Source organism: Vidua chalybeata, chromosome 4 (genome assembly GCF_026979565.1).
Source record: "Vidua chalybeata isolate OUT-0048 chromosome 4, bVidCha1 merged haplotype, whole genome shotgun sequence".
NCBI lineage: Eukaryota > Metazoa > Chordata > Aves > Passeriformes > Viduidae > Vidua > Vidua chalybeata.
In genome coordinates this window covers 50,557,550-50,845,907 of record NC_071533.1, presented here as the reverse complement: position 1 = coordinate 50,845,907, position 288,358 = coordinate 50,557,550, and the positions used below count along the sequence as shown (strand labels likewise).

Here is a 288,358-nt window from a genome sequence, read left to right as displayed (position 1 = left end):
GGCAATGAAGAATTTCTTATCCAGAAGAACTAATGGCTGCCTCTGTCACCTTTTCCCTTCAATTATTTAGACTTCCTCCACACTTATGCTGGCTTCCTGCTGGCAGCAGCGTGGACTGTGTCTATTAATCATTAACTGTCATTGTGCTCTAAAAGAAGGAAAGTGAAAAGATTGCTTAAGAACAAAAATAGACCTTTCTTTACATGACAGCTGTGTGCTACCTGGATTTACAGTGTCTTCAAATATGTTTTCTTTTCTTCTTTTTTTTTCCCCAAGAAATAATTAACACTCTGGACAAACAAGAAAAATGGCTGATCCAAGTAAATACATACTCCAGGACTTCCTTTTTCCTGTCATATAAAGGTCCAGTGGCCTCTGATAAAGCTTAAAAGTCATCCTCTGCCACCAGCTCCAGACAAATATCAGGAGAACAGGACTATTTTCTCTATGTAGGACTGAAGGCTTAGACCATTAATCAGTGGAAAGCTGTGTCTTCTCAAGGACCCCCTTCACTGTTTCCCAAGAACCCTCCCACCAGTGTGTGCTCTTTGGCCTCCTGTAACAGACTTAAAAATCATAATTCTTAAACACCGTTAAGATCACCAGAGGACTTTGTCCACTGTAGCAAAGTGTGCAAAGAAGCAGCTGCTCGTCTGCACCACCAAATCCCACCCTCCCTGGGGTGTATGTATCCATTATGCCTCCTGGATTTTGGGAAATGGGACTTTGACTTAAGCCACCTGACAGGAACTTGAGATAAAACAAAGGTGGTTCTGTAGTCCAATTATCTCAGGTCTAAAAAGACATAAACAAGGCTGGGGAAAGCTATAGCCCACAGACTCATTTGCTGAGTCTGGGTTTCCACACTCTTCCCCATGAACCAAGAGGGAGCAGGAGAGTTTTTGGGATGATGGCAAAATCTCTGGTCTGCATAAAACAGAGGAAGTGAGCATCCACCATCAGAGGTTACAAGCTCAGTTTTGGGCCAGATAAGAAACAGATCCTGCAGATGGTGCTTTTTATTGTGCCAGTTGTCTTCTCTTATATAAACTAGCTTGGTTGTAAAACTCCCCACCACCCCAAGGGAAGATCACATTCACACGGGACATTCACATGAGAGGCATCTGTCATGTCTCAGAAGGGTACACAAACCATCAGAGACCCCTTAAGTGCCCCTCAGACACATTTCTGAGGCCTTCCACCAGAGGACTGCACACAATCCACAAATGTTGCAACAGATCCAGTATTGCAAAAGACAATGTCAAGGGAAGGTGCTTGGGCATTCCCACCTGTACCTGAACATATCCTAACTCACTGAGCTCTGAGTTTTGTGGGACCCTCACCACTAAGAAGACGAGAAGAAGAGGACCTGTGGGACACTACTGGATCTACAGAAGTGGTGACTATCTTTCTACTTAATTGGTCTTTCTGTCACTCTCTTTCTCTCCCCCACTCTCTCTTTTCCCTATTTCTTTCTCTCTCTCTCTACCTCATATTTACTGTTAAATAAAATCCTTACTATTGGCTTTGGCATATGATCTTGTTTGTACCTTAATTCGGGCAGAGGCATCTCTAATAAGCACAGTAATTGGATCATAACACCTCCAGTGCTATCCTTCCCTCGTAGGCCATAGACAGGATCCTCCCCTGCATGTCCTCCCAAGTGGCCTTCTCACTGAGGAGTCCACAAGAATGTTCCAGGTCCAGATGATCTTTCCCTTGGATTCCCCACAGTTTTTTTCCTACCAGTTCTTCCTCTTCCTCATTTGTGTGCTAGTCTCAAGCTGCAGGCAGAACTGAACACTGGTCTGTACCAGGCCAGAGAGAACAAGAGCATTCCCCAAGCCTTGAGCTTTAAGAACACATAAAGCTCATACCATGGCTGCAAACAGGAACAGTCCAACATCCACTTCAATACATACTCTCAATTTTGCTTCTTAGAGACTGAAAAGCCACTACAAGCAGAAAATCACATCAAACTGCTGCTATTCACTGCACACTGTTTTTCACTATTTTGAAATACACTACTGCCACATACCTGACCCAGTCACTCCAATAAATAATTCATTGTATCTCTCACTCCACTGCTTTCCTACAGCGTCCAAGAAAACAGAATTTCAGAGAAAATAACATGTCCATCAATGAAATGGCCATTTGAGTGTACATAATGAAAATCCCCCTTGAGTTGTAGCACATCCTGACAGAGATAGAAGTCAGACCCAGTTGGAGAGGCAGATGTGAGGACTGAAGAGAGCTGAATCTATATGGCAAAAAAAAAAAAAATATTGTCATTGATCATCTTAGTGTGTCCTGAAAACACAGCAAGACTCTGAAATGTAACAGCTATAAGGTGCCATCTGCTTCTATACTGTTTCAAAATGTCCCAAAAGCCCTTAAGGCTACAAAAGTAAACAGCTTTATACATTTCACTGTGATACATAATTAAGTTTGTTAGTAATAAATTTATTAAATTTTGTGAGACTTTACTATTGTCAGGCATTTTCAGTGCTGTTTTCTCTGAACAATCATGATATTGCTGCACTCTGAAGGCACAGAGTTATTTGCTTAACAAATTATTCAGAACTGCACTTTTCTCTTCTGAACAGCTCAGCTGCCCATCTCCTTTGGAGAGCAGCAAGCAACTTCTATGACACCTTCTCTATGAAGAATGAAACTTTTATTAATTCCTAAATACAAGTCACACCTATGTCAAGAAACCTCAGTGCTGCTGATGTCCCAAAATACTGCCAAACTGTAGCCACATTACTTGCCAAGCAGTGCTGCAGAGGTGGACAGAATCAGCCATGGAAATAGCCCCAGCACCTGCTCTGAGCTGCTAATGTTTCACACCTCAAGTCTGTGCCTTCAAAGAGAAACATTCAGTCTTAAAAACTCAGTTTTGGTGTTATACCTTAAAACTAAAAATGAAAAAGGGACACAATGCAAACACACCATTCCAGGATGCAGTGTTTGTGAAAAATTCAAAAGATACTGCTGCTCAAAGGAACCATGAAGTGGAAATCACCAAGGAGGTGCCATGGTAACTTGTAACACCTATCTGCTCTCAGTGATTCAATGCCACAAGTTGAATTTAGCAGAGAATGTGGATCAAAATGCTATTTCCCAGGTGAAGAGTTAAATGACATTTTATGCAGTTGTGTTATGACAGTACCAAAAGTAGTCCTCTCAAGTCCATTGTCCTGGCCAAATTCTGATTTGGTAAATTAGATTATTTCAAATTTTAAAAATTAAATTCTTTCATTTTAAGTATCACAACTACTGAAATTTGTAACGGACATCCAGTGCAACCTGGAGGGTCTTATGCTTATGTTTTTCTCATGATTTCTAATGCTTCCATCATTCCTGTGAGGGAAGGAGATACTACAGCTTGTATCTCAGCTCCCTCACAGCTTACTAATGAGGAAATGATGCATATAAACTTACTGCTAAACCTATTCAGTCATCAGCTGCAGCTTTGACTCTCTAGCTTCTGCATATCCCTGGAAAGAATTATTTTCTAAGGAAGGAGGCTCTCAGAAACCATAAGGCTGAATGATCTAAATTAGCAATTATGGATCTAGGGATTCAGCAGCAGCCAAAGATGCATCATGATGACCTGGAATTATATCCTTAAATTTCTCAGATGAGCTAGTCCTAATTAATTTGTTTAGTCATTGCAAATGTTGACAGGCCTTGGAGTTAAATCCTGACACCTTGACCATACCTCATTCAGTAGAAAATTCCATCAGCAAGTTGAAGAGAATATATAACACATATTTGAGGCAAAAAAAAAAAACAAAAAACCAAAAAAAAACAAAAAACCTAAAGGAAAACCATTTTACTTAGCAGCATATTATAATACACCATAACATATTTTTCACCACCCAGTAACAAACTGAAGCCTGCATACTTTGTCTTGCATACAGCACTAAAAAGACACAAAATTACTATAGGCATGAGAATTTGTGGGGTAAAAATATTCAATGCCCTGCCTTGCCTGGAGGGAATCATCTTCCTGACTTAGATTTAATAATTTAACTGTATGTGCTTCATCCCAGTTCTAGCTGTGCTCTGTCTCCTACTGAAATCACCAGGTGTGAGCACTTGCATCCTCAAAGGAAGACACTTCTCCTCATGTTTCACATTTTTATGTGCTTTAATGAACAAATTATTTTTTTTTGGGGGGGGGGGGGGGGGTGTGATAAAATGCTTTCAATTACTTTGATTTCTTTTTTTCTTTTTCTTTTTTTTTTTTTTTTAACAGAAAAAGAGTAAAAACAGCCACCTCAACTGAGACTCGAGGAGAATTTGGGGTTGGGTTCCCCAAGCATGCCTGAACTGTCCCTTTGCATCTTCAGGCCTCACTTCTGTCAATAGAAGGCGGCTACAAAAAAGCCAATAAAGCAATTTCACACATTCCTACTGGGAGAACAAGCTCTAATTCTGAAGAAGAGGGAATTTATTATTTTTAGATTTTTTGTGGGTAGTTGGACACCTTAAAGCAAAGCTTTTACATACTTGTTTTTATAAAAGATTTAAAGCCATCCAACTGGTTTCAGTTGGCATCCAGACAAACAAGAGAAAACCATGTCTCTTGGAAGAGCATCTGCCAACTCTCTTACATGGGAAAACTAAAAAAGGAGTGATTTCACCCTTCAGGGAGCTCAACTGATAGGAAATATCAAATAGCATGTAAAGCACACTTACCTACTCACAAAGAACTTGGCAAAGATTGAGTCAGAGGTTGGTGCCTGGAGTTAAGCAGCCAGAGTGTCCAGGCACTTGTCTCTGCCTGGTGCCTACTGCTGTTCCCATTTAGTCCAAGGGCAGACTTTCTTCCAAAAAAAATGAATGCAGAAAAGGGACTGGTACATCATCTCATCCTAACAGCAACCTCAACGACTGTAGAGCTGGGAGCCCTGAAACATTTTTGCTGTTCCTCGTAAGACAAAACATGTCCTATGAGGAACAGCTGAGGGAGCTGGGTTTGTTTAGCCTGGAGGAGGCTCAGGGTGGACCTCTTTGCTCTCGACAAGCACCTGAAAGGAAGCTGTAGGGAGGTGGGGGCTAGTCTCTTCCAACATACCTACAGTGAGAGGAGTAGAGGAAATTACCTTAAGCTGAGACAGGAGATTCAAATTAGATATTAAAAGAAAGATTTTACTCCTAGGGTAGTCAGGCATTGGAATAGGTTGCCCATGGATGTGGTGGAGTCACATCCCTGGAGGTGTTCAAGATACAACTGGATCTGCCACTGGGTGATGTGGTTTAGGGGTTACAGGGGCAGTGCTGGGTGGATGATTTGACTTAATGACCTTAAAGGTCTCTTCCAACCCTGACGATTCTATAATTCTATTTTTGCATCTGCTGGTTTATACACACCTACATTGATGAAAGGACAGACTGATGTAATTCCCTACAATAAGCAATGCATAACTCATGGAAGAGAGTTACTGAATTATTTAAATAGCTCAGCAAATACGATTAACTGCCAAGAATAGACTAAACTATTCTTGCTTCTGTAAAAAAAAAACTTAAAATCATTTTACTGAAGTAATAAACCAAATGACCAATTCTTTTTGTGGATAAAGATTACTTTGAATTAAAATTCACCCTTGGATGATGATAGCTGTCTTCATGATTCTTCAGCAAATGCTTTTACATTGAGGCTGCCTAAGGGCCTTCACAACACTTCAGAGCACAGCACTGTACAACTGTGACATGGCAATGATTGCAAAACATGTCTGTAAAGACATTTGGTAATAAGGTACTCTGTGCTCCATCAACTTACAAAAATCACTATTAGCAACAGTAGACTAGACACAGAAATCCACTGCCACCACTTCTGTGCCAGAATAATCAGATTCATGCGAAGATGCTCCCTTTTGTTCTCACTGCTTGCCTCCAAGAGTAGGTACATTGTTCTGGACCTGGAAAGGTGGAAGTTTCCTTTTCCTCCAGCACAACTGCAGCATCAATTCAGGATCCAGATGAAAAATGATGGCATATACTAAATAAGACTTTAAAAAGTGACAGCTGCTTTTCCAGAACCCTGCAAGTTAAACAAAGCTTAGCCAATTTTTTTCTTTTTTTTTTCTTTATTTTGTTCTTAGTACTAAGAAGACAAATTAATGTTGTTATCATAATCCTACTCCCCCAGGTCTTCCTATGTCTAAAATAAACTTGCAATGTCAATAAATCCCATAAAATCACATTAACAATGGAGTGTAAATGGCATCATTTTCTATTAGCACAAACACATCAGAGAGCAGTGACTTTATTCTCCATGTAATGTGCACAAATAAATAAGTACATACACAGAGACACATGCAAAATCAGATTGTTAAATTTTATTAACCAGGAAACTTGCAACATGAATATTTTGACTTATGCATCTAAAATTGACTTGCCACTTGTGCAGTAGGTAAAGCTCACTTAGAAGAAGAAAACATTCATGAAACCTGCATAGCAGATGGGCCTCTCTTAACTCAGCTGCAGACATGCACATTCTCCCTAGGCTCAGCCTCTCCCTAATTTCTGTTTTGGATATGATTCCAAGACTCCTTGCCACAACAATCTATGCAAAAGCAGTGACACAGAAACTTGGACAGGCTCTCAGAGAAACATCTCAGCTTTCTGTCCCTCCTCTTCCTTTACTTTCTGGTTTGCACTTGGATTGCCTTTCCTCAGAGAGGGTGCAATGAGTATCTTCTTTATTGCCATAAGCAACTTCTAGACCCAGAAGCCTTTACATCCATCTCAAATGTTCTTATCATATGGGACTTTACCACGCTCGTCACCACTATCAGTATATATTCCAGAAGACTAAAGCTCCTTTTCAGTGTCCTAGGAGAAGTGTCTGTCAGGCAGGAGCAGGGGCCACCTCACTGCCCTTAGTGAAAGGGAAGAATCAAGTAAAATGAGGAACTGGGGAGAAGAGAAGCTCAAAACAGCTAAGGGAAGTCATGAACTCCAGAAAGCATAGGGAGAGATGAACTAAAAGTGAGTGGTTGGCCAAAAAAATGAGGATAAGGCGGGGAAGGGAGGGGGAGGAACAACGGATGGACACTTACATTGCACAAAAAGAGGAGCTGTAGCTAGAAGAGGGGAAAAACAGGTGTTGGGCAACGGAAAGACACAAAAATATTGGACAGGAACTGGGAGATGTATGAAAGAACTGGTTAAGACAAGCAGAATGGGATAAAGGAATGGTGAGTAGAGTAGGATAAAGTCCCTAGGGAAGCAGACCAAGTATGTGAGAAGACTCAGAGGGTGGGCTAAGGAGGGAAAGTGTGGCTTAATGAGCAAGTTAAAAGCACTTGGGAGCATATTTTGCCTATTTCATTGTAACTACCTTTAAGGATGATGCGGGACCATAAAATAAAGCAGATTGCAAATTTATTTTTAGCTGAGGTTAGGAATGGGACAAGGAATTAAACAAAAGAACCACTTTCACAGCTAAGAAAGTGAACATTGCAGAGGGGGAGGGAATGACATTTTGTCCTGGCTTCTACCTCAGATTTCCTATGATGCTAATTAAGTAATTTAAATTGTCAGGAGTGGTCACTAACTCTAGGTTCTTCATTTTCTGAGGACCTGACTTGGAAGTCCTAAGGTTGATACACAAAAACACAGAACACTCTCAGCTACAACCAAAGCTGATAAAAAATCATGCCTTTTACTCAGTATCTAATGCCAGTTACTCTGAAAAAATGCAGTCCTTGCTGTCTCAGAGAGGGCATCCAAAATTAATTGATACTTTAGGTGTTAGTTTTCCTGTGCTTCAGTGGAACATGTTTGCTTCAATAAAGAAACACGAGACTTCCTCTGGCTTGGGTGTTACTCAGCTTTTGGAAATGCTTATATACTTACTAACTTAGGAAATTATATGGGACACTTCACAAGTTAAAAACCTGCTTCTAATAGGGTCTTCATAGTGACCTGCATGCATGCATCCAAACACACCCTGTCAAAGAGCTGAAAACTGCTCATTAAATGAACACCCCTCTTTTCTGCACTGAGTTATGAAAAGGGATTGTAAAAGAGAGTGCTGGGTCAGCTAATTATAGGTTGCTATAACGCTTATGTGCAACAGGGTAAAATTTAAAGGCAAATGAGCAAATTTGAATTTATTACTGCACACTCCATGTGAATTTAGTTATCCATACATTCTTTTGTGTCTTTTGAGTGTGTACATGTGTGTATGCACCTATGCTTGGGAAGCGTACATCTACATATGTGTGCAAGAGAACTCTAATTCTGCATTAATTAAAACGGCTTCTTTTAGTCTTCCAGCAGAAACTAACACACACCAAAAAAAAAAAAGAATCGTTATTTTAGGTCTGAAGAACCTTTTAATCAAGTGTGAGACGAGATAAAATTATAGATGTGCTGTAGCCACTTACAACATTAGAGAAAAGGCTATGTTTGCCTTGCTCAGTTTCAAAGAAAACAGAAAATTTCTAAAGGAGATTAAAAAAAAATCCTAAAAAAAAAAAAAAAGAACAAAAAAAACCAAAAAAAACCAGGGCATAGTCCTCTTCAACTTGCAGTCTGTTGTCAAGCCAGGGGTCAAGGCAGATTCCCAGGTGGCAGGATTTAGAATAATATAACTGAAACTTGGACGTGGAAATGAAGTACAGCTGTGCTTACAAAGGTACAAACCCAATCAGGTATTAAGATTTCTCCTTTCCTTGAAATACAAAATAATCTGTGCATTGTACAAGTGCATAATCACATTGCTTGACAGCTCCTGAAAGCTAGGGTTGCTCTTATCCCTCTATATTTGTAAATCATATTCTAGGCTGGAGTCCTCTCCTGTAAAAGTGAAGTGATTTGAAAACCTAACACATATCCCATTACTGCATATTCAAAAGCAAAATAACAAAAGGGAAAATTTAAAAAAAACTTTATGAAATTGTGCAAAGAACACAGAGAAGTTAGCAGAATTTTTTTACAGGCTCACCCACAAGAAAAATGTATTCCTGGATTAAAAATAAAGAAACTCAAACTTGTCCTTTTTTTATGAAACCCAAGTTTAGCATCCTCTTTTGGATTAAGTAATATAGGTGTTATAAAGTGTAAGAACATTCCAATGGGCTGTGGTGGGATAATCTGCCTCCCATAAATCTCCTTTTGGTGACACAGCGATTGACTAAAGTTGCAAAGTCTAAATGTAGTATGTTTTCCAAATTCTTATTACTTCTGATGAGACTAGATTGTTTCTTTTTTGTGTATTCCATACACATTTCCTTTCTTTCTATTACAGACCTTGATGTGTGGTGAAGGCTGACCTAGCAATGCTTTCAGTGCACTGTGAACCTAAAGCAAACCAATACAGTGTTACCTCAGTCCCCGCAGTCAGCTCACAAATCTCTGCTGCTCCAAGCAGGTTTTTAGCTCCTCTAAAAAGCAGCCAGGCAAAATGACTGCCATTCCTAACAGGTTCTCTGTTACAGCTTGTTAACCATATGGTCAGTGATACTGAAGTCTCCATCGAGTCTATTAGCAAAGCCTGATACAGCAACCTATTCACAGCATGGAAGAGATCCATCCCAAAAGTCTAGAGGTGTAAGAGCACAATCAGTGGAGCAAAGGAAGGAAACCTTTTCAGCACCCAAAACTGGGTGGAAAATGGAAGCCTACATCAAGTAGTGTTAACTGAACCCTGAGATGGCAGTAAAAGGTCCATATAGCAGTCCAGTACCCATGCAAGATTTACTAAGATATGTCTTATTTCTTGCAATCAGTTTCTTGACATAAATATAAACTCAGTAAGTCTCAGCAGCTTGTCATTCCTAATTTGCAAGGCTAATAATAACAAGGGGATTTTTAGTGAAGCATGAATTTTGTGAGCTCTCTAGTCTCAGCACATCTGTCCCTGCTCTCCTGCCAATCCAACCATTTTGGCAAAAGTAATACAGCACTGTCAAGGAAAAGGAACAGAGGAGGAGCATATAAAGTTTCTCCACTTAGTTTCAGCAGCAGCAAGTTGAAGCAGAGACAAGCACAAATAGATGGGATGTTCAGACAACCATGGCCATGGCTCCTGTAGTAAGGAGCTTGCTCAGCCTCAGCACATCAGCACCTTGAGGCGAATGGTGCCTGGGGAATGCACTGAGTCCTCATTAAGCCGCCAAAAACAGGCACAGAGTCACAGGGTCTCGTTCTTGCTTAGAATGTGATTTTATTGCCTCCTTCTGTCTGTCGCTCTAGGCAACTGCCTTCATCGCCTTCTCGTAAAACTGGGCCAGCTTGCTAGGGAGCAGCAAAGTAACACTCAGCTTTGAGTTACTATTTCACCAGATGATGTAACTCTACACAGGAATCTTTTAATTTCTGCACGAAAGATGAGATGCTGGTCAATTTGCAGACCCTTAAACCTTGATTTTTGACCTGATCTTAAAACTTTGCCTTCCTAGCTCCTGCAAATAGTTACTGGTTGGGATGAAGACAATAGCAAGTTGGCACACGCAGCCCCTAGCAGAACCAGGCTGTAAATATCTGAGGAGAACTGATGGGTATTTTAGGTGTATGTACCACAGTGCCTGTATTTTAGTGCACGGCAAAACACTTTACTTGAAAGATATAAATAAAACCCCTCAACTATTGTGACCCTGTCACATCACATACTTGGTATAGGTTTTCCAAAAGTGCCAGCTACAGGTATGCCCTCAAACAGAAATACTGAGCCTGTCTCCACTGACAGCAGTGAGACTGAAATTGAACTAGTACCAAGTGCTTTTGCACACCCCATAAAATATATTGAAGTATTAGAACATATATGAGCAAGAACTTAAATGTATCTTGCCGACAGAATAAGTGTTGCTCATAGTTAAGTCTGCATTACAACACTACCTGTAGCATGTCATTCAGGTTACTTCCCAAGCTCTTCAACATAGTAGAACTGATCTGTAATGGTCATTTTTAGACAACTTGACTCAGAAAGCTGGTTCTAATTTGTAAACCCTTATCATGCTGGGTTTAAGCCAAACTACTTGGTGCATTTTTTACTAACCACAATGGATGTGAATCAGAACTACTGAACTGCTCTTCCCACCTTCAGTATCTTACCATTTCCTATGGAATTACTCAAGAAATAAAGCACTACTCTATTTGAGTTACAGCAGGATCAGACCATCAGGAATAACTAGACTTCACTCATGTGTTTTACCAAGGAATTAATTCTGTAGCTCCATTTAACTCAACTTGGAGCAAATAAGCACAGAAGAATAACCAAGAAATGTTATGTAGAAAGGGAAAAAAACATACACCAAGTGCATATGTACAAAGATTCCTGCTACTATGCAGATTTATTGTTTTTCAGGATCAAGCCATGTTTATATGAAGTGATTGCAGAATTACAGATCTGTTTTTACTCCTGTTTGACACAAGGAGACTTCCTGCACTAATTTTAATGACAGACACTGTAGATCTGCTGCAAGTACAATAAAGTCAGGGTGAAAGTTTGGGGACCATGCCTTCAGGCAATGCTCTACCATCTTCCACAGGACAAGAACCTCTGCCCAGGCAGGTTCCACATAACTACTGTGGGGACTCAAATACAGACACTGATTTTAACATATCACTTCTAAATGAACAATTTAAAAAACATGTTATTAATTTTATTCAGTATGAAGCAGGGTCATTTTGATGTATGCTTATAACAAACACAGAAGAACCCTAGACATGATTTTTATTTTGGTTTACATAACGGTTTTTGATATTGTTTTAATTTTTTGAATTAACAAAATAAGTATTTTTAATTTGAGAAAAGCTACTAACTAATCTCCTGAGTTCACCCAGAGTGCTTTCATACTGATAAAGTCTCAGGTAAAGCAATAAATTAGTTTCTCTGTAATAATTACTTTATCCTCTCCATTTCAGCCTCACTGTACTTCATTCCTAGCATTTTATATTCACAGGTGCTAAAGCTTAGGACATTGAGCCCCAAACACAAACAGATTGAAGCCGGGCAGCAAAAGAGATTACCACTCTGAGGCATCTGTCCATTTCAGCTTGCACAGAGGTGGCAGCTACCGTGACAGGAAGCTGAGTCATGCATAAAGGCAATCCAGTGTACAGATCAAAATAGTAATATAGATCAGCACAGGTTCTGAGCTGCACAGTGGCAGCCTGCAAGCTGCAGGGACTACCTGCTTCATATGCAACACAGCTATGCCTGCCACCAGCACAGCATCAGCCAGGCAACAAACAGACAGGGTGAACAGCTGGAAGTGATACGCCTGGTCCCATTTCATTCAGCCTGGGTTCATGAAACAACATATTCAGTCAAAAGCTGATATTGTTGTCAATGCTGTCAAAGACAAAATTTCAAAAGAATTCAAATTATGCAAACTCAAGTTTTCAACTTAGTAAAGATGACTGCCAAGAAGAGTCTTAATAAACACTGTATTATGGCTGGCACAGTAAAGAGGTAGATCAATGAGCCTCATCTTCCAAACAAGCTGTCTGAGAAAATGATGATAACACTAAGGTAGCAGCAATATGAAGTGCATCCTTACCAGGAGCTGTTTCCACAAGCAAATTCCTACCTAAGAACTGCTTACTAGTTTATGTGGGAGAAGCAAAGGAGATGGCCCAGCTGAGAGTTAATCTCAGCAAAGTATGTAAGATGTAACTCAGCCCACACTGTAAATCCTTTCCTTAGGCACTCATTAACTGTCTGCAGCCTCAAGGAGCTGCTTTTCATCTCAGTATTAGAGAAATTACCTGTTCATGACACCAGCCAGAAAAAGGCACGCCTAAGCATATTGGCTACACAAAGGCTAAGGGAAGTGCAGATAAGACCAAAAGTCTTGTAGGCAGTGACATATATGAAGCCTCATTTCCTAGGGAATTGCACTTCATGACTGTCAGATTTTTAAACCGAATTATACCAAAGCTTCAGTCTTGTCTTAAACAGAGCATCAGAGAATCCAGAGAGAAGATAAATATGCATGTTTACCATGACAGGCTTCAAGTGAGATTAGCTCCTTATTGGACACTGCTGAATCCTACAGGAATACATTTGGATTAAAAGTGGGATTTTTCCAATTCCTGGACATTCAGCTCCCAACAGTCCCACAAACCTTCTGCCCAATGCTGACATTTCAATATTCATGGTTGACATATACACTGCATATTTTTCCTTTTTGCACATAAGCACATTCTCTCCTGCCCAGCTATATTCACAGAATTTAGAGGAATGTTCTTTCTTTGAGAACTAATATCTGAAAATATACACTTCTGTTCATTTGTTTGCACTCAGCCCAAAATTTATGGGGTGCAGAACTAACAAAGCAACAGCAAGTAAACAGAACCAAATTTACTCCCTTATACTCACATGCAAATACATGTGGGATGCAATTCTACACAAGCCATTTTTCTTTAAGAAATCAGGATTTTTTTAGCAAATCTGCTCATCAGTACTTAAGAAACCCATCTGGCTGTCACTTTCGTTTCTGAAACAGTGTTGAGTAGTTTGCTTTCGCCTACTTTAGTAGCATTGCCTCCGCGAAAGCCAGCTCAGGCTCCCCTACTGCTGCCATAGCGGGCAACTCGTCCGGCCGGGACCACGGCAGCGCAAGGGGTAACGCAACCGAGTACACGTCTTAAATACTGCGTTTAAAAACATAAGACTGTTTCGTGTACATTGTGCATACTGTATTATATATCTGGAAATAGACAAATCAGCTTTGTATCAGTTACAGCACATAAAATGTATAAATACCACCCGCGTTAAAGACTTTTGTCTCCAGCCTTTCAAACACGGACAAACACCTGCAGAGTGTTTGAAAAATCCCTCTGTCGAAGTCTCCATCCTCCCCACTAGAAGGGATTCCCACAGCCAACAGACCCATCGGGCTGTCTGCAGCCCCGTATCCACCCCCTCCCTTGCCCCCCCAGCCCCTCCTCTCCGCCGTGCTGCCATGTCCCTGCCTGCCCGCCCCTCCCGGGGAGGTTTCTAAACTCCGCGGCTCGCCCAGAGCCCACCGCCCGCTGGGGCTGGGGCCGCCGCTCCGCTCCGCACCGCCCCGCGCCGCCGCCCTCCTGCGGGGACCGGCCCGCCGCCCACGCCCGCCCCCGCGCTCGGCGGAGCCGCGGCCCGACCCCGCCGCCCTCCTGAATATTTTATCGGCGCTGCCCAACGGGATGCCCCGCCACTGACTGCTGCAAAGGGACCGCATCCCACCGGCGGCGCGTCTCGTTGCTTCCCGTCTCTTTCATTCTTCAAACCGCAGCTTTTCATTTATTCCGATAAATAAATAACTGATTATAAACAAAGGAAAGAAAAAAGCAGCAAGAGCATCTTTCTTTTGTATCTGAGCAGGCGGAACTCCTGTGCAGATTACGGAACACAACACAAGAAGGGCTCTGAACTCTTCCGACTCCAAAGGATGAGCCGGCAGCAGTTTTCCTATAAAAATCCGATCCCGGGGCTGTGACACGCTCGGAGGAGCGAAGGCGCCGTCAGCCTCACCGCAGGCGTCTCCGCTTTGGACACCGCAAACCCTCGCTGGCGGAGGGGGAACCAGAGCGACTCGCCGGCCAGACCGCGCTCCCGGCGCGCACCTCCCGCCTCTCTCCGCGGTGGCCGTGGCCGGCCGGGCGGCGCTGGGGGTCCGGCTGCCGCCGCGGGGCCGCCGTCGCGCCGCAGCCCCCGCCGCGCCCGGCACCGCTCCGCCGCAAACTTTTCTGCCCGCGCCCTCCTCGCCGCCGGCCGCCGCAAGGGAGCGGCGCGGGGGCGGCCGGCGCATCGTCTCCTCGCTCCCCTCGCGCTCCGGCGCCGGGCGGCGGCCACAGCCCCAGCCGCACCGCCGCCGCGGAGGCGGGCGGCGGCCCCGGGCAGCCCGAGCGTCCGTATGGCCGCTGCCCTTCAGCCGGCGGCGAGAGCTGCTGGCGCCGCCGCGGCGCTCCGGGGGCTGCTCTGAGCCGGCGGCTCGCCCTGCGGGATGTGGCCGGCAGGGGCGGGCGGCAGGGTGCCCTGCCCGCGGGACGCGGCGCTGCGGCGGGCGGCGTTCTCCGGCAACCTCTCTGCGCTGCCGTCCCACCTGGTGCCGAGCGGCAGGAGCGTCCGCGTCTTCATCAGCGCCAACCCCGAAGGTAACCGCGGCTGCCGCGCCCGCCCCGCAGCTCCCCCTGCCGCCCGCAGCGCCCGCGCCGCTCCCCGGCCCCGCTCCGCCGCCGCTGCTCCCGGGCACCCCCGCTCAAGGGGCCGGGAGCGGCTCCTGCCCCTCTCCGCAGCGGACGGCCGGGGCCCCTCCGTCCGTCCGGGCGCGGTGGGGGGCCGGGCCGGGCCGGGGGGCGTGGGGCGAGGCGGCAGCGGAGTTGTGGGGTGGGCTTTGCCGGGTGTGCGTGTACGAGCTCGGAGGGGGGTTCGGAGGCACCGGGGTACGTCGCTCCTTAAGTTTTATGTTTGTAAATTACACCCCTGAAAGGCACCGGGGCGGGGGGCATCCTCTCATTTTTGCGCTGTCGGAGCTGCAGGGCACGCGGGGATCTGGAGACACGGAAACGGGCTGCCTTCTAGCGATGGGGAGGCTTTTCGGGGGGGATGTTTTGAAGGGCTCTCCTGGGGGGTCTGGTTAATAAGAGTTTCCGGTAGATTAATAGCACAATGAAAGCAGGTCTTAGCCGGCTGTGGGTACAGCTAAGGTGATCCTTTGATCCCGGCTGTACTCTGCTTCCAAGGAAGCATGCCTTGAAACCTGCAGTTTTAGCTTAATAAAGTCGTGGTCGTATACCCAGTATCTGAATTAATTAGGCATCCTGCTGTTTAAAGCCTATTTTTAAAATTACCCTTTGATGCGAGGAATTTGCATACATTCAGGAGGTGTCATTCCCACTTGTAAGATAGGAGTTGCTGAAGCGTATTCCCACTTGAAGCACGGAAATAATAAATTAAGCGTTCACACTTATGACGTTACTTGTCTGTAAAAAAATGAGCCCACTGTATTCACAATTATCTTTCACACCACCACCCACCACCTTCCCCCCAACACTTCTAATTCAACAATACTGTCACCTTTTGTGCAAACATCAGAGATCTGAAAATCATGCCTGAAACGACAAAATAGTTTGAACTTTGAAGTGAAAATTATCTTGGCACAAATACTTACGGGAGTATGAGAAATAGTGCTCACAAGCAAAAAAAAAAAAAAAAAAAACTGGGAGTAGTGCTTGCTGCTTTGAAGAACTCCCACAGCTCTAGCACTTCTTACTTGCTTTCAACACAAGGAAACTCTCTGGTCTCATATTCAATATTCCTGTTTGTTTAAAAAGATGACCTTCTTTAAGGAGGGCGTGAAAATGTTTGCAGTTTTTTGCTGCAATCCAAGCAAAGAGATATGAAAATAGTGATAATTGGAAAAAAAAATCTCTTCGGCTCTGAAAGAAAATTACAGTAGATTTTTAGAAAAACTGAAATTCTGAAAGAAAATGACTATGGATCATTAGAAATGGATTTCTGCCAGCATTGCCTTAACTGGGAAGCTGCTGATGCCTCTGCATTGATGTGGATGGCATTTAGGGTAGTTTGTTATGTTAGCTAGTTATTTGCTAAAATAGAAAACCTACTAAACTCATTCTGAAAGTTGAGCTTTAAAGCCATATATATCCACTTCCAGGATTTTACCCTGGAATTGTAATTTGAAAATATCAGCTTTAAAAAAAATCCCAACACTGAAAGAAAGCAATTCAAACATTTTAGGATTGTTTACATTGTCTTTCTTGTAGTCTCACATGGTCACAGTGATTAACACTCCTCATGCCAAATATTTTATCTCTGACATTGCTCCTGCTTTTAAAAATTATTTTAAAATTTAAAAATTTCAGAGTGGCTACAGGTTTTGTTTACAAACATTTAAGGACTCTCAATGACAAGAAACAACCATTACTATTTATTGGTGATAGCACTATTGTTGAAGTATGACTTTTGAAAAAGGGAACATAGATAAACAAGAAATTAGCCTATAATGGGGTTTAGACATCATCTAGTAAAGCACTTTGAAATAGAACTGTTGTTGGTAAAACACTTGAAAAAGTTCACTGTGCAAAAATTCTGGATGAAAAGGTTGAAGTATTCCTATTCAGTAAACCTTTTAACACATTCAACTGCAATTTATATTTGCATGACTAAGGCCTCCCTTGTTAATTTTCAGCATATCACTATAGTTTATACCCATTCTTCTTGATGCAGAGCATTACTGAGAAGGGCAGTGACCCCCTCAGACTCACAGAGGTAGACTTGAGCTGTGGTGTCAGAGAAGCATATGGATTAATCCTGCTAGCAGTCACAAGAAAAAATTATCTACCACTGAAAGTGTATAAACCTAAAAGAAGTTTTCTTGAATTACATTTAGTAAGTGTGTAGGGGAAAACTCTGGTAATCAGTGTTCAATCTGTTCTTTATAAACATACTTCAGTATGACTGAAATTAATTATGTTTTTATTATGCAAGTATGAAAGTGATTATTTGAAAAATTTCTTAACTAGAAGTCCCTAAAAAGAACAACTGGAGACAGTGAGCATGGGTAGTAGGAGTAAGATTGCTTCATTTTGCAGTTTTGTTTTCTAGAGGAAATCTTGTAGGTAAATGAAACTGTATTTTTCCCTAGTAGTTAGCAGGATTGTCTTGCTCAAGTTGTTGATATCAACTAATCCATCTTCATATCACTGAAAATGACCAGATCTTTAGAAACATGGAAGTTGTTGTATTATTTGAATACAAATAAATCTGTTTTCACATTTCAGTAGATATAAGCAATCAGAAATATTTTGAATATGCATTTAAATAGGCATTTTGGCTATTTAAACCTAAGACAGGTTGAAGATCTTTATTGGGTTTGGTTTTCTCAAGGTATTTTCATTACTTCAAAGTGATAAGAAAAGTAAGTCATTTTTGCCTGATTGTAATGAGTGCTTTACTGTTCCATGTAGCAATCTGTGCACTGTTAACAGCATGTCAGTTAATGACAGTTTCTCTGCTATTCAGTGGTGCTTGTGTAGATGCCTGCCATTATCATACAGTTCATGTGAAAAACAAGAGGTATAAACTCCCATATGATTCCATTACATGAAACTGTGGCATCAGCCCTATATAGGTTCAGAACAGTCCAATGATTCTTGTCACTGCTTCAAACAGAAAATAATTTGTGTTGCAAAGTTGTCTGTTTCAAGAAGTTACGTGGTGGTGTAAGGAAGTATTATGAGCTCTCGTTGAAACTGGTTCCTAAAATGGAGTTAGGAATTTGTCTTGAGAATGAAATCCGCTGAATTGAAACAAGCAGTCAAAACTCTGAACATTTTAAATCCTATTGATTCTTCTGAAAGTGGGGAAATCAGCCCTTTGCTAGTTTGACTTAAAGTCTTGTTATTGTTTCAATTGGTTAAGACATGGATAATTTTTTTACTCTGAGCTCTTGGAGTTTGAGTTGTGAAGATGCCTTAGTAATCAGTAGAAACAAATTAATGCACTGACAAGGGATATGTATAAAACCAAATCCTACACACAGGTGGTTCTACTGCAGACAGGATGTTAATACCTTTATATAGAACCTGAGTGTGTCCTAGCACAGGTGGTGTTAGCCAGCCTGATCTCAAAGTGTAAACAGGGTTGCACCTAGCACTTCACATGGTAAGGATGATCCCTTTCCCAGCCACTCTTTCATCTACATACTGCACTCTCCTTTGAGCCTTAGAGTAGCACCCTTGCATACTTCCTAAGTTCCAGCACTGGATTGCTGGACAGTTAATAGTTTTTAGCCATTTTTAGCCTATTAATATCCTCTGTTGTACAAACAAACAACTTAGATGAGATCATGAACAAGCTTTGTTTTAACAGTCCTGTTTAATTCCTCATGGTTTCTGTCTCCAGTACCCATTCTTTAAAACTATTAAACCAACTACTAGTTTTGACACGATTAACAATTTTAAGTATGAAGTCCTATGCATACATGCAGAAATATAAAATTAAGATCTTACTCTATTAGAAGATACCACCGATATTATCACCACTTTAATGATTCCATTGTACAAGCACAGTATAAAACCAACCTGTACAGCTGGAGCTTCACCAGCTTCCCCATGAATTGCCAGAGTGAGGTTTCCTTGTCTTAGGCTATTGAATGACTTTGAGTTTTCTTGATGTACTATTCAGTTTTTCACCTTAGTTCATTTCCATTGACATGCATCATCCAGAACATTGTATTAATTTGGACAACACTCAGTTGTAGTATGGTTGGTTCAATGTCAAATTTACTTATATTCTCATGATATGTAAAGCAAAATTGCCACCAGCAGTTAGTTTTGTTAACTAGAGAAGAATTAAACGATGACTGTAGAAACAGGTCTTACCAGTGTTTTCATTTGGACCTGTTGTTGTAGGCTACTTTGCAGGAATTACATGTGTTTTTATCTATGTTTATGTACATGTGAAAGAAAAAAAAGTCATGTGAATTTGTAGTTTAGAACATGATGGTAGATAAAACAGATGAAGAATTATGATTGCTTTATTTACAAAGTTATTGCTATATGTGATAAGAGAAAAGCATAATCTGGCATTCTTAGCATATTCAAGGTCTGTTATATTATTTTTACTGGAAATACTGTTTTCCTTAAGGAACATCTAATTGAAGAAATGTTAAAGTGGAAAGATAGTCAAAAGCCAGAATAATGCTTTGTTAATGATGGTCCATTCTGACCAGTCCCAAAATGCCATATGGTGTCCCTACTTGGATACGTTACATGAAGATCTTTTTATAAAGACAATTTTATATAATCTGAGTGGAATTTATTCCTTAGCTAAAGAAAACCACAGATGTTCAAGTGTATGAAATTGCAAAGGAGGTGTTGCGGAGATGTGGAGACAAATAACTCCAGGACTTTTTTTGTGCTAAGTGTTAGTTCTGGTTACCTAATTTTGTACCTATTTATGGTTTTGTGTGACGCACATCACTGTAGTGTTTAAGAGTCAAAAACCAAGCTACCACTTGAGGGGAGTTCAGTAGTTTTAAAGTATCTCAGAGTCTGGGGGAGAAAAATCATTAAAGTACCCAGGTTTGGTGTAAACCTTGACTTGAAATATGTCTTATTTCAGGAGGTCCCGAGGTTAGAGATACCAACAGTTTATAAAGTTGGAAAGCAACCTGTCATTTTGAGTACTTGTGCTTCTATAATTTTGTCTTTTCTCTTGTGCTATGAAACAACTTCATTGTTGGGGTGGTTGAACAAAAAGCAAGATCTGACTTTCCTTGAGACTGTATGACCAAGTCTTATGTAGGCTTTAACTTTTTTTGCAAGGCAGAACCAGCCAGTACAAGATGTTTTTTTGCTAAGTAGATCCTCAAGCCTTTGTTGCTGTTATTCCGTCACACAGATAAACTTGAAAAACTGTAATAATCTGACTATCTGTATGAAAAGAACTGCTCTTCATGTCCTCCTGTTCTTCATGTGGGTTGTCTGCTTATGTAGCCTGTGGACTGGGCTAAGGATTTCCTCGAAATGTACCAAATATGCAAATGGAAACACTGAGAACTTCTGTTTAATTTTCCACAAAATTTTCATTCATGTACTCAAAAGGTAGGATGTGCATTTGGCAACAATACTATAATCAAGAGGTGTTGGGTGGGGGTATTTTAGTAAAAGGGCAAGCTGTATAATTTGTTGAGTTTGTGGCTTCTTCTTGCTATTCAGAAATAAGCAAAGTTACCTGAAACTCAGTCATCTTCCTGGTGGCAACACCTGGAGTTATCAGCTTCAAATGGATTAGGTATTTACACTATCTACTTAAAGTTTTTGACCATATGTCCATTATTTTTGATATTAAAAATATTAAAATTGTAATTTTATGTATCTATAGTTGTCTATACACACATATGCACACATATACATAAATTATGTAAATTACTCTAAACTGCATAGGATGGTGTAAATGGATGTGTGACACTCAAGTCACACTGTCATACACTATATTCAAACTTGCTGGTAGTGCTCAGTTATCTTGTGAGAACTGAGTATGTTCAAAGGGTATCACTCAAGGTTGTATTTCTAGCAATACTGAAGAGCTGCCTAGATTCTGCTGAATGCTGTTGTAAAAGTGAAGGCTTTACAGTGGAGTATCACTGTTTTCCATAGCATTGAAGAAATAATATTAAAACAAAGCAGAACTTACCTACAATTTCTTTTTTTTTTTCTTTCTAACTTGGCAAATATTGCTTTATTTCTTCAGATGTATTTGCATGCAAGACTGTGCCTCGTTCTTAGGGACAGTGGCTTTCTTTCAGTGATGAAGGGGAGCTTCTGGACTCTTGACACAGTTTCTAAGTACAGTGAGGGACAATGACACAAGTGTGTAAATTTCATGTGATATTAATTTCTCAAATAATGTATTAGATGAGGAACAGCAGTGGTGTTGAATTGGGTCTTTGTTGTGAATTGCTCCCTCAGCAAGGAGACCTTTAAATGAGAGACAGCATCAAGCAGGTAGAATCCCAGAGCCTTCCCCAATCAAGAGAGAGGAGCTTCTTTTCTGCCTGCTCAAGGGCAGTGGGATGACCTCTCAGCTGAGCAGCAGTCTGCTAGGCAGCAAGCTGAAGAGGATTTCCAAGGCTGTGTTTCAAGGAGGCCACGTGTATTCTGTAGTGGGATTTGTGTAATCACGTAAGAGCAGTGTAGTACAAAAGGTACATAACTGCATAACTTGGCATCCTATCTCTAAGCTTATGGAGCAAAATAATTCCTCTTAAGAAACTTGTATACAATGACCGCGTGGCCATGTGTCCACAGATTTGTGAACACGCAAGAGAAAATCCTACATTAGGCTTTAAGTTTTGTTTGGACAATTTTAAAATATATGTCACATAAAGAAAGTTTCAAGGAGTTAGTAAACTTCTAATTCAAGATATGAGGGCAGTGCCCAAGTGGTAATCTTTTCATCTAAAACAAATGAAATTTCTTTGAATTTAGCAGCTGAAAGAGTATTTTGTGATGTGATATCCTTTCAGGCTGCAGTAATAATACATTAGTAGTATCTACCTACAGTAATTTAAGGTTTTAATATATCGAAGGTGGTAGGTATAAATAGAATATCATAAATAGTCATGTGCATGTATTACAAAGAAATCTGGCAGATTTAAATATAGGCAGCACTGTTCAAGAAAACTGCTTTAGCCCTTTTCTGGAATTTTAATTAAATAAGGATAATAATAGATAGAATTAGAGAACACAATTTAATAATGGTTGTGCCAGTGCTCCTCTAAAATAAGGCCTAACACTGCTCTTATTAATATAGAGTTTGTATCAGAGAGAAGTTTTTACTTACAAAATCTGTAGTGAAAAGGGGAGTAGGGCTAAATCACAATAGCTGAAAACAAGCAGTGTAGCAGAGTCAGTAGTAAGAAGGCCCAAAGTGCAGCATGCCGTGCTGTGCTGGCTAAGGAGGACATGTGCCAAATGCAACTTTTGTAAGCCACCTCACCACCACGATAATTAAATGGCTCCATCTATCTTTGACCTGGTCTTTAGCTCCTTCTATCACCACCTGTTATTGCCCTCTGTTGGAGATGGGACACTGGGCTGGGCAGACCTTAGGCCTGAGCAACTACAGTTATTCTTGTGCAGAATATGCATCTAGAGAAAAATGTCACTTTTAGAGACTAGATTTATCCGTGTGTTCAAAATACACTTCCTGCCAGAAACTGGAAAGACTAGAAAATGTCAGGACTTCCACACTGAACTTAATCCAGAGTCATGCTGTTGTATGTATCAATGATTGGGACCGATAGCATAGCTAAATAGGTCAGATTTCAAACTGTCAGAGCCTATCAAATACTCTTGTTCAGCCTGCTCCTAGCATTTCCTGGGGTGGACAAGTTGCAGTCTTCAGTATAGTAACACTCCTCTGTGGTATGATTAAACCCTTGAAAATATTTATTAATAGAGCCCATTTCACCCTACTAGCAATTGAGCACCTTCACGGCCTCATCTAGGCTTTATGAATCTCCAAACTGAAACAGGTGCTGAGATAGTTATTATAGTATATGCATGATACATAGCAATGTTATTAGTGAAATTCTTATTTTATCTCTAACTAGGAATGTTTTACAAAACATTGAGATGAAAGGAGAATTCATGACTAAGAGCCCTATCTGGACAGCTTTAGTTTCAGAGTTTAAGTTAAGTTTAAAATATTAGATTAAGATTACTTTTAAATGATTCAGAACCAATGAGTAACCACGTGGATTAAATACTTTTAGATGAGAGGAGTTATCCATACTTGCAGAGTTAAGCAAATCAGCTGTTACATACAAGATAAACAAGAAATAAATGCAGTAAGATCAGGCTTAGTGAGTTAGACCAGAGGAACCCAATACTCCTCTCTGACCCTGGCAATTTCAGATGTATGATGAAAGAATAATAAATCATGACAGGGGCAAAATGATGAAGGTGGTTTCTTTGTGCTTAATAACCTGTGAGGCCCTTTGCTTCCATGAATTTGTCTAGTTGCTTTACTAATTATTCAATAGTCTTGGTAGTTGTAACAACCTTTCCAAATCTTGAGATGGATTATTACCCAGTAGAATGCCTAGTCCTGCTAACTTTATTGGGAATTTTTTTATGAACAAGATGTGCACATTCACCCAAAGAAGAGATCTCAAAAAACAAAGGTGAGATTATCTGTGGAGAAAGGGTACCTAGAAGCAGATCTCCCTAAGAGAGTAACTTTATCCAAAATCATCATTGTAATGATCCATTTTTGTCTATCTGTACATAGAAAGAGAGGTTAGCTGTGAAGACCTAGGTATCCAAATGTCTTTATTCCTACAGAGTTATTAAAATGGAGTCATAATAAGAAATAAATAAGGAAATGACAGCATTCAACAATCTAAGGAGCATAAGGTATGAAGTCTGATCCAAAGGACTGTTATGCAGGACTCTAAGGGTTACTATCAAGAATTTTCCACACATAACTATGCCATCATGACACATCTAGAGGATCTTGCTTTACTCTCATAATTAAACATAAATCTTGTATGATCACTTTATAAGTGTTTTTTTTTAATTCAGGAGTTAATATTTTTATTTTTCCATACCTATTGCTGTGTAATAAATTCTACAAATTCTATAAAAGGAGATCAAAAGAAAAATATTTTCTTCCTTGATAATTCTCCTGGTGGCTAGATTCACAGCCTGTACTGTTCTGGCAAGACAAAGTTCTGAAGAAAATTTCTATTTTTCACTCTATAATATTTCTGATAGCTCAGCTATCAGTGAGCAGTAAATGTTGATCTTTTTAGGAGTGCTTGCTAGAAAATACTTGGAAAATTATAGAATTATATTATTATTTGATAATGGTCTTGTTTTATCTATATATGTATTGTATTACATTTTAAAGTGATGAAGAATTATGCAGTGCTCTTGAAACAAGTTATTGAAGCATTTCTGTTTGTGTGATCCCTAATTTGGTACATCAAAACACTAGCAAAATTTGGATTGTAATTTACTTTGAAATGCCAGTCATTCCTGACATGGGATTATAAAGAACTAGCCATCTGTGGTGAGCAACGTTAGTGCCACTAAATTCCGTGACATGCCACCTAAAGCAGGTATGTGTGGCTGTAACAGAGGTCCAAGGGACCTGAGACAGCTATTTCATTAGTCATTTTTTGTTGTGCAGATCACTGACTACAGGGGCTGCAAGGGACCTCTTGAGGCTTTCAGATCTGTCCTCCTGTCTGAAGCAGGTGCAAACATACCTGTGCCATTCCTGGCAGATTATCTCACTCTTCATGAGCTGTCTCCAAACCAGTTAAGAAAACACACAGGAAAGCAGACTTTACAGCATGCTGCAGTGGTATGTCTTCAATTGCACTATGGCCATGCTTACAAGCAACATACAGACACAAATATGGTCATCAATCAATAAAATTACCAAAAGTTTAAAAATTATTAAAAACTTCCTTGTTTAGAATGAGTTTCAGTCACTTTCGGTAACTGGTGTATGTAATTATTAACAAATTTCGCAAATCCAGTTTCTTCCTCCTCATCCTTTTACCATGTCAGGAACTCAATCTGAGCATCTGTACAAAGGATGGATAATATCAATCAATAAACTCCTGTAAGGATAACTTTATAATGGATGTGTGTCCTGCAGTGGTCTGATTGTTTCAGCTAAAGCTTTTTTGGAAATTAGGTATTTATGAAGTGTCTATAATGTTATGGCTCATGTTACAGCTTTTGCTTTGGTGGTTTATTTATGAATGGAAGACTCATTTACAGGATTTCTCTTATTTACATGGTGATTTGTTGGTCTGATTTGTTTAATGTCAGTTAATGTGTTAAGAATACTTCTCAAAAGAGAACAGAAGACGTAGAAAATACAGTTCATCATTTATTCCTCCCTTTTTTTTAGAAAACGGAGATTAAAATGCAAATAATCCCTTTACACTCTACCTGTTTTAATTAAAAATGTTCTATTTTACAGTTTCTATAATCAGCCATGTATAATATTATATAATTCTATTAAGCAATTCCACTGCTGGTATATTGTTCCAATGTTAATGCCACAGTCAGCTCCTCACAGTCATTATGTAAATTCAAAATAGTTTCAAACAAAATCTCCAGTTATAGATTCAGTTGCCTTTAACTGTGTGTAGGTGTGCCAGATAAAAGATTAATTTTTCTCTATTCTGTGGCCAAGGGACAAATACCTTTGCAGGCACTGAGAAAGACTGATACTGTCTGGCAGTGCAAGAAATGGAAATAAAGTCAAGTCCACCCTTTCAGCCAGATTCTACACTGCCATTGAGACCATAGCAGCACAGAAGGTCTTTATCCTCCTTTAAAGGTAATTATAATTCATTGGGTATTATAATCAGGAAAATAAGAGGAAAGAGTTGGGGAGGATGGTTAAAGTAATTTGAAGGTGCTAATCTGGGAAACATTCTGTAGTTCAGTCACCGATTAATTAAACTGGTATGCCATTTGGAAGTCTTCTTTAAATACTCTTTTCTGTATCATACTTGTATAAGGTATTTGTGAGAAATTAAACTTACTTGTTTCAACTACTTCTGCTTCTCAAAGTGACTAGAACATGTATAGTCCTTTTTCAATTACTAACTCCTCAAGATGGTTAAACTGCAAATTTACTGTTACCTTTACATATAATCATCAAAATGTGGTTAGCAAGCAGAAGAAATTAATAAAACCTAGAGCAAGAAAGCAATAGCTAGGAAAATCAAGGCATCAGAAGAATGATTGACTGATAAAAACAGGTACATTTTAGAATTTATTAAAAATGGCCTTTTCAATTGGATTATATAATCTTCACTAAAAATAATGCTTAGATGAATCATTAGAATTGGAAGGGTAAGGACAACAAGGTCTGATAAATCACTCTTCCTTTACATGTCAGTCACTGTTTGCCTCTCAGACATTATATAATCCATCAAAACAAGCCAGATTTGTAAATTATTTGGCCACGTTCAATGAGTTTCAGTGCAGGCCCTACTTGGAATTCTCAGTTTAAAAGCTGTTGTACCACAGGGCCTGTAAGTGGGTGTTAATACCTAGGTTGAAATTGTCTGCCACGAAGTGAAGTAGTCTTTAAAATCTGCTGAGATCCTCTTCTTCAGGCAAGCCTTACTTGAGTATCTGGCATCCTTCCCTCATGTAGTCCCACTGTCCTGGGCTTAATGCCCTCTTGCAGCTGCTCTCCTTTGCTGGGGTTGTCATTTCATTTATTCATCTTTGATAACAGTTTCTACAATAGCCATTAGCTATTCTGACTGCTCAGTGATGTTATTTAATCCTCCCCATTTAGCATCAAGAAAAAGACTCTGTTGCAAAGAAAACTCCTACTGTATTGATGCAGACTTACTTTACTGATAGCAAGCAGCAACTCTTATTCTTATGTGGGTGCTTCTGCACACCCAAAAGTGTCAGGTTTGAGACTTTTTCATCTTCTGGCATAAAAGCCTTCACATCTTTCACTTGAAGCCCACACAGTAGGCTACATTTCTCAGTCGTGCTTTTCCAGTTGGCCCAACCAACCAGGCCTCACCAGTTTTGTAGTCACCCAAATTGTGGCTGTATTGCACCAAACTCAAGGAAGAATGCAAGCTGGATTGGAACTCCATGACTTGTGCACTTAAAGCAGAAAATTTAGATAAAGGAAGGGCAGCTTTACTCAGGAGCCAGCAGTGCTTGCAGAGCTCTTCCATTGCTTCCAGTACTGCCAGATGCAAAGTCACATAGGAGTGTTTATTGGAATTTCTTTAGAGTGAGGTACATGTAATGGTCCTGTACCAGGCTGTACTGTGAAATAAATGTGTGCTTTTATGAGACTGGCTCTCTTGTGGTTTTTTAGGGCTCTGCTGTGCTTGATGCTTTCTCAAAGCCTACAACATACTACTTCATTCTCTTCCAGCACTTGAACCTGCAGTTAGGATGAAGAATGTCTGTGACATCCTTTTGCTTTATTGATCGCCCCAGCCTCATTACCTTAAGTGCCATAGTAACACACCCTGATGGTTTTCTTTTTGGTCTAGTGGGGTGAGAAAAAAGTAGCAAAGCTATTGCAGTGCACATAACTTAATTGTTAACAGCATTTTCCAGTGTTGTAAGCCTTTTGTCTGCTTTCTGGGAAATTCTATAATTTTTTGAAGTGTGAGTTGACACCTCTCAATGAATCAATGGGATTTTTGCCCATAATTTTTGTACTGCGGTGGTCCTTATTTCTGTCGTCTGTTATTCATTTTTCCACAACTCATTCAGAACTCCTCCTTTAGATTTCACAAGAATATTTTCTTTCACATTAATTTTGATCACAGTAGCAAATTCTTGTCCTAGCAGGCCTTTTGTTTTCCAGTGCTTATTTTTCATAACCTTTGGTGTTCTGCAGAGATAATTTTCAGTCTTAATTTTGGTGTTTCTAAATGTGCTGTGTCTTCAGTTTCTCCTGTCACATCATTTAATTGTACCACAATAATGGTTTGCAAATTGTCATGTTTTCAGGAGCTTTTCCTGACTTGCTTTATTAAATGAAAGAATTAGAGTTTTTTGCATTCTTCCACTCATGCAGTTTGCAGAGTGCCAAAAGCTCTCCCGCTGTAGAGATTCTGCCCGCAGCCTGCAGTGGCACAGAAGCTCCTGCTGTTTGTGGCGTTTGTGTACAGAGTGTTGTTTGCCACACATCACAGTCAGGGGACACCAGGACACCTATGCACCCAATCAACAGTCTAGGGAGGATGTGCAAGCTTGGGAATTCCAGGATTCCAGGACAACCTAAATCTTCTTGTTTTATTTAAGAACATCTATGCATAAGGGTGCTGTGTGCCCAAGGGGTAATGTGAGGTTACTTGATTAGGACCCATTGTGAGATAAAATTCTGCTTCAGAGTTTTCATCCACATCATCACCCCTAGAGTGACACAAGAATACGTACTGTTTATTTACTGGTTGATTTATTTATGGATTGAGAGATTTCATGCAGACTCTGTGGAAGTCAGTAAGGTATCAAAAGATTCAGGCTTTCAGTACATGCCAAATGCAGAACTTCATTTAAAATATGCTGAGATTAGCAGATCTTTCCACTAACTTCACCGACTTTTGCATCCAATTCCAAATTTGTTTCATGTAAGCATGCTGCACGCAAAATAGAACTGTCAGAAACCAACATTTGTTTCAAATTGGGAAGACAATTATGTGAATAATGAAATTTTGGATCTTGATATTTGGCTATAGGAAGCAGTTTCCCCCTTCTGTTATATCAGTTTAATACTGATATTTCCCCTAAATTCTGTATGTTAACATGGGTTGGACCTCTCTGATTTTACTAGCCAACCTTTTTTTTTTTGTTTGTTTGGTTGTTATTGTTAAACCAATAGGTGGCACTGGTTAAGCATATTAGCAGTCAAGATGCAGGGTATTTTATAAAATGACACTGTGAAATCTGGCCATTATAATTTTTAAAACATAATTTTAAAAAATACATGTGGCATGTGTTCAGTTAATGTATATGTGTTTTTTATATTTGTCATCTTACTGAACTGACAACATGGAACATTTCAGAGAAAACTACGCCTCAGTGCAAATCAGGTATTGTTTGATTTGGGGCTAAAAAAGAAGAGGTAATTGCTGCAACTAGAAGTTTTAGGCTTATAATTACACCCTACATTTTGAATCCTGCCTAGTTAGGTCTTTTGTTTTGAAAGTGTGTTTGTTTGAGTGTTCTGGTGTAGATCACAAATTTGTAATCACATCCTGTCATTTCTTCCTGCTTGAGAGACACATGTCAGAATTACTTACCATCTTAATTTTATTTTTCATTATTTCTTCTGACTTTCATGACAAGCAGACATTCCTTTGGGCTGAAATGCTTAGTCCAGTCTTGCATTTTTGTTTTTTTAAGAACTGAGAAGGTTGAGTCATGCAGACTTTGTGCACATCTCCTGAAAGAGCTCTGACCATCAGGAGAAGTGAGGACATGCAGCTGTGTTACATCATAGTAATGTTGCCCTGTTTTGCTAATCAGGATTTATTTGGATGGTTAGTTAGTTGTGGGGTTTAGTTGAATTAATGAATGGTCTTCAGTCTGTCCAGTTTCTTATTTGACTTCCAGAGAGCCAGTAGAGACTTAAAGGTTGGCATTGTTGTTTGGGGGAGGGACACTGGGAGAATTGATTCAGACCAACCTGTTCCCATTCCTGATCTGCCTAATCTTGGGAAGCTTTGGATGCCTATTCTAATGCTCTCTCCTCACAGAAACTCCAAGAGAAAAAAATGACAACAGTGTCTATGGAGTTCATTTTCTAGGAAGGCAAGAGTAGTAGGGAGCTCAAATATTTTTCCCCTCTCTTACCTGCTACATGATTCAATCTCACTGCTTGCAAAATGCTCTTCAGGTGAAAAGCACTATAGAAATGCAAATTACTTATTATTATGGTTTTATTTTCAGAGACAAGTTTTCCATACTATTTAGGGGCATGTTACCTCCTAGTATTCGAAGTTTGTAGTAGCACTGGTAATACACAATGCTGTTGTGCATTATCAGTGAAAAGGGCAGTTTAAAAGGAATAATTCACTTGAATAGTCATATGAGTCAAGTACATACTAGCATTAAGAGGCTTGGCAGCCACTTCTTACTGGCACTGCTGTTAAGTAATTTTTAACCTTAGATAATTAAAGTGCAGAAATTCTCACTGCAGTTATCAGACAACAGTTATAAAATACCCACTTCCTTTTAATATTGCAATGCATTAAAAAATCCTACAGTAGGAATCTGTTCTACCCTTCTATCTAATCTAAGCATTTAGAAAACTTAGAGAAAGCAAATAGCTGGGTATCTTAGTGGACATGCATTCAGGACTAGATCAGAAGTTCAGTGTTCATCCAGGGCTTCCATAGTTGCACAAGAGACTCCAGCATTATGTGGTAATAAATGTAATGGTGTGAATTGGGCAGGAGACTATGGCAGCAGAGCAGTGGGCTGAAAGACATGAGGTGAAAACCTCCAGCCAGTGTCTCTCCTGACCCATGGCAAAGCACAATATCACCAAGAATGGAGGAGGTGACACAGAAATTGTTTCTTTCACATGAACTGGAAGGAGCTGCTCTTTCTTGGGTGACTGCCTGGAGATGACACCTGTAGACAGCTCTGTGACCCCATATGACATTCATTTCTGTGGTGCCTTGAACAGCTACAAGAGAAGCTTTTTTTTTTTTTTTTTCTTCTGCCTGAGTTCTTCCAGGTTCAGCTGCCTGCCTCAACTTGTTATGTCAGTCAGCAGTTTTCCTGCTGGCTCTCTCAAGCTGGGTATTGCAATGTTCCTCTGTCAGTCAGAGTTGCAGGGCAAACACCCTCCCTGCTTAGGATTTTCCTTTGCTTGAGGACCTTAGCTTGCACCATACCATGCATGGGTACTCACAGGTTATTTTGCCATTAACAGATGGTCAACTTGAATGTGCTGCTCCTTTGAGTGTGGTCAGTGGTGCTCACTGTCCCCACATTGGCACCTCCTTTGCAACAGTAGGAGGATGTAGTAGGAGAATGGGGCTGAGCAATCTCCTTGTTCTGCTGCATCAGGCCTTGACTGAGTAGAGTCAATGTGTGACTGCAACTCACGTACATGAAAACAACCATTCTCATCACTGCTGAACTCAGATCAGTACAGCACCAGCAAGAAGATAAACTATTTGATCTTAGGACAGAATAACTGGTGCTTGGAAATGGGCAATTTCCATCAGGCCCGTGTTAACTCTTTCTCTTCACTTGCATATATATTTTTAAATTTTCTTCAACAGGGCTGTGTTCCATACTTATTTTATCCCAGAGATTAATGTTTGGCAACTGTAAATGTACATCATCTGTTTACTAACACAAGAGTGAAAAATGTACTTGCTCTATTAAAATAAAATAAGTGACTTTAATAGCAGAACAGCTTGTGTTTGAAGGTCAGACTTTGGCATGGGAATAGTTCACGCTGAGAAGCAGCACCTTGGCGTACTCTAACGAAAACTGGCAGTGATTTGACTGAGCTACAAGCCTTCAGAAATCACACTGCAGACAAACAGTTGTGTTTATTGGACAGGAGAAAGGATGTAGATGGATATGTGACTAATTCAGTTCAGTCCAGGATTACCCTGGGGAGCATGAAGAGAAGGAGGGTGCACTGGCATTCTCTGTCAGTTCAAAGTGTAGGGATAGGCAGGACAGTGTGGTCACGGAATGGCTTAGAGGGCAGCTACCTGCAAGAGATGGCTCTTGTATGGAAGATGTGCACTCAGCAAGTCACTGTCTTGTGGGTTTGGGTTTGTTTAAATACTGGAGACAAGTTTAGGGTTGGAGGAGGGGGCTTAAGTTTTCTCTTACATTTTTTAAGATGTAGTTTCGTTCCCACAGTTTATTCTGAACTATTATTTGTATTTCCGAGTATCAGAATTAACATTAAGAGGTGTAGAAAGCTCATCTCATAGCTACCGTCTCATTTTCACTGCTAGAAGAATGCAATTTAGTTAATCTGTTCATCTGCAGAAGCAGCCTGGAAGCTGGAATTTGCCTGTGTGACGTTGTTAGGAACTGTCAGCTTCACAGATTTGCTGTCACTTTAAATCAAGTTTAGATTGTATTTAATTAAACCAGCTTATCTGCCATCCATACTAATTAGCAGAGTTTATCTTAACTATATACACTTCTGTTTCCTTAAAGTTTCAAAGCTGATTTCAAATACAGGAATTCTTAAAATTAATTAATACAAGCACCAGGCTCAAATTCCAATTAGATAAGCACACTCCATTAGATATGGAGGTAGGAATAAAAATACAGAATGGGTATGCCAAGTGTCATATCCAGACCACAGTTCTAGTTGAAGGAATGTTTTATCTATTTCATTTTTAAGATACTACAAAGTAGCACTACTCCTGCAGTGTGTTGTTTCATTTTCTGAACAAGACTCTGCACGTTAAGCTGCAGGGAACAGCACCATGTTCTAAAACTAGAACCAGCAGGGTTCTGCACTATAAATCCTATGGGCATAAACAAAAAGTAGGAGAACGTGGTTTTATCTGTTGTAAACCTCAGGCAAAATATTTCCCATTTATCATTTAATTATGTTTATTCTTAAATTCTGCTTTTTTCCAGTACTTCTTTTTGTTGTTATTGTTCCTACAACTTTGCCTATTTTATATCCCTAGTAAGACCATTCTGTTTGCTGTCACATTTAAGTAATGGCAAACAATAACTGTGGATTGTTGCTTCCTTAATAACCAAGCTGTAGTCATGATTGATTTTCATTTAAAAATGCAGGAATCATTTTGGTTTATCTCAGTAACTGAGTAATAAGTTGGTTTTCAACAGAGTTCATTCTACTTGGTCATGAAGATATGATGCTCTGTGTTTTCATAAACTTGCATGCGAAAATTAACCTGTGTTAAGGCAAAAAAAAAATAGAATACATATTCTTCTACGACTGACTGATCTGAGGGTCTCAGTTACTGTGAAGGTAAAAAAATGAAGTATTTCAAATAAAGCAAACTACACTTTTAGCTTTTTATCACAAGGTACAGCTACACAATTGCTTTGGAGCCAAAATAATATTGCTATGTTGGCATCATGCAACCCTCTGACTAATTAGGCTTGTTAGCTGTGTACTACATTCTGCAAGAAAAGGATGACTTAGACACTAAAGTATGAAAGAAAATTAATGACTGTGGATCCTAAGGAGGGAGCAACTCATCCATCCCTTTTATGTACTAACACAGGCAGTTCTAAGCTGAGAGTGCTGTTTTTTTCACTCAATTTCTAAATATTTGTGTCTGCATTCAGCCAGATCTGCAAGTGAAGTGAATCTCTTGATCATCACTATCTAATACACTTTGACTCACATCATAGGGGGGTCTTGGTGTGCATGGATTCCTTTTTGATAAAAAACAGGAAGATAATTCCAGGTTTCTCACCAAATGCATTCCAAATGTTTGTGAGGGCTGAGCTCAATATAAAGTAAAATGCCTTGAAAAATATGTGGCCTAGACATTGGGTCATTGGCACCACCTACTTTACTCTACAGCTTTGCTTCCACTAGCCCAGACAGGAGCCAAAGTCTTCTCAGGCAGTGTACAAGCAGCCTGGATAACAAAGGCAAACCTGCAAGTTCTCCAGAGGATCGCTGCAGGTTGCAAGGGGTACTCAGGTCAGGTCACTTGGGCTAACCTCTCTCATGGCATGGTTGTACTCTCTGGCATGAAGAGCTTGGCTCCATCATCTTTGTAAATGCCTTAGAAGTAATTGTAGGCTGCATTGGCTCCCTCTTACACTCTTCACTGGACTAAACATGACCAGATCCCTCTTTCTGTCCGTGTAGGCCGCATGCTTTTGGCCTCTGCCTCAGAAGCCTCTCCAGTTTCCTCCCCACACTTCTGATTTGGGGTGCCCGGAGCTGGGCACAGCTCTCCTGATGCAGCCAGGGAGTGTCAGGGAGAGGAGTGCAATGACTGCCCCAGAGAAACTGAGGCTACAGTCATCCAGATGTAGCCCAGAGCAGGGTCTCTTATTACCAGTGCTCAGATTGGATATATAAGAACTCTACACTTTAGATTTAGGATCTCACCTTGCGTGCCATGTGGACAGTCAAATGGAAAACTTGTGATGTAGCAAGCACTTTAATGCTTCTTGGACCATTGTCAGCACACATAAGCATAGTATATTTTAAAACATTAAAGCATAAATGCATTGTATTACATTATTTCACTTAGAGGGCATGTTTTCTGAAAGCATCTCTGATTTTTTTTCCACATCAAAAGTTTGTGAAGGAAGAACTGTGGTAATTCAGATAAATTGAATTAAACCTGACTGTACTTTTGAGCCTTTTGGTATAGATTTTTTTACCCAGATGAAGAATTCAGGAGAAATAATTCTCTGGATGTTTCTGGATAGCTTTCTGTTCATGAAAATAAGTGGTAATTATACCACACATTTGTGTAATATTTCAAAGATACACTTAAATAGTGAGAAGGATATTATTCGTTTGGTGTAATAAATTAAATTACAAGTTTCACACTTTCCTAGATGTTTTAAATAAAAACATTATAAGTCTGTGACCAGGATTCTATGAACAGACATCTGGCTCAAGCATATCAGCTGTGGCTCTGATTGTGGCTCTAAAGCATTATTAGATTTCCATATATGTCTCTTGCTTGCAACAATATTGGAAACATCAAATCAGTTGTAATCTATTGTTTTGTTTCAGGGCAGTTACACAAATAATGCGTTACCTGCAGTAGATGTTCTCCATCATTTATAAGTTAACACTTCATTTTTCATCACATGGCACTCAGAGCTAGGGTTTTACAACAGTTTTTTTTTCTATTTTTGGAAATAACTTAGCATCTCTGTGTGGTCTCAACTCAGTTACAATGTAGCAAAATCCATCACATAGCATAGTCTTATGAAAGACAATAAAATTTATTATCTACACAAAATTTCACTGCTAACCAAATTTACTTCATATTTGACTGTAAGTGGTATGTTTTACATAAATGTGTTGAGATTAACTTGGACATACTGAACATAATAATAATTTTGGTGTCATTGCCATTGACAATTATCAAACCATGTCATTTTGCATGGTAAAAATTACATGATATCAGAACTGGGTATTTGGTATTATAGGAGGAATCACCTGGGCAAAAGATAAATAATGCTATTAGTGATAAATAATGGTTTTAAGATACTGTTAGATTAAAGATGGTGAAGAAAGTGATGCATTTGAGACAATGTTGTTAGTTCATGTTATTGATTTGTTTCTGAGTATTGAGATCTCTTTCATCTTTGGTATATGTCTTTTTTCCATGGTGTTTGTTATTTGTAAAATTCAGCTTTTTGGAAACTAAATAGAAGTCAAAACAATAAAGAAATTCTGACTGCTGAATTACAAAAATTAATTCAGCTCCGCTGAATTGTAATATGCTGCAACATTAAAATGTGTATGAAGCATAATTTTGACACATACAAACACATTTATGTGATTTTGCATATATTTACACATGTTAATACTTCCATGTGTTTGTACAACATACAGTTTGGGGATTAGATCCCAGCACCTGATTTTCATTAGCGCTCTGTGTGTGTTAAGGGTTCATTTTTAAGTGAAAAATCTGTATCCCTTAGTAAAAGAAGAGTTTATATAAATATTGTTAATAGCATGTTTTTCCACAACACAGATACAATAGCAGAAAGGAGAGCCCTAAGAGAACATGTGTATCCTAAGCTGAGAGAATTCTGCAGAGAAAACTATGGCCTGGAATTTCAGGTAGGTTTTGTTGTCTTTAATCCTGTATTACTTTATCTTGAAATTAACTCTGTTTAGAACAGATAACATTTTTAAATATCATTGTTGAAATAGAAAATTACAAAAACTTTGTTTCACAGAATCACACACAAAATTGTTGAGGTTGGAAGGGACCACTGAAGGTCATCTAGTCCATTCCCCCTGCTAAAGCAGGTTCACAAAGAGCAAGTTGTATAGGATTACATCCAAATAGGTTTTGAGTATCTCCAGAGAAGAGGACTCCATACCCTCTCTGGCCAGTCTGTTCCAGTGCACTGTCACCCTCACAGTAAAGAAGTTCTTCCTCATATTTAGGTGGAACTTGCTGTGCACCAGTTTCTGCCCATTGCCTCTTGTCCTATTGCTTGGCACTACCAAGAAGAGCCTGGTTACTTCCTCTTGACACCCACCTTTAGGTTATTTGTGTGCTTGGATAAAATCCCCTCTCATTTGTATCTTCTCCAGCCTAAACAGGCTGAGCTCTGTCAGCCTTTGATGTACTTAAATTATTTTACAAGCAGATTTGAGGTAAATTCTGGTTAGATGAAAAAGCACCACCTCTGTTTTAGCTATTCAGCGTATATAAGAAGAAATAATGTTACATCTGAATTACTGTGTTGTGTTTCTAGAAACCATATTTAAGTTCCACTGTAATGTGGAAAATAATTTAACCAGGTGAATGCCAAAACTGATTACCAAAATGAATTGAACATAGTGCATTTTTATTGTGATTATATACTATGGAATTTGCTGTCTTTAATGTCAACTGTAACATTCCCACTGCTTCAGTAAGTATATGTTTTCCTCTCTTTCTATGAGAGACACAGACTCATACACATCTTTGGCAAGAGCCAGTTGGTAATAAAAAGAGTTGTATTTGATTTAAAACAGGTGTGTTTGGCATCACTGTTAAAGTCACTGGTACTTTAAATCAGGTATGTCCTAATTCACAGTCCTTTGTATGTCAGCAGGCCTGAAACCATTTCTCTGCTAAGAGAAACAAATACAGCATGTGATGTTGTAAAAACGTTGTTCAATTTTCCAAAAATTCTGGCTCTGCATCCACAAGTTTTCCTTGCATACTTAGTGACCCCAAAAATTCATCTCTCCAGAGTGTAGCTTGGAAACAGCTAATGCCTTTTATGCAACATCCTGTTCCTCCCAGTGTATTATTCTTGATGCACATGCAGCTGGTTTTTAATCAAAATAGAAAGTTCTTAAATTAGGATATTTGGTTTTAATTCCCTTAGTCACAGTGGAGTTGCTGAATCTGCATGGTGGTAAATTCCAGTGATTTTTGATTATGGCTATAAAAGAATTTCATCTGAAGGTCCTAGCTCATCAGCTGATTGGGAAGTCCCAGCTGCAGCAGTACATGAAAAGAATAGCAAAAGATATTTGAATAATATTTTTCTTGTATTAATACCATGTGATAATCATCGAAAATATCAATCCCTTATTTCTGTTATCTTTGAGGAGACTTCTTGGTGAAGGAAATGTCTCTTCCAAGTAGATCACAATCCATTGAATTATTTGTGAGAGGACACGTGCCTTTCTTCAAACAGATTGTAATGTAGTCTCTAGGGGAGGAACAATTTACTCTAGTTGATATTCATGGAGGCAAATTATTTTATTATATAGTTTCAACACCAGCATCTTTATGTGATACGAGGTCTGAAAGACAGCGCTACTGGCACAGTTCAGAAAACTGCTAGAAAGTTATCACGTTTCTGGGGAAGCAAAGTAGGAAGATGTACAAAAATAACCAAGGAAAAGTAGCAAAGCCTTTTGAAAGAGACTCTGATGTAGACTTTAGTAAGACTTTTTTTTCTCTTATTCCAATCCTGATACACTAAATTTCTTAGGTTAGCATGCAAAAATCAAGACTACAGTTTTTAGTGCAGTGTTAAAGTATTATGTAATTTTCAGATATGGGGGTAAATTTATATTTCTCTGTACAGAGAAGAGCACATAACTTTTCATCCTGGCATGTAATCTTCTACTCACCAAACAATGAGCATGTAGCTACCACAAAAGCACTATTCAGAACACCTTCTACCTAATAAATCATGACCCAAATGAAAAGCATTTGAGTGCTTTTCATTACATGCATTACTGCAAGTTTCACTGAGTCACATGGCCACACTCAAAACTGTTTCAGTTGTTGCAAAGCATGAGATCTGTGAGGTGTCATCGATCTGGTGGGAGCTGTTACTGAACATAATCACCATGTGAGTGGAAGCAGAACTGACTATCTTCAATCACACTATGAATTTGTTAGCTTGATGGCCTTTTTTTTCATTGTATCAGAAACTGCTTCAGAAAAAGAAGCACGTATTGGCTAAGAAGGCAAGTAAGCTGAGTAAAAGACTTCCAGAGCCCATGGTGGTTTTGACTTGAAATACAGTACTTTTACAGGAGAGGTGGAGAGGTTAAAGAAAGTAATTGTAATTGAACATTTGGGGAGGCTAACCAAACATAGCTAATTAGCAACATACACTTCTTCAAAACAAATAACTGTTTCAAATCATTTTCAAGAGGATATATATGCTAGAAGGAAAGTAGAATTTTACATGAATGGAATTTTTAGTTCCTTTTTTAAACTCTTGAAGGTGATAAAAAAATTGTCTCCAAAGCAAAATCTGTGAAACTGTAGGATTGGTAGGACAAAAACTAAAGTAAGCAAAAGGAAACACTGAATAATGAATGAAAAGTCTCTTGTTAGGTGACTAGTGAGGAATTGAACTAGAGCAGTGTCAGTCCACCGTGGGTAAGGAACTCTTGCAGAGGGCACTAGTTGTCATATGACCTTGGCAGCCTTGCTGAAAGTTTGAGTGAGTGTTTGTCACACAATTTTTCCAAGTAGAAGTAACCACATGCTTCAAAATCAGATATAATTGTCTCTTTGTTCAATTTCTTTAATTTTGGGAATCCTATTTATTTTAGTTAGCATAATTATCAACTGATGAGACCTTACTTTTAAATTTTTGGTGTCTTCAGGGGTTCGTTCAGTAAAATATTTACTCTTGCAGGACCAAATTCTATCATGTTAAGATACCATGCACCAAAACACCAAAACTATTTTATGTAACCCCATAAAATAACAAACAGCCACAGAGCCCCTGCGATTATCTGGTACTCCAGGGAGTTCCTTCTTCACATTTTCAGAATTAATGTGATTTCTGAACAGTTAATTAAAATAGAAATTGCTTTCACAATTTTCAGAAGAACCTCTTTCAGAAGAACCTCAGCAGCACAATAAATTCATTCAACAAGTAATTAAAACATTTTTACTGTATGCTAAGATTGGTATCTGAAGGATTTTATGAGAATATTTAAGTTTTATCATACATCATGCAAGTAATCAGATGAATACAATGTGAAGTTCAATAATAAAGTTGTATTAATAAATAACAGAAAGTAGAGAGGAAGAAAGGAACACCTTTTTTTCCTAATGAGACTAAAAAGAAAAGAAATCTGTGCAAGTGAGGGAAATAGGAAAGTTATTTGAAATGCAGTTTTGTAGAGCAGAAAATGCATGTTCCTGTAAAATTTTTCAACATAGTTTCTGTAAAAAGTAAAGATATAGAGTGTGTTTTCTTGGCAGTGTAAGCTACACTTACACTGCCAAGAAAATACACTCAATATCTTTATTTACACTCAATGCATTCTATACTTGTGTTTTTTCACTCATCATGAGTCACACAGGACACTGCCTGTCATGTTTAGTAACAATGTGCCTGCTGCAGCAAACTCTGATATGCATCACAAACTTTTAAGGCAGAAATAATTGATGAAACTATTGGTAGTGCAATTACACATTGGCATAAATAGCTCTAGGACTTGGTCTTGAACCTTGGTACTGGTAAGAGAAATTTCCCAAGAAGATTAACCAGGTGTAAACTGCTGAAATTTAGTTTTACATCAACTCATTATTCGTTCTTACATTAAATCTTCAGGCTAATTTTATAATCTGTTTGGACACAGCTAATTTTATGATTCTGTTTCTTGCAGAGTGCTTCCACAGAACAAACAATATGAAAATAAACTGTAATTTTGTAATATATTCATGTATTAATACAATTTTGATTGGTTTTTTTTTAACTATCCATTTAGACTTTTTTTTTGTTAAAGTTACATACAAGATGTTAAGAACCAGTAGTAAATGAGAGAGTACCATGCCTGTACCATGAGTTTTGTTCCAAAAGTAATTCATACATATGATCACTATCTTTTTAAATTTGATTTCCCACTGTAAGAATTCAGCCTTTTAGTTAAAATGAAATCACAGATCATCACTTAATTTGTTCAAATAAGTACAACATGAATAGTTTCTTCCAGGAGCTTTTTTGCAACTAATTAAGGTCATAAAACTGAGTCTGTAGCTAAATGTGAAAGCCTGGACAGCAAGCTCTCTGCCACTGCATATCTCTACAATCTCTGCTTCCAAAGTACAAAGATCAGCTAACAAAGGAAGTATGGTAATATAAAACCATTGCTATTCTTTCTTTTGAGCCATGTGCACAGGATGAGTTTATATCCTGTGGATACAAGTGACACTGGATGTTAAGTCATGGTCTTGACTGTGATCTACAGTGAGATTCCCATTAATTTTCATGGAGCCAGGACTTTTTTCAATTCTTTTGTCATTATTCTTACCTACCCATTATATGCAATCCAGTAGCAAATAAAAGACTGCATCAAATCAAGATCTTGTCATGCTAATCTCCATATGACTATGAAATGAGAGACTGTCCCAGGAGGGACTATCTGGAAGGGAAAGTAAGAGGCTGGAATTCTCATTTGTATGAGGGAAACCTGTCAGTCTGTGTAAGGACTGGAGGTAGAATTCATTGGTTTTGTTGCACTGAAGAGCAAAGCTTAGTGCACAGGACGTTGGCAAAGCTGATTTTCAATTTGATGGGTAGAAAGAGCATAGGATAAGTAACTATGTTGCATACTGTTTTCCAGGTCATAGACTTATACTGGGGTGTTGAAGCAGATGAATGGGACAGTCCTGAGCTGCAGAAGACTCGCATGAAGCTGCTTGAAGATTGCTTGAAAAGTTCTGCAGGTCCATGTTTTGTTGTGGGTATAAAAATAATGTTTTACTTTACAAGAAAAATATAATGTTATCTATCCTAACATGCATGTTTCAGTAACAAATGTGTGATTTTCTTATTTCTAAAATACTTTATGCTCACTGCTGTGCATTTGCTATGCAGATATTTCCCTAGGCAGCTCTGTAGATTAATAAGGATTACTCAGTATTAGTGGAGAGAACAGAAGGATCTTTAATGATCAGTCCTCATAGCAAGATGGGTATGACTGTACTACTATCACAACAGAATTATTGACAACTTGTTTAAGGAGGCCACAGTTAATTAATTCTTGGTACTTCTCACACATGCATTATCGGCTGACCTAGAAGGACTTAAAAAAAAAAACCAGCAGCAGCAAAGAGCTATCTGCTCTGATCAGTATTTGCTGTTTCATGTCATAAACCCAGGACAATTTAGTATGCCAGGTATTAGAGAGTGAAAAGACTGGAGGTCAGTGACAACCTGAGGAGGCTCTGAGTCTGTGATATCACAGAATCACTAGGTTGGAAGAGACCTTTAAGATCATCGACTCCAACCCATGCCCTAATACTTCAACTAAACCATGGCACTGAGTGCCACATCCAGTCTTTGTTTAAACACATTCAGGGATGGTGACTCCACCACCTCCCAGGCAGACCATTCCAGTACTTTATCACCCTTTCTGTAAAAGACTTTTTCCTGATATCCAACCTATATTTCCCTTGGTACATCTTAAGACTGTGTCATCTAGTTCTGTCAGTTGCTGCCTGGAGAAAGAGACCAACCCCCAACTGACTACTACCACCTGTCAGGGAGTTGTAGAGAGTGATATGGTCACCTCTGATATACTGATGTGCAACTGATTGTTCTCTCCATGGTCACTTGCTAGACTTCAATGCAAAACAGTCCAGACCTTCACTATCCCAAATTTTCTTCTCTGTAATATATTTGCCAAGAAAATACTTTACAAAAGGTACAAAGTTTTCCTCTGTAACTAAACTCTGTAGCTAAGTCAACTTTAATTCTTGGTCTTGTCATAATAAGAAAGAGAAAAAACTGCAAGTCTTTGAATATTTTTTTAAGTGAAGAATGTTAAAGATTTTGTGAACTGAAACTACAGAATCCGGTGGGATGGAAGGGATACAGAGCACTGCCTGCTGTGAAGGCTGGAGATCATTTCTCTCCATGCCAAAGATGAGACAAGGAACAACCTGTAATATGTGTCATTCCGTACTTCTATCACACCCTTACAACCACCTCTCTGGCTCTTATTCATTCACCTGTTTGCCTCACTTCCTTATTTAGCTTCAGAGCCCTGGAGAACAAAGGCTTTACCATAAGAACCCAGCGTCTGGAGTACAGAGTCTGGCTGGGTTTGATGCTGTCATGACACTGTTTTTCACAAGTACACACTGGCCCAGATCTCTAGAGAGTTTGGGTAGCTTTCATCTTCTGTGACTATATTTAGTTTTCTGGGTTTATTTTTCTACTTTCTTCCCTTTGATGAAAAATTTGGAGTTGGAACAGAAAGGCATGGAGGTTTTCATGTAGCAACACCCAGTGTCCTTAGACAAGGATTTGTAAATTCTCTGATAGTGAAGGAAACCTTGTCACGTACGATTGCTGCATATTTTAGCAACTCAGAGTCTTGAAGCTTTTAAGAACTGCCTGCCTGATATTGTTACTAAAGAAAGCAAGCTGAATCAGAATTTTTAAAAGAATAAAACAGTTAGCAAAGAGGTTGAAGTGAGCCAATGACTTCAATATTTATTTCAGGTTTTCCAAGTATGGGCCAAAGTAGTAGCTCTCCCAGTGACTAGACTGGCAAAACCACAGAAATCTCTTTATGCAGATGAATTTTTTTTTCAGGCTGCTGTACCAAAGTGAGATGGGGTTTATTTCAGTTACAACAAAAATTGAAGATGATTCTACTCCAACAAGCATAATTATTTTTAATTTATAGTAACATAATGAAAAATTGACTTTGGCACTGCAGGCTTTGGGCAACTTGCCATTTCTTGAGAAAGTTCTATAAAATGTGCCACTTCTTTTCAGCTGGTGAGTTTTTTTGTGGCTTTTGGAACTTTTTTGGTTGGTTTGGGTTTTGTTTTTTTGTAGTTATCAATTACCACTTTCTGAATTGAGACACAAATCTGGGATTAAATGGAACAATTTAGAATTAGCTACTTGATATATACTGATTTTAGAAAGTGTTTCTTTATGGCAATTTTTGCCTGCATTGTAATACTGAATGGCGAGAAAATGAAATTCAGTCCTTAAATTAGTGCAGTGAATAAGTTGGAAGTCCCAAGGTTTTCTTCAAATATGAAACAACACAATCAAAATTAACACATACTCATAAGCACAATGAGGAGACAGTTCTGAAAAAAATGCAAAACTAATTTCCTGTGAACACTGACTTTGGGAATGTATAGTTCTTCTCTTAACTACTGCCTGACCTCTATTAATACTTGATTCAGGTAAGGGAGAGGGAAGTTGTTTGGACATTGGTTAGGCTGGGGTTATTTGTTAGGTTGTGGTTCTTGTTTGGGTTTTTTATGCTGTGTAAAATCAGTGCCTATTATAATATCATTTAAATCATTTAAATACTCATAGCTTTTACTGTAGGTAAATACATACCATGCTATTTTTGATCTACAGCATCATTTATGAAGACTCCTTTATGAGGGGAAAATACTTTTCATACAAGTTTTATGCACATATCTTGTCTTTGGAATCCACATGGGAAGATTGAAATGCATTATATTTATTAAATTGTGAACTGCTCAAACTCTACATTGCACAACAATACCAAGGAAAAAATGGATTTAGTGCATCACTGGAACCTTTACATTTACACACATCCTGCAAATTATATCACATAGGTGTTTTTTCATCTGCCTGAACTGCTGTCCTTGCATGACTATGTCCTGAAAGTTTGTAAAGTGAAAAAGAGAAATGGAAATTAAATGTCAGTCTGTTACCTGTAAGGGTTTGCTCGATTAATGCTTGGGATTGTACAAACCTTATCTCCACCTATCATTAAAAACATCTGGGCCAAAGAATATTAAAAATATTCTCAACCTATTCTGAACAGCAACTGGAATTTACATTAGCCCTCTCAAATTACCAGCAGCTTGTTCTTAATGTGAACCTGTTAATGGTACCCATAGCCAGTTCTCTTCCTTGTTTGCTGATGGAGAACAGATGACCACTTAGAGATACGAGAATCACCAAACACTTTGAATTGGGTCTCGCCTTGTCCTCAAGAGTTGTCACATCTAAACAAATGTAATCTGAGCTCTTGCATCATGCCTTGTGTATTCACTGGTCTGCTGAGGTACCCACAGAGTATTTCTGAAGCTCCTCTTTTCACAGACCTACTGGGGATGTCTAAAAGCTCTTGTCTGCACTTTCAGTCCAGGGCAAGGGCAGGAGGAAGCGACTGACAGGCCTGAATTCAGGAGCAACACATGAATCCCTTCCTGAACAGTTCCTAGGGAAGCATAACATTCTTTCAGCTTCCATAGACCTAAAGAACCTAGCATTATAAATTTGGAATTCAAGTAGGATTTTAAAAGAATATTAGCAATTTACAATATTTGGTGTCCTTTAATCACACTGAAATTGAAGAGGAAGTATGGTAAATTATGGAGTGGAATGTTTCTACTGTTTGTGTCTTTGTGTTCTTCAGTATAATGCATGCTTTAATTGTTCCATGAAGTATATTGCTGCAGTCTCTCTGCTTAGTACAAATGGTTGATAATTAATTTTGAGTGCATTCCAGCTCAGAGAAAATTCCAAATTATATTACTCCTGCTCTGCTGGATCTCTTCAACTCCAGTTTCAGTTCTGGTGTTACTTTAAGGTTTATTCCTAATGTGAAAACTAAATACACACAGGGTCTGGAATGCCTGAGTTATATTTTGCTTTTGCTTTCCTGGGAAAATCACCACACACTTTAAATTCGGGAGGCAAAAGTCAGTCAAATGTATCTATACTAAAACATCCAGTTCAGGGGGAATGCTAACTACCCAGTGCTTTTGGGGAATTCAGCAGAAGTTATCAGTGCTTGGGCATTTCATATTTAATTTTCCCCAAGGACACAGCTCTATTTATTCTTATATATTTGTTTTTAAGAGGATGAAGAGAAATATGTGGAGCCAGATACGGCAAAACAGTCCACCTCTTCCAGTAAAGTAGATTCCAAGAAAGAAATACCAAATTATTACTTTTCTTCTCATTCTGCATCTGATTTAAAAGCTATCTAAAAAAGAACTCCATCTAATATAAGTGGATTTGGGGTCATATCAGGAATGGCTCCACAGGACTTCTTGGCATTGCTCTGGAGTAAAGTATATGTCTGCAGATATAAATCCTGTTTTAGATGGACTTGCCCAACAGGAAAGATTCTTCTGTAAATATCAAAGCAGAGCTTTGTATATTTTGAAACCCTTCAAAACAGACAAAGCGATCAATTTTAAAGACAAAATATGCAACATTCCCCCCAGCAAACTTTGGTCTTCTTTCACAGCCTCCAGACTAAAAGGCAAAGGATGCCTATCCCTTTCCCTATAGTTTGGCTCTGAACAACACATATACACAGAAAGTGCAATCAAGCATGAGGGGATATTACATGATTAAGCTATTGTAGGTGAATTCTTTCATCTGCTTTAGGGATGGGAATGTATTTTCCTGTGAATCATCTCTGATTCTCTAAATCTTAAATACTTACCTGTTTCTTATACTTAGCCCATTGGAACGGGTACAAGATTGATCAGACAGCTTTTCCATGTAACACTGAAACTGCATGGGTTTTTATGTAGTCTAAAAATAACTTGCATTTTCAGTCAGAAGAGTGCACTTATTTTCTGCTAAGCCACTGTACTTCTTTTTCTTGACATAAATACAATTTCTAGTGCTGCGTTCCAGAAATGTTAAGTATTATATTTAATATGAATGACCATATTAGCAAGAATAACATGAAGTCATATCTCCATCATTCTATGTAGTGTGCAGAGGAAGAAATAGGCTGCATGAGATTTATGCAATTTATTTTCTCATGACCCTCAAGAACTTTAACAAACCATCTTCTGCAGTAGTACTGTAATCAGTTAAATGTAATGATCTGCCTTACAAATGAATCTGTAGATCAAAACTCCAGCATCAGCTATTCTGCAGAAATGAGAGAGATGGAGGGGATTCTAAACCTTGCAATGCTGTTTCTGTGTAAAGAAACTGCATAATTTACAATATTTAGCAGGCAGCTGGTAAGTTCAAAGAGAGATATTAATAGTGCTGCTAGCACCTAGTATGTATACCTTCCCTTTTCTCAAATACAGACATCCAGTTCAGTGATTCTTTGGTTCTCCAATAATAGACCCAGAAAGAAACCCCAAAAAATAACTAGTTCACTTTTCAGTCTGATTATTGTTAAATCCAGCTAGCAGTAGCAGGGTCTTTTTTTTTTTCTTTCTTTCTTTTTTTTTTTTTTTTTAATAATCAGCATGTATAATTTCACAGGATCCCTCTTTCTTCAAGGAAAGATGCTAATTTACGAAGTAAAATAAGAAGAAGTATCAGTGTTCTTCATAATGATACTGTTATGCATCCTTAAGTTGTTGCCTCTACTCTCTTAAAATATTTGCTTTCAGTGCCAGGTGCTTTTTCGGATCTTGTGTCCTACTAAAATGCAATGTAATAAGCTTCTTTCTTTTGTAACTGGAGAACCTCACGGAGTAACTTTTTATTTCATTCCACCTTGAAAAGACAAAGCATAGAACATTTGCGTAGAAAACTAGGGAGACTGCAATTATTCTGAGTAAATTACATATTCTTTTCTTGTTAGCTCTTTTGCATAGTATAGAAATTTCTTTAGTGCTTGAAACAGTTTTAAAACGCTTTAGCATACCAGTGCTACTCATGGCTGGAAACACAGTTCATCACCTAGCCACATGCTTTGGCAGACTGTATCCTCTGCCTCTCAGTCATACAGTTGCATGGCACAGGCAAGACAGTGTTTTCATTCAGGTAAGTGGCATATATATATATTTGCTATGTTTTTTTTCATTTCCATGGACATCTGCTGCAGAATTTTTAAACTTTTGGCTAATGATCTGACCTGTTACCTGCAGGCAGTACTTAACATTCAGTGTTTGTATGCTTACCATTAATTGGAAGTCAAATAACCTACTATGCAAAAATTAGTGTTAGAATCTAAGTCATGAAGATATCCCAATAGAAATGCACTACTTCATTTTTATCTTGATCTAAGCTCTTTGCCTCACTGTTTAACACAGAAATACCATCCCAAAATGGGAATGCAGAAACTAAGCTGCCTTTCTGATAAATAAAAGAAAGGGCATATTTCATAGAAAATAAAGATATAGTCTCTTCTTGCATACAAAGTATACCAAAGAGGGCCGTAAGAATGCAGAGGAGTGCCAGCTTTTGACTCCAGGATTTGGTGTCCAGAAACCAGTGTCCTGTCCTCCCAGCTGACCACACTGATGGGCTCAGAGTATCTTCCTCCTTCCTGACTCCATGATATCTGTGAGCCTGGGTACTCAGGAAGGCACATTAAACAGCAGTGGTAGGAGAAGCTTTTCTCAGTTAGCCACTCTTCACCTGTGAGATGAAAGACAGGGTTTCAAATCACAATTCTTTCTGGCTTGGATGAGTGTTGTGATTATTTTATTGAGTAGGGAAGGTTACACCACCATGCCTTTCTCTGAAAGACAATATTGATCTCCTCACTGTTTCCAACAAAGTTGCGTTCCCCATTCTCTGTAAGAAGGGCAGTGATTTCCACAGAGAAGGTTATTGACTTCAGTCTGGGCTATGTGCTACTGTCTTTAAGTAAACCTAACCCGTTTGATTTGTTTTTCTACCCAGTTCCACTCTTGTCAAGTGTTACAGAACCTGTCAGAGAGTTGACAGAAATCTGGACTGCAGTAGGAATTACCTGCAAGGTCCTGAGCTTTATCTGAAAGGAAAAATATACACGCCTGTCAAGAAATCTCCCATGCAATTTGAAAAGTAGAGCAAAGTGAGAATTACACATTTGTTTGGAGGAGAATCAGAGTGAGTGAGCACCTCAGATCTTTAGCCAGAGCTAGGCAAAATCTCCAGTTCTTCCTCTATGCTATCTTTATTTGCTGACCTCTTCCCTAATTGTAACCTTTCTGACTGATTTTTTCACCTGCATCTTGCTCAGGCTGATCAAAGACCCAGCAGCAATAAGCAATGAAGGAAAAGGCAACACAAGAACTAATTTGGTGTTGCATGATCCTGTAGAAGACAGGGAGATTGTGGAGGAAGACCACTGGTAGTTTCTTAGCCAGGAGAGAGTTCTGATGAAGCAAACTATATCAAGGAAGTAGGTCATGCATTTCTTCTGAGGCAGCATGTTCACTCTGAATGATAGACTGGTAGCTCCTACACACTATGTCCTGAGAAATTACTCATCCTTATTTCATCTCTACCACTAGGGAAAAGCCTTGAGATTTAAAAATACCACACTGTGGGTGAAGTTCAGAGTTGAGGGAATTGGCTCATTTACAGCCAGGTTTTGCCACTCTCTTTAATTCTCTGAAAGACAGGTCAAGCATCAAGAAACTTCACCATCATTTTCTTCTTTTCTACACCTTTTATGTCAGGAACTGTACTTACAGCAAAACACTTCAGCACTTGCACCTCATCCTTCCAGTCCCAATTGCAGTCAGTTTTCTCACAAGTAGTTCAAGAGTCCTTTTTGTTTTTCATGAAACTGAAACCAAGACCTGTCTTGAGTTTCTGAAACTCCTATAGTCCCCCCAGGGTGCTCCTGAAGTGCCTCCAGGGAAAAAGTGAAGACAGAAATTAGGGCATGGTTCTGTGAAACAACACACTGCAATATTTCTCAATCCAGGGAACATAAATATATATTGGGGCAGGTGGAAAAACAATTCTCAGTATAGAAATGTCTTTATCATGCCTTCAGTTTCCTATTTGCTTCTGCAACTACAATTAAAAATTGTATTTCTTGTGTTTTCTACAGTCAGCTGAAGTTCTAAAATTAATTCTATTTATTCACAGTTTCAACCTATGGAGAAAAAGCAAATGAAAATGTTTGATACTGCCTATGGTAAAATTTTTCCCTTAAAAATTAAAAAGGACAAACAGTGTAAAATAACAGTTCCATCAATGCTGATACATAAATACACATCCTACACATATCAAAATAGAAATACTCAAAATAAAAAGCTTATTTTGCAATCATTAGCCTCATCTTATGGATAGGCAGTCTGAGTCAGTGGCAAAAGTATCAGGAACTTATACGTTTCCATACTGAGATGTAGTAAAAGTAGAAAGAGGATTTAAGAGATCTGCAGTGGCTCTAATGTTCTGTCTGATAAGCTACACTGCCTTGCAACTCTTGGCAAAGAAGAAAAATGCTTCTCTAAAAGACACTTTGACCTGTACATCCCAGAAAGCAAAGATTATGATATTTTGGTGTTTTTTTTCATATTTGTAATTTCTAGTGGTAGTATGTTTGGGAGACTTAATACCAGTGCAACATAACTTTTCTCCTTTGATAGGTAAGAAAAGCCATCAAATGTATTTATTTGAAGGACATTCTCCCTGTGTTTCTATCATGAGGTCCTTACACTGTACTTCATTGCAGCTGGAAGTACAATAAAAAGGAGTAAGGCAGTTATTTTCAGGACATCTCCTGGGCATCAATTACTCCAGCTTCCTAAAACTTGGTAAGCATAGTATTACCAAGTAGTAATAGTTTAAGCATAGTATTACAGTTTTCTTCACCTTGGTTTCAGTTTCTGGTACAACAGTTTGCAGTTTGCTCTAACAAGCAATTAACATGTATATTCCATTGAGATAAATTGAAGTAAACATACTTTTCCGGCTTTAGATCTGATGATTCACTGTTGTTTAGCCATTAGCATTTCTGCTTTGAATTTGAAATAAGTTTGGTATTATTCCCTTAAGTTATAAAAAATAATAAAATACTACATTCTTTTTTTGTTTGTTTTTTGGTAGAAAATTCTTGGTTTCAAAGCCTGGCAGGCAGGGACCCAGCTAATCCTGTTAATTTTCTTTTTTTTGCCCCAAAAATATGTCTGGCTGGACCTGCACATTTTATATCACATAAGTGATTTCTACAGGATACTGTTAGAACAGAGTTATCATATACTTGCAAGAAACCTGAAAGAGCTGTAGTTGTACTAAATTTCTTAGGATGGGATGTTAAATGGCCCTTAAAACTGGAATCTGACCATTGTTTCAGATTTTCAAGATGTGGTTTACTGTATATTTGGTTATATCAGTTAAGCCCATATTTCTGCAGACAAGGACATTGTCTGTGACATGCTGACATGTTACAATTCTGTGTGCCTTCCTTAACTTGAATGGCTTCCTAGGGAGGTTTGCTCGTGCAAATGCACTGTCTTACCACCTCCAGATTCAATATGAAAGACAAGACATAGCATGTAGCCAGCATGCATGTAAAAAGTAAGATTTGAAAACAATGGAGCATTTCTTGTAGTGATGCTGAAGTGATTCTGTCTCCATACATACAAATATAGCAACTGAATAAAATTGAAGGGCATTGGAATCTGATTACAGTAAGTATGCTTATTAGAAAAAATATTTGGATTAATTCTGAGGTCTTTTAAGCCTGGTGCTAAATATAAATGTCAATATTTCACTTTTTTCTTTGTGTGTCTCTTTTGTCTAAAGAAGTCTGATCCACTACATAGTAACATACATTTTATCAATTAATGCGTGTGTGAACATCCCAGTAAGCAGTAGAGGGAAAAAAAAACTTACTTGTCGGAGAAAAAATGGCTATTTGACTGAAAGGTATGGCTTTAAAGAGGAAAAAAAGGTTTTATTTCATAAGAAAGATTTTACTACAAAAGGGAGGAAGCCTAGAAGCAAAGGCTGAGGGTGCAGGGAGTTAGGTCTCTAACCCTAGGATAAACAGAAGGCAATGAATAGTAAGTGACCATAGGGAGAGAGGGATCTGGAGGACTTTGTAGTCCTTGTTAGCCATGCAAACCATGGAAAGATAACATTCATGTTTCTCTTGCAGTTAATATTTAGTTGCTTATACAATGCTATGAGATTGCTTGCACAGAAAGGAGCTGCAGTAGCAGGGCCTTTGATGTGTGACTGTGACTCCATCATTCACGCTCTGAGGCCTGATGAGTGGGGCTTATACCTGTGACCACAGACTCGTCTTCTTCCAGTTCAGGGGAGTTTTTGAAACAGGGCCATGAGTGTGCTTTTCTCCAGGTGGTTGCCCACAGGCTACACCAGATTTCTGTGCAAGGCCTCCTGCTGAGGCATGGCATGATCCAGACTGCAATCCACAGCTTTCCTGGGAATGGTAGAAGAACACCTCTGGGATATCAGTAAGACCAGCCTTTCCCAACCACTGACAACAGATAAATTTAATACCCCACGGTGTTTTAAAAGCACTTAAATCCCTCCAGTTTTCAGCCCACAGCGTGAAGCATTGAGCATCTCTTCAATAATGTGAGATACTCATTCTCCTAATGGAGCTGTTCTACTTTGAATAAGTGATCTTAGTCTGAGCTTATATTAATTTAGCAAGCTGAAATGTGAGTCACTCAGGATGTCATCACAAGGGGTCAAGGCTTTCTTTCTTCACTAGTGAGCAGTTTCTGTAAGAAGTACAGAGCTGAGAATTAGGAAAAAACAGCTTCCACTGCGTGCTTACGACTCACCATTGCATGCCCGTCCCAGCCCAGGCTTAATTCCCTGTGTCGCTTGGGGACAGTAATACTTCTAATTTCTCATAGATCTTGCAAAACCAAATTGTTTAAGGAGTGCTTAGTCCTGTACACAAGGAAGTGTATTAAGTTAAAAAATTAGCTGTGGTTAGATTTGATTCCTTCAAAGATGATGTCTTGAATGCTTATGCTTCAAGAAGCTGGCAATCCAGGACTGCTCTGAGAAGAGACAGAGAGGCCATATGTATGCACTTCAGTGTTGCATGTCTTCACAAAGATCAAGATATAGGACTGATTCCAAGTAATTCAGCAAAAGATCATTGGATCAGATCTCTGTAGACAAAATGGCAAAAAAAAAAAAATGCTGCTCTTGGGTTGGCAAGTACCTGAAACTACTCCATAAAACATTATAAATCTGACTTCTCAAATGGCTTAATTTGCTGTTATTTGACAGCTGTTTTTTATTAAAATTACCACCAAATATCTTAGCTGGAATTAAATATATATAAAATTTCAGCTTGTTCTGCTTTAAGATAATGTATGGCATCAGAATTCACGAATATTTTAGTGATGATGTCTGAAATCATACGACATGCCATGTGAATCCCTCATATCTCAAGATCAAATCTAAATCTTCTTTGTGTCCTCCTTTTGGTCATTATTGTGCCTGCGCCTGTAATTTTAATATCTTTCCACACCAAGAATATTAGAATGAAAAATACTTCCCATCGTACAGACAGTAGTTTCTTAACCTTCATTTAATAGAGATTTCAGCCTCAGGCTCAACAAAGCATTCCTGACGGGAACGACAGTGGATGCGGCTCTGAGCAGCCTTGTCTGTTGGAAGGTGTCCCTGCCCAAGGCTGGGGACTTGGAAGTAGATCATCTTTGAGGTCCCTCCCAACCTAACCCATTCTGTGATTCTGTGAAAGCTAACAAGGCTACTGCCGAGGTTGCTCTGTGTTAATTCTGTAAACTTTTGTTAGACACAAATGGTTGCTGAGGGTTTTATATGTTTGTCAGCCTAGTCATCTTATACAGTTCAATCACCTTCAATCTAATGAGTTTTTAATTTGTTGTTTTACTATTAGAGGAGAATGACTCAGAAGGTGGGAGGTTTTGGTTCACAAGCCTGCATATAAAACTGTCTATTGATAGTGAACACAGCATAAACATTACTGTTCCCTTTAAAAATAATTCCCTATAATAATAATCAAAATGCTGCAATGTTGTTATCACAAATTGAAGTTTTGGGTTCTTCCTGTTGAGTACTATAATATATTTCAAAAGGATCTGAAGTAGTGGTAATTCTTGTTTACAGACTAAGTATGAAACAACATGAAGATTGTGAGAAATTATGTTTACTTTCAATCCTGTTGCTTCATTTTTCTTTATTTTTCTAAGAAGAAATATGCATTTACTTGAATGTATAGGGAAATGGAGATGGGGCAGATATTTCCAGAGGCTGCTGCAAGCATCTGACACAGATGCAGTTCAGACACTGAAGCTCCTGAAGGAGAAGTGCAGTTCAGAGCTTCTCATTGAGGCCTCTAAGGTTTGAGTGGTTTTGTGGTACCCTGATAGATTACATTTATACAGATAGATAGGAATATAACCAGAATGACACAAAAAGAGTGAAGGGTACTTCCAAGCCTCACCTCTAACATGGAAAGATGTAGTTTTCACATGCCCCAAATGCACCCATCCTAAGGCTGTCATGCAGCCTTAGAAACAAATAGTGGATTAAAATTCCAGCAAATACATATGGTCTGTTTATACCCCTTAGTCTTTTTTTTAATCTACTAGTGCCACTGCTAATAGAAAATATGCAGTGTATCTAGAGGAAGATGCATTTGGGTGAAGAACTGTTCCCCAGGAGCCTGGTGTGTTTATGTGGCGTAACCCAGCATTTGAGCATTCGTTTCTCAGTAGAAAACAGCTTCACTTACTCAGCATGCTTCTGGCTCCCAGCCTGGGCTGTGATACCACAGTCCCTCAGAAAACTAATGGTAGTCACTTTTGTACTCTCCAGTAAAACAAAGAGTTTTGTTTCAATGCCTCCATTAAAGGGCCAGTAAAACTGGGCTGTAGGTTGAGGCTAGTCTGAAGTTACCAGAAAGCACAGGAGTGACTCCATTAAGAGTTTTCTAGCTTATAAAATTTTCTACCAAAATATTATTGAAATTATTAAATTGAGTCAGGTATTAGCACCAGAACCTCAGGTAACTTCTATAAGGGCTCTAACAGGAACACAGCTGCAGTGCACTACCTGGGATGACCCTGCTCTAAAAGATACACCTGCTCAGCACTGTATTTAGGATTTGCTGGATCATGTCAAAGTTCTTTTGTATTGTGTTTTGCTCAAGTAGTCAGGAGGATAATCCCTAATACAAAATTATTTACATAATGTCTTTTGCAATGACAGATGAGAGGTATAAAAAAAGTCTTGTCTTTTCATTTTAAAGTAAAACCAGTCATTATTCAACTATAGTGCAGTGAAGGGAGAACAGCATAACCTGTACCAGAGAAGCAGAAAAATACACAGAATAATTCCAAAACAAATTTAGTTGATTAAATGCAATACATTAAAATTGGACATAATAATGTTGACATTTTAGTATTGTTAATGAAGGGCCCAATTATTGATCTTTGCTGAGGGAACTGTCTATTGAATCCACTGGACTTACATTCAGAAAAAGTGAAGCCTAATGAATTCTAACAATTTACAAGGTAAAAGCTCCTCTGAGAGAAATTTATGAGATTTCTACATCAACCTGAATGTGAAGAAGCTTTCCAATTCAGCATGATATAAGTTATTAACCTCATTTGAATGAAGAAGGAAAATAATACTATATTTTCTTTAACCTCTGCAGCTTCAGAATTCCAAAATTACAGGGCTCTATGAATAGATTAGAACAGTAAAAGCTTCAAAATTTTCCCCAGCTATCTCATTATGTGAAGCAACATAGCCCTCTCTGAAGGAAGCTACTAGCTGGAATGATCACAAATCAAAAATAAATTTAGCTTATAAAGATACTGGATCATTTTATTTAATTAATTATTATATAATTCTAGTTGCTGAACACTTTCATTCCATTCTCGTGACTGCTTGATGTGTGCCCTGAATGGAGCTATGGTGGCATCTGAATGGGCAGCCAGGCAAACTCAACTTTCCCCTAAAGCCTCTCTACTGGAGAAGCTTCTTAAAGGACTTGGATGCTGTGACTTGTCAGAAACTGGATCCTGTATCACAATTCCTACATTCCTTCGCTTCTCCTGAGCAGTGGGCAGACACTGACTTGTTCCTGTCCACCAGCTCTTTGTCAGTGCTCCTCTCTGGAGGGTTCCAACTGCTTGCCATCAGAGCCAGTCATGGTAGTTCATGAGTTCTCCCTAGTCTGCTCCAGGCAAAAATCAGCCAGGTTAGTTTACACAGTGTCAGGTGTGCTCTGAGCTAACTGGCTTTCCCTGGAAGGATTAGGAAGTGTTGGTGCACTGCTCTGTTGTCTGCTCTGGGGCTGCAGCATCTGGCATGGTGAGCCACTGGGGTGCTGTGTGCCAGCATAGCTGGGTTCAGCAAAGTGTTCTGCTGCTTCCTGCTTTTAGAATCAGTGAAGCAGGCTTTCATCATCATCAGTTATTGATTTTCAGGGTGTTCTTCTGCTGGAAGAGTTTAAAATAGCTTCTCATTATGATGAGTGGTCTAAAATTAATGAATATTTAGATATTATTTACAAACATGTTCGTTTACATTTTTAGGGCACTACTATATTTGCATTAGCATTACTTTACTAAGACATCTTTCTGATTCAAATCAAGATTCTGATACTATTGGTTCTTCCCCACATTAAGTACTCCTCATTAACAGAAGATCTTTGCTGAGTATATTTAAAATGAGGAAAGAATTTTTTAAAATCACATTTTAAATTAAGTAAGAATTCTCACTGATTTCTGTGGACCAAGTATTTAATGCAGAATTGATCTGATGATCACAAATTTGAAAAAAAATGTCAAAAGATTGCAGTAATTTCCTATAACACTATTGTTTATGAAGTTGTAGGACATTACAATCATATTTTTACAAAATGTTTACGGACAGTAAACTACAGAAATAAATTCCTTTTAAAAGAGTACATTTAGAGCACCACAACTAGTATTTTAATCCTCTTTTTTTTAAGGGAAATGTCTCCTGTGCCCCAGTTTATGCAGAGGTACTAAAATTTGGTTTGATCAATTTCTACTCAATAGTTTCTTCTTCCTTCCCCCACTGTTCATTCAGTGGACAGCTACTGGGGCAAAGACAACAAGAATAGAAGACAGCAAAGTAGCTTGTGGTTCTGCAACACTGATCCTTGCTGGTATAAGTCACAATGTCAATTTGCTTTTGCATGTGAGGATAATCTCAACCTGTGACTAATGGAACTCGATAATACATGAGTCAACACTGTGCTAAGTATATAGGGTATTTTTTAATTATTTCTTTTGAATGCCTTTGTATTTTTACTATTAGTTACTACTATGAGAGACAGTACATCTACTTGAAATTTTCTAAGTCATCATAGTAAACTACAGCTCAGCATGGTACCCTTAACAGTAATTCCTGTCACACAGTATCTGTTTCCCTTCCCAGTAATTTCAATGTCATTACACTACTACCAGACTTCCTTTTAGGAAATTCAGATCCCAAGGATGCTTTTTGCATAATAAAAAAGAAAAATTTAATCCCTACTTTTCTGTAACTACATAGGGCCTATTGGGAGAGAAGTATGGGAACATCCGAATACCGGGGGAAGTTGAGTCAGCAGAATTTGAAATGATCCTGGATGCTGCTGTAGAGGCCAAGCTAGAGACAAGGATTTTAGAAGAGTGGTACTGCAGGGATGAGAACGCAGTGCCACCAGCATATTACCTCAGACCAAAATCAGAAATGCTGAAGAACTGCCAGAATACGGTAAGTCACAGTCACCTGCTCACAAAATTTTTCTCTATCCATTACAGTGGCAGGCAGTCCCCAAGGCCAGGCACTTGCTGTTGTCTTTGAATTAGGTTCTACAGCCCTGTCCACACCTGAACAGCTGCTGCTGTGGTGCTCCTTTCCTGTGCATGGAGAAGGAGCAGCTGCAAAACACCAAGGAACACGACTCCTGCATTGATGTGCTCTCTGATAGCTAGAGCAAGTGAACTTGAGGTATCTGTGAACTGTTATGGCTAGTGGGACAGTTGTACAGATTTCTTTTCTCTGATGTTGTAACATGGAGAACTCAGGCTCTTCTGCTTTTTACTGTGCATTTACTAGATTTCAATGAACAGGACTTGCAAAGGAAATACACGTTTTCCCTTCTATCCCCATAGAAGAAAATTCTAACAGTCAAACAAGTGCTTAGCACTGTCCTGAGTCAGATATGATACTTTTAACTTATTAACTGTATTATAACATTTTTCAACATTGTCAATTATCATTTTTAAAGCAGGCATTTGTCTTTAATTGATAATGATAAAAACTGTATCTGTTTCTCAGGGTTCAGTTCTACCTTTCTACACATCCAGTATATACCTAAGGACATATTTTAGCACAGAGTTATGTCTCATCAACTTATAGAAAGTAATAAAAGATACTCAGCTCTGTCAAGAAAGAGTTGCTAGGGAATTTATCATGGAGATTCCACACTCCAAGAAAACTGGAGACCCCTGAAATATTTCACCAGCAGTAAATAAAACCTAGCTGCTTTAGAAGAAGCACCAGCATGGCATTTGAAAGATACCATCTGAAAGGATTAGTGAATTTATATTAGAGTTCCTCTCTGACGACAGTTAAGATTAGAGTTACTGTAGCAATGAATGAATGAACGTAATGTCACATATAATCCTGTATTTTTAAAATATGGTAGCTAATAGAAGGCACTTAATTACAGGTGCCAGGAAGCTCATTTTCAGTTTTGAGATCCAAGTTTAAATTATTATCATTATTACGTCTCATTAAAGGAGCCATAATTTTAACAGTATTGCTGCTGCTTTATTATCATTATTCAGGATTGGTTCTCAAACCCCTCTTTCTATAAAGGTATTATTGGCCTTATTCTTGAAAAATATTGCATTAACTGCCTACACTAGGGATTTAGAAAATACTCCAAGGATCTAACTCTTAAAATTCTGAAGTGGAATACAATATGATCATCTGCAATATTAAATGTTTAACTTTTATTTATTTTTGTTAGTGTATGTGTTTCTCTGTTACCATGTTATTTTTGGCCTTGAATATTAGACTTCTGCTTTCTGAAGTTGTATATGTATGTATTACACCTACTTTTTAACTATGGATATTTTAAAAAGATGGAATCTTCTTCAAATTCGATGAATGAGAACAAATGGCAAGATATATCAGAAGAGATTAAGAAGATTTTTAAGACTGCTGTGAAATTGCTGTATGAGAAAGGAAAAATGAAACACAGCCAAGCAAAGAGATATCTTTCCTCTGGTAAAGTTCACACTAACAATTTCTATGTATTGTCTTTCCTGTCAACCTTTCCACAATTATGAAAGTATATTTCTGTTGGCATTTCTTATATAATTAAAGGGGACAAAAAGGTTTGTTGTGCTTGCTTGAGACTAAAACGCATACAAAAGCATCCAACAAATTCTCTGTTTGGTTTTCTTTGGGTTTTTAGAGAGAACAAATGCAATCGAGTCTGCCTGTTGGGGGTAGGGCATGTTCTTGAACTGTTTATAAAGAAAAGTTGACAGAGACTCTGTGTTCTCTTTTCATCCCCAGCTATTGAAGATGAACTTGATTTTGCCTTGGGTAAACAAACACCAGCTTTCCTAAAGAAGTGTGTTTGCTACATCCGGAAAATTGCCAACATTGAGCGTTTCGTTAAAATTCCAGAGATGGGAAAATACATGGACGTGGTACATAGAGCTGGGAAGTTTCTACGAGATCCTGAAGCCCATGAGAAACTGATCAAGCTCAGGGATGAATTCATTCCTACCATTGTCGCATCATCCAATCTGAGAGTGTACACATCCGTCACCCACTGTGACATGAAACTGGGTTACTCCCAAGAAGTGGAGAGCCATTACATTGAAGGACTTGGTAAACAGTTCTATGAAGACATGATTGATATAATCCAAGCTACAGTGCAGCAGAACTTTGACACAGAGACAGACATGCTGTATGATGAAGTTCTTCAACACTCGTCGCTATGTAAAACGTACTCCACTTTTTATGAATATAGATGTGAGGCATTAAACATCGTTCACAAATATGTTTTACCTAGAAAAATAGGACACATTAACCCTCTTATCATATATGGAGGACCATGCACAGGGAAGACTCTTCTGTTAGCTGAAGCAGCAAAGAAGGTGAGTACCTACCTTACATCATAAGGTCATGTTGCGAGCATTACTGTGTGTAAAGGCCAACTTAGTTTAATTCTTTCTTTTCTCAACACATCTATCAGCCCTCGATATATAAAATAAAAATAACGTGTATATTCAGCATATTATTGTACACATGTGTAGAAAAATATTACCTTTCAATAATAGCATATCTGTATCATGTGCTTAGCCAAAACAAATATAGTTTATGAAAGCTCTTAGAAATCTAATAGTAATCAATATATTTTGAATTAACAATGTATATTTTAGAATTATCTCTTTCCTTCTTGTTCCTCTGAGGCCCTATGAATCCACAACCATCTAAACATCTTATTTTGGTTTTAAAGATAAATGCAAGTATGTCTTTCCAAGTCATGCCATCTCATGTTCTCATAAGAAACTATTTCAGAATTATTCTAATACACTGGCTACAAATATATATGTAATAAGCTGCAAAAATACCCATACTTATTTGTCTGGTGTATGCTGTTTAAGTCATTGAGCTGAGTACTACAGGGAAATGAATGAAACACTTTGTGCAAGGCAGGACAAGATGCAGAAAAAGACCAAGCTGGCATCACCAGACCTAATTCTGCAGATGACAGTTACAACTTTGAGATCCAAGCAGGATGGTCAGAGAATTTAGCATAGTGAGGTGGGAAACAGCCATATCAGCCAGAAGGAAATGAAGAAGGGAACAATACTGTTCAAAATCCCTGTATCTACTTCCTGTGGAGTCACATTAGCTGCATGTATGAAATTGGGAGTTGCAACTCAAGATCTCATTTCATATCTGAGTACGTAAGACAGCCTAGAGACTCTGGTTCTGCTTTTCTTTTAAAATACTGTAAATTAACATAAAGTGAGGTGAAGAGATGTAGAACCGAGTGTGTTAGCCTGCACAGACTGGGAAGATTAAAAGAAGCTACATTCCTCACTGGCTTGGAGTGCTCTAACCAAGAAAATTTCAAGAGGTAGATACTTTTTCCTTTTTGTGGCAGTGTTTTAGAGTAAAAGTCACAGGTACACCAGGGCAAAGTGTAGTTCTATGGGCCAGAGGACTCTGATCCGTGTCCTCTAGAGACATGTCTTTATACTCAGTCAGAATCAATGCTAAACAGGTTTAGGTGGTAGGCTGGTGTGGCTGACCAAGGATGACATTGTGTAGTGTCTACGGAAGTCTATTTATTTATAAGAGAGTCTATCTACACACTTTCAGAGGTGAGACTCAGATTTTGTGAGGAGTACCCTGGGATTTATGGAGTACATTCTAGTCATGTCCTCTTTGATGTAAGCATTTTTGTGCTAAACAAAGATGATACACAATTTGCATTTCATTCAGTGCACCCGCTTTGAACTCTGCCAGTGAAAGTATTTCTATTCAACCAGTGATATTTTTAAATGTTTATTCATAGATAGACTATCACTATTAATTATCTCTGTTACTGTGCTTCATTGAGATATAAACTAAATTATGCTCTATATTCTAGGCCTATTCCTGGTTGCAAGAAGAGATGGGACCAGATTCTGACCCCGTGGTAGTTATAAGATTTTTGGGATCTACTGAAACAAGTACAGATCTGAAGAATATACTTCAAAGCATTTGTGAACAACTAGCAGTCAACTATCGCTGCCTCGTACAAAGTTACCCAAAAAAGATTCATGACCTTCGGGACTTGTTCATAAATCTCTTGAATGAGTCTTCATTTCACAGGCCACTGGTGATTATATTTGATGCTTTAGAACAGCTAACAGATAGTGACGATGGTAGAAAGCTCTGGTGGCTTCCCATTCACCTTCCACGTTCAGTACGGATAATTTTGTCAACACTGCCAAACAAACATGGGATCCTGCAAAAACTGAGGTGCCTTATTCATGAAGAAAGCAACTATATTGAGTTGACTGCAAGGGACAGAAAGATGTGTAGTCAAGTACTGAAACATCAGCTGCTGCGAGTTAAAAGGAAAGTAACATCAGGGCAACAAATCTATGTCAATGAGGCATTCTCCAAGTGCACACTGCCTATGTTTGTGAACTTAACCTTCAGAGAGGTCAGGTACTGGAGATCTCACAAGGATGTGGATGAGTCCTCCCTCTGTGTTACTGTCCATGAAAGCATCGAGCAGTTGTTTTGGTCACTGGAAAACAAGTGTGGGTCAAGACTATTGTCAAGAGCACTTGGCTACATCACTATGTCCAAATCTGGCCTGAGTGAAATGGAACTGGAGGATATTTTAGCCCTTGACAACAGTGTTATGTATGAACTGAATGAGAGCGTCAGAGAAAGTAACCCATTGAGAATTCCATATATATACATTGCAAGACTTAAGGAGGGCTTACAGGGGTATTTAATAGAGCGACAGGTGAAAAATGTAACGCTGCTTCTTTGGGCAAACAGGCACTTGCAACTAATTGCCCAGAAATTGTACCTGCACAATGAAGAAGACTTGCGTGAAATGCATACAGTCATGGCAGAGTATTTCCTTGGTGTTTGGTCAGGTGGACGAAGAAAACCTTTTTACAGCAATGACCAATATCTGAGTGGTTGTCCTGACCGTGACAGTAGAGGCCTGAACGAGGATGAAAAGCACTGCGTGGATCAGGCGGCTTTTGACAGGCAGGCTCCAGATCAGCCATGGGTCTTTCAGTGTAACCCCTTGGAACCTGATATCTTTTTTATTAATCACAGAAAAATGACAGAGCTTATTCATCACTTAACAAGATGTGGAAGAACTGATGATCTTCTGTACGGAGTCATCATGAACTTCAGCTGGCTGTACACCATGATTAGAATAGGGCAGTTTGATAAAGCACTTTCTGACATAGAACTAGCTTACACTTACTCTCAAGAAAAGGAGCTGAAATTTCTGGCCAGTACCCTCCGCAGTATAAAGTTCAAAGTAGTAAAATACCCAGGCTCACTCTCCGCTGAATTGCAGCAGAGACTTCTCCCAGTAGTAAGTTCATTGCCCAAACTCAGACATCTCCTTCTAGAATGTGACAAGGATGGACCCAAGTACTGCTCTATTGTCCCTTTGCATTCCTCCATGGATGTGACTTACAGCCCCGAGCGCCTGCCGCTGTCATCCAGCTGCATGCATGTCACTGAGATTTTGCCTACATTTAATCCCAGCACAATTATTGCTGCTTTGGAAAACGGCTCCATTAGCACTTGGGATGTAGAAACCCGCCAGTTACTAAGGCAAATTACAATAGCTCCGTCTGTTATCTTAGGGATGAAGCTTACTAGTGATGAAAAGTATCTTGTAGTAGCTACAACAAACAACACTCTTTTGATATATGATAACATAAATTCCTGTCTTCTTTCTGAGGTGGAAATTAAGGGGTCAAAGCACTGTGGAATTGCAGGGGACTCCAGTTTTATAAATGGATTTACATTATCGGTCAACCATGCGCTTGCTTGGCTGGAGGCCAGTAAAGATGTTACTGTAATAGATCTGCTTTACGGTTGGCCTCTCTATCACTTCCACTGCTGGTATGAAGTGACCTGTGTGCAGTGTTCTCCAGATGGAGTTTATGCATTCTGCGGGCAGTATTTGAACACCACAACCATTTTCCACTTGGGCAGTGGAGAGAAGCTGACCACTGTGACCTCTGAATTTTCAAGTGGATTTGTGAAATTCCTTCTCATTTTGGACACAGCCCAAGAAATGGTGATGGTGGACAGTGAGGGTAGCCTCTCTGTTTGGAATACAGAGGAAATTGCAAAACCCCAGCTTACAGATGACTTTGATTGCAGAAGAGAAGACAGCGAAGTTGTCAGCATAGAGCTTTCTGAAGACCAAAGTGCAATTTTAATTTGTAAGGCTCTCAGCATTGAACTTCTTGACACTCGTGTGTGGAAGGTGGCTGAAAAGTTTAGAGCTAAACACAATGAGCGCTTTATATCTGCCGTGTTGTCCAAAAATGGCAACTGTATAATTGCTTCAATGGAAAATACCTCAGCCATTTTTGTTTGGAGAAGAGATACTGGACAGTGTATGGCAAGCTTACAGGAAATCTCAGGAACTATAGTCAGGCTAATTAAATCAAATCATCATAACATGCTGCTATCCTTATCCACCAGTGGTGTCCTTTCTATCTGGGATATAGACATCATAACTGCTATGTCCAATATTGACAAATCTGGCAAACCCATCCAAAGACTGGTGTTGCCAGCCAGAGGTGAATTAATATACACGTTGGATGGATCAGATTCCGTCCATAAGTGGAACTTCAGCACTGGATTTATTGAAGCTGTGTTCAAGCATGAAGGTATTGTTGAAAACTGTGTGCTGACCTCTTCTGGAGAGATAATGGTTACATCAGATGATAAATGCAGCCAGTATGTATGGCACACAGTTAGCGGTGAAAATATCTTTCGCATTAATGGACAAAAAATCTCAGAGCTAATGATTACTCATAATGATCAGTTTGTAGTCTCTCTCTGTGAGCAAAACGCATCCAGAGTTTGGCGACTGGCTACAGGACATAGGGTTTGCAATATTCTAGTTGCCTTACAGAATGCATTTATAACAACTGCAAATACATTTGTAGTTGGAATGGCAAAGAACAAAGTGTTGGCAGTGAGTCTCTGGACAGGCAGTATAACAAAGAAGTTTTGCTGTGATGATGGTGCAAGCATTGTGGATATTAAGTTGATACCAGACTGCCCAGATATTATAGTATTTATAACATCTACTGAAAGTGTGAACATCTGGAGCCTAACAGAGGAAGTCATTTGCAGACGTGTACAATTGCCTACCAATTTCTTAAAAAAATTGGAAGACTTTGAAATATCTCCAAATGGGAAGCTAGGAATTATAACCCGTGGTGATGAGAATATCAATGTGCTTGATTTACACAGCGGAAAACTTCGTGTGGTTCACGCTCCAGGTGTCATCTGGCGGCAGAGGCTGTCTCGTGATGGCCGCTACCTGGTGTACATTTGTTGCCGTGGGGAAGAAGATGATGACAATGGTGCAGTCTCTAGTTTAATTGTAATGAGGCTAGCAGATGGCAAAAACATCGGTGCCTGTTCTCTTTATAAAACTCCCACTTTTCTTGCACTCTCACAGAGACATTTAAACATTATTATTGGATTTGATGATGGAAGTATAGGTACTTACACTGTAGTGGATCGAGTTGATGCTGCGCTGAAAATCAAAATTGCTACTTCAAACAGCCGTCAGATTTTCAACAACGCAACACAAGTGATTAGGCCAAAGTGTCACAATTATAGTTTCAAAGTGACTGCAGACTGCATTTGGAGGGAATCAACAGAAGTATTTGCAAGGGATAGCCCCATTACAGTTACAGAGGCTGAGGTGAGTGAAGCAACACCAACCAAAAGACACAGCTACTGCTATGAGAAAGTGTGCTCAGCCATAGATTGCAGACATAGTTTTGCATCTGACAACTGAGTAACCATCTGGGCGAGCTTATCTGAATAGTACACTTGCTTAGGTATTTCTTCTGAATTCATGTAAAAATCAGTGCGTTTCTTGGAAGACAGATATAAACAGCAGAGGGCAGATCAGCTGTTTCTTCCTGTCTTACATTTCTGTAAACATACAAGCAAACATAAAGCAAATGGGCTGCAGGGTTTTTTTTAATTTCGGAATACAAGGTTTAGTCCAGAATTTCACCAGGGCCTTGATTAAAAATTTCTAGCAATACTATCAAAATTGTTATGCTATTACAGAAGTTAGGTGATCGTATTTGTGGTTGACAGACTGTTTTAACTAGAGCTAAAGCTCTAAGTGATTGGTGAGAAGTCAGACCACAGTTTCATATTCCAAGTCACCTAGATGGGTCAATAGCTAACAGTCAACTTTATACCCACTTGCAAAAATGTGGTTTTCTGCTTGATGGTGCAATGACAAGATGTCACCTGCCAACCTGGAACACTTGATACATTCCATCATCATTTAAAAAATATCTACTTTTATTTTTCTTTTTAATTGGGTTTGATCTTTGGGCTGAAAAGAGTAGGTGCCAGTCAGCTGCTAACATGTCAGCATGTGAGGCAACAAGTATTTGTTCACCTCAATGAACAGAATGAAAGCTTTTTTTTTTTTAATTTGCATGCAGGGATATCAGGTTTCTGTATTGTGATAAAAATTATAAAAGTCCTGAGTTCTAAAGGAAGTATAGGGATTGGGGTTTTATTTTTGGTTTGGGGAAATGTTTCGTCTTCATAGTGTGTATTAGTACAGGTCGTAATGAAAATTTTTCAAAGAGAAGGGGCGTTACTGATGAACACTTAAAGACATTAATTTCTTTATGTTAAAAGGTTGCTGTCCATTTTGTTGTAAGAAAGTCTAAAGTATCTCCTATGTCTCCAAAGTAATCCTGGTAGTTTTCAGACATGCCATGTATTAGTCCTTATAATATTTGCCTTAGTATTGTTTCTCTTCTTTCCCATGATAAATACAGATCAAATAACCAAACACTCTGAGACTGTGTACCTGCTGAAATATTCCACTAAATGTAAAGGTTGTCAACAGGTCCCTTCTTAGTCCAATTTGTAATGGGTTTTTCTTACTCTCACATGCATACAACCTTCACTTTCTGCTTTAGAAACTGTTCTGAGCCTTTTGTACAGTTTTACCAGTTTCAAGGCAGAAATTGTGAAATAATGACAAATGCTGTAAAAAAAATCTACATTTTCCTAAGTAAAAAATATACTGGACAACATCTGAAAGCATAAGAAAATTTTCCCCTACTTACATATCTTATAGATGGCACACCCATGGAAGTATTTTCAAATTATTTAAACAGAATAATCTTATTTTTAAAATCAGAATTCCATATCACAAATTTCCAAGAAATGAATGCTAAGCTAGAACTTAATGTAGTGTGTGAATGTTCAATGTACAAGCCAATATAGTATATTAAGTGACTTGAATGATTTTTCCTAACTGGTTTGCAACTAATAGATCATATTGAATGTTTTTATGTAAACTTTGTATTGTTGGGAGAACCTACCCAATCAGAGATTTATATTTTCATAAATGTCAAATTTAGTTAAATTTTGTTACAGAGTTGTTAAACTAGAAATCTATTGCAGTCTTCAAACAAATATACAGTCTTGTGTATGCATTGTTTGTACTAATAAACTGTGGAAGCAGACTTGTGTGTGTCTCTTAATTTCATGGAAATTCCACTCTGGCAGAGGGACATGTGGCCTTCACACCTTTCTTTGGCCTGTACATAAATAATTTTTAAGGACAATATTGATAAGGAAAAATTCCAATATTTCTCCCATTGCAGCTAACTAAATCAAGCATTCAAAATACAATGAGATTTGCCATTAGATTTTACCATTCTTAGATGAGTTTATGACTAGATTGCATACTGATAGTATGCAAATCAACAGATATCAAGTCTTTTGTCACCAACGCAGTAAAAAGCACCAAAAAAGGTACCTGAAACCCCACTCTGATTCAGACCTGTGAAGCTATGGGAAGAGGCACCACAGTTCCCAGGATCCTGTCCCAAAGGAGGCAGCTTCCACCTTCTTTCAAACATGGTGCATGACTTGTGCATTTTGGCCCTGAACTCCCTGTCTATAACCGGTGTAATATTGGAAAGTTAGTTCTTTCATTATCTTGGAAGGGTAAAATACATCCTCTGTCTGCCAGGAGACTGGCTGATTTGTAATTACATTATATTCTGTGATGTAATCACAGAACCACAGAATATTCTGAGTTGGAAGGGACCCCCAGTGATCATCAACTCCATCTCCTAGCCTTGGACAGGACACCCCACAGAATCACACCTTGTGCCTAACCTATCTCATTCAGCTTGCCAGCTTTCTGAATCAATTTCTCAGGGGTCAAACCCCTCACATTGAGCCTATACAGCAGACACAGGGTTCTGAATGGCTGCAGGCTGCTGATACTTTCTACTGTAAGAGTGACTGCTCCACAGCCCTTCACAAATCTGTCCCCCAGTATGTGTATCCAGTGGTATTGAGACAAAGTATTTTCTCCAGTAACGAGCCAAATACCAAGTGCTGTTCTACCCCTACACAGGAATAGTGCAATTTACTTTTTGTTAATAAGCACTATTTGCATCTCTAGAATAGAGATTCCATTCATCTTTTAGATAAAGTGCATCTATAAACAAGCTCAGGTGGAGTCTGTATTTTCTGACACAAAAGATTCTAGGAATAGGCTGTAGCTGCAAGAAAGCTTTAACAGGGAATTAGCCGGAAATTCTTCGGCAGACAAAGGTAAGCCAGAGGTCAGCTAGAAAAAATATTTTTATCAGTCATTTCCTTTGCACCACAGCTGGGGAATGCATGGCCCGTGACTTCATTTCAAACAGCCTGTGGCCATTTGACTTTTTTTCACATTATTATCAGATAACATCAAAATGTGGGTTAACATGTAGCCTGGAAAAGTTTGCATTCAGAAGGCATTCAGGTTCCAGTGGCTCCCCAGCCCTGATTTTTCCATGATGCACACTCAAGCCCTTTACCTGCAGAAACAAAATTATTGGCCATTTTGCAATGAGAATTTAAAGCAAATATTGATTGCTGGAATGGTGTTTGTATGCAGAGGGGACTGTTTCAGCTTAAAACCCTGAGAGTTTGCTCTTTGTCTGTATAATACATCATAAAATGAGTCCTCTGGGGCACTTCCATAAAGCTGTTAACAACAATCTGCATTATTTCATTTTGTTGATTAAAGATTTAAAAATACCTCTTTTAATATAAATATTAAGACTGCAAAAGGACAGACTTCTTAAATCTATTTTTATTTCTTCTATTTTTTTTATTTCTGATCTATTTTTTATTTCTTCATCATACTTTTTTATGCATTTTTCAATATAATCATAAAATCGATCTTGTAGTCATCCAGATGTGGACTAAGGCCTCTGGATAGGTTTCATGAACAAGAGTTTGTTACTAATAAACATTATAAAGTATTTATGCTACAAATATAACCTACTTCAGGTTCTTGTAGCCTGTTATGGACATTACTCTTCCTAGAGCACCACATGGCTGCAGGGAGACCAGTGAGCTACATTTTTTTCCTGTGGTTTACCGTCCCAGCCTGGTTACAGAACATCATTCCTTATGTTTTGGAGGTAGTCTCCTGACTTTTATGATGTGAGCTGATGCTCTCAGTGTGGGTCCAATTCATAATCTCAATTTCAACAGGCAGGTCAAAGGCTGCAGGAATAGTCATCACGATCCTTCCCAAGGCAGGATGAGGCCTTTTATCATGTGTTTCTCCAGAAGGAGCAGTTTGAACCATCACCCTTCTGTGAAAAGGGGTCTTTCACTACCAAGGACAAGCTATACAGTGCTCAATTCAATTGAAAACAGAGGCCAATAAGCAGAAGAGTGTGATGGAATGTTTCCAGTCCAGTATAACATGCTCTTAAAATCACACATTTCCCCAAGTGATTGTTAAAATCTGCCCCTACCAAGCTCTTCTCCCTGCCTCTGCTGTCATGCCAGACCCATGCTGCCCCTGCTTGCCAGGGTGGGTGAAACTCCCATCCTGACTCAGCAAAGCCCCTCGTGTTCCCAGCCATGGTACACTCTCCATTTGCAGCGCCTGCTCTTTTTGTGAAAGCTCACTGGGTTCCTCTCCAGCCTCAGCAGGGAATATACAAAAATGGATTTAAGGCGTGTTCACATGTTCCCACTGTCAGAGCTTTCACCACATAGTACTGTATAAATAAAATCATCTGCCTGCTCTCCTACTACATCTCTGATTATACATGCATTTCAGTGCATGTGAGAAAGCTTCTAGACTAAAATAGATCTAGTTAGCATATTTAAAGTGATATACACAGAATTGCAAGGTGAGAGATGAATCAAAAATCCAGACATGCTGTAGCACAGATGAAAACAGAACATCCCCAAAGCATGGGGATGGTTTGCTGCCATTTGTCTACATTATCCCATTGCTTGCTAGTAAATTGCCTGGCACTTCCCACTGTAATATCACATTGACAATAGCATATGAAGTCATAAAGTTAGCCTTTTAGGCTGCAATTTTTCGAGGCAGCCTTCTATCTCGGCAGCAACGTTCTCCAGAAAACCACAGCCAAAGCAGTAGACTAAGGTACGAGAATGAGATTAGAGGGAAAAGAGGATTTCTGAAGGCTGAATGTCTAAACTACTTCTCCTTTGAAAAAGTATCACACCCATGTTATTGAACAAGCACTATGGATTGGTGAGACAAGTGATCATTTCCTGCAGGACACATCTGTGAAAACCTGTCAGGCAATGAACCCAAAAAAGATCCCAGCAGTTCGCACATACTCACAGAAAACGATAGGTTTCAGAAGCACAGCACGGTTGGGATTGCAGGGGTTGGGGCAGAACTTCTCTACTACGACAGGAATACCGGGTGCTGGTTCGAGAAATCTCAAGAATGAACAGTCTGTGGAACAACAAAAAAATACAGTAGCCGTGGAAGGAGTCTGAAAAGGAAGCCAAGCATCAGGAGAAGGGGGAAGGCAGCCTCACTGTGTTTGCTCTGAGTGGCCTCCTGGCTTAAAACGCAGCTTTTCGACTGGACATTTCTCGGCGTGTTAGCCCACCTCATTAGCCCAGCAGCCACAAGAACAATGAAAAAATACCACAGGCAAAATACCACAGAGCTGGCCATGGGGTGACCTCCGGCTGGGCAGGACCATAAGGCCGGTCCAAGCACACGCTGTGCACAGGGCTGCTCATAGCTGCAGATCCGTGCTGCAGGGTAGCCCTAAACTGTCTGCATCTCCCGCCTCCATCACCTTCCCTCACAACTTCGGGATATGTTAGCCTGGCAATCCTTTATTTACTGACCAGAAAGCCTTTGGAGAGTTCAGTGAAGGCTTTGTACTAAGAAACTTCCTGGCTCTTCAAGTCCATTTTCAGCTAAAACTAATGGTTTGCAGAAGAAAAATATTTTAAATGTGCCAAAGACCTGTTGCAGATCTTTAAAGCACGCTAGCTCATAGCCTGCAAATGATGCTTGGTCTTCACGTTATGACTTAGTTGTCTGCTCAAAATAAGAATATCCAAAGCAGCTTTTATTCATTTTTTTGCTGGCACATGACATTTCGGCCCCTACCTGTGCTGGCTCCTGCAGCGGCAGGCTGGGGCCAGGTGGCGCATCCGAGTCCCTGCTCCGGGCACGGGACCTGCCTGCCCCAGCCCGCTGCTGACAGGAGTTTGACAGCCTCGGCTTCAGCTCACTGCAGAGGACAAGAGGCAGGGCAAACCAAGCCCTTGGTGATTTTAATCCAGCACCCTCCTTCCACGGGGAAGGCGAGGATGCAATCCCTGCAAGGCAGGGAGGCAACTGTAAATCCGGCGTTATTTCATTATTTAGGGAACAGCACGCCTACTCAATGCAGCAGCCAAACTTCATTTAAGTGCTTCCATGAGGCTTAAAGCAAAAAAAAAAAAAAAAAAAAAAAAAAAAAAAAAAAAAAAAAAAAGCACAAAAAAAAAAAAAAAAAAAAAAAAAAAAAAAACCGCAAACACCAACAACCACACCCTAAGGGTATCGAGATGGCTTTGTTAGCACCCCCCTGCTGCGACACAGGCAATCTTAGTGCCAGTTCTTTCCCGGAGGTTGTTTTACAGTTTCCAGATACATCGACATACCTTAAAGATCGCACATGACCCAGGTACTTGCCTAACTTAAACCTCTCCTCCTGTACAGGGAAATCTCTCTCAACTGGCTGTGGCAACAGAACATCTTTCATATCACTTCTGGAAACACCACACTCAAATCAAAATGACTCCAGGAAAGTCGGCAGCTTTCAAAGGTAAATGTGAGGCGATGCCTGCAAATACACCTCAGAGCTGAATTTCTCTTTAGAGAATCCCACAAACAGTAGGGAATGAATGTCATTGCCAGGCAACATGCAACAGAGGAATTTTCTGCCAAATCCCTCCAGCACCGTTTGTGATATGGGGAGATTTAACTTAAAGAATATGCAAATGGCAGCATGAATACACTGACAGGCTCGGGCTTTGTTGTGGTCGTTGTGACTGTCCCGGAGGAAAGGAATTATGTGGCACGTGTTCTTCAGTTTCTCCTTCTGCTAACCCTGGCCAGAAACGGTGAGTTCTATCAGGTTTTTATCCAGCTTGCAGGTAAAGGGTTACAGATTCTAGGAAGTATTAATGCAAACTTTAAAGGATTTTATTTTCATCTACAGTCACATGATGCCTTAATACCCAATGACACTAACTACAGTGTCTCATTAAGAGGTCATGCAAACTCTCAAGCTAAACAAGGCATTCTTACATAGTTAACATTCAAATGCAGAAGCCAAGCTAAGCCATGGAAGATTGTAATCAGGAAAGCTACACTTCCTGATCCACACAAAAACTACAGGTAGGAAAAGTTCTTTTAAACTTTTAACATTGTGCTTTCTAGAGAACTGTTTACAGGGCGTATTTTGTACTCTCTTTTCTACCTTTCCAAACAGTCTGAGAATACTACACTGAAAATATCTGATCTCACTTGTTCCACCTGTTGTAGAGTCAGGATTGTTTTTACACTCAGAAAGAGAGTTGGCTCAGTGAAAATCCAAAGAAAACAGTTTTTAAGCCAAACCTATTTAAAAAAGCAATGTTTTTAAAGATCTCTTAGTTACTGAAATGGTTGGAGTGTGTGGGGTAAAGGAGGAGTTAATATGTCTTTGATATCTGAAATGAAGGGATTTAGAACTCTTCTACTTCCTTATATCATGAATTACACATTGTTTCAGTCAAACTAACCCCACTGTATTTTAACAGATTTGACTTCCTCAATGAACTTATACGATTTCTAAATTCCCCTTCTAGAATTTGGTACATTTAAAAATAAAATCTTACAAAAGCAAATGAAAGACAGATGGGGAGTACTACAGTGCTCCATAAAAGGAGAATAAAATTGCAAAATACAGAGTAAGAGGACAGTCAGTTAAAACCAGTTTATTTTAAATTGAGAATTGCATTAAAGCATATCAGTTTTCACGTGGCACGATAAAGTTTCTCTGACGATTACTGGCAATATTGCAGGAGTTAATATTTTTTACTTGCACTGAAGGAGTTTTCCAGTCTACAGCATTAGCATTTTTATCATAAAGATCTTTTTCTCATCCCAATTTTTGTTAAACTGTAATTGTTTTCAGACAGTGTTCTAAATACTCCATTTTTAATACCTCTATAGGAATTTAAAAACTGCATTCTAGAGGGTTACAGAATCCAAATTTACTAAAGATCTCTAGTGCATCACAGGATTGCCACATCCTAACGATTCCCACTGCTCAAAAGCAGCAAGTGTTGTTTATTGTTTTCCTCCTACAATGGTTGGGTGTTGATTGCTGGTAATGTAATTTTTCCGCAGTTCATTCTATGAAACACATCTCTTTTTCTTGTTTCCACATAATGCTAAAAGATACCAAAAGATGTGGAGAATAATAATACCTGAAGCAACTTGCTTCAGATAAGCTCACAACTTTCTTTGGGAAAAGAAAGGGGGTTGTCTTTACCAGTATTTAAAATAAATTTGAGTCCAAACAAGTTTACCAGTGGCACTTCAAAAAATTGTCATTCACTTTCAGGGTGCCCATCTTGAAACATAGTAGGTCTTATGTTGAGGAGGAGTAAGACCTGAGCACAGCCTAGATCAGCCTGAGCCATGAAGTGTCTCTTTATCAAACTCATTGTACCAATGTCCTGACAAAAGTAGCTCCCAACTGTGCCAGTGGGAGTGCATCAATAAACCACAACACTTTAAAAGAACTGCTCTGAGTTGACTATAACTGACTTCTGAGCCTGTATTATTTACAAAAACCTATTTAGAAACTGTTGTAGATAAGGGGCTTATTTACTAAGCTACATTGATATCTCAGGAGAGGAACACTGCAGCTCCCAAATCAACAGGCAACCACGGGCTTTCACTGAGAAGAGCATTGCATCCAAAACATGAAAGCAGCCTGCCATGGCCAGTCTATTCTAAGAAATATTTGTACAACTTGCATGTATCATGGTAAACCAGCTGAGTAGTTCAGTAGTTAAATTTGGTGAACATTAATTACACTAAGTGTCTTTGTAGGGTGGAAGGTACAATGCACACTGAAATTACTCTGTGACTGAATAAAGAGTGGCCACTGAATGAGCAAGGGCCTCCCTTAACTCCTTTCCTAAAGAAAGGAATACAAACGAGGCACTTGCTATCAAGCACTCTAGTAGTTCAGATTTTTATGTCCACAATTTTACTCTTAGTGCAAAAACTTGTACTGCTCTAATTATTACCTTTTATTATTTTCTGATGAAACAAATGAACCTATTTTCTTGCTTTGTCACATCAATATAGAACCAAATGCAGTGTTGTTTCACAGGAAAGATGCAAATCAAATACTTCCTGCTCACAACCAAAAGAAGAGAGAGGTTCTTGGAAAATGAGATAATTGGAAACTGAAGGGAGAATTTTTCTCTAGAATTTTGGGGAAAGCCAAGCAAATATAAAAATCAAAACACTGTCAGAAGTTTAGAATAGTTTTCTCTTTACCCCAAAGCTAAGACAAGCATTGATCAAAAGGCAATCCAGATCTTCCAGTTTGCAGATCTCAGGGAACTTGCACCATATTTAAGGCTAATACTGAAAATCAACCTGATGATTTTTGCACAGCTCTAGGTAGGTGGGAAGACAGAGCAAATCTTCAAGTGAAGGGAATCATGCTTCCTTGGAAAGTCTGGTTAAAAGTGGTTCACTGTGCAAGGCAAACATTTTTGAGTGTTGAGGCCCTTCTCTAACCACACTGTTGTTTGTACCTGACCTCAAGGAAACAAACTTGCTAGAAGTATTTGCTCTCAGACTTTACTGAATGAAAGCTAAGGAAAGCTTTTCTTCACGTCTTTCAGAAAGGGATGGTCTTTTGCTGTGTTTGCACTGTATCCAGTTAAACATGGCCTCAGCATTGTCTACATCTTTCACTGATAGTGTTTCACAAAGGACAGGGGTGGGGGAAACACTCAACCCACTGAAACGTGATGAAATGCAGTCAGGAAATAAATATTTGTTTGGAGCTTAAAATTTCTTCTTCAGACCCTGTCTTTCTGAGGATTATATATGATCACCTGTCAGCAGAGTATGTCTCCATGCCTTCCACACAACAGTTTTGGTGGGGAGGGCATCACTAACTAGAGCAAGTGGCCAAATCCCACCACTCCTTAACCAGGAGCACCTCATTTTGCACCTGATCATGCTGGAGTCCAAATCCTGCATGATGTCAAAACTTCACATCCAAGCAATGATGCATGAAAATTGTTGATTTTTGCTGACCTACAGAACAGGGCTGGCAAGCAGGACGTATTGCTAAGGAGAACAGGTACAAAACACAATGTAATTTTATTTATTGAAAGTTTGATATCAAAATGGACAAAATAATTGAGTTACTGTAGAAAGGTCAAAAGGGATTGCTGGAAAGGGGAGAAAAAAGGCAGCAATTTTCCTGTAAGTTCTCCTCTGGGTCACTTTCACTTAGACATATGGAGGATCTTTAAAATTTTATTAAGAACAGAATACATTGCATGGAGACCAAACATTTAATCACTTACAGCAGGAGGAAGGGAGGAAAAAGGTCCAAGTTAGGTTTTTTTTCTGTGTGACTTTTTATCCTGTCTGCCATTTTTATACAAGTTTATTTAACTCCCTTTTTTTCACTTTTATCACAGATGTTTGCTGCAAAGGCACAGATGCTTTCTGGTTAGAAAAATATTTCTGGTTGAATATTCTATTATTAATTCACAAAAGTTACTTTTCCATTTAGGATAGCAAGGAAGAGTAAGCCTTCTCCTTGGAGCTAACTCTTTTTAATGTTACCAGCTTGACCCAGCTCAACTTTGCATCACTTCCAGCTTTTTAATATAGTTATGTTTTTCTATTAAAGAACAGTTGTATGAATTTGTGTAAACAAGGTCCAAAGCCTTGCTATTGCAGGTAATCTGCTTTTCTGAAGGAGCTGAATAACAAGAAAAAGTGTACCTCATATCAAGAATAACACACACCCAATGACTAAAAACCCTCTCAGTATGAAATCCAGCCCAGGAACTCTTCTCACTGGTTCCAGTAGGAACAGTATCAAATCCTCATGCTGCCAACAGAGGACAAGAGAAAAAAAAAATAACCTGATGCAAATGGGGCCAGTGCTACCCAGCACAGTGCTGCCAGCCAAAACAGCATGGCATCAGCACAGGTTTGTCTGTGCTGGACAGAAGCTCTCCAGACCATAACAAAACATATTATTTCACATCTGCCCAATCTGCCACGCTCAGAGCAGGTGCATCTGGATGTTAAGGCCCTTTTCCAGGCAGGTTAGCATTGATGTCCTCTTACAATACACTCTGATGCAGAGCATCTGACAGCAACTTTCAGGCAGGAGAGGCAGGGAGTGACCCAGATGAGCCATGTGGAGCCACACACCCACAGTCCTGAGGGCCCACCAGACTGCAGGTCTGTTCCTCCCCTGACTACCTACCCTCCCCGCTGAATTTATTGCAATGACTATATGTGTAGACTGGACTGTATTTCTTACATTCACTTCCCCCTTCAACCCACAGCCACTTTGAAACCTTGTTTTATCAGCAGTAGATTTGGGAGTGCCCAGTTTTATCGACCTTATTAAGCACCTGAGCTTTGTGCAACAGCCTAGGATGCAGAAGCACCACCTATGCCCTGGCACAGGCACCCAGCAATTTCCTCCTCTCCATTCTGGGCTGTGTGCTCCTTCCTACAGCCGAGTTGGTGCAGAAATCCCCCACCAGGACCCAGGCCCACTGTGCTTGGGCAGCTCCCAGTCCAGGGACTACAGCCTGCAGCCAATCCAGGCTCCCTTGCCAGCTGCTCCTCTTGCCCAGGCAGTGAATCCACACTGTCACACTACTGTACAGGCAGTTTATTATCTCCAAAAAAATTGTTATCCACTCTTCCTCTCTTATGGCAAGCAAGCTTGATAGCAATTGTATTAACATGACTTTACACATTTCCATGGAGCTATTCTTCTCATCTACTTCTGATCTACTCACAGTAAAAGGAGCCTAAGTCTCAGGCTAATTCATGCTTTTGAAGTTGGCATTCTCATTCACAGCTCAGTGGAAAACAAGCAGTTGCTGTCAGCTGTCAGGAACCTGAATCAAGCTTTGTTAAGGCCTCCTCTGTCTCTATTTCTGGTTTGGGTGTGGCATGGAAAAAACAATATTTACCATCTCAGTAGCTGTGCCCTTTGTGTATTTGTTTTTATATTCCCTTTCCCCATGTGAATTTAGCAGATGTTGCATGGCTTGGTATCAACTCTGAATTTTGTTGTCAGAGTAAGTGCATGTCTCCACTGAACATCAGTAGTGAATAGGCAATGTCTGCACAGAAAATACAGATTCAGCTGCCAGGCACCATTTCAGGGGCAAACGTAGATAACGTGATAAGCACCAAGAATACAATAAGATTTCATTTTCAATGTAAATGAAACAAAAACTACAGCCATCAGCCCTGAATGGAAGGCTACCAGGGCCCAGAAGAGCTACCACCATATACCGTGTCTAATTTTTGTCTTTTAGCATCTCTTTTTAAATTAAAATCACTTGGGAGTGTTTCCCATTGCTTTTCATGAATGCACACAGATTGCTAAAAGGCTAGTTCATATTTACCAATATACTTTAAAAACTAATGCTCAGTGCAATTATCCCATGAATTACCTTCTATAAAACATTTCCATTCTCTTTTTGTTTATATAGAGTAAAAACATAGGGATTTGCTAGGGTTCAGATGATTAAAAAACCTCAAAGATTGTTTAAGAAAACAGAGGAAAGCCAAGGGCAAAAAGCTAGATGCCAGGGAAAGGTCAGCTTGCTGTTTTCACAGCCAATTACCAACACCCAGTATCCATCAAACTACAGCCTCAGCTTTCTTTCATCTCCCTGCCATCCTTCCACAATAAAGCTTTACAGTGGCACCACAGAAATCAGTGTGGCTGGACTTTCCTCCTGGAGAGTGAAAGTATTTGTCCCAGAGCACATAGCGACCGATTTTCCATGTTGGGGAAAACCAGGTTTGAGAAGCAAGGAGGTAAATCAGCCCCCATTTTGGGGCAGGAGACAGAATGTGAACCCAAGTCTCCCAAATGCCTGAACAGCCAGAGCTGCCTCTAGAGACTAACACTCTCTAAAAATCCAACCCAGTGACTTTTTAGTCATAGGGCAATATGTCAGATTGACCAATAAATAAAGTTCCAGCAGATATTTGCTTTATGACAGTGTGACCTGAGACACACCTTGCTCCCTGGAGCAAGGAGTTCTGTTGGAAATGTCAGCCTGGTGTTAGCATACAGCATCCTGAACAACTCCACAGGCAAAAAATACTCCAGCAAATTAGACCTGATAGTGCAATCTTCATTGATAATTTTGGTGAATATAGCACATTCTTTTGCACAGGATTAAGGGAAGAAAAAAAAATTACTAAGTTGTCTTGATGCCAGACAAACTAAGTCTTTTAAGGCAATGAATCCTTTCCTATAATTTTCAAGTATTGTTTTACTGAGAGACTAAAAAAGGTTGCAAATGCAATCAAGATCAGCAATTCAATAATACTACAGAAATGCAGCTGTATTTCACTGCTATCTCACCATTATCATATTTTAGTAACATTTGGGCCTTTTTGATGCAGCAGTCAATACTTTGGATATGCTTTGTTCTAAGAAATAGTTACTGTAATTATAATGTAAGAGCTCTTTGCTCTTGTTCATGAAATTGTTGTGTGTAATCATTCCCTTAGCCATCCATCATCACTCAATGTCTGTGAAGGTAATTGGTTTAAAATAACCAAATGGAAAAGTTCACCTGCACTCTAAAGAGTTCTAGATCAAATTATCTCTATGCTTTACACTTTAATCTAAGTGCTGTATTCAAAAGCAAAAAGCCCATTGAATCAAAAAGAATTCATGTAAGAGAAAAAGTCATAAAAGGGCCTTTATTTAAGTATTGAATCAGAGTCATTGCTTGAAAATTTTTGAGTGCGACTTTTAATTGTTTTGAATATTTTTCCGTTTCAAAAGGTTTGTTATCCATTTCCAAAGTCTTCTGTAACTATGCTTTTCTACTCTGCTGACCAATCTTTATGTCAAATATTCGGGAACAATGAGGTTCAAAAAAAGCATCCTAGTATTTTTCCCACACTTGTTATGTAAAAGTTGCCTTGTGTAGGAGAAGCATCTTGAGCAGTGAATCTGGGGGAAAAGACACACCCTATTCCACCACCACCATCCCCCCTCCAAAAAAAAGTGAAGGAAAAATAAACGCATCAGGTGTTTTAATATTTTTCAGTCTGTGTCTGATCTGAAAGAAGACACTGATAAAATCTGATAAGGAAGCTGAATTACACAGCTTATACTGTTTTAGAAGGATTCCTAAATTTAGTGCATATACTTGATCTTTCTCAAACATCCCCACAGGTGTCTAGGTCTAAGCAGTTCTAGATCACAGGCTGCAAGATTGTCTCAGAAATAATTGCCTGAGCCAGGCACACCCCAGCCTCACCATTCACTGAAATACCTGATTAGAAACAATGGGTGCCCTTAACAAGCCAGGCACTTATGTGAATTCTGGACCACCAATACCTGCCATAATTTATAATATTATTATTTTGCTCACAGAATAAACTAAATTTGCTCCCATAACATATAGAATTCTTTTGATGAGGAAAGCATCTTCTCCAGGTGTCACAATGCAAGCCATATTACTTATCTGGATTTCATGTTATGATCCAATTAAAAAGCAACAAGAACAAGGAATAATGAAGAAAGTGATAAAATTATTTTTATCACTGTTTCCATACAGGACAACTTGGTGAGGTTTGTTTTTTAAAATGAGTAAAATCAATTTTTTCTTTCAAACCTGACTCTTGTGCACCAAGTATATTGTTCTCCAGGTTTTACTTTCACTTCTCGAAATCCCTTATTCTGTGTATGCCTTAGACCAAACACTGTGCCCTGTGCATAGCTGCCTGATTCTCAGACCTGCTAGGAACTATGAATTTGGGCAGGTGGCCAAGCTGTTAATTCATCGTCTTCTGTTTCAGTCTTGTCAGGAATATATAGGTTTTGTCTGAGCAATGAATTTATACCATGTGCTTTGTGGGTCATACTTATTCCTTTGTGTAGGACTCATTTTGGGCTGGCAGTGACAAACTAAGGCTGTAACTCTGCAAACTCAAGCTATTTATAAACAGGTTTCAGTACCTTTTCCTTCTGTTTCCATGCCAATTTGGAAATCCAGTTATAACTTGAACTCTTACAGCCACAGAAAATGCAATTTTTTCCTCTAGCCTCTATAAATTTTCTTTGAAATAGAAAAACCAACATCATCTCTTTTCTCTATGGGTTCTATTTGCCCTCCAAGAAGTTAAATGTTCATATTTCCCCCCAAATATGTTGATTTTTAGCCTGTTAAGCTGCTACATATGTTAAAATTGCCTCTGTCAAACAATTATGATGTTTGTAAAACAATGATTCTTCTTATTTTCTGAAATTCTTTTCCATTCTCTACATTATTCTAGCTTGATGTAAAAAAGCCAAATGTGCAAAAAAAAAAAAATGTTTTACAAGGCCAGTACTTGAGATGAGCCCCAGGAGCATGGCTTACTGCAAACCTGTGCTTTGCACTGCTGTAACAGCTGCATTAAATGAGTATTTGTTAGCATAAATAAAACCAGACTGAATTTCTCTGAAGTGAATTTAGGACAAATAACCCAGCAGTGGTGTATGCTCTGTGCTACAAGGCTTGTATCATTCAGTATCATGCCATGAAAGAGCCTGGATTTGTATGTTCTGCTCTTGACATGAAATAAAGTTTATCACAGACTGAGATTTCTTTTTTCAATACAACAGACTTGTTTCTGGCCTGTACAATTCTAGTTTATCTCACATTCCTGCAGCCTGCAATATTGCTCTGTCCACAGAGCTCTCTGTGCAGTGCAGTGCTGACATGGTTGAACAGCTTACCTAGATACTGGCACAAATTCTCTAACCCAAGGACTGAGTCTGTTAAGGGCCTTCTGTTTTCTAGATTTGACCTCCTGTTTCCCAGCCTGTACAAATCTATTGCTACCCTGCAGGATTTGTTCTTTATTCAGGTTGTTTTGGTTTTCCTCATCTCCATGGCATTCCCAGTAAGAAGCATAATATTCAAAGGTATATTTTAAAAAGCCTTTTGTGCTTTGTACAGTTTGCTGAGTAAGGCTCTGGGAAAGAAAGTTTCTTGCAAAAGAAACTACATGAGTAAATACACTACTGCCCAGGAAAAGTCATGCACCTTCTCCCAAACAAAATGGAAAGGTTAACTCCATCACGGCCTGCAGATACTGGAATCCTTCATTCCCAAAACATCCTCTTCACACAGCTTTTCCAGCTCCTTTGACAGAAGGAAAATTAAATTTAAATTGGCAAAGACCCTATTCATTTATGCCAAGAAAATCCCACACAATTTGAAATTAATCAATAGCACAGAAACCCTCTCCCACCTACCACATGGAGCCCAGTCTCCAAAAATCTGCAGCCTCTCTCTAGGGTGGTATTTGAAATAAGCATGTTTGCAGAACTAGCTTCACCCTCCTCCCATGCCACCTTCCCACACAGAGAGATCTTTTGATACTTTCCTCCCAAGGGAAAAAACACCACACCTATGTGGAAAACAAAGGCTAGAAATGCCTGATTTGAGAAAATCTCCTTACTGAGCCAATTCACTTTTCTCTCACTGAGAAGCAATATATTTTTAGTCCAGCAAAACACAACACAAATATGATTTAGCCTTCATGTCAATAAACCTTTTTTAAAGACCTGGTAAGAAAGGTTTGCCTGAAACAGAGCCTGAGCTCTACCCTTACTTTGCTTTCCAGGAGACCTGAAGATCTCCTTAAGGAAGCAAGATAGCAATTGGTTACCACAAAGCTTTCCATGAATGGCCTTTTGAAGCATCTGGGTGAGACACCTGCAAGACTCCAAGGTGTTTGTTACTCACAGTGTACAATTACCCAGCCCCCACTATATTTTGGGGTTTTGCCCCTCCCTTCCTGCAGGGTTTCCCCATGCAAGAAGGCTCCAGGTGCCTTGTTTCTGAGCTGCCATCAGGAGTTTGCAGCATTTCCTTGTTTGTGTTACAGCAGCATCTACAAGCACCACAAGGGATAAAGGCCTCACTGCTTTGGCTGTCCCAGACACACCTAATGACACACACTATATTTAACCATTTATAGATTACCCAGACTGTTCCAGACTGGATCCAGCCTTCTAGCACATCTTTACTTTAGGGAGAATAAGGAGGCACAACCCAATCCCATCTTGCTTACTGTTAAAGAATACATTATCCCTGAGAAGTAAGTGCTCTGGGTTTTAATCCCTTTGGGTTTAGGAGGCACATAATTGCAGGTACCTGAAATCCTATATGAGCGTCATCAGGAGCTTATTGCTCAACCTGTGGGGACCACTGCCTCGTGTGGCTTCGGTAGCAGTGGGTTCCAGTGTCTGCACTGGGCATGAGATGGCTCAGAGCTCACCCAGAGCAGCAGGGACTCTCCAAAGTCAAGGAAACATCAGGTTTGTGAGCTTTAGGTTGCTTTGAATAACGTAGCTGTCAAGCTGCCTTGCTCAGATGGAAGGGATCTACCAGTAGCATGCTGCTGTCAAGCCCAGTAAGAGGACTTAAAACAGATTTTGCTAGGCCATGTCTCATGCATTAAAAAACTAATATCCCATACAGCTAGGCAGGGAATTGGGAATTGTTCTGCCATGGAATGGCACTTGACTGCTGTGGTTCTGCTGTCCCTCCTGGCTCCGCAGCAGTCGCCATGCCCGGCGGGGCACCGTGGCTCCTCCGGTCCCGCTGCTGTTCCCGGGCGCCGCGCGCTCCGGGAAGGTGGGTCGGCTGTTTGTACCGCTGCGTGCGAGGGACCTCAATAAAGGGGGTGAAGGAAGGACCAAATTCCCCACGGCAGGAGCTGAGAGCATTTTATTGGTGCGTTCCCAGCTTCTGCGTTGGGGAATATGGCCGCATGGCCCCGGCTGTGTGGGGCTTTTATCGGGGGTGGAGCAGGGGGCGTCACGTGGTCTGGGGGAGCCAATAGGGACGCAGCAGGGGACGGCACCGGGGCCCGGGGGAGGGGTAGCGGCGGGGAAGGCCCCACAGGCAGGGACAGGGGGATGGGAGCCTGCACGGTAAGGAAACCTGGGAACGGGCTACCGCAGGGGGAAACCCGGGGGAACACAGAATCTGCTGACACACATCAGAACCCCGATCTGAACCCAAAGTCTGAGATGCAGCAGACTGCAGCTGGAGCTGGACCAGAGCTGTGTCCCATGGGCCCGTCCTGCAGTGCACCCACACGTAGAACAACAGAGAGCACAGGCAGGCAGTGCCAGCAGGAAGCACAACCAGACTGCTGGGAGTTAGTCAGGCCTGTTAATCACAAAGCTGTCCTCTCCAATCGTTGCTCCACCCAAAACACACTGCTAATTGCCCTCATATTAATGTTTGCCACCTGTTGCCTTCTTCTTAGCCTTTGCCTATGCAATCATAATTTCTCAAGTTTCCATACTTCTTCCACAAAGAAGTGAAAAGATTTTTCTTTTTTGAAAAATTTTCTACTATCTGAAAAGGTAATAAATGAAAAAAGAAAAAAAAAAAAAAACACCAAAAAAACCCACAAAACTCCCCAAACAACAGATCATCCAATATAACTTCAACTAGCCAAGCTTTGTTCCTTCTGCACAGCATCAAATGCAGAGTGTTCCTTTCTAGAGGTAACAGTATCGAAGAGCTTTCTCTCTCCTCTCCCAGTTCAGGCTCTAGCATTACTGGTGTTTTAACACCATGTCACAAGTACAGATATTGCAGATTAAGCCGCGGGCTTTTTTTTTCAAACTCTCATGTTGGTTTTTGGTTATTAAACACCACCTGAATAAGGAACTGACTAACAAACACAACCTTTGTTACAGGAAGAAAGGAGGAAATCAGCAGAGAGCTGTCTCTCTGTCTCAGCTCTGGGGAAAACCACTCCCTGTTGCCAGGGGCCACTTTAGTGCTGCACTCAGAGCCAGGGGTCACCTTAGAGACACCCTCAGCTCCAGCTGTCTCAGGGCAATGCAATGGTTTCTGCAGGCCTCTGACCACAGGCTCTCACCTTACGATCTCAGGTTAAACTCTAGCCACAGCAGACTGGTGGTTTTTTCAGCACTTTTGTTAATTGTGAAGCTTCAAATTCACTTTCTCCTGTTGAATACATACAGCTCAAGGAATAGGTGAGAAGAGGACCAACTCTTAATAGCAGTTCAGCATCACAGAAATTTAATTGTGACAGGAAAAGTCACAGCAAGTCACTCATAAGTCACATCTGCAAGAACATTTTGCTACAGAGAAAGAAAAAAACATACCACTTGATACAATTAAAGGATTTCAGGAGGCAATATGCCAGGTAGCACAGTGTGAAAAGGTTTTCTTTCCTGTAAAGGACAAAAATACCTTATTCCTTCAGACCCCTTCCTCACCTCATCATAATGAGATGTGTAGTATGAAAGTTGATCAGGTAGCAGAAGGGTTAGGAGAGCACTAACTACATTTTAATTTAGATTTGTCTGTCCATCCTAGCTGAAATGAATTCAGATGTCTTTTTGACTTGAACAAGGCAGGATTTGATAGAATCTAGCAGCTATCTGGGTCTCCATTAGTAACCCAACCACTTTCCTGTCTCTTCACCATCTCATCATTCCAGCACTGTGATCCAAACTGGGACAGTGTCAGGATCCATCCCTGTACGGGCCACCAATTGTTGCCGTTGGTGTTTGGTACCACTCGACGGTGGATAGGAAGTGACTGTCACCATCAGTTTATTATCCTACTGTAAAACTCTTATACCTTCTCTCTGTGAGTTCTCACAGGCAGTGCCTCGCAGCACTGACTCTTTTTCTCTTCCTTCCACAAGGCTGGCTGACTTCTTCCTGTCCCTAGCATGACCACCTGACCCTTGCTCCTCACAGCAGCACAGCCAACTGACTCCAACTCTCCTCCCAACCAGCTAACCCACTCTTTTATAACACCTATCCTTACTGGACACAGCTGTGACCTATTAAGGGCAGGCCTATTCCTACTTTTTGGTAATTAGCAAAGCTGCAACTCCTCAGGGGTGAGATTGCCTTCAGCACTATTGCTATTCTCTCACAATCCATCCTCCCACAGGACAGCAGCCCAGTTCTTTGGATATCAGACTGGGAAGGAGCACAAAAACTAAGCCCTGATATTTTTTCCAGGGGCCCTAGAACCTCAAGGCTCTCTCAGATAGGTAAAGACCATCACAAGGATCATACTATAAAGTTCTCAAAGTATTTGTTCTCAACCAGAACAAAGCTACATCTTTGTAGCTTCCGTAAATCAGATTTACCTTTCCCTACTCATCCTTATTAACATGTGCCATTTGGAAAAAAATATATAATAAATGGGAATGCCTCTAGATATCAAAATCTGGGAAGTGTATGCAGTGAATCACCACAAGACATAGAACGCTGCAAGGGACAGCACAGACCCCTACAGGCTCCAGTCCCTGGTCCACACAAGCATCCCTGTCAGCAGAACTTAAGAACGAGTTTAAACAGCTGAGAGGAAAAAAAGTTCGTACTGGAGGTATTATTTATTCTTAGTTCCCATAAACCACTTAGGCCCTCAGTTAAATGTGATTTTTAAAAGACATGCACTGCATCAGTATTTGCTTTGGGATGCATAATTGGACTCTAGGATTTTACCTGATTTTAACATTAAAAGATAAGTTTTGTCAAAGCTGAGGAAACATCCATTGACAGAATGAAATCACATGACTGTAGGACTGATATCAGTCATCTGTGACTGCATTGCAGAGAAAGGAAATCTTTGCTAGACTTATCTATCCTCAGCAACTTCAAAATTTTGATAAAGCTCATTCAAGATGTGATACATAACATTTTTGAATGTAAAATACAAAGAAATATTGAGTATTAATAACTTTTCACTATGTTTTCTGCTTAAAATCCCTGGACTACATACAAATCACACCAGTTAGTAAGTTAAAATGACAACAGAGAAATGAATACCTGAATTTCAGACCTTCTTTATGAAGTGAACAAAGACTGCAAACAGGGAGGATGTCTCTCACCATTTAAAACTACCCCTTTGGTTTCAATCCTGCATATGCATATTGCAAGTAAGTACCAACACCTGCCAAGCAAGGCAGTCTCACAGCAGCACATGGCAGGGGTCTCCTGGCACTGGAAATGTGCCAACCCAGCCTGTATTAAATACCACAGTCGCATTGCTTCAGCTGCAAAACCACTGCCAAAGCACCTTGTGGAAAGACCAATGTGTACTACTCACAGCTCTAAAAAAAAAGGGTGGTGTTGCACTAGTATAGTTAAACTAAAGCAATTCTGTATAAAAGAATGACGAGCTGATTTCAATCGGGGTTACTTATTAGTTTATTTTTGCTTCACAGCAGCGCCATTTCTATGGGCAAATTAGGCTTCAGGTTTAAAGAGTTGCTTGGATTGCCAGTCTCATAAGATTAGTGATTTTAAATTAAGGAATGGGTTGCAAGAAAAAGTAATTTCATGCTTTGAGAAGAACTTTTATTTATTTCAAAGGCTTGAAACGTAGAACCATGACTCCATAATCTTATTCAAATGTTGATGTCATCAATGCATTTAAAATCAGCATTTAATTAGGTTAAAGATAGAAAACAGAAGCTGCTGAAGTCCACTAAGAATTTCTATTTCTAGATAAAGCTGCTTTAAATGCATTACCAATTTTGCTAACTGTGGGATGTGATGCACACAACTGAGCTTATAGGTGTTTAGTGAGAGTTTGTGCCACTTTGTGTATCACTGTGAGCAGTCAGCACAAAGAGAATGATATAAATATAGAAGAGTGGGCCTATAAGCTCTACTCCTAATTTAAAAACTACATTTGTCCTGGATTGCAACAATGCTTACTTTCCTTCTAAAAACTTTCATCTGCCCAAATAAAAAAAGTCCTTAAGTTTTTTTAGCTCAAATGAGCATACAGACTAAGCAAGCTTTAGGGAACATTTCCTGTATTTAAACTCTGTCAATTAACAGTGCTGTACCCAAATCCCTTCCAAGCCATAACATGATTTTAAGAAAACTAAATTGTATCAGTGTGGAAAGCAGAAAGAGAAGAAATAGAAATTAGGTCAGTTTAATTGAATTGCAGGAGCTTGTCTGAAAAACACCTTTGCTACCCAGTTTGAAAAGGCATTAGAAACCACATTAGGGAACTGTTTTAATTTTGAAAATCTTCTTCATTACTGCCTGCTTTGCTGAAATGACTTTCAAAATCTTCATCTTTGCTACTCCTGCTTTGCTCAGAGGACTCACTGCTGATGCCTCCTTCTGAGCTTTAATTTGTCTGGAGGATGAAAATACTGACAACATTAAAGCTATAAATTTCAAATGGACAAGGAGAATCTAGCTTCAGCAGGATTTTATGTGTCTTTTAGGCCCTTATGTGAACTTTAAATTTTAACAAAAAACTCCTATTTTTCTCACCCAGAGGAGGTGCCCACCACAGTGTGGTCTCTGCACACACAGAAAGCAGAAGGAGAAAAGGGTAGAGCTATTGACTATTTTGGCAATGGGGTTTTCTGGCCTTTGGGTACAGCTTTACACCTCCCATACACGAGTTGGGGAACTTCAGGAAAAGCAGTAAGCATTGAGTAAGCCTCATATTAACACTTCATCTCACTGACACCTGCTCCAGTCCTGGCTCTCCAGCACTAAGTGCTCCTGCTGCTTTGATGAAGACACCAGAAAGTTGTCAGCCAAACACAAACTCCCCTGTATTGCAAACCCCACCCCAAAGATGTGACAGGAGTGTTCACACTGTGGGTGCAAGTATTTCATAACAAATAGTAAACCAAATATATGTGTCATTTTAGCAAGGGTTGATTACACCAATTACTGAAGTAAGATGAGCTGCCTAAATGTATGTCAACTATAGATTAAGGGCACATCCATTTGTTCCACTCTCCATCAGTGGAACAGTGTTAGTATCATAATTCTGAAGCAAGACAAAACCTGGTTCCACCCTCTCAAGGAAAACTCATTCTCAAAAGGAGGATGCACTCTACCAACAGCAGGAGGAAGAAGCAGCAGCCACTGCAGTTCACTTATCTTTCTAGAGGAATGTACATTATTAAAATCTAAATTTGGTAGTGCGTGACTTTCCAAACTCTAACTACAGGGAGTATATATACATATACATACATATATGTATATATATGCATATAAAAAAAAAAAAAAAGATGAAAAGAACCTGCTCCTAAGTCTGTGTTTCCTAGCACTGAGGATTCAAAATGTCATCTGAAGCACCTCTGTTTCACATTGGCTCATTCCTTAATTGTGTCAGTATAATATTCACACACAATTACAAATTATAATGAACAAGTCCCACTCTGAAATCTGAGCCCTAAAGGCTATATATGTTATCCAAATATACAACCAAATGTTAGCATTTTGTGCACATTGGGATTCTTCCAACCACAAATTTAAGTAATTATGATTATTCCTAATGTTGCAACAGAAGCATCATGTTCAACTATTTATAGCTCAGAACACTTTTCTACTACATCTTCTGGAAAAGAAATACCATTTTTCAAAGTCACCCAATTTTCATAGCCTTAAGCAAAATACTTCAGCTAAATTTCTCACCTCTATTAGCACAATCTTTACTATTAAGCCATTTGTGTAAGTTAGTTTTTGACTGACTCTCTAATCTTCTGACTGACAGAATTATACACAATGTGTTTCCTCAAGTGATTTTTCTACTTACAGAATAAGTCTGCAAACTTCTCACTGTCTGAATTATAGCCCATTATTTAATGTCATCCATTTCCACATCCTCAAAAACATGAGGGAGACCCTGTTTCTAGAGGTGGCTCCCCATGGCTCTTTGCCAACAAAAGTGCTTTTGACAGTGAATGACACTCTTCAGAAACCTTACTAATTTTTGTAGCTAAATTAGATGTTGCTTTGTCACCACTGCCTGAAAACAGTCAGAGATGGGGAGATGCCTGGGTGTTCCTGTTTACAGAAACAGGCCCTAAGTAAGATAACTGTAACCCAGATAAAAGCTGGCAAGACTAGCTAATCATATGGATATAGTTATATCAGGTATAACATGCCACATCAGACAGTTTTAATGAAAAAGGCAGTGAGAAGAGACACCTACAGCACACACATCTCCCCTTCCCCTCCACCAGTAAATGCATGATTTGTTGTAAGAATATAGACAACACAAGCTCCTCAGTAAGGGTAAGCAAAGAGAAGATTCACAGCAGGTCTACAGACAGGGCCTGCAGGGAGCAGAGCTTCAGGGAAACATGGGTCAGGCTTACATCACACCCTTGGCTCTGCCTAGCTCTAGGTCACCTCTTACTGCTTGGTGACACCACAGCATTACAGGCAGGCACTGATCCTCAGTGTTTGCCCCTACAGCACAAAGGCTGAAAACAAGCCTTTCCCCCAGGGCATCCCCACGAAGCTCTTGGCATACTGTAGAGACAGGTGAGATTGGCTCAGCTGGATAGAGCATGGTGCTAATACTGCCAGGGCTCTGGGCTCAATCCCTCTGTGGGCCATTCACTTCAAAGATAGACTCAATGAACCTTGTGATCCCTTTCAACTCAGAATATTCCATGATTCTGTGAACAGCTAAACTCAGGATATGATTGTGGATAAGACCTTGCCTTTAATTTGTCAGAGGCTTCAGCAATCAGGTAATAAAACAATAAAGAGCCAAGTTTAACACTCAAGTACAAGTGATTCACAGTCCAATTTCACCAAGTTTAAGGACCAAAAAAGTTTCTTCCCCTTGAAGGAAGGCCCACTGCCACGGGGAATACATGATAGAACACATAGCAATGATGGCTAAAGAGCAATAAATTACAGTTCATATTAATACATGCTGCAAACCTAGGTAAAAAGGAGTAGAAGAAATGCAGCCTCTTCTATATTCTCTATACTGAAAACAGCCTTATCCAGTAATGCAGATGGAATGATGATTTACTTTTCCAATCACTCCTACATAAGACCTCAGGGTGTGCAAAATGGCCTTTTCACAAAGTTGTGTTTGATGAAATCAGGACGATGAATCCTTTGTACGCTATAAAATGCTGTTAGATATAGCTGTAGTAATAACTTCAAAAAATATCAGTCTTCAATTGACCATGTTATACATAGAAGAGAAAGGTAAAATGTTTATTCTACAGGTAGATGAAAAAATGTTCTCTTATAACAAACACAAAGACTAGTTGCTCAGTGCCTGGCATTCTTTGTGAATATTTCCTGGAATTACTGGTGTCCGCATCAGGCCAGTGCAGCTATAGGTGTGTTTCAACATTTAAATGTAGAAAAGGAGAAGCATTTTTTAATTTAAATTTATCTTGGATATTTTTGGCATAATTAAAAAAAAAAAATAAGGATCATAGATCTTGTCAGGATATGAGCATCATAGGGAAAGGAAGAGACATTTGAGGATTTTTCCAGATTGAAATGTTCAGTGTCTTGCACTCCTAACACTTTTCTCCAAATCTTAACTTTCATGTAAATATGCATAAATGCATTCACCACAGGTCTGGCAATGTTGTTATGAATTTTAGAGGCCCCAGATACATCCTTTCCTAGAAGACTCTCTAAGCAACAATAAAAACAAGACAATAGCAAGAACTGATACTTTTAGTACATCACACCATTCTAGCAATCATAGGAGGGTGAATGCCATTCTGCACCTATAGTTTTCAGAATGCTTTCTCACTTGTAGGCAACATGGGGCATAGGGCATATAAAGCAACATTCAACCATTTTTTCAGTATTTTCAAGCTTATTTTTCAGTATTTGAATAAAGAACCACTATGAACTGAACTGTGGTCTGATCCAGCCTGACAGTTTCTGTGTCTCTTTGCACTTCATAAGGTAGAACTAAAAATACAATAAAATCAAACAATGCAGAGACATTCCTGGTGATCCATTGCAGAGAGAGTTTTTTAAAGAAGGAGATTTTCCCTTTTTTTTTTCATTTAACCAGGGTGGCAGAATAAATCTACTTGGTACTTTTTTCATACTATAATTAAATTCCCAGTCATGGAAAACAGACAAACTCACTCTTTCTATTTTCCCCTGGAGTTTTCTGCAGCAGTCATTACTAATGCCTTTGTTAATCAGAAGTCGGCTGGAACCGAGAAAACAGGAGCTAATCTGCTGCTTCTCCGATCTGGGTGTCCAAAGAACAAGGATTTGTTGCAGTCATTGCTTTGCCACCTGCCTGAGGCATTCAACTGTATCTAGCACAATGATGCTGGTAAGCATTCAGGAGTAAATACACAATAACATTTGTATGTTTACAGCATCTGTGGAAGGTGTGGGTAGGGTGATTTCTCTACTGTGTGTTTCCAGAGCAAGTGAAACCCATTAATTAAATTCATGCTCTTGTCCTGCTTCAAAAGTAAAAACAGACATGACTTATGGGCACTGACAGCTGCAGGAACTGGTTTTGCTCACTCCCTCTCATTAATTAATTTTGAAGCATCTGGATAGGTTGATTTCTCAGATTCTAAACATACAAAAGGCTGCACATCCTCAGTTTCTGCAAAGAAAGAAAAATGCCAGTGCCATGTAGAGAACTGTCTGTCATGGTTTCTCAGTGCTGGCATATCGTAGCAGGGGTCCCTGCCAGGTAATAATTAACACTGACTCCAGGATTCCAGAAGGCTGATCAATCACTGTACTGTACTATACTATACTATTAAGAAAACACATCACCCTTACAGACAGTCCGATACAGTCAGACCAGATTGGTCAATCAATCCAAACACCATCACCAGTGACAAATCAAGAAATCACCCTTTGGTAAACAATAACGCATTCCACATGTGCACAACAACAGGTGCAGCAAGTGAAGATAAGAATTGTTTCACATTCTTTTCTCTGAGATTTCTCACAGCTTCTCGGGAAAATCCTGGGAGAGCTGTGTTTCTCTCTGTTCAGAGGATATGGGATTAACACACTGGCTGAACAATATCTACTGAAATTGTGCACCTCAATATCCCTGTGCCTGCCCAGGCTACTTGTAGGATAAAGCTGTAAGAGGTTCCAATTATAAAACATTTCTTATCCAGTATTATTTTACTTGTCCTAACAAGAAAAACTCTAAAATGAGAAAGTAGCACCTGTAGAACAGTGTAATCTACAAAACAAAACAAAAAATTTTCTCTAATAACAGACCCAGGGAAATTGCCACAAACACTCCCTTCTAGAGGGAATATCAATGTCTCTATATTGCATATAATGATATATGCAAATATAAATATACAGCAATACACCAGTGTGTTTATTTCTTCTAGGTTCTTTAAACAGGAGGCAGATTGCTAGCATTTGGGGCTGAAAGCTGGAGGTAAGCAATCAGAAGACACCCAACATACAAGCTAGGAACAGGAAATTGTTACAGAAGTGGAAAATTTTGGGTGCTAACTTTCACCCTTGTCTCCTGTGAGATTTTTACTAATAAAAAAAATATATAAACATAGACAGATTATATTGACATTGCATTACCTGCCCAGCAGAGCCATATGCTGCTTCTGCAGACATGGCCAAAAAGTTCAAAGCTTCCCATGCATTAATGAGCTGAACCTGGGTGTTATATGTTTCATATCATGCTGTAGACCTATATTGACAGAGTGAAGGGCTGGGCCAGAGCACTGGATCTTCCAATCAATTATTTTATGATTCTGTACAATACTTGGTAAAACATAAGGCAAATTTATTTTGTTGTGATTCATAGTCCAGACAGCAGAAAGTCTGCCAGGAACAAGGATACTACCATCTAAAGCAGCTCATGATCACTAGTTACCAGGAAGAAATAAAAAGTATCCAGCAGGGTCCATAAAAGTGGTGGAGAAAACAGAACATAAAACTCTTTCTGCCAGCGACCCAAAGGGTCTCACTAACAGATTACTGGAACTAAGAACCTCTAGCTAGGCATGAATGAGCGCATGATACTGGGTTGCAGAATCAACTAAACGGACAACACTATCCCAGGGTGCCTTAGTAATTAGAAAGATAGTCATTCTCCAGAAAACTCTTGTACAACTGGCAAGACCACAAAGCTCTTTCAAATAGCGTATTTTCAGCTGTGAATCAAGATCTCTCCTTTTGTCAGCTCATTTTTACCACTCAGGAAACAACGTGAGGTGTTTCACGAATCAAGATTTGTCAGATTGCAAAGAATTGTTAAAGTGTTCATTAAATATTAGCTGGTGCATACCATCTTATCTGCTTACATTCTTCATGTTGGTGACAAGTTTGATATTTACAAGGAGCAATGTGATGACAGAATTCAAGAGCTGACATACTGATATATTAAAAAAAATAAATTCAAGAAAGTTTGACAGAATAAATAACCTCAACATGATTATAATTCATATGTACTTTTTGTAAAGAAAATGGACTATTCACTTCTCTTCCTCCTCAATTCCTTCAGTGAACCAAGGCCCAAGACATCTTTAGTTACCTACATTTCCTTTTTCTTATCCCTATAGAGTCTAAGAGAGAAGTGTGCAGTTTGACAGTTGGAAGGTTATTTCTTCACTCCAAGCATTCATAGAAGCAATTCAGGATTTTCAAATTCAGCTTTGATTTCACAAAACTGCTCCTTTTCCTAAACTTAGAACAGAATCTTAAAGGCTTTGAATCCACTCCTAGCAAGATTACCATGAAAATGCAGTGAGAGGACATTAATACAACCATATGTAAACAATCGAAACAAACGGGCACAATCACAAAGAATGTATGGAGAGGTTTGTTCCACTGAAAATTAAATTGCAATGAAGAATTGAAGTCATCAAAAAGAACTCCCAAAAAAGCTATTGGACAACAGACTTTGCAGCAGAGAAAATATTTGAATGGTACCACAAAAGCTCAAGGGCCAAGATTGTTAGAGAAGGGAAGGAAACTATAAGGGAAATGCAAACCTCAGGGCATTTGAATTAAATGGGCAATTAAAACCACTATTGATAGCTAAGCATTTGGTGAAACTAGGGGACAGCATAGAATTCTAAGACTTTTTATCGACAAAGGAAAACACCTAGTGTCTACAACCAAGTGATCTTCAGCTCAGCTTGGAAGACCAAGGTGTGATTTCCAGAAAGAGAGAGTTAAGCCCGGTATTGTTTGAGTAAACTGTTAGTTCTCTTTGATCCTTAGGGTGAGGGAGACCTTCCTTAGGCAAAGCGCTCACCACTTCACCCATTGTGCAAAGAGAGGCTGTGTGCGGTGCTTGAAAGCTTCACGGTGGGAGCTCCTAATGGAGCAAAGCCGGAGGTGAACCAGAGTGACAACTGTCCAGCCTGCTCAGAGAATGCAGCACCCCATGCACCTTTCCAATGGAGGACAAACACAATTTTTAAAACCAAAAGCCTAGAAAGAGATCCTAGAGCAGCACAAGAAGGTGCTCAAATAACTGTGTCAAAAATATTTACTTTGCTCAGCATGAAATACATCCAGGATCTGAAGCATACCTATGGTCTATGTGAAAGCAGGTTTAGATAATTTCATTTTGATTTTGGTTTTATGACTTTGAGATAGCCTGTTTTCAGCAACTAAATGAAATGGAAAATGCTAATGTGAGCTTCTGAGAGCCTAAAGATTTTGTTTAAATTCTAGGTTATTTTGGAATGTGAAAGCTACTTGCTGCTTGGATCCATGACAACCATGTAGACACTCTTCACTTTAACAATCTACACCAGCATGGTAAGCCATATTCCAAAGACTGAGTCTCACTGGTAATTGTGTTGTGCAATAAGCTGGAGTGACTAGGTGTATAAGCTTCATGCTTCTGGCTTAAAGAGAGTAATATAAAAACTATTAAACAACATAAGCAAGAAGGATATGGCAACATACCTTGATTTATGAACACTGCTTTATACACCAGCCAAGTATTAAGTTTCCCAGAATATCTCAGAAAGGATGTTGCTAAGCAAAGATGATGGTAAAAGAATACTTAATTAAGATGTCTGAATGCAATATATAGGACTAACAGCCATGCTTGAAACTATCACCAGCAAGCAGAAAAGTGAAAAGGTCCAAATACAGCGAAAAAAAACCATACTTTAAACTCAAGTTTAAGAACAAATATAGAATGGTTTGCCTACTTTTGGGTCAAAAGCCAATTATACATACATCAGACAGAAGTTGGCAATCAAACCATTTATCATTGGACATGATATAAGGAGTGTGCTGACAACTTACCAATAGCTGTGACTCCCAGCAGCTCTCCTTTTTGGCATTTTCATTTTACATTTCTACAGAATTATAGGAATTTCCTAGAAGATTCAAAATAAACAAAACAAACAAAACCCAATAATAAATTAAAGGAAAACCCTATAGCTAACCTACTACTTCAGACTACTTCAGATACAGACAAAAGGAATTTACAGCAGTTAAGAATGCACTTGAAAGTTCAGTAAAACAAGCTGCCTCTTTTGAATTTGTTAAATGAAATCTGCATCCTTTCATAACTGGACCATGGATTTTATTTTTCATTTACTTTCACTGTATGCATAAATGTTTAGGCCATGGCTTCCACAAAACTAATGAGGACATTAAGACAGAATTATACTGCAAGTAAGATTGTTAGAGATCTGAACAAAAATTAAAAGGAGAGTCTTATAACTAATTAACTTATCATACCTATATTAAAAAAAAAAAAAAAAAACAGAATGCAAAAAGGACATAAAATGACCGCAGTAAAAGGTTGCATAAAAACAGGAACACACCGCGACTCATTCTTCATAAGCTTTATTATTCACTTCACATAAAGTACTAATCACACCTTTAACAGATGCACAAAAACATTCAACCCTTTGCAACAGTATAGTAAGATTGAATAGGGCTATAAATCTTCAAAGTGCAGCACAAACATTAAGCTCTGAGAAGGATATGAAATGGTGACATACAGGACAGCTTAAGTGATTTGCTCTAAGGGCAAAAGAGCAACAGAGTGAATTGAGGCTGAATGAATCCCAGGTTCTCCTTAGCAACGAGTCACATCAGATACCCAGGCCACTTAAATTTGCATTTAGATTTCAATCATATTTCAGGCTTTTAATAGAAAGTCTTCTAAATGTCACCCATGGGTCAGACACTATGCAATGTTGTCCTCTTGAATTTGTAGGCAAAGAGCAACCATGAAACTCCATATACAGCAGGGGTACTTTCAAACCTGGAAGCTAGATAGTGAAATTTTATAAGAACTTCTCAGAGTTTATCCATAAATTATGAAAACTATAACTGCAAGGAATATGTATGCAATGAGAGTATAGCAAAAACAGCAGCAGCAGTGATGACCATGTTGCTTGTACTGTCTTTGTTGCCTTGTACTTTCCCATCCCAGCCCCATTGGCTATGGATGCTGAATTCAGGAATGAACTACCCTGGCTTAGATCCTAGGAGTATTCTCCTGAAAGGGATCTCAAGGACAACAAAAACTTCACTCTCTTATAAGAAAAGCCTTGCAGGTTTCAAGAATGGTGCAAACATAACACTGTATGGACTTGTGGTTTGTAATGTAAGCTACACTGAGAATTTTCAAGTTATCACTCACGCAGAGAGATGCTGAGAATGAAAGAAAGCACACGGCCCAATTTCTAAAACTCACAGCAAAATACTTTGCCCATTTCACAGAAGTGAGCTCAACTTGGTGATTCATGGTCATTATAGGTTTGCATGCACACACAAATCCACACAGGCTCACATTTCACTACAAGAAATACTGAAAATATTTGTATTTTTAAAGGAGGAAAAGCATCTGCATTTCAGTATTGTTATACTCTAATTCTACAATTATCTCATTAATTTATTTGTCTCTTTAAAAATTCTTAATACAAAACATTTTGCTGAGCTTTCCATTTAGCTGGAGCACATGTCTGAAAGAACAACAGCTTTACCAATATCTAGACTATTATTGCAATGCCAGAGGCATTTCTTAAGTTTCAAAGTTAATGAAAATCTGAAGGGTGAAGTTCTGACAAGCACACAAGAAGTTTTAACTGATACTATAAATATCCTGGCTCTCAAAAAGAAAAAGAAAAAAAAAAAAAAAAAAAAAAAAAAAAAAAAAAAAAAAAAAAAAGAAAACACATAGGAAAAAAGGTCTCATAATACTGCATAATTGAAAGTTTTCTAATTTTACTGTTGTTTAAACACTTCACATGAGTCCTAATCCACTGTAGCAAAGCTTATGCTCACTTTAAGCAGGTTAGCATTCCAGTTCAGCTCAAGGGGATGAGCATACTACTCAAGTGATTTATTTGATCACTGTCTAAATTTAAAATTCACAATGGTACCAAGAGGAGGTTGTTCTATTTCCACATTGTTTGCAGTAGACAGTAAATGCCTCTGAGGTTCCTTCTTACTTATGTGTGCATGTGAAGAAACCACTTGCAAAGTGTTTTACTCTTGCAGGACCAAGACATTTAAAACAAATCTTTCAAGCAGTCGATGGAGTACAATTGGAAAGGTAGGATTATTTTTTTTCTCCTTGTGTAGGTTTAAAAATGACTGACCATTCACTATTGTAACTTCAGCATTCCACCACATAAACCATCTCTCCCTACAATACTCCACAGTGTTTTCTAATGACAACACTCAGCTGCTACAAGCACTAGTGACAGAACAGAACTGTGTTTCTTTCCAACCCATAAGTTTCCTGATGTAGCAAATAAATGCTTGCCAATTTCCACTCTGAAGTTTAGAAAAAGACACTGTACAGAAGAAATATAGAAGAATCAATCTAAGACAGTTAACACAGGTGAAAAGTGGCAAGAGAAAATGTGAAAATGCAGGCAAATGCTATGGAAAGAACAAGAAGAATGGAAGGCAAGCAGAGGAAGGAGAGGGATTTGGGAAAAGAGAACTAATTGGAAAACATAAGGATTAATTTGGTTTGAGAGGGGGAGCACAGTGATCTCCAACAGTTTCCCTATAAAAAGCTGTAGGTTATGCCATCAAATGGTCAAACACAAAAGCACAACTTCCTGACAATGTTACGAAATCTACTTGGTCAATGTGTTGAATTTTAGGGGGGATTTTGTTTTGTTTGGTTTGTTTTTTTTTTGTTTTTTTTTTTTTTTTTTTGGTGGTGGTTTCTTTTTTATGGGGGCAAGGATGTAGTTTTTGCTGGGTTGGGGTTTTTTACTTTTGTTTTTACAAAAGAGAATCATTGACTCATTCAAACTGCTTATGGCTTTATCCAATTTTCTTGGTATTAAGAGAGGCTGATGTTCTGAGCACAACAACAATGCCACCACAATACCTGCCACTAGCAATATTTCATATGATATAAACAAATCAGAAGCATCTGAAATATTCAGGACAAGATGAATTTTGGGCACACTAAGCTACAGCTGAATACCAGAGCTGAGATCACATATCCTGCCTGGCCTAAATCCTGCCCAAACACATGTACACAGAACACTCCAATCCTGTATTTGAAGCAATCTCCATGGACATCCAAGTCTATTTTCAGAATATTGCTCCCTGAAGTAAAAATTTATGGCATACTGCTAAACTCCAGCAGTGTCTCTTCATACCCTCTTCCAAAGACTCAACAGGGAAAAAACAAACAATCAAAGAAGCACTGAGCCTTTCCATAGAACTGATGTGCAACCAAGAGTTTTCAATGAGATAGAATGACAGGATAACAGGATTTAATCTGCTTAGACTTCATTGCTGATTTCCTAAGTTTTATTTTAACTTACAAGAATTTCACAATATTTAAAACATATGAGATCTCCACCTCTCTCTCCTTTTTCGTCTTACTCTGTTCACCAAGGTCACCTAAAGATTCAAAGTCTTTCAACAGCATATCTTATAGGTTCTGTTATCTTTGGCCCAAAATTTCTGCAGAGAGCCAATAAATCATTTTTGCACAGAACTCACAGAAAAATACAAGAGGCAACAGCTTCCAGCAGATGGGCCAGCGAGGAGCTTGATTTCATAGTGTACAGAGCGCTGCTATGCTGCAAGTGAGAGGCACTGTCTGGCAATGTACATGGCACAACCACAGAATCACAGAATAAGCTGAGTAGGAAGGGCCCCACAAGGATCATTGAGTCCAGCTCCTGGCCTTGCACAGCACCATCCCCAAGTCACACCATGTGCCCAAGAGCATTGTCCAAATGCTTCTTGAACACTCAGATTTGGTGTTGTGACCTCTACCCCAGGGAGCCTGTTCCAGTGCCCAGCCACCCTCTGGGTGAAGAACCTTTTCCTGACATCCAGCCTAAACCTCCCTGACACAACTTCAGGCCATTCCCTCAGGTCCTGTCACTGATAACCACGGAGGAAAGATCAGTGTCTGCTCCTCTTCTTCCCCTCACAAGGAAGCTGTAGACTGCAATAAGGTCTCCCCCTCAGTCTCCTCCAGGCTGAACAGAACAAATGATCTCAGAATATATTTAGGAAGCATTCTGACTTGTCATTTTTTTCTCACAGACTAATTCCTACAGCAGTAATGCTGTAGCTTTCATGCTCACTGTCTGACAATTTTGATTTTTCTAATGTCCCAAGTAGGATTTCTCATTGATAACAGCATCCATAAAACTGTACAGAATTATTCCAGGAGGCAAAAAAATAAGCCTATATATATATATATATATATATATATATATATATGCAGTTGAGAAACAATATGCATCTAGAAAGTACTTCTATATTTAAGCAGGCTTAAATCGGCTGATTGTGTAAATGGAAATCTAAGAAAAAGTGACTTCCAGGCCAGAAGACAGAACCCACATCAAGTCCCAGTCAAAACCACAGAGAAGGCAGTGATTGCTTTACACAGTATTCAAAGAGTTAGAGAATTCCATCATAAATTAGGATCCTCATCTCAGTTTGACCCTCAGTCTCTAAAACACATTCACAGCTATCAAAATCATATCCTTGATGGCATGCTCTCAAGCAGTTTGCTCAAGCCTGCCATTGGGAAAAGAGCAAAGTATAAGAAAGGGAACTTTGTGAATTGTAGACCCATGGCAGCACCATCTCAAGACCAGATTCTAGAGCTGTTTCTATTTAAAAAGACATTGGCTACAATCAAGGATTTTCAGGCGAAGGGCTGGAACCCAAGAATCCATCCTCCAAAGTGCACAGTTGAACAGAATCACATAGAGACACTTTAACCTCTCAAGAAAAATGACATTTCAGACACAGTCCCTCTGTTACATAAAAATTGGCTATAACTAATTTGAGGCTCCACTTGTGTTGCCAAACACAGATCCCCACTCAGGCTTAGCCTAACACAATTACTGACTCAAATATAGCTCCTCTGCTGATTGTTTCTCTCACATGTACATGACCATCTGCTTCCCATTTTTGCCTTGTCATACATTTAGACCATGAATCCCTTGGGAAGAAGCACATTTCTATGTTTGCCTCTATACAATATGGGACTAAACAGGACTCAGGGTTTTAGGCCTCACTATTAAACAAGCTATTATATTTTAGGGGATTGATAATTTTAAAAGATGTGAAATATAAACTTCAGTAATTTAAACACTAGACTATGTAAGTTGGGTAAAACCAAATGTAGAAAACAAGCTTAGCTGAAGAGGAAATGAATGGGTTTATGCTACCAGCTATATTTGGTTTTCCTTTATGCAAACTGGCTAATGATTGTGAGAGTTGTACCCTTTTCCCCACTCTTCCTTTTACTCTTTAAAAATAAAACAATCATTTCGTATGGTAACTAATGGGGGTAGGGAAATGTTCTGTGAGCTAGTGCTGTGAATGATGAGGAACTAGTCAGAGAGAATGTATTTCCTTTTAAGTATCTTACAAATATTTAAAATCAATTGCAAAGAGCATAACAGGAAAAAAATTATATGTTCAGATCACCTCCAAGCTGTAGCCCTTGTACCCTCTAGGGCACTCTGCTGCAGCAGTAAAACCTCAGAAAAAGAAGGTCCACCTTCCACGTGAGCTGGCCTTACTCTCTCAACTGTTTATAAAACAGTCAACAGCTACCAGAAATAGTAGTCTGTGAATGAAATAGTACAAGAATGTCTTCTTAAAAACAAAACAAAACAAAGAAAAAAATGAACTACCTAAAAACAGAACAAAACCAACAACAACGACACAAACCCCAAAACTGTCAAGGTAGAAATAAGAATCTATGATGAGAATAAAACATGGCACTTCATATGCTGACTAATACTGTCAGGAAGCCACCAGGAGTAAGTGGAAGATCTGGCTGACCTTAGTGGTTTGAGAAGAAGGACATTTTGAGGAGGAGCCTAGCAGGATTTAACATAGCTATGCATATTATTATCAGCTTACACAAGGACCAACAGTTACAAATCAAAATAGAACACCTTTTGTAAAACTGATAGCATCTACTTTTCATGACCTTCCCCTTCAGCAAACACACCCACAAACAACAAGTGCAGGTGTGCTCAAGCAGTACTGGTAACACCCAAACGTCCCTGCCTTTGAGACCTGCCCACTGCTGCCTCTTAGTTTGGTGCAAAACAGCTGCATGGAAAAGCAAGAACCTGAAGGGGCAATGTGGGAGCAGAAAACCTGTCAGCATCTGATAAAAACACAGCTAGATGCCTGGAGGTATGGGAAGAGAGCATCTGTAAAGAAGTGGAGCAGTTTCTAATGTTGCATTTGCATCAATCCAGGTGCTCCCCATTCCAGCTGAAGTATTCACACAGGCACATAACAGTTAATAGGTACTGCCATTGCCAACTATACTGGTATCATTTCTTGGCAGTACAACTACACATATGTAAGATAATCAGCATGTATTTTTCTATTATAAGCAGAGCAGACTAAATCTGACCTTTTGTCTGTGTTTTGAGAAAACAAATGTAGCCAGACACTTCCATTACTCTGACCATCCCGAATGCCAAAGTAGTTTCTCATCAGATCCTAGCCAGACATCAGGCTGGCAGGATGCTCTTCCCCTGTGCTGAGAAATGTCACAGCATGCACCCACAATTAGGGGGCATGACTGACACCTCCACAGGAGACACACCTCTCAGCTAGGAGACTGTACTCCAGCTTGGATGGTCTTACGAACAATCCAAAGATATAATACAGAATTTATTCTATTATAGTACTATTTCATGTACATAGCAATTAGAATTGACTGCTACTGTTGTGATCCTGGAACTGCATATTTTTGTCAACTACTACTATTGCAAATTTTCTGGATAAACACTTAATACTTGCATACCTTTTCAGATGACACAACACAAATAAGGGTTAAAATCACAATAGCATACTGGTTATTTGGTGAGTAGGCCATACTTTGGTGATTAGCTATGCCATATTGATGGTTCGTCTGGCAAGTATAGTATTTGTTATTTAGGTTTTTGATATTCATGGAATCATAGAAAGGCTTGGTTTGGAAGGGACTTTAAGGAGTAGTTCCAATCCCCCTGCCATGGGCAGGGATGCCACCCACAAGACCAGGTTGCTCAGGACTCCATCCAACCTGCCCTTGAACATTTTGAGGAATGGGGCATCCACAGCTTCTCTGGACAAACACTTCAAGTGCCTCACTACCCTCTGGGTAAAGAATTTCTTCCCAACATCTCATCTAAATTTCTGCTTTTTCAGTGTAAAACCATTCTACTCTGTCCCATCACTATCTACCCGTACAAAAAGTTGCTCTCCTTCATTTTTATAAGCCCCCTTTAAGTACTGGAAGGCCACAACAAGGTCTCCCCAGAGCCTTCTCTTTTCCAGGTTGAACAAGCTCTTGTAGCGTGTCTTCAGAGAAGAGGTCCTCCAACCCTCTGAACATTTACATCACTTTCTTTTTAATCTCCTGAAAAGTGTGGGATTCTGCTAACTATAAACAATTCTGTTTAAATGTCACTTAGTTTGCTTTGCCCCTTGCTATGACTGCTCACATACCTTTGTCATTTAAGGATTCAGTTATTCAGCTATGTATTACCTTGATGAAGCATAACCCTTTTGTGATATCAGATCCACTTCCTCAGTAATGAAAAAACTACTCTATGTTGGAATACAAAGCATCCAAATTTATGAGGCTGTAACTGTGAGACTGCTTTAATTTTCTAGATAACAAGCAACACATGCTTCTGATCGGTGAGACCCTCTAGATTTTGATAACTGGACTGATTAAAGCCAATTTTCTCCCTTGAAAAAGCTACAAGTGTAAATCAGTTTCATGGCTTTACTATGAAGAAGCCTAAATTTTATCACTAAATCCTACACATAAAACCAACATCAACTTTCATGTCTTGAATAGCACACAAAACATCAAATTCTTCCCTCACTGAAATAAATAGCCATTGTCTGTACACAGCATCTGTGTGTAGTATCACCCAGAAGTTTGACACTTTAGTCAGGAAAATGCCAAATATCAGTCCACCTTGTACAATGTAAAATCCATGGGCTTAATTCAGCCTGGCCACAGAGAAAGAGAAAAAAAATCCCTTTAAAAAACACATTATCACTGTTAGCAACTGATGACAGTGTATGGATTATTTGCATTCAAGTAATGATCATATTTATCTGTAAAAAACAAGGGGTTCAGTTTGAAAAAGAGCAAGCAGAGGGGCAATGAGAGCCAAACATCCAAAATGGACAGCCATAAGTCACCCCTGCAGTTAGGCTGTGGCTCAAGAAGTTTTATACAAGTTTTTGAGGCGTCTAGATGTGTCAACTTCTCCTGTCTTCATTGTTAGCTGCACTAGAAAAACATGCAAGCTGTTCAGCAGGCAAATAATATTCTCAGTGGAGAATAAAAGTGGCTGACAGACCTGTGCAGCTCCTCAGCACTGTAAAATAAAGAAAAATAGGACAATCAACAATAACCTTGGCAATAACCTTGTACTGGCTGGATAGCATAAGGCTCTTTCTGTCAGACACTGACACTCCTTATTCCCAAATATAGAGCCTGCCTCCCTCAAAAGAGAAGAGTAAGCAGCACCAGAAAAAGCACTTGCAGTTTTCTTTTCTTGCAGAGCAGCAGAGATAGGAAAGACTGCAGGGTGACTCAAAGTCAATCCACAGGTCATACTCTGTCAGCAGGATGGCACAGCCAGGTATCTCACTAGGGCTGGACTGCAAGATGGCTGAAGCACAGGAACAACACCTCAGTGCTACATTTTAAGAAAGTGTGAACAAAAAGACTGAAGTCAATTCAGCTAGCAAAAAATGGACAGACTAAAATAACCCATGAGGTGGGACCTGCTGCCTATAAGGGACCGTGTTACAGTTCCTCAGTTTAGGTCATTTATTTTAAATTATATATGTCAATTGAGTTATTCCCTGAAGTACATTTAAAATAAATTTCCAGATTAAGATTCAGTCTGAAAAAATGAAATTAGATTTTGGTCCAGCTCTTAAGTATTGGTCTCAGTGAAGATTTGAGCACAGACTGTGCTCTCCACAGACCATGGTATAATAATAGAATAGTTTGGGTTGGAAGAGGTCACCTAGCCCATCCCCTCTGCAGGGACATATTCAAGTAGATCAGGTTGTTCAGATTATTCTGGGCCCAGGATGGTTTGGGTTCTCCTGCTCCCCAAGCCTGTACCTGTTTTGCAGGTCTCAAAACCCTCTGGTCTCAAAACAGTTACTAAGGTCAGGAAAAAGCCCACAGGATTTGAAGGGTTCTCTGTATTTTAAGTAAGATAGTTCTTCCAGATTATATTCATCCAATAGTAGTGATTAGCCTGCACAGTGTGTGGCTAAGTTATGTTCCTCATCTTTTTTTCCTTTACATGGTTTTTCCTGTTATTCTCTCTCCCCCTCTAGCACGGGCTGGTAATTTTTTCTACTGTGTGTTTACTAGTTTTCCAAATTTCTAAATATAGTTCCTCTCAACTCCACCACTCCTCCTACAGTTTTTCTGTGCCTCTTTTATATTATCTGTCATCCAGATCAATTATTCCTCTGCCTCCATGCCTCAGTAGCACAGAGATTCATAGAATGGTTTGGGTTTAAAGGTCATTTCGTCCACCCACCCTGCAATGAGCCTGGACACTGCACTTCCTCCCTCCAGCCTAGGCACATCTGAGCCTTTGTCAGACCTAGCACATGCTGAGAACACTCTCTGAAATCTTCTGAGAGGTGTGAATGCCTACTTAGCACAGAAGGCAAACTGCTCCTCCTGTTAGAAGCTTGTCAAGTGCTAGAGCTCTCTAAGGTTATTCCCACCCCACATTCTCTACATTTCCTCTGCACATATTTCTATGCAAACATTTTCTCTTCCCACACTTGCTTCTGTGCATATGTCTCCTAGCTGGTTAGAATTTGGCATCTATGTTAGCAAAGAAATACCAACAAAGTCAATTGTGTTTGTGTTACTAGTGAGGCAGACAGACATAATTCTGATGAACAAGGATTTGTGTCCATGACAAAGAGACTGGTACCTCAGGGCAGTATCCTCAGAATGGACAGGTTTTACTGAGGAGTGCAAAACACAGCAAACTGATGGGGAAGACACTGGCAGGATCAAGTCTGAAAGATGCCTCTACTAGAAAATGTCATCAGAAGGAGGTGCCTCAGGCCTCTAGGAGATACATCATCCAGGCTCAGCCCAGATAATACCCATGTAGGAAAAATCTCCTTACTTGTTAAGGTAATCTAGAGGGAAAGGATGGAGGAGAGTAAAAAGCCAAACAACAGCAGCATCAGGGTCTGTGGGATGAAAACTCCAAACAAACTATAACAAACAAACAAACGAAGAGACTGTATTAAAAATAATGATCCAGAATCAGAGTTTATCAGTTGAGAACTACTAGAGAAGCTATTTTAATATTGTCTCCCTCAGCTTTCTGCCTCTGCTCCTGGAGGTATCTAAAAGGAATTTAAAAATAAAAATCAAGACAGAAGAAAAAATACACCATGAACAAAAGTAAGACTGAACTTTTTCTGTTTCCATGTAAACTTCCAAAAAATATTGAGAAAGGTGCCAAACCATTTTTATGACCCAAAAATATTTCTTCTTCCCTTTTCATGACATTATCTCCTGTTTGCCTTTTATTTACTCATAACACAGCCACAGTTTAAGTAAACATTATGTTATTCCATAATTTAGAGTCAGATACCTTGTATTTCTCAAATCTGATAAAGAAAAGCAGACTTCTCTTAAAAGCACACTGTGGCTTGAAACACAAGGCTGTGGGTTTGGAGTCAGACATTATTCTTGTTATCTTCACCAAGGTCTCACACTTGAAAGAGAAGTTCCACCTTATTCTCTTAGCCGGCGCCACCATAATTGTTTTTAACCACCTTCCCTTTTTCAGCATTTGTTTTACTGATAGGATTTGTGTCCTGCTCTCCTCAAACTAAGACTAATTACTACCTCCTTCCATTGTTAGAATTTTTTCCAACTTTTTTAAAGAAGTTGCTCTTCTGTATCATACTGTTTTAAAGGAAGAAGGTCAGTCTTCCATAACATCAGGTCTTCCTTGTCTCTCTGTGAACATATGTAATACATTGCAAGCACATTATATTTAGACTATCTTTTGACACGATCAGCTAAAGGTCTGCTGGGGTAGCTGGGGTAAACACACAAAGCTGGGCCTCTTCCATCTCTTTCACTGAAGAAAAGAATTATAACTTTAAATGAACCAAGCACTGATACGGAATATGCAAACCACAAGGCTATTCTACACTGTCACACTGCAAGAATCTGATTCTTTTGTAGAAGCTCATCCACAGAGGCACACTTTAGGAAATTCAGCAGCTACTCAAAACTGAAAAATTCAAGTTCAAAATTTGGAAGAATAAAAAAGATTAATTATAGGCCTCCTTCATTCCTTTTACCTCAACAGCTCTGTCTCATTCCTGCAAATGCTCCAAGTGGTCCAGTCCACATCTAAAAAAACTTCTAAAAAATCTCTACTCAACATTTTTGCAGAGCTTTAATGCCAGGTAATCTATTAGTGTTCAGGATTAAGTAACTGCTTAACAACTAGTGACAGACATTTACAGGCCTTCAGAAACATCATGGTCAAGAAAGAATAATATCCAAGATTAATGGCAGTTTGATCTGAATTCTGAGAATCTGAATGTTAAAGCCAAGGATTTTACTGCCATTTTGGACAGGCAGCCTTTTTCCAGGGGGAAAATAGCCCCCAAAGTGTTCTACAGGACAGCATCCCACATCATGTCATGTTTTTCAGAAATTATCTCATCAATTTAGGAGCATGGCATATCTGACAACACAAACATTTAATAAGGATGCAATGTCTCTAAATTCAGCACCAGTTAACATCCATCAGTTAACACCATCCATGGCTGATGTCTCTAACACTCTTTTGTTTCAAGCCTGTAGCACTTGCTTGACTCAAACTGCTCCAGACAGCAGCTTATTAGTATTATTTATCCATTAACACAACCAGGAACATCACATAGTACACAAGCCTTTAGAGCTCGGTATCAAAAACAAGATAAGTAGGATTAAAGCACGCTTTTTCATGCTATAAAAGCAATTTGTTCCCCAGAATTATTTTCCAGCTTGACTTGAAAGATTATCATAAATGGAAGGAAAGGGCAAGGGGAAAAAAAAAAGCTGGTGTTCAGACAGTGACATTGTAAAACTATAGTCCTATTTCAGGGATGTGAAATAATTCATAAGATAATACAACATACACTGTTTTCCATATGTAATATTTTATTCATGCCAGAGGACAGATCCAGTTGTAACTAATCAGTTGAAAAGCATAATGCAGTAGCTGCAGAGATAATTCCAACAGCAGCTGTAATTAAAAAAACAAACAAAACAAACACACACCAAAAAACAGGAAAGTGCTTTCTGTGAAAATTTCAACAGTAATTTCAATTTATAATTGCCTTCTATGACAATCACAAACATCTTTACAACAAAATAAAGGCCAGCAATTAGAACTTGCCAATGCTTAAAACCTATAAGCAATATTTTTTGCTTTAAAAAAAAAAAGGCACAAAATTTGTGAGTAAAATCCCTGAGTAGGAAATCTGTCAGATAAAACTCTAAGCAGAACTACCCTGACTTGAAGTGCCCACTCTCAGCTAGAAGCAACATCTGTTGTTGGAGCTGGTTTACATACAAATCAGAATTGGGTTCACCAAAACTATAAACTCTAAAGCCAATCCAAAGGCTGTGAGGGAATTTCAGTGGGAAATCCTCTTCAGACAAACAACCCTGTATCAGAATTCCTTCTGTGATGTTGCTGAGGTATGTGGGGTGAGAATACACAGTACACAGTCTGCAGAGATGTGGAAGGGAGTCTGCAATTCAGGGAGAGAAGCAGCTGGCTTAAAAGCCACTCCAACAAACACTCAGCTACATCAAGGTGGCAACTCCTGATAGAAATTTCTGCTTCAGAACAGTTCATGTGTACACAAAGACAGAAAGCATAGGTATGAGCAGCTATAGCCTAGGCTAAAACCAGCTGCTGACTGTAGGCTGTTAGAGGCTCCAAGAATGAGACATCTGACATCAGGTATTTAGTTCAGTGCTAACACCAGAAGTACTCAGATTTTAGGGGGCAACTGTTTGGATTTACATTTCTGCTAGCATAATTGCCAGTGTGCAGTTCAAGCCATGCCTGAGAAGAATAAATCAATACTACTTTCCTTGGATGTTTTGTAAATAAATTACTCCAGAAAATACCCCGACCTTGCTTCATCAATTTCTGTTTTATGGGAAGTGAGCCACTGTCCTTAGGCACTGTATGTGAGTTTGTAGAGTATCTCAAGAGAAAAAGAAAGAGCATGAATAACAATGGACAAAACACATTAAACAACCTGCCCTGACTTACTAACTTGAAACAAGATAGCCACCACCCATAAAGAATACTGGGGGGTTTAGGGGTTTTGGATGTTCAGATCTGGGACTTCAGTTTAGGTTCAGAACAGAAATGTTCTCAAGGGTCTAAATTAGCAAACCACTTCTCGTAATAGAAGACTTTGGCAGAAGAACCATATAATAGGTAATTCTTAGCATCTCACTGGGTCAGGCAATGGTGTAGCAAAACAGAGACAGTCTGCTAGTTCTAGTGAAACTCTGGAATCTTACTGTAGCAAAATGGAAGTGTAACATACTGCTTATAACAAAATGCCCATTCCAGGAATTTGTCTGTGCCTCGCTATGAGAAAATTCCTCAAAAATGTCACCTCAGTGCTCAGTGGATGTCACAGGGTCAAGTGAATGGAAACAAGAAGATATTGGGAAAGAAGAAATCTGCTTCTTTCAGGTTTCAAACACCTTGAGAACTCTGCATTTGTAGTTCCCACATTTAATTTTAATAGGATGTTAAAATGTAAAAAGACTCAGAGAACACCACAAGGACAGTTCATATGTTCAAAACAATGTCAGTATGAGTAATATTTAAATAGATGAGCACTGAGGGGACAGTACAGGTCCTCTCCTATGGTGACAATTAGACATGAAGGTCACTACTAATATAAGAACAACGAGGCACCAAATACTACAAAACACAGCTTCAGGTCAAACAAAAGCAGGTGATTCCTCACACAGGCAAGGCTGGTCTGTGAAAGTACTGAGCAAAAGATGTGGTAGATGCTAGCAGTTTACTGTTTCAAAAAACAGCTGGGCAAATTCATGGTAGAGAACTTTACCAACAGGTGTCAAGTGGAAAAAAATGGAAAAAAAAGCCCAACCAAACAACAAACCAATAACCCACACCCAATACACTGACTTACAATTCTCCAAATCATAAAATTGCTTAGGAAACTATTCTGAGAGAACAGCACTATCTAAGAATTGTTAAATTCTTCCCCAGATTTTTCCCCAATTAAAGACCATTGCCAGTGCACAGCAACCTACAAAAATGTTGAACAGTACTCCATCCATTCTTGTGTAAACATCTTTCTTTTTAGCTAACAAACCCTTCTAAACATGAGCATCATTTTCAATGCAATTGCTCATATTTTAATTTCATAATGCTTCACTCACTCTGTCTCTCCCTTGCCTTCCCTTTATCTCTTTTCAGGTTAAGGAAAATCCAGATGGGGTGCAGGTGCTGCAAAATGATACAAAGGTACAATAGAACAAGAGTTTCTTAGTCTGAATAAAAGAAAAGCATTAAACCATGTGTCTGTGCTCCCCCACACCTTTTGCTTTAATTAGCCACTAAAAAGGTTGGCATTTTCTCCAAGTTTACAGCACCTTTAGGTACAGGCATACAGATTTCCTATGGAAGTCCTTTTAATTTACTGTAATTAAGGTCCACTTCTATAATTCCTATCCCACAAAATGAATTGTTTTGCATTGAAAACTCTTCTTTAGTAAAGTTTTTTCTAATTTACATAGCATGGGCTTCCCCCAGTTCAGCAGAACAAGGAGCACACATCATGTCAGATCCTCCCTCTCTCTCAAGCAATGAAAATGAACAACAGTTCTTTGCTTCCATCATAGCTGTAAAATGCAGTTAGCTGGGGGAAGAATCCCCATATTAAAAGTCTCCCTAGAGAGGAGGACTAGCCAGTTTTATGAAGACCACATTTCAGCTCCACTTGATGGTTACTACTTCCTCTTGGCCACTTCTGTAGAACAGGTAAGGAACGGTGGAGAAAATGGTGCTATGAGAGAAAAAAGAAAGATAAAGAAAAGAGAGAAGCCCTGGGAGAGATAAGTCAAGGAAACTATAGAGCAAGAGGAAGAAAATTAATCAGGAGGTAAAAAAAAAAAAAAAAGGGACAAAAGACTTGAAAGAAGAACACCAGGAAAAAAAATGGAAGATATTTTAGCAACTGTATGAGGATATATTAATTTATAATCCATGTTATGACTACTCATTGGCTAATCAGCTTCCCAGAGAAAATAATAAATAAGGCTGGAAACAAGCAATGACTAGCACAAAGTTCTCCAACATCCTCCTTATGTTCCTGGTAAATCTCAGTACAGGAGTTAGTTATGATCAGTCCCAGGAGACAGCAGCCAACAGCATATTCAGCATTTCCATTTGGTTTAACTCATTCTCAGGACCCAAGATAAAGTTCAGTGACACTCCTTTCTCAAGATCTTCAGATTAGAAAGGAAGCTTAATCTTTTTTACTAATTATATTGATTAACATCATAAGTAACATTTCCTTTCCAAATTTTTCTTACTCCAGCTACATCTTTGATCCAGAAGAAGTACAATCATCTGGATGCATTCATGAAGTAAACAGCTATAAACACAATGAACAAGGCAGCAATAAATCCAAATTCAAAGAGAACAGTGAAAATGAAGAACCTAAAAATGAACTCCAGAAGGATGAGGTAAACAAAACAGAAAATAAAAATCCAATAAACAGTACAACAGAAACTCTCTGGAATCACAGAGGCAATGATTCTCAAGAGGATGGCCTTGTGAAGTGTGCTGCAAAGCCTGATGTTGCAGTCAATGGTGGCAACTCCTGTGCTCAGCACTCCATGCTCAACCCCAACACAAGCCCAGTGAAAGAAACCAGTGAAAAGGGAACCTTCAGCCAGTCAGAGGCTCCTTCAGCCAGCAATAGAGACTTGTACACCAAATCAAACAGGTCTGGACAAGACCTTGACCTAGAGACAGGCAGTCAGAGTAAGGCAGCCAGCAATGTGCCTAACAGTACTCCAGACTCCCAGTCTGCAGAAGACAGCATCTTTCTCAAAGGAAATTCAATACTGGAAACAGAAAACAATACCATAAGACTGCCAGATATTGATTATCCCCAAAATGGCAATCAAACTGGGAACTGTGTTGAAAAAGACAGCTTTTCATTCAACTGCACACATTCAGACCAAAACACTGGTGCTTCAGTAATACAGGACCAGGATGCTCATGTAATCCCACCTTGGCCTGTGAAAGAAAGCAGTATTGAACCTTTTAAAACTGACTCTGCAACTTTGAGTGAGAGCCTTACTGCTGGTATCACTGTAGTGGCTGTTACCAAAGTCACACAGGCACCCACACACACCAACCATAAAGATATCAGTGGAGGAATTGAGGAGGAAGATGCAGAAGTTGCAGCAGCTCTGGCTGCACTGGAAGCTGCAACAGCAGGAGAAGATGTGGAAGATGATGATGAGTACTAGATGATTTCTTTCTAATACACTGGGTAAGATCCAGATGTTATTTCTGGATCAATATGAACAGATATACAGCACACATGGAGAGCTGTTATGAACAGCATATATGAGACTAAAGCTTGGTCCCTTCAGCTGTTTTATACAGCCTTTTAATTTCTACTGCCTGAGGTACAGAAGAGCTCCCTTGACTAATGGTAATACTCTTCTCCATGAGCCCAAACAGCAGGGCAAAGCACCATTTCTTCCACACAAAATATTCAGTTGTACACCCACCTCATCTGCACTCAAGCAAGTCTTTCCTTTTTTTCCTCATGAGGGTCTGTGCACACTACATGTTCCAGGTTCACAAAACTCCCATTTTTTAAAATAGGACTATTGAAGCCATGGAGTTAAAAACCACAGATTTTCATGATTAGCAGAAAAAAACTACATAACTGAGCCAAAGTTTGATGATCTACTGAAATATGAAATAGGGAAGGCAGCTTGGACTGAACTTTACAGTGGTTATGGTTCCATTATGGATTAAGCCTAAATCTGTGCACGTGCACCTGGCATTAGAATGATAACATCATTTCTCCCCATACACCTCTCCCTTGACTGTTTGATACCACAAGTGTTGCTGCTTCAGTTCCTTAAAACAGCAGAAGCCCAGCCAAATCCAAGAGAGTTGGTAACTTTCTGTTGACTTAATGTGCTAAAGTAGCTCATGTAAGAATTGCACAAACACTATCAGAGAAGCCAGAGAGACATCAAAACTCAGTCCCTACCAGTTTGGATAGATTAAAACTGTTGTAAAACAACAGCCTGAAACCTCTGAACTCCTCTAAATTTTCCAGGTGCATGTCGCCTGTCTTAACAATAGAGTTTTCAAACAGGTTGTGTCTCAAACATCCCCAGCAAGAGCCAATATGGACTCCTCCTCAGTTCTGCTGTAGTTTCTAAATTCGCATCAGGAAAGGGACTGATTTTCAGATCTTAGGATTAAGCCTAAGATCTGAAAATAGTTACATTCTTGGAGGGCTGCATTTCTAATGGGAGAAAAAAAAAAGGAGGTAGAGACCAATGTGGTGCTGTCAATTCAGCAAAAGTATGGTTGAAATAGAAAGTGCTTGAATTTTATACTGAAATTTTGTGGTTTCCAAGTTTTTGTTATAAACTCCTAATAAATTTTTAACCATAAAAAAAAAAAAAACCTGGTGGCTTTTGTACTTTATGCACTTTCTGAATATAAAAGTTACATTTAAGAAGTCCAATAAGACATAGCACTCATTAGATACATGAAAAGCACGAACAATGTATTTGCCTACAGTATATGGTGATTTCGATTTCTCAAAACATTCATGACACTCCTAGGAGCAAATAAAACAACCTAAAGTCTCAGCTACTAGAGAACGAGATCCTGCTACAGGCAAGAGTCACAACATTGTATCTGTAAAATAAAAAAGCTTTATATGGTTTTAAAGTATTGTAGTACTGTTGATTTCTCTACCTCTTTGCTATTTTAATAGGTCCTTCTAAGCCTTCTCCTAAGTGCATGCAAGTTTTACATATCCATTTGTCTTACAATACTGAAAGTTGGTGAAAGTGCCAGCACTTTGCCAATAATGAGTTATGCTGAGAGTGTTGCCAGTCCTGACTGTCCCTGCCCACCACCCCAGGGGTCCCCTGCCCTGCCTGGGGCCCAGGACCCCACTCACCCCTCGGGGGGGCAGACCTGCCAGCCCAGCCATGGGCCCCACCAGAGATGCCTGTGCTGGGGCTGTCCTGGTGCTGTTGGCTGCCCCGTGGCTGCCCCCGGCTGGGGCAGCAGGACAGACTCTGGCTGTGGGATCCAGCCTTGTTATCCCCAGGGAGCCCCTACTGCTCCCCACATCTCAGCCCCAGGAGCCAGCAGCCCCTTGCTGCACCATGATATGAACCGTGAAAAACAATTCAAGTAAAAAAAGATGTTAAAGAAAGAAATGCAACAAACACCCCAGAAAACTTACCTGATTTTTTCAATATCCACTCAATTCGATTTTTCTAATCTAAGCTGCAGCTCAAACTTCAAGAGCAAATCACAGCAAGTTTCTCACCTTGCTCTCCAAGCATTAAAACATATTAGAGGAGAGCCCCTGGTCAGATGCAGCCCAGACAACTCAAACCAAGCAACTCTTCCACGGGAACTGCCCGCAACCATGGGCCACCCTCTGCATGAGAGAAGTTGAGCCACAGACAGTGCATGTCTTGCAGCCCAAGTTCTCATTGTCATAAATAAAAGAGGCAAAACCCAGCATAAAGCAAGTCTACTCACTGCATTGGAAATAACTGGTCAGGGTTCTCTCACAGAAAAAAGAAAGAAAAAAAAAAGTTTGGCCTTTGCATATCTCAAACCTACATCATATGGAAAGCTTCCATAAAACAAATCTATGAGGTAACACCAACATTCAGACTTCTTTTATCTGCTAAGTTTAAAATCCCAGTGCAGTTTTTAAGTTAAAAAACACAAAAAAGAATTTGTATGCATTTTATATTTACATATGTGTTTATATACCTTCAACCCTACCATGATATCACAGAGTGTCAGGAATTCTTAGCTTTTTGCAGCTTACAGTGCAATTTTCACAATAAATGTGAAAGAATCACTTATTTAAGAAATAATTTTTAAATGCCACACACAATTTCCTCCACAAAAATTAGATTTTAAATAATTATGTGAGAACCAAATCCTATTCAGTCCATCAATTGTTGATTCAAATAAACACAAACACTGCCAGCTTGAAGAATCCATTTTGCTCAGGCAGTTGTGAAAGAAAAATTCAGTAACTTGAGAAAACAGAAAATCACAGAGAAAGAAATGCTACTAAAAGCAAGAGTAAACTGTATTTTAAGACTTCTGTCAAAAACTACGTATTTTTTTTTTAAGACATCCAGACACTGTAACTTCAGCTACCAATCAACTATGTTTCCTATCTTCAGAGGGGTCACTTACGAAGTATCATTTAAATCCGTCCATTTTCCTTCGATACAAAAAAATTAATATGGGGCTGGTTGGCAAATATCTATCACTATTAATGTTTCTGTACTTGATGTAATCCTTTATAGGTAAGGGTGAAGACATATGTAGCAATAAAGAACAGGCAATAGGATGGGAAACTATGATAGGAGTTGGTATTTCTGTGAAAGCTTTTGCATCTTGGAAGCTCATGTTTTATTTGTTATTCTTCAAAGCCAGTAACAATTTAAAGGGAATTTGCAATCTTTCATATATAAGCAAAGAGACATTGAGGAAGACTAAATTTAGCACCTTTGCATTTGGCAGTAGGTCAGCCCTGGGTTATAAAAAAAATTCAGATCACTGCAGAGATTTCACATATCACTATGAGAGTGGAAAACAGCCCAGTCCACCCTCAAGGAAGTCATTTCCTAGAGAAAATGCAGCAAGAGTAGAACCCAAAACTTGACACTGCAGAATTTTTCAGCTCAGCAAACAAAGTTCTAACAAGTAAGCAGGAACCTGGAAATAGATAAATTCCACAAAGATGGAGGTTTATGCTCCCCTTTTAAAGAATAAATGCAATTGTTTGGGCAAGTTTTGCTATGGAGACTTCCCATTAAGAATTGAAATTCAGAAACAAAAAAATCTTATTTTCTAAAAGATATTCCAGATTTGATTGTTTAAGTAAAATATCACTTTAATCATCATTTGAAGGGTGAAACAAGAAACACTGACTTGGAAATAAAATTTAAAAAATTAATCTTGACCTTATGTTGTATTTGTAGTTTCAATTTCCTAAATGTGATTTAGTTTTCCAAAATATTAATTCTTACCAATGTATCTCATTTTGGTAAATGAGAATACAATATCTCTACATTTACTAAGGTCTGTGTATATGGTACTCCACATATTTATTCAAATGCCTATATTATACATTTTAATTACATGGAAACAGTGAATTTGAATTATTTCTCTGGAATTTTGGTATCTCTCCCTGCATGTAGATGGAAATTGGAATCCACTAAATTGCACAAGAGCACTTCAAAATTAAATGTATTAAAACTTCTTTAACATGCTGAATACACAAAGAAGTTAAATTATGAAAGTAATTCTTCATTAAAAACTAATTTATTTTTAAACAATTCTGTTAATAAAACTTTCTTTACAGATATTGTGTCCTACAGTCATGAACACAGATATGACAAAATGCTTAACAGTAATTGTTAGAAGCAGATTAAAACTTTTTCATTGGTCTTTTCAACATGAAATGCCCTTGGCAGAGACTTTTTTTCCTTACCATCATGAAATCAAAACAGAAACTCCCCAGCTTATTCCCTTGGCCAAGCTTTTCAAATTTCATGCATTCACATGCACTGCTAGAGACATTAGTCTTAGGACTCCCTTCTCCATTACCAATTTTACTTGGCTCTCAGGGAGGTTTGTTTTTAAGTTTTCCTTCATCTTGAACTTTCACAATCCCAAACTCCAGTTCAGACAATCCTTGAACTGAACTCGTTGAGTAAACAGAAGGCAGGAAATACTGCCTGCCCTGAAATGGTACTAGTGCTGACCACTTCTGCAAATTCCACCCCACCTCCTTTGGGACTTTTTCCATTTCTAACTATGAACCATTAAAAGTTTTGAAGAATCTAAACGTGCATCTTGGATTCTGTAATAAAAATTGAAATAGATTATAGCAAATTAATGCCTTAACATAAGCAGCAATAACTTTTTAAGTGTTTTATTGTTAAATGCCATTTTAACTTCTTTTAAATTGTTTAGTCCAATTCCACAACAGATTTACATGTAGCTACTCCCCCACTCCCTATTTCTCCTTTAGTCAGAGAAAATAAATACTTCCTTGTACAACTTAGTTTGGAAAACAGGATTGTCTCAAAGAAGCAGGAAAAACATTACCTCTCTTGATTTTGTTTCTAATCCCATTGCTGAAGTACACATCCTAATCAGTTACCTCACAATGACTGTGATCAAAGCTCTCAAGGTTACATCATTCTCTGCTCTGAATCTTGACTGACATTATTATAAACAGGATTTAACCGGTTTTTGCTTTAATTCATGGCTCAATTACTATACACTAATAACTGATAAACCTTTCATTCATTAACAAAACAATAAACCTCAGAAGACTTTCAGGAAATACAGCATCCCAATATTATGTCAGGTTGAAGACAACTTAAGTACTCAACCAATGCCACAATAAAACCATGAAGACAGCAGTTTAAGCCATTTATTTGCTCATTAAGCTCCCTTCTGTTTACTCTAAGCTAGAGATTAGCTTGATTATTGTGAGGGTGCAGCAGAGAGGAGAAAAGCAGCACCATCAGCTACTCAACCTCGAGCATGGCCAGATTTTCAGTTTCTGTGATCACATATTCTATCCCCTCCCTGCTCTTAATATCTGGAGCCAGTAGCAAGTAATTGACCTAGACTTATGCAAAATGAAAGGACAGTAAGCAACAAAGGCAAAATAACTACAGAACAAAATGAATGTATGAATGAGATTAAAATTCTGTTTAGGTATTTGAGGACAAACCATAGCAATCTGGTCAAGAATTAATAACTTAGGTTGTTTCCATCTCCCATCTCTGTCGTTCTTAATTGAGATTCTCTTCCAGAAATAATGTATGAAATAATTGAGGTGCATTCCTCAGATTAGCTTTTTCATAAATCCTCAGGGAAAAAAAAAAAAGTTCCATGCAAATGCCCTTTATTTCAATTGTCCTGGTTTTAGCTGGGGTAGAGTTAATTTCTTCTCAGTAGCTGTTATAGTGCTGTGTTTTGGATTCAGAATAAGAATGGCATTGACAACACATTGATGTTTTGGTTTTTTTGAGAAGTAGTGTTTATCCTAAGTCAAGGACTTTTTTTCTTGTCTCATGCTCTGCCAGTTAGGAGGTGCACAAAAGAAACTGGGAGGGAGCAGAGCTGGGAGAGGTGGCCTGAACTGACCGAAGGGAGATTCCACACCATAGGCTATCATGCCCACTGGGGAGACGTTTGGGGTGATGGTGTTTGTCTTCCCAAGTCACTGTTACACATGATGGGGCCCTGCCCTCCTGGGAATGGCTGAACACCTGCCTGCCCATGGGAAGGAAGCAGGGAATAACTCAGTATTTTGCTTTGCTTATGTGCATGGCTTCTGCTTTCCCTATAAAACTGTCTTCATCTGTCTTCATCTCAACTCACCAGTTTTCCAGTGTTTACCCTTGCAATTCTTTCCCCAGTCCGACTGGTGCAGGAGTGAGCAAGTGGCTGCCTGGGGCTTGGCTGCTGCCTGGGGCTGAACCATGACATCAATACAAGATGCACTACAGAAAGAGATTTTGCTGAGGCCAGAAGGGGTACAAGTTTCTCTGGAATGAGTCTCCAGAACAGATGAAATATTACAGATTTTTAATGCCACAGTTTCAGTTTGGGAGGTAAAAGTGACACAGGGATTTATCTAACAAATAGACATCATACTTTGCCAGAATAACGCTGGTCTGATTTTGGTTACCTTTTACTCATTAATCTGCTTTTTATGTAGGCTTACATTAAAAACTCATCCAATTAGCATCTGCAAAAAAAAACATACTAGAGATCCAGCATTAATCAAAATCAAGACAAATTATCAAAAGCCTTACAAAAGAATACATATACTCCACCCTGACTGGGAATTACTTTTCCAGATTCATGCATGAGTGTTAATTACCAGGCGATGCACGCTGCTATTGTTTTGACATACGACACACAGATCCTGTTCTTCCTCATTGCTTTGATTAAAAATTTGGCTCGGAGAGAAGTTTACATTGTTCCTTTCAGTAACTGCAGCAGCTACTTCCACACCACTGCAAGGCAGGAGAGGGGCTGAGCTGCTGGGGCCTGACTAGCCACAGCTCTGCCCCAGCCCCATGAAGCACCTCAGATCTCCCATTAAACTGGGACTTTTTCAAATTTTTTGGTTTAATTCTTTTTTTACGCTGACCCACTCCGACCTTTTGAATTATCAATAAAAGCTTCATAGCTCCCTCTGCTGCCAGCAAGGAGGAAATTCAGTTACTCTACAGAAAATCTGCTTGCACCTGACAGAAAACATTGCATTCCTGTCTCTCTAAGCATATATGTGTGTAGAGTCCTTTGAAAACAATGTTTGAGAAATATTATGGGTATTTTATTTTAAGACTCTCCTAAGATTGCTGCTGTTATTGGATAATCATCCTTACTGTAAATCAGTATTGAAGACCAACAGTTAAATACTACTTTAACATGGTAATTTCAAAAGACTACCTTATTCAATATGAAAATCAAACCATATTATCACCTGAGCACTTATCTGGATATCTAATGACACCCACGAAACAAAAATCAATCATTCAGAACAGTTCACAGACAAGAGTTCATCTCAAACTGCTTCTGCCTATCACTACTATTGTTCAGTCCACCTTCCCAAGTCTTTCACATTGCCACTGCTCCCTCTTCTCCGAACCTGCCTTCCCCAGCAGTGCCTCTCCAAACCCATCAGGTACCAGCTAGGTTTGTTAGCTGTCTTGCTGTTGCTGTTCTGCTCCATGCTGACAGCCATGAAAAGTGTCCTGAATCCAATGCTCTCTATTCCCCAGGACCATTTCCAGACACCACCACAATGGTGACGTACCAGCACAAGTGCCTCCTGTCTGCCTCTGCTGCACTTCTAACCACTCTGCAGCCCAGAAGAGACAGGACTGGGATGTCTGACTGAAAATAGACAAGGGAAGGGAGCATCAGAGGGTTTACACATCTAAACCTGAGGGGTTACACTGGCAGAAAAATGCATTTGCTAATACATCGTCTTTTGTGTTGTAGCTGCAGCTACACTCCACGCCTTGCACCTCTACAGTGCTAGAGGCTGCCTAGATATAATTTAAGAGGAGTTTCAGTTTCAACAGGTGTACTGAGCTGAAGACTGACACAGACCCACACAATGCCTGACATACAGAAACAGATGGCCAAGCACTACCCACGTAACTGGATCTGCACTCACTCCATGCCACAGGGCACTTGGCTTATCTAAACTTACTAGCAAAATACACCACCAACCCACTCTTTTCCTCCAGATAATTTGGGAGCCACAGGTAATCTGTGCTTTCTGTAACAGCACAGAGCTTTCAGATCTTGCCATTAATGTCTATTTGAAGGCTTCTGCAACCTTCTTGCTTCCAGCACTATATGCCTGGCATCTCTCCTACCTTTTTTTGAAAGTAGAGGAAGAGACTCCTACCTTCCCAAACTGTTCAGCTTCCTTTTCCTTATCCTGCTCCAGCCCTACATACCCTTTTATTAGTTTTGCCTCAGCAGATGACCTTAACCTGCCAGGAAGGAAGCTCCAAGGCTGATAGCATGCTTCCCAGCTCTGTGCAGTGGTAGCTCCAGAATCAGCCAGGCCCCTCAGAGAGGCAAAAGAGAGCATCCAGAACAAGAGATAACATCAGATCATGGCTCAAGTAAAAAAAAAAAACAGCAGCACCTTAGTACAGGCCCCTTACCACTGGAAAAATATTTAAAATTAAGAAAAGAAACCTAAAAGTGGAAATTTCAGATTCCAGCACTTTGAGCCTAACCTCCCTCAAACAAAATCCCAAAACAAAGGATTTCACAAAACACTGAGAAAAAAATTAAATCTAAATCCATCTTTATTTGCCCAAGTCTTAAATGCTGTTCATTAATATTAGATAGCCAAGACTTAACCACTCTTTCCTTGTTGACTCATTAGCAGTAGCATTAGTCACTTAGCAGAGGAAAAAAAAAAAAAGAACAAGCCTAAAGTGCCCAGAAACCCTAAATTAATAGATACAAATTGATTCACACATCATACTACAGGTCACAGGTGGGAGTCCTCAATGACCACTAAACAGCCAGGAAACTTAATTCCTTAAGAGAGACAGTCTCACACTCCAACCCAGTAGGCACTTTCAGCATTACCAAACCAGTACACACCATATGTTCTCTCTTCCAGACAGGGTAAATCTCATAAAAAAGATCTTTTTAACCCACATGACTTTGTATTAGTAGGCAGTTAAGTACAAGCTCAATTCATTTGTAGGGAAAAAAAAAAAAAAAACAAAACAAAAAGGAAAACAACCAGACAACAAATCTATCTGGCACCCTTTTCTCCTGAAATTTCTTATCATGCTTTTAGTACCTATTTCCCTCTTCTGTGCCTTTCAGTTCAGCTCTGATCACTGAAAGTGGCAGCCCCGTAACTCCAGCAGCCTCAAAAGAGCTCCCCAATTCAAGCTGCAGATGCACCCTCTGCAGGAATACTGGAGTCTGGAGTCATTTCTAAAGACAGAGCACAGCTGCAACATCTGCAGTCTTAAGTACACAGGAAAACACTTGTGCTTCAGCATTCCCCCAGAACGAGACCAGCTGGCTGAAGTAACACTTCCACCAAGTGACACACAACACATGTGGGAGTACAGGGGCCATATAAGGTACCAATTTTGTCAAAGTTTCTGTACATGAGAAAAACAGGGATATAGAAAGAAAATGGCAGTGAGAAACCAGGTACACTATGGCATGCTTTCAACTGAGACTTTTATAGAGAGATTCAGAAGCAAAAGAAATGCTTTAATCGTTACCATGTTTCAAAAATACATTGCACATGGGCTCTCTGTTCTTTACTAGCAAAATCAGATTTTATTAAACATAGAAGTAGCTCCCTGGACTATTTTGCCACATCAGCATAAGGTGAAATCCTGAATTTTGGAATAATTCTTTACTAAAAAATGAAGTGCCTGCATTGGGGAAAAGTAACACAAGAATTAATCCATGTGAAGAAAACAAAATCCATTTGAAAAAAAATTCTTTGTGTTTCTTTTGAGGACTTGTCTATGTCAGTCCAGTTATAATAGAATTTCTCAAACTTTAATACAGCAATCCTCTTGTATTTCAATGTATGTACATATTGTCTAGTAAAAACTGTGTACTACACATACTACACAGAATTTGTATGTAGAAGAAAAAAAGAACCAAAAAAAATTCCTGCAAATAAGACTCACATAGTGTGTTGAATTTCCGGAAGCTTCAGCAGCAATAGTGTCTCAACTCTGCCTGAAGATTAAGGCCTGGAAGGACTTTTAAATTTTTTTTTTTTGTTTTTTTTTTAATATTCTCAATATAAACCACAGCTGTATATCAACCCCTGATATTCAAATACAGAGCTCAAAACAGACCCTATGTGATGCTGCTAGGAGCACTGAAATAATAAAAAAACCCCAAATTTGCAAACAGGATTGTACACTGATAATCCCATCTCAGCTAGCTACAACTTGCTTCAAGGCTCCTTCACACTATTCATGCAGCAAAATTCATTCTTAGTGCCCTTTACAGATCACAGTCATCTGTAAGAACATAATGTAACAAATTAAGCATTGTAGTATCACAGACGGACACAGGCTGAGAGCAAACAACTGCAAAGAGCTTCCTGTCATTTGAGATTTTTTCATTCCCTACCTTATGAAAAAATTAAGAATAATATTGAGTATTTTTTAAAAGCTCTGTATCAAATATAATAAAAAGTTAAAAGTCTTGATATTTTAAATTTAAGATACCAGCTTGGGTTAAAGCACAGATTTCTGTCTCTGTCATTTAAATAGGAAACTAAAGTAGTATTTGCAATTGTCCTTTCTGAAGAAAATCAAACTGCTCTGAAGTACATCATACTATAACCAAACCTTCTCACTATCTCCATAAACAAAAACTTAAAGAGGCAAAAAGATTGCATTTTACATTTAGATGGTGCAAAAATTAAATTTCACTCAGTGGTTGAAGGCTTAAGGAAGTCAGAAGCAAGCTTAAGAATCAATATTTTTTATTTACTGCTTGGTAGTATAAAAGTTGTATATAAACTATTTTGTTAAAAATACATTTGATAAGCAAATTTAAGAAAAGCAGAGTAATATGGCAATATGCTTACCCCTACAAAATAGCAGTGTAGTGTTAAAGGCAATGAAACAGGCACAGTTTCTAAATCCTCTCTTACTTAGGTAGCAATGCATAAATTCAATTCTTGCACATATCAGATCTTATAATACCTTACATGATTACTTTGTACAGGTAAACAATATTTTACATATCCAACATCTTTCCTTCCCTTCTATTCTATGCATTTTCAATGGAATCAAAATAGAAACTACTTTTAAAATAAGTAAAAAAAAAATACATATTACTGTTTAAACTTTCTTCAATCCTTTTGTCATTTATTCACCATACTAACACATCACGTATCAAAATACAATACCAAGACAAACTGCCCTTTTTTTTAGAAAAAGCTTTGTGGACAGTCTGTAACGCTGTATCTTCTTTCTGGAAATTATTTGAAAACTGCTGTTTTCTCCAATGCTCCCTTTTTTTTCCAGTAACACTTTATAGTCATAGCTATCAATCTCTTGGAAACTGAAAGCTTATTACTACAACCAATACTAATTAAATCTTCTAGAAATATTCCTCACACAAATAATCATGTGAAGCTTAATGTGTGCCTGTAAGATGAGGTTGGTGTTTATGTTGTACTTAAATATTGAAGAGATTTCACAAGCTGATTTTAAATTTATGGGAGCAGGGAACAGTGCTAAACACTGAAGTTAGAGTCCCAGCCAAACAGTTATTTTGGGTTCTCAAGGTCAGACAATTAACTCTAAAAATATCCATATTGAAAAGACCAATAAAACATTTATTATTTTCAAAGTTTGGGTGGGCAGTGGTGGGTTTTTTGGCAAATATAGCATCGCGGAAAAATACATATTGATAAGACCAGTCAGGATCTTGTGGATACACACAGGAGAAGACCATCAGCAGCACATACTTGCAGCAAGAGTGAAAAAACTTGATGTTTCCTGACAAGACATGGGAGTAACTAATACACAAGCAGGAAGAGTAATTTTGTACACACTGATTGTTAACACTGCATACATAAATCTATGAAAAACCACAATTCTCAGATATGAAGGAGGAACACAATTTAGAGCTGTTGTATTAAAAAGATTGAAGGTATCAATTTAAAATAAATCCATTTCAAAAACATACACTGATTTTCCTTGAGTTCATAAAGCAGATTAAGTTATAGTTCTCAAAATATAGTGCAATCTCTACTAAAAAGCATTATATTAGAGCTTACATTCTTAGGCACTCAGAACAAATGATATAATTTTCTATTACATAGAAAAGTTTGCTGAAGTATTACAGAGATTTCTCTCCCCAGAACAAGTAACAGGACAAAGCTGAGATCATAAGTAGATACAGAAAATTAATATCACAATATCATGGTACTTTTAGCATTAAGTCACACTTAAAATATAAAAGGACTAACATTGGCTTAAGATTTTATTGCCAATGAATACAACTACCCTCAGTCCAATAAAGCCACGCTGAAGCACTTTAGTATACATTCCATAAATTTTTTAATGCCCAATATTCCATATCCTTATCTAAGGCTTGAATTATGTTGCCTTAACTTAATAAGGAACCTGTGGGTAAGAACAACAAAAAAAGAAAAGCAAAACTATTAGGCATTCTTCAAATATGAGTGAGCAGTTACAAGAAAACAGGAGAACACATGGCCTTGAGGAAAGTAACCTCACCAAGAGCTCATCCAACTGCATACAAAAAGATGCTCTTCAGTCTATGTCAAGTAGTAAGGGAGAGGTATGGGTCTGGGGAACAACAATTTAATTTAACATCTGCATATAACTGAACCAGTCTCTACTTTGAGGTACCCTGCACAGAGTTTGAGGGCTTATGTAGTAAAGGCACACATGCAGATTTGGCTGACATAATTATGTATGTTTTACTTGGCTACAAGCAGTTAGATTAAAAGAATATTTCATATTTCAAAGGCTGGCATTTACCTTCAGCAAACACTTGTCAATTTTGGAGCGGGCAAAACAGGAGAAGAAAAGTCCAGATGGACCACTGGGGTAAATGCAGTTTATCCATGAGGTAATTGTATTACTCTTAATATTGAGCTGGTAAATGCTTGTCTAAGTAAAAAAAAAAAAAATTAAGACTTGATAAAGCTTTTACCTTTCCTGTCCAAAACTTGTACGTATGTTTTCTTTCCAAGATGAAGCCATTCATTATGATGTCCACACAGCTCAACAGTATTTAAGTGTCTAAATCTCACTATTTTACTGGTCAAAAACCGTTAAGTGTTTAACCTTGCAGGAATGACATCACAGAACTTGTAAAATGCTACATTGCCATAAATACATTTCCTTAAATAGTATGCATCTCTTGGGAGTTTTCAGTTTTCTCCAAAGTGCTTGCAGACAATCTTCTTCTAAAAGTTCCACCTGTAAGAGAAGAAAACAATTCTAAAAATAAACCTAAATAGCAAAATTAGTTTTAGGATGGACACACCAATTAAAAAGTTAGCAGGTGCACTGAAATGGAAAAAAAAACCCCACAATTGCATGAAGTAATTGCCGTGCATTCCAAGTTTAGCATGTGAAATCATAAAGAGGAACTAAAAATTGAGCTAGTACTCTTGAAATGCATGGACAAAGTGACAAATCACACCAGTGTTAAGCACTACAAATGGAAAATGTTACATAGCTTCAGTGTACCAGTACCAGTTTCTGGTACTTTATTTACTCAGTAGATGAGCTCAACTCAATGTCCAAGAGCTCAGCTCAAAGTTTTGACTTCAATTATCAGCTGTGTAGCTACTACTCATTTTATGTGCCATTAAGCATATTTGAAATAAAATTAACTGATGAAATGGAGTCTGCTGAGAGCATGGACCTTGAAGACACAGAGAAGACATGCTACAACTTTCAGTGATGCAGCCAGCAAGACACTAGATAAGCTGAAACACTGTAGAGGTCACTTCAGAACATGTCAGTTTAGGGGGAAAAAAACCCTGGACTTGAGAGTAGCAGTGAATGCAGGCAATCAGCAATGCTACTTCATTCTGGTACTGTCCAACTCAGGAATTCCATCTCATATGGGAACTCTCACTAACAGGGGCTAAAGTCAGCCACAAATCTACTGCCTCTGAATGACTGAAAAACCTCTTCTGGAACCAGTTAAACACACATTTAAGTCTGCCTTCTTCCTGAAGATCTGAGTCAAATTCCCCCAAACTATAATCTTTAATCAGAAATGTATTGACTAGAGGCACAAAATGCTGTTTATTTATTCAGTTTCAGTAAATTGGGCTACAATAATTTATTAGAAGTCCAAAATAAGTAGCTGAATTAAAGGTGTAACTACTACCTGTTTACACATGCACAGCTTTTTGTGACAGTAGACAAAAACTGATCTAGAACCATGCTAGGGAACAGCATCATACCCTTTTACAAGCAAGATCTGTTTATTTTTTGTAGTGCAAATCAACCAGACCTCGCTAGTTTCCCAGATGATTTACAAAATAGCTCTGTTGGACTAGAGAGACCATCAAAATATTCTACTGAACCATTTCTTTGCTATTAGAACATTTGTTTTCAGAAGAGGCAAAACTTTAATCCTAAGGGGCGGTTTTACAATAAAAAGCTGCCATAGATGGACAATTTTTTTATAGTTTTACTATCGTATCTCTCTAGAGAACAGTTTATTTTTAAATTAAAGTAGTAATGGTTTAAATTTATAGAACTTTTAGGTAATTACAGGGAACAGCTTTTCTATTTAGGAGAGGAAAGAACAAATTAGACAGAAAACCGGATTACAAAACATTTTGAGTGATTTCAAAATGATGGGGTTTTTTTATTCAAAGTGCACTGAAATTTATTTTCATATATGCCCTATTCTTTCTATTTCTCATGCTTAAAGAGAAGATAACTAGCTTGCCTTTAAGTAGAAAACTCATATTATGAACAATCTGATGAGATTTCTGTATCTCCCACTAGAGATACAGAAAAGAAATAAAAATAGTCACAGAACTAACAAAACAATTAGATGGGCATGGAAATGGAAATGCCCATCTAGTGAAGGAAGATGTTATCTCCTATTCCATTTAGCTAATATTGATTTTTAAAAAGGGAAGAAATAGAAACCACATCAACATAAAAAAACCTTAAACACAAGGACATAATTCTGAATCAGAAAATAAGAGTACTGTTTGCCTTTCACTGATATCTGTAGATCCTGCACAGATTTCAGTGCAACAGTGAAACAGCAGCCACTAGGCACCTCTGATTTGCCAAAATGTGCTACAGATCAAAAAGCGAAACACTGGCATAGACAAGTCTGGTCTTACAAATGTCCAGCAATAAAGATGTTTATTCCAATTTCTTAATTTTTGAAACCTGAGCTCCGCTTCCTTGCAATTTAGCCTATCACTGTCTTCTTATTTACTGTGAAAAAAAAATTACCTCATTACCCTCCGTAACATTTTTATTATTTGGAAGCATACTACATCTCCAGGTCTCTCTTCCTCTACAACAATGTTTCAAAAAACCTGGGTATAACTTAGTGATGAGGCATAGAGGCCAGACAACTACATTCTGCTTAGTTCAACAATCAAACTTGTGCTGCCAGTAAGGGCTGGAAGGAAGTATCCCACTGCATACCAGCTCTCTACTTTAACCTCAAGATACTCAAGGGCATTTGAGTCTTGTTGCTTTTCTACTAAACAGACTCAATTTTCTCTTGTGCATTTCCCTCTTCCATTTGAGGTTACCAATAGTTTGACACAACATTATTTTATCCCCTCTCTCTGCATAGAGAGAGTTTGGCACTGTGCACTGTCTTCACTTTCTTCAAGTCCAGTACCTTTACTATGTCACCCCAGAACCCTTCTTCCTCAAGGGTCAAGTCTGAATTTTGAATCACATTTGTTTAAAATCACCTTTCCCCTTCATATTATCCATAAGCATATCATCAAATAGAGGCAAATCATATTAACTTCCAGGATATTTTTCCCCCCAACATTCTAAACTGTGAAAAAAAAAAAAAAACCACAATGCGGATTGCATTTCAAAACCATGCTAGGCATGTTTTTCACATGCTCAATAGAGTAACTCAAGCAATTTACTGAAGTTTAATGACTCACAAGAAAACCCCAAACGCCAGGCTTAGTTAGATCCCTGTGAGATCAGCAGTTTCATGTGATTCCATTGCTATTAGTCAAAGCTCCACAGATCTATCAGAGAAGTATCTAGTAAGCAATCATCTTATACAAGCATGCAGTACAAAGCAGCAAGCATAAGAAAGCAGCTGCAGTTATTGAATAACTGTAGTTATTCTAGTGATACAAGCGTCACCATAACTTGTTTGTTTTGGACAATAAGCACATTGCCACTAAATCTGAGCCACTGCCAAAATTTGTTTATTGCCAAAAAATTAATATGCAGACATTTTATCTGTTGGACTAGTGATGCCACATCCACAAAACTTATTTCAACATCTACTCTAATTACAAAGTCTGAATAAACAATTAGATAAGAATTCGGCAGATAAAAATAGCCTTTCCTAATTTACCATTAACTGAGTGACCACATGTAATTTTTGCAGACTTGTGTAGAGAATTTTGAAATTGAAAGATGAGTTTTCACACAGAACTGACACATTTTCAACTGTACTGATTACCTTCACATATTTCACAACTTAACACTTTCAGTATGAGTTCCAAACATTCAAATGTGTGATACCTGCCTTCACTCTGAGTTTCTCCTCTCTTGCATTTCCTGTTCTGCAGGCGTGGCAGGCACTTCGCTCACATCCTGTTTCGCAGGCGTGGCAGGCATCTCACCATTGACACTCTCCACGCCACTAACAGACATCAAGCTTTTCCTCTCTTTGGAGTTTGATTTGTGATCCACTTTTGTGACTCGAAATCTGAGGTGAGCAAAAGAAAGTTGTATTTCCCCACAGATGAGTTAGATCATTCTCAGGAGCAACAGCATAGGCAGAAACAAATTTCCAGGTCCCAAGAACAAGATGTCAGAGCAGACACCTACATGGATGCTGCTTCACTTCAGAGCATCTTCCTGCTGAATCACACTTTCTTGTGTTTTGAAGCAGAATCCACAGATTGCATACCACTTCTTAGAACAGTAATTTTCAAAGACAACTACAATCTAAGGTAGGCTTTAAAAATAACAAAGAGAATGAAGTGGTTTCTATAGCCTCACACTTACTTGAGAAATAACAAATTTAGAAACAGAGATGTTTATTAGTGTGCAATTCTTCTTTCTTTTTAGCCTGTACCAAATGAGCAAGAGCCTTAAATTTATACCCACAGTATATCTCCATCTTTTTACATAGTTCTTAAAAAAAATAAAATCACATTTACTTCTTCCAGAAATAACTTCAGTCTAACAGTAACAGGGTTGTTAAAAAAAAAAATCACTGACCTTATAAACAGAGCAGAATCAGTGGATATCTGATCCAACCCTGGCCACTGTAGCATTCTAAGAGAAGTATACAACAAAATGACCTAAGCCTTACCTTCCCACAGAAAGGACTGTAACTTCCCCAATACGACTTCTTCTGTTCTCTTTAGATTTTTGAGCTGGCTTTATAAGGTGCCATCGTTTATGACTACAGCGAGTACAAACATCCTTTTCCACCACTCCTCCAACAGTATGAAAGTGATGGGCTTTGCAGCTGTGTCTGAATGGAACAACACCTGGTGACAATGGAGTCCCTGGACTCATTGGACTCTCAGGAGAGGTAGGAGATAATGGGCTGTAGGAAGAAGAAATAAAGAAAATTTTATGTTTACTATAAAATACTATTTCTTAAAAAGGAAAAAGTATTAAATCCAACCTTCAGTTATGTCTAGTGAATAACTAGTTTTTACAGGAAACATTTATTTGTGAGGATGTCTGGCTTACGGTTTCCTCCAATAGTGTATTCTTGCAATTAGAATCACTTTCACAAACTAATTCAGCTGCAGTCATGTGGTTAAGGTAACTAACACAAAAGACAATTAACAGGGGGGAAAAAATCAGCCCAAATAGAAGAGAACAGGTTACATGAACTTATACTGATGAAGACATTTAATAAGCTGATCACACTCACAAAAAAACTACCTTGGAAAACTATAGAAAGTATTTCAGAATTGTTGCAGGATCTCAAGGAACTCTGAGACGAAGAGCACAGTCCCACAATATTGAAAGGAGGCAAAACTAAAATGTGTACCACAATGACAAGAGGAAACAACATCATTCAGTTTCAAGGGAAAAAAATAAAATGTTAAGTACCTAGAAAGAAAAAGCAGTACAACTTCCAAAAGGCATTTGAGATTAACTAATCAAATCAATCTGATTTTCCTTGAAAATAGAAAAAACAAACAGCACAGATAGAAATCAATTGGACTTTTTTTGGACTTTAGCATTAATTTTAACACAGTCTTGTAACACAGCAGGTCAGAGATCATGAAAGGTGAAATAACTGTAGAGTAAGGCAGCACACCTTGTAAAAAAGATTAAAAACACATACAGAAAGTAGTATCTGGAAGTTGCTGTGAAACTGCAAAGACATTCTAAATGTGGTTTTTTTGGTCCTTTAGTGCTTTAAATTCAGTGCTTTAAATAATTCACTGGGTAACAGAATAGAAGAATAGCTGAAGTACCCATAGACTTTGGGTCACCCATAGAAACTGTAGTGATCAAAGTAAGAAATTAGAATGATGAGAAGAGAACATGCATACAAAAGACACACATACACAAATCTTACTAAAAATACTGGATGTATTGCAGTAAGGACAACACAAATTCTTAGTGTTTTAGCAGAAAGTCTTTACCTAAACCTAGACTAAAAAGCAACAACACAGATGACCATTCTTCAGAAAAAGAGGATCATGAGCTGAACATGAATCATTAACAATGTTCTTGCTTAAAAAGGACAAAACACTGGAAATAACAGAAGTATAACTTGTGAACCTAATTTACATTACTCAGCATTAATCATGCCAGATCTGATCCTACCATGCAGGTTTAGAAATGTTGCTTCAAGAAATACAAACAAACTGCAGAGACTCCAAAGGGGAACAGAAAGAACAAATTAAAGAAGTAAAACATGCCAGAGAAGACTGGGAGTTACTTGGATGCTTATTTTCAAAATAAAAATATTGACAAGAAATATTTATTTGGTCTCCAAATATGTAATAAAATGCTATTAAAGAAAATAAAAGTAGCTCAATATCTGAAGCAAAGACAGAACTAATGGCTTCAAGTGAAAGATGTGTAGATTTTACTCAGCCATAACTATTTCTATAATTAGGAAGTTTCATAGTGCACTGAACTTGCAAAGAAATACAGAGGATTTCTACTTGATTAGAAAAGCTTCAGGAATATCTGTCAGAATCTGTAAGAGCAGTCATTTCCCCTCCTATTTACACTTCGTATTTTAATTCACCACTGAAACTATAGTCTAAAATGCCCAAGATAACATTACACATGCCTATGCAAAAAATTCAAATAAATATCTCTACAGAACCATAGACATTTAAGAATATCTATACTTGAGAAGAAATCCCTTTAGAAATTCAAGTTTGTTTCAATAACCAAGCCTCTCACCATTAGAATAGGTGTTTAATGGTTGTATACTTGACTCTTTATTTTGCTGAAACTATATACTCCTACTTCTTTTATAGGTGACACAATAGTACTTGAACTTCCATCTCCTCTGCCTTGAATATGAACACAAGGTTATATACGAAGAGTATTGAGAATCTAGATATAGCTAAAAGTACTCATGTACAGATACAAGCACTTTTACACATATGATGCATCTACAAGGTTTTTTACACATACAATGCACCTAAGGCAGAGATGCTTTCTCTACATAATTATCTGAACAGGTGTGCAGTGAAAAATCTTAAGAGGTAGGTCAATCAGTGTCTATTATCAAAATTATAAAGAAAAAAGTAAACCAAAAGCAGAGACAGAAAAAGATGTCTTGTAAGTTAGCACCTATACAAATGAAATGAGTGCTGTTCTGCTCTTTGAAGCCACAGTAGCTTTGGACTAAGCCACCTGGTACTTAACTTCACCCCAAAGTAAAAGAGTATTTGCAGCATCTATAAATCTTTAGCCCAAAATGCAGTAAAACTGTATCATGCACCTAGAACACATAACCAGAAAAGCCAGTCACTAACCCAGGGTGCATGTTAAAATTTAAGGACTCAAACACAACAGAAAATCAAAGTATTATCCTCTTAGCTGGTAACTCAAGCAAGCAATGTAGTCTTAGAACTGTTCAGGAAACAAAGTCCTTTGAAAGCATATGCTTTTAGTTGCCTCAGGAAACATGCATTAAAATGAGGAGTAATTACCTTTCAGGTTCAAAGACACTGCTATCTGCTACCATGGCCTTTAACACATCAGCATTTGCTGCAATGAGAATAAACAGAACTCTTCAAAAGTGAACGGTTCTAACTTTAGAAAAAAAAAACAAAACCAAAATTAAAGTTCCTCAAAGAAATTTCATTTAAAAGAAAGATGATTGCATTACATATCTCCAAAAAAATCACAAAAGAAAACTGCAGAGAAAAAATCTAATATAATTCTATGGGTAATCTTAACATAAACTACTAAAATTGCAGTTCATATTGCACTCAAAGCTCTATCCCAATGCAAGCCATGAAACGCAGTCATCTACACAAAATTCTTGAACAAGATCTCTGAATCACCTCACACATTTAACCCAACTTCCGATTAAAAACATCAATTTAAGAGAGCCCTACAAAATGCAAATTCATTATCAGCCAAGAACTATTAATTGCTCACTTCCTATCAAAAAACATGACTTACCTAATACCAATCTCAAGGAAAAATACACAAGCTCAAAGCACTAATAGTCTAAAAAAAACCCAAACAACAAAACCCAAAAATCCCCACATGTAAACCCAAAACCATTGCTTTTCCACAGGACTAGTTTTCATTCAGAGGTAACTCAAAGCCAGTTCAATGGTCAGAACTCTGATTTATACAAATTTAAAATCAGAAGACTGAAGGCTCTTGTCCTATAAAAACATCCAGTCTCCTAAACATTCCTTCCTACATTCTGAACTAACCAAGCATACCATGGGGTGCTTAACCATGATTTTGTTTTCTCAGCCACATCTTCCTCTTTATCTTTTACTTTGCACACATGTGCAGATAACATTTACAGAATTCAACATTAGTGATATACCCAATTGTCTCAGTTATGCACAAGCCTCTCATCAGACAAGAGCTGCAAGAATCACTTCAGGACAAGAAGTTTGATCTTGTCAAAACATAAAATTTCCACAGGCTTTAAACACTGCCACTAAGAAAGCAACATTGAGCTTTTGCTTCACAAACAAAGCAAAAGCCTGAACGAAAAAGACCCAAATACCTAAACAGTTAAAATATTTGTAAATGCATGACCTGAATTTACCATACAAAACAATTTTCAAGTAAGCAAGAAAATTCCCTATTGTCTTTGAAGTTACTGCCTTGTAAAGACAATTTCAAAGAGCTAAGAATGAACAAACTGGTTATTAAATGAAAGCACATGAACATACCATACATAAGACTATGTGAAAAACATATTTGTTATAGAACACCATCACAAGGGCTGCTAACTTCAATGGCACAATACTATACCTTCATTTTTCATGATGTAGTTAACAATTTGTCCCACAGTGTCACTATTCTCATGTATAGTTTCATTCATTTCTGTGCAAAGAAATAAATATTTGTCAGTATCTTGGCCTTATGAATCAAGAACTGAACTATTTTAAAAATAAATAATGATTAAAAAGTCACAACCAAAACAGAACACACACCAAAAGAAACTTCACTTTTAAAAAGAGGCAAGATGTGTTGCCACTATGGAGGGAAAGCTTAGGTAAGATTTTATCATATGAAAAAAGTAAAAACTATGAACACAGGTTTATCATCTGTACATTAGCCCAAATAAATTCAGCTACGAATTAATTAAGCTCAGTGTTTTCACAAACATACTTCAAAATTCCTTCTCTAGCTAGTAAGGAGGAGACAAATAAGAGAGCAGCATTTCTAATCCTAACAACAGGGAGGGAAAAAAAAAAAAAAAAAAAAAAAACCAAAATGTTAAACTGTCTCAAATCACTATCCTAAAACAGGTACTATGAGCTTTTAGTATGAGGGGGATTCAATTTAAGATTTTCACCACATTTACAAGGACATGACAAATGATTAATTAAAAAAAAAAAACTGAAAACTTTTGAAAGAGAATGCATCCATTAACAATATTAAAAGCTCCCCTAGAATAATCTGCAAAGACTGAAGAAGATCAATTGGGGAACTAAGACAATGAAGAGGCAAAGCTGTGCCCTTCCCTAATAATTGTTATAATGCTTTATTTTAAAAAATGGGGTTGAGGCAAGTTTGATAGACTAAATTCCTCTTTTATGCAGTAAATTAGGGACTTCCTGACCTCTGTGCCCACGCTTCATCTTAATACCTGCAACTTTGCAATGTAACTTAGAGGCAGCTCCTTCCTGCCACTGAGACAAAGGGAATGTCCCCGTTTTGCTACCACTCCCCCGTTCCAGTCAGGGAAACAAACAGAACAGATAGCTCCACTCACTGCACAGCTGCCCCAGGTAGTTAATGCTTAAGAACACACTGACACATCATTACTGCACCACATGGGTCTACCCTTACCACAGAGCCACTGTAATCTGCACTCATTATGAACCTACTGAAAAAAATTAACTGGGAGAAAGGAAGAAGAGTATTTACAAGTGACTTTTGTTCTTACTTACATTTTACAAATGCTATGCCATGTTACTATAGGCCTTCCCACCTGGTAACACCCTTTTTTTTCCCCAAGTAAGAACAGATGGGAATAAGGAACAATAAAAACAAGGACACAAATGAACAAATGTTAGGATAAAAACAAAGGCATCTTTAAGGAAAAAATTATAAGCAGCATTACATAAAACAGAATAAAGATATTCAGTCCAAAGGCTTGGTTTTATAAAGAGCAGGAAGAAGAGAATGACAGCACAACAGAAACAAATTAAGATTGCAAAACATAAAACTAAGACTTTAGGCTTTAAATGGAAGCTTTTTGCCACTTCTCAGCTAGCACTATGTACACCAATACTTTGTTGTTAACAGCATGTAGAATGGAGAAAAATGATCTGGTGACTCCATCTGTGGAGCTGCAAACAAATGTAGGAATACTCTGATCCCTCTGTAAGCTTTTACTTAATGTTAGTAGACTTGCATGGGAAAAGCGGAAGACGCCTGGATTTGACTGGCAGAGATCAAATCCCAAGTGACGTGTCTTAACAAAAATATTGTTCTTAATACTGCTTTGATGTCAAATATAGACACAGAAATGACAGAAGTCTCACAGTAAATTATTTCATACTAGTAGCAATGTACAGAAATAGGAATTTGTTTATTAGACTTGATTACCTATTTTTTCATCAATTTTTTCTTCTTCTAGTTCTTCAGCTTCTGTTGTACAACGGTATCCTTTTTTCTTAAGGATATGGCAGATAAGGATCCCCAAGAGACCCATGATGAAGAAAACAGGAACCAAAGCAAAGGCAATATACTCTAGGTGTTCAGCCTTGCCATCATTGCCATCCATTTTAGTTGTCAAAGTAGTTGTCTGTAAGCCATGGCTTGACAAAACCCACGGAACATCTCCATCTATGTAAATCAATAAACAAATGTATCACTATACACTGTAAATCACTCGAAAGAATTCAGAAAATTACAAGCATGACCACATTCCCACAGTACCTTCTGCAATGATGAGGAAAACACATACTCTACTGGCTGAGAACTTACACCAGAAACAGCAGATATTCCCTCTTCATCAAACAATTACAAACATCTAACATCCAAAAAGCCTGTGTGATGTTTCTTCAATATAACAGTGAAGAACCAACCATATTGTAGCCTGACAGGCTTGTTATCTCAAATAGAGGGCCCACATATTTCACAGAAGAATAACACTACCATTGCTCCTTGTTCACATCAGCGAGGAAAATGCTATACCATTCCTCCAGTCCAAAGTTCATGCAAAATTACCAAGAAAACGTGGATCCTTCCCTAATATGAGAGTAAATACAGGATTTAATATTGACCCTAGAAAAATTATCAGGTTTGAAAGAAATAGCCTTGATTTTTATTTTTGACAGTGGGAATTCTCAAAAGAAAGAGCATCCACCCCCTACTCATCAGAATAAGGTGGGCTCATTTTTTGTTTGTCTGAGATCTGGAAATCATTTTGTATTTAAACCTGAAACAGGACATGAAAGAATTCTTTTTGCTTGCAAAGAATTTAAGCTGAAGCATTGTCACACACTATATCCACAATTAAGCACTTTTGTTTGATTTAAATTCTGAATTTCACAGATGTAAACTATGTTATAAAGTGGGATTCTGATCTATCAAAAGTACAGAATATTTACTTTAGAAGGGACACTTGAAGTTCATCAGTCTAAATGCTGCCAAAAGCAGCACTGATTAGATCAGGTTTTGCAGGTGAGCTCCATTCAGATGATGAACGTTCCACATTTCTGGACAATCTCTTCAATATTAACACACTTTTAGGTCCAATATACACAAAGAAACTAAAACCACAGTACCTTCTCCCATATCAAAGTATAAAAAGTTCAACAGCTCAGATAAATCCAAAATTACATGTTGCATACTTCAAAACCTTTGCAAACCCTTCCTTAGAGCTTATACACATTACCCACCCCATATAATAAAGGTTTAAACATTATTATCCCCAACCTGCATTTCTACCTTCTATTCTTCTCCTCCACTCTACCTGAAAACAATTTTTTTTTGAGTAGGAAATAATGACTACCAGGAAGTGTTTTGTTTTTATCCATCTATTTCAAGATATTTCCTATCTACTTGTATTGAAATGGACAAGGAAATTCACAATTGTTCCATTCATCAAACTGGCTGAAGAATAGGAGAGTCAGTAGAAAACCATTTACATGACAGGGACACTTTCACAACACAAATGTCTAGAATAATAATCCTTTCCTTTCCAAAAAAAAAAAAAAAAAAAAAAGGAAGCCTCCAAAAATTTGCAGAAGGAGCGTTATTCCATAAACATCTCCTGCACTGGCTGCATAACTACGTTGCATTTGAGAAACACCAGTAAGGTGATAGACAGAAAGAGAAGTTTGGTATTTATCCTAGTTTTCTTTATTCCTCTAGCAACAGTAAACCTTTAAATTTAAAATATTTCTGAATTTTTCACAACAGTCTTGAATTGTCAGTTGGGTAGTATGCAATACATAAGACTTGGTCAAAGTGAAAACAATGACATTATTTGAAATAACAACTGATATACCCCAATAGCAACAAGAAAAAAAAAATGTATTAAGCATTTTGCTAAAATAATTTCCTAGGAAATAGTAGAAATGCAGAAAAATTGAAAGAAGTGCAAACAAATTACTGAACAGATCTCAAAACGAAATGTTAAAGCAGAATCTCAGGATATTTGCTTTGGACAAAACCAGATGGTCTAGTTTGTTCTCAAAACCAAAAGAGAAAGCTATTCACTTTTAAGAGGCCAGCAATCCTACAGATGAATGTACGCAGAATTTACCAACACGTAACCTTCAGAAGCTTTAACATATGCCTGAGTAGGACAATTGAAACGTATCCACAATTGAACACTTTAAGGTTGCAGCTGTTTTATACTGCAAGGAAACAAAAGACAGGAAAGGGTAAAGGATGTAATCACGTAACTGAGAAAACTGATCTTACATGCAATTTACTTGCAGTCTAAGAATTTATAATTCATGCTTTAATATACCAAAATATAATTTCTTTTTTTTTTTTTTTTTCTAACTCTTCAGGTAGCAACAGCCACAAAGTACCCCAGTTGATCAACAAAAGTAGTTTCATTTACTAGGCAGGAGAAAAGCCATCACACCAGAGAAGTATTATCTGTATGACTACAACATCTCAGAATCTAGCAAATCCAACTGAAACAGTATACATCACAAGCTCTTAAGGGTATTAATAAATAAGCACCTTTCATGTTCAAATATAAGACAACAACAGGCAGATACTTTGGATTTTGTTGCACTGTACTGATCTTAAGAAAGAATGAGAAACACCTTCCTACTATCAACATCCACTTGCTTGTCAAACTATTTTGTGGAAGGCTCATAAAATTTATTCAACTCAACTTTCTGGGTTTTCTGCCTCTCTTTGTGGCAAGAGTGCATTGGACTGCTCAAAGTAGTATCTATTTTCTCCATAACCATGGTAGGCAATTCCCACCAAACCTAGAGAGCAAGGGGGCCTCTTAACATGGCTAGAGGTCCATGCCTCAGGCTTTCCAAGTCACAGTTCACTGCAATTCCTCCAGATCCAAAGTGGCTTCAGGAGGTCCCTTCCCATTTCTCTGGTACCCCACTCACTGTGCTCCTGACAGACTGTAATCCTGAAAACAGTTTTAAACTGGATTATTGAGATAACCAGGTTTCAAGAAACAAGGCCACAAAAAGTCTTTAGTTTTTAAGCAGTCATTTTACTGAATCAGTATAGCCTGAGGTTTGGCAAACTCCTCTGTTAAGACAATCCACTGACTGAGTATGCTGAAGTGGGGAAAAAACAATGAGCAAGGATAGACAAGTACATCTAGAACAAACATCCCAGAGTAATTGTAGTAACATGGAGCCAGAGGTTCAGAAGTATGTTCAAACGAAAAGGGCAGTAGCATTAATTACGTGCAGAAAAATTTTAAATGTGAGGGCAGTGTTCAAGGCCAGGTTGAATAAGGCCTTGAGCAGTCTGGTCTAGTGGGAGGTGGTTCAAGGAGGGCTGGGACCGAATGATCTTTAAGGTCCCCTCCAATCCTCAGTATTATTCTATTAAAAAAAGTATAATGTCCAACATAATTATTTTTAAATCATCAACTTGAAATCCTGTCAGCTTGACACAGCCACTGAAAACATAGATCCAATTTAACACCGTCAACACCCTCCAAAAGAGCAAATTGTGCCTATACTTCCTCCAAAAGGAGAATTGTGCCTATACTGGCACTTTTTTTACTGACAGAAGAATGTTGAAAAAAATTTAATTTATCAACTGAATACTCTGTAACACAGATTAGTCTATTAATAGGGTTAAGGTTTACAGAGGTTTTGAACTATGAAGGAAAACATACTTAGAAGTATTTTTTTCATTTAAAAATTCATTAAATTAATATGGATACTTCAACATACCAGATTATTTACATAGGCCTATGTGACTTTCTTTGGTTGTAATTAGATACCTAAAAATTCAACAAGAAACAAACATTACTAATAAAACATGTTAATAACATTTCTATAAAAACATGTTATTTACACAAAGTCCAGAAACTGCTTGATGCCATTCATCTTTTGTTCAGACACAAAAATTCATGAAAAGCAAAGCAAAAATATCCTAGAAGAAATTAACTTAGCTGAATCAAGTACTTGGTGCTGTGCAACCTTACAAGCAGAGCAAAACACACAGCTTTCATTATCAAACACCCTACACAGTCTGCCCTCAAAACCCTGCAATTATGCCATAATGCAAAGCCAAGCCTTGAGGACCTAAACGAGCAGTACATTTTACATCTCAAGTCACAGCTACATCATTCATTGTACATTCCCTACTCCCTTTCCCCAGAGGCACATTATGCTTCTATCAGACTGCTGACAGTTCACCTCAGTCTCGTGATGCATGATGGTGCTTCTCAATGGTTTTAATCAGGCCATAGCAATCTTCCTTGACTTGAGACAATTCATAAAAGAACTGATTTGTTTCAGTGCTTTGCTGTCCTGGCATTTTTATACAGCAGTCATTGTTTACCAGTCTACATATGAAACTTACTTGAAGATGTGATCTAAATGAAATTATTTAGAAGCGATATTCAGCACCCTTAGTGATGCTTAAGCTGTAAAAAAATAAATTGCACTCATGCTACTAATTCAGATCCCATGTACTCATTTGCTTAAAAATAAATATATACCAAGTACTGAAGTTGAACATTGTCTGCCCTTACTTCATCCTTACCTAAGATGCAAAATATAAAGATAGTCAACCTCAGACAAGTCTTTTGGTTCTAATCACTGTTACTCAGATACAAAGGTAGTGTTCTTCCACCTCAGCAATTGCTCAAGACAAATTACAGCACCTTCAGGAAACAGAATATAAGAGGAAAAATGTTAGCAGATAAGTGGAAAAATATTTCATGTTTCATTAAATTGCTATTTTTACATGATATAGACAAATTTTTCATAAAGCACATAAGAAATTTCTAGAAATATTTAATCTTAATCCTATCTTGCCTAAAGTACAACTCAGATTCTTGAAAAACAAATCCTTTTAATAACCAAGATCAAAACAGTTTAGTTCTTATATTAGCAATATACAACTCAGCATTAAAATAATGTACTGTTTTTCTAAATCTCCTATACTAAATCTAAGTAGGATCTACACCCATCTGATTACTTTAAGCACATTCCACTTGGTTTTGTATTGTTTAATTTAGAGAAGTGGCTCATAAACAACAATGTAATCTTCTCTCTGCTCTACTGGTAAAAAATCCTACTTAGTTACTCTGGATTTTGCCCATTATGCCCATACCATTTACCTTTTATGGCATGCCTTTTAAAAAGGTTTGTTTACATGTTATGAATTTGGTTATTTGAGTTATCTACCTGCTAAAAATAAGTACATATATATTCACTATCTTCTTGTCCATGAAGTTTAAGGAGTTACAGGATCATATTCCCTGCTTTTAGGCATGAAAACGAAACATAGATATTAATCTCACAATATACAAACTATTGTTGGCCTTAATGCTAATTAATATTTAAACAAATTAAATATGATCACATACAACATATTTAAGTACAACACAAATGAAATATTATGGTATAGCACATTATCTGTTCAAATGTCTAAGCTAAACACAGCTGGAAAACATGCCTCAGTAGCAATATCAGCTTAGGCATTTCTCCCCCTCCTCCCCATTAACAGGCCAGTCTACCCATCTGCAGAAAAAAGGGCCATCACTTAGGGTTCAAAATAATCAAGAGAGAATATCGTTTGCATGGGTGGGTTTTGGTTCTTTTTGGGGCTTTTCTGGTGCTTTGTCTTTTCCTTTCTTTTGTACCTGGATCACTCGTGGATCAATTCACCACACAGACCTACACACACTGCTGCTAAAAGCTTTGCTTAAGCCTTCTGTGGCAATGCCACAAGGAGAAATGGTCAGCCTGTGAACCCAGCTCCCCCTGCAAGAGACACCTGATGACAATACTCAGTGCTACATCCTCTCCTGGCTCTAGAGGAAGTGTATTTTGAACTACATTAAACACTAACAACACTTCCTACCTCCAGGACAGATATCAAAGGTGGATGGATCGTAGAATGATTTGGATTGGAAATGACTATGTAATCCCAACCCTGTCACCATTGGCTAGGACACCTTCACTAGATCAGACTGCTCCATCTGGATGTTCTCTTTCATTTACAGAATTCATTTTAAGCATCATTTAATGTAAAACTTCTTTCATGTTATATTACATGCTTTTAAATTCAGGCATAAAAATAAAAACTCCTTGTTTATTAGCTCAATTTCCTAAATACACACTAAATACCTCAGTCTCAAGAATTTAAGAAACTACTTTACTTTGAAAAACTTGAGTTTTAGTGAAGTCAATTCAATGCCAGCTTGTATCTCCTAGCATATCCCCTCCTGGATATTTCCTTAAAAGAAAAGAAGTTCTAAATCAGTTGTATTCTTTCATTCAGTACCTTCAACTTACTCAGAGATACAGCATTCTATTAGATATGCAGTAGAGGTTTCTATTATCAAATCAAATTTAATTTTTTTTAGATTCTTAATTCAGGTGCTCAGCAGGGAAATAATTTAGGTAAATCACTTAATCTGATGGTAATCATGTATTCATTTAATACATGCCTTTAATTATTTTACCAATAGTAAATTTAACAAGAATTTGATGCAACTTCAAAATAAATATACTTTTTATGAGTTATCTGATTCAAATAGTATTTATCTATTCTGGACACTACAGTCAAATTGCTTTTGCAGAACTAAACAGATGAAATTACTAGCAATTTCAATCACAAGACAAAATATAGCACTGCCCAAAACACACACACACACACACACACAAAGATAATTAGGAAACATTAGGGCTTCTCTGCCTTACTAGTCAGGTGGTAGCTACAGAAGAGAGCAGACAAACATAGAAGTCAGTAAATAAGAGGTTAAAAAATTTATTTTCTAGAGAAAAAAAACTCTTAAGTGAAGAAAACCTATTCCCTACCACTTGCTTTGTCTATTGTTCAAGGAAATTGTACTTCGGGGAATATGCTTAAAGTGAATAACAAAGGAAAGCCAGCTATCATCGAAGAAGAACATTCAACACATTTGTGAATTCCACTTAACTTCTAGCTTCCTTGTAGTAATCAGAACCTACAACCAGAAGTGAAATAAGCAGGAAGTGAGATGACAAAAAGGAAGCCACATGATGAAGGAACATACTGACAACTAATAACACAATGCCAACTGCCTTAGAGGTTAAGCAGGGCTGATTAAGAATTTCTGTTAAGAACAGACTTCAAAGCTTTCATCAGATTTGTCAAAAGCTGTATCTTAAGGAAGTGAGCAGAAGGATCAGCCAAGTTTCCTTAAAGCTCATTCTAAATGCACCTACCTAGTGAACACCAACAGTAAGATCCAGGCAGCAAGTCTCAGGCACGATCTGAGACACCGAACAGCATCCATGGTACCCAACATTGTGTTAACAACCATAAAACACCAAGCTTTTCAGAGTAACTCAGGCCAGAGCCTGCTAGGAGTTCTTACATTAGAGACAAAATCTCTGGCTCACCAAAGTCACTACAAAAATTCTGACTGCAGGCAAACTTTGCAGGAGGTCTGGAAAGAGAGCTTTCTACTCTGAGAGGCAAGTCTCCACCCTGACAACATCTTTACTAATGCCGATTTTTTCTGAATTACACATTCTATCAACACATTCAGTAAATTGTCTGCAGAAAGTTTTAGACTGGCTTCTTTGAAAGCCTGAGGGTAGGGTGGGGATTCAGAAAGGAGGTGCCTGCAATGTAAGGTAGGTCCTACTCACAGCAAAAAAAATTATAGCTAAAAGTATTACTGTATAATGCATGTAAGACTCAACGATTTTGAGTGCTGAAATAATTGCAATAAGCATTGCAATTCCCTCACAGCCACAGAGAGCTTGTTAAGAACCAACAGGGAAGACCAAAAAAAAACAACAGTATATAGAGCAGTTTTGTCTTGCTGAGAAAGGGAAAAATTTAAATATAAAGGGAAGTAAGATTTAGCCTGTTCTCTGTGCAACGCAGTATGTGGTTGATAATGCTGCATTAACACAGAGACAAAAAGCTTATGGTTCACTGTTTACCAGTACAAAATTGCAGTGCTTATGGTGTAATTGCTTTGGTCACTACTTGAGCAGCATATAGCTCCCACAGCAAAAATACATAGAACTGGTGCATTACATTTGCATTTCTCTTGGAAAATTGTTCCTCAAACTTCAGTCTTCAAATACAACACACTCTGCAAACAGCCACAGTACATTTAATAAAGCACATCTCACCAGTATGGCTGTTAAAAAGCAATGAAATAAAATCCTTCCTGGACACATCACCTATTTAGTACTATTGCATATCATTGGTTAAATTCACAAGTACAATCAGCATCTAGTGAGCAGCACTAAATCAATGCCATCAAGCACATTGTATCAATGAATTTATGCAAGCTAACAACAATCCTCACTAGTTTACAGGAGTCAAAAATCAATTTTAACACAAACCAAAGTATCTCTTATGTGAAGAGGTACACTGTGATCTTGAGATACTGAAGATATGTTGGCAGAAAGCATTTGGAAAACTCTGAGAAGAAAATTCTTTCACAGCTTTTGCCTCTCTTGCTAGACTTAACAATTTTTAGCCTACATAAGTACAATCCTATTCACCTAGACACCTGACTAAATTGCTGCTGTAGTTATTAAATCTACAAATGCACATAGCATACCAAGAGTTCTCCACCCACCTTCAAGTTCAATAAAGCAATCCTGAGTATAAACATTTGTACAAAGTCAGTATAAACCTACATATACACATCCTTTCATTTACTAAAACATCTGTTTACAGCCTCTTCAAGATACCACTAGTAAGTAAGCTGTGTAGTAATGACAGCATGTATAAACATGCAGTAATTCCCTGAAGTAACAGCCAAAGAGCAAACTGGTTTTTATCTGTTAACAGAAAAAAAAAAAAACAACAAAAATTCAGGGTGCCTCGTGGTACTTATTTTTTTCCACTCTCCTGAAGCATCTTGCCTTCAAGTAATATACAAATACAGAAAAGGAACACCACAAAGACAAGAAACATTTCTGGATTTATTCCTTGCTAGTAAGTAGGCCATCTTAACTGTTTCCACTAAGTTGAAAGTTTACTCTCAAACAAGCTGGTACACTGTTACTTATGTCATACTACTCAAAGGTAATACAGCTAATTAAGCTGAAAGTGGAAATGAGCATCAATTTTTAATTCAAGTGTTTGAGCATCATAGACAATGCACAAAAAAAGCGCACTTCAGACTACACAGGCAACAAATTCGGTTTCAAGATTATGAGTAGCACAGTAGTTGTGGTTAGACATAAACAAAGAAAATGTCATTTTAAACTAACTTCCTCTGGTGACTGTATGTATGCAAGGGCTCTTCAGAGTTCTCAAGGGTTACAGTCAACGTTTCATTTCCAAAGCCTAAACACTAAGCCAAGCTTAACTTCACACGTGAGGATAAAACAAAAACAATGTTTTAATGCATTTCTACCTTAACAGCCATCCGATTCCAGTTAAAGTGAATCAACTACGAGGAGCTGTCAGTCTCGAGCTCGTACAGCTCATTATAGGTTTTGGTTGTTGTTTTTTCTTTTTTTTTTTTTTTTTTTTCCACCCTCGCCACTCCTGGCCATAACCTCCTACATCACCAGGCCGGGCTGTCGCGACAGTAAGCACCGCGCGATCGCTGAGGGCACTCGCAGCCCGCCCGAGCAGCGCCCGCCCCGAGCGCCCGCGCTGCGCTGACAGGCGGGAGAAACTTCAGCCGCTGCCGCCGCGGAGCCTCGACCTCTTCCCAGCCCGCTCCCCCGAGCTGCCCGGGGCTAGGGCGGAGGGGGACGCGCCTCTGCCTTGCCGCTCTCCTCCCTCGTTCCCCGCGGGGACTAGAACGCCGGGGACCCCGAGGAAACCGCGTCGGGCCCCGGCAGAAGCAGCGGGCTCAGCCTAGACATCCGAGCCATACTGCCCAGCGAGGTCACAGCCCGCGGAGCTGTACAAGGGCCGCCGGCGGGGAACGAGGGGGTCGCGAATTGAAGCGTCCCGCCGCGGCGAAGGACCGAGGCCGCAGCGACCCACCGAGAGCGGAGCTGTTGCCCAGCCCGTCAGCCATCAGGCCCAGCGATGGCGCAGTCGGCGGGGTCCCGCCGGTCGCTGCCGGAGCCATTCTCGACGCCTTGCCCGCGCTGCTGCGCGTCGGCAGCGGGGCCGCTGCCGCCCTGCCCGGCCCGGCCCGGCCCAGCGGCGGCGGGACGCGCCCTGCCCGCACGGCGCCTGCGCGGGGCCGCCGGCCCGGGGCGGTGCTGCCCTGCCGCGCCCGCCCTGCTGGAGCTGCTGTGGGGAAGCGGGCAATGGGGCTATTGGTGGTCGGTTTTACCGGGGGTCGAAGGCGTTTGTTGTGCGCTCCTGTGGGGCTTATCCGAAGGAGCCTTACACTTAAGTTTAGTATTAGAGCTCCCAAACGTGGTTTTCTGAGCCCAGCAACCGCAGCGCTGGGGTGCAGCGAGGGGGCATCGTGTCCTAAAGGGCGCGGGGTGACTCCTTGACCCGGTTTGCATGGCACTGGTCGTGTGCCACAATGGCTCCCCAGTGCCCGGGGTGCAGGGCCACCCTCACGGAGTTGCCCACGGGGAAGCCTCTCACCCAGGCAGGTTTGGGTGTGTCTCCCTATGGGTTTCAGCTGTGGCCAGGGAAGGCTTCTCTGCCTCTGCTGCCTCAGGGGCCGTGCTCGCTATGCTGGCAGAGTCCCTGCTGCCAGGCTTTGTCAGGAGCCATTGCTCTGCACCAGCATGGAGCCTGTTATCTGCATGGAAGATTCTCTCTGTAAGGGCAGGGCAGTGGTGCACCTGCCCCGAGGAGCCATAGGGGCTTGTGGAAGTTGTTTGCCACCATGGCAGCATTATCACCAGGACACACAAACATTCAGAAACTAAATGTGGCCCTGGATTCACTGTCCCTTAGCATGTGGGGGCATTGCTTCCACTCACTCTGTTACCTCTTCCCATGCACTAGGCCTGAAATTCATGCTTTATTCCTTAAATCTTCACTGCTAAACTTGAGGTTGGTTTTATACTCTGGTAAAGTAATTCACGTGATTAGAGCTTGGCTCACTTTGTATTTCAGCAGCCAAAGCTGGACTTTCCTACTGACATGGCATGAAACTAAAGACTTATTCTTGTACCAAGGCAGAGGCAGCTATAGCTTCCCAGTACTTCCAAAGAGAATACTCTGAATTATTCTAACCTAAGTAAGTTATTTACTTGCTATTACTGATTTTGAATACCTAAGGTAAACTCCACTCATTTAAGATACAATATTGCAATAATTATAAAGACAGATTTTTGAATGGGTTTTTTCATCTGGTACCAACATTGTGTGCAGAAATACCCTTATCAGCCCCTAACTAGACCCATCCACAGGTAGATTCAGAATACCAGACTGGCAGCTTCCTGTCTGGGACAATCACGCTAACTGATATCTCCTCCTCTCACTACCTCCCAGTCTCCTTTTCTAGTAAAAAAAAACATGCAGAAATTTATGTTCTCAAAAATAGTACCTCAGTACCATTTCTGCAATAGACAGGAAAGAATTGCTCTGTAAATAATGAAAGTTTTAACCCTTTTCCTCTGTGCTTGACTGTCAGCTCTATTCATGGCACTAACTGTAACCACTATTTTTTATGCAATTTTTTTTTTTGAGATACAAGTATTAAAAGATTAGGGTGATACAGTATGTGAGATGTTTACAGTTGGAAATACCTCTTCTCAGTCAAGTAGATAACCAAAACCATGAAAACTCAGATGTTTTGGTGCGAGACTTATCTGTTTATTGACCAAACTAATGAGGAACTAGCAGAGGTGTCCTTTTCAACACAATAGGCAGTCAAGCAGCAGGACACAGAGTTCTTTGCACTTTCAAAAACAATTATTTCTTCCTCTTGGGTTTTCTACAGAAAGTACTACTGCTTACCTCAGTTGTCTCTGCTCTGTCTCTTACATTTTTATTTACTTTTTTTCAGGGTGTGGTTCTGTGTCAGCTGCTCTCAGTGTCACAAAAGTGACAGACTTGGAGAGAGATACAATCTTCGTTTTCTTTTTGGTAAAGTGCAGCACTGCAGATCCCAACTCAAAGGAAATGGCAAAATGCAGCAGGATTACTGAACCATGTCTGCCTACATGAAACAAGCTCTCCAGAGGTAGAGTTTAACTCCATCTCCGACTTCAGAAAGACAGTGCTTTTTCTTTTTTCTTCTTAAGATTAGGCTTTACAAGCAGGGAATTGGCACAGTTTCTGAGGAAGCAGCTTCCTGCCCTACTTCATCCACTGGAACACACACCCTTGGGCATCGGGAAGCTATCAAATTAGCTTTGCCACTAGAAGATCTGTGAAACCACCTGTCAGCTTTTATGAAAATAATAAATCTCACTCAAAACATTACTAAGTTTCCTTAACAGTCTCAAAACTAATTTTCAATGAGGTTTAATTAGCCCAATCTATGTCAGTTATTCGTCATGATTTCTAGAATGTATCTTTGGTTTGTTCCCATTACTGGAAAATGCAATCAGTTGGGAAACATGCAAGCAGTTTTTCTATTGCAAAGTAGTCAAGAAATTTTGCTTAAGTAGTATTTGGCTCTACCCACTACTAATTCTTGAAACTTCAGACTCAATTCCAGTGTTGATTTTATTTATTGGAAGACCTTTTCAGGATTTCATTTTTATTGGTAATAATAATTGCCTGAACAAACCAGACAACTAATTGTCCTCATTTGTAAAAGTTACAGAAAGAATAAACATTGGCAGAAGTAAGCAGAAGACAGGAACCATTGTTTGCACATTTTAAGTAGCGTGGTCTTAAACATCAAAACAAAGAAAGTAACACTGGAAATCTCATGTCATCAAGCCCTTTTATGTGACTTAATGAGATACTTTATACCGAACTAGCAGGATACTAATTTCACAATTAATTATATGTATGTGTAATTACATATTAAAATCCATCTATTTCAAGTATGCACAAATACCTCAGTGTAAAACTAATCAATACTAGTGCCAGTAAAATGTGAATAATTGAAATTCCCTTTGAAAATCAAATTATACATATTTCCACATAACTTAATTGCTCAGTTTTATTACTAGAATCACAGTTAATGTTGTCTCTGTTTTCTAAGCATCCTTTCTACAAGCATTCTTTGTATGTATTATCTATTTATTCAAGGCAAAAATACTTCCAAAATGTTTTAAAAGCTGCATCCAAATGCTAACAGTATTTAAAACACATATATACATCAAAGAAGTACTCCTTGGGAGTGGTAACTTACCTCACAGTGGTTACTTTACACCATGTGTATTTGTTTATGGAAAAAGATGTATTAAAAGTAAAAATTCCTAGACCCAGACAATATAACCCACCTTGGTGTTCCGTGTTTGGCTGTGTAGTGCTTAGCTGCCTAGTGGAATTAAACCCCAACACTTGGAAACACTTGGTATTTCTGACTCCAAGTAGCTATATTATCAAGCCATTAGTGGTGGAAAAGTGGTAAGAAACGCTCCCAGCAAACTATATAAAAGCTAGATTCCTAATTAGTTCTTTCCACTTTTCCCAGCAAGCATGCAGCTGTTTCTGATGATGAAAGTAAAAGCATTGCTGAAAGGTATTGCTCATGGGCAACCTGGTCTAGTGGAAGGTGTGTGTTCCCTGCCCATGGCAGGGAGGTTGGAACTATTAAGGTTCCTTCCAGCCCAAGCTATTCTGTGATTCCATGTTTCTTATACAGAAAAATAAATCCCTAAACCTAACAAAGCTGTAAAGAAGATACAGTTCTTCATTAAGATTCTGAACTTTATACTCGAAAAATTGCCCAGTTTTGCAATATTTCAGTCTTCAGGTTGAGAAAATATCAGTAGAGAAACTAAGCTATAAGGGTAGTATGTTTCTAGAAGAAATGTCTCTCTCCTGTTTACTCTCTCTCTGTATTTTTCATGACACTTCTAATGCACTAATCAGTTTTGTTACTGATTTTGTTACCCACAGGTCTTTGTAAGCAGGAATTCAGTTTCAGTTTTATCTGTACATTTGTAAGGTCAGGGGTCAGGTGGCTGACGTCTTTCAGGGAAATAGTTAAAGCACTAGATTTTTGGTTTGGGAAGGACTGCCTTCCCTTTGTTTGTAATGAGTTCCACTGATGAGGATAAAATCTGTTTCTCTGGTTCAGAGAGAATAAAAAAAAAAATGGACTTGGTTCTACTTGCCAGAGAAGAAGAGAGTAAGGTTATTGATGCTGTCTCAAGGACAGAGCCAATACTTTACAATCATTTGCATGTGGATTGAAAAAAAACTATTGGAAACCAGAATTGAAGCCTGGCACACCCCTCCAGGATGCCAGCCCGTAACGTTATAGCAGTTGTGGTAGGATATAAAGAGGGAAGTGGGGCAATTAGCTTTAATTCTTAAAGCTTAAACCATGCTTAACCATGCCTAGCTTAATCCATGTTGTGGTTGCCATTACATCTCCTGAGATGCCAGTTCCTGATGGTACTCAGTAGGTGCTCCCCAGGAATGCCTGGTAGGCAGAGCTTTCCTCAGGGGACTGAAGAAGAATGTTGATATTCTGGATGCTAACCAGGTTTAGGCATGATATGCCATTAACTTGGTGCTAGGCTTCAGACCAAACATGTCTTCAATGCTTTGGGAGACTTGATGCTATGGTTCTTAGAAAGCTCAGGTGCTTCCGAAGTTAACAGCTTTGGGCTTTAATGGGGTATAAGGAGTTGCATGCTATTAGATCAGTTCTTTGGAACATGGATGAGAGAGAGGATCTTGACAGCTTCTGAGTTTGACACGGGATCACAAAAAAACAACTCCATCCTAGGCTGAAAGGAATTGTGAAAGAAGATTAGTGGTTTTGTGGAGAACCATATTATGAATAAACAATGTACACAGTGGCTTGCCTGGGGTGAGGTAGAGGCAGAAACTGAAGTAGCACAAAGTAGATTAAGTCCCTACAGATGACAGCTTTTTCCTGGGTTTTATGCTGGCACATTTGTTAAGGAATTCATCACATAATAGTTAGCAAGTAAAATTAGCATGTAAATAATATATTAATATTTTATATTGTGATGCTTAAGTAAATTCAAAGTGAAGCAAAAGTCTACAATAATGAAATCAAGATCCACAGGTTCCTATTCCCTAGTCATACATTATTATGAATTAATTGGAAGGAGTTTGAATTTTTCATAGCTGGAGACTCACTGAGGAAATCAACAATAGTAGTGGGGTTGGAAAACTGAAGAAAGCTCAGTAGTATTGTGTACAGTGACAAAGCATGAAAGGATTGGCTTCATTAGTGGCCTTATTACAAAGAGTACATTCACAACTCTGCGTGCCTAAAGCACTAAGTGTACATACAAAAGGAAATCTGGAAGTATTCTATTAATATTTTGATTGAACTCTAATAATTCTGGCAACATTCTTAAATGGAAGTAAGAAAGTAACTGGGAAAGATTGCTTTTGTATTTCAGCTAAGAGGGAAGCAGGAGGGATGCATGGAGATGTGTGGAAACCTGGAATCATTTCTTGGTTCTTCAGTGACTTTGTGTGGCTGTGTAAAGCAGGGCAGAAAGTATTTCTGAGCGGAAGTACTCCCCATCTTCTGCCCAGGGCAGACTGGCAGTGTGTGTTGCATTACAAATGTTTTCCACTTCCCAGAGCTAGTAAAAAGACCAATACAAATTAAAAATCTTGGATATTCTAATTAACCAAACTGGTTTGTTGTTGATTTGTTTTATCTAGCCAGTTTGAAGATATTTATTTTCCTCCTCTTCTCTATCCCAGTTCCTAGTAAGGAAAACAGAATAACTGAAAGTTGAATTTCAAGTTAAATTATTTTTAATGCTCAAAACTTCAGATTAAATTTGAAGTAAATCTCCTTAACTTCTGAAATTTGATCCTCAGTAACAAACTGTCTATCCTGCAAGAAGACAGTAAATTTATTTGAAAAGGAGAATAACAAAGTATTTTGTAAAATATAAATATTAATTAAGTTTCCATGTAGTAATTCTGGAATGACTCTATCCAAATACAACAAAGAGATTTGATCTTTGCTAAAAATGGACTGCTTGTCAGCCTTTTTGTGCTTTTTTATAGATCAAACATTATAAAGAATTCCTCTGTCTCCAGCTGTCTGTAGCACCATATGAGAGATAGCAGTTAAATGATTACAATAAGTGATTAGTCACGGCAAATATGCTTACCATGGGCTCTTTAAAAATTAGCTTTGTACTGCTGTTGCTGTGCTGTCTTATGATTTCATGGAACTGTTTGTCTGGGACATGTTTTTTTTTATGTATAAAATGCTAATGTTAAACCAATTGCATTTTGATTATTTTCCCATACTGGATCCGACATAAGAATGAAAAAGGTAGCCAAATAGCAGTAACTTGTGCAGATTATGCCACATCCAGCTTTATTAAATAACCTGCTGAAGATTGTGTTCATAACAGAGATCAGACTAGGAGAATGCAATGACAGTAAACTAACAAGGAGATATGGCATAAATACATCTGTTTGGCCTTCCCATCCCAAGATTTATGATCCTAGTCTGTCAGCAGCATTTACGCCTAGTGGCTAGGCACTTTCTCAATCCTCAGTTCGGAAGCTACTTTCTAGTTCTTCATCACTCATAAGTAATAGTCTCCAGAAAATTTAGAATCTACTTCTAGGAAGCTACTGAACTAGAAAAAAAAAGGATGTAGACCTCCAAGAGACCTCTAGCGGAGGACTTAAATTCTTCAGTTATTAGATTGGAGGCTTACTTACTCATAAAAAGCCTTGCTTTAATTTGAGCATGCTGGCTGTGCAAGTGGAATAGCACATTTCTTGAAAATAATACTGAGGGTGAAACTATTACAGTAAAATAAAACACTACTGCAGTAACAGTTCCTCATTCATTTGCAGAGAATGAAGGTCAGGAAAGTGATCTGTTAGCCTGATATGATTAAACTTCTCATGTTGGTTGACTGAACTCTTACCTACAAGGTTTAATCTCCTTAAGAATACATAATATAGGTAAAAGCCCAGAGCCAAGTACGTAATCACTAAATTACAATTTAAAGTCTTAGTAAGAACAGCCTTTATTTCCTCCGAGATTTCAGAAGCACACTCTGCTTTAGGCAAATATGACTCACCAAGTTTGCATGTCAGGAGTTTGGTTTAAAACTCAGTGAAAAACAGATCTATCGAGATAAACCTCAAATCTTGTTGGACCTGTTTATTTCCACTGCTTTTGATATGAAACTCTCTAGATAAGAAGCCACAAACTGACTGAAAAGCTGTAGGGAGAGGGAAAAGATTTAATTTGAATTCCAGTTTACTGTTTTCACAACAGTGTTTCTATTTATAGGTATAATCCCTGGTAGGTCAGGTCACCTATTGTTTAGAGACAGAGAATACTTAAAAGCAGTTGTGCACAAATTAATATAGAAAAATATAAAAGCTTGACTCCAGTAAGATATAAAGTGGACATGGCTGTATGGATGCTTATTAAATGTAACATGATAAGTACTATTTGGGGATTTCCTAAAATAATGTTAGTATTTCTGCTGCTTCTTATCTTGCCTTCTCTGAGCCTAATGGTACAGTAATCTTCATACCAAGGTAGCATCTTGCTCTTTTTCTCTGAAAGAAAATAGTTTATTGACAAGAATTGAAATCATGATTTCACTATATGAAATTGTGCTGATTTCTCATGCACATTGGATAAACTACCTGAGAATGTGGATCTGAAGCACAGTTGATTCAGGAGTTGATTCCATTTTGAAGCCTGAGAGGGAATCAAGGGATAGAGGGGAGCAGGAGAGGAAGGTGGATGAGAGTTTAGGGAAAAGTCGATGGAAGGAGAAGCTTCTTAAATCTGGTCAGGAAATAATATGCCCTGATGGTGAGAACTTCAAGATTTGGACAGATTTTTCTTTTTCATTTAAGGACAAAGCTGAGATCTGAAGTATGATTAAATCAGAGTAATTTTTGCTTTACCAGTTCATTAACAGTCAGTGTTTGTGACAGTTTTAAAAGGGTAAAATATATAATTCTGAGGTCCCAGTTTTCCAAGGAATATAATATCTATAGATTAATCTTCTATTTTGTTTACTTTAAATTGATTTGAGTTTTCACTGAGGATAGAAAATACTATAATCAGGAAACAAGTAGTGCCAAAGGCTAGCAGGAATGATGAGCGTCACTCTGGGGAGAAGGATAAGGCTCTACAAGCAAAATGGGCTCTGGCACTGTGTTTTTTTTGAAGAGGATCTTCTGGCAACAAGGAAAAATCCTGGCGTTTCTCACTGAACATCTCTCACAAATCTAGTTCTGCCCAAGTTAAATTAATATTATTTTAGAGATCACCTATAGTTAGTGCCATACTTTTTAAAACTGCAATAGTTAGCTTTGATACAAACTGCACTTAAACAGTAATTTTATTACCAGAAGGCAGTGTGCTTTTTTAAAAAAGAAGCAAGCAGGTTGTGTTCCCAAACAATAGGAGATAAAGGAGCTGCTGATTTTCCATGTTTTGTGTGGAGCATATGGTCTGGTTAATTGTCCTGGCTACCCTGTTCTGTCACCTACTGTTGCTGTAGGATTTGAGACAAATATCTCTTACAGGATTTTAATAGGTGTGTGTGATAATTTAATTAAAGTCATCTTGTAGATGAACAAATTTTTTTTTGTTAGTATGTGCCCATACATATCAAGTCTCAGCAGGTTAGGTTTTCTTGCCTAGGGTGATGGGAGGGGAGGACAAGAGTAAATAGTAAATTAATTAAAATATATTATTTCAGATATTCCCAAACTGTGTATTAAATGCAGTCAAACTTTTTGCAGTACAATAACAGAATAAACATTCTGCAGGAGGTGGGAACAGGCTCCCATATTTGCAGAGGGAGGAGACAGGTTTTAATCAAAAAGCCCAGTGTTAGCCTTCTTTTCAGATGTTCACAAGTTGATTGATTTTCTTTTGGAACTAAAAAGACATAAAACCATACGTCCTGCTTTACTAAACAGAATCTTAATCAAAGGGTTGTGAAAGCTGAGCATTTCTGCTGTTTCTCAGCTGTGGATTCTGTCCTGCTCTGTACAACCAGACAAATCTTCAAAGCAGCAGAAACTATGGTCAGCAGTACCTTGTGTCCTAATCACAAGGATATAGAGTAGTCATCTCTTTTTTTTTGCTGCTACCACAATGATTATTTGAATATTTTTCATACTTCAAACAGTGTCTAAGTCTCAAAACATTACGTAGCTTGATGATTTAACACATTGCCAGAATACATAGTTTCAGTATTCTGGGAGAACATAGCAAATGCTGGACACCTGGGAAAGAAAGTAAGAAACTCCTTTGTAGCTTGTCACTCATTTTTTCTTACTAATAGTTTCAAATAAAATATTTAACTTTATGCTAAATTAAATGTCTCCTATAAAATGTTTTTGCTTTATATTTTCAGGAAAAACCCAATATATATATATAGGATATAAAGAAATCAGTTTCTTCCTGTCAGAGTATTTTCTAATGGAAGTGGGGGCAGGAATGAAAATGTGCAAACAGAATTGCATTATAACCAGCCTAGGTTTGCAAAGCATTATCTCAGAATAATGCAAATAATATTAATACATTAAGATGAGGACAGCCTTATGAAGGATATTTTTTGTATGAATCACTGTGTACACCAAACACTAACCTGCAATAATCATTACCTTAATTCCAGGAGCAGTGTGTAACCCAAACTTCCTCAAGAGAGTCATTGCCTAAACTTATATTAGAGCCTAGATTGAGATAATACGTCTTTCTATATTATCTATATGATATATATCTCTATCTTATGGATAATGTATAATATAGAGAGATATTTTCAACTAGAATTAAGTTAGGTGAAAAGATTATTCAATCTCTTCACAGGGACTATATAGGCAATATACTGTACAAGAGATTTTTTCCCAAAGATTCATTTGACCTTTATTGAGCCTCCTAAAATAAACACCCTAAATTATTCCATAGCATCACTCCAGAGTGTTAAGTCAACAAAAGGCTTTGTATCTCCAAATATTTGCTTCTCATATGATAGCACAAATAGGATTCCATAATCAGGAATTCCACCTGATGTTTATAAAATGTAACCTTGCCTCGACTATTGAGGTCCTCTGATAAAGGTAAGTTCTTGCTGAATATTTTAACATTCTTTGAGTTCAAAATATTTTGACTGAAAAAAATGAAAAGGTTTTTTTTTTCCAATGGTGTTTGTTCCTATATCACTCTAACAACAGAACCCAGATCAAAACAGTGCTGCTTTATAAGTTCAGATCCTTCACTTAATCCTCTACTGCAAGGAACTGTGAGAGGAGGATCTTCCTCCCCTTTAAAATACTCTTTTTCAAAACACAAATACAACTCAAATAGTATTGAAAGTTCCACTGAGAGAAAAAAAAAAAACATCACATACTAACTAAGCCTCTACACTTAGTGTAGGTACTTAATGCTACTTCCCTCTCAGCTGTTCCTTCTGCCTTTCTGCCAGAATGGTTGGCAGAAGGATGCAGGAGGAGGAGCAGCCCCTTGGACAGCTCAGAGTAACTGCTGTATCAGATGAGGAGATGTTAGTGGTTTGGCATGTGCCACAGATTCACATTTGTGGTTAAACACAGTGTAGCTTTTTACTCTGCCTTTCATGCAATTTATAATTGATAATCAGCAGAAGTCTAGCAGAAGCCTAAGCAGTAGTCTGAATAACAGTTTGCTCTTAGGAGACAAATTATACCAATAAATTTTACTGATCATGTGGGACCCATGATAGGGCTGGAAAAAAACCAGAGATGTGATGAGAGCACACAGAATAGGAAGGGGAATAAGAGCTGGTTAACTGGCACGCTGTCAGTGTCATCACTGCTAAAGCTGGTGTGAAAACAACATTACAGTGTGTTTGAGGGGACTCAGGAGAATGGATGAGAACAAAATGTGGGAGTGATTGAGTGAAATCAAGGGCTTTCTGAAGCACAATATTCTGCTTCAGCAAAGGTGGGGACATGCTGATTGCATGCTTGTCTCTTCATTGAATCCCTAACTGATTTAGCTTTGTGACTTTTGAAAGGGTCAGCCAAAACTTTGACTCTTTTAGAGGACATCTAACTGATCTACTTTCTAGTCACAAAGTCCACAGCTGCTTCTGGAGTTAGGCAGCGCATAAATAAGGCTGGGTATCTAGATCAGTTCAGCTGAGCATTGCAGGGCAAGGAGCTCTGTACCTTAAAATAGGAACATAGATCTATTTTGACAGCTGCAAAGGTTACCAGCTCCAATATAGTCACTGTGGTTTAATCATCTGGGAAAACATTGGCATGTGATCCTTGTCTGTCACACAGATTGCTGCTTACAAATCTTTCCAAGTAAGAGACAGTAGTATTTTCAGGTCAATTTAGGATGGTGAACATGGTGGGAAGAGGGATTACTTCTGCTCCTTTGTGCATTGCTGAGTTATCCCTCCCCTGTTTTACAGAAAAATAAAGCTTATATTGCTGGTTGTTTCTGTCTTCCAAGGGCTGTAAATATTTCCAGTGGATGCTTAACAGGAAACCCATGGATAGTAAACTATTCTGTGGAGAACTGTCCTACTGAAATCTGGGATTTTGTGTCATTTAGTCCTCACTCTCTCCCAACCTCTTTTTCCATTTTCTAACTTTTGTAGGTTAATATCAATCTGTCTGGTCAAATGTCTATAACAGGAAATATTCCAAACATAGAATGTTATTATGTTCTCAGTATTTCTTTTCATTTCTTGATACTGGAACACTCTGGAAATTGGAATATTGAAGCAGTGTACGAAAGAGTGCAGATATTTTAAATTCAGTGATATTCGTTTTCAATAGTCTAAATCTAAAGACAAGAAGGTTCTGCCTCAAATTACAGGAATACTTACACTACATTATCAAGCAATTATTATCTGGCAGAAACGTGGGGAATTTTTTGTAAGGCGGGACCCGTGGACGCAGCTGCAGCTCAACTCGGAGCAGCGGATGGCCTCCGTAGTTATTCCTGCTATGACCGAGAGAGGGCAGCCTGTGCCCATTAAATCATTGCATGAAGCCGAACTCGGCTTTGGAAGACCTTGGCGTTTGGGGAGATTTAATTATTCTGATTCATTTTAATTAAAACTTTGGGGAGATTAAAAATGAAGCTGTTTAAAAAGCGTATTGTAGTGCAATGTCCAAATTTTTTGAGGCTATTTTAAGACCTACTGTACAAATTTCTCAGTATAGCCTTTCATTTAGTTCTTGTATGGTTTCAGTAGGATATGCTTACCTCCTCTGCCAACAGTAAATAATCTGCATTAATAAGATGCTACATCTTTAAAGTCAGTTCCTTCATTGCAGATTTTTTTATTTATTCAGGAAAAGGTAGGACATTTAGTGCTGCCTTCTTAGAGCAGCTTTCTAATGGAAATGCCTCTACTAACTTTCCAAATTTTAGATACTATTTCCTTCATCAATAGGACATCAGATAAATCTTTTGTATGTGAGCTCAGTTTTTCTGTCTGTAAAACAAATATTTCAACTTTAGTGGTGTAAACTGTGGAGTGCAGCTGTATATTATAAAAGCATAGTGTGCCAGTTTTTTTGAAGCAACAGCCTTTCCCCTTTGATATTGCCATCGTGCCTCTCAGCCATGCATTTACAAGCTTGAGCATTCAATGGGAACTGCTGCAGGTTCAGCACTTTTGAGAAACAGCTTACTTAGAAGTCTAAAGTTGGATTTAGAAGCTTAACATTTTTGGGAAACTTGTTATGTTTTCATAACAAGTTATGAAAATTCACATAACTTATTGTTGTTAAGGCAAATATCTATCCAGTATATTTATGCTTTAACCAGTTTTGATTTTTTTTACTTTTACTCTGGATAACTAATCCTGGTTAAGGAAAGCTTTCCTTTACTTAGGGTGAGTAGAACTGTCAGAATCCCTCTCAACCCCATTTCTGTAACAGACAGCACAGTGTTGCTCAAGTCAAGTTGTAGGCCTGGTAATTCTGCCTAGATATCCAGAAAATTACCTAGGGAGGGAATAAAGTTTAATCACAACCAAACTGAAGGACATATATAAAAATAACGCACCCTACTCCTTTCATAAAGGAATTGGGTCAAAATAAACTGTGCATATTACTCTTGAATTCCATTAAATCCTAACATCAAATGTTTCTTTTTTGTCACAGCATAATTTGAATCATTTGCACAAGGGGTGATTTCATGATCATGATTCATTAGTCAGACTAATTTTATTTTTCACTTCATCTTGTATTTTTGGTCTTTACCAAAAGAGAAGATTTAAGAGAAGGGCAGCAGTCCAAAATATAATTCAAAAGAACTGGCATTAGCTCTGACTTTGTCCTTTATGTTGAACAAACATAAGTTAATTTATCCTTGAACCTAGAAACTGAATGCAGTCTAGAACAAGACAGAAAAAGCATGTTTTAGTAGTTCTGCTGCCACAGGATCCAAGATCCGCCTGACTATCAGAGATCAGGAGTTTATGACAAACAGTGGAAATTATAAAAGACTTTCAGTTGTGAAGAAGAAACTTACAATAAACAATAGAGAAAAAATTCAAAGAGGAAACATAAAATAATCTGACACATCCTTGGGTTAGCTGGTAGACAACAGAAGTGGAGAACAAATACTAAAATTCAAGCCATGAATACAATAACCACCACATCCTTCCTTTTCTTCCCCTGCTTCCCCCTCCCCTCTCATCAGGTTACAAGAGCAGTGCTTTATTTAAGACAACATCCTCTTCTGAGGGCTATATGTGCTTTTTGTAATGTGCAATGTGCACACCAGTTTCCCAGTCAATCTGTGCTGTAGAATCAAAGCTTTCTCTCCTGCCCCCTACTAGTATTTCAAGCTAGTGATGAAAGTGAAAACTAATAAAATACCTTTAAATTTTCAGACTGTTTAAAGTAGTGAAGCTAAGACAAGTATGTACTCTAAGCTCTGAGAACCTAAAGCTAACTTTAACTTGTCATCAGTGATATTCTATAATCTTTAGTCCTTTTATTTCTGTAGGTAACACCAATAGCAATTGTTACGTCCCAGCTGGCTGCAAATGGAGAATGATCATGCATTAAAAGCATACTGAAAATGGGGGAACTGGGTTGAAGAGCTTAAATGTAATATCTGTACATACAACAAGAAAATATCCCTAGTTGTGACATTCACTTGCTGTTAGCATTTCACAAATTTTCTCTACAGCTGTATCACAATACTGCAGAATTCAGCAACGAAAAATTTAGGTTCCTTGCCAGAACATACAACATCTCATGTATTACAGAATGTATCAACATCTCAGAGTCACAGAATGGTTGAGGTTGAAGAAGACCTCTGGAGATCATTTGGTCAAACTTCCCTGCTCAAGGCCCACCTGCCCAAAAACCAGATGGCTTTTACTTATTTCCAATGATGAATGTTGTATTGCACTAAATGTAACACCGCAGATGAAGACTCCAAAACCTCCTTAAGTGCTCAGTCACTGTCACAGCGAAAAAGTATTTCCTAATGTTCACCAGGAACCTCCTCTGTTTCAGTTTGTGCCTCTTGTCCTGTCAGTGAGCACCACTGAAAAGAGCCTGGCTCCAGCCCATTTGCATCCTTCCTTCAGGTATTTATATATGTTGGAAAAATCCCTCTGTACAACATATAGTTGCAGATAACATAAAATTCAAAACTTGACTGAAGATATTGATGAGTACCATTAATGCATTCATTGCTTTTCCTATCTGCAAGTTAAATAAAGCAATTTGGTGCTGTGGTGTTAAGGCTAAAGCCTAACACAGCTTACAGACAAATGCCATTTACATGTGTGAAAAGCCTGTGCAGCTGCAGCCACGCTGAGCTCAAGCTATAATATTCAGTTTTCATCAGAAACTTTTCACTTCAGAAAGTGTAGGTCAAGAGGGATGCTTTAGGTACTCCACAAAGTACCCCATTCTGAAATTCTAGCATTAATGTGAATTTAGTAATGATTCCACCTGTTTCAAAGAAGATCTAATTAAAATTAGACCGTCTTTTAATTTCCCAAAAAAGAGTATAAAGTCAGCAAACTTACTTGGTTTTTTGAATGGATTTTTAAAGTTTAATTTGTCAATTTCAGCTGTGTTTGGTAACAGCTGGAGAAAAAAATGGAGAACGCTTCATCCTTTATGTCTCAGTTTTATCGGATTTTTAACATGTAGTCAACCAATTTTTCTCCAACTCAGTATCTAGGGCTTGTCTTGAAATACTGTTGGGTTCTGAATTCTTTCTTGAAAATTCACTTTTTGAAAGAATCACTAGGAAGAATCTTATTGTTATGTAGTATTTTGAAATAATTTACACTGTATTGTTTTCATGAAAAACTGTGTTCATCACAGCAGCAACTGCAGGCAGCAGTTGGCTATTCTTTTATTTTCAGCCTCTTCTGGTGTCATTAGATCATGAAGTTTTCAGGACTGTGGTACTTTGCAGGTTGCATGGTTCTGGCCACTCTGCTCAGAGCAGTCCCAAAAGGTATCAGACAAGAACTTTGAAAGAGTTTTTCTGTGACACAGCTGAGCCTATACTCATATGGAGTAATGGATCTTGATAACCATTTTGGTCCATCCTGAAGAAAACCTGCTTGATTTATAGCCAGCCTCAGGCATTCAAGGGAAAGAGGACATGTTCCATGAATCTGTCACCTCCTTCAGTTGAGTCAGTGGCAGTACTTTGTTATGGTGCTTTACAAAGTCAGTGTTGTTCTTCACATAGGCAAATCTTACTTTTTGCCTGTGGTTACTCCTTTCCTGCCTTTCATCAGCATGTAGAAGTTCAGTGACATTTCCACAAGGCCAGCCCCTTCCTCATTTGCCCCATCCTCTAAACTTGGGGGAAAAGGGATGCTCCAATTGCTCCCATTGAAGCACTGTTGGGAAATGCCTGGATAGGATATCCCTTACAAGAGTTCAGATTCAGGATTTGGCACCCCTGGCAAATTAATCTGCTTCTCCTGTATGGCACCTTCACGGTGATCTTGCATTTCTCAGCAGCCTCAGAACACCTGCAACACACACTCTGCATCTGCACCACTCTCAGGGATCTTCCCCTACCTTGGCCTGTACTGCAGAGTTAAACAGGGAAATCCCAGTGACTCCTTATGGCTCTCCCTGCAGATGTGCATCACCTGGTCTAGCCCAGCTTCAGACAGAGGCTGATCAGATGTAGGGAAAACCTCCAGAGCACTCAGACTGCTGTTTCCCTTAGTACTTTGGGAAGTTGATGACAGAAATCTTGTTAGGCAAGAAAGAGGGCTCAGTGTTCTCTGGACTGTATGTTTGCCCAAAAAAATGTAAGAAATCAACCAGGATGGAGGGGCTTATCATGGCATCTTCAGGGGATTCTAGTCAAAACACAAGCTTAGTTATAGGAACTGTTTAGACAGAGCAGCAGCTCAGGCTTCTCTCAAGGGCACCATGCTATAAGCTATAGTAATTATTCAATCAAAGCCATATTAACCTGTTCTTTAATTCCAGCAGAAGGAACACAGTCCATTTGCCTGAGAGAAATTCAGTTACTTTTTTTTTTCCCCTAATTTTGCAGCTGAGGTCAGATTTGTGTTCAGCCAGAGGTACAGAGGCCAGAGGAACTGGGTTAAATGACCATTATCAAAATGATAGAGAAAACAGATGATTAGAAAAGCAGCCAAACATTTTTTTTTCTGATTTAGAGTGCTCCCGAGCTCAACCCTCATTCATCTTGACTATAAAAAAAAGGAATCGCAGTCTCCTTAGTCCAGTGCCCGTGGAATGTGACACTTCTAACAACAGCGCTACTTTCTTCCGTCAGCCATGCTGCGGAGGAGGCGGCTGTATCCACCGCGGCTTTCCCGCTGTTATTTGGAACGCTCCTCCTCCGTTCGGCGCAGTGCAGGGGCCGGGGCCGGGGCCAGGGGCTGCCCGGGGCTCCCCTCGGGGCTCCTCCGGGCCGGGAGCCGCAGCCCCACCTGAAAACATTCAGCGCCCCGGGAAAAAAATTGTTAAACCCCCGCTCTAAGCAAGGGCCCCGACCCTGCCGCGCCGGGCCGCAGGGAGGCGGGGCCGCCCTGTCCGGCCGTGGCCTCGGCCCCGACCCTGACCCCGGCCCGGGCAGGCGGGCGGGGCGGGGGTGGGGCGGCTCGGCCCGGTGGGCGGAGCGGGGCGGAGCGGGGCGGGCGCCCTCCGGAAGAGGGAAGGAGCGGAGCGGCGGCGGCCCGGGAGGAGTGGGATGGCAGCGCGGGGCTCCGCGGGGGATGGCGCGCTGCGCCGCGCGGCCGAACAGTGGCTGCTCTGGGATAAGGTGAGGGGCGGCGGCTCCGGCCAGGCGGGGGCTGGCCGGGGGGCGACGGGGGCGCGGGCTGGAGAAGGGTCAGGAGGCGCGGCGTGACGCCCGGCTGTTGCGTTGTGCCGGTTTGGGGTGCGGTAAAAGCGCCTGTTTGCTCCTTTGGCTCTGCTTTCAGAGCTCTGTGACAGAGGGGTGCTCTCCCTCCACCTCTCCATCCATCCCCTCCCGCCCCGCGCCGGGGCTGGCGCAGGTGGGGCTGCGGGGCCCCCGCACGGTGCTGCGGCTCTGTCACCTGCCGCAGCAGCCGCCGCTTTCGTTTAGAAACATCCCGGCTGGTCTCTCATTCTGGCTTTTAGCTGTACTGAACGTCTTTTTCAAAAGGCCCTGTATTGTTCCGAACCGCTTCAGTCGCAGGGCAGTTGGTAGACTTAAATTATTAAAGACCAGCATACATTGCCTTGTTATCTGTCTCTCAGTGTTAAAAACCTCCTGGTACCTTCAAATTCTTGTTTACTAAAATATTGATCCTAAAAGGCATGGGGGCTCAATTCAAAAACACCTGGAAATGCAGAAGCTCTCAGTTCTGGTTTTTTTCAGGTGTCACTTCCCTTCCTGTTGAGACTTTGATTTTGGTTTTGACAGCACTATATGCAGAAGTAAAATCTTCTGTGTGTTTCTGTTTTCCACATACCTAAGGAAATATCTTGCCATAGCGGTGTTCTGGAAATGGTCATTTAGTTTTGCTGCTGCAAGTCCCACTGAGATGCAGGCCTCTATTGGCACATTTGGTTTGCATTTTTTATGTCCCTTTTCATATAATTTGTCCATTTGGCTGTATTGGAACACACTGGCCATTGCCCCCCTTCAGTCACTAAATTGACTCCCCCGAGCTGAGCACTCAACAATGCTTTCTGAGTATTGTGTAGCACACATACCTGTTTGGTAAGGCATCTTCTGCTTATTTCAAAAATATCATGGAAACATATAATATTTCTCTTTTTTAGTATTCTTTCCAGGTTCTAAAGGATGTCATTAGAAGTACCTTGAGGTTTTTGTGATTCTTCATTAAAATCAGTAAACTGTTTAACTGACCAGTTACCCAGTTCTGGTTTTATTAGTGATAGAGCAGTGCTAAACTAGTCCTCTTTTCAGAAATGCTAATGCATCACATCAAATGACAATAAGCTTTTATGCCTTTTTTTCCCAGTTTAATTGAATTAGAGAAAATAGTTTGGTTTTAGAGCCTCTTATTTACATAGCTTCCCTCACCAGCATTAGTTATATTCCTGTCTTCTGTGTAATAATTTGCTTTTCAACTGGTTATTCTGATTATTTTGTTAAACCCTCTGGAAATCTAGTGCAGTATCCCTTATAGCATCTTTACTTTTGAAAGTTTAGCCCTCTGTTAGCACTTGCATCTTTGACTCAGTAATAATTGACTAGTGTGCAATACCCATTGCTGATTGCTCAAAAATGATGAGGTATTTTAATTTCTCAGGGAGCTGTTGAATGTTTCTATTGAGCAACAGAAGTATCAGATGTAACCCTTGTCCATTTACTCTGATATAAAAAAAAGTTCCTTTTTTACATGCAGAGATGGGTTAATATTTAATGATGATAAGCCCCATGTTTCTTACAGAATAATCATCTGCAAGAGCAAGCCCTTATGGCTGATGGCAGTTCTGCTGACCTAACTGGAAGATTCTACCTACATGACAATTACTCTGCTTGTTACCAGGCTGTTTTCATCACTCTGTTCATTACAGTAATAGCATGTTTTTCATTCTTTCTATTATCAGTCACAGAATTATGAATGGAAGGTAGCTTCTGATTTTAGTAAAAATAAAATCTGTTTAGTCAGAAGTTTTTCCTCTCCTGCAAAACCTTGTGGGGACTACTCTACTGATGATAACTCTTTGGGCCTTCCTGTAGTGTAGATTAAAGTAAATAACTTGAGTGTTACCAGGTGATGTTCAAGCTAATTGCACTAGTGGATATTATCTTGGTATTAAATCATCTGCCACTGTATTCACAGAAAATGGTACTTCCATACTCACATCTGGTTTAATTTGAGAGCAGAAAAAGCGTAACCTGAGACAATCAATTAGAAAGGAAAAAGCCAGCACTTCATCCTTCTGATACAATTTGGTCCTTCTTTGGTAGAGATGCTGTGAAGAGTTTGTTTAGGCAGAAGAAAAAGCCAAAACCAAGATTAGTTTTTTACTTAGCTGTGTACAGTGGCACCATAACGTTCTCCACAAAAGAAAAAATAGGCAAATTCTTAGGAGAAAATAGCTATAAACAGTTATAGCAGTAGTGCTGGAAAAATCCTTCTGCCATATTGAACAGACTTGGCCTGGCTTTTACCATTATTTGGTGTGGGGTGGAGGCAGGCAGTAGGGAGCAACTAAATTAATGCAACCAAGTTTTCTTTAGAAAATTATATGGACTGAAACTCTGAAGACTTGAGCAGCCCCCTGGACATGTACATTTAACCAGACTTAAAAAAACTGGAGGATCCCTCTAGTTTCACAGTAGATACCAAACATGAGAAATTGTTCTAACAAAAAACTCCTTGGCTGTGAGGGCTGCAGGATGCTCCTGATGTCCTTCTGCATTGGCATTACAGCTTCTAGTCTGTCAAACACCTGTAGAAATGTGTGTGGTATCTGCCTAAAAACATGCACATTTCAGTATTAAGAGATGACTCGTGTGCACGAGAAATTAAAAGGTGACTAGGCAGTGTACAAAACTAGATGCAAATGGTGTCATTCAGGCTTTACCTTTGAGACATAGGCCTGATATTACAGCAAAAACTTGACATCAGCTTGTAAACAGCCTAAACTCAGTTATGCTGCCCTATATATTCTATAACAACATAGAATTATATTTATTCTTACAGAATGTAATTACCCAATAATAATAGATAATTGTGTCAAGCTGCCTACAAGGAAATGTCTGTTACAACATTCTTGGACTGGTAAATTAGTAATTTTTGCACTGGAAATCAATAATTCTGGGGCACCTAATTGTTTATTGCACTCAAGAAGCTGGATTTTTTTTTTAATTGTTTAGTTTATTCTTCATTATGCAGCTTACTCATTAGCACTAAAGGCTCTTTAGCTTTTTCAGTATGTATTTAACTATGTTGTTTGTCCTGTGGCAGTGGGTGCACAGGTCAGTGGTTAGGACATCCCGACTCTGGTCTTCGTTTGATGTGCAGAATGTTTATACCTTTGTATGCAAACTTATTCACATGCCTACTACTCTATGTGTTTGCAGCATTTTCTGAAGCTGCAGAAGATATATGGTTTTACATTTTTTTTTTTCCTTTTTTGCCTAGAATGATATGCTTTCCTTTTCTGTAAGCATACCTAGGTCATCCAGGAAATAGTAGTCTATGACTTTTATGAGTTCATTTAATTGCCTAGAAATCAAAGTTTGTGTCCCTTTGGAAATGAGAATCTTCGTACTCCAGAGTGAAGTGTGTGTACTCATGCAGTGAGTAACGTGCTGCCTCTCCAGATAATCCTGTTGTCAGGAGTCTGCCAACTGCCATCTGTCCTCTTGGCTCCTAAGTTCTCAAGAAATCAAATACTGAACTTCACAAGTCTCATAACATTGAAAAGTTGAGACATGCAGGACTTTGCTAATTCCCTGAGTCTGGAAACAAAAAGAGTAATTAGCAATAGAGAATCTGGAAGCAATATAATAAGAAAAGCAGTGAAAGTTAGAAACTCCTCACTATTCTCAAGTGGTCTCACATGGCCTTTTTGTTGCCACTCTCGAATAATTTTATTTAAGAATTTGGCTGTAGTTTCTAGGCTTTCATCCTGGGGTTTTGCTTATTTTTACAAGCATTACCTGCAAATATGTTGGAAATTATCTTCTGCCCAGTCTGTTTAGTTTTTCTGCTACCTCTGATGCTAGCCAGTCTTGGGACAAGGTTATGATTTAATTTGTTTTAAATTCTACATATAGTGCTATAGAAATAACAAATATTTTTTAATAATTAACTTAACTTACTTTCTTAAATGTTTAGTATAGTTCTTGTGATGAGGAAAAAATTCTCTGAACTGTGGAAGTACTGCTTTTTGTTTGTTTTGTTTTTAAAAATAGAAAACATTAAAATCGACATCTTGGAAATCTTTTAACATCCCAAATTGTTATATATATATATATATTGTTATATATATATAAACTATATATATATATATATATATATACACACATATGCCCATTGCTGTCCAAGTAGCATGTTCACTTAAGGAGATAAATCTAAAATAAGTAATACTTGAGGTTGTACTGATTTAAAATTAAGAAGACAGCATGAGTTCTGGTGTTCTGGAAGTTGTGTGCCATGTTTTAATACTGAAACCCAGAGATTGGGACAGAAAGTCAGTTCTGTTAAGACAAACAAAACCTCATTTAGAATGTCTGAATTTTGTATCAACAGAATCCAAAAACTTACGCAATCGTGAAACAATTGCTTGCGGAAGGAAATGCCGGAGAACTGCAGAAATACTTTGGCTCACGGATGGAGTTTGGCACAGCAGGGCTCAGAGCTGCCATGGGAGCAGGGATTTCCCACATGAATGACTTGACTATTATCCAGACAACCCAGGTATTGTGTTCAGCACTTTATCTCACTTAACCGGTTGTGTATATGAATGGAAGAGCCTGATTTATGGCAAGCAAATGAGTATTCTATGGAAGTACAAGATCTCTCCTATTCTTCCAGTCTTCAGAAGTAATTTAAATTATAATTATTAGCTGAGTGCTGATCTCTGAAAACAAGCAGAGAGAAGCTATTAAGCCATTAAGTTACTTTTGGTATTTGATTTGTAATTTAATTTATACACAGCTGCAGTTAAGCTCAAGAGTAACAGCGCTGTTGTAACAACTACAAAAAAAACCTAAAGGTAGCTAACATTTGGTTAAGCTTTGTGTGTGCTAGGCATGGTTTTACATAAAGGCAGTGAAGGTATGTATACATAAATGAATCCTGAAGTAGATCTACTTGGGGAAAAAGCCCACAACCTTGAATAACTGCAGCCTGGAGTGGTGATGTATCATGTGCTAAAGAGATTATTAAGGGTGAGATTTGGTTAAAAAGCTGAAACACTGGCCAGCTGTTCTCTTCCTAATGTGAGACCCCTGACAGCTCAACCATTTCTCAAAACCTGCAATTCAGACTAATTGTGTTACCAGTTCTTTTTTGGAGTTGATTCTGATATTTTGAAAAGTACTTAAATGCTGTCCAGGTTTGCACTATTGATTTGAAGGCTTCTGGTATTTCATGGTGTTTATTGGTCCTGGACAAGCTGAATCCCAGAGCAGTTCAGTGAGATGCTATGTGTGCTCAGCTTCCTAAGACATCAGCATCTTAGCCATTATCTTAATGTGATGATAAATTAAACATCAAGATTGGGTTAATGAGGTGGATTTGTTGTCGTCTTAAGGGATTTTGCAGATACCTCGAGAAGAATTTCAGTGACCTGAAAAAGAGAGGAGTTGTGATCGGGTTTGATGCTCGTGCTCATCTTTCCAGTGGAGGTAGTAGCAAAAGGTACTTCTTAGGTTTTGTGTTCAGGATTTTGTAGCTACCTTGTGTGATCCATGATGGATCTACTTCAGTTGTATTTTCTTTCTGTAGAGTGAATCAATGTGTGGGATTTACAGTATTCTTACATACTGGTAATGCCAAAGCAGTTCTTAGAGTTGTGCTTTGTCTATTGGGAATAGAGAGGGAACACATTTAAATTGGGTCTGTACAGTAATTGAGGTATATTGATAAGTGATGGTGTTTTTGTTGGGATTTTGTAATTGCATTAGGGTAGAAGGAAAAGCTGTGAATTCTAAGAAACTAATAGGCAAGAAAATGAATATATTCCCATTGTATCTTTTCTTCCTGTTAGGTTTGCAAGACTTGCTGCCAATACCTTCATCAGTCAGGGAGTTCCAGTTTATCTATTTTCTGATATAATACCAACTCCCTTTGTGGTAGGTTTTTTTATTATATCTTTTTATTACTTTAACTGCTTTAAATGTACACAAATGCTGTCAAATACCTTGCATTACTTAAATTAAGGATGACTACACAAGCCAGTTCTTACTTTTTAAGGTCTTCGGGCAGAGAGTCTTTTACTTATTTAGCTATGTATTGTTTACAACATCCATAGGGAAGGGAGAATGTGAAATGTCAGCAGATAGCTGTGGAGTCTGAAGTCTGAAACATACACTCATATTTGTCTGGATTTTTACCTTTTTTTTGTTTGGTTTTTTTTTTTTTTTTTTTGGGGGGGGGTTTTGGGGGTTTTTTTTTGGTTGGTTTTTTTTTGTTTGGTTGGTTTTTTTGTGTGGTTTTTTTTGTGGGTTTTTTTGGGTTTTTTTTTTTTTGGAGGGAGGAGGGGCAAGGGAGAAGGGGAGGTATTCTATCCAAAATAGCAAGTTGTTGGAGTGCAGTGATGTTCTGCCAGGAGGATTGTTGGATTGTGTCCACGATGCCCCCATCAGAACACCAGGTGTCTCCAGAGCAACACAGAAAAGCCCTGCCCTTGGCCCTTGTCCTAAAAGCAGTAATTTCTCCCTATACCAGTTGCTCCAGTGAAGATTGTTGCAAACAGAGCACAGTGGTATAAAGGCTTTCTACATAGCATTCTTATACTGATACATTTTTTTGTAAATTTAGGGTCAAATTCTTCATAGTGCAGTTTAAAGTGGTGTTGCAAGGACTGCAGCTGATTGCATTTCACTATTAATTAAAGAGCCAGGAGTAAACACAAATTTGACCTGTATTCATGAATAATGCTTCATTTTTAATTCACTCCATCTGTTTTAAGCTAATTCATAAGAGCTCTCTTCAAAACAATTCTCTTCTGAGCCCTGATGGAGTAGTTTCTCCCCAGGCTGCTCCCAAAAGACGGTGTAGATGAGATTGCTTGAGCTGCAGTTCTCTGCCCCATGCTGACTTGTGTCATTACCCCAACAGACATGGCATCCTCTAAGGCCTCAGGTACCTCAAGTCATTCCACAGTAGGCAACAGGTGCATCTGGCTTCCTTCTAGAAATACACTAGAGATTCACAAAGCATCTGGAACAACATTAATAACATGTAAATGGAAAAATGCACAAGAAAAAGCAAGGGCTGAAGTTGAGCCACATGGAGTCTGGTGGAGCAAGTAGTATTTAACTTCTGCTTTAGGGAGTCAGTGTGTAGGAATCACATCCTGACATTCTTTTCATACTATGAAATATTATATATGCATGAGAAGAAATAATATATAGTATGTTGCACATTCTACTTCAAGTAATTTTCTCTTGTTACAGCCATACACAGTAACTCATCTGAAGCTTTGTGCTGGAATTATGGTTACTGCTTCCCATAATCCAAAACAAGACAATGGTTACAAGGTATTTCTAATGTGATCTATTTTTGGTCTCTTTTTTTTTTTTTCCATGTAGAAAAACAAATGCAATTGTATATAGTTCCTATCATGGTATACACTAAATTAATTACTAATCTCTCTATCTCTTCTATGTATTTAAAGCTAGTATTATGTTAAACTAATAATATAATTAAAATCTTCACTCTAGAAAAGAGGATGCCATTGTAATCGATTATCCACTGAAAAAACCACAGCTGCATTGCCTGCATACTAGTCATTCAGTAGCTGGGCAGTCATATACACACTGTTTCCAAAATACAAAAAAGGAAGTTTTCTCAGTAAATGACTGGGCCTTGTTTTGTGTTTCATTATGGATCTTCATATCTTTTGATAAAATTATTTTTTTTTAATAGAATAAAAATGGGATGTGAGAAGAAACACTGAAAATATGAACAGAATACTAACAGAATGCACAGAAGCCTAATTTACTGTAATACTCAAGTGAATTTACTGCACCTTAACCAGCAAAAAACATAACAAAACTATCTTACAAGATTAATGATCAAATACTCACTTACCTATTTTTTATTTAGGTTTACTGGGAAAACGGTGCTCAGATAATTTCCCCTCATGACAAAGGAATTTCTCAGGCTATTGAGCAGAACCAAGAACCGTGGCCTCAGGCATGGGATGACAAACTGATTGACAGCAACCCACTGCTTCATGATCCATATGCCATGGTCAATAAGGAGTACTTCAAAGACATACAGAAACAGTGCTTTTACAGGTGACTGGTGTTAACTCCTTTAAGAATACAGGATATTCCATCTAGTGTGTTAGCAGGGAAGCTTAAATTGATGGAAGTGAGGGTGGCCACAATCCTGCCATGACCCAATTCTGCCTGTACCTTTTTGTCATCTTTTGTTGTTGCATTGGCAGCTGTGTGTTGGTGTTGTAAGCCAGCTCATGAAACTGTCCTGGCAGAAGTCTAACCCAGCAAAATGAGCAAATTTCTGATGATATCTCCATGTATTTTCATGGCCATGCATCAGCCAAGTGTCACAGCAAGACTGGGGCTGCTGGAGGTGAGCTGGCATGGACAGCCCACCAGCCTAAAACCAGATTCTCAGGGAGACAGTGAACCAGGTTGTTAAGCCAGTTTGGGATGAAGGAGGTCTTGCTCTGTCATTCCAACCTTGCTTGTACTCTTAATAGCCTTGAGTGCCTTACAACAGCCTACTCCTCTCACTTGCTCAGTAAAATCTTTACTCAGCAAAATGAAGTGGATGTTTCTCTTGGTGAACAGTTAGAATTAATTTATGTGGTAGATGAGTATCAACCTTTTAGATCTGCTTATTTTATGTAGAAATTTTAAGCACCAGGAACCATGTTCTTACTCTTGCTAAAAACAGTCAGGAGTTACTAGAAAGCTGGGGCTATTACACTCCTTTTTCAGAATCGGAATTAAATATCTCCTTAGGAGTTTGCATGATTTTATGTATGCCCAATACTTCTTACTTGCTAAAACTGAGTGTGCTCAAATTGGGCAGGCTGCTGTTGACTCACTTTGTTCAGAGTTTTTCGGAGTGGTTTAAATGCTAGAGTTGGGGTTGAAGAGTCTCTTTAGTCAGTTGTATTTGTTTTTCACTTGACTTCTTTGGGATGTGTAGACTGTACTACCTTTCTTACTCCAGTGATTTGCACATACTCGGACATTGAATGCCAAGAGTGACTCATATTGTTGAAAAATTAGGCTAAGCTAATTTTCAAGCCATTGCTTTTAAAATCTGACCTCCTTTAATTCATTATTTCAATAGTGATATAGAATACTGAGTTATATCTGTTTCCAAACATAGTCAGTTTTGTGCAGAACAGTCTTCCATGTCCAAGTTTACTGTTAACCTGTTTTATTTCAGGAATATAAACAAGGAAACAAACCTGAAATTTGTTCATACTTCTGTGCATGGGGTAGGACATAAATTTGTGCAGTTGGCATTCAAGGCATTTGACCTTAGCCCTCCTTTTGCTGTTCCGGAGCAGAAAGATCCTGATCCAGACTTCCCCACAGTGAAATATCCAAATCCTGAAGAAGGCAAAGGTGTTCTGGTAAATAGATTTAATTTTTTCTTAATAGTTGTGATGTCTTTCAGTGTTTTCTTTTTTGCCAGAAGTCACAGCTAGGTAATGGTGGAAGGTCAATTTTTAATCTGTTTCATAGCCTTACATTTAGTGAGGGGTTAGCTGGTATCCTTTAATTGACATAACCCTCTTTGAACCAGTCAGGTAGTAATTAGCTATAACTTTCAACTACTTTGTGCTGTGCTCTAACAGAATGGGCAAGATCTGCACATGGGACGAAGTGATAGTTACTTTAAAAAATAAAATAATAATAAAAATCTTCTCATTTGTTTTTGGAAGGCTTCTACTCTTTTGTTCTGACACAACACCAGGAGGGAGCAGGAGAAGTCCTGACAGGTGGTTAGAGTTTCTGCTACTATTTTTGTTACACTTTATTATTGAAGTATCCCATTAAATCTAGCTAGCTTTTAAGTTGGGCTGCAGAAGTGGAATGATGTAGGTAAAGTTAAATGTCCTGACTATGTTCTTCTGCCAGACTAGAAGTTTTTGGGGTTTTTGAGAGACACATAATGATTTTGGGTGTTTGAGATTCAATAAATTGGGAAAATTACTTAAAACCTGTAAAGAAAGTGAAAATATTATTTGGGAATATTAACACTCATCTGGTCCTGCTTGCCACATTTCCAGACATTGTCTTTTGCTTTGGCTGAGAAAGATGGGGCAAGAATCATTTTAGCAAATGATCCTGATGCTGATCGACTGGCAGTGGCAGAGAAACAAGAGAGGTATGGTAATAAAGTAATGCAAACCACTGACATTTTTTACTCCCAAGGTTAGGCTCACTTGGAGAATTCTTGCTACTTGTGTTGCCGAGGAAGAATAGTCACAGAAATAATTTTTTTGATTGAAAACACACAAATGTGAGAAGACTGTATGAAGCAGACCACAGTAGAGGCAGAATATGAAATAATGATCAATATTAAACAGTGTACAGAAGCCTGAATAAATAGTTGACACTTGCTGTAGTTTAGGCATGCACAGAAGCATGTGAATTGTTGTTATTGTGCTATACATTTTTAAAGGTAGGTTTTCAGTTAATTCTTTTTTTATAAGACTGATAAACATTTTTTCATTCTAGGTTTATTAAACAATAACTTGGATTCAGGAGAATCTGTATAGTTCCCTGATAATCTCTTGTTCTTTAGTATGAGTATCTTCTTTCTCAAATCCTGTTAAACCAAACATTTTACTAATCATTAGATGATTTGTGCTTCTCTTGCTCAGATTCCCACTTCTTTACATAATGTTACGTATTTGCATTTCACCTTGAAGTTTTTCAGAGTTTGGTACTTCTCAGTGTAGTCATTTGTACTCTCCCCTTCAAGAACTACCTGTATGAGCATTATTTATCTTTGCATACCCAGTCAAAGAAGGGGATCACAAAAGGTAAACTTGCTCAGTCAGGGGTTACAATAAATTGTTCATATTTGTGAAAATGCAAGCTATAGTTCTGATTCAATATGGCTGTCCCCTGATTTCATGCCCTCTGATACCCTGTACGTCTACAGCTGTTTGCATTTCTGTATTGTGATTTTATTTGATTAATAAAAGAAAGCTGAAATTCAAGCACTTGGTAGCATATCTATAAATAGTGGTGTTTCTCCTTTATTTACCTTGATAAAGCAGAAACTAATCTGAGCAGTTATAAACTATAAATCCACAGTAAAAATAAGCTGCAAGGTTTTCAGCTTAGAGAGGAGCAGAAAAAAAAAATCTGCTGCTGGACCAGCATATATTAATTCCCTGTGCATGAGAGCCAGAAGAGGGATGTAAAATTATAGCAACAGTCTTTGGTACCCAGGGGATGGTATGGGCATCTGCTAGGTGTCCTCAGTGGTTGTGGATGACTTAAATAGTTGAATCTGTATCAGTTAGACAAATTTCAAAAGTCCAGTTAAAGGAAACAGTGCAAATACCCATTTTGCTCAATGGATAACCAAAAATGCTAAAGTAGTAGCTTTAAAAGTAGCAGTATTTTATTTGGGGTTTTGGGGTGCTTTTAAACTCATTAGCCTCACAGCATGAACTAAGGAGGCTTCTCTGCCTTTGGAAAAAGAACGGTCTTTTGTGGACACTCTGCTGTGTCTTGGACAATGTTAGTTGGAGGGTTCGTATTTCAATGGTTTTGGTCTGTGCCAGCCTCAGTTGGTAATTCAGCATTGAGGAAAAGGTATAAAGAGTTTCAGATTATGCTAGTTATGATGGGTTAAAACAAGAATGCAAAATCACTCATGCTTTTTGTCTGAAAACTTTGAGCTACCAGAAACATGAAGAGGGGTGTTAGTTTATTGCATCCATTACCAGTGAGAGTGTGGTGCTCTCATTCTGCTACTTCTACGCTCTTTGTTTAGCCAGTCTTAGTTGTCTCCTAACTTTCAGTCCTCCGTCTTCTCAGACTTCTGCTGTAGCTTTTCATACACTAATCAGTTATTAATACAGGCTTCTACAGTATCTGTACTTCTTCTTTGACAGAACCTCCTGTAGAGCACACTCTCTCAGCACTCTTACACTAAGTTGCCGCTGTGCATTGCTTTGTGCCTGTTGGCATCAATAAATGCAGGAGACTGAGTCTGCTTCTCTTTCACAACAGGTACTGTTTCTGTAGGTCTTGGTTTTGTTAGTCTGGAGGTGTCTCTGTCCCCTTTTGTGACTGGGAATTTTTTTGGCAATTTTGACATTTGTCTTTCTTCTTTTCATTTTATTTCCTGTTCTAGCAACACATCTATATTAATCCTTTATACACATTTAAGATTTTTTCCCAATCTTCCTAATGACTAATTGATGTATTTGTGATTAAATTAAAAGTATTTGTCACTAGGTCAACTAAAAATACTGATCACTTGAGAACTGTATTTTTGTGTCTCTGTGCTTGTCTTAATCACTGAATTTATAATTTGTATGCTGAGCATTTTTGTATTACTTAAAATATGTTGGAAATATCACTGTTTCATTTTTGAATAAATGCAAAAGCTTGTGTGTATGATGGAGAAGAAAGGTAACAGTTTCAGAATACTTTGGGGGAGGAATTTTTTTGCTGGTTCATTATGAGCACATGATACCTTGTTACTGTTACATGGAATTCCAAGGCAGTGGTTTATTTGTTAATATTCATTTATAGTAGAACCAATAGATTCCTTTTTTACCCCGGTATTATCCTTTGATTTAATGTACTTTCTAATATTTTTTTGCCTGTAGTGGTGAATGGAAAGTGTTTTCTGGAAATGAACTAGGAGCTCTTTTAGGCTGGTGGATCTTCACTTGCTGGAAAAATAACAGTAGGGATACTTGTGCCATTAAAGATGTCTACATGTTATCCAGTACTGTTTCTTCCAAAATCCTGAGAGCAATTGCACTAAAGGAAGGTTTTCACTTTGAGGTAAGCAACATGTTACACATCATTCCATGTACTTTTAGCATCTTTCTTACTAAGTGTCATATCTTCATAAAACATTGCTTTTCTTCTCAATGCCTTTGATTTCTCCTCACTGCTGTAGGAAACACTGACAGGTTTCAAGTGGATGGGCAACCGTGCCAAACAGCTCATGGACCAGGGGAAAGCTGTTCTTTTTGCATTTGAGGAGGCTATAGGTAAGAGACAGAATGTTGTGTTTTCATATCTTGCAAAATAGTGAAAAATAGAACACTGCAAAAAGTGACAGAATTGCAGAGAGTCATAGAATGGGCGAGGTTGGAAGGGACTGTTGGAGGTCATTTGGTCCAATCTTCCTGCTCAAGCAGGGTGTCTTAGTGCATATTACACAGGATTGGGCACAGATGGTTCTTGAACATCTCCAGGGAAGGATATTCTACAATTTCTGTGGGCAACCTTTGCCAGTACTCTGTTAGCATCTCAGTAATGAAGCAAAATGTAAAAAAAAAAAAAAAAAAAAAGCTAAAAATGCCAATATAAGGGTGTCCTCAATACAATGGGTGTATTTCCAGTGAGTAACAGATAATTATCTATTTGGCTGATTGATACTAGTTTTTAAAACCTTTGTATCTCTGCTTAGCACAAAGCTTGTGAGCTAGGAGTATATATGTACAGTAGCGTGGCTATGCATATTTGGACTGCAAATTCTGCATAAACTTTTTTGAAAAAAAGAGAAAGAAATTCTCTTTTTTCAGACATGAACTTGAGCTTTTTTACCTGACAGATTTAAGCTCAGTGTAAATGAGAATAAAATAAAGTAAAAACTACCCCAAATTACATTTGTGAGCTGGAAAGCCATGGTTGAAAGCCACAAATGAAAGTTATGAATTCATGAGGAGGAAATTGTAAAGCTGTAATGCTATTTAAGTGTCTCAATACCTGAAAACCAGAGAAAATGTGGTTAATTTCACACATAATTATCAGTGTTACCTTACACTACTGTATAACATAATCACATTTGAGACAATGCTATACTTGCATTGTTCCTGCAGTGGAGCATTTCTCTATCTAGAAAGCTCCATAAGGACCTGGGAGAATGTGGCACTGATATGATGTAAATCTCTGTCTTGAAATTCCATTAAATACCTTACTTATTAAAATTAACACTGATTAGAAGATACATTTTTTTCTACTTTTGGTTTGACTCTAAAAAGTCTGTACTATGGTAATGTGCATATCTCCTTTCAACAGGTTAGCCTGTTTGGCTAACCTTCCCTCCCCTTCCTATTTCCTGTTAAAAATGTGTCTAATTATATCTAATGTTCCTTGTTTAGGTTATATGTGCTGTCCTGCTGTTCTGGATAAAGATGGTGTCAGTGCTGCTGTTATAACTGCAGAGATGGCTAGCTTTTTGGCAACCAGGAATTTGTCTTTGTCTCAGCAGCTGAAAGCTGTCTATGATGAGTGAGTTCAATTATAATTTTTTATTTTTCGTATTTTATCAATTTCTCATACTGGGGTTAATAGGGACTCAATAGCAGCCTATAGTTTATAAAGAAATAAAATGTAGAATATTGTACTATTAAGACAATTCTGTGCTAATAGTAATATTCAGAAAGTGTTCCTGCCTTGTGGACATGAATATATTTATGACTTTGTTTTGTGTTGTTTTAAGGTATTTTAAATATAATAATAACTACCTTAGTAATTCTCCATTAGTAATGAGGTCTTTGTTATGTTTTTCTGAAAGATTTTTTCCTTTTGGGAAGTCCCGCACTTGGGTCCTTTTAGAGAAGATTGAGCAGGTTTTTGGCCAGCTGTATTGCTGAGCTGTAGAAATCTCTGCATTGCTTGTTGCTGCTTAAATGAGCCAGACACTCAAAAATGTTGATGGCAGAATGGGTCTAAGTAGCTCTGGCTTATTTATGCTACACACAGAAGCCAGCATGCTCCTGTCCTTGCAGGGCTACTTAAAATTAAATTAATTCTAGTTGGCTCTAAAGTTAGGCTTTTTATTGTATTATTCTTTTTTTTTTTGACAGATGATTGTTGTTGAGTTTTGGTTGTCCTTTTCTCTTTCTGCTCCTGTTTAATGAAATCTGAGCTGATTATGCAGAAGTGCTGTGACTGGCCATTACTCTTGGCTGTATACAGCCGGGTATCCCTCTGAGAGCTTTTGATATGAGGCACTACTTTTTCTTTTTTCTTTTTTAATGGATTCAATGAAATTAATAGCAAAGATGAATATTAGATTTCATGAGGCAGGGCATGGTTTTTGTAGAGGTTTTTGGTTGTTTGTTTTAAAGAAGGGAGCAGCACAGGCTGTTTGATACTCTCCAGCTCTTCATATCTCATAGACACTAACAAGGGAGTGTGGAACCTGCAAAGAGACTCATGGAAAACTCCAGCCTTTGTGCTGCTTGTTTTGCTCATCCTGAGTTCTCATTTGTGTGTAGCACTATCCATGCTTGTTTCATCACCTCTTTAGGAAGGAAACAAGTGGAAGGAAACAGTGTTTACACTGCATAGATAAATTGTGTGATATAAAAGCATGAAAGAAGAATTCATACCTAGAGCAGCAAATACAGCATCTGATGTGAGAATTCCCTTAAGTGCTACTAGCTGGAAGTGCATATTCAAGAATTGAATATTCAACTTCTGGCTTGAGGTTTTTTAATTGTTTTTTTTTAAATACTAATACAGTAAACACCTGCTTCAGATTGACCTCAGAATATTTGACTGAGTGGAATTGAGCTGTGCCATAGTTCTGCTGTGTACATAGCCACTGAAGAGGACTCAGAGCTGTTTTAGCATAAGAGCAGTCTGTAAGATGTCACTGCACATAGTCATTCTTTGCGGCAAAGCTACAGATAGATAGAGGGAAAGATACAAATCTGCCCTATTAAATTGTTGTTTGATAATAAACTGGAAGGAGGGTTCTTGTTTTGTTTTGGGGGATTATTTTGTATGTGTTTGATTTTTGTTTGTGGCTAATACAGAGTTGCAGTTTTCTACTTCTTACTGCTTTACTTTTTTGTCAGATTTGCCTTGTGAGTTACAGTCAAAGCAGAAGAAATTGTTTTGTTTTTGGAAATGTAGAAGGGGAATCTGTCTCAAAATAAATGCAGATCAGGAAAAGGACATGGTCCTAGTAGGCTTCTTTCAGGTACAGGATAGGTTTTGTTAAATCCCTTACTGAATTCTTAAGACTAATTTAACTACTATTAACCTTCAAGATATCCATTTGGGTATAAATATGACCTTATTTAAGAAGGCATTCAGATTTCTAGCGTGAACATCTGCCCCTCAGATTTTCACTGCCATCAAGGATATTTATCAAGTCTTGATCTGTAGCAAGAGCTCACTTGAACAACCAGTCCAGGCTTGTATGTTTCTCAACAACATGTTATTTTGAAAAGTCAGGGTTACTGGGTCATTTGTCTTTGATGCATCATGTTATCTGGCAGCAAACAGGTGAGGTAGAGAGACAACGTTTAGAACAGTTTGGTTTAGTAAAAACACTGTAATGGGAGAGTAGAAACACTTCAGTGAAATTATTGGAAAAACCAGTCTAGAATTTGCTTTACCTAGAAAAGGTCAGCTGGAATCCTCTCAAACAAGCTATCTCTTCCCTTCCTATGGTGGTTAGAGCACTTCAAGGCAATAATGGTATCTTTTTTTTTTCTGGTGTTGCTATAAACTTTCTCAGTTTTCATCATTAAAAATAAAAGGCATCTGCACAGAAGTTTATTTAAAGTATGTAAAATGGGATAATTAAGCTGTTTAGACCTTTTTAAATTTGTAAGGGCAAGAACTGATGCTGCAGTTGGGTGAGCATGAGTACAGTGTTGCTTTTTGGAAGGTTGTATATGTCTGGTGTACAACTCTTAGAACATTGCTTCCTGGATTCACTAATATTGCATCTTCACAGATACGGCTTCCATATTACCAAAGCTTCGTATTTCATCTGCCATGATCCTAAAGTTATTCAACAGCTTTTTGACGACCTTAGAAATTTTGATGGAAAAAACACATACCCAAAATTTTGTGGTAGATTTAAAGTTTCTGGAATAAGGGATCTAACTACTGGGTATGACAGCAGCCAGCCAGATCAAAAGGCTGTAAGTATCTTTCTAAATTACATGTAAATCATATGTGATGTATATACACATACATAAAACATTCTGTGGAGAAACACTAACCGTATTTACATACTGAGTCATAAAATAAGTTAGATTGGTGATTATTATTTTGCCTTGGTGAAAGGAAGTGAAGCCAAGGAGGTGTGGGTTTTTTGTTAGGTTTTGTGGTGTGTTTTTCTCTCCAAGATGACAGTTTGTGAAGGGCAGTAGGAGGATCTTGCTGCCTTGCTACATCAATCTGCATTGTTTTCTTGTGAGTGCAAATTAAACTGTCTAATAAGATGTGGCTTTGGATTCTATGTTTTTCCACAATCTCGATTTCTTTTCCCCCTGGGAAATGCCATGACAGCTCAACTTCTATTAGCAGTAAAAAATTGTCTAGATTTGAAATGAGCTACCTAGCAGTGATGCAGTTCTGCCAGATTCCAGGCTGAGGGCAAGGCTGTCCTTGTGGTCTCAAGACCACAATGTTGAAGAAAACAGAACTAAACTATAATTTTAGCTGATGCTTTTGTCATACTATCTAACATCAAGTCATGGGTTTATAGATAGTCTCTTCCAAGTTTTTTTAAAAAATATTCTTAATATTTCTAGATACTTCCTACTAGTAAAAGCAGCCAAATGATAACATTCACTTTTGCTAATGGAGGAGTGGCCACAATGAGAACCAGTGGGACAGAACCAAAGATCAAATACTATTCTGAACTTTGTGCACCTCCTGGAAACAGGTATTGTCACATACAGCAGTACATTTGGTGTAACAGAATCTGTGTGGCTTTTTGGCATTGTCTTAGAGAAATAAGAGCTCTCCATGTCAAATAATATTACTAAAGTCATTTTAGTGACTGTATTTGTATAAAGCTTCAACTCTGCAAGATTTGTTGACACATTCTTGTCACTGAAATTTCTTTGAACTCGGTTTTACATTCAGAGAAAACAGTATCAGGAAAAACATTCTGCCTTAAATAAATGTGAATATTTCACCCCTTTTTTACATACATAGTTGCTTTAAAATAATTTAATCAAATATAAATTGTTCTAATAGATTTCAGGCCCTTTTATGTTTAGTAATTATATCCTTAACCAGTAGCCTTGGAAATCATACAATCTTAAAGATAATTATTTACTTACATAATGAAAGTAATACCTTTTCACAGATGAAAAGTCATCTAAGAATACTGCTACAAGTATAAAAATTACACTTCTAGTCACTTACATTTAGTAATAGAAGAACTTCTGGACTCAAATTGGCCATACTACTTTAGATTATATTGTGGAGTTATGTTTCTTCATAGTCTTCATGCATATCAGTTGAAAGTGAACATCAGTGCATTACCATAAGAAATCAAATGTATAGACTTTTAGCAATAATAGAAAATATTTGTCTAAAGCAATGCAACAGATTTAAAAATTCCTCATACTAAAACTGTACATTTTAGCTTTTCCATTGTTTCACTGTTTTCTGCTTTTGTGTGATTTTTGTTTTCCAGTGATGTTGAACAGCTGAAGAAGGAGCTAGATGAATTGGTCAATGCTCTTGAAAAACACTTCTTTCAACCAGAAAAAAACAAACTTCAACGACAGACTGAGTAAAATAGCAAAATTACTACCTTGATAGGCTTTTGCAGAATTAGAAGTGCATTATTTAAGAAGTTAAGGTTTTTTAGGACCAAACATCTGAGAACTCTGACTATAAAGACTTCAGCTTTTAAGAGTTATTTTGGGTACTCTTGGCTCTAGTATCTTATTTTGGAAGGAAAATACCTTTACCCTTAATGGACCAAAAAACCCAATCAGTTGAACTAAAAGCTTTATGAACTAAAAGTTGACTGCAAATGTATTTCAATCAAAACATGTTTTAATTAAATATAAATAATACTCTGATATCTGAAACAGCCTGTTTTGTGGTGACTTATTTCTTCTGTGTGCATATAATCTGATAACACTATGCAACTTTGTCTGGGTTTAGATTTGCAAAGCAAGTTCTTCTGTTAACAGGAAGTATTTAAAGCCTGTGGTGAGAATTTGACAAACTTGGGGCAGATGATTCAGAAGTAGTTATCTTTCTGAGGGATTTTGGCCCAAAGTAATGAGAAACTCAGAGCAAATTTGTTGAATATCTATTTTCTTTGGGACTATGTATCATATTCCAGGCTAGGGATACAAAGTGTACTAAACTGTCTTTGAATACCATGAACCCATTAAGATAGTATATCTACATCCAGCACCTTTTTGTTGCCTCACTGAACTAAGCATAATTAGTTCAATGCACACCCTAGTTTTGGAGCCTCTCACACTGTTTGCTGCCATGACTTGGTGCATGTCTAATATAGAGCAGAAGTTTCAACTTCATTGCATGCTTTTGTCTGTGCTTGCAAAGCCTGAGAGGGTTTTTTGGAGGTTTCCAGTTGACTTTAATATGGGGCTCTTCTGCATTTTCAGTATTTGCTTTGGATATCAGTGTAGCAGTAATAGTCACAACCATAGCTACATACTTCTTATAAATGCAAAACTTCTAAGCTTGATTTTTCCTCCCAGAATTCAAGTCCTCTGTGCTTGTTATTTTCAGTGCAACTTGAAGATTGCAGCAACTTGAAGATTGTGCAGCTGGATACAGGGAGGCAGCCCTAGGGGAAGTGGAAGGAGAGGAAGTTTTACACAGTCTGATATACCACTGTCCTGTGGTGAGAGGACTCAGAAATGAATCTGGGGGTGCTTCAGGGATCTTTGGTGGTTTACGACACCTTCTAAGACATGGCAGCTGCCTCTTAAGTCAGCCTAATTGAGTGAATTGTGGCCCATCAGAAGGAATTAATACCTTCAAGCCTCCATGTGCATGTCCCAGTACTTTTCTGGAGGGGAGTTTTCATCCTGAGCCAGTTAAGTAAAGGGGGGACATTGGCATGATAAAAAGCACTGTCCTAGCACGAAGGATCTGCTTGCTTGAAGGCACAGACAGAGGAATGATTCTTCAGGAGGCAGGCTGGGGTAGTGCTTTCACTTTAGGCATTGATGAGCTACACCCAGGGCTGGGGATCCTTTGTGGGTCTGCACAAGCCTGCAGCCTTGGGCTTCTACTGGGGAGGTGATCCTCCACTCTGCTTTTGTGAAACCCCTCTTGGAGTACTGCATCCCAGCACAAGAACAACATGAAGCTGTTAGAGTAGGTCCAGAGGAAGGTCATGAAAACAGTCAGATGGTTACAATACCTGTGCTGGGAAAAAAGGCTGAGAGGGCTGGGGTTGCTCAGCCTGTAGAAGAGGCTGTGAGATCTTATCTTCTATAAGGGGGCTTATAAGAAACACACTTTTTACCAGGGACTGTAGTGACAGGACAAGGGGAAACAGTTTTAAAGTGAAAGAGGATAGATTTAATTGGATACAAGGAAAGATTGTTTTATACTGAGAGGGGTGAGAATGGGAACAAGTTGCCCAGCAAAGCTGTTGGATGCCTGAAAGTGTTCAAGGCCAGGTTGGATGCAGCTTTGAGCAATCTGATCTGGTGGAAGGTGTCCCTGCTTCATGTAGGGAAGTTGAACTAAGTAATTTTTAAAGGGGACCATCACACCAAAACCATTGCATCATTCCTTTTACTTTAGTTTTTACCGGGAGGGCTCACGTTTCTTTTGGCACAGGATATGATAAAGGATGCTTTACTTAATTCATGGAAAAGGCCTGAAGACAGAGGATTACAGGTCCTGAATTTTTTTATGTATTTATCTTAACATCTCCACAGGCTAGAGAGGCATATTTTACATGTGCCTTTATATGCTAAACCTGGATTTGGATTTTACTTACATTAGAAGTTTGGAAGTGAGACCTGCAATGCACTTCTGTATACTGAAACATCCCTAGGAAGGCTTTAGAGCATCCTCAGAAACAGTACAGACATAGGATGACCTAATCTTTATCATTTTGTCTTCCTAAGGTCAAGGAATTTACTTGCTCCATTCCTTTCTCTATTCCAGACAGAAGTTCACAACTTTGGCAGGGGTGGGGCACAACAAAATAAATAGCCAAACCCACAGCAGTTTATCAAGCTGCTTGAGCAATTATGATAAACTACAAAATTACAAGAGAAAACTTGATATTGCTAAAGTCTTTACTAACCTTGTCTTGCATCAGAGAAAGAGGATCTAGAACTGAAATAAAGAATCAAAACAAAGGCAGCAAGAGTATAGCAAAGAGAGAAGTTAGTATTGCAAGTCAGAATGGGTGTTAAGCTACAGTTTTTTCAGAGCTGGTGTAATCCTTCCACTAAAGTGTTGTGTAAGATAATGAAGCCTACTTGGACATTGTTAATCCCAAGACAGATATTAAAACACAGACAAATGTCATTTGTAAACAAGTAGCATTGAACTGGGAGCAGTATTTTATCCAGAGATGGGAATTGTCATGACTGGAATAAAGAGTGCTTGCAGCCCGGACTGAACTCAGGTGTAAGGGAATTCTTGGTTGTTTCTAGAGAAAGACACATCCCTACATTACCAAAAACATGTAAAATGAGCCTGTTTTTTATAACAGATGGAAACACAATTCCAGTGACAGTTGTAAACATTGATCCTATAGGGGATCAGGCCTATGGGGCTAGAAGGAAAGACTGAGAAGAATTAGTGTAGTACTCAAAACTCTGCCAAAATAAAAACCAAAAACAGTAATGCTTTAAGAGTAGAATAGTGGACTTCACTTGAAGGTTATTAGTTTTTTACAAGTCCTAGTATCATAACATTTACTGAATAAATTAAAATTCAGGGATGGATTGAAACAGTTTGGCTGGAAGGAAGTAAATACATTTCATCTAAGTAATATGAACTTAGTCCATGGCATGTTATGTAAAAGTATTGTTATGATAGTCAAGTATTGATTTGCAGAAGGATTTATTTGATAATTTTGCTATATACAAATCATCAAGGATAACTGGAATTCTAAAAGATTTATTTTATAAGCAGTTTTCATTTTGTACAATGTGTGCTTAAATATGTAACTGATTCACCTACAAAGTTTCTATAAATAAAGTTTTTCTCCTCGCTAATCCTTTTAAAAATTCCAGTGGTCATGGGTTTTATTTCCACACACCACCAACAAGCAAATCTTATGTCCTTGATTAACAATCACTGTGAATAGCAACATTAAAATGATACTAAATTAACAGCTGTTAACCACCAGCACAAGTATTAACAAGTTTGGGGATTTTTAGGATTCTGATGCTGAAGGCATCTGGATGCCATATATATATCTAATTAATTGTAAATAAAAAGCATCACCAGTAAAACAGTTTCCTGTCTCTAAGTACAAAACTAATCAAAAGTCATTGAGCTGAATTGCTTTCCTCCCCAGTACATTTTTGCTCTATATAAGATACAAATTCATGATGGTGTTAGTACTTCTGATCAATTTCCAAGTAGAAGCCAACATCACTCTGGTGTATAGCAATTGCCAGGTAACTGAAATGAGGTCATGCACCATCAGAATATTATGAATAATGGGATGAGACTATTAAACTCTCCAATTATATATTAACACCCACCTAAATAAACTGTAATATAGATGATTGCATAGAAACAGCAGCTTCCAAACAAAAAGGACAAGCTTAAAATACTCACATAAACACTGGTAAGTAATTTTCAAAAGTATGCATGGGAATGAAAGAGAGAGGGGATTAATCATGACATCTGAAATGCTCAAAAATACAGAGACAGCAGCAGGCAGGATCTGTAACAGTAGCTCAACTCCTTCTTGACTACTCATCAGTGATAATATAAAGCCTCTTGTCTACAAAGATAATCAGTAATTAATGCCACTGGCATGTATTCCTACAGCATATGCAGTAGGTAAATGTGCTATAATAACAGTGATGTAAATTTTGTTTATGAATTGAGGTTATATATAAATAGTATCTGGAGATACAATGTCATTGGATAAGAATGTAATACTTCATCCAGAGCTCCCTAAGTCAAAGCACTGCAAAACAGTAACATCCCTTAATAACATGACAGAAGTCACAAAAAAAAGACTGTTTTGTATAATAACAATAGAAAATCATCATTATGGGTAACATAGAGGGAAAAGCACAGAAGCTTATAAGGCAAGTGAAACATGTTATAGGTGCCTGCATTCAAATTCACAATCCAAAAACATTACTGCTCAGCTGCTGTCCAGCTATGGAGCAGCTTGAACTCTGAAAGCATCTTGGGTGGAAACTTCCTGCTTGCCTTGTGGTACTTCAAAGTTCAAGTTCTGCCCTCACTCATGGCCTGGCACATTCAGCCTAAATTTATATTGATCTACAGTCCTACCCCAACTGGGACCAAGTGAGTAGATACCTCTGGTCCTTAATCTACAAAAGAAGCTTCATTACCCACATGTTCTGACAGAGTGCTTCATATAAGCCTGTATATTCAGGTTCTGTACAAAAGGCAGTGATGGGATTTTCCTTGCATTTTTTTTTTAGAATGTGACTGGACAAAGAGAAAATGGTTAAACTGGTGTTATGTCTACATCATGTATGCAGGATGTGGAAAGTACTGCTTGATTTCCTCCTCAGTCTGAGGAAGTTAATGTGGTGGTATATGCTTTAGTTAATAGGTTACTGTAAAGAAAAATCTAACCTGTGAAGGAAAAAAGAACAGACATCTACTTTTTCAGAAAATAGAAAATTATTAGAAAGTCTGGTGCTTATAGCTTTCACATGAATACTGGGATCCCAGTCCCTGGAACACATAAAAGTGCTTAATTTTTAGGGACTGGAACATAAAAGCCTCATTGTGGTTTTTTTATTGCCCCTACATAAGCAACTGCCCCTGATGCAGTTTCATCAGGAAGCAGAGAATGAATGCTGTCCAAAGTAGCCTGAAAGGTGATGATAGGTAACATTCATTGCAGGCAGGCTGAACATTCTGAGGCTGATTTCTTTCCCAGTATCAAAGAGGAGAAAGAAGAAAATATTTCTAATTGTGATGCTCTAGTATTGACTTCTGTTGTTGTTCAAGGATTTTCCAGAAAGCGAGAAATAGTCTTGTAGGACCCTTCTCTGTTTCATAACATTTTTTTGAAAGGCAACAGTGAAACAGTAAAAAAAGTCTTCCTAAGATCATTTGCTGATAATTTGGGAATGCATGAGCCTCGGCGGCCATGCTGGAGCTATCTGGGTGGAAATTGCAGTTCACCTTCTGCTAGAGCATGGCTACCAGAGGCATATAATGCTCAGACAGGCTCAAAATGAGCAAAAAGGCATTCTTGACTCAGGTACTGATATTAGGTAATAACTGGAATAAGAGCATTGTCCTTAGCTGTGATGTTTTATAAACTAAGACAGGCACTGATTGCAAGGAAATGGCATTCCTCTCTCCAAGGACTGTAAAGATGTCACCGAAAAGCAAGAGGCACTCGTACCAATTCCCATGTCTGAAGTGGAAGCAGCCAACCATGACCTAAGCAGACTGGGAACAAGCTCTTCAGGTGAACTGCTACTTCAATTCACTCACCAGCAAAGTGGTAATTTACTGTACCAGGAACTACACCTAGATGTCATGGAGACACAATGGATTTTGTATCTACGCGTGTATCTACACTTTGCAAGTAGGGGATGTGCTTGGGTACCGAAATCTGACTTGTTTTTCATAATCTGGGGCAATATTGTGTTTGCACTGTTTGACTGTTTCCCTCACAGCAACAGAGTAAATTTCCTGTAGAAAGCTTGATTCTACAAATGTGCACAGGATTCAAAAAGTAAGAAAATCAGTGGCCTTAAGCCAAGAAGTAGTAGTTGAAATTGAAAATTGAGTGCAGAAGTGGTTTGCACAACGGGGATGTATGTTGCCTTAATCTTCTCCACTTGCAGAGAAGGATAATTCTCTGGATCCATTCATGCCTTATCATTTCTGGCAACTGGGAGACCAACTAATACCTACTCTTACAATGATTGTATGCATATGCAAGTGTGGTTTCTTTGAGCAAGCCGTCGAGGTGATTCAGGTAAACTCTCAAAAGGCCGCCCTGCGGTCAGGGCTGGGCCCACAGCCGAGTGGGGACTTGACTGCTTCAGAGCTGGCGAGCCGGGCTAGCTCCAGTGTTGTGAACGAGCTTCGCTCGCCCCCACTTCAGCTGACCCCGCCATCCGCCCAGGCTCACTACGGCCAGGCGACAACGACACGTTTTCCGCGGGAGAGCAGAGGCTGTGCCAGACACACAGGGCAGCGTCGCCGAAATGCTCTTCGAAAGGAACTTCACGGGCGAGAGGAGGAGGCTTCAGCTGCCCCCTGTGGCGACATGGGCGCCCCCCTGTCGCCGGCTGCCCGCCGTCTCTGCCGGGCGCCCCGTGTGCCGTCCGCCCCCCCGGGGCCGGGACCCTCCGGCTGTTGCTATTTTCGTCCGCGCTGGCGAGCGGCCCGGCCGGGTGTGCGGCGCGGCTCTCTCCTCGTCCCGGCCCGCCGGCAGGTAGGGGCGGGGCCGGCTGGCGGGCAGCGCAGGAGGCGGCGGGCGGGCATCCCCTGGCCCGGCCCGGCCCGGCGCCCGTTACCGGCCCCGCCCGCCTCCCCGCGCGGGAGGTGCCCGACCGCGCCCGGCAGCCCGCGGCCGCTGCCCGGCGAGGGCACTTCCCTGCGGCGAGCACATCCTGCGGCGGTAAGCGGCGCCCGGGCACCCCCAGCCCCAGGCCTGTCAGGGGGCGGCGGTGGGGCCCGCCGTGCCCCCACTGTGGGCCGACCCGAAGGAGCGGCGCCGGCGGGGCCGAGCAGCGTTTGGGAGGGTGGGGGGAAGGAGGAAGAGCAGCTCTCGGCGCAGAGGAAGTGAAGAGTTGTGGCGAGGAGTGCGGCACCCGCCGCGGGCAGCCCGTGCCTGCACCCGCGCTGCCAGGGGGGAGCAGCCTCCGGCGCCGGCGGGTTAGGGCCGGGGCCCCGCTCCGTGCCTGCGGCGGGAGGGGCGGGCTGCGCGCTCCCGGCGGGTCCCGCCGTCGCTCCTAACGGGGCTCCCGGCGAAGGCGCGGCTCTGGCTGCGGGAACAGCGTTGCTGCGGGACGGGGCGGCCCGGCGGGAGCGCAGCGGGGACGGGGGCGCCGGTGCCGCTGTTCTGGGAGAGTTGGCTCCTCGTCAGAATAACCAAAAGACCTGCTTGAATGTAATCTGTCGGTGACCCGAGGTGCCCTTAGCGCTTTTTCTCTCTTCTCTGCTGTTTCCTCGCCTATCTATGCAAAATAGGTGGGTATAACTCCTCCCAGACCCCGCTCCGTCTCCGAGCAGCCGTGCGGCTCTTCCCTGGGGAAAACGGACCTTTCCTACGCGGCACGGCCGAATGTAACTCCCAACGAGCCCGCGGCGGCGCACTGTTCTTATGGCCCTTTAAATTCGCGAACTGAGTCAACAAGGGAATGATCTCTTGAAACTGCGTTCACGAGAGGTATGAAACGAATGTGGTTATTTATAGTGCAGTTTGAAAAGATTGAGGCCTTTGTGTGCTGTGTTTTATTTGGGAGAGAGGCTAACATGGCAGATCTGCTGTAGGAACCTTTAGTAGTGCAGATGGTGGGATTTGTGTCTGCGCTAAACCCAGAGATTGAATGGAACATCGTGGGTCAAAATTAATAAATTATGCATTTTCTGAACAGTGAATACCTCTGAGCTGATGCACATGACTATACTTTTAAAACTTGTAAGTGCTGAAATAGAAATTTGTCGTGGGTTATATAGAACCGCTGAAAATCATAGGTGATTACACAAAAGTTGAAATTTTTGTAGGTGAGAAAAATGACAGGATGTAAGGAAAGTGAAACGCATGACTTGACACTTTTTTCACTTTAATTTGGTTAACTGCAAAGTTGAATGCGGACATTTTGGCTGTGGATATGCAATTGAATAAAAATGAATGGTATTCATAATGTAATTTACCTAGCAAGCTTTCTTTTACAAAGTTATGGGTTTTTTTTGGTTTTTTTTTTTTTTTAGAGCATTACATTCGTAGAACAGCTCAATATTTTGTTCAGGTCTGTATGAGGCTGAGTCAGAAGACTTCAATCATCAACATACTAATTTCCATGGACTTGATTAAGGAAATAGCAACAGGTGTTAAGGGCAGGAGCAGTCAGCTATTTTCTTCATTTAATAGTTGATTATGAATGTGTATATTTGTAATCAAGAACATTTTGTTGCAATTTTTTTATTAATAGCCTATTTATAAAACTTGAGGAATGATATAAATGCTGGCTGTACTGGTAAATATTTTAGGTGTGTTTATTACTGAAACCAATATCAGAGTATATGGTTATGTTATTCAGCACCCAGTCAGGAGTTGCTAACAGCATTTAAGCATTAAGTCTTTTAAAAGTCAGCATTTAATGAAAAAATAATGGAAATTAAAACTAATTTCTGAGGCAAATTGGTTTCTGGACTTGTGCATGCTTTTGGCCACACAAACCATAGCTCCAGAGGCAAACAGCAGATAATAAGTAGCTATGAGATAAAAAAAATATCCTTGCAACAAGAGGGGTGTGTGATGCTTCCAAGTGCCGATTTGAATTAAATAAAAAAACTTTTTGAACACTGTTCTAAGCAGTGACCGTGTCATGACATATTTAATATATACTCTCATTTGTGTTTTTCTATATATCCTGCCAGGTGGATAGAGAAATCTGTCAGCTTGAGCAAAGACAATGTAAATTTCAGTTAGGGATCAGAAAGAGAGGGAGACAAGTGGTATTTAGTTCTGGCTAGTGTTCCAGAATTCTGGCTGCAGGCCAGGGCTCCTCATAATCCTTAAGTAGTATGATATTTCTGCTAAAATAATCAGTGGTGAAATGCAGTCAGTACCAGTGCCTCTGGTTCCATTTGTCAACAGGGTTCAGTGCTAATGCCATGCAGAGAAGAGCTGAACAAATTTGTGCTATTTAAGACCAGCTGTTTTTCATAAGAGCTTGCTGTATGGTTGCATTTTTTGCTTAGCTTCTTGAAGGGGAGGAAAACTGACTTACAGAAACTTACATAAACTAAAGCTGCTGTCTTGTCCCGAGCCTGATGTGAAATAAGTGCACAGTTGTCTCTCAGAAGAACTTCAAAGGTTGAGGAAGATGGCATCTTTCTGTTCAACTCCCAGGTCAAACCCCTCATTTATTCATTGTTGTGTGAAAGCCCTGACTGCTTCCTTGCATGATGCATCTTCCAAGCTCGTGAGTTCTGCTGTGAGTCCCAGCACTCCAACTGCTACCAAAGCAGGAGAGGAACTGGAGGAGAGTGAAGGGTAGCTTAAGTCTACAGTTACCAATGTGCTGAACAATAGTTTAAAACTTTGGGCTGCATGTCTCTATTGAATTTAGTCCAGTTGAGAAGAAAAAGTTGTTTTGTTTTTTTTTCATGGGAGGGGTGGGGTGTTCTTTTGGTTTAGAACATTCTCCCTCCTCTCATTGTATTTTTTCTGTGTCAGTTTGAGTCTATCCCAGATCTGCCTGATGTTCCCCCAGGTGCACAAACCTGATTTTCAGTGGTTTATTTTCCCAGGTTACTAACACAATAACCTCACAAGATTCTCCTTCCTAAAAGCTTACCTGACCCCATCTAACCAACTGGTACCTGGAGCCAATACCTTGCCCTTGTGATATAGTCTTTGCTCTCTTGAGTGAGGGTGAGTTTTGAGGAATGCTGTCCTGCATGATGCAGTGCTGCTTAGACATATATCTTCACATGGGGTCCAGCATGGCAGAAATAATAATTTGTGTAGCTCTCCCTTTCATGCTGTCTTGCCATCACCCTGCCTTCTATCTGAAGGGATCCCTTTTAACTTGGTGGCATAACACAGTGAGAATGTAACTTGATTTTGGAGAGCAAGAGGCTAATATATTATTTTTTAAATTAAGTTAGGGTTTTAAAAAACACAATATCAGATTTTGCTAGAACAGGACCATCAGTGTAGTGTTGCATGCTTTCTAAGCCTGCTCCCCACTTGTGAGAAGTGGCTGGGTTGATCAGAGCAGAAGAGAAGCTGAGGAGAAAGGGCACACATATGTTCCCATGTGTATCTTACACATTAATGAGTCAGTCTGGTGTTCCCTAATACAGAAGGCAGTGATAGATATATTAATGTGGTTTGTGGAAATATCTTATGTGTTACAGTTCGACTGGCTGTTTTTATGCTGGTGGAGCAAATACATCTGAATCAAAGCAGGCCAAACAGTAGGAACAATAAGGTTCATATCCTTTATATCTCTATAAACTGCATCTTAGCAGTTAAGCTGTCAGCTGAGGAGTGCCACTCAAGCTGTTCTCAGTTTTGAGTGCAAGGGCAACCAACACCCTTCAAAAGATGCTGGTGGAGAGGAGAAAGAGGAGCTGTCCCAGTTATGTCTCTGAGCACTGGGAGAACAACTGGTGACATCTAGTGTGCTAAGCAAAGCCCAGAGTAATGAAGCTGAATGGTGCTTAGAGCTGCCAAAGGAACAACGAAGTTGAGGTAGAATGAAACTAGTGGACAGCTGTATTTTTGTATCTTTTCTATTTCCTCTTGGATTAGAGGTGAAATAAACATTTAATAAGCATGAGTAAATTCGACACTTGGGAGGAAACTTGTTTGAGCCTACTGTACTAATGTGTATGGTAAACTCCCATGGCACCTGCAGAGCCAAATTTCAGAGGGGATGAACTGAAAGGTGGCAACCAGAGATGGGTAAAGGTGCTACAATTCCAAGCAGTGGAGTCAGGGCAGACATGGATGGGCTGAGAGCATGGCTACTCTTTGGCCGTAATGTGTGCTTAAACTTATGGCTGGGAATAGGTCTGTTGAGAAGAACAAAACTATTTTTAGGCCTAAATTAAGCATATACATAAATACTTAATGATTTTGAAGTAAAACCTAGTCCTTGGTGGAAACTTGAAGGAAATTAACACCAGCAGCTTGAAATTGGCATAATTTCTGGTGGAATTTGTTTGCAGTAAGTGACAGGAGGGGAAAACAAAGAAAGAATGGCTGGGAAAGGGAAATGGAATATGCAGAACAGTAATACACAGAATAATACTGGTTAGATAAGGAGACTTTCTGATGCTGCTAAATTTGTGCTCTGAGAAACTGCACTTTTAGCCTCTCCTAAACATTAGGGGAAAACCCTAGCATTTTAACTTCTATTTAACTGGTTTGATTTAGTAGTAAGTGTTTTTCTTTGGAAATAACAAATGCAGACATTGGACTATTTATGCTGTTGACTTTGCAAGGTGTTTGTTTTTTTTAAAAAGCGATGCCAAGAGAATGCCAAGAAGCTTCACATTTATATTAAATACATTCCAGCAGTACAATGTTTGTTTAAGTATGACAGAGTATCAACCTTGGGTTTTTTATATACTGTTCAGTCCTTAGAGTTAGCATGCAAAATAATGTATTATATTGTGATATCCATTTCTCTTTGAGGCTGCATTGCCTTGTGGGGTAAGATCTAGGGTAAAAGAGCATGGTAGATGGTGGTAATCAAAAAGAAACTTGAAACGTTGATAGAAACAAGGGTGACTGTTGTATTTATACATGCCTTTAGTTACACTTTTTAAAGAATGGTTATCGGAAAACACAAATAAGAAATTGGCTACAAAAAGTATGTGGCTAATACATACTATTGTCTGTATGGTAGCTCCGTTCTCTTGTTTTCAACTAAGAATGAAGTCTTCTAAGGCTTTCTTATCCTGAGATTATTATCTATGCCACTAAGTGACAAGAGCACTAAAAGCTACAACCTCGATTTTTATGTAGTTTAGACTACACATCATGGTAGTTATAAATTAATCCAATCTTCCCTGCAGTTGCTGAACTATTTTTCATTGTTGTAGTTAAGGAGAAAAAATTTGTAATAGTTTGTGAAAGAAGAGACCATTTTGATTCTTGGTGGAAGGAAAACTATAATGGTGACTGTGTTCAGCAGTCTGTGTTGAGAAGGTGTAAAAGTGCTTAGTGAAGCTGCTATCCCATTTAGAACCATGGAATCATTGATGTTGGAAAAGATCTCCAAGATCATCATGTTCAGTATTTGACTGAACCCCGCCATGTGGATTAGACCATAGCACCAAGTACAACGTCCAGTTGTTTCTTGAACACTTCAGGAACGATGAGTCCACCACATCCCTGGGCAGCCTCTCCCAATCCTTACCACCCTTTCACCCTTTCCTTTACCACCCTTGAAGAAATTCTTCCTGATGTCCAACCTGAACCACCCCTGCCACAGCTTAATGCCATTTCATTTAGGATGTCATGCATTTATATTAATCTTTGAGATGCTTATTTTCTTGCTCATTTGTGAAATAAACAAAAAAAAAAAAAAAAAAAAAAAACTCTCCCAATTGTAGTATGCTTAAAATGAGGTGTACAAATTCTGGATTTTCATGGCCCTTTTTCCCACACCTCCCATGCCCAGATACACACACAGAGGTTTATGGAAAGATGTTTAAAAGATTGAACTACACATCTAAAATGCTATTTACTATGAATTCATTGAATAGTATCTTGAAAACTTGCACTCTTGCTAAATTTGCTATTCTTGGAACTGGTAATGCTGCCATGGTGTTCATTTGTCAAAAGATGAAATATTTCAAAAAAGTAAATATACTCAAAGATTATTTCTGAAGTTCTCTTGTTTTTACAGTTTGCCAGTTACTGCAGAAACATTTTTACCCACTGGGACACTTACAGATTGGTTGCATTTTAAACAGCTCAAAATTAATTTCAATCTTGAAATTTTTGGAGCTTTTTTAATCCTGAAATTTACTTTCATTTTCAACAAGGTGACAGACTGTTAGAAACTCAGTCTGAAAATATTATTACAAGAGCAAAAGAAGGACAAAGTTCAGTGGAAACTCATGAGAAAAATAGTGCTGGTTTTGATGATATTTTAGATGACGAAAGACAAGAAATACTGTTACCACAGTAAACAGATGGCACTTATTCAAAACTTGTTCAAATGTAATTAAAATATTATTTAAGGATATCTTTGTACTATTTATGTTGTTTTTCCTAGGTTTTATCATGGGAAACTCTCATAAGGCTGATGGTAAACTAGTGTCCTGGTATTTAAACACAAGCAATTACAGGCCTGTCAGCCTTCCATCAGTCTCACACGATATAATGTAACAGCTGAAACTAGGGGCAATTAAAGAGGAGTTAAAACAGGGTAGTACAACAAATGCCAATCTATGTGTTTTCATGGATTGCATTTTGTGAAATGGAATTCATAAAGAAATGCAATTATTGTATTTCATTACTAAAAGTACTAATACATAATAACAGTAGTGGTAGTAGATGCTGGGTATAACAGGGTTACAATAGGGTTGTGTGTAACTTGGTATATTCCATCTGTTAATCTGTTATTTTAAGAAATGAAAATGATACAATGTCAGTCTGGCTAACATTTAAGTATTCCTGTCTGGCTGACCAGTGTTAAAATGCAACCATGAATTGTGATCATGATCTGGTTCTTCCCAGAATGCTATAAGGATTGTTGCTTGTAACTGCTATCTGACAGGTTTTTGAGTGATCCTTCTGTTAACTGCTGCTAGCGTTTTTATATGACAATGATTTCTAGCGTGTTATTTATTGAAAAAGTCTGTTTTGTTACAACCAATAATTACTGGGCAAACTATACCTAAGGAAACAACTCCATGTTAGTAGCCAGATTAAAAGTCATCCACCTATGGACAAGAAAGTTGTCAGGCTAACTTTTTTTTTTTTTTTCCCTCAGATGTAAAGGTGCCTTAGCAGGCAGTGACTTCAACTGTCATGAAGGTCAGATTAGCTCAGCTGAGTTCTTCCTGTGATAACACGATTGAAATAGGCCCGTGTGATCTACATGTGCCTGCCCATGAAACAGGCACAGGCTAGAAAAAATGTTCATTATAATTTAGTTACTCATTAGATAGGTGAGCTAAGGTCATAAAGCAAATTTTAAATCAAGACTGACTCTTTTCTAAGCAATGTATTTATTACAATTATGTTTGTTGGACCTGAAAGAGTAAGGCCCAGTGTAAAGAGGGGGAATTTGCTAGCTTGGCCATGGTAGCTCTCTTCTGATTTTAAGCTATTAATTATTTGTGTTATTGAGAGTTGATTTTTCATAGAGTTCAAGCACCTATATAACTCTTTCTTTTCCTTTCAGAACTCTTCTGTTCCTTAATCAAAGGAGCCATCCAGCATCCAGATAATGTCATTCCATGGAACTGAAATATTGGTGAATTAGTTCAGGTTCCCTAAAGGACTGTAAAATGGAGCCAATAACTTTCAAAGTTAAAAAGTGTCAAACACCTAGTGATTTCTCAGCAAGTTTCAGTCTCCAGCTCGTGGGTTCTCTCCCAGTGCATTCCCTAACCACTATGTCAATGCTGCCTTGGATTGTGGCCGAGATCCAGTTGCTCAGTGCAAAGTCTTCCAAAGAAGAACCCAGTGTCAGCCAAATTCGACTTTGTGTTTCACCAGCCAGTTTGCGATGTGAGCCAGACACAGGAGAAACCCAGCAGTGGGATCCTTTAATTTGTTCAAGTTTATTTGAATACAAGCCACAGCAGGTCCACAAACTGATTCACAACAGCCACGATCCAAGCTACTTTGCTTGTCTGATAAAGGATGAAGCAGCAAACCAGCAAAGTATCTGCTATGTATTTAAGGCTGATGATCAGACAAAAGTAAGTAAAAAGAAAAGAACCAAAGTAAGCATCCCTGAAGTTGCTTTTGTGCTGTTTGAATCCTTTCATTATACTGTAAAACCTTAAGGTTGTACTTACCATTAGAGATGAGATCTCATTAAAACTTACTCACTTACTTTATTTGATGTTAATTGCTCAGTAAAATTTGAGATGCTCAAGATGTGAAATGAAAGGTGTCTACATCTCCTACATGATCAGGGTCCGAATTTCATCAGCTTAAAAAACACTTTAGTTTGGGATATGGGCTGAAATCTTGACCCTCAAGTCAGTGAGAGCTTTTCTGTTGATGTCACTAGAGCTAGTATTTCACTCTTGAGTCACTGTGAACTTTATCTAATCCTGCACTCAGACGTCTCAAATTTCTGTTTTCCTGAGTTGGGACCTATGTGACTGGGAAACAGAGATACCTCCTTTCTCAGAAAGAGGAGAGGGTAGTGTGGAACCTCCATATATATCATATCTCTAACAACAGGACCCTGTGGAAACCTTTTCCTAGCTCTATAATTCACAAAGCCTGGCAGGCAGGTTTAGAGAGTGGGACAAAGGCATAGTCTTTGCACCTCTGTGACATGCAGGCTTGCTGCTGCGTGTTGTGAGACAGGAATTGGGGTATGCATGTCTGGCAGCGGGTGAGATTTGGCTTAGTCTGCATGTCCTAACCAGTTCTTAACCAGTTGTGTCTTTGCTGAAAAAGCGGAAGCATTAAAATTATTGGATCTATTCTGTTTGAGAGTAATGTGAGACACTGACTCTCATGAATGAGTAAAATGAAGTAAGATTTAATAAAAAGTTATTGTGAACTAGTGAGGAAAAAATGGTGACCTATCCTTCACCTCTTGAATGTCAACTCTGGTCTCCGTAAGGTTGGAAAACAGCATGCTCACTTGACTCATAGGAGGTGTCCAGCTGAAGAACCCTGGAGGTATTATGTGAATATACACCACTCATGGGATTTATGCCAACCTGCCCAATAGCAGAATGTTGTACAGTTCCAAATCCATGGTCTCAAGCTTACAGCTCAGAACATATGGAAACAGCTTTAGATAAATCCCCCCCAGATAAAACTGCAGTTCCAGTAAATTAAAAGGCAAATACATTGTAAATCATAAGCATTCAAGTGAGAAATCCTGTCAAGTTAAATGTAGAATACCAAGTTTATATATGTAAGAGCAGAAATAAGGAATAGTTATTTCAAAACTTAGCATTGGATAGCAGCTGGTGAATGCATTTTTCAGTTTGCTTCTGCATTTACTTGTGCTTGTGATTTTCCAGGATTATGGTGAGAACACAGCACTGATCACCTCCAGTACATTTTCTTAGGCATTTTCTTTTGCACCAAAATATTCAAGTACTTTTTCCTCATGTTTGATCAAATTCCTGCACATGTTTGAAATGATCAAGAACAAACTAAGTCTCTAGTTAAATTTTCAGCTGTGTCTACATGTTTTTTGGAAACAACACCCACAATTTTTGTATGTCTGTTTTAACTACTTAGCTCTAGGTTCACACAGATATCCATCCTTTCAAAGACTGCCTTCCACCTCTTAATTTGCCTTGTGCACAAGAGCTGTTTCTCTTGACTTCTTTGCAGTCTAGGTAGACATCTAATCAACATTTGTGGACCTATGTTTCAACAAAAAGATAATGGAAATGCCAGGTGTTCTTACCATCTAAAGTGAAGCCCTACCTCGTTTACTTAAATTTTGTGTGATTTCCACATTTTAAGTAAGTTCTTTGTGCTTTGTAGGGTGTTGTTATTTTGACCTGAATGTGGTCATATAATGCCTTTTAGCTAATTGATGTTTGTGTATTTATCAGGAGTGAACTGATGTTACCTGTTTTGCAGATGCCCAACTTGAAAGGATAGGGAGTGCACGCATGCCTTTGTTACAAACTGAAGGAGCTGTTTCTTAAAAGCCAGTGAGCTGGGATGAAGAATTTAGGATTGTTAATGCAATTTATGTTCAGTTACAGAAGAAATAAATATTAGAAACTGGACTTTTGCAGCCTGTGGAACTCAGCAGATTCCTGTGCTAGCACTCTTTTTTGTAAGAACTCTTTTTTTCCTATTTGCTTCAGGTCTGTAAAAGAATCACAGCAGTCCAGATACGTTTAGTCACAGAATTTACATGTTCATAACAATCTTTAGCCAACAAGCTTGGACATCCAGACTTCTGTGATAATTACTAATTACAATAGCACTGTAAACTGCAAGAGCCACAATTCTTTGTGCCTGCATATATAAATCTGTAGTAGGGTTGTATTTGACAAAGAGTTCTTGGATTAAGTCACGTCTGAGGATTTGAAGTAGAAGGTACTTTGTGGCTTTGCAAATAAGTTCTGTGTATATCCTCACCTTAAGATAAGTAGAATAAAAGGGGACAGAAGTATGTCTGTGGGAGAAGTACAGTAGGAAGATTAGGATGGTAAGACAAAGGCAGTTGAGTAGAAGACTAAACAATTAAAGCCTTTAAGAAGAGGACAAGAAACTTGAAAGTCATCCAGACAAGCATAGCTCTGGAGGTGGTAGAAAGTACAGAAATCAGGGAATGGTCAGGCTTTTAGCATCAGCATTGCAGATAGACTGCAGTCCATTAACCATAGTTTTACTCCTTTATAAATAGAAATTGAGCAAGAACATATCTGATTTGTGAGGGATTATTTTATTGTTTAATATGTGAGTTTTGTTAATGTTGCTGGGTCATATTTAGCTCAGCTCTAGAGTTGATGGAGGTGCATGCGATGCCATGCAATGTTTTTTCCTGAATACAAGGCTCTTGGGTTTGTTGTTGCTGCATTTCCAACATAGCCATTTTAGAGAAGAAATCCGTAGACAGGTAATTAACACTAAGTAATGTCAGGATTGTTTGCAAGGAGTTCTTTGTTATGCTGCTCTGTAGCAGTGAAAGAAAAGTGCCCCGTTGTGGTCTTTGTTTTCCCTCTGTAGGATGTGCTGTAATTGTTTCCATTGTACCTCATGGCAATGTGTGGCTCACTTTCCCTGCTGGATAGCAGTAAGTAGGGAAGGATGAGATGACATTACTTGAAAAGAAGCATATGAATATGGAGATCATTTCACTCTACTTTGTGCTTAAAGGATGGGTTACTTTGCCTAGAGAGAGCTTGTCTTATGGATTAGAGTCTTCTTTCCAAGTAGATTTGTCAGACATAGGATCTGGAGTGTTCCTTTCTTCATGTATATAACTTCAGTAAGTTTCTGTAGTTACAGATAGTGGAGTTTCTTATCCTTACACCCTCATTTTGCAGAGGTTCTGATGTGGCCTGTGATGATTGAGTAATTTCTGCCTGAGGGTGGGGCTGAAGCATTAATGCATATTCTTTGTAGGTGCTCAGGAGTGGAGCTGGATTCAATTTATATTGCCTGCAGGGAGCTTATGAAGGCTACTTATAGGTCAGGTGAGTAATGGTGGGAGAAGCTGGGGAAAAATTAATTCTCCACTAAATCTGTTTGCAGAATAGTCTGTTCAGCATAAGAATACAGCCCTGCTGAACACCTTGGTGAGAGTGCTTGGCTGTTGTAGAAGTGCAATGGAAATGAAACCATATATGGTCCACCCTCTGTGTCTCCCCAGTGGCCTCTGGTCTGACATTTGCTTATGTACTACAAAAGTGTGACGCTATTGATATCACTGTTGTTGTTGAAAACTATATACTTTTAAAATTATTGGCATTTCAGTTCTACATTTGAGATGTGCTAGTTCTCAACTGTTTGGAACTGCAGGTGAGGTGTGCCATTTCCTTCCTCAGCTCATTCTCTCCAGCTTTCCTTCTGTATGATGCCCTGCTTTATCACATCATTCACTCCAAGAAATGAAAGAAATAGATAACACGAGGCTAAGGGCATACTGTAGCAGGGTATCCCCCACCAGCATATGCAAAGTAGCCAAAACATTATGGAGGATGAGTAATTTCTGTTCTTATTTTCAGCTTGGAAAAGTAATTCCAGATGTCATTGTGTTGATCCTTCTTTGGTGTATTGAATGACTTGTTTTACTTAGATATGTTTAATCTTACTTGATGGATGTTTGGGCTGGCAAATGGAACACAGGTCACTAGTTTATCTGACTCATGCCCTGAGCTAGTTTAGATTTAAGGCAAGTTAAGGTTATGCTGTCCTTTATTATACTTTATTATTTATTGTAAATGAAAACTAACAGTTCTAAATTTAATGGTTTCACAGAGGTCTGAGTCGAAGAGGACGTCCAGTATTTCAACCTTTTTCCACGTCCTGTGCTCCGTTCAGTAGCAGGCTCACATTTTCCCAAACCTGTCTTCTGTCACCTACATAGCTATAAAGACTTTTGTTGCCTTTGCTATATTCAATTCCAGGTGGACTTCAGCTTTCCTAATGATGTCTCTGTCTTGGGTTGGCAAATTCTTATCAAGGTTCTCTGGAAACTGGCTGGATTGGCTATGCCCTGCTGTGTTTTTCCTACAGCAGATATTTGAGTGGTTGAAATTCCTCATCAGGACCAGGGTATGCTAATGTGAGGCTACTCTGAGCTGTCTGTAGAGTACATCATCCACCTGTTCTTTCTGATCATAGGGTAAAATAAATTCTTGTATGCAGAGCAGAAGTTGGCAGACAGCACTGTCATTTTTTAGTTTATTTTTTTAAGTGAAGCAGATGCTCAGAATGCTTGAAAGTTTCCCCTTTTTTATTCTGTGATATGAACTGGAGGTTTAGAGAATTTGAGAGAAAGCCTAGAAACTTGAGCCTGATGTCTTGCAAGGAAAATATTTCTGTGACATTATCAGTGGAGAACTGGAGTATGAAGAAAGGTAAGATGTTCAGATTTTTAAAGGGTTACATTTTGTACTGGTGTTTCTGTGGGTTAGGTTTTTTTTGTCCCCAAGACTCTGGACACAAGTTGTCATAACAACCTATAATATATGCTTGTGTTTACCAGAGCAGTTAATGCTATGATGGCAAAACACTGGGTAGAACTTCTCTGCTTAATAGAAGAATATTGCCTGTGATTTAAACAGGATCACAGCTGCACAAGACATGCACAAGTCTGTGTGGTGCTTCTGAATCTTCTCTCTGTAGTGTCATCAATCAGGGACAGCTTTTGGCCCAGGCAGCTGCAGGAGTGGTACCATGAGAGTTGCAGTGTCTGTATGGTTCCAGCAGACTGGGACACCTGCTCAAAACCTGAGCCTGCTGATTGACTTGACCTATGTCAAATCTGCCCCAAGGCAAACACAGATAGAACCCTACATCTCGTTACGCTGAGGTACTTCTTGAAATGTAGCACCTGGCCTGTTGAGCTTTTTGGTTACAACTGTGATGCCCTCTGTTGTCAGAGGTCCTTGGGTTTTTTTGTCCACCTATTGCTTTAACAGTTATTTTGCCTTTAAACAACCTTCACCTACTTTCATGAGTTAAAATAGCTTATGCACTTAAGTAGATCATGCTGTCTTACCTGGAATGCAGCACTCTGTTACATGTTGTTTATGATCTGATTATGTGCTGAAGAAGCTGGTTTCAGATAATCAACACTTAGCTCTCTGTGAGGCTGCACAGAGCTGAACTTCACATTATTCATCTATAAAAGGAATGGCAGGAGCCCAGTGGACTCCTAAGCAGTTGTTGTGAGGCTTGGCTTCATGACTGTTGATTCTTACACAACTTGTTTTTACTTTAGACTCTAAGGTATAGCCTCACTAAGTATCTCATTTTTAATACCACCATTTCCCTTAAAAGAATTCAGGGAAGATAATTTTAAAGATAGAGGTGATGTTTTTCTTCTGTATTTTACTGCCTGATGAGTCTGGGGAGATTAAAACATGGTTCTTCTTTTGCCAAAAACATAAAACACTGAAACAAAATTAAGTAACTGGACTAATGTCAGTGCAAGTGAGAACTTAATTTGGCTCTTTTCTGCCTCCTTATGCACCCTTGCGGTTTTTGATTGAATCTGTGTAATTGCAAACTGTTAGCACTGCTTTTTGATTTAGGAAATCTCTCCTGTCTCCCAAATACTAACTGAAGAAAATGTAAAATACAGAAGGAAAAAAAATGCAGGAGAGCAAATGAAAAATCAAATGCATATTTGTGATCTGCACATGCACAGTCCCGTTTATAAAGTAGGTCAAAGTTTAGCTGTGTAAAGCCTAGCAGAATATCCTGTATAATGCAAACAACCAGCTGTGCTTTCAGTACTCTCACGATTAATCAAGCTTTACAGGCTTCTTGAGTGTGAGTGTGATGACACCAGTTCTATCCTGGGATCTATTCAGACAATTCATGTATGTGAGCTCTTCTGTCAGGGAGCTTTAGTGGCCAGTGACCCTGTCCCTAGCAGCGTTATTCCAAACCTTTCTGGTGCTCTTGTGAAGTCTTTGAGTGACTTTGTGGCATGCTGCCTCAGCTAAGTGCTCGTGTGTTTGCTCTCATTTTATAAAAAAATATTGTGGGGTTTCCCTAAATCTTGTGTGATTGCCACATGGAGGAAGTAATTTGTGCAATACCAGTGCTGCTGTCTGACTTACAGTCAGAGATAATGTCTGATCACGGAAGATGAAATTAATCACAAGGTTTGTAAAAAGAGTTGCCTATTCCCACTCTTATGGCAGCAGCAACATAAAAATTATATATTCTTGTGATTTCTTATCTTAGTGTAGTAGTTAACTGTATAGTAAACTGCATCAGATGGCATTGTTCATGTATTTTTCAACTTGAATAATATTGAAAGTAGATGTGTTTTACTTACGATGTTACATGCACTTGATTTTAGGGTCAGAGTTCATGTCAAGGCTATTGATTGTTCAAGGCTATTAAGGAACAAGGAACAGTTGTTCCTTCACTTTTCCTGTTGGGGATTGTAGCAGAAATGCAAAATAGTAGAACTGAGGCAAAAACATAATTAGTGGATTTGTGATGGCCTCTCATCTGATTACTAACCACTCCTTTTGTCTTACTTGTGGCCTATGATATCCAGCACAGGTAACTGGAGCCATAAGTATCTAAGCATCCTCCATATCTGTAGAAGAGTTTTCTTTAAAAGTTCCTGTTCACCCAGAGAAGAGCTTCTCCATATCTCCAAAGAGAAGCTCACTCGTAACATCTTAACCAAGTTAGAGTCAGCTTTCTGTGGTCCTGTAATCCTTTGTTTGGTGATTTGCACATTCCCACCTTTCCCCCTATTCTTTATACTGTGGTATCACTCAGATATGTTTCAGAGCAATTTGAATATTCCTAAGGAAAAGTGATAAAGTTTCAATGAAATCGGCATCCTAACATGATCAGAGAACAATTTCAGGTGCACCTTTGTGAGAGTCAGGGCATTGCCACCTAAGAGCAGAGAGAAGGCCTGGCCTCAGATCCCCAGTTCATTCAGTCTTAAACAGCTGTGGGGTTTTAGTTCAAGTGTAACCTATGATGGTACACTCCAAAGGGATTGGGCTGTGGAGCAGGAAACCTGTTGTTCTATCTTTGTAGGATGACATAGATCTTAAAAGTAAGACTATGAGGATGGAGGTGCACAGGGACACTTGCAGGCTTCTTTGGCCTCTGCACACAAAGCCACCTTGTTTGGAGCATGGTCCTCATAACACCAAGATTGTGGATTCAATCCCCATATGGGCCATTCACTGAATAGTTGGACCTGGTGATCCTTGTGGGTCCCTCCCAACTCAGAATATTCTGTGAAAGTGTCACTGACATTGAAATCTGTCCTGCTAGTAATGTGTGAGAAGAAATCACTGCATACTTGTCCAATGAGTCCAAGGTAGCCTTGCTCTAAGAACACAAACATCACGGTGTGGGTGGTCTTCAATTGGGAAACTGTCTATCCACATATTACCCAAACACTAATCATATTAAAGTCCTCATCTTCGCAACTTGTAACAATAACAAAATATGTAGCAACAAAGTTATCCAGCTCACCTTACTGTGGGGTAGTAAAGTCTGATTTCTGCAAAGATGTTGGATGCCAGACCCAAAGTGAATGGGTCTCCTCATTGCCTTGCAGCCTCATCAGTCCTACAGCTTCAAACAAGCACACAGCAAGCAGACACTGCTGGGCAAATCAAAAAACCAAAACCAAACTGAAAGACTTGTGCCCATGGAAAAGTTCTGAGTGAGAAATAGAAGGTGTGGAAATATAAATTGTGTATACAGAATTAAGAGTTCAGAAAATACTGTTTGATTTATAGCAATATTGAATGTAAACTGCATGTACACTACTATATAAAGAAATACTTAATGATGAAGGAACTCTAATGTATTTTCTGAGTTACCTGCTGCTGAAGCTTGCTGAAGTGCATTTAAGACTAGAAAGAGTTTGGAAGTTTGAATGCTGTCTTACTGATCTCCGAACTCAAGTCAGAAAGTCTAATCTAGACTCACTGGATGGTTTTTATTTTTTGTTTAATTACTTAACACTCTTAAGTAATACAAACTATGCACAGTTGTGAAGTTCTTAAATTAATTTTGTGGATACTTGGTGCAATGATAGTTGTATGCAATTTAAAGCCAGAAAGTGGCTTTATTAGAGAGGGGAAGAAACTGCTTTGAAAAGAACAGTTTTTATTTTAAAAAATCAGTCTTACCTTAAACAGTGTCAGTTTTTGTGGTGCACAGTACAATAGCATATTGAGGACAGTGTGCTTTAGTTAGCAAAAGTGAGAAGATAGTTTTTGTCAAATACAGGAATAAAATAAGGCTGTATCTGTCATGTAGGTTAGTACAGTCTCTACAGACAGACTCCAGAGTGGTTCTGGCTCATATCTGATTGATATCAATTATCTTTCCTCAAAACTAATAAAACCAAAGCCTCCTATTTTCTGTGTTTTGCAAGTTTTATTAGGAAGCTTGGGCTTTAGCTCACTTGGAGCTACTTAAACATAGACATTCATGTTCAGGCAGTTGTATTTTCTTCTTTTCAGATTTTAAAATGGCCATAAAAGATAAATGCAAGCCATTCAGATTCAAATATGAAGATGCCAAGTCATAAATTACAATACTGAGTAAATAATCTTCCTGAAATAGCTCCTTCTGTTTCCATGCAGTTGGCTTTTCATTTAAAGTTTTGCCTTTCCTGGGCTGACATTTATGCTGTGCCCCCAAGGTCATCAGATGGGGGCTCTTTGGCTGTAGTGGAGCAGAAAACCAAAGCAGAGGAGGCATATATAACTGCTGTATTTACTTTAGCAGCACAATCTCCCATCCTGTTATATGTAAAAGTGAATAATGGTAGAAAATCATTGTCATAAAATCAGTGCTTTCCCTTGCCTGGTGTAGACAGGTTGTTCTGTATTTCTGGTTTTTTTTACCCTCTCTGTGGACGTCAAGTTATGGGAAGGGCTGTGGGAAATATTTTCCTAAAGAATGATTTGTGTGACAGGACAAATACAGGCTTAAATGGATATGTGTGTTTGCCCTAAAGGTTGATCATTGAGGATCTGATACAAGGATTGAGTGGATAATGCCATCTTATACTTGGTTTGTCCTTTGTATGAAACTGCTGGTTGATGTGGACTTCCCTTTTCTTTCCCACCCTCCCACCACTTCTTCCAGAGGGACAGTAATTGAGATCTATTGCTCGTCATAAATAGCTTCACTGATGGTGATTCCCCTTGCATTGGGTTAAATTTGGTCCTTCTGCATAACTGATTGAACACTTTTCATGTGCAAGCTTCTTGTGTCAGCCTTTAAAAGACCCCCACAAAACTAGCTTCACACAGGCAGAATGTGCTTCAAAATTGTATTTTTAGTAATCATGATGTGGTTTGTTATGTTGCTTTGTTGCTTATATGCTATGCTTCTCTGTATAATGTAAAGAACTTGCACAGGAAGAGGGAATAAAAGCAAGATTTTATAACTCCTCATTTGAGATTTTTGGAGGCTACATTCAGCACAAAGGTGTAAAGTAGAGCTTGCAGTGAATGTCTGGTGGTGTATTTGCATCTAAACCTGTGGCTGAGTCTTTGAGTCTTTGAGGCTGAAAATCTGTATGCACTTTCACTTCAGGCTAGTTCTTTTGAAGACAACAGCCATACTTGCAACAATGACTTTGAACATGCTTGTAGTTACTTGCTTGGTTAGCACCTGTAATATGTAATATATTATTCAGCTTGGTTTTAGCCTTAGATGTTTTTCAATGACAGTTATGTTGTTCACGTAGGAAAAAAAAGGTTTCCAATACCCATAATTAATTCATTTAGAAAGATTTTTAATGAAACAGAAGTACTTTTAAAACCAGACAAGAAAAATTATAATTCAAATACAAGAATATATTGAGGATTATAAACATGGTTGATTCAACACCACTATTACAAAAATTAGGTTTCTTTCCTTGTTTAAAATTCCAAATAGAAGTAGGCCATATGTCTATGAAGCAATAATTTACTGAAGTCTTAAGAAGAGCAAAGCCCCGCTCATCACTTTTAATTCTCTGCAGACTACAAAAACCATGTTCTAATGTGCATCTTCAAGTACAAATAGTGTTGGTACCTTCAGAGGTCTCTCACTGAAGATGAATTCAGAGGCATTGCTAGAAGTTGTGTTATCGTGTTAGGATTGCCTTTGTTGGACCAGCTGTACAGCAGCAATAAGGCACTTCAGTTTTCCCAATTTACGTGCAGATTTCAAAGCCACACAGTGGGTAATGACACACTGGAACAAGGCGCTGATTCCCAGATCAGGACTGGGATTTAGGAGAGAAAGCAGTTGCTTCTGCAGAGCTCTCTGCAGTATCTCTGCTGCTGTGGAGCACTGTACAGTATTCCTGACTGTAGCATTTGTAGCCAGGCCATTAGGAAGCTTTTCTAATTGCAGGACAAGAACTTCATTGTTCTTGAAAGGGATTACTCCCCAGAGTGCATAACTCCTTTTGTCCCTCCAATCCCTTCACAAGTTCGCAGCTTCATCAGGGTTTAAGATGAGGTGTTTAAGTGCCACTTAGTGGTTGTCCAGAGCAAATGTAAGATACTGCGATTGCTGTGACAGTTTTCACATCTTCTGCTTTCCACCAGCAGGAGAATTGCTCACCTTACCGTGGAGATACTGAAGGCTTAATCTATAACTGGTAGCAATCAGTTGAAAGATGCCGGTGGGTTTTCAGTTAGAAAATTTCAGTACTGTAATTTCCATTTAAATTTTTCCCACTTTGTCCTACTGAAGTTCTTTTTGGGTTCTCCTAGTAGCTTTTTTGGTTGTTTTTTTTTTTTTTTTTTTTTTTTGTTGGGATGTTTTTTCAATATTTTTGCAATGCGTCTAAAAGTATTGGAATGAGTTTGTCTTTTACTATGTAACAAGAAGCAGCACTATGTAAAGTCTGTAGAAGAGAAATACTGCTGTTTCTGGACTTTATTCTTGTGTATTATACTTCACAAAACAAGATGTGCTTAACATTGGTTAGTGTTTGACATCAGCCACTGTCCTGGGGTGTTTCAGCTCCCCTCAGCAGAATATCTGATAGATGTGAAACCATTAGCTCTCAGTCATGTTAGGAGCTTGCTAGAATAAGTTTTTATGTGTGCAAGGACAAAAGTTTATATCCTAGAAACTTACAGGACTTCTGGATATTCTTTACATGTATGTTATTAACTGTGTACTGAACCAGATACATCCTTAAGACACCTAAAGATCTAGTAGCAACTGGATCTAAGTGGGGGCAATTCTCAAATGAATAGCTTTTACATTTCAGACTGTATGCATTGCCTGTATGCAGGCTTCCTCTTTAGTGGGAGGAGGTTTTTCAGTGGGTTTCTGCAGGGAGTTTATGTACTGCAGAAGATATGCTTCAGGTTTTTCTTTAGAATGGAGTTTTCTTTTTTTTCCCTTCTCTTTCAGTTTTTGTGCTTAATAGACTGTCCATATGCATGCTAAATTTGGAAGAGTCAGAAGAGTTCCCAGGAACCTCAAACAAACAAAACACAGATTTCTGATTACATTTCTTGTTAAAGTTACAGAATAGAACGTCAAGGTCAAGGTCTCAAGATAAACCCCTTTGCACATGCTGAGACAATGTACTTCCAACAAGCCATATAAAACCTAGATATGTGACAAATTTTCCTTAGCCAGATAAGCCTCAGTGACCTGACATTAAGTACACGTTTCCATGGGCATGTCCTGTTCTGGAAGTCTTGATGCCAGCTTGAAACATCAGCTGAATTCGACTTACGGGTTTTTGTCTTAACTGGAGTTGTGAGTAAAATCAAAGCACTTGTATGGGGATGACATTGTGGATCTACAGTGAGAGAAAGTAATACTTGATTCTTACTAAGTTCTTGTTGCTTGACTGTATATTACAGCATTTTGCATGCTAAGAGAAAAAGCTGGGAAGATTGATTAAAACTGGCCTTCATTCTACTCATAAATTATAATTGAAAGCAATGGGACACTTGAGAATTTAATATACCCTGGATGAAATGTCCTGTTTAATATCTTCATCAATGATGTGGACAAGGGGATCAAGGGCACCCTCAGTAAATTCACAGATGACACCAAATTGAGTTGGAAAGTTCATCTGCTGAAGGGCATGAAGGTTCTGCAGTGGGATCTGGACAGCCTGGATAAATAGGCCAAGGCCAGTTGCAAAAGGCTCAACATGGCAAAGTGCTGAATCCTACCCTTGGGTCACAACCCCAGGCAGTGCTATGGACTGGGGGCAAAGTGGCTGGAATGTGGCCACAGCTGGCTGAACATGAGCCAGGGTGTGCCCAGGTGGCCAAGAAGGCCAGTGGCATCCTGGCCTGTGTCAGAAGTTTTGCAGCCAGCAGGACCAGGACTCAGCACTGGTGAGGCCACACCTTGAGTCCTGAGTCCAGTTCTGGGCCCCTCACAACTGGGAAGACATTGAGGGGCTGGGCCAGAGAAAGGCAAGGGAGCTGGTGAAAGGTCTGGAGCACAAAGCTTATGAGGAGCAGCTGAGAGAGCTGGGATTGTTTGGCCTGGAGAAGGCTCAGGGGAGGCTGGACCACTCTTTGCAATGATCTGAAAGGAGGTTGTAGTGAGGTGGGGATTAGCCACTTTTCCTAGGTGACAAGTGACAGAATGAGAGGAAGTGGTTCAGTTGTACGAGGGAAGGTTTAAATTGGATATTAGGTAAAAAAATCCTCAGTAATTGGGTTCTCAGGTATTGGATCAGGCTGCTCAGGGAAGTGGTAAAATCACCATCCCTGGAAGCATTCAAAAATGTGTGCATGTGACACTTGAGGACATGGTTTAGTGGTGAATATGGCAGTGCTGGGTTAGTGGTTTGACTTGATGATCTTACAGGTCTTTTCCAACCTAAATTGATTCTATGATTCTAAAAGACCTGCTCAGATGACTTCTGAGGTTCACTTACCCATTTGAGTCCTTGCACCTGTGAACACATTGAAATATGTGAGTTAAGACTTGCAAATTATTCATATATGTGAGCTCAGACTTGCAAGTTGTAGTGGTATCTGAACTTAGCAGATCACTTCAGTGAAGAATTCAGCTGTCTAGCTCATCTATCCAGCTTTGTGCAGGTTTCTCCTGGAATGCCAGAGTTCCCTATTGGTACTGAGAATACCCAGAAAGGAGGAAATGGCAAAACTGACCCGTGATTAGTTATGTATTTATTTATGTTTTTCAGTAGTGTACTGCATGTCAACTAATATTTCAGACTTTATTCCTGAAAATATGTACACATTTCCAAATTTGATGAGTCTTACATGAAATGACGCCGCTCTCTCCCCTTCTTGGTGACAAGATGGTTAACAGAGCCTGTGGTGAGGGGCTGCATTGGGCCTGCGTGCATCCCTGGTTTTTGGATGGCTGACTCAGCACGCAGAGGCTTCCATTGTTCTGGCAGAGGGGCGGAAGCGCAGTCAGCACATGTGGGTGAAATGTGCAGCGGTGACTTATGGTAGTATATCCTGAGCCCTTTGAAGCGATGTAGCTTTATCAAAACCACAAAAGAGCCATAAGGACAAATCCTGCTGCTGTGTTTTAAAAGCCTCTCCATGTGTGTTATATTTCATAAATGTTTTCTAGTGTTTTTTTTAGGAGTTAAAACAGAATTGTCTTAAAGTAACTAAATGTGGAGTGCTGTTTGTAATGAAACCTGGAATTGTAATTTTCTGAGTGGAAAGCCAACTGAATCATGGGGAAAGTGATTTTTCAGATTGGTAAAGACAGTGTTTGAATCTTGATTTGAAAGATGCTTTATTGCCATTTTGTGGCTTTCACTGTAATTGAAAGACATTATGATCTAGCCAAAAATACAAAAGCAAGAGAGTCCACGTCACTGGCAAAGAAACACTCGATGGGTTAATAAGCCTGCAGAAGAGGGTAGGAAGGGGAGAAATTAGAAACAGTAAGTTAAAAATGTGTGCAAGGGAACATTGCTGATAAAGTTTTCCACTTTCAAGACAGCTGAGAAGGAATATAATCAACAGCACAACATAGCAAAATAAAAATCACAGATAATTTGATAAAAAGGCAGATTTATATGCTCCATATATACTGTACATGCAAATTATTATGTTAGTAGGTTTCAGTGGTATCCTCGATTTCACATTACATTGGAATTATCTAGGGAAGGACTGTGCTGCAGCTTGTAGTCAAATGGAAGGCTGGTGATGAGAAGTGATGTAGAGCAAGGGTTGGGCAGGCAGCTGAGTGCACTTTTTAATCAACTGCAAGGGCCTGCAGTAGTTCTCAGCTGGCTGCTACAGTTCTTCCACCAGGGTTTTGTCCAAGAGCACCCAAGCAGGGAGGCTTACCGTTTGAGGGCAGCCTTACAGACATTAAAATTTCTTCAGCTTGATTCTAGAAAAGAGCAGGACAATATAATATTTGTTTCCTCTTTTTGTTATCTATGCTTAAGATGCATAAGTAACAACTTGGTCTGTGACTTTAGTGGGAGCAATTCTCAAATAAATAGCTTTTACACTCAACTGCTCATCATATGTGAACTGCAATACAGCTCCATTGACTGTAGGTAAATTCTGGACCCTACACCTACTGAGAGATAAACCTGAACTGATAGTTCTTATTGTTAAGCAGCTCCCAGGAAAACTAAGAAATATTTTGGTTTGAGGGTAGAATAGTTAACACTTAAAGTTTTATTTTAACTGTTGGAGTTTTTTCAGTTTACTGAAATGGGGGTTGCTTTAGAGGATGTCAACTACAATATAAGCCCATTTGAATCTGTGTACTGTCTATGGGGATTAAATGGCTGAATTAAATAATGAGAAATCAATGCTGTTAGAAACAGATTTATTAAGTTACTAAGTAAATTGTGGAGAACTGAGAAGACTGGCTACTTTTCATGGCTCTCCATATTATGGAAGTCAATATACTTCCCTAGTCTTCTACTGTTGCAACAGAAATATACAAAATAATATGCCTAGGACAGTGGGACTATTTTTGTATCTATAATTAATTATGTGAACAAAGAGCTAGGTTATAACTCTGTAAAATGATGCATACATCATTGCTTATTCTATATTACTCATTAATAGAGTGTTCTAGTAGGCTACAGTAAATATGGACTAACTAAACTAACATGAAGTCACATGTAATGGAAATAGACATTCATGATATGTATGTCTCCCATTGCATATGGGGAATTGATAAAATTATAATTATGTTTTGATTGTAACCAGTCAAATGGGAGGTGTCATGTTTTGTTCATAGATTTTCCTCAATACTTTCTAGACATTTTTTACTCTCTAACTTATCTGTTATTTGAAGTAGAAGTGCTTAGTAGTTTGTGGGATTTTTTTCCACTCTGAGGTAGTGCTTCTTTACAAAGGAAATGAGACCTATCTTCAAATGAATTGTCTTTTTTCCCATCTGACTTGAGTTAATCATATAAGCTTCAAGATCAACAAGCACTTTAAGTATAACTTTTAACTAATTGCATTTTGAAAATGTTTTTTAAACTTTAAGAAGTTTTTTTTATTCTCCTGAGATCTATGAGTGCTTGTCACAAGGAAGCAGCAGGAAGCTGATGGAAAAGGTCCTCTCAGGACCTTTCAGGTCTAGTGCCAAGAGGCATTAATGGCAATTTGATTTTCACATGTTTTGCATCCCAGTGCCGGGAGATTTTAAAAATAAGTCTTGCATAATTAATATTTTCTAGTTTATCCAGTTGTGTCAGGGTGTGTGTGCAGGTGTATGTCATCCTTGTAGCATCTGCTGCTCTTTCCCCAGAGCCACCTCAGCATTCTGGAGAGCTCAGCTAAGTTATCCCTCAGCTTGGTAACACTGAGAAGACCAAAAGCTACTGCCCTACGAGGAGGAAAAACAGGAGATTTATGGCTGTTTCAGCTACAATCAAGACTTAGCTGATGATCTCAAAGGCTTGACATGTGTTTTGTCATTGCACAGTGGGAGCATTTCCATTTATTTTGAGCTCTGTGATTTGGTTCTGCAGTTTCCTAGTTTGCTCTACCTGTTTTCTGCTCTTCCTGCTCATTTCACAGCTTCCAGAAAACCCTCATTACTAAACAAAATAAATGCATGGAACCTCTGATGTCTCTTTGTGACAATTCCCTGCTCTGCTCTGAGTTTCCCCTGTTTCTCATTTGCCACATCGTCCTTGTGGGTTTTCTGCATCCAACTATTCAGATCACAGTGATCTCGTCACAAGGTATCTTCATAAGTCTTGCCTGGACTTATCTGTAGATTCAGGCTGTGTTTTTTCACTCATTTATAGAGATCTGATCATTTGATGACAATTAGATCAGTCAGCAGTGTACATTTCATCTTGGTCAAATACAGACATGTGATTATGCTTGAGTGGAATTAGTCAGAACCCACGGCAAAGTTCCTGACAGCTTTAAGCTTTATTTTGCTGTCTGTGGGAAGACAAAAAATACACAATCCAGCATAAAGCTTGCCAATCCAAAGTTTGCTCATCAGTGTTTATGGAAGTGTATGAAGTGGCACAATGATTTCAGTCCAGATGTGCTCTTTGCATGAGATGACCCTAAATGTTTATTAATGGGCACCAGTGGACCCTAAAGCTAGATTGTGTTACTGTTAAGCTGATTATATATAGCCTTGGTTACCTTTACAGGATGATGGGTTCCACATGCTGTGAGTAGTATTTTCTCCAGTCCCTTGTTTGACTAAGGATTTCACCAAAACCCTTTGACTCTGAACTTACTGGAGCAAATACTAAAAATTATCCATTCCATTCAAGGTAACTGACTGATCATCCCAGCATCTGCTATCGCCCACAACTGCCTTCTAACAGGGAATAAGAAAGGCAGAAATTGTATTCTCTAGATGCAACCTTTCAAATGAAAAAAAGAATGCCTAAATACTTTCTGGTCCAAAACAGACCCATGGGGAAGAATCTGAAGGTAATGGTAGCCAATCAGGAAAGCTGCCTCAACCTTATGAGGTGTTTTATCCTCTAATACTCTCATGACCTCACTCCAGATGATGTAACCCTGCCTCTAGGATATGACTTGCCCAAGGAAGACTTCAATTCCACTGTCTGCTGAGTGAGTAACATGGCCCATGTGCTCTTACACTTCTTTCCTACAGGTGTAGAATCACCTTTCCCTTCCAGATCTTGCTTTCCCTCAGTCCTCTTGCTGAGGTGCCATTGAGCCTCAGCACATGGTAACCCTCTTTTGCTCTGACACGGTTGGAGAGAGAAGTGATAGTGATGGTAGGGAAGAGGACAGATAGCCTATCACCACACAACTTTTCATTCCTGAGTGAGAAATCCTAGTATCACTTGAATTGAAGCATTTTAGCAATTACAAATTTTGTGGTGGAAAAGACAATTATATGTAATATAAAAATCATATGTAATATAAAAGCTCCTGTAGCTAAACCTACAGGAGAGGTTGGAAAGAACTCTGCTGGTGAATCAGTGCCCAGCAGTGTGGTGAGGAGCTGTTCTCTTCTGTCTGCCACACGGGGAGTGAATTGCAAGGTGTCTCTGGGCACCGGCCCAATGTTAGCATTTTTCATATTTGCTACTGGTGAGCAAATAGCCAGAAAATGTAACTCACAGTACTAAGAAGATTATCCAGATCTATGTAATTTCTGTTTCCACTGAGTGTCTAGAAACCAGCAAGAAAGTCATCCCAGGTGCTTTGGTGAAAGCTGGATTTCATCTTTAGCATGGGCAGTGGGCTCCTATGAACTTTAATTCAAAGGAACAGCCACTACTAGTCTGTGGTTAGGTGTTGGGTCTTGCTATTGTCTTTCATCAGGGGGCTGGTGCAGATCTGGTTTGGTGAAGTAATTTGGTTTTATGATTAATATTTCATTTTGTATTGAGAAAAAAGTTTGCTTATAATTTAGCCAAAAGAAGTAACAAAGCTTACTCTTCACCACACTATCTGTTCAGAAGCCACTGAGTTAGGCTGGATTGAGTCTTTGGATAGGATGAAATCCAGAGCATTCATTACTCATTTCTGTTGGTGGATTCAGATAAATAATTTTTTGCATCTTGCATTGTGTGAAGGTGCCATAAAAGTCTGGTGTTTCCTTAGACACCTTTCTTTTGGTATGATTTATTACAGCTGCATCCAAGAACCAAAACAATATTACATTTTGAATTCACGTCACAAACAGTTCTGTCACAGTAGTTATTTTCTTTCTCTCTTTTTTCTCTGATAAAGTAGAAACCATCACACCTGAAACTTTCAGGAAAGGATGAGACAATACTCAGGGAAATCCTAAAGAACGGTGAGAAATAAGTGATAAAGGATAAAAATTGTGGGTGTTTTTAAACAAAGACTGTATATTGGAAAATGATAATTAATGGCAGGCATATTTTTTCACCTGAATTTATCAAGACCTTCTTGATAAATTCTTCCTTCTTGTGTACAGGAAGAAAGGAGATAAGTGAAAGTTGCAAGTGAATGTGGACAGAAGGGGTAATTCATGAGAAGAATAACTGCCAAAATATGTTTAAGTGCCACTCAGAGGAAAAAACTTTAAATGGGAGTGGGACCTGCTTAAAATCACCACTAGAGCAACAGGAGAGGCCAGTTCTCAGGTACCACAGGTGTGGCTATACCCTTAATGCAAGTTCTTGTGAGACATCATTCAGTGATGACACACTGTGAAAACTCACAAAAATATTTATGCCTATTAAACTTAGAGAAATTGAAATCAGAAGAAAATTAGTCAGGAATACTCCTCTTTTGAGCTGAAAGGTCAACTGCACCCTACTTTCTTCTTAATATTTCCATATGTCTCTTCTCTTTTTATATGTCTTTCATTCTCCAAATGGCTTCTTTAAATGGAGAAAACTTTGTTGGCAAAAAAATCATGGGGGTATTTGTGTAAATTCATGTAGGACATCTGTAAAACAGAAAGATCACCTTTCTGACAATGTAAGCTTTAAGTTGTGTCTGAAGTATTTTAATTGTTGCTATTTTAAAAACAGCTACAAATATCTTGCTAATATTTTCCATGACAACATGGAACAGCTTATAAGACTGAGGGGTTTGTTTTGATTTTTAAGAGATCATACACTTGGATAAGATGGTGTCAAGTGCTACTTACTATTTATGCAATACAGATGTTATTCCCTGACCCTGAATTTTTCCATTTCCCCAAAATGGGTATGTAGTATTTTTGGAGAGACAGTTATCTACGCAAACCAAACTACAGAAGTTTTCTTTTTAGAAATTTGAACATCCTGGAAAATGAATGCAGTTATTGTTCCCACTACATTACTAAATGCATCTTTTTTGGAAGGTAAGCAACACAGTGACCTTTTCATTTACACTGAAGAATTTCATGCATTACTAAATGTTTTTAAGCTGAGCACTTAAGCCTCACTTCCAGCTGTTTCCCAAGTGCCAAAGTGTGTCCACTTCTCCTCTTCTCCTTCCTTCAAGGCCAGCATCTATAATCTTTTTTTTTAACAGATGAACTAAAGCAGAGAGAGCAGTTATATAGCATGCCTGAAAGTCATGTTAACAGCAGAAGCTGGAATTCATTCATTGTTACTCTGTCTCCTAATTCAGTATCTTCACCACAAGACCACTCTTCTTCCCAATCCTATAGAAGCATGTAGAAGTTTTCAGAGTCCATTTAAAATACATATGTCACTATAACAAGTACATGCAACAGGTTTCGAAGTTAACACACTGGAGATGGCTGTTTGAGCCAGTTGCAGACAGGGTGAGAAGCCAGATATCCTGACTGACATCAGTGTTTAATGTGGACTTGGGGGCAGGTGTATGTATTGTAAGTTTAAAATAGTGTAAAGATGTCAGTCAGGAAGGGGGAGCTGGAAAAATTCCCAAGCTGGTAGGATCTCCTCGGAGAAAGGGGAATAAATAATCATTTAGAAGTAATATTGTTCACACTAAGCATTAGAGAAATGGGACTCTTGAGACTTTCCTGCTACCGTCAAATATAGTGGTTATACTGTACAACTATGAGCAGCACATAATGAGGAGCATTCTGCCTTGCTCATGCCCTCAGTTACTTTATGAAATAAAAGTAGAGTTCTTGTCAGGTTCTGAGTTTAAGGCCCTGAGAACAGATGTTATTTTTTTCATGTATGTGCTCTGTACATCATGAACAGTCGCAGCAGTGAAAATTTCTCCTTCTATAATGCCAGGAAGCCTTTAGAGACTGCTACCAGAAGGGGTATCAGTCATATTTAGTGACTTATTTGGCTTATGGCTAAGAACATCTGTACAATCAAAATGTCCGTGACCACTATCATAATCACAGAGAGAGCCATTGGCCATCCTTGTGAATTATCTCTAATCTGTAGAACTATTGGAAAATGGAATTCTGTTCTCTTCTATGAAGATGTGAAATGTATTTGTTAAGGTTTTCATTTCAGAAACTGTAGCTTAGGTACAGCCTGAGAAGATTCACTTTTGTGTTGCCCCCTCATCCATCTGTGGCCCATTGCAGACATGCAGCAGTGCTAGGGCACTCACCAGCACCAGTTAGGAGATGACAGAGCTCTCTGCCTGCTCGCTCCCTTGTTTGTTTTGCTTGAACCAAACCAGGGCTGCAGGGTCATACAGTCTTCGGGCAGGAGCCAAAACTAACCCTTTTCTTCCTCAGTGAGCTGTGAGATTGGCTCTGCTTCTCCCTGGCCCACCTGCATGGATGTTACTCTTTCCCTCCTGGTTTCATTTAATAATTCAAACAACTGCAGCAGTGTCAGCTCTAACGCAAGAGATCATTCCATTAGCCATAAGTGAGCAAGTGCAAGCATATGTACTCTCACAGTGGAGTAGCTGTCTCAGTGAGAGTGTCTTTGGGCAAAAAGAAGAGCTGAATTTGGCACTTCATCATCTAACTTGGACCAGTTGAATTTTATTGAGAAGTGCATAGCAGACCCCTATGCTTTTCTGTTATGATTGCGCAAATCTAGTTCTTCCCGTTGTTTCTGAGGTGGTGGAAAATAAAAGGCTTTTTGTTTTGAGACTAGTGGATTATTTCCTGTGAACTCCAAGCCTTTTTTCCTTTCCTGGTTCTGTGCCCTTCCTTCAAACTCAGGAAAATTAGTTGTCTCAGGCAGTCCTACAGCCACCGAGTAGGGGAGGAGGGTGTTCCCAGCCAGCTCAGCCGCAGCAACGACAGGAATGAGCATTCCTGGCTGAATGGCAGGTAACATCCCTGGACCTGCCGGAAACATGTACACTACTGTCTGGCTTTCCACGACAGTCTGATTTCTGGAAGTTGAGCTGCTAGCGTGTGATGTCAAATGCCATTAGCTAACACGAATGGCAAGACAGACTGGAAGTGTAACATTTCACAGTGGTTTCAAACAGATGATTTTTCGCTCGATCCTTTAATGTTAGGAATGGCTTCGATGCCGGGATGTTCCCAGAAGGTTTTAGTTACGAATCCCGCGGTCAGCGCTGCATTACGTGGCCGGGCGGCGCGAGGCGGCGGCCGGCGGTTGCCTGCGTTGCCGGGCGCGCTGCCGGACGGCGAGCCCGCTCCCCTCCCGAGCCCGCTCCCTTCCCGCCCGCCGGGATCGGGCGGCCGCAGCCCGGGAGCGGGGAGCCCCGCCGGAGGCGGAGCGCGGCGGGGGCGGGGACCCGGCCGCGGCCCTTCCTTTCCCTTCGCTTCCCGCCCCGCAGCCCCGCGGCTGCAGCCGGCGCGGCCACGGGCAGCGTCCCCGGCGCGCAGAGCTCGCGGCGCCGCCGGCCGGCGCTCGGCGGCGGGGGCACGGGGAGTCCGCGCGGGCCCGTCCCTCCCGGCGCATGAGGCGGTGGGAGCGGCGGGCGGGAGAGGCGGAGAGGAGTGGCCGGAGCCGGGGATCGCCGCGCCGGAGCCCCTAGGATGTCACCATTGTTCAGCTGGGTGGCCAAGGTAGGCGGCGCGGCGCCCGCCGCCCTCCGCGCTCGGGAAGTAAAGTCCAGCCTCAGGGCTTGCAGGGGTTTGCGTGTAATTTCAAGGCAAGTCAGTCACCCCTGGGAAGGGAGCAGAGCCCTGCTGTGTTGTTCAACGAGGGAAAAGGAGGAGCACTCAAAGTGAGCAGTAAAGTCAACCTGCTGTCAGACATGGCTTGAGTTTAGGGGCTAAAAGCGAAGCTGCAGGTCTGGCCGCCTTGTTCTACCTTGTTGCGGATGTGCAAAAGGGGAGAGCTGTTATTAAAACTGCTCTGAAGGCCCGATCTTAGAGCCTTTTGAAGTCTAACGCTACTTTTGCACTCTGGGGAATGTGTAACAGCGCTCCCACTGTTTGTTTTGGAGTCTTTTTTGTCTTTTTTTTTTTTTTTCCATGGTTTTTGTTATGCTCTGGATTTATGAAGAACAATAAGCTGGATTTTAGTGGGACGCTTACATGTTTTACAATGACAATGCATGTGCCGTGCTGCCTCCTTCATCTGTATGTCTAGGGCTTCAGTAGGATTTTCCACTGTAACTGAAATTACATATGGATGCAAAGCAGTAAAGATGGTTAAAGATCTCTAGAATATAGTTTTGAGCTGACAAAAAATTCTAAAGTAAAACAAAAAAATTCTAGAGTAACCGTCATTATGAATTGAAAATAAGCTGCAAATTATATGCTGTCTCAAGGTACAGTTCAGCATGTAGAAGAGGACAAGTGTGTGAAACAGCTGTACAGCAGTCAAGAATTGTAGGTTCCTTGAACAAATTAGCTGGGAAAAAATCTATATATCTTGAAATTCAAGAGACAGCATAGGCTGCTAGGCAGACAACATAAAACCTGATTCTCCCGTCTCTGTTGTCAGTTGTAAATGGTCAGTTGCTTAATTACTTCTGCATCCCTATTCCTGAATATTTAACAGGTGAAATACCTACCCTCGGAAGATACTAAGAGGGAAGGGCTTGATATGTGGCTGTTGCCTTCGTTCAGATTCTCAGATAGAAGGATTTGCTCTGTTCTGTTTTGAAAAGAGATTGCTGACTTTTAGACACACCCTGAACAATGGAAATGTATCCTTCTCTCGTTCCACTTGCCTTTTTTCCTCTGGGTGAAGATCTGTTGGGTGGAGCACGTGTAGTTACCTCTCCTGTCGCTCCTCAGACTGTCTCATGGATAACGTTAGACCCGGTCCGCCGTGTTATCTGAAGGAATGATACCGGCTGATGCCCGTCCCGACCCTTATAAATGTGCCGGTCTCCTGTTCAGGTGGCTGCCCAAAGATGAGTGATGCCATTGAGTACGTACTTCAAGGATGCCCCCGAGGCTTGGCTCATTTCCTTCCCTCGTTGTTCACTTGTCAGCCGGGCAAGGCAGCTGGTGGGAGAGGAGTTGGTGTCGGAGGAGGTCAGAGCTTGTAGCACATGGAGTTCACTGTGGTTTTAGAGAAATAAGCTCTTGCACAAACGCACTTCTAACTGCTTTTAGGAGTGCTTTCTGGGCTTTCAAAACTAATTATTTCAATGCTGGTTCCTCACAACTACTTAGTTTTATTCTTTTGATGGCCATTAATTGTCAGCACTAATTTGGGAGGGAAAGCAAGGCAGTGTACTTAGAAATATAAAATGAGGCTTGTTAATAGAGAAAGCTTTCCTGCCTGCCAAAATCTGATCAGTAAAAATGTAGGAGCTGTTGCTGTGGGCTTTCAACACAAATGCAAGCCTTTCCAGTATTTATAAGTTGGTGGTCCATTCCAGAACAGGGAAGGACTGTCAGAGGAGGAAACTGGCCCCTCTCGAAGGAAAGCTGTCCCCTTGCATCTATTATTTAAAAATGAGTGACTCCCCCCACTTAAGTAAGGTATTTAGTCTCACCAGGCCTGCAGATACTTACATGTGAAGCAGTTTACTCCCACATGCTGTAAAATTGATTTCCCTGTTGTTTGTATAAACATTAGCTTTTAATATGTCTTGTTTACACATTTTTACCTGCAGTTTCACCCAGCTTGTCTCTTACCTACACACAGGCTCCTCAGGGCTGAGTTTTGCAGTGCTGCCAGGCTCAGCCATGGGGCCCCTTCTGGGCTGGAGGATAAAGCCCCACTTGAGTTGTATGTGGATTGATGTTGCCCCCATTGGCCGTGTGGGTGCTGGCTGAACCCCTGTATGATGGCTCTGATAACGAATTCTAAAGTACTGACTTGTTCTAGTCTCCTTAAATTATTTAAATAAAAAAGAATAGTTATACCTGTTTTTCCTGCATGGTTTGATAAAAAGTTAGACAACTGACTTAAGGGTAACCTTTGACTGAGCACCTGAAAGCAGTCTCTTGGAAGTGTAAACTATATTTGCACTGTTCTGTGTAGAAAATACAGTTTTGTGCTTTTGTATATACACAAAGACTATTCATATTCGGTTTAGATCACTGAAGTAACTGTTACTAAAAGTAATCATTGTGGGCTTGAAAAATGTCAAACTTTCAGTCTCAAAAAAAAAAGACAGACATGCAGAGTTTTAGTAGTAAACTGACATTATTAATTCATTACTAGGAGATAATACAGTGACAAGTGTTAAAATAATTTTATTTCTGTTCCTATAATATTTAATACATCTTAGTTTAAAAAATATATTTGTCTTAGTTCTTTACAAATTGCTTAATTTTATAATGCACATTTCTATTCAGAAGCAGCTTTATAGCAACCAGAATTAGAGAACTGATTGCTGAAGAAATAGAAACAGTTCTTAGTGCAAGAAATTGTATAAATAGAGACTTTTGAGTAAATGTGTCCTCAGATTCTCAGCTAGCCATGAAATTTATAGTTTGTCTTTCTAGTTACAAAAAAAAAAGGTTCTGTATATACTTTAATAGCTGTGTTCAACTTATTTTGTCTGAAGGATTATAAACCAACAAGGAACCAGTAAAGAAAATAGCTAAGATATGTAAAAACTAAGATATGCTAAAATGCAAAACAAAGTTACACAATTTAATTCAAGGTTTCTTCTATACCTTGAGCAGCTGCCTCCTACCTGCAGGACAGCAGGTGGGAAAGAGATGCTCCCTCCTGAGGGGAGCTGCAAGTGATAGAGTGTGTTGCTGAAACTTGAGGAACCTCCACTTATGTGCCACCAGCACTGGAAGAAAAGGGTGGGTTTACCAGGTGGCTGTCCCCAGCTGGGTTGGCTAATCTTGGACCTTGAGTTGAGAAAGCCAATTGTTTGGATTCCTTCTCCTATGAAAATCAGATTTTAGAGTGTATTCACAATAGATGCTCTGAAATTCCCAACAGCAAAACAAGAAGTAAGTTTTACTTTGGTTTGGGTTTTTTTTCAAGGATTTCTGAGTCAGAAGGGCCTATGAGCTTTTCACAGATTGGGAAGCTCTCAAGCCATCAACAAAGAAAGTTTTTGTCCTATTCAGTGCAGTAAGATGTGGTTACTTGGCTTGTGCCATGAGACGTTACTGAAGGTAATCATAATCATATTGGACATGCCACTTATATTTCTTGTAATCCTAATATAGTTTTTTAGGCTGTGTTAGAATTGATCTTGGTGCTGTTTTGCTATCATTCCTACTATTTTCTATATAACAGAGTGCCTAGTAGACCTCTGGAGGAGCATGCATGGGAGTAACAATATACTTCTTAGTTTAGGTCAGAAGCTACAAATGAAATTAATTTGCCTTCTGCAAAGGAATGAAGAGGAATGAGAGATTGAAAATCACGAAATCCAAGAAATCCCATCCTGCTTTTTTTTTTTTTTTTTTTTTTTTTCCTTTTTTAAAGAGTATTCTGAAAGGATGGTTTTGTCTTTTTTGCTGGTCTGTTCTACGGTATGTCACACTTATTTATGAGGATGTTTTGCTCCAGTTTAACTGACATGCATCTTTCTTCTATTCCCCACAGCTTCCAGCAAAATTGAGCACCTTTGGAAATCTTTAATCCCTCATGAATGACTTACATTTTAGCCAAACAAATCAAGTTTTGGTCTCTTCAGGAGCCCTCACAATCAGGCACTTTAAAAATGTCTAGAGCAAAAAAACGTACACGTTTGTTAAACCTGGCTTACATTCAAGCTCATCTTACTTTTGCTAAATTATTTGGGTAGGTGAGTAAGTGGTGGTGGTATTCTATGGAGTGCAACTCTTGTTTTTGCTAGTACATTTATCCCTGATAACCCTAATTGTGAAGGAATTTGAATACTTGCATAGTGTATCAAGAATCAAGTAGTTAATAGAGAACTAGTGCATTCTAGGGAAGAATTGGGAATTGCTGAAGAGGGAAGGCTCAAAAGCCACAGTTTTTTCTTGTGGAAGAATCTCCTTGAAGCCATTGATGCTGTGGGTAGGGCTGAAAGGACAGACCCTCGCTTGTCTCCCAGGCTGGATGCCAGCAGTGTAGCAAAGAGAAAGTGCAGATTTCTGCCAGAGCTGTGCTTTGGTGCCCAAGCTTGCACAATGCCCTTGTCAGAGAACACTACGTTTCTGCTCAGTGTGATTCTCCAGGTCAGTTTATGTTGGGGTAAAATGTTGTTGCCAATTGACAGTTTTCAGATAAATGCCGATTATCACCAAACACCGAGCAGTTCAAATGCTCTGTTTTCTGTATGCCAGTCACTCCCCGCCTTCCCCTGCGGGGCCGGGTGATGACTGAGGAATATGCGCTCAGCATTTGAAATGAAGTCAGTCCTGTGGTGAAACCCCTCAGTTACTCAGCACTTAAGTTCCTTTGGAACTATTTGCTTTTATTCTTCATCCTTCCATTTCTTTTTCTGCAAGCTAGGCCCGAACTGCTGAGGTGTTCCCCATTTGATGGAAGAGGGCTGGAATATAGTCACTCGCATGGCTTTTGTGTGGCTGCGCAGGTGTTGTAGGGCAGTGGCCTCTGCATTTGTCAGCTACATTAGGGGTGCTTAGTAAGGAGCAGAGCTTTCCACAGAGAAGTTCCTGGCCATGTAGATTGCAGTTTAGCAAGGTTTTTCTCTTGAATCATTTATGCCTTTCTGAATTAATTTCTCATGAGTGTCTTCTTTCAGGTTCATGTTGACCTTCAGATTTAACAAGCCAAGCCTGACAAGGTAGCTGAGCTTGCTCTTTTGTACAGGTTCTGTCCTCTGCAATTCAAAACAGAACTTTTAGCCTCTAGTCAAACACCGTTTACTTTTCTTTGCTGATGGGCACTCTGGAAGTTGGTGCTAGCTCTCTTCATGTGGTTGACATGTTCTGAGCCAACCAGTAGCAAAACTACTAGAAAATCCTGCAGGATCAGGGAAAAGCCCAGGTCGTATCAAAGATAGGTAATACAACTAAGGGCTAGTTTGGATTTTTTTCCATATATACATATATATGCAGCACTGCAGTTTAGCTTTATTTGCCTTACATTTGATGATTTAAAATACTGTTTCACATTGTAGCCTTTTTTTGAAAGGTTACTGTAATGAAGCAGTCTTTTATGTGTACTAGAGGTGTTCATGAGAACACCAAAGCACCAGTTCCACTCTGGGTCCCATAAATAGAACTATCCTTAGGGAAAAGTCAGGTAAAGAACCTCTTTACAGTTTGTAGCTTCCCATCATCCTGCATGTAGAAGCTGCAGCATTTCTGAGAAGCCTCTGCTTTAAGGGGTTGTTGGAATTTTTTTACTGGGTCATCTAATAAAAGCTTTAAATACTTTTAAGAAGTCTTCTGAGCCATTTTATTTTAAATTTGAAGGAGCTGAGGTTGTGTGTGGTGTACAGAGGTTGACTGATGACTTAACAAGTAAATCCTCAATGGAATTATTCAATTATTATTCAGTTAATAGAATTACAGCTTGACTTTTTTTTTTTTTTTTTAATTAGAAGCCTTTACAGCTCTACTGTTCAAGCTGAAATGCTTATGGATGGCAATGACTCAGAGGAAAAACATTCTCAGCCTCTGTTTTGGTAGCATTTTATATATCAGTTAAGATACACAAAATATGTCAAGAGATGCTTACTAATTTGTATGGGGAGGTGAGGCAGCAGAGCTGGGAAAAGCAGCCAGAACTCAAAGAGCAGAAGGTGAGGCAATTACTGTATATTGGTTTTATCACCAAGTTAACTCACTGAATTGCATTTGAATTGTTTTCAGTTATTCTTGCTTTTTAATCAAGTTACAATAACAAATCATGAGATGCATTAATGCATAGATATAGAATTTTAATAGGAGTGTTTTCACAGAATCACAGAATAAGCTGAGTTGGAAGGGACCCACTAGGATGAAGCCCAGCTTCCTGGTCCTGCACAAGACACCCGCAAGAATCACGCCACATGCATCGTCCAAATGCTTCTTGAACTCTGTCAGGCTTGGTACTGTGACCACTTCCCTGAAGAGCCTGTTCCAGTGCCCAACCACCCTCTGGGTGAAGAACCTTTTTTTAGTATCCAACCTAAACCTCCTTGACACAAGTTCTGGCCATTCCTTCATGTCCTGTCACTGGTCACCACAGAGAAGAGAAAGGTGTCTGCCCCTTCTCTTCCCCTCATGAGGAAGTTGTAAACTGTGATGAGGTCTCACCTCAGTCTCATCTTCTTGAGGCTGAATCAGCAGAGTGCCCTCAGCCACTCCTCATACAGCTTCCCCTCAAGGCCCTTCACCATCCTCATCAATCTCCTTTGGGCACTTTCTAACATCTTTATATCCTTATTATACTGTGACACCCAAAACTGCCCACAGCACTCAAGGTGAGGCTGCACCAGTGCAGAGCAGGACAATCCCCTCCCTTACCTGGCTGGTGATGCTGTGCCTGGTGCACCCAGGACAGAGTTGTCCCTTCTGGCTGCCAGGGCACTGCTGGCTCATGTTCAGCTTGCTATCAGCCAGGACCCCCATGTCCCTTTCCATGGCACTGCTGTCCAGCATCTCATTCCCCAGTCTTGTCTGTACATCCAGGTTTGCCCCATTCCAGGTGCAGAATCTGGCACCAGCCCTTGTTGAAATTCTGTATTTGGTGATTGCCCAGTCTGCTAGTTTATTGAGGTCACTCTGCAGGGCCTCCCTGCCTTTGAGAGAGTCATAGCTCCTCCCAGTTTTCCACCATCTGCAAACTTACTCAGTATCCATTTTTTAAAGTAAAATCTTTCTGAAAAGCATGGTTTTCTTGCTGAGAAGCAAGAGGAAGGTTCAGGCACCTTTACCCTGTTTCAGTGGACTAGAGCATAACAGGGTTTCTGCTGCCTCTCTTCCCTTGTGCTTTCAAGTTCCCAAAAGACCAGGCCAGTATTCCTGGATCAGCTGGCCAGGTGCATGAAATCCTGGATGAAATTCTCTGTAGGTTGTATTTATGTTAGTAAGTGCCATACAGCAACATGTTGTTCTAGGAGGGGCTGCTGGTGCTGAGGATAGGTTCTATACCTCACTCTGGGAAGTGATTTTTACTTTGAATTGGCCCTAATTTGGTGGTGTGAACCAAATGCCTGTTTGCAGTGAAATGTATCACACAATGAAGGTTTAGTTCTGTTTAAATGGGTGACAGTTCTGGTATTTTGAGACATCCCCATAATGTAGTCTGTCACACAAGAAGTGGAATGGAAGAATCCGCTCTCAAACACATAATCACACCAGATTACACTTGAGAGTCCAATTAGAGAAGCTGGATACACATACACATACACATGCATAAACAGCATACACATGGCTGTGGCTGTGTGGACACACTGTGGCACAGTGGATGGCCCTGATGGAGGAAGTAGGGGCCCATCAGGGAATTTTTGTTTTACTGGGATGTTGACCTTTTGGTAGTGCTTAGTGAAAATATCAGGCCTGAAGAGGTTATCTGGAATTTCTGTGCCCTAGACTTCTATCTATTACTAACTGAAGAACTGTGAAGAGAGTATAAAAATGTTAGTTGCCTCCCATTCTCAGGGCACTGTGTATGTAAGCACACATGTTGATGGTCACATTTTAAAACCAAACCAAACATTATTTTGGAGTATCTGGAAGCTTCTTTCCAACTCAGAAAGTTGCTAGCTTTGGACATGTTAATGTTTTTCTTTATACCTTTGCAGCATCATCACTGTAATCAAAAGCATGGGTTTTTTTCCAGGGAAAACCTTTGATATGCAGCTACCAAACAGGATTTTCAGGTACAGATATTCTGTGAAATTGCAGGTTTGGGGAAAACAGGCTGCTTATGCATAGTTGCACAGGCACACTCCCTGCTACTGAAAATCTCGAAGTTGAGCTAAACTAAACAGCTCCTTTCTTTTTCAGTTAACCATTTTAGGACATTTATGCGTTTATTTCAAGGAGCTATGTAGCCAAATATCTTACTTTTACCAGATCTTAACAGTTGCCTCTGTATATTTACTGAACTATTGGTCTGCTGCTGTAGTACCAATGAGGTGAGCTCACTGAAGCCGTTGTCATGGAAATTTGGATGGTTGGCACTAAATGTTTCATGCTGGTTTTGTTTCTGTGGAGCTTTTTATAGCTTCTAATCTCCCCAAATGCAAGTCATGGAAAAGAAAATTTGTAGAAGTGCTTTGGAGTTCTAGTCACTTATGTACAAGGGGCCTATCTTTAAAACTGTTGTTACTTACCCAGAACCAGTAATATGTTTTGGCATTTCAGATTTAGGTATGTCCCACTGGAATATAAACTACAGAGCTTATCATTCTGTGAAAGCAACATTTCTGCTTGACATACAGTCATTGAAGGCTGACCTTTTAGACTAAAGCCTATTTTTTTGTATGCAAACAGTTCATGCAGCCGATATGGTTTTGTTTACGAAATGTGGAATCATATAAAAATTATTTATTGTAGCTTGTTTTAATTCCATCAGCATTTTTTCTTCTGGTTTCTTTTTTTCTGTGTTAGCAGAGAAGGATGAAAACTGGTGAACTAACTGCTCTTTTGAGTGAAAGTCAGAGTAGTTTTCATGGGATGTTTAGTCATTACTTTCCCATCCTGCTCTCCTGGGAGTTGACCTGAGGCAGCTGAAATCTGTTACTATATGACAGAGCAGCAAATGTGCTCATCCACAAGCAAATCAGAATTTTGTACCAGTCAGGCAGAATGCTGGAAAAAGCTGATCATCTTCTTCGCTCCAGTTCCCCTGGGGCCTTTGTAAGTTTAATGTTCAAGTAAGATTCTTCCAATTAAAAACATCATCTGTCCCTGTGCCTCCCACCAGCAGCCCTAGGAAGAAAGGCTGGGTGGCTGTCTGTTTCCTTTGGAAGTCTGTCAACTCTGTTGTCAGAGTAAGAGATGGTGTTTTACTCTGCTGCAGATAAAACTTACACATCATATCAACCAAAAGCATTGACAGGTGGACTTCCCACCACTACCTTCCTTTGTGAAAACATCAAAATAAATTTTGAGGGGAGGGAGATTTGGTCACACATTTGGGTCAGCTGTCAAAAAGGTTATATCAGAAATAACCTTAGTTGTAGTGAGGATACACATGGAGTTTTTCTCCTTTCTTGTTTGGAGTTCGATATTGATAAAAAGGACAGAAGAATTTCAGGCTTTTTTTTTTTTTTAATTTGTAAAGAAATTATATTCACTTCTGTCTGTTTTGCTAATCCCTGTTTTGCCAGTTGTACCAATTTTGATAACTGCCAGAAGCCCAAGAGCAAAGGAGAACAGGCGAGAGCCTGTATCCTATCGTACAAATGAAATTTAATCTGATTAATAATTTTAAAAAAAGAAGTTACTACCTAATTTCCTGTTTTAAGTCCTGATATTGCCTTTCAGTTATAAAAGACATATTCTCTGCCCTGCCTCAAAAAAAGTCAAAACAGTAAAGAACTCATGTCGTGAAAGCTTTAAAATGCCATTGCTGTCTTTTTCCATTTATAGCTATTTAAGAATAGGCTTCCTTCTGTTTCCCACCCCATAGCCTCCAGCAAAGTCCCAAACCTGTTTCAACCCTGTGAAGGGAGCTGCTTGCAGTTCCATCTTACACCCCTCCCAAAGGAAAAAAAAAAGGATTTAATCACTCTTGATGATGAATGAGCACAGATATTTCTAAGTATTGCTTTACAACAGGTATTGCCTCATTGTTCAGTACTCACCTTGTAAAATGTGAGCCAGGAACCCTGTAGGTATGACCAACAACTAGACTAGAAATGCTGTTTTCATTTTTGAAATTGTGTGAAAAGAAACCTTTGAAACAAAATATGGAAAAAATACATCTGAAGATGTTAATGGCTTATTTGAAATATATTTTAATTTATTCCACAGTTGTTCCATTTAAATTTATGGTAATGAATGGAGGAGCTGATTAAGCTGTGCAGGATGAAAAGAAATGGTTTTTATTGTAAGGACAGAAAGGACTGGGCAAATATGAATTTGTGAACACCTGTAATAAGCCCACCAGGTATATGGCAGAATATACCTGTATTCTTCCCAAAAGCACAATCTGTAGGAGTAGTCCCTTCAGAACCACTCAGGTGCTGTTGCATCTGGAGGTATTCTAAACACACATGGAGACTTTGCCAACTGCAGTTTGCTTTTGGGTCACGCATTTTCATGGGGAAGGATCTGAAAGTAAGAAGCAATCTAGGACATGCCAGCTTATTTATGGAGAGTAGCCAGCTTTTTTTTTGTATTTTGGGCTTTATTAAGGTATCTCTTAAAAGCATGTGTAAGAAACCCTTGGAGTGTATCAGCAACATGATGCATCTCTCTTGGGGAGAAAGCACCATCACAAAACAGAATAGTCAAACTTCATTAGAGTACCAAGTACACTTAAGTTCTGTTTCTGAGCTTGTTTACAATGCTCCATGAACAGATTCTGCAAATACTGGTTTGGATTTTTTTTTTTTTCAAAAGGAAAGAAAATCCTTTTGTGCCTCTTATAATTACATGGAGTGCTCTCAAACTCGCGTGATTTTGCAAAAATTGTACTCTTCTGTCTGGCTGAGGAATCATGAGGAATGTTCTCAAGCTGAGATTTGCCTGTAATATTAAAAGGAATGCAATACTGTGAAAGTGGCATACAGTACTCATAACATCAATCTGCAGTACTTTAACAATATCCTGGAGCTAGCACTTGATGTGTGTGGAAAGTCTAGACCCCTTTACAGCTCTTCATGATAATGTGTAAACTGTAAAGAGTATGTGTTGGTTACATGGAGCTCTACTCTTCAGCTTACTGTAATTACTGTGTCAGTCATCTCAGATGATGCTAATGGCATTCATCCACTCATCCAGGTCAAAAAGAACTAGATTTAAACAGAGAGCTCTCTTCTGCCTCACACAGAATATCCTTTGAATTTTAGTGCAGATTCATCAGCTTTTTAAATGTATCCCTGCAAAATTTGAGTCTTAGCCTTATCACCCTCACTTATCCCTTTCTCTAGATAATGCCCATTCAGACCTTACAAAGGAAACCATGCCCACAAGTAAAGGTGTATGACTGTTCTTCCTTTCATAGGCCCATGGTGATATTCAGCTGTTGAACTCTCCCTTATTAGGGCTGAAACAACACCTTTGTCTTGCCTTTGTAGGTTTCACAGCGCTTCCTAAGCAACATACCTGCACTGTGGTTACTCCTGCTGCCTGTTACCCTGGCTACCCCTCCCAGCCCACTGGTTGTACTCCAACTTGTCCTCCTTTTCAAAAGACATTCATGGGTTCCCTGGATAAGTGAGACACGCAGTGCATCTGATGTGCTATAGAGAGAAATGTGCTAGACCACCGTGTGTGGCTGGTGAAGCTGCTAAGAGTGGCACAGTCTAGAGCTGTTTCATGAGCAGTGAGGATACAGCAGCAAAATTTCGTTCATATGTGTTGAGAAGTGAAGTCATGGAGTAAAGGTGACTTGTCTCTCTATGCACCTGCCAATCTGAAGTACTTAGGGAGCTGTTGGTAAGAATGTCTCTTTAGTTCTACCCCTCGTGCATTTGCTATGCACAGAAAAACTGACAGGAGCTTGCAAGGACAGTCATCAGCCAGGGACTGGAAGAGCTCTGAACTTTGTTGTTCCCTGAATTAAATCTGGGTTTGAAAGTGGTTTTGAGGGAGGGCTAAAAATCAAATAAAATCTGTTTATTAAAAGTCAATGGGTAAAAAGGTTTTAAAATAAGAATTAAAGTTAATGACTGGAAAAAGTCAGGGAGGTGTAGGAGACTGTAGACTAGTCTCTAAACAAGACAACAGAAGAAGAAAAAGCCCTGTGAAGACACTTGAGATAAGACCTGAATATAAAAAGCCTTTCACTGAAATAGAAATGAACTGCAACGTTTATAACTCTTTTCTACCTTGAATTTCTGCTGATGTCAGAGAGTAAGAAAATTTTGTCTTGATATTCCTATGTGAAACTTTGCTGTATGCGACCCCCACATCTCATCAAAGTTTGAAGTTGCATCTAACTTGGACATTTGCCTTGCTTTATGTGGGAAAATGTGCCATCAGAGGTCACTTCCAAATTAAGTAATTCTGTGATTTTGGAAGGAGAAATTCTGCACTATCTCAATTTAAAAGAAGAAGAGTATCTGTAAACTGTATTAATTAAAATACTTTTGGTTTAAAAATGCCAATCTTTAAATTCTATGAGTGGAGAAAAGTGTTTGAAAAGTCAGTTGACTACTACTGCGGGTTAAGGAGAGGTAAGGACAGGAAATGCTGATCTGCATTGATTTCTGGACAGCTATTTTGCCATCAGTGTGCTGAAAACAGACCAGCTGCTTTTTATTACATATCAAACTACTGAAATAAAAACTTTTATGCAGTCTTTTAAAAAATGCAAGTAAATACTGTGCTGCTTTACCTTTTATGTGTTGTATATGTTTAAAAAATATTTTAATTTCTTCATTCTACTACTTTTACAAATATTCCATGATTGTAAATAACTTACAGGTGACAAAAATATTGCTGTCATTGTCCTGATACAACTAGATAGCTTCTCCCATAAATAGCTGTGCACCCTATCTTTTCTGTAGCAATATTCTCTACTGAAATCAAGAAGGAAAGATACTAACAGCAAACAGTATTAGACTTCTTGACATATTTTATTGAGCCTGCTCTATTGATCAGGAAAAAAGCAAGTAAAAGCACTTAAAAATAATTCAGATGTCCTCTCTTGCTTGCGTAAGCTAGAAAAATACAATCAAAACATCTATTTGTTTCAAGAGTTTCGTGGAAGATTTTCAAGGCTTTGTTCTAGCTGGGGTGGTGTGAGACCTTCTGCACTTCAGCCTAAGAATCTGACCCTAATGCTTTTCAGTCTCCAGCAATTTCTGGAGTCTGTTGCATAAGACCAGTTCCTGTCAGCGCAGGTCTGGCTTAGGTTAAACAAAACCCCCTATGTCCTTGAAATCGTTAAGCTGGTGCTTGAACCTTATGCAGAGACTGGTAGGTATAAACAGGTAGATTTGTACTGCAGGTATAAACACTGCATAGCATCTAGAATAATAAATTATCCCACTTTTTTCTTTTTTCACCTAGTCCTCCTAGCTGATGTGTTAGCAGTTCTTTTTCTGTGGCACATTTTGCTTTTTTAGCTACTATGTATAAAAGAAACAAATCTTTTTTTTTTTTTTTAGTCTGGTCTTACTTACCAAAAGTCAGCTGTTGCATTCAGCTGTTACTGGACTCTTTTCATTAAAATAGTTTCTAACTCTTTCTTACATCTACTGACGGGATAAAGACCTTGACCTCTTACATGCTTGTATGTAAACTTGCTAGTTTCAAGGGGTAAAAATGCAACTGCAATTTATATGAGGGAGAAGAGCTGTTCTTTGTTCTTCAGATGCAGCAAACCCATGCATACTTAAAAATTACTGCCTTTTGTCATTATTTGGTGCATGGCATAGAAGCTGTAGAAGCTATTTGTCTTGGAACTGAGTAACATGCACTAGGAAGTCCTAGGTGTTGGTTTGTATTTTGCTTGAATACCCACAAGCCAAGTCACAAGAATACTCAGCAAGTCAGTTCCCTGCTTTGTCTCTGCAAAGTAAACATTCTCATTATAGCAGAAATAATGTGGTCCACTTTAAAAAAACCCACAAGTCCAGTGTTATTTTTAATGGTTATAGATACGTGATCTTTTTCTGTATCTAATTCAGACACTCTAAACACAAAACTTTCCCTAGTACATTTCATTTGTGTCTTCTGTTCAGCAGGCTTGTTTGGCCTGAAGTGATAAGAAGGTAATGCTCTGTGTTTGGTAAAGGTTCATTGTTGTTTACACTGATACATAGTTTTGTGGGTTTAGGGAAATAATTTTAGGTCAGCAGCAGTGGCTTTTCTGATTACAGAAGTAATCTTTATCCACTAATTATATATTTATATTAAGAAACAAGTCAGAAAACACTTAAGAATAGAAGTATGCTAGAAAAGAGGACTTGCATGGCAGGAAGAAATCCTAACTGTGTGCAACAGTCTTCTCCCACTGTCTTAGCAAGTTCAGATTAGTAGGCACAATTTCCAACAGGTATGTATAAAAGCAGTTGGTATCTATATCACCAAGGTGACATAGGGTGGCCCCTCAGGAGGTCATCTAGTTCAGCCCCCTGTTCAAAGCAGGGTCACCTAGAGCAGGCTGCTCAGCCCATGTCCAGTCAGAGTTTGCATATCCACAAGATTGGAGACTCTGCAATCTCTCTGGGCAGCCTATGCCAGCTTGTGACCCCTTTGCAATTAAACAAAAAAGATATTTTTCCGATGTTCAGAAAGAGCGCACAACCTTTAAAAGACTTCAAGCAACATTAACTTAATTCAGGAGCAATTTCATACTTGCTGCTTTTTGATGCAGATTGAAGAGTCATGAAACCTGATTCTGTTTACATCCTAATTAATTTTTGGAGGTTTGCAAGAGATGTGGTTACTGATCACCCACTGGCATGCTGCTTAATCTGGAAATGTTCCAGCTGTGGTTAATAAACATTTGCCAAGATAGAGCCTATGTCTTTATCCTAATAACCTGAAATAATTATATGTATTTTTAACTACTGTTTACTTTGTTTACTAAGCATCCAGGTCTGTTTACTTGGAGAGCCAGTGTCAGAGGATACAGAGGACAGGTGGATTGTTCATTTTTCATACTTGCATAAAAAGTCTGGAGTGGTACAGGTAGATAAAAAGAGCACAAATCTTGATCAGGCAAAGAGCAGTTCCAGGGAAATAAGTATTTTGGATTTTTTTTTTTTCATTCATCATGGATCTTATCTTTACTAATAAACATATAAATTTTATATGTTTACTACATATAAATTTTATATGTTTACTAATAAACATATAAATGTTTAACATACATAAGCATCACAGAAAAGTGAGGTGATGATCTGCTGCTTCTGCTGCTGCTACATCAATTGCCTAATCATAAGTAATAAAATTTTATTAGCAGGCTGAAAATTTTTTTAGGTCTGTAAGTGAGAACAGAAGAGTCTGTGTTTTTTAGTTAGTATAGCACGGAAGCCAGCTGTTACTTATCAATGACATGATTCAAGCCCTAGCATGTGTGAAAATAAATAAATAAATGCTCCCCTTGATTTTTCATCAACATGCCTGCTTGGTCTCCTCAGACACAAAGTTTATTAACTACTGCAAAGTCCTTCTGTGTGATGTAGTGTCTTTCCCTAAGCACTGTCTATATATAAAATATAGCCACTGTTGAATAGCTATTTTGTCAATGTCCAAGGTGTTTGTTAACAAAAATCACTGAAGAAGTTAAATTCAGTAACTGCATATGTCTGCTGGATCCCTAATGCCTTGTCAGGGCTTTAGCTCTGCTGTAACCCTTGCAGCATCTGCACTGCTGGAAACTGTCCTTATAGTCAGGGATGTGTGTGTAGCTGGGGGAGCTTTAGTGTGGTTCAGATAGTGGTCCTCTTTTGAGAGCTGATGTTCCTGGCTTTACCAAAGTAAGCAGAGTTCAGAAAATGCCTCAGTCCTTTGCTGCTGCCTCTGCAGCCTCAGCAAAAGTGGAGGTGGGATTGCTGGTCTCTGCATGTATCCTGGGCAGCTCAGTAGTAAAATTGCCTATGGCTGGTGAGTCCAGACACTCCCAAAGAGTAAAACATGTTTATTAAAAATTGCTAAAGCAGTTGCACCTTCAAATGTGCATAGAATGAAGTTTATGTTTTACTATAATTCTGATATGTTATGCCACTCAGAATTGTTTCTTTGAAGAAGTGTTGAGTAAATAAAACTGAGGAAGACCTTAAGCTCACTGTAGAGCAAATGCATATTGTTTGAGGTACTAAAGATTTGTTATACCCTTAATGTTGTTCTTGCGTTTGATTAAGAAGTTCGGCACAAACCTGCCTGAGCCCAAGGCTTTCTGACTGGTTTGTGACATATCAGAGAATGGACTTAAAAATTCCTGACCCTGCTTTTCTTGCCTATTCTTCCCTGTTGTCTTTGCTGAATGATTAGCATGCCTTGCGCTGAAGGGTGAAGTAATGCTTCCTGAGTTCCTATTCTGTAATGTGTTACTTACTGTTTTAAATCCACTAGCTACATGTCTGTGAATATCTATCTATCTATCTATCTATCTATCTATCTATCTATCTATCTATCTACCTACCTACCTACCTACCTACCTACCCACCTACTGCCTATCTATCCATATCTTTATCTTTGTTTCCTTGTCTAGAAAAGGAATCCTTTTGAGGTCTTTATGAACACCCAGAATATTCATTCAATTTTCACGGTTCAGATTTTTTTCCCTCAAAGTCCTTTGCTGTTTCCTCAGTTAGTTTATGCACATTGCTGCATTATGATTAAGTAATAGATAGCCACAAAAATGTCTGAAAAAAAACCAGAGGCCGGGTCTCCAAGTTATTCTCTAGGTTTAGGGATGCCTTTTCTCATAGGGGAGGTGGTTCTTCTGGGCTGCTATTTCAGTCTGCTGCTCCCAGACTTCTTTCTGTACTATCTGCAACCAAATACTTGTAAGTAAAGAGAATTCCAGTTGTAGCTTGATAGTGGACACTTGTTTTGTCAGGAAATTAACACACTTTGCATGGATTTTTCTCAAAGTAACTTTGGTAAATGAAAGTGGCAGAATTAGCAGTTGTAATCATAGATGGTGGCCTCACATTTTTCGTTACTGCAGGAGCAGCACAGACTGCAGAAGAACCTTAATCTCCTAGGTCAGTCAAAGCAGTGTGATGTAACCATGCATTGGCCTCACAGCAGCTTAGCAGAGAGCATATGCATATCACTACCATCTAACCATATCAGCAACTGAGACCGTTTACTGTCACTCAGAATGTGTCACATGGCAGTTTGGGTTCTAATTACAACGTCTGTCATCTCTAGCAGACTGCTTTCTCATACAGATGCCCTGCAAGTCATACTGTATGTGAGGTAATATTATTTAAGAGTGTCATCTAGGATAGTAGAATAAAAATGAACGTCTAAAATAGTGAATATAATTATTTTAGAATACAGCATTTACATTTTTTTTTAAATCCCACCAAACTGCCATAACAATGTAATATGCTATTATTTAGGGGAAAGCAAATTTGCAAGAGACTCATTAACCTACATGACATGAGTGTTTGAGTAAGAGAATGGAGTGAAAAATAACAGATTAAATAACTTTACCAATTATTTAGTCCATGTCTTCTTGTATGCTTTTTGAAGTACTTCTGTCTTTCATTTCGAGTTGGAATTTGTCACGTTATAAAGGTTGCTTCAGTGGCAAAAGTTTTACTGAAGATGAAGAGCATTTCAAGCGACAAAGTTCTTTTGACAAAGTGTTAATGGTGGTGAACTCCTGGCAAGGCAACAAATGAGAAAATCCTCTTCTCTGTGTTTAACTGCTATAATGTGTCTCTTGAATTAATGCAAGATCACTTCAACTGGTCTTTTATTTTTGAAACTAAATCAAAGTATCCTTCCAGGAAAATCACAACAAGGAGCCTCATAATTTTGCAGTTTATTTGTCATAAAGTACCAGATGCTAATGTGTATTTTTTCCCCCTCTTGTAGGTGCCTGAGATTATAAGCTCTATTCGACAAGCTGGAAAAATTGCCCGTCAAGAGGAGTTCCAGAATAATCTCTCAGATGTTGAAGACCCTTTTGCCAAAAAGTTTGAGGTGCTCTTTTGTGGACGGGTAACAGTAGCACATAAAAATGCACCTCCAGCACTCATAGATGAATGCATTGAGAAATTTAATCGTGCAAGTTGTACAAAAAATTCAAATTCCAACTCATCATCCCAACAACATGAAACTGCCAATAACTTTGGAGGTTTCTCTTTCAGCAGCAAATTGCGGTCTGTATTCCAGCCCTTGGTCAATGAACAGGAGGAAAAAAGGCCAATTAGGAAATCTTTTTCTCAACCTGGACTTCGTTCGTTTGCTTTTAAGAAGGATTTCCAAGAGGGAAGCCTTAGGAGTAACAGCTTTGTCAGGTCTTTTGAAGAAGATGCAATTTCACTGAACCTAAAAAGTCAACTCATCTATGGACACAGTGTTGTGCAGCCAACTGACATTGCAGAAAACCGGACTATGTTGTTTACGGTAAAGCAAGCTTTGCAGCTTCTGGTGGCGTTTTCACATCTTGGAGTTTGGAGTGGCAGACACCAAAGCAGATGTTCTGACAGATGGCAGTTACTTTTTTGATAATTTAATTGCAATTACCAGAGCTTAACTTAAACTTGCCTGTTTCTCTGGAGAGCATTACTTGTTAGTGCAAATTGGTTTACATATTCTAAATAAGTTTATATTAAATAGTTTAAAACAGTACTTCCCAAAACCTTGGACTTCTAAAGAAAGCTTTTAGAAAGTTACTGCAAGTTAGTAGATAGTTGTGCAGTTGCAGAATGGTATGTATACATACACTAACTAGTAACAGCAGAAATAAATTTCCAGGGGAACGAATTATCTGTAACTAGAGCAGAAGGAGCAAACCATGACTGAGAGCTAGTAGACTTTGTCCCATGATAAGCAGTGTAATTGATGAAGGTGCTCCTGCTGCCAACATGTTTGTGAAATGATGGAGTAGTAGTGTAATAGCTTCCTATGCTACTCCACTCGTGCCTCCACTCCTGCCCTGCTTTGTTATGGCTAGCTATGCCCTTGCCTTGACAGGTGAGCAGCAAAACTATTTTCTAAGAACCAAGAAGCAAGTAAGGAATGTGATATTTGCTCCTCTTACAATCCTCATGATACATAAGCTAAGTAACATATTTTACTTAGCTTTTGTCTTCTGAGCATGATACAAACCTGGAGCTGATACTGCAAAGACTGACTCTCTTAAGGTCATCTTGGATTCATCAGCTGCTGTTGGAGCGGGGCATTCATAATGCCAGTAATGGAGTGGCGTGTGTGCAATTATAGCAGGTTTTTTAAAATAGGGAAAGAGAATCCTTAAGGAGGATTGCCACTGTGTTATATCTGTAAAAAGTAGCATGCAGAAAATGTTGTAGTCAGCTATACCTGAATTAAAGCTGTTTGGTTGTGGCAGGCTGACATCAAATAGTGAGTGCAAGAAGGTGGAAAGATGTTTCTTCCCTAGTAAAAGAAAGCCATGTTTACCTTCTTCCCCTGAGCACGTATTTCACATAGAAAATATAGGTACACTTTGTAATAATAATGCCTAATTTTAAATAAATCATGATTCCGTTATTGATACATGGCACATATTTTAGAAATAGATTATACTTGGGCTGGGTAGGTCCAGATCCTCTTACCCCAGTGAGTGCATTTTAATTTATATTAAATAGATGCAACAGTTCTCAAGGACATCTGCAGCTTCAGTCTGTATATAATGCCAGTCACCTGCTGGCAGCCGCATTTCTGAATTGTGAGGTGTTGCTGGCCTGGCTTTGTGTCTTGGGTTGCTTTTTGCCTGGGAAAATATTGTTTAGTATGCACAGCTGTATTCTTTTCCTATTCAACCAGTCTAAATTCAGCTGAATATAAGGAAGTGAAGTAACTCTAGTTTGTGCCTTAAGTATCCACAGGCAGCAGCTGTTGGCAGAGCTGAGTTTGTTTGATGGCAGAGCTGAGTTTGTTGGTTACCTGTCCTCCGTGTTCAGCAGATTCTGAGTTAGGGAATGCAGGCAGCATGCTTGGGTCTCATCAGTTTGTGTGTGGCTGCATATGGAATGCTTACAAGTAGCTTAGTATCCAGAGGGAAAATGGTTGGCATATTCTCAGTTAGTTGCTTAGATTTTGCCCAGGACTGAAGCAAAGGTTGGTTGATGCATGAGGTGTGAAAAATATTCAGATTAATTATCTGGCAGCTCTCCTCACTTGATTCAAACAGTCCTGATTTTCATATCTTCTTCCTGAAGAACTGCTTTCCTACACAGTTTCTTAGGATTTGGGGGAGGAGGAGGGGGCATTTTTAGATTTTTCTCCTGGCTGTATATTGAGGGTGAGGGTTTCAGAATTCTTTCTGGTAGTAATACGCTAATTGGTATAAATATACAGGTAGAAAAAAATGGAGATCTATATTCAGGAAGCATTTTTATAGTGGGACAAAAGGAAGTGTAATGTTACTTTACAGCATCTTGCAATTTATTTTGTTCTTTTTAGATTGGCCAGTCTGAAGTTTACCTTATCAGTCCTGACACAAAAAAAGTTGCAATTGAGAAAAGCTTTAAAGAAATATCCTTTTGTTCTCAGGTAAGATTGTAATGTATTCTTTTTCTCTTTTTTTTATTGTTTAAATATTCTCTATTTGTGAATGCTCATGTAATCCTCTTTCCTTGCACTCCGCATGGATTCTCTCAACAGCAGTTTCAGTGATTGCTATTGAAAAGCTGCTAATTAATCAGTAATTTTATGAGACCATCATTCTTTTTTCATGCTTTGCATTGCGATTTCTGAGATAGACTCACTTCTGTGTGCAGTGGATGAATAATATTAGCTAGAAGGAACACACTGGTCAGGAGCACAATCTTGTTTGAGATTGCAATGAGCATGATTCACCGTTGTGCAAATCGTGGGATCTCTGAGCCATATTTTTCAAGAAGTGAGAATGAAAGGAGAAAAATTATATGTAAGAGTTATCTGAAAAATACTTTAAAAATATGTTTTTTTAAAGAATATAAGTTGCATGTGTTTAAACGAGGACAGTTCTCTGCCATGCAGAGGTAGTATATGTGATGCATTGTAGGCAGGCATGTGTCAGAGACTCCTCATTCACTATTAATCCCTGTTCCTTGTGCCACAGAGTTTGCTTCTCTCTCCTTCTCCCTGAGGTTTGTTTGTTTGGTTGGTTGGTTTTGTTTTTTTGCTTTTTGGGTTTTTTTTGTAGATTTTGTTTTCCATAAATTATTTTATTTTTAATTTGATGATAATAGCTTTCATCACTAAAAATACGGGCACATATTCTGAAAATTTCAGAGTAAAATACATTTTGAATAGAATTTGTTAATCTTTGGGTCTGCTATATGGGTTTTTTATACTTCATCCATTAAAAACAAAACAATGTCTGACTTAATTGAAATTCAAAAGATTCATGAAGTATTAAATTCTGTAACAGGACAGAATTTTAATGGCCAGATGTCTTTAATGTAGCTGTAACAGAGATAAGTGACCTATATGTAATGCTATTTTTTTCTTTTCTTCTTGAAAGAAATACAGGTACAAAACATTGAAAGTAGGTATGACTGTTTCATTGCTGTTGTTTCTTTGCTAGGGAATTAGACATGTGGATCACTTTGGGTTCATCTGCAGAGAGTCTTCAGAAAATGGAGGCTTCCACTTTGTTTGCTATGTGTTTCAGTGTACAGATGAAGCACTGGTAAGTGAAAGAGAATAACAGCCAGGTAGAATGTTAGGCCCTGAAACTCTTCTATTGCTCTATGCTCTGTATTTTGCTGAATGTTCTCAAATCCTATTCCACTCAGAAATACAAGTATTTCAAAAATGTAGCTAATATAGTAGTCTGCAAGAGACCTTTTCATTTGTTTTGAGGGCAGAAGTTAAAATCCTCTTTAAAATCCACTAAATCTTCATTTCACAAACTAAGTTAGACCTTATGCCTTTTTTGGGGGGAGAGTTTTCTCTTAGGGCACCTGTTCTGAAAATCAGGACTACGCTCCTGTGCTCTAAGTAAGACCAGTGCATCAAAACTGCAGTAAGCTTTTTGATCATAGACAAGAAAGGGGTTGGAGATAGAGGGTAGGATCTTTCATTAGACCACAGTAATAAAATTGGGTGGTCTGAAAGAGACACGAGTTCATGATGAGTTTTATTGTGCTTGTGTGTTTGTGCACAGAACCGACATATGCACAGCTTGTCTTTTTAATCATAAGCACGTTCCCAAGCAAGGGGCAGTAACATTCTAAAAGACTGTTGTGTTTGTGTTAAGGAAAACAGTGGAAGAGTGAAAATCTCTTCTTTTGCATGCTGTTCTTTTCAGGTTGATGAAATCATGATGACATTGAAACAGGCTTTCACCGTGGCTGCTGTGCAACAAACTTCCAAGGCACAGCCCCAGCTCTGTGAAGGGTGTCCTATGCAAAGTTTGCATAAACTCTGTGAAAAGATAGAAGGTGATGTTTAAAGAATTTTCTGGTTGAATATTTTTTCTGGCAGTTTCATTGGAGGGGATAGTATGTAAAATCCTAAGGAAAATAATGTTTAAAAAGAGCTTGGGACTTGGGGTGGAAAGTTGAGAGCCAGTACTTTTATTTAGAGGACTGAGGTGTCAGGTTTTCTGTAAAGTAATAAGAATTTTCTAACAAGAGTTAAGCTCCTTTATTGTGTTTTAGTTGAAAACTGTTTGCAAGTGTAAACATTAGTGAGTTGCAGCTTGTTTGGCTCTTTTAGCCCTATAAATGCAGAAGACTGTAGATATGGAACCTCTGAAGGATAGGTGCTGCAAGAGCTGTGGCCTGCTGTCCTATTGAGTCCTTAGAAACTGGCATTATGCTATCACTAAGCAGGAACTGAACAGTATGCTTTCAACATGTGTGTTTGTGGTGTTGATCTCTGCTCTTTCATGAAAATGCAGAAATTAGAATTGTAGTTGTCACCCAGGAACAGATGTTCAAGTCATAAAAAAACTCTTTACATTTCAGCAAATTTCACTGTTAGATTTTGTTCATTTAAATGATGTTTGGGGTGAATAAAGGGCAGCAGCAGCTTGTCAGATCACGTGGCAGTGGCTTGTTGGACTAAAATCTGCCTAGTGTTAATTTGATGAAACTGGAGAACTTCCAAAACTACTTTCACTCTATTTTGACTTTCAGCTAGCTGTGATTTTTGGGAAGTTTTTAAAAGGCAAATGTTCCTTAATGCCTTCAATCATGCCATCTTGTTAATTGTATCATCTGCTTCAGAAGGAGATATTCCAGGATCAGAAACCGAAGTGCACAATACTGTTGATGGTTTGCTGGTTTTCCACAGAAAATAGAGGAAAGGAATTTAATCCAGGATGAGAACAGAAAAAATAATCTGAATGAAAGGGTAGTCTGCTTTAGACTGTCAATAAATGTTTTCATCAAAAGGCAAAGTAAGACTTTCACGAACAAGGAATAAATTTACTCATTTTCAGAGGGACCCACAGCATAGAAATTTGAGAAAATGAAAGGGAATTCTGTTTATACCATAAACAATATCCAAGCAGCACTGCATAAAACACCAACAAAACAGTTTGCTAAAATGCAGTAGATTGTGGGTTTATTTTATCTTGTGTGATAATGGAATCTTCAGCTAAGAGTATAATCCTGGTCTGTGCTCAGTAAATCTCCTCATTGCAGAGTTCATGTCCCTCATTTTAAAGACATGAGTTTAGTAGTAGCTTTAAATTAACCTAGAGTTCTTACTAATGTCCTCTTATGAAATCATGGAATGGGCCAGCTCAAATAATTGACAAGCTTTGACTTAAATTGTGAGCATATTTATGTGATTGATTAATTCTGAAAAATTTAACCCTGTAATTTGTTAATTTTTGTTCCTCTTGGTAGGGTTGCACCCTTCTAAGACTAAACTGGAACTACAAAAGCATCTAACCACACTAAATAACCAGGAACAGGCCTCTGTTTTTGAAGAGGTTCAGGTAAGCTTTGTTTCCTACAAGATTTTAAAGCAGTTGGTGTTTTTTGCTAACATCTGCGTAAAACACAGAAGTTATTTTCATTTTTTGTGAATCATTCATTATTTTTACTTAATAGACTGTTTGCCAGCTTGTGCTTTTATTTCAGTTATTTTTCTAGAGCTGTTAAAAACTTACCTTTTGATGAAAATTACTGTTTTACTCATTTTCATTCCCCTAATACTCCTTGCTTTCCATGGAGATGTTGCCTTCTCACTGAGTAAAACTAAACACATTTTTTATGGGTGAAGGCAATAACTTGTACTGTGAGGGTATTCAAACTGTTACTTGGACCAAAACAAATTTCTGTAACATTCCCAGATGAGAAAATTTCATGCCTAAAATTTATCCTAGATCTTAATTCTTGTCAAACTAACTAAAGAAGTTAAACTTCCTATCTTCTTAATTAAATCTATTTTAGGACAGAGGAAAGCATAGCTATATTTAAAACAGATGATGTGCATTGTCAGAAATGTCACTGGGATTGAAACACTGCTGAAGATTAAGAAATGTCAGACTTTTTAAAAAGTAATATTTCCTTCCTCTTTGAGTCATTTCAGTCTCTTTGTGTGTTTCCACATGGTAGTTTATCGCTCAATACCAAATTTGGAAGTTACTCTGTGGAAGCAATTCCATGAGCTAAGTGATTTCTTAGCATAGGGCAGCTAGCAGCTCTGTTGCCTTTTAGTGTTCTGCACACAGTCTAAAGCTTCCAGTAGTCACAGGAAACTGTTAATTGCTTCTGGTGAGGGTCTGCAAACCATTAACTTGGTAAAACTAAGGGTAAAGTACAAATCTGCCCATTTCTCTCAGCTAACTTTTTTGGTTGGACAGCCTGGAATGTTGCATTCTTGCAGATCCATGTATTGTTACCATGATTTGCATTTTTAGGTAACTGTCTTCCTATGGTACTTTTATTAATCTAATGTGCTACCTTGGCATTAATGCATACTGTATCCTCTGCATTGTATCAATAGGCTTAAGGCAGCATATGTTTTTCAAAAGTTAAGTTTCTGGATTAAATTCTTTAATAAATTGTTTTAAAATCTTCTCTTATAATAATTGAGATCAAAATAAAGTGCAGCGCAGATAAATAGGTTCATCTTGTGCACTAATTTATAAAAAACCTATGTCATTTCCCAAAAACTAAATGTCCAGTTCGAAGGATTTCTAGGAGAAGTGTTGTGAATCCTATCTCTAGGACAGTACTACAAACTCAGAACTACATTGTTTCAGTTTTCTTTATATTGAAAGAAAATTGGCAACAATATTTTTAAAGCCTTTATTTGCTTGTGGCAGTTTGATATTTGTACAGATGTCCTCTATCTTAGATGTAAATTCTGTCATGTATGAAGTGAAGTCAAGAGTTTTTGTGGCTGTATTGGTGCTTTGCCTGGGACACTGGTGTCCTCTGGTGGACTGGAGTAGTATCATTAACTTGTTCCTACATTGATTTATTACAGTGACAAATGAAAATCTTTGCAAAGATTTGCAAACTGTTACACAAATGTGTAATTCCTGTGCTTGTTGTGTTTTCAATTACAGAAATTAAGACCACGAAATGAACAGAAAGAGAATGAGCTGGTTATCTCTCTTTTGAGAAACATGTATGAAGAAAAACAGAAGGACCATGTTCATGTTGGAGAAGCAAAACAGGTAAGTGATCATTCAATTTTAGTTCATGTAAGGAGAAGCCAGGAAAAATTTTTCCATTTGAATTTTGTATCTTTCCAACAGCAAATTTCCATCACTTACAATTTGAAACTTCAATGTATAAGCAGTGGTGAATACTGGGTTTGCTTATGGTTCCTAAACTATTGTCATGTGCCAAAACAGATATCTCCAGTTCTGAGGTCCCTGGTACAGTCTGATTTCAGGCCTAGGAGACAGAGGTGCAAACAAGGCAGACTACTAAATCATTTATTTGTTCTCACTGTAATGAAAATTCAGTATATGTGAGAGAATTTATAATGAATTTGTGATTGCTCTCCGCTGATCTGTGGCATTTGCCATTTTGCTGTCACTGTTGAGTCAGTGGAATGACAACACATTGGATTTGGTCATTGGTAAAACCTTTTACTCAGGACTGAAAGTTATTTCTTGTGTGCAAACAACCATTTGAAGTGGCCTTCCACTAAGATGAGGAGGATTGCTGCAGAAACAGCAGCAGAGACTCTTATCCATGTCCAAAGAGATGAGCTACCTTTTATTCTCTATCAGGTTCCATCAGTGCTGTTTAACTGGCTATTTATACAGCACAGTTAAACATTTTTCCAAAGGAGTTAGTGATTTTGGATTGTGAGCCTTGGTTTGTGAGTAGCTACCTTGAGACAAATCAAGGAGGTTAGTATTTAAAAAAGGATTCCATCCATTCTCTGGAAACTTTCAGTTCCAATTATTTAGACCCTTTTAAAAGTCTTGACTGTCCCTCTACTGTTGGCTGGTAATTCCACTGTGATGATTGCGGTCAGCCATTTGTCATATAAACTAGCAAATTAATATATGGAGAATAATTAGACCTGTGAAGAAATTAGGAAAGTAGCAGCAAATCTTCCTTTACTGTATTTTCACTTTGTTAATCTCTTCTCCTCTTATGGCTTACTAGCTAGTTATTGATTTCCCTGAGTAAACAGAAAGAAAAATGCACATTTCACTCTCTGATTTATTGTCTTGGGCATTTCACCTGAAATATGCTTTTAAGAAAAAAGCATTTCCATTGTGGGATAAGAGGAGGAAACATTGCCTGAGGTCCTCTGTCATCATACCTGAAATATTTTTATTTGGTGTAATGCTAGCTGCTGGTCAGTCACAAAAAGCTTGGAAATAGGGATATACAAAATGAGATAAGATCTTAGTATGTCTTCAATAATTTGAAAATTTATAAGCCTTCCTGCAATCTGTTTGCTCAGTTCCTGAAACCAAATTGGTTAATATGACACTTACAAAGATGCCAGTGTTCTAAGAAAAGAACTGACTTCCCCATAGTCTAGCATTTTATATTTACTCTGATAATTTATCTCAAGGCCTGTGTAGTAGCAGATACCTTTGGACACATACTGTTATTTGTCTCAGCAATCATTAACCTATGACACCCTGATGTCCCTGTTCCCTTCTGTTCTGCATATTCACTTCCATGCTTTTCATTGCCTTTTAAAAATATATTTAAATAAGGCAAAAAAAAGATAAATGTGATATTAGTACAAGATGGATCTTGTTTAACAAAAACACTTCAAAATAAGTGTCTTTTCATAAGAATGTAATAGCAAGCAGCATCTGATTTACCCTTGGAGAATAAAATGAGGCACAAAAGGCAGAGATCACAGGCTGAGATAAGAACAATTTACTGGAAACAGCAATGAGGTAAGAAAATGACCAGTAATAGCAACAATACTAGTCATAGAGGGTACAAGAAAATAAATGATTCACACAGAATCTACCCCCCAATGATAGACAGTACTGGAAGGCTCCCTTCTGACACATTTTTTTGACTGGAAGGAGCCCCTTCTCTCTGAAGAGAGACCCCTACCTCCAGCAATGACAGATGGTATAAAATATCCTTCATATCCTAGCCATGCCCCCTCCTGGCTACTACAAAAATTAACCTTGGCCTGGCATAACCAGGACAGAAGTTACAAAGAAAATACAGGAGCCTGTAAAGTTGTCATACTGGATGTTTTAAATCATCATACTGGGTGTTTTAAAATTACATCTGGGTAGGACAATTTGGTGACGGTCATGATACGTCATTCAGCTGCCCAGAACTAGTAATTGCACAGATCAAGCATTCAGATCTCTGAATTTAGGGACAAGTAGAGAGGGCTATGGTGCCTGCCACCTTCAAGATGAACCTCCCAAAACAGCATTGAAAACTGAGCTCTGGTTTCTACTGCAGATATTTGGTTTGGATGGTAATGTTTGTATCATAGTATTGATTTTTTGTTTGCTACATTAGTATTCACCAGCATTAAAAATGGACTGAAATATTTATTTAAGAAGCAAAACTCTCAACTGACTGTTAGCTTTAAGGTGAAAATGTTTCTACTGGTGAAATATATAGATGAGTTAGATTGTTACACATCTTCCTGGCCATTGGAAAAACCCATTTCACTATAACAGAGAAAGTTAAGAGTTTCTGTTAATGATGAGATTTTGATTCATTTCTTCATTGAAGAAAAGGAAATCCATGAGAAATCTCTAATCTGTTACACTTAAACATTTAGAATTTGTACAATTCTACATTGGCGTAAATGAAAATTTGTCAATAGAGCCGTAAATCCATATTAAAATGGCAATTCTTCTAAAGCATGCTAGTTCACTCAACATGTTTCCTGTAAGAGATTTCCTATCCTTATTTTTGGATAGTTTGTTAAACTTCAGTACAGACAATATCACTAGAGAAAAAGGCATGACAAGCTGAGGAGATCAGGAAAAACTACTTGTACAGGTTACAGAAGTCTTCAAACGGTTCACTGAGATTTTCTCCATGCTGTTGAGTATTTTGTGTTTCTGTTTTTAAACACTTGCAGGCTTCACAACCTCCTGCTGAGAATGCTGTAAATGAAGTGTCCAGCAGTGCTCCGAGATTCAGATTAGACATGTTAAAGAACAAAGCAAAAAGGTCTCTTACAGAATCTTTTGAAAGTATTTTATCACGTGTAAGTATCTTCATGTTTATTGTCTTTGAACATGTCATTGCTTTGTTTATTTGATAGAAAAGTCTTATTTGTTAGCACTCCAGGCCTTAGCCCAAAGGTTATTAAAGTCACAAAGATATTTGAGTGTACATTTTTGAAGACAAAAAAAGCAGGGCTTTGGTAGAGAGAATACCAAGTCTTGGATGAAGTGAACTAATTCCAAGATAAGAAAGTGTGTATATAGGCATTTTAAAAAATTAATATGAAGTTTAACACGAGGACTTATGAAAAGCAACAATTGGTTTATTTCTCTTTTGGATTTAGAAAATTAAAACAGTAATTATAATTGTTCACTTCTCTTTATGTAGAAGGAAACTACTAAGGAGATGACTAAGCATTTCTAATGAGATGTGTTTATTAGTGACACAGAACTGATGAATAGTGGGATATCTGAACTTTTAAATTCTCTGAATTATTCAAAGGTGAGGAATGTAAAGAATGGTGCTAAGAACATGAAGGCATCTATGCAATATTACATCTGGTAAAATTCTCTGTAGACAGTGTCTGGAAATACTGATTAGTGGAAAAAACTTGAGCTTCTATGTAATAGTGATTCCTTTCCAACCTAGCTAATTCTGTGATTCTGTGAAAATGTTTATCATGAACAGATTGCTGAAATTAGCTACTGAAAGTAAACATCAGCAGTTTGAAATTAAATCAGATGTCAAGTTTAATCACAATTTAAATCTATGGAGTGTCTTCTCATTCAAATATACTTCATTTTACACCTCATGAGAGAAGTCTTGAGGAAAATAGTAGGAGGCTTGGAAGGACTTCTGCTTGACAAAGGATTAAAAAGTCAGACCTTCTCCCTTAAAACAAGAGAGTTGTGACAGAATGCCGAACAACAAATATTCAGGAACAGATATTGGACAGTTACACTGAAGCAATATCTAGTAGAATTTATTAGTTCACAGATAAGCAACTCGTAGTGACAAAACTAGGTTTTCAAAGCTTGTTTCAGACATCATATCTAACCCGTTCTCTTAAGACAAGTGATAGCAAAAGCATGGTTTTCCTGTTAAAAATGTACGTATAGAGATGATTTTTAGTTTTGTATCTCCTCTTGTTACTTCCCAGACAGCATTTCTAGAATTCACCCCTGTAAAATCCTACTGCAGCTGTGCTCAGGATATGAAATATAATGTTAGTGTTGTTATATTAGCTGTAGTACTGTTCTAATTTTTTTTCCATTTTTCCTGACTGGTATAAGCTGCCTTCATTTAAGCATAGCTGTACGCTGTTTGCATTTTCACTGGTATTGCTGTTTTGATGGAAACTCTTGATTTTGATCAGGTCTGGAGCCAGAAGTTTTGGCTGAACTAGAGAGACAGTCGCTGTTGTGAATATGACATTTTATATTTTACCTGGAATCAAACTTCAAAGAGAACATGAGCTTTAACTTCAGAGCATTAAAAAATTATATGATTTAAGGTTAGGAAGATACAAGTTCCATAATTGTGCTAGCACATCAGAATTCATCAGATATTTTTTCTTGGTTACACAAAAACATTAATCAAATAAATTATATAAAAATATTGTTCACAGATTCTACAGAAATTTTTATGCTTTCTGATTTATAGGCACTGAATGGTAATACCAGAAATTATGTTTTCCTGTGTATTAAATTTATATGGGTTTAGTAATTTGTAAAAGACATCCTTTTTATTATTCTGTATCTTTCTAAGTACCTAATACAGAAGGTACTTTAACAGTAGTTCTAGGTCATGTGAAATGTGTGATTATGTACATATCATGGAAAGCAGATCATTGCCCATGAGAATTCCTTAATTCTACAGGATCCTTCAAGTTGAAAGAGACTATCCTGAATGAAGCTTCTGTTTCCCATAAGGAAAAAGGGTATTTTTAGGCATTTCAGGAAATTAAATTTGATACTGTCTGTGAAAATTACACATCCTAACTGTGCTACCAAAATCTCTTTGGGGTGCCCTATATATCATAATCTTAACTGCTGATGTGCTTTATTTCTACAGGGCAGTAAAGCCAGAGGTCCACTGGACAGGTCTGGTTCTGTGGAATTGGAGAGTCCTACGTCCAGTACCTTAAGCAGCACAAATAAAGTAAGTAAAGCCTGGGATAATTGTACATATTTAGACACTTCAAAAATTATTCCCTGAAACAACTAAGCAAGTATTAAACATGGTCAGATGTGAAATGTTTCAAGTTGCTTTCAAGCTTTTCATTCTGTTCCCTGTGTTATAAAACAAAGTGCTATTGAATTAGAAATGCTTTGTACTGTATATAACATATATTTTGTATGAATATGTGAAATAAAATACTATATAACATCATCTGAATTTTACAACAGTGTGGAGCAAAACAAGGGTTATAATGACCATGCTGCTAATCCTAATCTCACTGGTTTTAGTTCTGAGAGTTCATACCATGAATGCAGGACTGTATTAAAAGAAACATAAAATTAAAGCAGGAAGTAGAGAAATTTCCCTGTTTGTGTGGTTAGAAAACTTTTAGTCTGTATAAAACAATACAGTCAAACAGCATGGAAGAAGCCAGTCTTCTTCCCTGGAGGCAGCATAGCACTCTACAGGCTTAGATATACAGCTATTGATTCTGCTGTAATGCCTGCTCACCTGCAGACTCCTGACGCCATGTAAACAAGAGTCTGCTCTTTCTGCTTATGTTTTTGAAAGAATGGCTGATTCTGCAGGAAACACACAAGGTGAGGAATAAAGAAAATGCATGGCTTGGAATTGAAGTCATAGGCTTAGGTTCTTTGTGTGAATCTGCAGGTAGACAAGAGGAATGTTATATGGCTACATGGGTTGCTAAAGATACAGCATTCTGCAATGCCACCCTTTTCACTGTTAGCCAAATGTCACCTTTTTGTTCTGACCCTATTTCTTTTGAGTTGTATTCAACATACTATAAAATACAATTACTCTCAAAATTACTCAAATTTTTCTCTGCAAAATAGACTCTGCTTTGTTGGCCTAAGAAGGACATAAAACATCAAACAACTTTCTGTGACGAGCTTGATAAAAATGTGTGTGTTTGAAGCAGATGTCTGTGGGATGTGAATGACATGGTACTGCAATCTCAAAGATGGATTCTAAGCCCAAATATTGATAACCTTATTTCTTACACTGCTAGGAGCCACCATTGTATGAAAAGGAGAAAGACAGACTTCCTACACTTCCTGCAGAAAATGCTGACAAGACCAGTGGATCACTGGATGATCTCTGCAGCGACACAGAGGATTTCTCTCTGGAGCAGTCTGTTACATTGCCCCAGCAGAGCTTTCGGAGGCGAGCCAACACACTCAGCCATTTACCGACAGAGAGCCAGGAATCTCTGGGGCCTGTCGAAACATCGCCATCTGTTCCTCAGAGGAAACTTATGAGGTATCACTCAGTGAGCACAGAGACTCCTCACAAAAGAAAGTAAGCCTTACTAAAAGCAGGCTATGATTTTGTTTGTTGAGGGCATATTTGGGGATGATAATTGCGTACCAGGTATGTCCTCTTAATGGATAAGAGATGCAGTGTGTCACTCCTTGGAGGTTTGTAGGTATTCTTTTTAAAAGCACCTTTAGCCCTTTGTGCTTCACAGGGGAAAGAAGACATGAGATGTGTAGTTCCACAGTATATGTCGCAAACTACTTGATTCAGTTATATTTGTCCAAGCAATCATTTTTGTTGTTTTGATCTGTGAGCAGTATAAATAAAAGCTACTTCTTGTTTTCTGTTTACAGAGAAAAATCCAGTAGCCTCTGTGATCCTGAAAACCTTACTAGTTGGTGATTTCATATGTTACTTTGAAATAGCACACAAAAGTGACTTAAAGTGCCTAGTTATTGGTAGAGGTGGGGCTCCTGTCTACCTTTTCAATGAGCCTATCTAGATTTTACTCACAAACTTTAATATGAATTACTCACTTGCTTTAATATGAATATTCTTCAAGCTGTTCTCCTTCAAAGGCCTGCCTCTGCATCTCTAGTCCCCTCTTAATTTTATGGCAGTTTTCTCCCTTCCTTCTATCTGGCTTTTTCCAATTACTGTTGAAATACTTCTGTATTTCACTTCTCATTCATTGGAATTCTTGATCATATGCCTGTCTTTCTCATCAAAATCAAGGGGAAGCACATATAAGAAAAAATAAATGGGGGTATTAGTGCCATTTTTTGGTGAGTTATAATTGGTCATATTCTGAAATGCCTTGCTGAAGCCTGCAAATGTGAATTTGGGACTTTGCTGATTGGGTTAAAAAAAAAGTTTGTGTTCTTACAGTTACTGCATTAACTGTGAAAAACATAGGAAATGTCTCATTTACATATGCCAGCTCCCTTTCAAAGATTAGAGAAGGGATTTCATTTTTTTTTTCCCCTCCTTTCCTTTCTTTCTGTGTTGTTCTCTGTGCTACCTCAACTCCATGGCTCTGGTTGGAATCCGCACTATATGGTGTGAACGAATCTGTCGGCAAATCTAAAAGTTCTTCTGGTCAACTTGCACGTTCTCCTACTCTAGCTCGTCTTAATCCCTCGGCCTCTTCACCCAACTTTTTAAAATATCTAAGGCATAATTCAAGTGGAGAACCAAGTGGGCATGTTGCACAAAAAAGGTGAGCTAGTACCTGCAAATAGTTTGGGGTAGGCTTTCCTATGTCATAGATATGAAAGTCTGTAGCACAAATAATTTAAACAATTTAGTATAGACCAAAGATGGTAGATTTTTATGGGAGAGGGAGCTCTTTAACTGCTCCACCACTGAATGTAAAACTGGTACTTACATAATTTGTTGTTTTAAGCAATCAAATTCTTTCAGACACTGGCTCTTTCTTTAGAGCCAGTTGTTCCAAAGCAATTTGTTGTTATGCAGCAGACAGCAGCACTCCTTAAATTGTGTGAGGGATAAGTTGCCAAGAACCTGAGACCTCACTCTGTCTTTCCTGAAGCATTTGGTTCTGTCCTTTGTTCATGGTAACACAAAAACACTGTTCTTTTGTGCCTGACATTAAAGGCAAGCTGACCAAGTAGTTACATGGGGCAAGAAGCAGCAGGAATATGGATAGCTGAGAGGAAAAAAACCCACCACATACAACCCCACCACCATCCCCACTCCTCACAAAACTCCACCACCATCCCCACTCCTCACAAAACAAATAAACAAACAAAAACCCCAACCCATCAACCTGTCATTTGTCTTGGTTACTTGCAGCAGTATCAAATTATGCCTTCCTTGCCTTCTTTCTTAGAATTAAAATATACACAGAGAGCATTGAGAAAAGGACATTAACACTTGTTTCCCTGAGAACCTGAAACTGAGTGGCTCCCTAAAAATCATAAACTGTGAAACTCTTTCTTAACCTCTTGAGCTAAAACTGCTTATTTCAGCTTAAAAGGCTAATGAGACCAAATGTCCTCAGATGCACTGTCAACAGTTGCTGGCCATTGGCAAGCAATTTTTATTGCTGTTGCTGTTTATTTTTTAGTTTTGTTCTCTTGTGTGAAAGTTTTCTGTTTCCCCAAGGTGCTGATTTTTCTAAACCTAAGAAAATACACAACTGAGGATGCTGCTTCACCAGTTTCTTCAGTTGTACTTGCTGAGTACTAACTAGAATCTCTTAATTCAGCTTTACCTCAGAAGTATGACATAGCTCAAGGCAGGAAATGTGAGTCTGCAAAATCCTGTTCACTCTTCAATTTAATAAGACTTACTTGAAACCTGAAGGTTAAATTCTCAAAGCAATTTTTTCCAAGTGATTTGGTAATGAATCTGTACACACAGTTGCAACTTCTCCTTTCCTTTCCCCATCTCTTAAGGGTGTGCCATGTTGAACATCTAAGCAGCAAGACTGAAAATGGAAATTGATAGGGATGTCAAATGGGTTAATGAGTTTAAATCAATACAGTCAAGGCTTCCCAATTCTGTAAGTGAAATTACCATGTAATTGAAATGGATTTACAATGTAATTGTAAGTGAGCCCTGTTTGCAGGGTACACCGTGCTACAGCCTTATCTTCTTTATCTCAATAGTAAAGAACCTACCTCACTTCATGCTAGTATTCTACCCTCCTCCACCCCCTTCTATTCACATCTTCAGGAAACAGTGCTAAATGTCATCCAAATAGAACATTATGGTTTATCAGAAACACTTCTTTCTTAAACTTACTTTTTCAGGAGTAAATTCTCCTACTCATGTGTTTTTTTGTACTTGTCTCAAGAAAGGTCTTCTAGTATCATCAGCCAAGTAATTTTCTATATTTTCACTCCATGCAAAAACTTCTCATTATCTGAATTGTTCTTACTTCATTCTATTAACCTTCTTCTGAGTATGTTTCAGACTTGTTATTTTAAAAGACAATTAAATAATTCTTTTAAATGAAAATAATTTCTATTAAAAGAATTATGTTGGCCAGAAGCCTGGTGATGAAATTGGATTAGTGCTCCTGTCTGTTGCATAAATAGAGCCACAATCCTGAATGATCAGTCAGAAGGCTTAGCTTTTAACATTAAATTTCCAAGTTTGTCTGAATAAAACCCTCTTAATGCTTTACAAAATAGTTTTTGCCAGTCTTATTTTTCATTTGCCAGCACAGTGATTATCAGTGTCAACTTTTCCTAACATTTTCCCCCAAACTCAGTTGGTCATTGAAACTCATATTTAAGAAAATGTGATAAAGTTGGCATTGGTTTTTATTAGATTAAAGGAATTAATTTGAAACATGCACTAAAAATCTTGCAATATAGCAAAGAATAATAACTTTACTGGAAGTACATTTATATACATTGGAACATTCTGGTTTGCCCAAACAAATATCTCTCTCAAAGTAGGACTTCGTTAGCAGTTTTAGTTTTGACTTTGGTTTCCTTGATATTCAGACCATCAGGATTTAGCTGCCTTTTGTTTGAAACTTAGGAATGTGTATTATTTTTATTCTGTGGATTTATACTTCTTTGTTCTAAACCGTACTTTTTCCAACTGCACTCTCAGCATCTCCTACCGTACTGCCTTAAGGAAAAAGCTTCATTCTTCCTCTTCTGTGCCAAATTTCTTAAAATTTCTGGCTCCTGTAGATGAAAATAACACCTCTGACTTTAGGAGCACAACAAGGTAGGGTTCTCTCTTAAAGCCTGGAGGTAAAACTGTATTTTCAAAGATTTCTTTGTCTGAAATATTTCAAATTCTTCTTGCACCTGCAAAACCTGATTTGTGCAAAAGTTCACCTGCGTGTATTCTGCATGTAACTGCTGTCCAAAGAATTAAGCTATCCCAGAGTACTTTCCCATTAGGTTTGCAAATCTTAGTCATTTTTTATGTTGCAACTTCCATCTATGTATTTCTGTGATTATTCCTGACACAGGAGAATTTTCACTTAAGAGAATACAAGATTCATCCTAAGCAATCTCAGTGTCTTCAAATTGGAAGGAGAGGATGACCTGTAAAATGCTCCTCCCTGTTGCTGCCAGAGCTATTTGGATTTCATTTATCCCTTCCAGCTTCTACAAAGACTAATGTAACCATTTAGCTAATAGCTGGAATAAAGCAATGAATGGTATAGAGTTCTAACAGATGAAAGTTATTAGTGGGATTTTTAATAGGAAAACAGCATTGTTCCTCACTATTTCATTTTGTATTCTGAACAAAAACCTCTGTATGGCATGTGTGGATGACATCAAAGGTTCTTGGATTTTGTTCCCAAGTTTGTTGCATATTTCAGAGGTAGACTTGCTAACAGAAATGTTTAAAGTTTTTCTCCCAGTTTGTGTTGGGGGGGAGTATATTGCATACCCAGTGCACAGAAGGTTGGAAGTTCAGTTGGTGTTTATAAAGCTCCTTGTTGAGTTCTGATAAAAGGCATCAGCAATTCTTTGTGTCTGCCATGAATAATTGCTAAGTTTTGTGGATGGCATGTAAAAAGTGTAATGGTAAAGCTACATTATTGTGTATGTATGTGTATTCATATACTGCTGCAGAGAAAACTGAAAATTAATTAAAACTGGAAAGAGTAGACTGTACAGAGCTGCCAGTCCCTGTTTGTGAACCTCAGTGCTGTTTGCAGCCATGTGTAAGCCTCTGCCACAAAGCAAGTTCCACCTTCCTAACACTGCGAGCTTGGCCCGGCATGTGCACAGCACACTGCACTCCCAGGGCAGTGGCCCATGTGTTCCCCAAGGCTGTGTGGCTGTTCCTGGCAGAGCCAGGTGACCTCCTCACAAGCTGCTCTGTGTTCTGCCCTTTTAGTGACTACGAGTCCAAGCACGGCCAGCAGGCCCTGGATGCGGACAGCCCCGTGAGGACTCGGAGGCATTCATGGAGGCAGCAGATATTCCTGCGAGTGGCCACCCCTCAGAAAGCCTGTGACTCTCCCAGCAGATACGATGGTAAAGCCTGGCTTTGTTTGCTTCTGTGAGCTTATTCATGTATGTAGTGTGTGACATGTGAATCATCGTGTCCACCAAGGGGATCTGTTTGCCTGGTGTTCTGTTTGTACTGTCATTGCAGTTTACCACCTACTTTTTGGTAATATTCAGCTCGTTAGCTGTTGAGGTTTTACATTTTGGCTTCACATGTAAATTGTTCCTATTGTCTCATGTTAACTAGCCAGAGAAGAAATTATTTTTGTGTACTAGTTTAATGAGTTCTGGGGAAAAAATGCATCACCAAGTACTGTGCTGAAGAAAAGAGGATGCTTCTATTTCATCTTTCTGTGTTGTAGTATAGAACTACAGAATAGAAAAATCCAGGTGTACCAGCAGGAATTACATTTATTTTATGATCTCATTTGAGTTCTGTAGTGCATGCTTTGTCTTCATATATGCTGCTCTAGTCTGTGACATTTGCCACTTGAATCATAATTATCCATTGTTTCCATAATTATTTTGTGAAATTTTGTAGAGCTGAAGAACCGCAGTCTAGAAGAAAAGCACTGCACATAGGCATGCATGTGCATCATTTTGTGCATTCACTTTATGTAAGCCAGATAGTACAGGATAGTACAGGACATGCTGGGGCCAAGAATCCCTGAGAAAATCCTCTGGCTCACTAAAGTTTGAATTTTATAGCATGAGCTTTGTAAGCTTTAACTTCTGACTTACCTCTAAGGCCATTGTATGAAAAATAAGAAAAAACATAAGGAAACGGAAAGTAACAGTATCTTATAGTAAATATAGTAAAAAGTAACCATCTTAATGTCACTGAGATGTTTTTCTTTCTTAGAGTGAGATCTCGATTAACTGGAGCAGACACATAACCAAAGTGTTTCTATCATTAATGCACTGCTTACAACGTAATTTGACTGCATATATGGGCACAGATGCCTCTCAAATTTAGTGTACTTCAACATGAAGTGATCTCAGGAGCATGTTGTGTGAACATACCATGTGAAATGCTCTGTTGTACTTAAAGGCATGCTATATGAAGGGCTGTTATATGAAACTTCTATTTTTACAAGTGTGATGTCTCTCTTTGTGACTGGAAATAGTCTTACTTGTTTTTGAAAGCCACAAAACCATCCCATATTAAATAGGAAAATAAAATCCACCTAAATTGCCTACCCAAGCATTTCCTCTGAGACATAATAGCTGCAAGATACAATCTTAACAACCTACAGCTGGGTAAGCAGAATACTTTGGGAAACAAGTGTGGCCAGAATGGAAAACAGGATGTGCTATTAATAGGAGCAGCAATTTAAAATATTTGGTCTTTTTTCTTCATTCATTTTCTTTTTTCTTTCACTGTATATACTCAGTTTATGAACAGAAGAAAACTCAGTCAATTTTTTTTTTTTTAATTATTTAAAGCAAATACTGGGTTTTTCTATTTGGAATTTTATGCATCTCCTGGAACATTTCTGGCAGTGAAGGATACTCACTTGTTATCCAGTCCCTGTAGCCTTAAAGAGAGCTGCTGTACAGCTGGTCCTACATTGGACTCACCACCACAGTTAACTAAGAAACCCCTCTAGTTCCAATGTAAATGTAACTATCTGTCATTCATCATCTTGTTTTTCTTTCATATTCTGTCTTTTTTAAAGTCTTTCTCACTCTGTTTAGACTGATTTCCTTTAATTTGTACAAACAGCTGATGTATCACCAAAAGATCAATTTCATTCAAATTGGACAGAGGGCAAAGAAGGTTTTAAAGATAACACGCTTTGTCATGTTCTGCAAAAGTAAGCATGAAGGGAGGGAAATAAGGGAACATCTGTGATTTATGGGTTTCCCTTTATAGACACAGACTCCACTGACCAGTTTCTCCCTTCAGGTGCCATGGTCAACACCCTACTACAGAGTAATCTGCAGGAGAGGAGTAAGGAAAGAAGCTGGGAAAGGGGTGTGTTTAAAAGCTAGTTAGTCTCTCAGCCAAGAGACCCAGATCTCCATGACTCAGAGATGATACAGGTTTTCAAGTTTAGCCCGGGCTGCTTTACTAAACTTTGTGTTAAAGGTAAAATCCACCAGGGCGCCTGAACTCTGCATTGCTTTGACCACATGTGGGCAGGCATTGTCAACAAAATGAAACTGCTCTGTGACTGCAATTTCTCTGGGTTGTAATGAATAAATTGCACATAAGAATATGTCAGTTGTCATAAGAACTAGAGACAGCTTTAAGCTTTATATTCACAGAAAAACCTAAGCTCTGACATTCGTGGGTTTGTTTGTATAGGCAGGTGGTGAGCTGAATCTCAAGGTGCATCATATTCACTGCTCTCTGTGTGGTTAACACAGCAGGATATGAAGATGTATTTACTAAAAGTTAAAAAAAAAGAAACCCCAGACAACTGGTAGATAGCTTTTGCTGAAATTTTGATCTTATACTTTCAAGGTACTGAACTTAATAAAAGTCTGATATCCTGAGTTTCCAGTCAAAGCTTGAACAGCTTAAACAGCACTGAGTCCCACTGTCTTTCACTTCTGAATCCTTTAATTCTTTAGGAAGTGCTCATAAATAGTTTGGGCTAAAACTTCATTTTCTGTACCTCAGGTGGAACAAAATGGTTACTGGTTGTGCTTTGGGAGTTGCATCATGAATTACCAAGCAGAGAGCACAGTTTGTTTTGCAGACACCATTATTTAAAAGGAAGGATTTACTATACATGAAGGAGGATATTTTGTCCTAAATCAGTAGAAGAAAAATACTGCAGATAGATATGCTAGACAGCTGTTTTTTCTTGCCAGTTGAGATTCCTGCATTTTCTGATGATTGGACTAAAGTAGCCATGCTCAGCAAGGCAAGCACTCTGAGACAACACACAGCCTTGTAGAGAAACCATTACTTTTGGTTGCTGTGGGAGCAAAGCCCCATGTACATGCCCTTTTCCAGCCACTTTCTGCTTGTTGGTACTGCCACTTTCCCCTTCCTCCAGAATTTTTCCCTGCTTCTGTACATAGCTTTACAACTAAGCACATCAGAGAACTATTATGCAATTTGCTGCCTGACAGGAGAGCCGGGTGATTCCTGGTGAGCTGGAAGATGAGGCTGATGTCCAGTTTGAAGACCTAGAAAGGATTTTCTACATGGGTGAAATGATCTGTAGGACTTCTAATACTTTACAGCTGGTAGCTGGAGGATGGAGTGCTGAATTATGCTAGTTCCATTGTAGCAAGCTGCAGTTCAAATTCTCCAGCCTTGACCCCTGCTGTTAGTGGCTTCCCCTGAACAGTTGTGATTCTGCGAGTGGTGTGGAGCGCCAGGGGGCAGCGTTTCTCTCACTGGCACCTTCAGACACGCTGTCTCATCCTCGGAATTCTGGTTTTGTTGTTTATTAGTGGGAGTGTAATGAGTGTAGAATACTGCAAGGTGGAGAGATGGAAAAAGGGAAGCAGAGTCTCCTTACAAAATGGATCACACTTTGTTCTGTTACAATACCACATTTATCTTGAAAGAAGGTTTTTATTATTCTTTTTCTAAAGCTCTGTCTCTCCTACTCACTGTCTTAAACATTCTAAGTAATAAATATGTTTCCTCAGATATTTATTCAGCATCTACAAATCTCTGTGCAGTGGACAATTTTCACACAATTTTCACATATTGACTGTTCAGAATCGGTCATAGTAGGAGAACTGTTTTGCAGGTTGTCAGAAACTCCCAGCACAGTCAATTGCTGGATTTAAGGGGGATGTGAATAGCTTTTGAAGAAAATGGTGGGAAAGTGATGGTGCTTGTCGGAGCCTTCTTGCTGAGGGAGGTGTGTTGGAAGTAGACAAGAAGATTTTTGTAACAGTTAGATCAGTTTTACTGTTGGAGAATGGGTGATTTGTTTTAATGTGGACAATGTCTAATGAAGTTACCTCTTGAACAGTGAAAGAAGTTGAAATTCAGAGCAATGAGATGCTTGTACCACTTGGCAGTACTCAGCAAATAAATTCAGATAAAAAAATCCAACTACATTTTATTTTAGACCTTGAGTTGCAGCAAAAAAAATGGTATAGAAAGCACAAGTATCTCTGTACAGGAAAATGAACTTGATTCATTAATTAAAATTAATTTGGTTTCAGCCTCTGTCAGATAGAGGTGTCAAACTGTTAAATCCTAAGTGCTGAAGAAAAGTTTGAATTTGAAGAACTGTTATTCTTTAAACCAGCTGTAGTTAACACCTGCCTATCTGTTTATGTGCTTTGTGGTGTATGCTATATCTCTTGATTATTAAGGTGAATTTTTTTAAAATCATTTTGTAGTAGCATTGCAAATGCTATAAACTGTTGCTTTAGCATTCTATGCTTGGAGTCTTTATGGGGTGCAAATTATTTGTAATGTTGCCAATTCTGTTTTAGCAGCACAGTTATTATTAATTAAAACCAGTTGGTTACAATTGATTACTCAGTTCTGCTCCTTTCAGAGCAAATATGTGCTCAATCTTGATTTGTGGCACAAAAGTTTGGCTACAGCCAGTAAGTACACGGTTAACATTTGATGGCTTCTGTACCCATTGAAATATCAGGGCATTCCTTTCTCAGGGATTGATAATATTAGCACATGAGAGTAATTTGGAAGTAGTGAGTACTTTTTAAGTACTTGGCTTTAAAAGAAAAACAAAATCCAAAGCATCTTTCAGAGCTGATTTTAATCAATGGTGTTGAAATACACAATTTTTCAAGAATTCCTCATTCAGCCATTGCTTTAAGTTGTATGTCAGATTAGAAGAACTTGTTGCTTCTTGTCATTCTGTATCTGAAGCTTTCTGATTACAGAAGGCTCCTGGTCATTTTACCACATCTGATTATGAAGTTCAATATTCCCAGCAGCTGTGTAAAATAATAAGAATATTATATCCTTGGTTAGAGAAGCTTGCATTTCTCTTTATTTCTGTACCATGTGTGAAAGAAGGTGTTGTACTACCTGAATGGAAAATCTGAAGAGAACTAAGGATGTTGTTGACATCTTTTCTTTTGGCAGTTGAATCTTAAATGACTGTGAAATTCTCTTGTTTGTTTGCCAAGCTGAATTTTGTAAAGTTTAAAATGCAACAAAGAAAAATAATATAATGTAGTAAATAAAAGGCTTAATGGATTCTTCTGTCCACATTCTTACCATATCTTGTATGACTTTTTAACCCCAGAGAGTGGATGTGACTGGTAAACACTGCATGTAGAGAGAGCCATGTGTAAACAATTCCATGGTGAGGATGGTGGTAATGTGTTATTATTGAGCCTCCTCCCTGTCAGCCCTTCCTTTCTACTTGAAGCATTGGAGTTTCTAATCAAAGATTAATCTTGTCTTGGTTTTGGCAGTTGAGGTTGGTTAGACTAAGTGATTCTGAAAGAATGTTTTTTAAATGTAGGCTTTTAGGTTGGTTTGTTACTTAAGCCTTGTTTAATACTAAGGTGATTAGGAAAATATTTGATAAACTAATTTTTTCTTAGTGATTTACAAATGAAATATCCCTGTTCATATAATTTCTCATCAAATATTGTCTGTTTTAATTACTACTGAGGTCATTCACCATCTTTCCATGTACAGACTTCCTTTAGTGTGGGCCCTGGTAGTAATATATCATGCTACTTCCTTCTTAATCCTTTGTACTTTGGTTTTTGTGTCATCTTTCCATTTAAGAGTTTTGTGTAATGCATTTGTTGATCCTTTTGGACTGTAGGGATACTCTCTACTTCAGGGTTGAAGCATTGCCATGTGAAGCCAACAGCTGAATATAAATGTATAGATGAGCTGTACAAATTCCATCTCAGTACATTGTTCCTAGTGGCCTTGTCCTTTGTTGGGTATTATAAGTGGTGGAAGCATAAGAGGAGTGCTTTTGAGGTATGCATGGATGTGCTAGAATATTTGAGCAACATTTCCATCTGGTTCATGAGAAGTGTCATCTGAAATTCAGTACCTTTAAGAAGTTCTCAAAAGCCCAGGGAAGATGGTGGTTTTCCCAGTGAAGTGCAGTTTCTCAGGGAATCCTTGGTTTTGACCCACAGACTTGTAAAATTCCATTGTGCAGAAGAATAGTTCTGAAGTGTAGTCCAAGTATGAACCTCAAATGGAAAATTACCATAAAATTATCATTGATCAAATATACTAATATTGCCAAGTCCTGAACCTTAGAAAACAGAAGTGCAATAGGCTTGTAGGGGTAGCATGTATGGAGGTAAAATTTTATGTAGCAGCAAAGGAAGCAATATATTGGAAAGGAGTTAGGGTCAGGTCAAACGTAGAATAGGAGTCAACAAAAGCTGACTAAGTTGGCAGATGAACAGGGAAGCAGTCTTTCAGTGTGTGCTGAAGCATTCAAATCCTGCTTAAGTGCACCTACTAATCTCATAAAAGTTCCAAAGGGTGCACATTGCTTGGATGTTAACACATGGCAGTTTGGCTCAGTGGAATGTGAGCTCCCAGTTAGATGCAGTTGAATTGCTCTACTGTTTATCTTTGCTTTCTCTGCTATCCTCCAGATCCCTGGTGTGTAACAACGCAATACTTAGCTCCTTGTCACAGTATTTCTGCTCTTGTCTGTTCTGGATCTGGAAGCTGGGTGATATGTCTCTCTATCACCTTGTATGTTCAGGGACATGGGTTAGTGCTGACTTACCAAATGTCTGAGCTTTTTATTTTGCTTTGAGGGATTACCTTCATGTTCCACCTTCCTCCCTCCTTTAGCAGCCAAACAGCTGATGTAACTCTGCAGACTTCTGACAGGCCACCTGAGCAGTTAAACAGGTTCATTTTGATTCTATAAATCTTGCCAGCGTGCAGACAGGAAGGAAGGCAGCTTTTGAATGTCTTGTGCTTTATCAGAGTAGACTTTAGACTTCCTGTTAAATGTCCACAAGGGATAAGAAGAAAAAGAAAAAATAGAAAAGGAGCTGCTGTTTGGAAGGCAAAATCAATCCTAGGATTCTTCACAGAAGCATTAGAGGTAGGGTTGATAATCATAATTGTTCAACTTATAGAATTTTGTGACCTTTTGGTTTTCTTTTATGGCCTTAAGCAATATTTCTTTCAATGAATACTGATTTTATCAGATTAGTCAGCAACAGATGGGAAATTTTCAGCCTCAATAGAAGCAGGACTGTGGTCTTCAGTAATTAATGCTTTGCAGCAGTTCAGGTGTTGCCACAGTTTGACCACTGGAGAGCAACAAGTGAGTAATGTCTCTGATAAATTTGTGGATTTGGTACTTGAAGACCAATCCCTGAAATTTGTCTTGAGGAAGTGGGATGTGTACATTAAAGACTGGAATATCCTCGATGTTGAATGTGTTCATTCTTGCTTTACGAATGCAATGTGTTTAATCCACTTCCTTGCATGTGTTTTGCCAGCCTGGGTTTTTTTGGATTTAGGGCTTTTAACAAGTCAGTAGCCATAAACTGTATCTGGACATAGTCTATTTAATTTTCTAACATATTAGTTCATATATGCATACATAAAATCAGAATACACATCTGACGCTAAAAGAGATACATAAACCACTGGGAGGATGTGTAGAAGAGACTTGTTTCCTCCAAGATGTGCCTGCATTCCATATTGGATGCTATGAGAATGGAACATGAATGTAAGATATGAACACAGACAGTGTACAGTAGATAAGGGGTTTCCTATCTAGATCACTTTTACTTTTTTGCATTGGTGTATGGTGAGCATTTCTGTTGATTCCTCTTTCATTATTGCATGCAACCTTAGAGGAAATTAACAACTTCCCTTGAAGAATTGTCTTTTATTTCTGTATTATTTTATTTTTTTAAAAAGTGAATTCTACCAGCATTATCCTTAAGAGCATTTCCCTTTAAATATTTCTTAATATGCACTTAGGAAAATTGGGATCAAAGGTATTATTTTTAGAAACTCTACATAAAAATCTAGAGAACATTTTTGACAGTATAGCATGTGCATCAAAGCCTACAATTGCATCAAAACCGGCAATCAAATAAAAATCATTTTCCTTTCATGGTCAATAGAAGTTGAAAATTATTGAGTGTGTGTATCTTCTCCATGTGCTGACATTTGCCTGTAGTTCTTTCATAATTGCAGATTTTAGCCCATTGAAGTCTTCCCATTTACCTGTAAAGAAAAAAGATTAATGTTTTCCAGTTTCTTTTAATGAATATAATAGTGCAGGGACTGAACATAATAGTCTCTTCATTGTATTGATACTTTTCATAACCACCTGTATTTCTGAATGCACCTGTCAGTTTTTCTATTTTCTTTGCAAAAAATGGTGATTACCATTAAATTGTCAAATATTTGACCTTTGCCTAATTCTCATTCCCATAATGTTCATTGTTCTTTGAAATGCTGTAGATACCAGCTATGTGGGTATCCACATGTATATCCAGAGTGCAAGGTTGTAAAGGTTTAAATTGTTCTTCTAGCTGAAAATGTTACGCTCTTTTTTATATGTGTATTTTAGCCCTAGAGTTTGTGGTGGCAAGAAAATAAATATTGTATAAGGAAACGGGTGGTATTTGGAGCCACTCTACTTCTCTCTGACTCTTTGAGAGGGGAAGATTGACAGTGGCAAGACTTAGAAAAGCAGAAGTGAACAGCTGTGAACATTTCCATTCTTAGTCATTTGAGCTCAGTTGTGTGAGTGCCTTCAAACAAACAAGGGAAGAATAGCTGCATATGAACTGCATGAGTGAAAGCAGAGTGACAGTCTGGGCAGAACTTGAAGTGGGGAAAGCCGTCCTATTTTGTTAGTTTTGAAGCGATGGGATGATGTGTATGTGTTTAATTCAAAACCTTTCCCACCATGCTAGGCAGTGATAAAGACATGGACCACTGAGCTGCCTTCGGAATAATTGCTTCAGGAATGCTCCTTCTGCAGGAGCTGTTTGAAATAGCACACACAGAGGTACTTGTCCTTGGCTGGCAAGTCTGTGAATGGATTTCGTTGCACTAACTTTAAAGCACTGTCTTGCATGTATAGCTCAGGGAGCCATTTCATAGCTATTCTGGTTGGGTGAAGAAGTGCTATTGCTATGGCCTTCTGTTTGAGATTTGGTAGGAAGAGATTGGTTGTTTTGACCATTCATTTTAAAGTTGGTGAATTGAGTAATTTTTCTTCTAGATACAGGTTGTGTCAAAGACTACTGAGCTTCCAGAGAAGCTATATAAAACAATAAAATTAAGTGATACTACAGCAGGTATTAAGAAAAAGTATAACAGCTTGTGCTTCTTACATTGATTACTTGATGCAAAACAATGTTATATACCCTTTTCCTAAAAATAAATGATTTTTCAATTTGCCTGAGATTTATTTCATGTTCCCTTTCTTTTGTAATGTTTTCAGTCTTAGAATTCCCATGCATGCTTGACAAAATTATATATTTTGTGGTAGGCCATCTGAAGCCAAAAGAAAAAGTGCAGAAGGTTATGATATGGTTAAAAATGAGAAGTGAAAATAAGCATGTCTTAAGTGCCTGTCTCTCTTTCCACCTATTTACTTTAAGAACTAGTAATCATCCCATTGTATGGCCTTAGGTGGTGGTGTGTTTGTGCAGCTAAGGGCGTGTGTTTTCTTTGTTAAACACGCTTTAGAGATTATTCTTCAAATTATGTGGGTGCTATATTTGATTATATCTGCTATTTGAGTCATGCCACGTTTCAGCTGTAGGTTATGTTTTTGTAATTTCTCAAACTTGCCTTTTCCTTTCAGTTCTCTGTGTGTAAAGTTGTAATTAGCAAGATGTGATCTTGGTGTGTGGTACAATGTTTTTACCACATTATAGAAAAAATATTCTAGGCTTTAGCCTTTATGATTCTTATTCTGAAGCAGCTTTTAAGTCTGTTTGAAACTGTCATTTGGGAAACCTTGCTTGGTATTGCTACCTCTTACCTATCTATCTATAGATGGATACATGAGTTAGTGTATATATGTAGATGTGTGTATCTATATATGTGCAGTCTTTCAAACTGTCCCTTCATTCACTTGTTCATGGCATCCAAGTAGTTAACAACAGCTTCACTTTTTTAAAGATTTCTGTGAATTGGGAGATCTTCCACCCAGATCCCCATTGGAACCAGTGTGTGAAGATGGCCCCTTTGGGCCCGTGAAAGAAGAACGGAAACGGACACCCCATGAGCTTCGTGAACTCTGGAAGAAAGCCATTATTCAGCAGATACTGCTCCTCAGAATGGAGAAAGAAAACCAGAAGTTACAAGGTTGGTGAAGTTCTTGAGTACTACACCCTACTGCAGTACAAATTCACCTTTCGGTTTTCTCTGTGGCCTTGGTAGTGGAATGCACCAATTCTTAATGAAACATTCTAGGAACCCACAGGTAAATCAGATTAGCAATATCTCCCTCAGCACTCATTAGTGTAGGTGGCAATGTATGATAATTTTTTTTATTACTTCATCTTATTATTTGTTTACTTGATCTGAAGGGACACTCTCTTTACCATCACTGGGGTTTTTTAGGCTGGTGTCTAGAAGCTCTCACAAGGAATTCAGCATGATCATGAACTGAATTCTTTTCTACATTCACATCCATAGGTCCTTGGCTGAGTATTGGTCATTGCAACGTTGTGTTTAGCCAGTCTTGAGGCTCAAAGGAAGTTCTTAAAGATGTTGTTGTGGATTTGAAACTATGGGTTCCTGCAGTAGTACCCACGCTGTAGAGCAAGGTTTCTACAGAGTGGTAATGACTTTGATCAATCCAAAGGGACTTGAGAAACTGTAATTTGCAGTTGTTCTTAACCACAATTTTTCTGTGAATGACTTACCTGCAACAAATCCATTTTGGTGGCAATTTTTACACATAAAGAACAGGTATATGCAGAATCACAAGTGATTGCCTTTGAGAGCTGCTCCTTTGAAGATATGAATGATGAGGACAGAAATTTTTATCTGAATGATTTTAGATGTTAGGAAGGGAGTAGGCACCTGAACCTTCAAAAGGAAGGTACCTGGCATGAAAATGGCAATATTTCTTTTTCTTTCTCAATTTGAGGAAGGACAGACTTCCAAGAAGTGTGTAGAGAGAGGGCCCAGCTGTATGAAAAGTTCAGTACACCAAACATGAAAACCTTCTTTAAACTCAGGCTAAGACACATAGCTGGAAAGACACAACACCTCTTGGATATTGGATATGGCCTGCCAAAGCACTTGGCCCACCTGTAGGCTGCTCCCAGCAGTGTAGCTCTATTTTAACCCCACTGAAAAACACCTGGCACCCGAGTTTCCTAAGAGCCCCACAGGTGACAAGCATATTCCCAGCAATGTACTAGCTAATCCAGTAAAATAAAATATGACAATGGATACCAGATATACAGTGTCCTTGGCCAGAGGCTGAGGCCATCTGGAGAAGAGGTGCTAAGAGAAATGTTTATACGATCTCTTCAAGCTTAGAACAGTGCTGTTGTAAATGAGCTTCTGTAACTTTTTTATGGCATTTGAAAATAAATTTTCTCTGTTTTGTGTATTTATACTCCTGATTTTTAAAAAAAAATCTCTTGTATTCAAATTATCTGAATCTATAGCCTGCAGTCAAATTTTTGACAGGTGCAGGTCCTTAATATCCATACACATTTTAGCAAGTTTAACTAGATGCTCCAGTTTTTTCTGCCCAAAAGAAAAAAATGCAAAACCATCACACATATGTTAAGATGAACATGTCTAAAAAGCCAGTTAGTGAATGAACGAGGTGGGTGTTGGCAGAACTGAAGGCCCAGCTGTGTTGTATGCCCTGTGGGCTGAGGAAGTTGTCCCAGGTAGCTGCTGCATGAAGAACTCCGATGGTGAGACAATACTTGAAAACAACAGGTGGATAGCAAGAGAGAATTGTAAGTTAAATTAATCCATTTTACAAATAGTAAAGAATATTAACTGCTATATTCATTATATCACTTTTTAGCATCTGAAAACAATTTGCAGAACAGACGCCTGAAACTTGACTATGAAGAAATCACACCATGCTTAAAAGATGTAACTTTGATTTGGGAGAAAATGTTGAGTACACCTGGAAGGTCAAAGATTAAATTTGATGTGGAAAAAATACACTCTGCTGTTGGTCAAGGTAAACAGTTTGTTTTTTGAGTTGTTGAAATGCATGTAAATTGTATCTGAAAAGGAATAGTCTGGCCACTTAACAACTCCTTATAACCATATTCTTTATAGTGCTGTTCCTCAGGCTGCTGACTAAACAAGTAACAACTTTTGCTGCCATCATGGTTATGAAATGCAAGTACCAGTCCCTTTCAGTGGTAGTTGCAGTTGTATCAGTGGAGCTACAGCATACAACCTGGATAATGCCAATAAATGGCTGTGTGAATAACTGAAGAAGCCCTCTGCACTGTCTTCTGGAAATTCTCTGTTCCAGTCTGTGTACTATGTCTGTGCACAAGCAGTAGACATGGGTATCTCTGCAGAACTGCCTTTTCTCTGTGTTCAAGAACACTTTGTCCCTGCAAACACCACTTAAAGTCTTTCTCACAACTGCAGTGCTGACCAGTCACCCCTATATCCACTGCAGCAAAAGTAATACAACCTAAGGATGTTTTTTAAATGTTCTAAGAAATTGGGCTATTACTCAATGTTTGCATGGTTGGACCCAAAGGCTGAGTGCTGTATGGACTAGTGGTGAAGATGGCTACTCCAAGGAGCTTTTTTGTAGTTCTTTACAAAGCTTTCCAACACGTAAAGGAAGCATCAAGATTTAAGCACTGTCAGAAGTTTAATATTTTAAATATTGCACCTGACTATGTGCAATTATACAAACAAGTTAAACCAAATTGCCCATTTAAAATAACTGGGTAAGTCTAGATTTTTAACAATATCTAATCCTAATGTGTTTTGTTACCTTTCCATGTAACTTGTATGCTTGAGTAAGTCTTGATTTCTCTATTGTTATTGTCTTCCATATGTTACATATATACCAAAAGAAAAAAAACAGTCCTAAAAACTTCAAGCTGTAAGTTCCTTCAAACTGTAGTATCTGGTTCCAGTGCATTGTGGATTATACAGAACACTTCCCCAAGTGAAAGTGCATTGATTTCTTGTGTAGCTGATTTAATAGTGAGAGATAGTCTTGTGCTGAATTAATTTTAGTCTCAGAGCTTTACATACAGTTTAAAAATGAAGACTGTCATTACTTATGTGAAATAGTTAAATAACATCTGCCCTTTTTAAAGAGAAATAAATTCAAACTTTAAAACATTTTTATGTGTACCAGTCATTAAGTAAGCCAAGAGCACAATTAGAAATACAATACTTGCTACCTGATTATCTGCCTTGTGTTGTAGTCTCTAGGTCATTTCTCATTTTTGCCTATTTATATTTTTGATACGTGTGCATCCCACCTTCCTAAAATGTCCTCATAACATCAGAGTCCATGCTATATTAGTGAAAAGTGTGCATTAGTTCTACTGCAGTGCTTTATTGTGTACTTTACACAGAAAAATTTGAGATAAGAATATTCAAATAAGTATTGCAATTCTTGATGTCTCTTCTAGTGCTTCTCAGACTGGATGTAAGCAATAACCTTATGCAGTTCACTGTATTTCTTTCTGCTTTAAATCACTCCTGTTAAGGTGCTGATGTCTTTTGTTGGTTGAGAAAGTAAAAGTAGTGTAGTTTCATCTACTTCTATGGCCCATTGGAGGTAGCCAATAGGGATCTGCCTGCCTGTGTAGCAGATAGGCATCTTCAGTTCCTCAGTCCTGTTAGCTCAGCTATAGCAGAACCCTCAGTAGGAGTACAAATTACTGGTTTCATTGCTTTCTCTGCTCAGGAGTACCACGTCACCACCGTGGGGAGATCTGGAAGTTTCTAGCTGAGCAATACCATCTTAAACATCAGTTTCCAAGTAAACAACAACCAAAGGACACACCTTATAAAGAACTCCTAAAACAACTAACTTCCCAACAGCATGCAATTCTTATTGACCTAGGTAAGTACAGTAGTGGTCTGAAATTAAAACAAGAGTTTATGATCTCTGTAAAATACTTAGAGAAGATAACACACAAAATGCCTTTCACTATTTAATAATAGGTTGTTGGTAAGAACTGCTTTTAATCTGGTGTGAGAAACCAGAAATGTTTTTCCAAGACAATCATAGCTCTTGTGTGTGGGATACTCCCACACTGAACTCAGTATTCATTTTGCTCTTCCCTAATAAAGGCAAAAAAATCAATGTCTTCCAGAGCATACCACTGACACTTTGGTTCTGAGGGGCTGTGTGGGTCACTTTAAGAAGTTCATTATCACTGCACTTGATTAAATGAATTTGCAATTAAAAATTCCATCAAAGGAAATTATGCACTGCAAGTGACCAAATGTCATTATAAAAGTTAATGGGAAAAGTTGTACTTGGACTGATCTGAATGATTAATACCCATTGCATTATTTTCTCTTACCTTTTCTGTAAAGCAGTAGTACAAAATTGTCCCATCATAATTCTGCTCTTTATAACTACTCAAACGATATTTAAGCATTTTTCAGTGCAAGTGGATCTACCAAGAAAGGGGTTTCTATGCCTGATGAGAAAGAATTACCTTTAGCAAAGCTGTCTGGGAGCCCCCATTTATTATTTTATTAAAAACTCAATGTGCTGACTGTCTTCAGTGGGTGCTAAATTGTGAGATTTGTCAAATTTAAATGGTGACCTAAGCTTTAGATGATAAAGAGACTATTTTCTCCTTTTTTGCAACACTTGGTAAAGTCAAAATACCAAAACAGTGCATAGAAAATACACAGGAATGTGAAGGAACAGGTGTGTTTCTGCAGAAGGTGGTGTGACCGGAGGTGGGAGAGGGTGGTGGTGGGTGTCACCTTCACTTTCCCCTACTTGGCAGACCTGCCTGGGTTTGACTTGGCACTGGGAAAGTAACAGTCCAAGGAGCTTTAATGCCAGCTGGGAATGGGCAATGGCAGTGTGTGTAAATTGTCTCCCTTCAGACTTTGCACACCAATCTGGGCATTCCCCTGGACTGGGCAATGCCAGACAACAATCTTTTGTGTTTGAGAGAGATATTTACATGCAGCCAGAGATCATTTACGAGCAAATACCTACTGGTCCAGCATACCTGGTGTTGATAGCCCTGGCAGTGAAGGGTGGGACACTCAAGTGGTTCAGTAAGAGGTGAACAGTTTTGTGCTGGGTAAATTAATTGAACACCTTAGCAGAGGGATGGTGCTGGGATGACTCCTGGACAGTAGGGAGCACAGTCAATCTGAGCTTGGTTGTCTCAAGTAGCAGACTGGGGCTTACTGGCTCAGCAATCTGTTCATATTTTCTACCTGGTTCTTCCCACAAATACTTCTCATCTTAGCCATGTGCTCTTCTTGTAGAAACAAATGACTGCATGTGTTGGCAAATTGGTAACTTCATGGTGGTTTTCATGGTTGTTTCTGCCAGGGTGCTATTTGCAAGCCCACTAGCTGAAAGAGGGATTGGGCCCTGTCATAACCATAAGGTGAATTAGAAAGCTAGAAAGCTAGCTAATTCCTAGTGATTCACATTGAAAAAGTGCTGTGCTGCACAGTAACAGACAGCATAACTGGATAGGCAGCTAGAAGGGACTTGCATATTCTGACTTGTGTTCCTTCAGGCTATCAGAAGCATTTTCTCTTAAATCTTTAAGAATCCTTCTGAGAGCATGCACTCATACACCTTGGAAGAAAAAAAATATGTTCTCACAATATAGTGGTTGTAATACTTTACAACCTTTCCCAAATTAGGCTAAATAGGTCTTGTTAACAGAGTATGAGCCAAAGCTATAATAGTATTGCTCACACTTAGTTGAATTTATGAATCCTCAGATGTAAATAGTGCTTCCTGAGGCCAGGAGTGTGCATATGGATGCAAAGCTAAGGTATAGCAGCTGCTTTGCTGGCTCAATTTACATGTCACAGTGCTATCAGTGTAGGAAACCATCCACCACTGGGTATTTGTTGAACAAGGTAGAAAATTAGGTTTTGTTTATTATATTTTTAAAAGTAAAGTAATTGGTGCTTACTTTCGCATTCTGGGGCAGTATCACAGTTCATTTAGTCTCTCTTTTGGCAGGGCCAGAGATGTTTGTTCCAAAAAAAGGGCTAAAATTCTCAGTTAAGCCAACATCAGAGCACTTAGAAGCACATCAGCTTGTGAATTCAGCAGTTCTTCTCTTCCTCCATTTACAGGTTTTTAGAACTTCTTAGCATTTTTATTCTTGCTGAGCTTGTAACCCTTTTTCAGGGACTTAATGTGAAACGAGCTTTGCTGCCTGAGTGAGGCAGTGCAGGTCTGCCTTTAGACTGTGCTGTAGTAACTTGTCCTTCAAGCAAAGGAATGCAAGCTCCTTCTCATTTGAAAGCTAGAAATATTTATTCTGTAACATTCAACTCTGACACCCTGGCTAGGGAGACCTACTCAGAACTGAATGCCTTGTCCCATGTGACAGGCTAGAGTAGCTACCAGATGGCAGAAGGACTCTGCCCCAGGCTTTGTCTTGAAACAGCAGTTCTGATATTATCTGGTAGCACAGCAGCATTCCAGGAGCTAAAGGGTGGGGAGGTATTTAACAAGTGGGCAACCAGAAAACAAACTTAATACTAAAACACAAAAGGTATTCAAATTTCTCCTCTGTTGAAGTATTTCACAGAGGAAGTTTGATAGGGTGAGGATTTTTCCTAAAAGTGAAAAATTTGCCTTTGGAAGGTTTGGTGGTTTTTTTTTGTTTTTTTTGTTGTTTTTTTTTTTTTTAATCTGTAAAGGTTAAGTCTTTAATGTCTTTGTTCACAGAATCACAGAGTGGTTGAGATTGGAAAAGAGGTCTTGAGATCATCTAGTCTAAATCCCCCTTGCTCAAAGCAAGGTCTGCCCAGGCTGCCTAGGATCATGTTTGCTCAGACTTTGAATATGTCCATAGATGGAGACTTCACAGCCTCTTTGGGCAGCCTGTGCCAGTGTCTATCCACCCTTACAGTTAAAAAAAAAGTGGAATTTCCTGTTTTTCACTGTGTACTCATTGCCTCTTGTTCTGTCAGTGAGCACTGCTGTGAAGAGCCTGGTTCCTCCTTCTTCATTCCCTTCCACTGGGTATTTGTGCACACTGGTAACATCCTCTTGAGCCTTTCCTTCTCTGGGCTGAACAGTCCCAGTTCTCTCAACCTCTCTTCATAGAAGAGATGCTCCAGTCCCTCTGTTACCCTAGTGGCCCTTTGCTGGATTCTCTCCAGTATAGCTGTATCTCTTTTGTAGTGGGAACAGAAAACTGGGCACAGCATTCCAGATGTGGCCTCAACAGTGCTGAGTAGAGGGGAAGGATCAGCTGCCTCCAGCTGTTGGCAACACTCCTAGTGCATCTCAGGATACCATCAGCCTTCTTTGCTGGCTCTTGTTCGACCTGGTGACCACCAGAACCCTCAGGTCCTTTTCTGCAAAGCTGCTTTCCAGATGGGTGGCAAATACTGGTGCATGAGTTTGTTCCCTGCAAGTGCAGGAATTTTTTACTTAACTTTATTGAACTTTATAAAAGTTCCTGGCAGCTCATTTGGCCAGCCTGTTGAGATCCCTCTGAATGGTAACAGGTCGTTAGTGACCCTCCCTTGTAAGGGATCAGCTGGAACAAAGGCTCCAGGCACCCTCTCATCAAGGGCTGGTTAGCATCAGCATTACCAGCATCAGCCTTACCAGCCAGCAGCAGTACCCTCACACTTCCAGGAGTCCCCTGCTGCTCCTGGACATAGTCTCTGTGTGCTCGAAGCTCAAGGAAACAAAGCCCAGAAATGGGTGCACAAAATGCTGTGTCTGTTGGCTGCCTCGATTAGCTGTGCTCTCACATAATATGTGTATAGCATATATCATAGCTTATATACAGGTACTCAATTCTTGGTATTGTACAGGCTGCAGGAAAAAAAAAAAAAAGGCAAATGAAGACTGTGAGGGACCAAGGCAAGGAGGGCTGTGACAAGAGACATGTCTACATGAAAAAGACAAAAATAAGAAGTGAAGGGAAGGGACCTCAGTGTGCGTAGATCAGATGTTCTAAGTCTGTGCCTCGATCCTAATAGTTGTCCTTATTAGGACAACTTATAATAAATAGTCTATTATCCTTTAATAAAATGTTCAGGGGCCAGTCTTAAGAATTAGGTATTCAGCTCTTCCAAACAACAGGTTTTCCCCACCTGCTGACAGTTTCTAAATTAACTTTGCAATAACTGTAACAAAACAGTGGTAGAATATAAGAGTCAATTGTTCTGTATTGTTAACTTTCTTACGGTCTTCCTGTGGGTTGACTCAAAATCTACTTCTCAAAAGAATCTACATTTTTGAAAGACTGTCAACATGACACAGTTTTGGGGCTTTTGTTGTTTATTTTTTAGTTTCAGTCACTAACTTCAGCTCTTTTCACAGGGCGCACATTTCCAACACATCCATACTTCTCAGCACAGCTGGGAGCTGGGCAGCTGTCACTCTTCAACATTTTGAAGGCCTATTCACTTCTGGACCAGGAAGTAGGATATTGTCAGGGCCTTAGTTTTGTAGCAGGAGTTTTACTACTTCATATGAGTGAAGAAGATGCTTTTAAAATGCTGAAGTTTCTTATGTTTGACATGGGCCTGAGAAAACAATATCGTCCTGACATGACAATTTTGCAGGTAAGATTTTATTTTTTTAAGTAAAGGATGTTAATGTTAAATAATAATAATGCAATACAGCTAGCATTGCCAAAGCATGAACTTAAATTGAATTCTTAAAAATAGGGAAGAATAATCCAGGAAAAGAATACATCATCTTAAATGCATGATTTTCAAATCAAAATACTTTTGGGGAAACTATGGAAACCATAAATAAGAAGACTTCTGTTCTGTTCAAATGAGGTTACAATGATCCTGCAAATGAACCTGTTGTAGGCTCACAGGTGACCCATCCTGTGTCTTTTAGGTGGCTTCCAGGTATTTCTTGTTTCCACACATTTTCATCCAAGCATCAATTGACAAATACCTTTCTCTGTTTCTGATAAGTATGAAGCATGGACTTTGCTATTATGACTGTTAAAACACATTGATCTTTAGTCTCTTGTTCTTACTCCATGCAGATCCAGATGTACCAATTGTCTCGACTTCTTCATGACTACCATCGAGATCTCTATAACCACCTAGAGGCACATGAGATTGGCCCCAGCCTCTATGCTGCTCCCTGGTTTCTCACCATGTTTGCCTCCCAGTTTCCCCTTGGATTCGTATCCAGAGTATTTGGTAATTCTTCATAAAACTTCTCTCTGTTCTTTCTGAAGTCTCACATATGGAATCTTGGTATTAGGAGCAGCATTACATATCCAAGCAGTTTCAGACACCCAGGAGAAATACTTTGCTCACTGTGAACAGAAGAAAAACAACAGAGGTCAGCCTATGGAGTGTGCAGTATGTCAGTAAAAGTGGAAGAGAAAGGAGAAAAGTAAATGACAGTCCCTAATGTCTTTTCATCCTCATTGTTACCTTTTCCCACCTTGTTACCACTTTTAGAGAGGATGTAAAATTTGATGCCATGAAGGCAACCATTGTATTATGACACTTCAACACCAACAATTAGTTATTTTCAAGCTGAAAAGAGATGTAACAAAGGCATCATCTAAGAAATAGATCCATTTACTCCATTATCATCATTTCCAGCAGTGTCAGCAGAAAATTATCTTGAGGGCTGTGTTTTAAAACACACACAGAGATGGCTCTTGCAGTGTAATCGTGCATTTACTCTGCAGAAATACAAGACATTTAAATTAGTGTTTCTTGTCCTGACAGTTTTAGTTCCAGAAATGTTTGGAATCATCTGGGGTTTAGTTTCTAAAATGACTTCTGTTGCCTATTTCTAGTATCTACAGAAGCTTTCTTTTTTTAATTAAATTCTAGTTAAGAATTTACCTTGATGCTATCTTCTGGATGTATAGTTCATAGATTATTTGGTGTCTAAGAAGATGCTTTGTTTCCTTTTCAGCTGTTTGTTTTTCCACTTCATTACGTGGTACTGGATTGTCCCAAATGAGTGGGGTGGATTGGAGCTTTCTCCCCAGTTCTTCTCTTCTAGTGAGAAGCCAGTTTAATTTTCTTTAGTCACTTAAAAGATGCAATGAAGAAATTCTTCATTAGCAGATTAATATTGACACTTTCCTGACTTAAAAACAATATGGTCCTCCCTACCACAAACAGGAATATAGAGTTCAAGAAGAACCAACAAGAATCCTGTATAGTTTCTGTTTAAGGACATGCTAAAAGTAATGCTAGCAAAATTCACAGTGAAAAAGATACTGTACAGAGTAAAACTATATGTCCCATGATGAGCATCCAAATACAGGGAAAACAGCATGGTTTTTTTTTCCTGGAAGAGTGCAAAGCAGGTTAATATGCATCAACAAATGTGTAGCTGACAGCAATAATCTGTAGGAATCAAATTAAGTGCTGTATGCAAGTGTCATATACTGAGTTTATAATCAGCTCATCTTTTTGTTATTCTTAATCTTTCATAGTATTGTACAAGGTACATTTGAGTGGGGCAATTGACTTTAGTGAGATTATAAAAGTGCCTTGTGTATCCAGTATATTTGGATTTCTGCCTTAATACACAGATTAGTATTTTCTCTGTCCTTGAAGGTTTATAGGTTTTTAGAAAACAAAGACTTTGCATTAGAATAGAAGGCACGGATACATGATCTTCACACATCTGATTTTAGGTCAAGAAGAAAAAGCGTGTGTGACAGAAACTGTTGCCTCTTAAAAATTCTGATGTTTTTTAGAGAGAAAGTTCAATGTGACCAATACTTGCAGTTTTGTATTTAGTGTTTTCCTTAAATTGAGTATTTCCTTTGTATTTAGTAATTTCGTTAAAATAGTATTTACTGGAGCTATGTAGGCTAGGAACATTGGACATTCTCTTACATTAGAAAGTAAAGTCTTATCCTCACCCATACTAAAGACTCTGAAACACAACTTTAAACAAAAAAGGTTAGAGCTGTCACTCTGCCAGTGGCTGTCAGTAGCAACATGACAAGTTAAAATCCAATCATCTTTGACCTATGTCTTCACACACTTTTGCAGAACATACATATACAGATTTTCATTGCTCACTTATTAGAACCCTTGGGAGGAAAGTATGTTGAAGTAACTGATTCATAGGTTACTAACATGAGATTGCACTGCCATTTTCTAATATGGTATCTCTGAACCCCTAGTATTTGAAACTAGTCCACTCCTATATAAGTATATAATTGTTACTGGCCATTCCTTTGGATTTCCATAGAGTGTGCTTTTTGCAGGCATCTAACAAGCAATATGTAAAAGAAGTGGGTTAGACTGTTTTATGAATCAAATAGCAAAACTCCTTTTAAGTTTTCATTTATCTGTCCAAGCTTTCAACACTTCTCCTGAGCAGGAGCTGATGAAAGTACAGTGTTCCGAAAGATGCATTCTTTAGTACCTCTGCTTACTTATTAATAGAGGAGATTTGATAGAATAGTGTTTATTTTGTTTCAAGATTGTAGATAAAACTTTTTTTTCTTTTAATACTGTAGGCTGCCAGTCATACTGACATTAATTTGGGTACCTTCACTGTGTTGTTGTTGTTGTTGGCTGGGAGCCCACTTAATATGAAGCATGGGGAGTGGATAACAAACAGGTCTTTGTTAAGTCCTTGGTGTTTTAAATGAGAGAGGGATTTCAGATGTGTATTACCAGCTCAGTCATACAGACATTCATTAACAACTTTCAGGTCACCTTGAGTTAATCTGCATGTCATTATGGGGCAGGTGCTGAATCATAAAAACATATTCTTTTTAGCTCTGCTTTTTTCACTTAGTGTTTCTAGCTGTTCTTCAGTATTTCCTGTCCTAATACAGAGCTTTCCCTATGAATCATTTTCCCATACTTTTGAGTTTCAAAAGAGAATTGAGGCAGATGCCTTCTCTGTTACCACTTTTTAATCATTTCTGCCACTGGAGTTCACATTCAGCTCAACACAGAGCTGAAAAATGTTACACCCCTTTTAGGACAAATGGCAAGGAAGTGTGAGATTTGTGGTTAGTTTTTACTTGTGCTTTTCTTTCTTGGAGAGAGAGAGAGTGAAATGAGTTATGGCTTCAACATTGCAAGCTAAAGAGTGCAATAGGGGAATTTGGTTTTACTAAGACAGGCTGTTAGCCAGTGCTTTCTTAGGTTCTTCACTACATCAGAGATAACGGTAGTTTTGCTAGTAGTTTAGTAGTTGTTTCCTTTACAGCATGGTGGGATTTTTTCTATCTCTTTGCTTTACTCTTTTTTTTTTTTTTTTTTTTTTCTTTTTTCCCTGGTGTGTGTGTGTCACTGTGCTACTTCTTATGTGATTGATTGTGGCTGCATTCAAAGCTTCAAATACAAAGCAGGGAAAGAAGAAGAGAGAAGCCCTTTCAAATTAATTTATATTTAGGAAATATGATAAAAACCCCACAGTATCTTCTTTTCCTTTATCACCTTCATCTATTCCTTTATCACCTCCATTGTTTCATTTGTTAGATGCTTCTGTCTACAACAAGGCACGTGCTTTGATGAAACCAGGAGCAAATTCTGACAGTAGCAGGAAAGTCAAGTGCAGGGCAATGCTGTTTGTACAGACTGGGTTTCTTGTCTGATGCCTTTATTGCAGACTTCTATTTCTTTACTCTATAAATACATGGAAAGGAAAGGAAAGGAAAGGAAAGGAAAGGAAAGGAAAGGAAAGGAAAGGAAAGGAAAAAAGGAAAGGAAAGGAAAGGAAAGGAAAGGAAAGGAAAGGAAAGGAAAGGAAAGGAAAGGAAAGGAAAGGAAAGGAAAGGAAAGGAAAGGAAAGGAAAGGAAAGGAAAGGAAAGGAAAGGAAAGGAAAGGAAAGGAAAGGAAAGGAAAGGAAAGGAAAGGAAAGGAAAGGAAAGGAAAGGAAAGGAAAGGAAAGGAAAGGAAAGGAAAGGAAAGGAAAGGAAAGGAAAGGAAAGGAAAGGAAAGGAAAGGAAAGGAAAGGAAAGGAAAGGAAAGGAAAGGAAAGGAAAGGAAAGACATTACATTGAAAGGTCACTGTATATGGTGGTTTCAGTGTGCTTGGTATGCCAAGTGCTGTCATTGCAGGGCCACCTGCAATATTTACACTTAAGCTGTGTGACTAAGATTTCAGGGTATTTATTAATATTGTTATTAGCATATTAACAGAAGTGGTTGAGACACATACTAAAAATAAACACATGCACTTGAAACTTGAGGCTACTGGAAAGTGTGTATTTAGCCTCATATGCTAAATGCTTTATTGTGGTTTTGTGGCTTTTTCCACCACATGAGAGAAAAACTGAATTTCAGATCTTCAGTTATGTCTTCAGGTATAGGTTTTTTCTCTGTTGTGTTACGATTTTTAAAGAGCATTTGGATTAGATTTCTATTCAAATTTATATTCCTACAAACATGAAAACAGTCCACTAAACTATTACATGCATAAAAAGTGGCAACATTGATAAACTTGACTACCTAGTTTGTTGTAGACTTAGATTAAACCTGAATTGCTTTTTTTTTTTGTGAAAACTCACTAAACAAATTAGTAAGTGATTGTGTTAGTCAAGTGTGCTACTCACAGTAATAATCTTGATCCTATAAAACTTCTAAAGCCGTAGCCAAAAGCACATGTCGAGCACAGTGTATCTTACCTCCAGGTCACTCCTATCAGCAGTTGTTGTCCTTTGACAATTTATTATTTTGATATTCTTGTCAAAAGATGTGCTTGCTTAATGTAACCTGTTTTTCCTTGTTTTCACAGATATGCTCTTTCTTCAAGGATCAGAGGCTATATTTAAAGTAGCTTTAAGCCTTTTGGGAAGCCACAAGCCCCTGATTCTGCAACACGAGAATCTAGAAACTATTGTTGATTTTATTAAAAGCACTCTCCCCAACTTGGGTTTGGTACAGATGGAAAAGACCATTAGTCAGGTATGAAATAAACTGAACACATGAGAGGTATGCAAAGGAATGCTCTTGTTAAGTTCTCAACAGAAAAACCAGAACAGCTACTACTTCACGCTGAGAACTCCCTTGTAGTTTGGAAGATGTTGAAAACTTTTGGGAGCAGATGACTTGTAAACTAAGATGACTTAGTAGCTTTGAATGGTATTTTAACCATTGGTTATTGTGACTTTATGAAGCCTTTAGTGAAGTTTTTTTTCACCAAAGAAACTTGCCTTCCAAGTTTCATATCAGAAGCAAAAATTTACTTCAAGAGTCTCACAAATGTTAACCTTACTTAATGAAATTAGAAGCCTCCCCACATCAACTCTGTCTCTACTGGCTTTTATGGTGATGGCCCAGTATGTAACAGCACCTTTGTAATTCTGTCAGGAGTACATGGAGCAGTGCAGACTGTTGCAGTGAGTAGTGACTCTAGACAGCAAAACTTGGAATCCTTGATATAATTCTTTTAAACAGCAGGCAAGGGAAATGATGCAACATTGCTAAATTAGCAGAATACTCCAGTTGATAATTATGGAATATGAACAAATCAGAAATTATTTCTATTAAGGCTTGCCTGTTTAAAAAACCCTAAGTGTTTTTTACACTTGACATCTAAACTGCAGCTGACAAAGAGAAGATGGGCTTTAGCCACTTTTTCTGAAGGCCTTTTGTGGTGCAGAACATAGGGGCTGTACTGTGCAGAACTGCAGATGCCGACAAACCCCAAGGGCTGCCGGAGATCAGAGCCCACGGGTTGACAAAGCAGCAGCAGCACAGTGCTCTGTAGAGGGCTGGTGAGGGGCTCCCTCTGAGGCCTGGCAGCAAAGCTTTTGGGGGACACAGCTCACATTAGGGCCAGAAAAATGGCTCCTAGTGCTTACTGTCAAAGGAAGAAGATGAGAGCTAGAAAGTCTGTGCAAAAGGAAGGAAAACAAGGAATTTCCAAGGGGCAAAGGGGGTTGTATGTTACCTGCCAGGCTGAAAGACTTGCAGTGCTTAGGTGACCTGCATAAAACCGTGTGCTTTGAGCTGAAGAAGAGAGGGATGCTCTGTTTAGGCAGCCCTGACTGCTCTAAATTGGAAGTGGGTGGGTAGAAGTGAGTAGAAGGAAGAGCAGTTCCCTGCTTTGATCAGGGCTGACTCTGAAGAAAGCAGCTATTTGACCTGCCCACAGTCCATACACAGCTCCTGGATTAATCCCCATGCTCCTCATCCTTCTGCAGCATGGCCTTTGGTTCCATGCCTTAATGTGCCCTCAGTTAGCTTGATTTCAAATCAAACTTTTTATTGCCTCATGTTTCCCTTCTTTCCGATTTGATACTCTGGTTATGACAGCAGGGATTTCCCTCCCTCCTCAGGGGCACAGAGGGTAGAAGTGGCAGAGGTCAGGAGAGGAACTAACATTCTGCCCTGCTGAATTGCACTGCTTGTTTTATTGAAATTTCGACAGGGTATCCAGAGATGTCCATCTCCAGAGATGCTCAGATTCACAGAAAATGAAAATTACCTATGTATAATCAAACCCAAATTAAAATTGTATTTCAGCCTTCTGTGCTTACATGCTCAGTATATATGTTTCTCCTGCTATTTAACTACAAGATAATTTTTTATTTGACATGTGACAGAAACATTTCATAAACTGATTTTTTCTTTAACCAACAGTTAAAGTTTTGTAGGCAGAGCAGATAAATGAAATAGGCAAATATTCCTGTTACTTTTAACAGGTATTTAAGGTGGGATTTGACATTTGACTCATTTTCAAAATGAATGAAGTACAAGAGGTTTAAAAATAAAGGATGACCCTGGAATTTCTCTTCTTGGGCTATTTTTCAAATACATTTTTAAATCAACTTTTATTTCTTCTATGTCCTGTGATTGGCACACTTGTCCTTTTAATTTACTGCCTTCTTCACTGCTTCTGGAGGAAATTGAAGTCATAGTTATGAATAATTTGAAGGCTGATGCTTGCCAAAACCTAGGAAAAGAAAATAGTAGGTTTTTTCCTTTGGGTCACTCTGCATCTCAATTTATTTATCTGCTTTTAAAATAAAAGTTTTTCTTAATGGCTAAGACAGAGCATTCGTTTCAGTGGTTTGTAGTTAACAAAAATAGAAATCTATTTTGATGTTACATAATGTTTTTGTTAAGTGTGGTAGTGTAAGGATAGATAATTTCATTTTCTTTCAGTCTGTAAAAATACTATAGAATAATAAATAAAGTTAGCAAAGTCTACTGTTTTTCATTTAAAGCTTTTATTTTACTTAGCCTCACACTTGTACATATGGCAGGTGAATTTGGACCACACTTTTTCTGAACTGACAACTAATTCTAGAAAGGTTTATGCCAAACTGAGATGTATTAAATTTGAAAAGGGGAATACCCTACAAAGTCCACGCCCTTTAAACATTCACTGTAAGTAGTTTTGCTGGAGTCAGGCAGCAAATCAGTAGCAAAGTTTTTAAGTAGATCCAATGCCAATGTATTGCACTCTACTGCCTCAGGCTTGCCATTTCCACAATAGAAAATGTGAATGCAAAAAATAAAAGTCCTTTTTTTTGTATGCGTTGATTGAATATCTGAGTCTAGATCTAGATCAATAGATTTTAAAGCTTTGAAAGAGCAATAGTTTTGATCTGCACAGCACCTAATAATATTTTTATATACCACAGGTGTTTGAAATGGATATTGCCAAACAGTTGCAAGCTTATGAAGTTGAATATCATGTGCTTCAGGATGAGCTTATAGATTCATCTTTAAATGACAATCAGAGACTGGATAAATTAGAGAAGGCAAACAGCAGCTTGCGCAAACAAAACTTTGATCTCCTGGAAGAACTGCAGGTACAATTTATATTTCATATGATTAACATTCTAATTTTCTATTTTATACACCTTTTCAGAAGAGACTGTCCTACACCACATCACAGGAGGGATTGGTGTTTGGTCTAGTGAATTTAGAATGTAGCCACTTAGAAGTTTTATTTAGTTTAGCCCTCAAAGTTTACATGCAGAAGAAATTCTGAGAGAGGGGTGGTTAGAGCATATTCTTTTAGTTCGTGAAAAGTTGATTCAACTTCTTGAATTCATGTCTCTTCTCTTGTAATTAAAATCATATCTGTAGAAGATAACTAAAAATAAAATGCTTTTTCAACTTAATATTTATATTTTCAGTCACTGCTTTATTACAGCAGGGATACTACTCTGCCAAAAATGGGTAAACTAATTGCAATGTCACAATTTAGGGATACATTAAAGAAAGGATACATTGTTTATAAAGACATACTTTCTATTACAAGTTTTAGCTGTTATCCAGATTGTTTAAACATTATGTGAAATAATAATCTCTAATATATATAGTCTGCAGCTTTTTCAGAGGCAGTGCACCTGTTCTTTGTAAGGGGTTATTCTTTGCTTGTCTGAGCAAGAAGTCAGCTTTCTGGCTGCTTTATAACAGGGTGTTTGTTATAAAATTTTGACTGTGCATTTAGTTTGATGGAGAAAGGGACTTCAAGAGTAAGAAGCAGACATTTCAAACCTCTTGATTATTGTTAGACATAAACTTTGTAAGACAATTGGTGAGGGAAGTTTAGGTTTCTCAGACATTGGTTCTTTTTCCTGACTAAAGCTAGTCAGTCATGCAGATTTAGATTGCCCCTCCTAACAAAAATTTGTTTCAGCTGTACATTATGATCCTATGAGATATGATTCTGTTTTAGGTTCTAGGTTGAACCTTAGAGAAGTCAGAAGGAGAGGCACTCTTCTGCACGATATTTTCATAAAGCTTTGGGCAACATGGGCAAGGAAATTGTTGAATATAGTAAGAGGAAGGTGGATTTCTGGGATGATATTGAAGATGTGATGTCCTATAAATACCTGTATCAAGGATCTTCAGCTCAGGAAGTGCGGGCTGGATAGTGGACTGTGTGGTGGATTGAAAACTGGCTGAAGGGGTTGTGATCAGTGGCACAGAGTCCAGTTGGAGGCCTGTGACTAGCTGTGTTGCACAAGGTTCAATACTGGGCCCAGTATTATTTATCTGATTCATCAAGGACTTGGATGAGGGGGCAGATGCCTCCTCAGCAAGTTCACTGGTGACACAAAGGTGGGAGGAACAGCTGATACCCCAGAGTGCTGTGCAGCCCTTCAGAAGGGCCTCAGCAGGCTGGAGAGATGGGCACAGAAAAAACTTCTGAAATTTAACAAGGGCAAGTGCAGGGTCCTGCAGCTGGGGAGGAATAACCCCAGGCACCAGCACAGGCTGGGGACCAACCTGCTGGGGAGCAGCTCTGTGGAGAAGGACCTGGAGGTCCTGATGAACAAGATGTCCATTAACCTTGTGGTCGAGAAGGCCAATGGTGTCCTGGATGTATTAGGAAGAACAGTGCCAGCAGGTGGAGGGAGGTGATCCTGCCCCTCTACTCAGTCCTGGTGAGGCATATCAGGAGTGCTGTGTCAAGTTCTGGGCTCCTGAGTCCAAGAGAGACATGGAGCTCCTGGAGCAGGTCATCAGTATATGAAGAGAAAGTGTGAAGTGGATGGATCCAGGGTTCACTCAGAGTTGTGGAGCAGTAGGAAAAGAGGGAATGGGCAGAAACTGATGCATAGGAAGTTTCACCTGAACATGAGAACTTTAGAATGTGCTTGACTGAGCACTGGCACAGGTGGCCCAGAGGTGTTGTGGAGTCTCCCTCACTGGAGATATTCAAAAGCAGTAAGGACACAGTCCTGAATGACATACTCTAGGGGACCATGGTTGAGCAGGGCGGTTGCAAATAGATGGTCTCCAGTGATCTCTTCCAACCCTATCCACTCTGTGATACTGTGACCTTCCACCCACTCCTGTCCCTATAGACTTGACAGCCTTAAGCACTTTATTACGAAGCTTGTCTCCGCTTGAGCGCTGGCAAGTCAGCAGCTAAGTTCCCTGCACAGGGAACTTAACTATCTAACACTGTAGTGTTGGAGCAATCCCTTTGTCTTGGAGGTGGACTTCATCCGTGTTTCATAGGGTGGAAGGTGATCCATTTCTGATAGGAGGAAAATGCATCATCAGATAATGTCAATGGGTCAACCTTATTTGTCACTATTTTTTCCCCAAAGGCTGAACTCTTTAACCCATCATAATTACATGATGGGTAGTGGGCTCATCAGAAAGGGAAATACTTTCCTGAAAGCAAAGACCACTCCATACTCACATCTCCAAATGTTATCCAGTGCTGAAACTTCCAAACAGATATCTGATGTTGTCAAAGTACCTACAGGTCTCACATGATGACTTTGAATAACCTAATACTTTATTTCACCATGAAGTAGAATGCCAGTATGTGCAGCCTTTTGAAGGAGAATTTTTGAAAATTTTCACAATGCATTTTCCATTTGCGTATTGCTCTAAATCTTCTTCTTTGCCTTCAAACCTGGTATTCATTGGACTCAATGCTGACATGAAATGAGGATACAGCTAACATATTGAATTGTCTTTATTTTGCAAAGCAACATGTGTGGCTGGCCAAAAATATCTCCCAACTGACCCATACAGAAGTTTATCTTAACCTGCAGTTCTTTGGTATAAAATTTGCAGATTGGGTAACTTTCTAATTTCATTGATTTGCTTTATATTCTGAGTTTAGTTTTTCATAATTTCTTAAGTACTTTATATGTATTCATTTATCTCAAAAAATAGTTTAAAGATGGTTTCAGTCATTAATGAATTTACCTTTTTTCCCTTCCCATCCTTTCTCCCCTCCTATCTTTTTACTTTGATAGGTGGCTAATGGAAAAATCCAAAACCTTGAAGCTACAGTAGAGCTTTTATTGACCAATGAAGGCAAACTGAAGCAGTCCATTCTCGCTCTTGAGCAGGAGCGAGCAGCTCTGCTGAAAGCTGTGGAAGAGATGCAAAAAAAGATGCATGATACAGATGGGAAGCCTCTTCTTACTAAACAAGAACTGGATGCTGACTGACCTGCACAGTTGTAAGGGAGCAGAGAAGCTGAGCAAGAAACAAAGGGAAGAACTGAGTCATTTTGTCATGATCCCTGGGGATTTGATGTGGTCGTGTTCCTTGTACACACCTTACTGTGGCAAACAAGACATGGGCATGGTGGCTTTCCATATCAGAGAAGCTGCTTTCCTGGGGAAAGACTCTTCTCTTCTTAGTATGTAGAAATACTGTGAAGAGTAAGATGGCACATAAGAAATAGTAAACAGGAGAAACTTACTAGTGTGTGCAGTCATACACAATACACTGTAAATACGGTATGGATTTTTCAGTAAGTGCTTCTAAACCTAAGTGCTTTGGATTTGTCACATTTTTGTTTGTTTCTGGATCACCACCAAGTTAAATAGCACACCCTTTAGAAGGTCTTTTGAAGAAATATGTCAGTGTAAAACCTTTGAATGGATGACTGCCCCATTGCAGCTATGCAGTGGTAACATTTACAGGTGATTTGTGATTGGACTTGAAATTTTTGTTGGTGTAAGTCCCCTACAGCTTGGCTGGGTTCTGTTAATTATGTTGTTTACACCTCAGAAAACTGCTTCCTGATGCTTGAAGGTGTCAATCCATTGAACTCGAGGGAGCTGGACATTATCATATGTAACTGTGCATAACTGGGGGTTGCCTTCCTTTTTTTTAAGTTTGTAGTGTATTTCTTGTTTAACTACCATTAATTTAGTGCATTGTTAGTTAGCATTATATGATAAACATACTGTATATAGTAACTGCATTATTCTTAACAAAATATACTGACATTAATTTGGTGAAGCCTGTGACTCTTGCAGCATCATTCAAGGATTTCTTTTCAGACTCCTCAAATTTTGTCTTATTTATTTCTGATCTGCTGTGTGATGTAAGACATATTTTTTGCTGGGAAAGTAATGTCCACTGTCATTTTTCCCCTTTTTTTGCTACTCTATGCCCACCCATCCTCTGAGAAATTGAAAGATTTTTTCTGAAGAAGTGGAGTCATTTCAAGAGCTTCATGGTGTGTCAGATATGCTTAAACTGTTTCATAAAGGGTATAGAAGTCCTAATTAAGACACCATTATTTTACAATGCATCTTTCAAATAAGATTACATATCTAAAAAAGTAAGTCTCACTTTTCTTAATGCAAAAGTAGTTTGCAAGCCAGTTAAAGCAACATTGTGCAATAATACCCATGGATATGCTGTTGTTTGGGTTTACTTCAGAATTAGGAATATTGCCATAGTTTTTTTCAGTTGCTAAGCACTGAGTTTATAGGCACTGGTGTTTTGTTATAGTGGAGATTCACCCAGGACGTGATTTTTATATGTTTGGTTTTTGCAAGTCCACTTTGTATTCACTTAGTATTGAAATTCCACATACATCAGTTATTATTAATCCATTTACCTCTTAAATTTGTTTGTTTTTTTTTTATTTGGAAATCCACAGTGAAGCTTATGCTTCATGTTTAAAATCTTGTCATAATGGACCTCATACTGTTAGATCACTCAGTAATGTTACATTTTTACAGCATAGTGCCATAGTTCATACACTGACTTTTTAACAAAAGCAATAAAAATAATAACAATCTATGCTTATATCTACGTTGTTACATTTTTTTGATATTGAAAAACAAAACCACAGTTGGTGGGGTGCCATTTCAGACCATGTAAGATGAGACTTCCCCTGGAAAGACGGTGCTGTCTACAGTTGTTGTTAATTTCCATTCAGCTCCCTGGTACATTGAAACAGTTGCTTCTATATAGTTAGAAAAGCATAAAGTTGCTTGTTACCTATTTACCAGTCATGCTTTCTGAGAACAGTGACTCTAGTTCTCATCTAAGTGCACTTAGTAATGCACTTACACAAATTCTCAGTAAAAGGCTTTGGACTAGAAGTTGAAGGGAAGTAATACCACTTACCAAGTTCCCAGCTTTGTTAAAAGCTTGGGTTTTTTTCCTCCAGAAGTATGGGAAAGAAGTAATAGAGCACAGAGCTAGTCCCAGATACTTGATACTCTAACTATGCTGTAGCTAAGCATCCTTAAAAATGTGTCAAATTAGGTCTCCTATTTTCTGAGTACTAGAAATTGTTATCACATAGTCTTCTATATGAACACTAATTTCTGATTCAGTGAATATTTTTTTAAAAGCTACCTGCAAATCCATACATAGAATCCCTCAGCAGAAATAGCAAATTAACCACTCCCAGAAAATCAAAGTTGAAATAATCAACATTTTCTTCATATCACTTCTACAGAGAAAAATCCCCAGCAGTGATGCCTAATCTTTGAAGAAAAGAAAAAACAGTGAAGAAGGAAGGAAGGCGTTCATTGGTATGTGCAATTTAGGCTTCCAAAGACAATGACAAAGGCAGCAAGGGGTGCAATGTGTGCTAGTGTATTACATGGATGCAGTAGTCCAGGGAGAGATTAGCCTGAAATGTGGAAAGAACTGATGTTGACATGTGCAACAAGAAAAAGGCAAGATCTCTGAAAGCTTTGCAGTGAACAGCACTGCATGGATGGAAGACCAGCTGCAGTGTGTCATGGTCACCAGTTCTGGTTTGGTTTTCTTCCATCTAGTACGAGTAATTGTGGTAGGTACCTGGGACTTGCCTTGCTTCTGACTGTTTGATGTACTTCTTCTTGCCCTGTTTGTCTATTCTTCTTCTTGCCCTTCTTGTCTATTTTCAGAGGTCATTATTTAACACAGAATTGGAGAAATGATACAGTGCCTATCATGGGAAGATCAAAGCACTTTCATAAAGGCACAAGTTCCCTTGTTTAGAGTGAGAACTGAGTCACAAAAAAGTGCAATGACTTGCACCAAATATTTCAATTTCTCACTGGTTGCTGGCTTCCAGTGCAATCCAGATCTTCTAAGTAATGTCAAACTGTCTTACTGGTTTTCTGAAAGATTGTTCCAGAAGTCTGTAACGTGTACTTGGTATGTCAGGCAATGCTCTGCCAAAACAATGTAAAATGGGAAACACAGCCACTGGAACCTTGTCCTTGACTGGCAGCTATTCCTCCCCCACAAAAGCAACTCCCTCAGTTCCACTAAAACATGTTATGTCCTTGCCAGGTACCTCCTCTGCAGGTACCCAGCACACACCAGCTCTTGCTTGACACATGCTGGAGTGGAGATACTGCCAGCAGTCCTGAGCAGCAAGGGCTGTAGTATAGCAGTCAATTAATATTCTTGAGATTTTTGTCAAACATAATAATGTGATAGGGATTGCATTATTTAGGACTAAGTCACAGAACTGCAGCTAATAGGACTCTGAATGAAGGACAGCAGCCTCTGGCATGGCAAAGAAGACAACATAGCTGGTGCTTTTTCTCCTTTGAGATTTTACTCCATCACTCAGTGGAGCAAGGAACTGAATCCAATTTTTTTACTTCAAGCCCACTACTGTAGGTGCTGCAATACCACTGTAATAAAACAGCCTGGTATGTCAAAATGGCAGAGCATACCACGTTGTAGCCAAGCCAGGTGGGATACTATCAGTGCCCTCACTGCATTCCCCTCTCTACTGGACATTTGGCCACTTAATTAGATAATGCAGATATCTGTCTTAGAGGCAT

General features: G+C 38.9%; 5 protein-coding genes and 1 long non-coding RNA gene across 16 annotated transcripts; 5 read left to right on the top strand and 1 right to left on the bottom strand.

Moving 5' to 3' along the window:
- The first annotated feature begins 14,864 nt into the window (after positions 1–14,864).
- On the top strand, positions 14,865–66,161 carry NWD2 (NACHT and WD repeat domain containing 2). Its single transcript, XM_053940984.1, has 7 exons — positions 14,865–15,105; positions 35,715–35,803; positions 40,793–40,909; positions 56,407–56,610; positions 57,990–58,134; positions 58,429–59,018; positions 60,524–66,161. The coding sequence occupies exons 1-7, from the start codon at positions 14,955–14,957 to the stop codon at positions 64,454–64,456; spliced, it is 5,229 nt and encodes a 1,742-aa protein (XP_053796959.1). The 5' UTR covers positions 14,865–14,954; the 3' UTR covers positions 64,457–66,161.
- A 16,041-nt stretch (positions 66,162–82,202) lies between these two features.
- C4H4orf19 (chromosome 4 C4orf19 homolog) lies at positions 82,203–112,584 on the top strand. Its single transcript, XM_053940775.1, has 7 exons — positions 82,203–82,247; positions 90,291–90,426; positions 91,469–91,518; positions 93,786–93,872; positions 96,585–96,639; positions 109,109–109,156; positions 110,232–112,584. Exons 6-7 carry the CDS (start codon positions 109,125–109,127, stop codon positions 111,172–111,174), a joined length of 975 nt encoding a protein of 324 aa, XP_053796750.1. The 5' UTR covers positions 82,203–82,247; positions 90,291–90,426; positions 91,469–91,518; positions 93,786–93,872; positions 96,585–96,639; positions 109,109–109,124; the 3' UTR covers positions 111,175–112,584.
- A 9,393-nt stretch (positions 112,585–121,977) lies between these two features.
- RELL1 (RELT like 1) lies at positions 121,978–144,673 on the bottom strand. 4 transcript variants are annotated; one of them, XM_053941465.1, is made up of 9 exons: positions 144,544–144,628; positions 139,120–139,240; positions 138,303–138,352; positions 134,506–134,745; positions 132,700–132,771; positions 131,403–131,460; positions 128,570–128,809; positions 127,771–127,957; positions 121,978–124,473 (listed from the first exon to the last, which is right to left on the bottom strand). In XM_053941465.1, exons 4-8 carry the CDS (start codon positions 134,681–134,683, stop codon positions 127,777–127,779), a joined length of 729 nt encoding a protein of 242 aa, XP_053797440.1. In that variant the 5' UTR covers positions 134,684–134,745; positions 138,303–138,352; positions 139,120–139,240; positions 144,544–144,628; the 3' UTR covers positions 121,978–124,473; positions 127,771–127,776. The 4 variants fall into 4 exon arrangements, with proteins under 4 accessions (XP_053797440.1, XP_053797441.1, XP_053797438.1 ...); XM_053941466.1 differs by lacking the exon at positions 138,303–138,352; XM_053941463.1 differs by lacking the exons at positions 138,303–138,352; positions 139,120–139,240 and having other exon boundaries at positions 144,544–144,673.
- A 111-nt stretch (positions 144,674–144,784) lies between these two features.
- Positions 144,785–146,901, top strand: LOC128787381 (uncharacterized). The gene is made up of 2 exons (XR_008430708.1): positions 144,785–145,711; positions 146,483–146,901. It is a non-coding gene; the product is annotated as an uncharacterized LOC128787381 (long non-coding RNA).
- Positions 146,902–161,751: 14,850 nt separating this feature from the next.
- PGM2 (phosphoglucomutase 2) lies at positions 161,752–180,753 on the top strand. The gene is made up of 14 exons (XM_053941334.1): positions 161,752–161,845; positions 166,287–166,454; positions 167,293–167,399; positions 167,749–167,833; positions 169,160–169,243; positions 169,812–170,005; positions 171,135–171,324; positions 171,985–172,082; positions 174,553–174,733; positions 174,852–174,945; positions 176,062–176,191; positions 178,659–178,848; positions 179,464–179,597; positions 180,360–180,753. The coding sequence occupies exons 1-14, from the start codon at positions 161,774–161,776 to the stop codon at positions 180,460–180,462; spliced, it is 1,830 nt and encodes a 609-aa protein (XP_053797309.1). The 5' UTR covers positions 161,752–161,773; the 3' UTR covers positions 180,463–180,753.
- Positions 180,754–187,398: 6,645 nt separating this feature from the next.
- TBC1D1 (TBC1 domain family member 1) lies at positions 187,399–286,369 on the top strand. 8 transcript variants are annotated; one of them, XM_053940712.1, is made up of 24 exons: positions 187,399–187,490; positions 188,063–188,261; positions 194,560–194,603; positions 194,974–195,496; positions 235,713–236,246; positions 238,269–238,358; positions 239,377–239,481; positions 240,103–240,235; positions 241,652–241,743; positions 243,325–243,435; positions 246,306–246,434; positions 248,468–248,554; positions 249,606–249,895; positions 250,944–251,072; positions 253,445–253,564; positions 254,696–254,835; positions 264,872–265,057; positions 266,751–266,912; positions 268,626–268,784; positions 273,234–273,478; positions 273,919–274,078; positions 278,620–278,789; positions 281,477–281,647; positions 284,570–286,369. In XM_053940712.1, the coding sequence occupies exons 4-24, from the start codon at positions 195,080–195,082 to the stop codon at positions 284,765–284,767; spliced, it is 3,828 nt and encodes a 1,275-aa protein (XP_053796687.1). In that variant the 5' UTR covers positions 187,399–187,490; positions 188,063–188,261; positions 194,560–194,603; positions 194,974–195,079; the 3' UTR covers positions 284,768–286,369. The 8 variants fall into 8 exon arrangements, with proteins under 8 accessions (XP_053796687.1, XP_053796690.1, XP_053796686.1 ...); XM_053940715.1 differs by lacking the exon at positions 194,560–194,603 and having other exon boundaries at positions 249,606–249,856; XM_053940711.1 differs by lacking the exon at positions 194,560–194,603.
- The last annotated feature ends 1,989 nt before the right edge of the window (positions 286,370–288,358 follow it).

What these genes read in the sequence shown, in the direction of transcription:
- NWD2 (XM_053940984.1), top strand. Translation starts at nt 14,955, where the DNA reads ATGTGGCCGGCAGGGGCGGGCGGCAGGGTGCCCTGCCCGCGGGACGCG. An exon ending in CATCAGCGCCAACCCCGAAG is followed by an intron (nt 15,106 to 35,714) that starts GTAACCGCGGCT and finishes TCCACAACACAG; the next exon opens with ATACAATAGCAGAAAGGAGA. An exon ending in TGAAGAACTGCCAGAATACG is followed by an intron (nt 56,611 to 57,989) that starts GTAAGTCACAGT and finishes TATTTTAAAAAG; the next exon opens with ATGGAATCTTCTTCAAATTC.
- RELL1 (XM_053941463.1), bottom strand. Translation starts at nt 144,631, where the DNA reads ATGGCTCCGGCAGCGACCGGCGGGACCCCGCCGACTGCGCCATCGCTG. An exon ending in GGGCAACAGCTCCGCTCTCG is followed by an intron (nt 134,746 to 144,543) that starts GTGGGTCGCTGC and finishes TGATTTACATAG; the next exon opens with ATGGAGATGTTCCGTGGGTT. An exon ending in ACAGTCCTTTCTGTGGGAAG is followed by an intron (nt 127,958 to 128,569) that starts GTAAGGCTTAGG and finishes TGCTCACCTCAG; the next exon opens with ATTTCGAGTCACAAAAGTGG.
- PGM2 (XM_053941334.1), top strand. Translation starts at nt 161,774, where the DNA reads ATGGCAGCGCGGGGCTCCGCGGGGGATGGCGCGCTGCGCCGCGCGGCC. An exon ending in AGTGGCTGCTCTGGGATAAG is followed by an intron (nt 161,846 to 166,286) that starts GTGAGGGGCGGC and finishes TTGTATCAACAG; the next exon opens with AATCCAAAAACTTACGCAAT. An exon ending in AGTGGAGGTAGTAGCAAAAG is followed by an intron (nt 167,400 to 167,748) that starts GTACTTCTTAGG and finishes TCTTCCTGTTAG; the next exon opens with GTTTGCAAGACTTGCTGCCA.
- TBC1D1 (XM_053940714.1), top strand. Translation starts at nt 195,080, where the DNA reads ATGGAGCCAATAACTTTCAAAGTTAAAAAGTGTCAAACACCTAGTGAT. An exon ending in CTCTCCCAGCAGATACGATG is followed by an intron (nt 254,836 to 264,871) that starts GTAAAGCCTGGC and finishes ACTTTTTTAAAG; the next exon opens with ATTTCTGTGAATTGGGAGAT. An exon ending in TGCAATTCTTATTGACCTAG is followed by an intron (nt 268,785 to 273,233) that starts GTAAGTACAGTA and finishes CTCTTTTCACAG; the next exon opens with GGCGCACATTTCCAACACAT.
- C4H4orf19 (XM_053940775.1), top strand. Translation starts at nt 109,125, where the DNA reads ATGGGGTGCAGGTGCTGCAAAATGATACAAAG. An exon ending in TGCTGCAAAATGATACAAAG is followed by an intron (nt 109,157 to 110,231) that starts GTACAATAGAAC and finishes TTCTTACTCCAG; the next exon opens with CTACATCTTTGATCCAGAAG.